This window comes from Crassostrea angulata, chromosome 1 (genome assembly GCF_025612915.1).
Source record: "Crassostrea angulata isolate pt1a10 chromosome 1, ASM2561291v2, whole genome shotgun sequence".
Classification (NCBI taxonomy): Eukaryota; Metazoa; Mollusca; class Bivalvia; order Ostreida; family Ostreidae; genus Magallana; species Magallana angulata.
In genome coordinates, this window is record NC_069111.1 from 16,789,730 (window position 1) to 17,011,623 (window position 221,894).

Genomic DNA, 221,894 nt, shown 5'->3' on the forward strand with positions numbered 1-221,894 from the left:
CATGAGAAATGAACAAAATGCATTGTTATCATGTCGATACTGCCCTCTATTTTGTAAAAACTATGACCGACGAGTCGCGGTAGTTTTTTGTTTGGCGCTAGGAAATAGGTCGATAAAGTGAACATGTATTTCGGAAGGTCATTTGAGTAACATATTGCTGTTGGTCGTTTATTAACGATTTTTCATCTTGAACCATGCAAACAATAATAAATTATTTGATTTTTTTTTTTTTTTGCGTTGTTTTTGTTTCAATGAAAAAAGGTATATTGTGACGTCATTTCTATGTTTCGTGACGTTTAAAATCGTCTGTTTTGTCTAAATCAACAAAGTCGACGTATTGTACGATATACCTAATCCAGTGTAAACACAGAAGAATTTTAACTGATTATTTCGTGTGCAATAACTCCATTGGTCTCCAGTGCTCCGAAAAGAAATCCCGCATTGACGAATCTAGAACAGAGTGCCGCGTCCACACATGTAAAAGTGCAAACAATTACCCTTGAGTTTGATATTCGATCCGACAAGCTTCTTTCACCTTTTCTCGCACAGAGTGTGTGTGGTTGGGGAGTGCTCAAACTGATCATGAATCCCTTTTCATCACAATTCCAGATTGCATAGGTCTTAACGTGGTCTAATCAAAGTACTGACGGGAGTTGATTTTATCGATTATTATTCATTTCAAAGCTGCTTGGTCCGATTTTATATCAAATTTTATGCACGCTTTTAAACGATGGCTATGCTTAGTATATGTATAATAAGACATTGCAGTAGTTTTACCCGTCAATTATGCCAAATTTCAATGAAGAAAAATACTTACAAAATTTGCTAACAAAACGAACGACATTAAAAGGTACCAAGTTATTTCGCCTCATGTTAAATTTCACCCCTGACGCAGGGGTTGAAATATACGGTAGCCCGACGCCCGGGGCTAGTCAGTTTAAAACTCGGGCTTGCTCATTTATAGTAACTGATAGTCCGTCGGGCTAGCAAATCGGAAAAAAATCCTTGGCTTTCACTTTCGTTTTTTATTTAAACTGGTTCCATAAGAACTAGTTGAATTGTATCTATCTTCAAAGCGTTTAAGAACAGGTGAATAAAAGAGCATATTAAAGCATCTTAATCACATTGATCAAAGCATGAGTAAGCAAACCACGTTGTTTGGATTTACCCAACCGTGTAAAAAATCAGCGGAGGTCAGTAAAGATGAGAGATACGATCAGACAAAAAGGAAAAGAAAGTTCCAAGAAAGTTGGAGAGAAAGGTTTCCATGGGTTGAGGTTGAAGTGCAGTCTCATCCCTCAGGCTCAACTTCAAGTGACGCCGATGTCAGTGACTGTATTTACTGCAGAACATTTCCAGAATGTGCAAACAAATCAAGTGCTCTATTCAAGGGTACCGGTAATTTCAGAATTGATCCACTTATTTCGCATGATAAGACAAGCGAACATTTCGTAGCAAGTAAACGTTATTTTACCAGAAATAAAATTTGTGACCAGAATAACAATGGACCCGGATTGAGAAAAAATTCAGACGAACCCTGTAGTAGTAGTGCTATAGACAAATACAGAGAAAAGCTGTTACCAGCCGTTTCAAGCACAGAAATTGCCAAAGCAATGTACAGATTATCGGATGAAGAAAAGAAAAAAATGACCGTCCTCTTTAATACAGCATATGCAGTTGCAAAGAATGGAAAGCCCTTTAGTGATTATCTCTATTTGTATGAATTGAATAAATTAAATGGTTTAGATTTTGGTGGCCAATACAATAACATTCATGCTTGTGAAAATTTCATTGAAGCCATAGGTCAAACATATCGTGAGAAAATTCGGGATGAAATTCTGAAGACAAACTGTGTTAGTATTCTTGCAGATGGTTCAACTGATGCTGCTGTATTGGAACAGGAAATTGTATACTTGCGGTAAGTGTGTAAATAAAACATTTCTAAATGATATTAAAGTATTGGCCTGAGCAATTACTTGTATATTTTGAGCTGGATATGACATGATGTAGTATATATTTTTTTTATTAATTGTAAAAGTTAACATACTGATAGATCATTAAACTAAACATCATTGATATAAAGTATTTGCATTATTTATTTAATTTTTATTAATTTTTTCTTCAATTAGATATGTCCAGCCATATTCTGGAGTTCCTGTATGTAGGCAAATTGACATTGTAGCTGTCCAATCATCAGATGCCACTGGGATCCTTGCTGCACTGCACCAGGCTGTGGAGGAAGGCTTGAATATCAACATGAGTGATCTGCATCCAGATCACAAGGGGACACCATCTCTTAATATGGCCAACTTTGATGGAGCATCTGTGAACTTTGGATCCAAATCAGGAGTTGTTGTAAAACTGAAGGAAGACTTTCCAGAACTGTTATCTTTGCAATGTGTGGCACATAAATTAGAGCTGTCAATTTTAGATGCTGTTAAATCTTGGAAATATCTCAGTGATTTTTTTGAAGAGGTTATCAAAGGCATTTTTAAGTTCTATCACTACTCTCCAAAACGAAGGAGGGAATTAAAGGCTATTTCAGAAATACTGGAAAAGGATCTTGTACATTTTCAAGTGTTAAGCAGGTCAGATGGCTTGCTAGCATCTAGCTCTTGATGCTGTGAAATAAAATTTGGAACAGGTTGTTACCCATATAGAGCACAATAATTTGTCCAGTAAGTCAACAGATAGTTCAAGCAAAGCTCTTGGTTATGTGAAAAAAATCAAAACAGTCAAATTTGTCAAAGTCTTGCATTTTATGCTTGATTTTTTACCTATTGTTGCAGAGATGTCAAAAGCTTTTCAATCTGAGTCAGTGTTGTTGTTTGAAGTACCAATACTTATTCAAGGGGATATATTGGCACTTGAATCACTGAAAACAAATCCAGGAACTCATATGAAAGAATTCCTAGATATGTTTGATAGTGAGACATGCAAATATGGCAATGTAAAGTTGACAAACAAACCCCAGAATCTCACTTATACTGATGACCATGAAGTCACCAAGTTTTTGTCTGATGTTATCACCTATGTGACAAAAAGATTTGAAGCATTGTATGAACCACCATTTTCTTATTTTAGTATTTTCAATGTGAAAAACTGGCCCATCCTCATACCTGAACTTGGCCAATATGGAGTAAGTGAGTTAATGTCAATAGTTGACCATGAGTGTTTTTCTTTTATATTCACAGAAGAAGAAAAGTCTGTAATGGTATCCCAGTGGTCTCTATTAAAAGCTAAAGTAAGACACTTGAGGCATGTCCCTTTAGTTGACATTTTTTCTTCAGTGACTGTTGAAAACAGACAAAGTGGTACAACTCAGCTAGGTGCTGTATGTAAAGTTATTGAAGTAATGATGACCCTCTCTCCCAGCACAGCTAGCTGTGAGAGAGGGTTTTCAATCCAAAACATTTTGAAAACAGACAAAAGAACTAGATTAACCCAAAATAATCTGAGAAATCAACTTCTTCTTATGACTGAAGGTCCTCCTGTTAGTGAATTTATTGCAGAAGAGTGCATATCAAAGTGGTTGTTATCAACATCCAAGGGGAGGCATGTTCATGGGCACAAATTGAAATGTAAAAACAGAGAATCAGATCCTGATGAAATGTATAACTATTATGATGTGAATAAAGTTTAATTAAGATGAATATGTTATCACTGTCTGAGATGAAGTTATATAAAAGAATTAAACAGCTGTAAATTGTGTTATATTTTCATTTTGCATCCTAAAATGGTTGGGCTAGCTAATTTGAGCTTTGGGCTAGCAATTGTTTACTGACTAGTAGCCCCTGGGCTAGTGAGTTTCCCTGGAATATTTCAACCCCTGCTGACGACGAGATGGGCATGGTTGTAGTACGAATTTGACATCGCTTTAAATAAAGGTCGAAATGATCAGACAAATTATAAATGAACATGTGTACGTTTTGTTCGCTAATATTTCCAAAGTCTGCTTTTTTACAATCGATGCACAGCATGCGGGTTGAATAACCCCATTCCTTCGGGGGACGAACCAAGCAACATTCCCGTGATGCATTTTGGTTTGTTTTTTTCGTTTGCCCAAAGAGAAATTATTTTTATTTACTTTGAATATTTCTAACTTTGAAAGGAGACTGATTCTGCTGGTGTAAATAGGAGAAAGTCCATAACTTTCTAAGATAAATGATTTGTATGAAAAAAAAATTGATACTGTAATTACTAAAAAAAATCGGACCAAGCAGCTTTAAAATCAACGATATGTTACTTTGCTTGGCAAGTAGTATATAATTTGTCTTTGAATTATGCACATTTTTATAACATGAATTCTCGGACTTTTTCGACAAGAATTTTGAAAAAAAAACCCAGTATGAATCGTGTTGTGTAATGATTTAAGGTAGAATTGATTCCATCAAACTATGTATAAGTAATCGAAATATTCAAAAAATTGTACGGATCCAAGCAATAGTGAACTCTAGTCTCGTTCAACCAGATGCTCGGCTGTCTCCGTTAATCTCCAACAAACAAGAGAATGTTAACACCAGGTCACGTGATAGCTTGATGACGCGACCTCTAAATATAGAATGACTCCTTGCTTGTCGGAGATTTACGGAGACAGCCGGTGGTTGAACGAGACTTTATTGAACTCTGGCGTATGAATACATACGACTGCAAAAAATATCTAAATTGTTCGTACTATTTAACATCTGACTATTGTAACGTGTGTCCAGCCGAGCGGTTGCTTTTATTTATTTGGACACGTACCCGGTTACACCCGGGATTCTGCAGAACACTTGATTATAAATTTTCCTGTTGTCTTTCAGGCTAATAACGAACTGAATCAATATATTTACGCTGATTATTTTAATAAATTTACTAAATCAAGATATTTACGACGATTGGTACTTAAATCAAAATATTAATTTCCCAGGGATTTACCTAAGCCCAAACCAACCACAAGTTTCCCCTTGTTAAACTTGCAATCCAATGTCCCCGACCACTAGCCCAGGCTACCAAACTACCCCTTGACCAATGCCCCTAGACAATTGGCCTTACCAAGGGTTCTGGCTACTGACCTGAGGTCTCTAACCAGTTGATTTCCCCAGCTCCCTTTGACACTGGTGTACAGGCTTATTCAGCCTTTATTGCCGAGTGTCAAAGCTACGGTGGTTGATCAACTGGCGCAACCTATACTATAAGGCTTCTTCAGCCTTATGTAGCCTTTAATCTAATATGGCCTATTCCGCCCTATTACGTAGCCTTTACTTACTCTATGCTCCTAGAGATCTTCTCAGTCTTGCTGCAGTGATCACACTCTCTGATTCTGCCGACTACCGCTGTTTATATAGCCTCGGCACATTCCATCTTTAATCCCAAGGGGGAACAGACTATTACCATGGAAATACCCTGTACTACCCTATTTCTATAATTGGTATGACCTGATTCGTCACATCACCCACCCCTTAAAGTCATACGTCCCGTATGAATACAACTATTTTTTTTTTTAATTTTATTAAGCTTCAAACAATAGGGACTCAAGAATATCTTTCTTAGAATCCAGTTCTTGCATATTCATTTTGACATTTAAAATGTACAACCATTCACAACAGTTTCTTTCTCTCGATCTTCTTGATCTGTTTTCCCTCTTCTATCCATTTGGTGATGATCTTGACACTTTCAGTAAAGTACAGTGGATCAGTTTGGCACTCTTTGTCTTCAAAGGAAGGTTTGTCCGCGGCTGGCTCACAAGGCGGAGAAACAACGTTAGTCGCAGCTTTTACTGGAGCACTTACTTGGCAACGGCCTAGTTGGCTTCCGGTAGATTCTTCCTTCTTCAAGCTGCAACTCTTTTGAACTCATGGATTTCTTCTTGCTGCTCGCTTCAGCTGAGTCATCATTATCACTTTCACCATCACTTATATCCTCTTGTAGTACGCTTTGGAGGTCCCCGGGGTCCTGTCTGACCCAAGATTCTGCAGCTGACTCATTGCCGTCACACTGAGCGCTACTCAGATTCAACCCGTCTGCCTCGCCACTGTTTTCTTCACCAATGTCATGTTGCCTCTTGAGATGCCTTCTCAGATTCTTGGGGGTAGTAGAACTAAAATCGCAATAGTTACAAAATAAGAGATTCTGGCTACAATTACCAATGTGTTTTGCCAATTCGTCATCTCTATTGAACCGGTAAGGACAGAATGGACATTTTCTGCCCTTGTTTAACGTGATCTTCGTCTTTGGCATTGCAACCTAAAAAAAAAACAAAAAAAAACAACAATGCAGATGTTAAACTATCTTTCTAATAACAACAGCTACCAACAATACAGATTTCCACATGTTTATCTAACTCTATATCTAAACTAAACTAATCTCTAATATAATCTGACATCCACTTAGGAGGACGTCTTTCCCTTTTCGAAGGACCAAGCAAACGCTCATCATTTGGACACTGTTGTCCCAAAGTCGACTCTGACACTTGGTCGCCAATCTGATTATTCTCACTATCAAAGTCATCTACAACATCAGGTTCTTTCAGTTCCACGATGTCATTCGGACTTTCCCGCTCAACTAACTCATCCAGCTGACTGGATTCTCCCCTTAATAATTGGGGATGTTTAAGTCTGATCCGATCTACGTGGACAACTTGTTCTTTACCCCTTTGTCCACAATCTACCCTATAATTAAGTTCTGAGCACTTGCCCAAAATCTTGTAAGGTCCCCGCCAGAAAGATGTCAATTTTGCAGATCTACCAACCTTCTTAACTGGAAAATATACAAAAACTATATCACCAGGGGAAAACTTTTCAAAGCTAAGCTTCCGATCATGGTATGTCTTTTGTCGACACATCGCTTGCTTTGTATTCTCTCTTACTATACTGTGGGCTTCTTCTAGGCGTTCCTGTAACTCCCAAACCCATTGGTTTCTAGGTGTGATTTTCAAATCTCCTGGTAATTCGTACATGAGATCTAAGGGTGTAGTTGTCTCTCTGCCTAGCATTAAGAAGTTCGGGGTATAACCAGTGGTCTCATGAACAGCTGACCGATAGGCTTGCATAACATATGGAAGAGATTCATCCCAATTTGTCTGATGGTCGTTCACATAAGCACTAAGCATGGTGGCTAGGGTTTTATTAAACCGCTCTACCATTCCATCACTTTGAGGGTGGTAAGGTGACGTCCTTGTTTTCTCGATATGGAGTAAGGCACAAAGTTCTTGGAACAAATTGCTTTCATATTGCCTACCTTGATCGGAATGAAGTATCCTAGGCACTCCAAGTTTTGCAAAGACTTCTTCAACCAATATTTTTGCAACAGTTTGAGCTTCCATGTTAGGCATGGCGAAGCTGTCTGTCCATTTGGTAAAATAGTCAGACACCACCAATATATATCGGTTACCCCTATCTGTCTTTGGCAATTCCCCTAAAATATCAGTAGCTACCCTTTCCAGGGGGATTCCAGTTTCTACAACTTTCATTGGAGCTCTCTTGGTAACGTTTGGACTTTTTCTTTTCGAACACGTCTCGCAGCCTGCAACGTATGTTCTAACATCCTTTCTGCATCCAGGCCAATAGTATTTGCTTCGTACCTTTTCCAGTGTCTTTTTATGACCTAAATGCCCAGAACCTTTAAAATCATGGCAAAAGTAAAGTACCTTTCGTCGTTCTCTGGCTGGTATAACAGCTTGAAATATATCATTTCCTCGTCCAGTTACCCATTTCCGGTAGAGCAAGTCATCTTTGATGAGTAGCATGTCCCATTGTCCCACAATTTCTCGGACGAAAATACTTTTTCCTGCCAGATCCTCTGATTTTGGTTTGATCCCTCCCTTCAACCATTTTATGACTAAGGCAATATCCGCATCTTTTTCTTGGATACTTTTCAAAGATATGTCATCTGGCAATTTGGTTTCCCCAGCACTCTTAGTAATGGTATTGACAGACCCAGGCATATCCTCTTGATCCCACGAAGAAAAGAAACCACACTGTTTGCAAGGAATTCTACTGAGAGCATCAGCATTCTGATGTTGAGCTCCAGGTCGATGTTCAATCAACATGTCATATGTACTAAGCACCTCTAGCCACCTCGCCAGTTGGCCTTCCGGGTTTTTGAACTTCATTAGCCACCTCAGTGAACTGTGGTCCGTTCTTAGGCGAAATTGTCGTCCTTCCAGAAAATGTCTAAAGCCTTTAACAAAATGGACAACCGCCAGGAGCTCCTTCCTAGTGACACAATAACTCCTTTCACTCTTCGACAAGGTACGACTTGCATATGCGATCACTTTCTCGTGACCATCTTGTTGTTGAGAAAGTATAGCCCCGATTGCATCCCTGCTAGCATCGGTATCCAATATAAACTCTTTACTAAGGTCAGGATGACCTAAAACTGGAGATGTTGTGAGTTTATGCTTCAACAAATCAAACGCAACCTGGCAATCATTATCCCAGACAAAAGGCCTTCCTTTCTCAGTCAACTTGTGTAGGCACTTAGCAACCTTCGAGAAATCTTTTATAAACTTCCTGTAGTACCCACAGAGGCCAAGAAAAGATCTTATCTCACTTGCATTGGAGGGTACGGGCCAGTTTCTCACACTTTCAATCTTTTCAGGATCTGTGGTTATTCCTTCTTCTGATATAACGTGGCCCAAGAACTTTACAGATCTTTGAAACAAATGACATTTCTTGGCCTTTAGCCGCAATCCAGCAGACAGAAGTCGGTCAAACACTCTCCCTAAGTTTACCATCATTTCATCGAATGTTTTACCCATTATGATGATATCATCCAGGTAGACTAGGCATATGTCCCATTGCAATCCAGCCAATACCGTTTCCATAAGTCTTTCGAACGTGGCAGGTGCACAACAGAGTCCGAACGGCATTACTCTGAATTGAAAGAGACCTCTGCGAGTGGCAAACGCTGTTTTAGTTTTGTCTGCAGGGTCAAGTTCTACCTGCCAGTACCCAGAAAACATATCCAAGGTAGAGAACCAACTGTATCCGGACAATTGCTCCAAGGATTCGTCAATCCTGGGCAAAGGATATGCGTCTTTGACTGTGCTAGCATTAAGACGCCTGTAATCTACACAGAACCGATAGGAATTGTCTTTCTTTTTCACTAGCACAATTGGCGAGGCCCATGGGCTTATTGAAGGTTCAATGATATTGTATTCCAACATTTCCTCAATATTCCTTTCAATTTCCTTTGACAGATGGGCCGGAGCACGACGAACTGGTTGTTTGATGGGTCTCGCATCCCCAGTATCAATTTTATGCTTCACAATGTTGGTTTTCCCAAGATCATTGTTACTTTTGGCAAACAACGATGTGTACTGCAACAGAAAAGCTTTCACTTCCTTGGCTTGTGTCTTTGAAAGATGTTTTACAGAGTCTTGATACAACTGTTCAATGTCATGCCGCTCTGCTAAATTACACGAGTCACTTGAGCTCACCGCGTCTGTTTCTTGAAACTGACCGATTTCAGTATTCTTATAAACCACCTTTGGCTCAGGGTCTACATTCAACAACCTAACAGGTACAGTGTTTTCAAGAGGTCGGACAAATGTTCTGGCTGTCAGTGGCCTATTTGTGTCTTCCCTTTCTTTAGACTCTACAATACCTTCTGATTGTAATTTTCTATCATCCAAGGTACACACTTTCCCGGGTACAATTAATTCGCTTCGAGGGGGTATGCTGACCGTTTCTTTGGCCACTACCCTAAAGCATCCAAATTTACCTTCGTAAAGCACTGGAATCCGTTCATCCTGAAATGACAATACACCATGTTTCGTATCTATGATCATATCAAAACGCTTGATCATATCCAACCCCAGTATACCCTCAACCTGAAGATCGGCTACCAAAGCTAACGTCTTTACAACATGGTTCCCTATTTCCACCTCAACGTTTACTTTCCCTGCCAGTGCCAATTCTTCACCATCAGCAGTAAACACTTTCATGCCAGGTTCCTGAACCTGTACTTCACAATGTTCTCCTACGGCTTTCATTGATACTGACGACAGCATGGTGACAGTGGCCCCTGTGTCCACTAACATTTTCACTTTAACACCATTAATCATGGCATATATGAACATTCCCGCTTCATTTGAGCATGAACCAAGTCTTCCAGTCAGATGACCATTTGACCCCTTATGTTCATACTTTTTCACAGTATCCCGCTCTTCTGAAGTTTTATTATCTTGTGTACCCTTGTCCTTCTCTGGACAGTTCTTTTTATAATGTCCTCTCTTATGACACCCGTAACATTTAACTGCATCCATTGTTTTACCTGGTCCAGGTGAATACTTGAAAGGCTTTCGATGAGACTGGCCTTCGCCCTTTCTGAGCTGTTGTATTTCCTTGTTCATATCTGCCACATTCTTTTCTATTGATGCCATCCAGTCCTTCAACTCTATCTTGAAAGATTCCTCACCAGCTGTTGTATCAGTCATCAACTGGTGTTGGTAGGCCCGATAACCTCGTTTGTCTTCTGCCCTAAGGTATGCCTCCAATTCTACGGCGTGCTTTATGGCATCATTTAAATCCCTTGGACGAGCTTGTTTAATTCTTATCCTCATGTCCGAGTCAGGCAAAGCATCCAGGAATTGTTCCATGGCCAGGGTTTCCCGCACTTCAGATGGGGCTTTTGGGTAGGCAAGATTGGCCAGTCGTCTAACAGCTTGTCCTAGTTCTGGGATGGTCTCTGTTGCTCTTTTCCGCCTTTCCCTCAGTTGAACTCTATACAACTCTGTTTGGTTGGGCGGGGCAAATCGTTCTTCTAATGCCTGAACTAGATAGTAATAATCGGTGTTATCACCTGGCAAATTTCCAAGGACCGCTTGAGCTTGACCACGAAGAGATGCTGCGAGAAATAAACCTTTCTCCTCTTCTGTCCACTCATTAAGTTTACCAACGGTATTAAAATGGGTCTTATAGTCCAACCATGAACCACTTCCATCATAGGTTGCCGCTTTGACCTCCCGTCTATTAAACCTCCGAGTCTCCGTCTCTTTTCCTTGGACAGTTGGTCTGCGATAACGCCTCTCAGTGACATTGCCATTATTCACCACAGGTCCAATGCCGTTCCCATTTGTTTCATCCCTTGTATCCATTTCCTCATTAAACCTTACTTTGGGACGAGTATGGTCAAATTGTCTATCGGGTCTAACATCAGGAAAATGGTCAGCCAAAGGGCTCCTGGGAATGATCGAAGAAGGTCGACCACTGGCAATTCCCGAGTCATAGTTATTACGAATCTCCATTTCGCGAGGCCTTGGCGTTGAATGCATGACATTTCCTTGCTGTCGGATACTTGTCTCTAGCTCTCTTATTTCCTCATGTAGAGCCGTCAATTCTCGTTCCAAGTCAGCAGTTGCCATTATTCACAATAAAATATAAATTCACTTAACCTTTATTAAAGTACCAGAAAATATCAGAACAACAAAAATTAATTTCCCTGATCTGCAGAATCCCACCGCTGCCACCAAAAATTATGTAACGTGTGTCCAGCCGAGCGGTTGCTTTTATTTATTTGGACACGTACCCGGTTACACCCGGGATTCTGCAGAACACTTGATTATAAATTTTCCTGTTGTCTTTCAGGCTAATAACGAACTGAATCAATATATTTACGCTGATTATTTTAATAAATTTACTAAATCAAGATATTTACGACGATTGGTACTTAAATCAAAATATTAATTTCCCAGGGATTTACCTAAGCCCAAACCAACCACAAGTTTCCCCTTGTTAAACTTGCAATCCAATGTCCCCGACCACTAGCCCAGGCTACCAAACTACCCCTTGACCAATGCCCCTAGACAATTGGCCTTACCAAGGGTTCTGGCTACTGAACTGAGGTCTCTAACCAGTTGATTTCCCCAGCTCCCTTTGACACTGGTGTACAGGCTTATTCAGCCTTTATTGCCGAGTGTCAAAGCTACGGTGGTTGATCAACTGGCGCAACCTATACTATAAGGCTTCTTCAGCCTTATGTAGCCTTTAATCTAATATGGCCTATTCCGCCCTATTACGTAGCCTTTACTTACTCTATGCTCCTAGAGATCTTCTCAGTCTTGCTGCAGTGATCACACTCTCTGATTCTGCCGACTACCGCTGTTTATATAGCCTCGGCACATTCCATCTTTAATTCCAAGGGGGAACAGACTATTACCATGGAAATACCCTGTACTACCCTATTTCTATAATTGGTATGACCTGATTCGTCACACTATTTTCAAGGTACTCATAAGTAGTTTCTTAAAAACCAATGCTTCAAGATACATCATCGAATTTATCGATTATTTTCAAGAACTAAATCTTGTCAGTGGTGATGATTTGTGCTTAGGTCCAAGTACGGTTTCACTTTCGGTTTTGACAGAGTAACTGCATATTAAAATCAACTCCCAAGAACTGATAAAAGGGTCCCCAAATATCCAAAATATCTGAAAACAACGATGGGATTAATTATTCGTGATCTGACTGTCGAGGGTTTTTTTCTTGTTTCCAATAGTCATTTTAAGATAACGTATCTTGACCCCTCACTACCACATGTTCCATCGAAATCCACTTTTAAGTGGTGTATTTAATTTCAGAATTGCTCCACTTATATCAAAGCCATATGCTGCTACACTTATTGTAGTTTTTACAACATTTTAATCTATTATATATCAGTCTTTCTTTCTTACTGTCATTTTTACCTCTCACGCCACCACTCTCACTTCTCTCATTTTCGTCGCTGCTGCTACTGCCGTTACTACTATAACCACTATTACTTTCTCTCCTTTTCGCAGATGGGTCCTCTTAAGTAAGTGTCCTTTGACTTTCTGCTTTCTCTGAATCCTTTACTGCATCTGATGTTGTTATGCACCTGTCATTTCTCATTACATAATTTTTGGGGGTTGTAATGTTTTATTGTCATTGGTCTTTGTCCATCATAGTCTGTTAAAATTTTACATTTTTAACTCATCTGAAGTACAAGACATATTGTCACTTTGCCATGTTAGGATGTAGACACCAATAATGAAGCTTTAAATGCAACCATGACACTCCCTGACAGGTCCATATATGGGCTATGGTATTCCAGGACTGTCATGGCCTGTGAGGCCTGTTTGATTGGCCGTGATATGCTTAAGTAAAGTCTACCTGTAATTTTTATTTTTCAGATCTAGAGTGCATATGACTCTTTAATTTTACGTCATGACAAAGTGATTTGTCTAAATGTGCTTACCTGAACCCAAGATCTTGCACGAGTCTCCCAATGAAGACTTGAAGGGCCTAACTCCCCTTTCTACCAGAACATCTGACAGTTGACGCAATGAAAACTACTGTCCCTTCAACTGCATGTCGTGGATGGTCCTCTTCTAGTCCAGGTTTCTTCTTTGGAACAGGGACTTGCAAGTTCTCCACAACCATATCGACTGGGTTTTGAATCACTTTTCTCTTCAGTGTATTCTCAGATATTCTTATAGATGTAAAAACTGATTTTATTAAATATGTATTTAAGTACCATATAAACAAAACAGTTGTGTTGCATGGATTAATACAAATTCGTGCTAACAATTTTATAAATGTAGGTCTCTAAGCTAAGTCACTCAGAGAACCTACTGGCTTGCTATCTGTAAGTTGTCATCCATAGTGCTTTGTGCCATTGTTGAATTAAATTTTCATCATTTATATCAGAAAAATAAATGCATGCAAAGTATCAAAAAGTATATCGATTTTTGAAAGGGTATACCAATGAGTTTTCTATTAACAAAGACTTATTTTTACCGGTTGCGGTTGAGAGTCTTTTCAAAGGGTTTTTGATGTTCTTCACCCTCTCCCGCTTGCTCTCCATGATAAACTGCTCGTATATCTTCTTTAAAAAATCTGTAGGCTGTAGAAAAGAACATGTATGTTTTAGACTAAGAGCATTAAAATCATTGCATACATAGGTGTAGTAAGCAGGGGGGTGGGTTGCAAAGTAAGACCCAACCATAAGGCACATAGCATTAGGGAGGGGCCAATACCCCACCCACCCCCTCCCCCTATTTTTCTCGAAGCAAACATAATTGTTCATAAATTTACCCTTAAAAGATTGAAATAACAAATGGAATATCAAAAGTGATACTGAAAATTGGACCCTTGGATCAGGAATTTTTAATGATTTGGGGGGGGGGGGGGGGGGGATGGTAGGTAAGACTCTTTTTTGGAGTTTTAGTTATACCCCCACCCCCTCCAACGGATTAGAATTTTGATAATTTGGGGAATTAGATTTATAGCTTTAGCCTAAGAATGTCAGTTTTTCTTCTTTTCCCTTTAAGGACGTTGTTTACTCAGGGTTTGAGTTCTCAAATTCGGATCGTTATAAAGTTCAATGTCATGAGTAAAATTTGTTCATGAAATGAATTATTATTGATAAACCATTTAATATTTTTACTATATAATGGAATAAGGCTCAAACAAAGTTGGACTTTTAGCAAAACAGAGGAAATTCGGACTAAAATTTTCAGATTTTGTTTTTCACTTAAATGTTTTTGGTAGTACTGTAATATTCAAAGTTAAGATTTTATCTGTTAGTCAACATAATTTTGCATATTTTCTGTTGGTTTTATCTCACTTTTTCGTTTAGATATTCGAATGGCACACACTTCAAAAATATTAATATTGAAAATTGCTTAAAACGATTAAAGACACAATATCTCAAAACTTCGATCATCCACCTCATATAACTTTTATGCCTGCAGAGTAAGGTCAATATACCTAGTTTAATGCTATAAATGTTTTAGTATTATCATCATTCATTTTTTTTTTTTTTTTGTAAAATTGAATCAATAAAGGGTAGGAATTTGAAAACTTATAAAGGAAATTCGGATTAGAATTTTCATAAAAATTGTAAATAAAAACTTAATGCTTTGTGTCTGTTTAGTGTCACTGCCATTTATAAACTGTATTTCATTTTAAAGAGGGTTTGGCAATATGTATTCTTTTCACAATTAAGAAAACTTCAATCATACTGTAAACATTGTTTTTAAACTTTTCTTAAATTTTCAAAATATTCAATGGCCATTATCTGAAAAACTAGGTCATTGACCGACTTTTTTTAAAGTGAAAAATAGCACTCCCATGATAGGTCTTTAACACACAATAGATGGTTTTTCATTATCATCAGTGGAATTTTTTTCTTCTGAGTAAACGTATACCATAATTACTATTTCATAGTATTTTTCATAAAAAACAGATGGTTGCACTTGCATTTTTTTTTATATATGAAAATTTTGATTTATGATGAATATTATTATCTTTTGCTCATTTATAATTAAAATTTGAAAGTGTTTCTCTTTAAAGGAAAAAGCCGTTTCTTGTAATTCTGCTTTGGATGCATGTGCAATTGCGGCTATCTTGGGGGTTGAATCCGGAAGTGTCAAATGTTACTTTGCCCCAGTCGAACACATATAATTGGCCTGCTTGAATTGACCTACAGCCAGTGTCGCTTGATTCCCTTCTACTCAGTCGTATATAATGGACACCCTCGGTAAGATGTGTCAGGTTTGGATTAGTCCTTAAGAATTTTTTCTTGTGCACTCTGCTCTTCTTAAAGGCTTTCGCCGCTCCCACATGTTTTGAATACCCCTTTACATGCGCTGTCTGTTTGTCCTGTTCTGCTGTCAAAAATGACATTGGGTGCAGTAATTCGGCACTTGGTCAAGGGCAATATAATATTTGTACAAGTGAACGATGATTTGCCGCCTCTCTCCAATATACTTGATCATTAGCTCCTCACAGTCGAAGCATTGGTCTGCCCTGCCCCTTTTCCAAGTTTGAATCTCTGCCTTAGTCTTTCACCAAAAGAAACATAAGATATCTCAAAAACAGGTCCGATGTCTGATTTTGTTATTTAGGGTTTATTTTTAAGTAAGTACATTGGATTCCTTTCTCACTTTCTTATTCTATCTACCTGGATAAATAAATCCAACTGTTTTTGTGGCGATGTGTCTTTCTTAATTTCTTCTTCACATATTGTTAGGCATGACAAATCATGAAAAGCAAATGCCTCATTATTGTGATCCTTCAGTCTCTCTATATTTATTTAAAAAGAACTCAAATGCATTGTCAGATATAATTGTTAGTCCATGTGAAATACTTTGTTTCCTCTCAGTTTCTAGTTACTAATAAACAAAGCCATCTGGTGAAGGAAATCTTCATCAGCTCTTTTTGGAGATATCTTGAATTATTCGAGAATATTGATTTTATAAAGCCAAAAGCAACCACCGAATGATGACAAGGGACAATTTGTTTAATAAGGCTTTAATTTATCATGATGCACAACCTTAAAGGTGACATTTCCTGAGTTCTGTACTTTAAAGGTAATATTTGACAACTTTTGTTCAACTACAATTCAAATCTCCTAATTCCCTATCTTTATAGCTCTCATTGAGGAACCAAACTTTATCAACTTCTTTGTATTGATTTATAGTAGTCCTAAAATTGTAGAGGTCTGTCTGAGAACTTTATAATTTCTTCCGAGCTATAAAGTGAGATGCTTGCAGCTTGTCTCCGAGATTGTCTACCTATGTTCCATACTATGTTACTAATTGATCATTATTTCATGTTTTGGACCCACATATGATTTCTGATTGAACCTAAAACTCTCTCCCTAATATAAGGAGATTAGGAGTTAGACCACTAGACTTTAGCAAAAAAAATCTGTATGTAGAGTCTGTTTTATCATCTTTGATGTAACTTCTAATCAGTTTTATTAGTGTCCCATCGAATTGCTACGTTTTCTCACATATAATTACGACCTTGATGAGACAAATTAGTAAGAGGACAATTAAAATGATCAATAATTCCATTTGAAAGAACTATTGTCGTAGTCGCAACGGTCAAATCACAAATTCGATGTATTTTAATCCAGTTAGTAAAATGGTCAGTCGCTATGAGTATGCATTTTGCCTCGGGCAAGGGCTCAAGGATGACACAAGAGAGTCTTTCATGAGTTGACCCCAAGGTCAGGTTTCTCATCTTTGCCCTAGAAGCAGGATAGGGTCATTTTCCAAAATTTCTTGTTTTCTTCTTTTTAACAGTTAAATAACTCATGTATTTTTATACCCCCCGCAAACGAAGTTTGGGGGGGTATATAGAAATCACCTTGTCCGTCTGTCTGTGCAATCGTGTCCGGTCCATATCTTTCTTATGGAGAGGCATTGGAAGTTCTTACTTCACACAAAGATTGCTTATGACCTAAGGGTGTGTCATGACCTTGACCCAAGGTCATTCGGGCAAGGTCAAGGTCACTGGCAGAAAAAGTGCAAAATTCGTGTCCGGTCCATATCTTTCTTATGGAGAGTTATTGGAAGTTCTTACTTCACACAAAGATTGCTTATGACCTAAGGGTGTGTCATGACCTTGACCCAAGGTCAATTGGGAAAGGTCAAGGTCACTGGCAGAAAAAGTGCAAAATTCGTGTCCAGTCCATATCTTTCTTATGGAGAATTTTTTAAATTTCTTACTTCACACAAAGATTGCTTATGACCTAAGGGTGTGTCATGACCTCGACCCAAGGTCAATTGGGAAAGGTCAAGGTCACTGGCAGAAAAAGTGCAAAATTCGTGTCCAGTCCATATCTTTCTTATGGAGAATTTTTTAAATTTCTTACTTCACACAAAGATTGATTATGACCTAATAGTGTGTCATGACTTTGACCCAAGGTCATTTGGGCAAGGTCAAGGTCACTGGCAGAAAAAGTGCAAAATTTGTGATCGGTCCATATATTTCTTATGAGAACCATTGGAAATTCCTAATTCACACAAAGATTGCTTATGACCCATGGGTGTGTCATGACCTTAATCCAAGGTCATTTGGGCAAGGTCAAGGTCGTTGGGAAAAATAGTATAAAAATCGTGTCCGGTCAATATCTTTCTTATGGAGAATTATTGGACGTTGTAACTTCACACAAATATTGCTTAGGACCTAAAGGGGTGTCAGGACCTTGACCCAAGGTCAGGTTGGCAAGGTCAAGGTCACTGGCAGAAAAGGTGAAAAATTCGTGTCCGGTCATTATATTTCTTATGGAGAAGCATTAAATGTTCTTACTTCACACAAATATTGCTTATAACCAACAGTTTAAAAAAAAATAGAGCAGTTGTTATTTAAGGAAAATGGACGGTGAAATAGATTCAGCCAATATTTTCTATAATTGGAAAAATACACGCATTATGATTTTTATCTTAGCGGGGGGTATCGATTGTGAGCTTGCTCACAGTACCTCTAGTTTCTATTATAGAAAATATTGGATCAATCTATTTCACCGTCCATTTTCTATAAATAACAACTGCTCTATTTTTTTTAAAACTGTTAATGCTAATATGAGTACACAAACCAATTACTATTCTTTAAATTCCATTTTAGTTCAAGTTAACTGTTAATGCATGAGGGCATTTACCTCATTATGTTAACAAACATGACTAGAATCAAACAAAATTCCACATGTCAAGCAGCCATTTAATATAAACAATTTGAATTATTGGTAAACTGAGCCCGATTCTTTTCTGAAATTTTTTTTCTCCACACTTTTTAAAAAAAAATACATCGGGGCAGGCCATTTTCAATGAGACGGGGATGAGAATCTAAAAAATAATTTTATATGGCCCGAGACAAGCAAACTTTGTGTCAAATTTTCGTTTCTAATTATTTCTATTAATTCAAGACATGAAACAGACAGGAATTAAGCATTTTTTAAACAATAACCTTGAACTTCTTCAATTGACCTTAAGTCAAGGTCATGACACACCCTCAGGTTATAAGCAATCTTGATGTGAATTAAGAACTTCCAATATTTGTCTATTAGAAAGATATGAACTGGACATGAATTTTGCACTTTTCTGCCAGTGACCTTGGTCTTGCCCAAATGACCTTGGGTCAAGGTCATGACACACCTTTAGGTCATAAGATACCTCTGTGTGAACTGAAAACTTCCACTGATTCTCCATCATAAAGATATGGACCGGATACGAATTTTGCACTTTTTCTGTCAGTGACCTTGACTTGCCCAAATGACCTTGGTTCAACGTCATGACACACCCTTAGGTCATATGCAATCTTTGTGTAAAGTAAGAACTTCCAATGTTTCTCCATAAGAAAGATATGGACCGGACACGAATTTTGGACAGACGGACGGACAAGGTGATTCCTATATACCCCTCCCCCAAACTTCGTTTGTGGGAAAATAAAAAATTGTTAAATTGCATAAAAACTAACAAAACTTAGGCACCCCGGCAAACAAATTAATCCCTCCAGTCCGCATGGTTCCATTTACTTTTTAAGAAGGGGTGAAAACAGGGGTGTATTCTTTTGGTAGATTGGAGAACTGCAAGAGAAATCCTAATTTGCTCGTTTGCAGTATGGAGGTCTCCGGTAGATCTACATTGTCTACTTTCCAAATAGCCGGTAGACAATGGAGATCTGCTGGAGATATTCGGGACCAGTTCTGGAGGTAGCTAACGAATACACCCCAGGATAGATTCGAACGTCATTGGGTTTGTGACGTAACAATCATAGAAGAGGAAGACAGTACATGTGATATTGTTTTGCCTCGGACTAGAATGTCTCGACGTCATTGGATGAATCGCGTCACGTGGTTGCCTTATAAGTTTCTTTACAAGGCAAGCGTCAAAATTTATACGGCAACATGGCGGACGTAACGTTATTTGAGCTGATTTTTTACACAAACGTTTAACCATACCTTTAATTTTTAAGCCCCAAAATATCTAGTGTGACCCCCTTTTGCCCGTGACGTAATATTATGATCCTACAATAGCATCCATGTTTGCACAAAAGACTGACGAGGAAGGTAAAAAAAATTTAGAATTAAGCTATGAATTTAATAGTTATATGTTTACATATCAAACCGTAGGTCCTCGACAAAACAAAACTCTTATTAGGTTTGTAACTGACTGTATACAGAAATGTGTGGGGTCGGTTAAGTCCATTGAAGGCTCGGTCCCGCCCCGCCTCGCCTTCTATGGACTTTACCGACCCCACACATTTCTGTAAACAGTCAGTAATAAACCTAATAAGTAATAGTATTGAGATTTTTCAAAAATATGTTTAATTCTGTCGACGTCTTCCCACGTAGAGGGGAGCGGAGCAGAAACTGGGAAGATGTTATGTCGATTGCCATCAGCCATTAATTTTCTAAATTTTAGTTAAGACATTACGTTTTTCACTGATGAGCTCTATTCGTTGTTCAATCTAGTGTTCATTAACACTAGTCCCCCCACATACACACACCACATTCAGATATTCGTGTGTGTATGTTGGATGTTTGTCACACCCATGAAGAGTTCGGATCACATTTTAGTTTGAAAAAAAAGTATGTCTTAAACTGTAGTCGAAAATATTATTTAGAAAAAGAATGTGATGTGCAGAAATTAATTTCATGTAGTCGAAAATATTATTTAGAAAAAGAATGTGATGTGCAGAAATTAATTTCATGCTTTGAACGTTTATTGCACTATTTGTTTTAAATGAGTTTTTAAAAATCGTTTTATGTAACAAATTAGCCTAACAGTATAATATAGTAGCATAGATTGTTACTTCGCAATAATGTTAATCCCACCTCACTAAAGGCTAGTTATTTAAAATTGTGTAGAGCTCGCCCAGTCACAAATTCGCTCGCTGACAAAGAGGACAGTAGGGGTAAAAATATAAGGACGGCAAATACTATTTTGCACAATGGAAAAGTATAACAATTGAAAATCATTTTTATTTTCATCCACCACAAGTTCCAGGTAAGCTTGTGACGTCTAAAGGATCTGACGTCAAAATGGTCATACAGACAATTCGTCGTCATGATCACAACGAAAGTCACAAACTTTAGCGTACAGTGTACACGTTTTATCATCTGACTTATTTTTCACAGATCGTTAAGATTGAAAAATGGAGTCAAGCGCTCATTCAGAACCAAGGGATGACCCAGTCACCACCGTGGCGAGTTCTCTGATAGAAATATTTTTTGTCTTATATTTTAAGTCGTTTTTCATCTGTTTGATTGGGGTTCTCTTATATTTTTGATTTGTTAATTACCACAGTTTGAGACATGTTGCAAAACAAAATCTTAAACAGAACTTAAACAGATACCACATTTATTGGGATATCTTGTCGTTTCTTGAGAATGTTATACTTTTGTTACAGGGTAGCCCGGCGTGCTGTAGTGACAATGGACGATGGGCATCGTGCAGATTATTTGATAAAAAGGTTAGTAGAAATGTTGCAAAAATTCCAAAAGAGATCCCTAAAGACAGATGCGTAGGAGGGTGAAGACGAGGAAGCAAAAGAGACAATGCAAAGCAAAAAGGCCGGCAAAAGAAAAGTTGTCACTTACAATTTGCGAATCAGCAAAGCCGGAGGACTTGCGGATGCTAAGAAAATTTAGAAATTTTGCAGCAGATAGAGAAAAATAGGTGTACTTTCAGAAATGGCTTTTAAACAACTACCGTGCCTAGAGATCGAAGTTGAAGTCAGAGGAGATACAAAAAAAAAATAACGAAACTGGCCCCCAAAGACACGATAAGATCAAACGAAGGCGCAAACGCGGTACAAAAATTGAAAAAAGGTCGAAGAAAAGAAAACATATCGTAAATATTTAATAAAAACCGTAGGACAACACTTTATAAATTCATTTAAATCTACTTCTAATAACGGTGAAAATACTACTCCGTGGGGGTGGGTTGGGGGTTAGCAGCATACCCATTACTTCAATCTCGCAGTTCATTTCCTTATTTCAATTCATTTTTTACATGGTTCTGAAATGTGGAGTGAAGCGTCTGTTCCATTTTACATGTAATAAACTTTTTATTAGCAAATTTAATATTAATCTTTCCTGTACCAAAAAGTGGGACCCCCTCCCCTAAAGCCACATGTCTGACTTAAAAACTTGTGCAGTTAAACGTGTAAAGGAGCATAATGATATTGTCAGTATGTTTTTTTTTAATAAAATCACATTTTTCAACAAGAATTTCATCCATCTTAACCTTTATTTTTTTAACATATCCGTAAGTGAAGAACCATCCGAGTTTGACGAAGCCAGTTCCGTTCAAAGGCTGGACAATTTGAATGTAAGCTCTTTATTTGTGAATCTAATTTTGTATTTTTTCAATAACATATTAATCAGATAGTATATTAATTACTAGTATTTTGAATTCGATATTCTCACATAATGCGATTTGTTTTTCAGAGCACATTCAATGCAGATGCATCAGAACTTAAGACGGCAAATTACGAGAAATTGAGGTATCCGATCCATAATAGCCTCAGATTCAATGAATCTGGGTGCATAACAGATATGTATGGGCTTAATACTCATAATTTTCCTATTAAAGTATCAATATTTAAGGGTGGAATGTGTCAAAATTAAATACCTTTTCCTTTTTTGAGGAGGTGTCCCCCTTTGCTTATATTCTATAAAAACTAATTTTTAAAAAATCTACACGGTATGAAATTTATTTTCAATAGTTTTTGTATTCCTAATGATAAAATACACCTTTCCACCACCACATTTTTTGATATTCCTAGTAATTACTTTTTTAATTTAAAACATGTGCTTGTCTCCATAGACCTTAATGCAATCTTCTTTAATTAATAGCTGCTTAGTTAATAATATTTTTGAAAATTTCTCTCGGTAAACCCTTTTCTACTCTTAAATGCTTTAAATTAATACCAAGTATTAAATACATGATGAATATTCAAGGTTGGAAAAATTTGGTCCTAATATGGATCGGATACCTTAAAACAAAAGAAAGAACAAATGGAGGCTGTTTACGCAAAATTGAAGGTAAGCCACTATAATACTAAATTTTCTCTCTCCATGCCTCCTAAAATCGTCATTTAACATATTAGGAAAATCATAACATCTACATTGGACGATTATTTTACGCCCCAAGAATGCGTCTTACTATTTTCAGGTTAAGCATTTGTCAAAGAAGAGTGTTGACTTGGATATAGTGAGGGTATATCGTACAAATTAATTCATAATTGTCACATGAATGTAGATTCAGTTTTTATTGCAGCATTGTTTTTGGGAAAAGTTAAAAACCGACATTTATTAGAAAGATTTAAAGAAAAAAGCTTCCTTTCAGAAATACGTGAGTGAAATCTTAAAAAAGGCTCGGGGAAAGGTGCTGAATGAGGCAACAGTATTGCGGGTATTCCATGCATATAGTTGTAATTCAAGATATAACAACATGGAAACGCTTAACGTCTTTTTTTCTTTTAAGTTAATACATCATGTTTATTGTTAACAGTTCCTACAATGTAGATCTAGAGAAATATTGCTGTGCATAATTAGAAAGAATTGTTCTAATAAACATCACATAGAATATTTAGCGCTAATACATTATCTTCGTTTTACAGGCAAAGACAAAACGACATTGAGGAAATCAAGGTAAGTTACCCCCCCCCCCCCCCCCAAAAAAAACAAAACAAAAACAAAACAACAACAACAAAAACTCTGGTTGAATAATTTTCTCTCTCTTCTTTATTATGTATTTCTCAATCATAAGAATGTCCATTTGTTATTTGGATACATGTCGGAAAAATCATAGAGAAAGCCCGTGAAAGCGTGCTGCAGGAGGCTGCATCTTTGATATTACTGTGTTAATAAATTCAAAATTCTTTTAAACATTCTATGCATTGTAATCCTGCATAAAAGATAATGAGGGTTGTTGATGCTTGTAACCTCTCCAGGTTTCTCAAGATCCATCATCATGAATCCCTGAAGAAAGATGGAATCGGTGAGATAGACATGGACAACATAGGAATGACCCTGAGAGTAGTGCACCATCAGCTACTGGTAAAAATAAAATCAATGTGGATTTCTTAAATAATCGTTTACGGATGTACAATTTCCTCCATGAGAATTGTGTTCAATAATCGAAATTTTATGAGAAAGTATAACGTAAAAATAATTCACTTTGCTACGGTTTCTGTTATTAACAGTAAAGTTAAAAATATTTAAAACAAAAGACAGTACTCTTCCGATTTATCGGTATTAAAGGCCAAAAATTTTAGTCTATTATTTTAGTTTAGTAGTTTAGATATTGACCCTACCCAAGGGTCCTTAACTCCTGACCCAAGACTGGGCAAGAGCCATGAATTTTAAAATCTAGGTACATGTAGATGGCTTTAGGAATATCATAACTATGCATTCAGTTTATCATCTCTGCTTAGAGGTAGAGAACTTGCTTTTCTAAGAATTACAGTGGCCTCCGGGTATAACGAGCTCGGATATAACGAGGTACCGCTTACAACGAGATGGTTTTTTTGTCCCAGATTATTTCTTTAATATTTCCTTTTTAAAAACTCCGGAAAGTACGAGATGGTTTAAAACGAGGTAAACAATTGTGCCCATTAGTTGTAAGCACTATCGGATAAAACGAGGTACTCGCGGCACGCTTGATTGCACACGCTAGTCCCAGGTTACCAACGGTATGGCCATGTAATTTTCACAGGTATGTATATACATGACAATAGATTAAAACTGTTCAGAAATAATGATGAGATGTTTTTATTGCAATGCTCACTTTAGTCATGGCTTCGAATTCAAAGAAGAGGAAAGCAATTTCGTTAGATTAAAAAGTAGAAACAAGTTGCTGTCCTTTATAAAAGGACTACAATACGTGGACCATTTGCATGTGTTTTCAACGAAAACGTGAAAGCCTTAAGATTATCAGAGATTCCACCGACTCTAGCCCTCTGCTTTTCACCACTAAATTTGAACGTTGTATTAAGTATACATGTATGTATAGCCCTGACTTTTCATCTCAAAATTTAAAGGATTCATACTTCTAACATAATTATGATCTATCTATGAATGAAGTTTGCATGTACAGAGAATGTATAGTATCAGGCACTCTGTGAATTCTACTAATTGCGCACACATTACGATTCGCACTACTTTGTTAACTATGCAGCGACAGCTTTGTGTAAATTAAAAATTTCATATTTAGATGCATTTTTCTTGAGATTTAAACTTTTATACAGCGACATATTTATTCAATCATACTAAATGCTTAAAAAATTTAATCGGGAAGTTCTCTAGCCTGGCCTACTATAAAAGTAAAGTTAGGTTACATGCGTATTCGGAAAACAACAAAACATTGCAAATTATGCTATTTGATGCATGTTGTAGTTTCGGCATATCATTAACTTATTTCATAATACTGATAATTCATATCACATGCCAATCATTTAAAAGGAATACTTTGTTTCTGTACTGTTTACCTACAACTTTACATTGAACTTATGTGTGCATATGACACGGAATCCCGATTCAGATAAACGTGTGCTAGCCTGGTTCCCTGAGCTACCCATTACGCACAGGAACCAGGCTAGCTCATGTGCAGGCTGAATTTTCCCCATAGCATCCGGTTTAACCTCACTTATATATTTTCTGCGTGGACCTCAGGGTCCACGCAATAATTAACGAAGTTGAAAAGGGGTTAAAAACAAAAAGTGATGTCGCAAAAGAGTACGGATTAGCTTCAAGTACATTTAGTTCGATTTTGAAAACAAAGATGTGATTTTAGAAGATTACAATTCGGAGGGATTTGGACAAAACAAGAAACGGTTCCGATCAGGTGATTTTACTGATATTGAAAATGCTTTATACACTTGGTTTGTAAAAGCAAGAAGTGAGAACATTCCGATTTCCTGTCCGATATTACCACTGAAGGCAGAAGTTCTTGTAGAGAAATGAAACTACGAAAATTTCAAAGCATCAAATGGGTTTATCGAGAGATTCAAACAGCGCCGGAATATAGTTTACAAAACCTCAGGTGGTGAAAGTGCGAGTGTTGAATTAGATTGTGTTCAAAAATGGAAGGAAAAATTACCGAGTTTAATCAATGGTTACGAGCCGAGAAATATTTTCAACGCCGATGAAACGGGCACATTTTACTGGCTTCAGCCAAACAAAACTTTAACATTCAAAGGTGAAACGTGATCTGGCGGGAAAAAAGCAAAGATAGAGTAACTGTTATGGTGTGTTGTAACATGGACGGAAGCAAAAAAAAACCATTAGTTTTAGTAAAATTAATAATCCGCGATGTTTTAACAGTATCAAAACCCTCCCCGTCGAGTATGGCAAATTCAAAAGCATGGATGACAAGCGATTTCTTTGACAGATAGGTTCAAAAAATTGACCAAAAAATGCGACTAGAAAACATAGAAATACGTCTAGCCCATCCCTCGGTTGAAAAATTTGAAAAATACAAAATTAATATTCCTGCCTCCAAACTCGACATCTCTTCTCAAACCGTGTGATCAAGGCATCATTCAGAGTTTGAAAGTAAATTACAGAAAATGCTTAGCCGAAAATGTATTGGACGATTTTGAAAATAAACAAGAAACTACAATAACTCTACTTATTGCTGTGAATTGGTTGTATTAAGCATGGCACCAGGTAACGCCAAAATGTATTCAAAATTGCTTTCGTAAAGCAGGGTTTTTTTCATTCCGGCAATTACCAGTACCAACGAGATTGTAGATCACAGTGAGCATGACTCAGACGACGACGATCTAAGCTTGGCAGAGTTAGCGAACTTGCTGCAAAAGGCACGTGCCTACAGAAATAGCGACACCGACAATCACATTGAGCCTTCCGATTATGTTTGTGTGGATTCGCAAGTTATTTCGACAGAGACGCTGACGGACGATGGCATTGTTAATTAAATTCGGTGTGAAATTGAAGACGAAGACGGGGCAGAAACCGATAAAGGTTGGGATGAGATCGATGCGTCGGCAGATACTCAAGAAACATCAGAAATTTCAGCACAAGATGCATTAAACGCGATTACAACGTTACAAACTTTCTTTATGCCAAAAACTGACACCTCCAATTCAACATTTAGCATGTTAATATAACTAAATGAAATTATTGAAACTTATCAAAAAAAATAACGAAAAACAATTGTCCATCACGCAGTTTTTGTCTGTCTCTAAATTACCATTTACTTAAACATCCTTTGTGTTTCTTTCTTTTGAACAGTTTGAATAAAGGACTACAGATATGTGCGGTATGGTGAAATATCTGCCCCCGATTTCAGCCAATTCTTAAATAGTATCGTATGAAAATCATATCTTCATAAATCATTGTACAGAGGTAGCTGCAGGTCTGTAGCTCCCGGTCTGAAAAAATTCGGATGGACGACCTGGGAGCTACAGTGCCTCCCATAGTAAAAAAAACCCGCAATTTACGGCGCACAAAAAATTGCGCTAGTTTTGGACTGATGAACCTTATTTTCACACAAATTCTATGAAGACAATTAGTATAATTAAATTCTTCAGACAATTTACTACTGATATTGTTACTTAACTTGCCTCAGACTTTCTTTGAAACATGCAAACCGACCTCGGAAGTAGGCCTATAATGATTCACGTCGAGATCGAGAGTCGCCATTTTTACATGTAAAAAAAACTGCACCACTTCACTTTACAGGGCTGGTGATCGTATTTAAAAGAATATCAGAGGCAAGTGAAGTGACGATATCTGTAGTAAAATGTCCGAGGAATATTTTGGAATCAAATATTAGTACAGAATATGTTCGGAAATGAGATTAATCAATCCAAAACTAGCGCAATTTGTTGTGCGCCGTAAATTGCAGTTTTTTACTATGGGAGGCACTGTAGCTCCCAGGTCGTCCATCCGAATTTTTTCAGACCAGGAGCTACAGACCTGCAGCTATGTACAGAGGGTGCCTGTCACTTTTATCTTGATTTAAGTAATCACTGCTAATTCGCTGTTTATCTATGACGTCACTTATAGAAATAACCTAATTCCCGGACATTTGCAAACTAATTAAAATATTCTCATTTTTGTTTTAAATTTTGTTTTCGGAAGTATAGAGCGCAGGTCTGCTCAAGTACGATTTTAACATGTTTTTCTTCAGATAGTTATACACATTATACTAAAAAATGGTACTTGAGCAAGCCTGCGCTCGATGTTTCCGAGTCGAAAAATCAAGGGAAAATACCAATATTTGCTACTAAACATCAATTTATCCAAACAAGGCAATCTTCATGACGTCATTTCTACATTATGACGTCACTGTGGTGATAACATTTTGCAACCTTAATTTCAAATTGACTTTAACTATCTTTCACCTTTTTTGAAAAGCTTTTTAGAAACTCTGATTTGGGGGGCAAAAAATGCATAAAACCGCACATAGTCCTTATATCTATTTTATTATCACTTGTTTATAGTGATTTGTTATTTGAAATATAGAAAAAAAATTCACATGTCACCATGGGAAATGCCAACCTCGGCTATAACGAGTATCGGTTATAGCGAGAAATAAAACGATTTCCCCAGCATCGATCTCGTTATAGCCGGAGGCCACTGTAATACGTTTTCCTTGTTAGGTCATATTGGTCCCGCCATAGGGTATGAATCCCTGACCCATGAGACTTCACAATTTACGTTCAGGACTTTAGAACATCATGGCCATGCATTTTGTTTATTTCAAATAAATAGATTTGAGTCTGAAAGGTTAAGTGCTTCATGGACATTATAAGCGTTCATTTATTTTTTCTGAAACATGAATGGGAGATGAGAAAATTTTCGAAGATTTGATACAGTTTCCCTATATAGCCAAATTTGCCCCATCCACAGACCTGAATCAGGGAACATATTGGAGTAGAGATGAAGATTTTTAAAGATTTAATACATTTCCACTAATTGTCATATTGGCCTTGCCCAAGGGCCTTAATCTTTGACAAAGGGACCATAAATTCTAGAATGAATTTAGGTTAAAGGCTTCTATAGACATCATAACTTTTCCAATATGTGTGGGAGTAGAAAAGTCGATTTTTGTAATTTTGGTCATTTGTTGGCTTATTTTGGCACAATGAGGACCTGGAAGTGATATGGTCAAACATTTCACAATTTTGTATATATTCCTCTTATGAAAACCTCTTCTCTACATCCGCAGCAGGGATGAAAAACTGAATGTATAGTTATGGTATTTATAAAGCCCTCTACCTAGATTTTAAAATTCATGGCTCTGTACAGATCGAGTACGTACGCTTTCGCGAAGCGTTAACTTTCATTTGTATTGTGACGTCATCTTTTTGCTTGGTTGACGCCATGACGTGAGAGTTTCAACTGCAAATATTCAGCGTTGATTTGTTGAAAATAGCTCGCTTAATGCGTAAAATTAATATTATATTGTGGAATAAACATAAATGTCTCAAAGTATAAGCTACAGTTGTTTGCCATAAATGAGTTCGCAAAATGGCCGACGTTTACGTAGGTCTCTGGGTCATCAGCTGAATTTTTTGGACCAATTATTTATAACAACAAAGTAAAAATGACTTAGCAGACATATATGTTACTGTGTATTATATCCTTGGGAGTGAAATAATCATAGAATTTTTTAGGCTTAGCGATGTATTGAATAAAACGGGAGACTACTCGAAATGTAAATAACAACTCTTCCTGGGTCACAAAATATTCGGGTTTCATTTTTTTGACCTTTGTACTTGTGTAATCAACATTTTTCCTATGGTTTAATGATATTAATGTCTGGACGTTATGTATGCCCAAAATTGCGTTGATATTGTGTTCCTTTACGATTTAATTGGACATAGAATTCGTGTTATCTTTTTTGAGACAAACTATCTGCGATTTGTAAAGTGCCGAACAACGACCGGTGAGAAGCAGTCTGATTACGGTTTTATCCAACACCATAGACTCTGATCTTGCAGTAAATCAAGCTTTTCAGTTCTTAAAAGCATATTTTCTGTTATTTTTTGGGACTCTAAAAGGGCATTCGGTCATCTAGCGGTGGCCTTTTTCACCAACTTTTACTTCTAGTTACAATTTTAGTCTTACTCCGATCTTTAGTATTTAAAACTTTACCTCACACTTTTTGCTGTATATTCCGATCATCCTTCCAGTTTAAGACATTAATAATCCAACATCTGACATCTGTATGACGATTTGTTTCTGCCTTCCCCTATTTTTTCTCCGGTCGGGTGCCATGTCGGTTTGCAGACGATAATTGTTTACCAAAGGGAGATAACTCAAAAAATAACATCGGCGAAAGCAGTAAAAAAGTCGAAGAATCACCGGACGATTTTTTTGATTCGGGTTATCGTAGAAAATAGGCTTTATTTTCTTTTCTAAATCTTCCTTACAGAAAAAAAGTATGTTACGGCGGCCATTTTGCGAACTCATTTATGGCACGCGACTGTATATTTGGGCTCGGGTTTAAAACGTGATGAGGGTTCAGCAAGCCTAGCCCTTCGACACGTTCCCTTAACCTGCTTTATTATAGCTTAATTCATTTTTTTTTCTAGACAGTAAACATGTAATTTATATTAATGACCCTTAATATGTGATGTTATATATTCATTTATTACTTAAATATGTCTGAGTGTTTAATAATACTATAAAGATCACCATTTCCGCCTTTGTCAAATAGATAGCCATTATCTGACAAATCTGGTAATTTGGGCATACAAAAAAAAATTTGATAAGACCTCTGGAACAAACCAGGGCTGCGTTTTACAAAAGAACTTACGACTTACGACCAAATTAATGAATGCAAATTAATTGAGCACCAACTAATCAATGATTTATTCTTGTAGCTGGAAAATACAATTATGGGATTGAAATATTTGTAAACAAATGGTTTTATGTCAGTTTTGATCTTTAAAGATCATTTTACGAGGCTGTAATTATTTACGACTTTGTCGTAAGTTCTTTTGTAAAATGCAGTCCAGGAGATAAGAGGGGTTTTAAGCTCACCTGAGCTGAAAGCTCAAGTGAGCTTTTCGGATCACTTTTTGTCCGTCTGTCCGTCCGTCTGTCTGTCTGTCAGTAAACTTTTTACATTTTCGACTTCTTCTCCTGAACCACTTGGCCAATTTCAACCAAACTTGGCACAAAGCATCATTGGGTAAAGGGCATTCAAATTTTTAAAATAAAGGGACACGCCCTTTTTTAAGGGGAAATAATTAGGATTTATTGAAAATTTAGTGATATTTTTCAAATATCTTCTCAAAAACCATTTGGCCAGAAAAGTTGAAACTTGTGTGGAAGCATCCGCAGATAGTGTAGATTTAAGTTTGTTAAAATCAATGTTCCCGGGGTAAGGTGGGGCCACTATGGGGGGGGTCAAAGTTTACATAGGAGTATTTAGAGTTAATCTTTAAAAATCTTCTTTTTTTCAAAAACCATTTGGCCAGAAAAGCTGAAACTTGTGAGGAAGCATCCTCAGATAGTGTAGATTCAAGTTTGTTCTAATCTTGGTCCCCTTGGGTAAGATGGGGCCACCGTGGATGGGGGGGGGGGGGTTGAAGTTTTACATAGGAGTATATATAATTAATCGTTAAAAATCTTTTTTTTTTTCAAAAACCATTTGGCTAGAAAAGCTAGAACTTGTATGGAAGCATCCTCAGATAGTGTAGATTTAAGTTTGTTCAAATCATGTTCCCCGGGGGTAGGGTGGAGCCACAATTGGGGGTCAAACTTTTACATAAAAATATATAGTGTAAATCTTTTAAATTCTTCTTCTCAGAATCAGCTAATCGGCCAGGAAAGCTGAAACTTGTGTGGAAGCATCCTCAGATAGTGTTGATTCAAGTTTGTTCAAATCATGGTCCCCTGGGGTAAGGTGGGGCCACATATGGGGGGGGGGAGTCGAAGTTTTACATAGGAGTATTTAGAGTTAATCTTTAAAAATCTTTATTTTTTCAAAAACCATTTGGCTAGAAAAGCTGAAACTTGTATTGAAACATCCTCAGATAGTGTAGATTTAAGTTTTTTCAAATCATGGTCCCCAGGAGTAGGGTGGGGCCACAATTGGGGATCAAACTTTTACATAGGAATATAGAGTGTAAATCTTTTAAAATCTTCTTCGCAGAAACGAATCAGCCAGGAAAGCTGTAACTTGTGTGAAGTAGGGTATATTCACGTTTGGTCAAATTATGATCCCCGGGGGTAGGGTAGGGGCACAATGGGGACCGGTTAAATCTTTACAAAGGAATATATTGAAAAAAATCTTTTTCTTTAAAAAACATTTTCTTAGAAAAGGTGCAACATTAGTGAAAGCAACCTTTATTTTTCAGGATTAGGATAGAGCCACATGGGATGGGGGTCCAATTTTACAAAAGGAAACAGTTTAAATTCACCAATATTCAAATGTTATAATATATGGTTTAACTTATGTGCAAGCATTTTAACATATTTTTGATTCTTTTAAATTGTATAGACTTTGGCCTCTGGACAATTCTTGAGCTTCACAAGTTTGATGTAGGTTTATATCCCATTTGATTTTGATCTTCTTGAGACCTATAATGCTCAATAATGCTCAATGTGTGAAATAACTATACTTTGAGAAAAAGGGATCAATAACAAACAGAATATCCAGGGAAAAAGTTGAATTTTTGATATACAGGATCTGTAACACTACATTGTCCATATTATTTTTGGTATATTACTCCTTAAAGCTGATTTTTTAATGTCTGTTGTTGCTCAGGTGAGCAATGTGGCACACGGGCCTCTTGTTTATTTGACCATTTGATGCCTTTTAGCAATAACTTAAATATGTAGAACAGAAAAAGAAATCCCTAGGGCAGAAGTTTTTTAAAAATGTGCAAAATTGATACATTTCAAGCAAAATCCCATAGGGTCCTATGTTAGAAATTAGATGTAATAAACTTTTAGATGACTTTTTAAACAAACGGTGTGGTAAATGTCTTATATTTTTATATTAAAATAAAAATTATATCACTAGAAATTCAGGTAAAAAATTTCATTCAAAAATCTAGGGCAGAACAAATTAGACCCGGCCTCGTTAAGGACAATAAGGTAGGGTTAATATGTCCTCATAGTGTAAATGTTTCTTATGTAGTTTCGTAGCCGATGGAGACTATAGTCTGTCCCAAGTTATTGCTTCCATTACTTTTTGATGATTGTGAATAAAAATACACATATCTGTGAAAGAAATACAGTTGAAATCGATGAAAGGGAATATATCCAAGATATCTTCATTGAACAATTATCATTTTTCACTCATAAAAGTTTACAGAAAAGAAAACAAATTTCTTACGGAGATTTATAATGGGAATTGTTTACATCTTTTCTCCATTCGGAAGTACTCGGGATACCTCGTGCAATTTTTCAACGTTATCATCCGGGATTATTAATGGCTGATGCAATGCAAAATTCCCGTAGACTTTTTATTTTGGGATGTTTATTGAAACCTGAAGCGGTAGAGGGGGCGTTTCAAACAGATAATCTGGACATTTCTCATATTAGTGGATGAACGTAGCTTGAGCACAAAGGTATTTATGATTATCGAAATATCAAGCAAAACGCGGTGGAAGCAAAAACTCGGGACAGAGTATAACAAACTCACACTAAATACATTGTTAATATATACATGATGATCTGATGAGCATTATTAAACTGCATATATTTAATGAGTCATTAATTTCTGTTGTGTCAAAGTTTTAATGAACGAATCGGTTAATTAAAACTTCATTAATTTCTCACATTTTAATGATGACAATGGGGCTTAATAACGCCAAATAACAATGGTGGCTAACGTAATGTTTCATCAATTAGGGCGAAGAAGAGCCAACAGAGTGTTTCGAGAACGTTTTTCCATCGACAATATGTGTGAAGAGGAAATTAGGAGGAAATAACGGTTCGGTAAAGATTCGATAAAGCAAATTGTGGATCTGATTGATCCTATCATTGGCCCCAAAACAAGAGATCACAAGCTCTCTCTACAGAGTTACAGGTACATCACTGACAAATAAAACTTGCTTTGCCATAAGCCTCTGCATACATGTCTATGGCCTCCGTCAAGCAACATCAAGGGCTAACGTCCCTTTGTTTTACTTGATTACGTCCCATATGTCGTCATATTGGTGGCGGATCCTAGAAATTTTAACTGCTATTACAGAAAAATATTGATTTAACTTGTCACACAAAAAATGTAACTGGCGTTATTTTTCAAATATTCCTACTTGTCTTTATCAATTTACACTTTGATTTTGTTTACACTTTCATTTTGTTTACAAGAAAAGTGATACCGAATTATTAGTTATCCACCTTTGTATAAATGATCACAATGGCAGGTGCCTAGAACGAAGCTTTACTTGCCGTTTTTTTAATAAGCCCTTCCCTGGCAAAGATTTTAAGCATTTCTAATACTTTTGACATCAGTTTTTTTATGTCATTTTATATTATTTCCAGCAATTTTTGTGTATAGCAATATATATATATATATATATATATATATATATATATATATATATATATATATATATATATATATATATATATATATTCTGAAAGGGTACATCTTCAAATTTCTGCAATTGATAAAAAAATATTTTAAATATTTTTAGAGTAACCATGGCAACGATCTATGCCCAAATAAAAGAAACTCATCATAATTTCTTTAATTTTATTAAATACAAGACATTTTGGTGCTTCAAAGTAAATAAAAATTATAATTTGATTTTGAAACTTTTTTCTACTTTGAGAATTTCATCCCATTTTGCCCAATTTTATTTCATTTTTGCAAAATTTCATTAATTTTATTGATCATTTAATGATGTTATGAGGATCAAATACATGTAAATAGATGCAAATATTAAATGAGAAATTTCTTTTTTTCTATGACCATCACTTGTAATATATCTATACACTGATGGTAGAATACAGTATCTTTATTGCTTTAAATCTTGTAAAATATTCTAAATATCACCCTGTTGCCATAATCTAGGCAACCTTAGGTGGCAGGGGACAGTTTTTTTTTATACAATTCATATAGCCAAGGGATGCATGTCTTTGGAACTCTGTAACTAGAATTTCCTCAGTTCCCATTCAGCAAAACTACCTTTAATTCACTCTTTATAAGGCCAATCACCAATTTCTGAAGAAAATTATTAGTCAAAACCTGTAAAATTCTCTACATACTGGTTTTTATGAGATTTTGACCCTTTCATATTTTGCTAATTTTTCATGATTTTTCAGCTTTTTAGACCTCCCCCAGCTATTTCCCTGCAGAGGGTTGACTTTCTGTACCGCGTCCATGTTGCACTATCACTTGTCAGAAACTTACCGGTGTATAGTTTACAATGTCCCATCCACCTACTTTTCGTGTTATTTTACCTCCCGTCTGTAACTTGCAATTTCATTGTGTAAAGTCAGCACAACAGTCATAGCAGCAGGTTTCGCATTTTACTTCTGATTCTTATGTACCTAACATAAGGGGCCTACATATTGCATATCAATTTCAACAACAGACATCCCTCTAACTAATGATAATCATTAAAAATCATTTCATGAATTTTAGCAACACTCAGAAGCCTTCAAGTACAGCAACTCTCATATTTTACAAAAATATTGACGCGTACTTTATTCGAAACTGTCCCTTGCTACCTTATTCAAATTGAATATTTCCATTTTCATGTGTATAGAATTGAAACAAAAGAAAATCCTCTTATGAACCTTTTCTAATAACATTTGGTGGGCTTATAAATAAGAATTACCTTGATAACATAATGACTGAACACAAACTATAGATACTTAACGACATTTTTAATAAATAAAACCTATTTTGGCCTCATGCTCAAATAGGATCTGAAAAAAGATTTTACTTCAAAATTGGATGTCAAAAATCCTCAAACGATGCATATATTATTTTGTAACGATGGCAAAGGATTCAAATAACATTCACTAGAAATTAAATAAACCTTGAAATTTTAATTCATAGCAGGCTACACATATTTCAAATTCAAAATGAAAAACAAAGTGTCTTGCATTTTATATTCAAAATTGGATGTCAAAAATCCTCAAACGATGCATATATTATTCTGTAACTATGGCAAAGGATTCAAATAACATTCACTAGAAATTCAATAAACTTTGAAATTTTAATTCATAGCAGGCTACACATATTTCAAATTCAAAATGAAAAACAAAGTATCTTGCATTTTATATTCATTTTATGACCTTGAATGTCATTGGGTCCTAGTCAAGAACATGACAAAAACTTTCGAAGCTTGACTATATAAATTTAACTTTCAAATTACAACTTCAAAATTAAATTTCAAGATGACCTAACTATGCATGAAAAAGTTATCTGCAAAACAGTAGTTGCCCCTGACATGGAAACATTACTTTTTTGTATTAAAAAGAACTTGGCTGTGTTTGTAAATGTATAAACATAGCAACGGAGAAGACTTAATACTTAGTAAACAAAGTTCTTAACCTGCTGCGAAGGTAGACACCCACTAAGTCAATGCTATTGTCTGATTATGTACACAGATATGACACCTGAATCTGACAAAATGTACATATTGTACACATTATGTTCACAATACGATATGTACAACATTGAGCTACATGTACTGACATGTTTTCTTTCATGTGAAACAAGGTTATCTTATAAGTTGATATCTAAATGAAATAAATGCCCTGAAACACTGCTCACTACACAGATGTTTATTACAATTTTTGCAACCATGTACTCTCTCCTTTCTTTTCCTATCGGCATGCTTTGTTCACCACTTGCAAGTTGATCTGGGTCGTTCCAATTTGCAGAAAATATAGGGTGTGTCCAAAGCATCCTGTGCTGCATGACCAAGCTTTCTACCTCTGTAGCCTCAAATCAGCTGCTGGGCCACTTCCATCCTGAAATCCAGCATGTCATATCTTGATTTAGCAGAATGTCTTTATATTAATTAGAATATTTCAAAGGCATTCATAAGGCACACTTCCATAATAAAGTTAAAGAAAAACTTCCACTATTTTTTGGATGGTCTGCCGACAGGATTCTTAGCACGTTGTTGCAAACATCTGTCTACTCCACTCATGTATTTTTGGTATAGGCAGCTACTGGTGGAGGACACATGACCTCAACAAAATTCCCACCCCTGGAGGTGCATTTGTACTTAGAGCATGCATCTGTAAAAAAATTATGAAAGTATTGTAATGTGTTTTGTGGGTTCTAACCACGAATGATATTAATTTTTCTTAACGTTACTTTACGTTTAGTTTGATTATTATAATTAAATGAAAATCACTTCACTTTGATCACAAATATGATTGAATGATATAATAAATTTTCCTTTTAACCCTCTGTGCTTGAAACCTTTATTTGTCTGAAACTCTACGTTCCAGCAAGTGTGCTGAACCAAAGCCTCCCAGACCGCAGTCTGAAACCTAGTGCCTTAAATCACTCTCTTGGCTTTGTATTAACTACTAGTACAGTACCGAAGAATATATAAATCTCAAATGGTCCGTCTGCATTAATTTGAGACACCGCAAATGAGACCTATAATTCTTACCCGTAGAGCTCCTTTCGCTTCTGCAGCAATCCGCCAACTGAACTCCGTTCAATAGCGCGCCGGCCTTTTATAGCCTCTAAAAAATCGCTTTCCGTCACGTGACTCGGGATCATCGTAACGTTTTATCTAATAACCAAACACAGAGGAAATTATCTGATTCAATGATGCTTTAATTGGAATATTTACTACAATACCCACGCCTCCGAAACTTATGCGTCCCGCATATTGATTGAACTGACGTGCTTTATACAAACTACATACATATTTTCCAAAAGTTAAGTTTACTCTTATAATTTACAAACATGTGTTTTAACCGAGTGTTATCTTACACTGGCAACTAAGATGATTAGTTAATTTTCATATTCAAACTCTTCTTCCTCTATGATCTCTTCCACGTTCTTGTCATCTTTAACATAGCTAAAGGTGGTCTTGTGAAGTTTTCTCTTTTTGATTCTGGTTTGAGCAGCATGGCAAACATCTTCTGTTTGTGTGCTGGTTGAGCATTTTGAGGAGAAGTGGAATCGTTTTAGGGAAACGTTCTTATCGGGTAAGTTCAGAGGTACCCTTCTCTGAGGAGCAAATACCGGAACCGGTATTGTCGGCTTCCTTATTATCCTTCCTTTCTCTAAGGAACTGCTACATGAATTTTCTTCACCACCCTTCTCTTCTACCTTCTTGATCTCTTGTGGTACCTGACGCTCATTATCTTTCCCAGGCTCATCCACCTTACTTTCTTCAACCACGTCTTCCTCTTCACTAGAATCAATACTACTGGAGCTTGAATCGCTTTCATTGGATACTTCCCCAATTAGTTCTCCTGGGTCTTGCTCTAACCACTCTTTATCATCCTCGGTCTTCTTCTCCAGAACCTCCGCTGGGTGGAACTTCTTCTCATGACGCTGAAGGTAGGAACTCTTCTTAAAAAGTTTACCACATATCTTGCATGGAAACTTCCCTCCATTACACATCAGCAAGTGCTCCCGCCACTTATTGTCCTGAACTCCTTGTTCACACAATGGACACTTGTCCCTCGACTTTGCTTTGGTAATTTTAGTGTTTGGCATTTTCTGAAAATATATAAATAGAAACATGTTATTTGTTTTGTCTAGCTAGACTGCAAATCATTTTTTTTTTCAAACAATAAACAAAACAAGTTTTATAACTCATAGTCTTCCAACCATTTAGGCGGTCGACGAATTCGCTTTTGCTCAGTCCCTTTTACTAACTCTTGAACAGTATCCAACTCGTTTGTTTCACCCAGTTCGAACGTGTCTGTCTCTTCAGCTTTTAAGATAGATTCATCTCTTGCCTCGGGCGTATCACACTCAAAATTCAGAACTTGCTCTCTTTTCTTTCGCATCCTATCACAGTGAATAATTTGTTTGTCTCCTTTTCTGCCACAAGCTACCGCATAAAGTACATCAGACCACTGTTCAAGCACCTCAAATGGTCCTCGCCAAAACGAGGTGAGTTTTGGAGAGCAACCAACTTTTCTCTGAGGAAAGTACACAAATACTTTATCTCCTTTCTTGAACTTTTCCCACGACATTTTCATGTCATGATATTTCTTTTGCCGATTCATGGCATCTTCTATATGCTGACGGACGACATTGTGTGCACGCTCAAGTCTCTCCCGTAAGATCCAGACCCACTCATTCGGAGTTTCTTCTTTCATGTGTTCAGGCATCTCATACTGCAAGTCTAAAGGTAATGTAGTTTCCCTTCCTAACATAAGCATATTCGGTGTGAATTGAGTAGACTTATGTTCTGCAGACCGGTAGGCCATCATGACATAAGGAATGTGTTCATCCCAGTCTGTCTGATTTTCCTGTACAAATGCACTGAGCATAGAAGTCAATGTCCGGTTGAACCTTTCAACCATACCATCCGACTGAGGATGGTAGGCGGTGGTTCGTGTTTTCTGGATATGAAACAGTCGACATACTTCCCTAAACAATTCGCTTTCAAACTGCCTCCCCTGATCTGAATGTATTATTCTAGGCGTTCCTAGCCTAACAAATACTTCTTCTACCATTATTTTTGCCACTGTTTTGGCTTCCATGTTTGGCATTGCGAACGCTTCCGTCCATTTCGTGAAATAGTCTGAAACTACTAAGATGTATCTATTGCCCTTGGCAGTGATAGGTAATTCTCCCAGAATATCAGCTGCAATGCGGTCCATTGGCAAGCCTGATGGTACTAGTTGCATGGGTGCAATTTTCTTTTTATTTGGGTTTTTACGTTTGGTGCAAGTATCGCAGCCTGTTACATACTGTCTCACATCCTGCTGTAGACCAGGCCAATAATATCTTTGTCGAACCCTTGCTAATGTTTTATGTACGCCCAAATGTCCCGATGTTCTCTCATCATGGCAATATCTCAAAATGCTTCTTCTTCCAGATAGTGGTATCACTTGCTGCAGTATATCTTCTTTTGTCTCTAACACAGTCCACTTTCTACAAAGTATTTCGTCTGTTATAGTAAGTCTATGCCACTGACACCACAATGATCGAAGAAAATATCCTTTACTTCGAACGTCGTCAAAAACGGGTCTTCTTTCACTTTCTAGCCATGACTTTACAAGTGTTATGTCTTTATCATGTTCTTGCATTTCCAAAATTGACATTTTGCTTGTGTCTTCAGTCTCTTTCTGTTCGAACAATGCTCGTACCTGCGCTCTGGTTTCCTCAGATTTGCTAGAACAGTAGTCGTTTCCACATTGTCTACACGGAATCCTACTTAGGGCATCTGCGTTTTTATGTAATCTTCCTGGCCTGTGTTGGATTTGTATCTCGTAGGTCGAAAGTGTCTCTATCCATCGTGCCAGCTGACCCTCTGCATCTTTCTTGTTCATTAACCACCTTAAAGAACTGTGGTCGGTTCTTACCAAGAAAGGTTTGCCGTACAGATAGTGCCTAAAATATTTCACAAAATGCACTATAGCTAGTAACTCTTTTCGTGTTACACAGTACTTGCGCTCGGCCTTAGTTAAACACCGACTTGCATAAGAGATGACTCGCTCATCTCCATCCTGTACTTGAGACAGTACAGCACCCATTGCCATGTCACTAGCATCCGTGTCTAGAATAAAAGGTTTCGTAAAATCCGGATGCGCTAACATCGGAGCTTTAACAAGTTTATCGCGCAAAACTTCAAATGCACTTTGGCACTCCTCTGACCATGTGAATTTATTGCCTTTCTGAGTTAAAGCATGAAGTGGTTTGGCAATGGCAGCAAAGCTGTGAACAAATTTTCTGTAGTAACTACAGAACCCTAAAAAGGACCTGAGCTCTGTGATGTTGCGGGGTTTAGGCCACTTGCGTATTGCTTCGGTTTTCTTAGGATCGGTAGAGATCCCATGTTCCGAAACAACATGTCCTAGATATTCAACTGTTTGTGCAAATAATGTGCACTTTTTGGCCTTCAGCTTTAGCCCTGCAGCAGCCAACTTTTCAAATACCTTCGCCAGATTGTTGTTCATCTCCTCAAATGTCTTTGCATACACAATTATATCGTCCAAGTAAATGAGACAGATATCCCATTGCAGTCCCGCCAACGTGGTTTCCATTAACCTTTCAAACGTTGCTGGGGCATTGCAGAGCCCAAATGGCATTACGTTGAAATGATACAACCCATTCCGAGTTACAAATGCCGTTTTAGCTTTATCATTTTGTTCCATTTCAATTTGCCAGTACCCTGAATGTAAGTCAAGAGTTGAGAACCATTTACAACCCGCAAGCTGGTCTAAAGTCTCGTCTATACGTGGCAATGGATAGGCGTCCTTTTCTGTGATAGCATTTAAACGCCTGTAGTCCACACAGAATCGCGTCGAGCCATCCTTTTTCTTAACTAACACAACTCTAGACGACCAGGGGCTATTGGACGGTTCTATAACTCCATGCTTTAGCATATCTTTAACATGTTTCTCTACTTCAGCATTCATATGCTCAGGAAGTCTCCTCGGAACTTCCCTTATTGGTTTGTTTTCACCCGTGTCAATTGTATGCTTAGCTAAGCCAGTTCGTCCAAGATCGTCGTCAGACTTGGTAAATAAATTTGCATGCCTACCTAAAAGTGACTTCACAATTTTCGATTTCTGTTTGCTCAAATTGGAACAGGTTTTCTTGAACAGAACTTGCAAATGTTCCGGCAACATAGCTGTATTTTCCAAGGTTCCAAGTTCTCCGTCAATCACATCAGCTATTGATGATAGTTGCCCAATTGTTGTTCCTGTTCGAATCATCATATCTTTATCTGAAGGATTCAACAATCTAATTGGAATGGTCTGACCACCTTTCACTAAAATACGGCCAACCATACCTCTATCTGAATTCAGAAATGTTTCAGACGGCTCCACAATGCCAACATCAAAATCCATTCGATCACCGTCTGGCACTATTACTTTTCCTGTCGCAATAATCTCGGATCTTGATGGCAAGGAGATGGTGTCTGAAGCTACGATTCTAAAACAACCTATTCTGCCTTCGAATTCTAGCGCATGTGTTTCACCTCCCAGTATTAGACTTTTATCACTTAGACTAATAACGCCTTTATTAGCCGTCAAGCAATCTAAGCCCAGGACAGCCTCTACTCTCATGTCTGCAACAATCACATTCTGAAAAATTACCTTCTCTCCAAACTTGAACTGTACCAATGCCTTACCATAGACATGAAGAGGGGTACCTGAAGCGGAGAGAATTTCCTGCCTTGTTTCAATAAGCTCTAAACTATTGTGTCTGTTAATAGAATCATAAGTGTTCTTTGAGATAAGTGTCACAGTAGCACCAGTATCAACTAGTATCATGACAGGCTCATTATTAACAGTTCCACGGATGTACATGCCAGCTTCGCTTGGTTTTCTTTGAACTCCAACACAACCCTTATTCTGAACCTCTCGTGGAGTCTCATCGTTAGTAAACATTTTAACTTGTCCAGAACGCTCGATTGTGTTCTTATTCATTTTCTCATCGTCTTGTTTCTTTTTATCTTGCTTAGGCCTAACTCTACAATCTTTTTTAAAGTGTCCAATATTACCACACTTGTAGCACTTCAATGTATTTCGTGACGAAACATTCCTTTCTTGGTTTCTTCGTGGTCCATAATTTGTCTGTGCCTTCTGTTGCTGTTTCATCTTATTTATATCTTCCTGCAGAGACTGCAGCACTTCCTTTATCGATTTTACAGCATCTTCCAAACTCTCTGTTTTTGAATCAGGCATTGAACTTTCACTTACTGCTCCGCGGCATAATCCACTGTCTTCATGTCTCTTGCACTCCGACCCCACAAACGCGTGTAGCTCCACCGCATGCCTAATTGCATCGTTTAAGTTTACAGGTCTGGATTGCTTAATCCTGAGACGCATGTCAAAACTTGGTAATGCATCAATAAAATATTCTTTGGCTAGCGTTTCACACACATCCCCTGGAGCCGTAGGATATGCTAAGCGTGTTAAACGCCTAATGTCTTGTCCAAGCTGAGGTATAGACTCAGTTGCTTTCTGCCGTCTTTCTCTAAGTTGTGCCCTATACAGTTCGGTTTGATTGACAGGAGAAAAGCGTTCTTCCAGGGATTTACTCAGCTCTTTGAAGTTCATCTGCAAGTATTCGGGAAGATTCCCAAGCACCCCCTGGGCTTGACCTCTCAAAGAAACGGCCAAATACATTCCTTTCTCTGCTTCAGACCAGTGATTCAGACAAGCGCATGCATTGAAATGTGACCTATAGTCCAACCACGAAGTTGATCCGTCATATGTTGCAGGCTTTAGCTTGCTAGAATTATCCTTTTCTACTGGATCATTTGGCTTTCGAGCTCTATCAGCCTTATACTTCCGTGTTGTGATGTTTGTCTGAACGCGGTGCGGTGTTTCGAAGAACTCTTCATTATCCAGTACAGGTCTCACATCTCTGGGACTATAGTATTCGACATCATCCTCAGGGTGAGCTTCAAACTTTACTTTCGGACGAGCTCCGCCAAACTCAATACTACTTTTTGCACCCTTTGATTGTGCCGAAGCACCAATGCCAGAATCTCTGGCTGTAAGTGGTGTTGATTCTCTGTGATTCTCTTTTTCTTTCAAACGTATACTTTCGTCTGAAAGTTCCTTTATTTTTTCTTGGAGGAAACTTATTTCTTTATCAATATCATCCATAATTAGATCTAAACTTAATGTTTCAAACTACAAGCAATATGTTTATGGAAAAAAAAATTATAAATCTAATGTTTAGATCATCCCACCGCTGCCACCAAAATTTGTAATGTGTTTTGTGGGTTCTAACCACGAATGATATTAATTTTTCTTAACGTTACTTTACGTTTAGTTTGATTATTATAATTAAATGAAAATCACTTCACTTTGATCACAAATATGATTGAATGATATAATAAATTTTCCTTTTAACCCTCTGTGCTTGAAACCTTTATTTGTCTGAAACTCTACGTTCCAGCAAGTGTGCTGAACCAAAGCCTCCCAGACCGCAGTCTGAAACCTAGTGCCTTAAATCACTCTCTTGGCTTTGTATTAACTACTAGTACAGTACCGAAGAATATATAAATCTCAAATGGTCCGTCTGCATTAATTTGAGACACCGCAAATGAGACCTATAATTCTTACCCGTAGAGCTCCTTTCGCTTCTGCAGCAATCCGCCAACTGAACTCCGTTCAATAGCGCGCCGGCCTTTTATAGCCTCTAAAAAATCGCTTTCCGTCACGTGACTCGGGATCATCGTAACGTTTTATCTAATAACCAAACACAGAGGAAATTATCTGATTCAATGATGCTTTAATTGGAATATTTACTACAGTATAAACATACAAATTTGAATGACTCAATATACAGACATGGATAGACAGACTGATGTACAAACATACAGGGCAAATATGTTTTAGCCAATTTGAGCTGAAAGCTTAGTTGAGTTTTCTGATCATCTTTTGCCAGCGTCTGTCCGTCCATAAATATTTTATATTTTTGACTTCTCCTCCAGAATCAATTGGCAAATCAACCAAACTTGGCTCAATACATCATTGAAAAATATATAGAATATTTAAATAATAATCTTTTTCATGACATTTGTTGGCAGCAAATACACTCCTGATTACCTCTACCCCAACATACTAATAATGTAACAGTAGTAATAAAACTATTCCATTCCCACCTCAACATATTAAAGAATTAGACATTGAAGATCCCATATTCATTATTACATAATTATGTACTATAAGAAAGTTGTGTAGTTCCATGGCATATACGCATTTCTACGCGTCTAGCGTAAAAAGAGGGTATAGTGTAAAAGTCTCCTACCGATTGATTTGATGTAATTTTTTACAATATATTTTGTTGTTAAAGGTTAAACATTTAAAAATCATAAATAATATAAAACATGTCTCTGCAGGCTTGAAGGAATTTTAACTTATGTAGTATTGTTATTATTTATCGTCATTTCTAAATACATGTAGTTTTACGGGGTTTTTTTAAATACTACTTTTACTACTTAAATAGAAATTTATTGAAGGGGTAAGGTCACGATTTTGGTCAATTTTTTTTACCAATAAAGATTTTACGCAAGGGCCTCCATCCGTCTTTCTCTGGGGCAGCTTGTTGCTACTAAATTCTTTTTCTTCTTTTTTTCTTTTTTTTTTTTTTGCTGTCTGGTGCATATTTGTCCACTCTGTGACGTGATATTTTCCAAAACTTTCTTCTTTTTTTCGTTCGTGATGGTATTCGTAAATTTACTGTTAATTATATCGATATTTTTTCCACCAAGTCTGCAAGTAGTTGAATTTCGCTTTTATCAAAATTTCCCCCCTGTTTCTACCTGACTGTTTGAACGTCGGCGTCTGTCATCCTGTCAGAATGTTTACAAACAAAGCTTGAAGGAAGTTGAAGAGCATAGCATTATGGGTAATATTTAAAGAATGAATCATTTATATTTCAATGCTGCATTAACTAATAAACCTTTAATACCGGTTTTGTACAACAACCTTTAAAGTGTTTATTAACTAATGAATTTTTTAGAATTTAATGATTCATTAGGCTAAATAACGCATTAAATTTAATGAACTGTTGATACAACCGGATCCTGCTCTCAAATTGCGAAATTCACTGTGGCAGGTGACGAGGCATAGGAGAAAAAAGGGGGGTGGCGGGTGACACATGAGTCCCTTAGGTAAATTATTGCTGTTTTTTGTCCGATAACAATTTTACGTTTAATCTTTATCTTGAAAACTACAAACTACGTGTTCTATTTGAGGAAATCTAGCTACTTTAAAGGGGCACAGTCACGATTTTGGTCAAATTTTATTTTTCTGTTTTTATCATTTACAATGTTTTAGGAATGCATTTTTAGTGATCAAATTTGAAAATCAGTCATATATTTATAAGCACAATACAGGGCTCGTGCCCTGTTTCTTTTTACATCGGTTCAATATACCAGTAAGAAATACTTTTCAAGCTGATTTGTCTATCTTCTTATTCATTCCATGCATAAATGAATATTTTCTAGCGTTTAATACATTAACTGTAGTTATAAAACCGGAATTTTTACTTCAACATTCAAAATGTAAACAAAAGCTTGGTTTACGTAGCAAATAATTATCATCTTTGTAACTTGTTTATAACTAAACGAATGATACTCAAATTTTGGTTGCCTATTGGTTTTCCGATTTCCATGTTTACAATGCTTCACTAAGGCAATTCGCCTTAGTGAAGCATTGTAAACATGGAAATTGAAAAAAATGATTTTTTTAATAAAATGTCCTGTTCATTTAATGCGCGTAGAAATTGTATGCATGCTGTAGTTATGTGCATTACTTGTATATAAATGAAGCTGAATATTATAAAACATTGACCATTAAAGGCCTGCAAGATTTTTTTTAACAAAAGCTCCTGGGGCTAGGTTATAAATAATCCAAGATTTCTCCGACTCTTTGCCCCAATACCCCTCCATCTTTTATGCATAAAACAAACATCAGATAATTAAGGGTGGAGATCACAGTCAGATGAATTTCGAATAATGGTTAAGATTTTCAAACGAAGCTTAAAATGCACTCGGGTGTAGGCCTCTTCTTTTTGGTACAATGCGGCTGGTGTAAGTTGTAAAAGTGGACATTTTTTCTCTCCTTTCTTCATCTAAACTGAAATTCAACTTCGATTCCATTATGTTCAAGGCATGTCAAATAATCACGAAACTTGACCCAGTTGCGGATATTAAATTTAATATTTCCCCAAATTTTATGGCATGACCTAGTAATGTGGTTATAATAAGTCAGTTATCGAACGATTTAATACTCAGTCTTATTTATCAAGTTGTCTTCTATAGTCTGTCCCAAGTTATTGCTTCCATCACTTTTTGATGATTTTTTTTAATAAAAATACACATACTTGTGAAAAAAATACAGTTGAAATCGATAAAAGGGAATACCCGGTATATCCAAGATATCTTAATTGAACAATTATCATTTTTTACTCAAAATGATTCACAGGAATGAAAACAAAGGACTATATATGGTTTGAGCCTAAAATGGCCCCCTAAAATGAACATTGTCATTTTACTGTAATTCTTTGTTTTATTTGTACAAATATACATTTGAAGTTTTTTCATAATTTTCATTTTGATTTTAGTGCCCACAATTTAAAAATATGACATCATAAAGTTGACCTTTTCCCGCCATTTTCTCATTTTTAGCATAAAACGGCTTGTTTTGAGGCAGTTTTTCTTAAAGGAAACATTGAGCGACTGCTTGAACAAACAAAATATTTTCACCAAAGATGTATCTGTACAATACTTATAAGTGACAAAAAGTTCGTTCTTGTTCAAAGAGTCGCTCTATATTTCCCATTCGAAAAAAGGTAAGAAAAATGTCAAATTTTGGTTGATTTTGATTGAATTATAAAAATAGCGTCACTTCTGACGTCATATACTGCCAGTGAGTGCATATAAATCAAATAAATGGGTGAAAAACATATTTCATGTCAACTCTTTTTTAAAATAACACAACAAGTTAATGTACCTGAATCATTTTAAAAATAGCGAATTTTCGGGGCCAAATTTGACTAATATCATATATAGTTCTTTCTTAAGGAGATTTATAATGGGAAATGTTTACATCTTTTCTCCATTCGGAAGTACTCGGGATACCTCGCACACTTTTTCAACGTTATCATCCGGGCTTATTAATGGCTGGTGCAATGCAAAATCCCCGTAGACTTTCTATTTTTGGATGTGTATTGAAACCTGAAGCGGTAGAGTGGGCGTTTCAAAACAGATAATCTGGACATTTTTCATATTAGTGGATGAACGTAGTTTGAGCACAAATGTATCTATTATTATCTAAATATCAAGCAAAAAGGTGTGGAAACAAAAACTCGGGATTGTATAGTATGGATAATGAGAGATTCCCTACAAAATTTATTATTTCTTTTATTGATGTTAATGTCTGGTCAATAAGAGCTGATCGAACAATATTACTCCAATCATTGCAATTTGCAACACGATGTAGATTACGGGAGGTTCTATAAAAATTTACCTTTATGCTGTCGATGTTAAGTTGTCTGCGGGGCTGATTACCCACCTTGATTAACCTGCGACATTTATTAAAATTTGTCTAAGGTTTTGGAAACGGGTGAGACATCACTTCTTTGTGTCGATCCGGATACCACTGTTTTGTAATCCCAAGGCACACCTTTGTACCATGTCCAGCCAATATAAACTTGTTACTTAATGTTTACCAAATCTTGGTTGTCTAACTTTCCTCCACGCAACGTTTGATAACGTTCTATTCTACATCATACATATTCTCTGATTGGTCAGTGCATAAAACCGGGAAAACTGACGATTTGCGAATTTCAAAGTATTGAAAAAATGTAGTCAGGCCAATGATTGAGTCACTTGCTAATTTAGTTTTGACTGTCCTTACCTGTGATGACTTCACTCTGCCTTCTACACATTTTAGCATATGATCAAATGAGACTTCTTAAAGGACTAAGTTTATCATTATCAGTGAAGTGTCTCCTTTAATGTTTTATGTTTTGGTATATCTTCTAAGTATCTTATTCCAAAAACCTTGTGTAAAAAATGTGCTATCATTCCGAATATTTCTCTGCAAGGATGTTGGAGTTTTCAAAGCATTTCACGCAATACAAGTTCTAAATGAATTATATTCTTTTCAAGTAAGTAAATTAAATTTTCTTTTAGATTATATGAAACCTTTTCAAGTCTGAAACTTCTCTCTAGTAAAATATTTTCAGAATATGATATATCTTAACAAAGTCTTTGATTAACAGACGGTTTTCCTCCACTCTATTAGTTTTGACAGGCATTCATATTATTTATGCATTGAAAACATGTGATTGCTTTCAAGATAAGATGTTGTTTTGCAGATCGATTGTGCATAATTATATCAGATATGTGCATAATACTTTGATTTTAATTGTTTATAATTTATTGGGAAAAATAAAACCTGTTGAACTTAATTAACTTTTTGGCAAAATATTGCATAAAAGATGTCCCTATTGTATGGATGACTCCTCCTGTAACTTCCATGATAGGAAGCTGTTGTTTTGCAAATCAATAGTATATATATCAGAGACGGCATATTACTTGGATTTTGAGTTTTGAAAACTTATGAAAAAATACCAGCTGAAGAGCTTTTGCAAAAAATATTGCATACAGATTACCCAATTCCTCTGGATATGGAGTGCTTATCAATTTAGGTTTGACAAATGGATTATGGATACTGTTCTCACAAAAGAAACCCGGTTTTCTGTCAAATTGACAGATTTTCATTTGAATAATTTTTAAGTTGCCTGTAGCTTGTCATAAAGGTTTATTCCTTTTTTCATTGCTTCTAAAACACCTAAGCAAGCAACAACTCGTTTATGTATGTGTGGGGTTTTTTTTTTAAAGAATGCTTAATTTTTTTCTACAATTGCAGGTATTATATGGACTTTGAAGTAAATACTCATAACCAGTTTTCATAATTACGAAAAGATGTCGATAACAAAGTCCGTAACATATATTTTGTAAAAAAAAAATGTATGACATCATCAACTGAAAACGAGCATTATTTTGTATTGTTATTATTGCATATGTTTTATCAGAATAAGAATTCGTTATGTTTGTTTGAGTAAGAAAAATCAAAATATACACTTTTTTGTATTCTCACAATTTGATTCGCTTACTTTAACTGAATTTTCTACCAATACACTTTTGTTTTACGTAAAACATTGCCTTAGGTCTCCACATATAACTTCTAAACGTATCTGATAGCGTCCAAGGAACGATAACTGTCTGTTTTTTATATATAAGGTACACAATACTCGGACTTCAACACAATTAATACGTTTACTTATTGTGTATTCTTTTAACACTCTGTCAGTTATTCACAGTTTTATTACTTGCACTAGTATATTCCGCAGCATTAACCAATCTGTCTGTCTGGATTTCACAATGATTGATAAACAACTAACATTATACAAAAGATCAGTATCAATGGTATCTACAAAACCGTCTATGAACGCCCACTGCATGGTCAAGTTTTTACACTCTCTTGTGTCCATGTTAAATTCTTGCCCTGTCGTCAGAATGCCGGACATTAATTTGTCCGTATTAATATAACTTCCAGTATTAACTACAATCCGTTGAATTAATTGAGGTTTGAGGAAGAAAACTGTGACGTAACTTCCGGTTTGAAATCCATTTGACCAAAAAAACGTGTGTGGGTTCCTATCGTATACATATTTTAGTTCATGGTCATTATATTGGCGCATGTCTGTGAATATTTTTGCAGCGGGATTAATGGTTTTGCTTTTGAGCATTTCTTGCACTACTTCTCGTCTGTTGTAGTAAGAAACATTGGTACTTTCGCCCGTTTCCACGTAGGAAAAGAGGGCTTTCTGTGGATATTGGAAATAAATTTTATATATGTTCAGTCTCTCTTCTGTCGTCAGCCTATCGTATGTATGCAGAGCATCTTCGGCCATCGTTTGTAAATGATCTGTGCGAAACAATCGTCCATATTGAGGATTTTCTGAAAAATGGATCTGATCCCATTTAGTTTTGAAGGAATTCACATACATACACATTGTCTTGAAAAAATATGTCGCACATGTTGAACCTGGCCGAAGTTCGATGAAAAATTGGGAGAGACCTCTTGAATACAAGAAAAGAAAAGCGTCGTCTATGTTGCTCTTTGCAGAATGGAGTGAAATAAGTTTGTTGGCCTTTCGAAGACTAGAATACAAATATTCATCGAAGTAAATATCAGTAGCTGGTCTGATTACTTGAATCAACCCATCGTCGACAAAATCCTGATATCGTCTGCCTAATGCTTCCTGTAGTAGGAATCTGGTTCGATCCTTGGTGAACGGCAGGTAGAAAATGATGACGTAATGTCGTCTGTCCTTTATTCCAGTAGTCTTAAGAATTGAACCAATGGTTTCCCTTGCTAGTTTGAAATCTTTAGGATTGGTGCTATTCAGACGAATACCAATAGTGAGGAAAACTAAGGGAAAAAATTGTATTTATCATTCATTTAATTTAAACATTAAATATTAAATAACATTTAATACTTTTAGACAGATTATTGTCTAAAGGAAAATAATTTGCGTTTGTATTATTCACTAAACACATTTACTTTTTACCCAGCTGTTGTTTGTGTTATTTAATGGAAAAACAATTTTCTGTGTGCTTTCAGGGTTCATTTTCAGCTTTCAAATTTATTTTACCCGTTATATTTTTACTGGCACACCTTTTTCAGAAGTCGGAAGTCCAAGGAGATCTACTATGTCACTGTCTGCATGCTGGATAAGTTCAGAAATTTTCTTTAACTTTGGAATTAGCAGTGGAGGATCCATTATGTTGACAGTCCCGTTCTCGGACATACGCTTTTGACGTTCACGCCGAAGTTCAGGAGAAGTCTGACAAAGATCAAATCAACTTTAAATGTAATTTAAATATATTGAGAGTATACTTTCTAAAACTTTTATTCGCGTTAAAGTTATTACCACTGATATTAGTCCGAAATGTCTGATGTTTTTCTGGCTTTTTTTAACGATTTTGATATTTACTTGCCAGGGTTTCATGCAAGTAAATATCAAAATCGTAAAAAAGCCAGAAAAACGTTTCCTGGCAAGTAAATATCAAAATCGTTAAAAAAGCCAGAAAAACGTCAGATATTTCGGACTACACTGATATGCAAACTTTTTTCACTTACACGCTTTATGTCACTTTTTATCTTCCAAAATTGATAACTTTATTACGTAAATATCACAATAGAGATACATTGAAATTGATTTCAGATGATCTGAAATTTAACCATAGTAAAAATGCACTAGCAGATTGTATTAAATTTTCCAATAAAACACCTATGTTTTAAATTGATCGATGTAGCTATTTGTGTAAATGTTATTTACTGAAATGAATATTACTTTCTAAAGGTCATATTTACCTGAGCTCTGCGAGTTGATGATTTTGAAACTGAAAACAATAATAATCATAAAATTTATGCATCAATATTTATGAACCATTAGACCATTGCCAGAAAGGTATGCGCGTAGATAATTAAATCACCTGAGTGAAAGACCAGCATCTGGGAGATGATATAAACTGTTAAAACCGTCACAAGCAAGCGAAACAGTCCCCGCAAGGCGAACTTTATTCGTATTGCCATTCATACAACAAATGGGCGCCTCCACCCTGCACCAAAAAAATATATATATATATAAATATCCACGAAAATTGATACCCTTGAACATTAATAAAACCACAGCAGATTTCCAATGAAGACTAATAGGTCAACAAATAACCAATTAGATCCATCTACAATTAAAGAACACAATTTTTTTAGCTAGAATTTTTTTTTAATAAAGAAAAGATCTAAACACATAGTTCTACTTTTTTTCAATATTCTTAGCTATATTTTCTCAAGAGTTTTTATTAAAAGGCTGGGGTCATCATCGTCAAGTTTTTTAATGAATTAGCAAAAAAAAAGAAGTAAATAAAACTGCATTGCATGTACTTCACACAAAACAATAATAATAATTCCATTTTGTACGGTTTGAAATACTCTTTTACATAAAACTGGACTTCCATTCCTTTTACAGTGATTGACGAATAAGTTCAGGGTCAATCGAGAACTTAGGAACTACGCCTAGAGGAGATGAGACAAATTGAGAATAAGGTGGAGTTGCATAGGGTCCATCAGAGTGGGAGGAAGCCGGCATATCCGGAGAAAACAACTGTCCAAGCGGGCGACCACCAAACCTTTCCGGATAATACGACTATCGCATGTACCTATCTAGCTCTCTGGAATCAGGAAAAGTTATACATATTGCAGATAATATATAATGAGGCTATTAATCTTTCATATCACATATCCAAACCGGACTAATTCTATTGTTGTTCGGTAGAGGGCAGGCAACACATTCATTGATTTGCAGTATTTCAATTAATATATATGAAAGAAATGAATGGAACTGATGAGGAATTCTTTGAACATAATTATACAGCTTTAAAGTTTAGTGAGTCTTTTTATGTACCATCATGAATGATATATGGAATAACCAAAGCTTGCCATTCATGGCGCTTATCACTAACATGCAATGTATCCGGTATGACAAGAATTTTAAAAGTAGACAGTAAAATGGTGTTCGATCAGAGGTTGGATGTGTAGTCTTAAATAGGAGGGAGAGGGTGGTCATCAAATTAATCATCAGATCTTTCTTAATTTCTTAGACATGATTTGTTTAAGCCTAACTGTAAGTTATCATTATGTAAGAAAAAAAACACATATTAAAACTTTGTTTTAAAAGTGGAAATGACCATATATCTTAGAAACTGTTAGAATCCTGACCCCTAAACCATATTTATTCTTGTTCCATGTGTTAAGGGGCATCAAATGGTATATAGGTCATGAGCCCTGGGGATGGTCTTGACCCCCCTTAAACAGGAAGTGCCCAAATATCTTGAAAACGGTTAAGATCCCAACCCCTTAACCATATATATTCTTGTTCCATGGGTCATGTTGGTTCACCTGATGTATAGTAAAGGACCCCTGGGGAACATCATGAAACTTCAGAAATAAAAATAATAAAGTTCTAATTTTTTTGTCTGTAAAATTTGACCCATGTGGGTCATCCCTACTCCCAATGAATGCCTTGTTCGATTGGGAGACTTTATAATCGCCCCGATTATAACTACATCTTGTTTTAGTTGGCTTTGTCCTTATCATGAAAATATGTTTATGATTACAAATTTTATTGAGCACCTTATAACGACATTGTTTTCTCGCGTGTTTTTCCCTCTTAAAGATAAGAGATCTCTGATCTTTATCACGTCAAGGTCATTGACGGACAAGCAATTAGTGCTAATACACATTCTTAACGAGTTAAAGCTTTGATGTGCGGGTATATACGATAGATTCTAGGATCTATATACCGCTTGTAAACAAAATCTATTTTGAACTTAACTCTAAAAGAGACTAAATCGATACTAATTCCGGTGAGTGTTACTATCGATCACCCTTAAAAGACTAGAGAATTGCAAGTAAAATGATTTGATTAGAAATATTGAAATGAGCTTTTCATTTTTGGAATTCCACAGTTATCATTGAGATTCAAATGGAATGTGTGTTGAAAGACCATTTCCGTTCCACACTTTCATGCAGTACCCTTTGTTGAAGCTGTAGCAGCTCTGTGTAACATGAAAATCCCTAATTAAATCTTTTCATTTAAATTATATATATTTTTTATTAACGAGGCGTAAAAGCTTTACGGAGCTTGAACGATCCCGCTTTGATTAAAACGATTCAGTTCATTTTCTTATCAATAAAACACAGCATACCGTTATATGTTATATGAATGAAAGTAATAGTTTAATATGTACATAGTCAATAAGATAAGCACTTGAATTATAGCCTTATAATTAAAATTTTATGAATAACGTTATTTCAGTATACACGTAGATAATTCAGACTCTGTAATTTTGTTCTGATTCATATTAAATATAAATGAAGGATATATATGAAATTATGTTATCATGGTCCATGTACTTCAGATTGTTCAAAATTCATTTGAAGTTATTTTTATACTTAATAAAATCGTAACTGTGAATCTAACCAATAGAACAGCTTAAAAATTCATACATAATAGTGTTGACAAAATCTATGACAATAATCAGAATCATACTGGGGTCAGAATAATTTTTTTCTAGATACCACGTGACATATTTAATACAATACATTCAAAATGCCTTGGTCTCATTGACTTCAAAATCTCAAAAAGTCAGTTTCTCTTATGTAACATGCATACGTTCATTTCGAAAACAGAACAATTAGATCCACGTATATATTGGCTTTATATGAAAAGAAATAAAAGTTAAATGGGTCTTATTCATTTACCAATGCAAAACCTCTTTGTTATATGCATATGGAAAAGATGACGTATTTGTGTAAGCTTATACACCCCTTAACTTATTTTTTTTACCATAGAAAGAGGCAGTATGAGAATCTTTTGTTTCTTTTTTGAAATGATAATTATGTAGACATACTAAATATAGCTAGCGCCCACTGCAGGCCCTGGGTTTGAATGCGACAATGAGTTTCTTAAATGAATACACGAATTAGTGTTTAGTTTACAGTTTATGTTTATAGGGAATTTGAATTTTCTTTTTCTTTTTTTTAATTCGTTCTGATACTTTTTGAAATTGCTACATTAAAGCAAAGTTAAGTTAAGAACTAAAGTAAGTTGACCTCATATGAAACACCTAAATTCAAACGATCGATGTTTGGGAATCTTAATCAAATTCAATACATGTAGGTAAAATATCAAGAGGTATCTTTTGTAGTTTTAAAATTTTAAAGTTAGATTCAAAGTATTTCGTACACAATTCATTGCAGCAAGTATTGTTACGAGGAATTAGTTTTAAATAGTGGTCTGTATCCCTTAGGCAAATTGTCCATAAAACTATTTGCTGCACATAAATGCTTAAGAAAAATTAAAAAAAAAATCTTTAAAAATCAAGTTACAGAAATGTGCAAAGAAAATTGACTGATAAAAATCTGCATACAAAATAATAGAAAAAGAGGAAATTATCAAAGCAACAAAATATGAACTAAAACACTTACTGTGGGTTGTGTAGTTAAATACGAAAAGTCAGACTTGGATCACCGTTAATTTGATTACATAAAGTAGCACTATGCTTGTAGTCTTTGAGTACTGCTGAAAACACCGCCCGGACGAGAACTGTCAACTGAGTCTCAAGATCTGAGAGCCACAGCAATAACGACCTTTAAAAAACTGAGACAGTGGTTCAAAGTATAATTGCAAAGCATTGATCGCCATCGATTGGCTGAGGCACTCGACTTAGGTCTTCAGTTATTTTAATTTATTTTTAAAACAGATCAATAAGCATCAACAGAAATGTATAATAGGTTTACGACTCTCGACCTTTTTCAATTGTTTATCTAGCTTTGCTACTGGACGCTATCGTGTAACGATCTAGGCAGGATATATTCGTTCTGCAGTGGCTTAGTCACAAATGTAATGAAGGAGCTAGAATCAATGGAACGTATATGGATAACAAGTAAACTATTATACAAATATCAGAGAAACATGCACAAGTCTATAGAATTCCAATTGTGTATACACTACTTAAGTTTGCCCGATTTCACATAAAAGTATTGTTTTGTTGAAACCCCTGACGCATTTTTACACAATTCACCAAAGTCCTGTAAGGATATGCAAGAAATAATGAGATTTATTCCATGTTGTTTCCACGATAGCGTGTTTTACATATGCAAAGTGTTTGTCGAACGTTATGCACCAATATGTAATTAATTAATTTGAGGAAAAAAATTCCAGACTATTAAAGGCGTGATAAAAGAATGTCTTTTGTCGATAACAAAATTTTCATTAAATTATATATATATATATATATATATATATATATATATATATATATATATATATATATATATATATATATATATTTCATCTACATGCATGTTAAGGCAAAATTTTTAGGTCTGTTTTGCAGTTACAGAGATTCAATGATTTTGTAGATATCTTAAACGACCGACATTTGTCTACTGAAAGAAAGTCATCAAAGAATTTATGAACTTCTTCGAAGAGACTTTTGCTCATCCAAGTACATATATAATCTGTTGATTTCATAGATGTTAACGACTTAAACCGTAAATGAATTTTTAATAAAAATCGGACATTTACTAAATTTAGACATAAGATGACATATTGCACTGACACATGTTGAGCAATGGCATAAAAAGGGACGCTTGATTTTAAAATGGTGAAAACAAAATCGTATTCAGCAAAGTGCATGAGTAACAGTCAATTGGTAGATTGAAAGAGGAATGTTTATTGAGGAAAATTTTTAATATCAAGGCTGAAAACTGCAATCAGATGAACTTAGTTTTACAGACGGCAATACTGTTTAACTCTATCATAGAAACGTAAAAAAAGACTACGATAAAAGAAATGGAGACTTACAAAATTTGATGTGGAAGAAACAATCTATACATATCTACATTCTGGAGATGGAAAAAATATAGAAAATAACAGTAACAGATTTGAACTGTTTGAGGACAGCAAACAAACCAAATGAAGAGAGTATATGAAAGTCCACAGTTTTGAGTTAAATTAAAAAGACATCTCATTCAAAACAGTAGTTATTCTAATAAGTCTTTTAATCTTTCTATGTTATAGCACAATGCCATTTCCCAGATTATTGATTAAAATAAGGATAGGAAGAAATTATTTTCACCAAATAGGTTCCTTTGTGACAAATAATGACCACTCCATGAGTCGATATTCCCCTGATATAATATCATTTTGCTAAATAGAATATTATACATATTTCTTGCTCTGTGTTTGGCTGTTATATATCAACATTCCAGAAAAATAAAAACTGTTATAAACACATGGGCTGCGTTTTACAAAAGAAAGACCAAATTAATGAATGCTAATTAGTCACCAACTAATCAATGATTCATTCTTATGGCTTGAAAATATAATCATGGAAATTAAAATATTTGTAAACAAATGGTGTTATGTCAATTGTGTACTTTAAAGATCATTTTACGAGTCTATAAATATTTACGACTTTGTCGTAAGTTCTTTTGTAAAATGCAGCCCTGTACTTTACTTACGGGATGAATATCACTTTTGATTTTTTTTTCTACAATGCTACGCTTTTTTATTAGCTCACCTGAGCCAAAGGCTCAAGTGAGCTTTTCTGATCACAATTTGTCCGTTGTCTGTCGTCGTTGTCGTCGTCGTCGTAAACTTTTCACATTTTCATCTTCTTCTCAAGAACCACTGGGCAGATTTCAACCAAATTTGGCACAAAGCACCACTAGGTAAAGGGATTCAAGTTTGTTCAAATGAAGGGCCACGCCCTTTTTAAAGGGGAGATAATTGAGAATTACTGAAAATTTGTTGGTATTTTTCAAAAATCTTCTTCTCAAAAACTATTAGGCCGGTAAAGCTTAGACTTGTGTGGAAGCATCATCAGGTAGTGTAGATTCAAGTTTGTTCAAATCATGGTCCCCGGGGGTAGGGTGGGGCCACAATTGGGGGATCAAGTTTTACATAGGAATATATAGAGAAAATCTTTAAAAATCTTCTTCTCAAAAACTATCAGGCCAGAAAGATTCAAATTAAAATGGAAGCATCCTCATGTAGTGTAGATTCAAGTTTGTTCAAATCATGGTCCACGGGGGTAGGGTGGGGCCACAATTGGGGGATCAAGATTTACATAGGAATATATAGAGAAAATCTTTAAAAATTTTCTTCTCAAAAACTATTAGGCCAGAAAAGCTCAAATTTGAGTGGAAGCATCATCATGTAGTGTAGATTCAAGTTTGTTCAAATCATGGTCTCCGGGGGTAGGGTGGGGCAACAATTGGGGGATCAAGTTTTACATAGGAATATATAGAGAAAATCTTTAAAAATTTTCTTCTCAAAAACTATTAGGTCAGAAAAGCTCAATTTTGAGTGGAAGCATCCTCATGTAGTGTAGATTCAAGTTTGTTCAAATCATGGTCCCCGGGGGTAGGGTGGGGCCACAATTGGGGGATCAAGTTTTACATAGGAATATATAGAGAAAATCTTTAAAAATTTTCTTCTCAAAAACTATTTGGCCAGAAAAGCTCAAATTAAAATGGAAGCATCCTCAGGAAGTGTAGATTCAAGTTTGTTCAATTCATGGTCCCCGGGGGTAGGGTGGGGCCACAATTGTGGGATCAAGTTTTACATAGGAATATATAGAGAAAATCTTTAAAAATTTTCTTCTCAAAAACTGTTAGGCCAGAAAAACTCAAATTAGAATGGAAGCATCTCAGGAAGTGTAGATTCAAGTTTGTTCAAATCATGGTCCCCGGGGGTAGGGTGAGGCCACAATTGGGGGATCAAGTTTTACATAGGAATATATAGAGAAAATCTTTAAAAATTTTCTTCTCAAACACTGTTAGGCCAGAAAACTCAAATTAAAATGGAAGCATCCTCAGGAAGTGTTGATTCAAGTTTGTTCAAATCATGGTCCCCGGGGGTAGGGTGAGGCCACAATTGGGGGATCAAGTTTTACAATCTTTAAAAATATTCTGGGAAAGTTTTCGGTCCAAAACTCAGTACTTATTGTGAAAGCACATGTTATGAGATTAAAGGTAGATTTAAGTTTGATGAAACCATGATTCCCTAGAGAATAGTGGGGCCACGAAATGGGGAGGGGGGGGGTTATAGGAATAGAGAAAAATCTTCTTACAGGTACAACAACAAAAGGGGCTTGGTATTTACCAAAAAATAAGAGGTGGATAAAAATTGGCAGATTTTCAATTTTTTTTTAGCAAGATCTACTGTACTCAGTTGTCAAGATATTTTGATACTATAATGCTAATTTGATCAGAATTAAGGCAATTGTTGCTCAGGTGAGCGATGTGGCCCCTGGGCCTCTTGTCATCTTTCCTGTCGTCCATGAAATTTCACGTTTCTGCCTGTGTTAACTGTGCTACCTAACGTTAATAAACAACATGTCTGTTTCAATTTGTCAATAAATCATATATTAAAAACAATATTGCTGGAGGATCAAAACGATAGTTAAAGCTACCCTCGAAGTCAATTATTTCTTCGCCCTTCGGGCTCGATGAAAATTTTACTTTCCGGGAAGCAAAATCCTTTTATTGAACTTTTTTTTTTTTTTAAAACTGTAGTTTTAAAATGCTTATTGTTGACACATACATGTATGTTTGCCAAAGGTGTCGATGATCTTCGAGGGGGCAGGGTTCCACGAACGATCACTTTACCCACAGCTACTGCCATTTTCGAGGATCGAACTCCAGTCAAGCGGTGTGAAGCGAGTGCGTTTATTCTTACGCAATAGAACAACAGTCATTTAGATTATAAAAAAAAATCCACGGATTTCATTTAAGTGTTAAATATTTTACCAGGTGTTCAATGGGTCACATATATTCTCGAAGTCCTTAAGTTTAAAGAGTTTTCTGATGAAAAAAAAATGCTATCGTAAGTAATTTTGGTCATTGTGGATACAAGGGAAAATTTGGTTTTCTTTCTCATCTCGTTATCTACCTTACAACCAATCAATGCAGTGATAAACTTTCTTCTTGATCCTTTTTAACAAACGCACACAAAAAAATGCATCAGTTGACGCGAGCGTGCACAGTCATACACTTTACTTCTTTTAGGAAAAGACAGTATGATAAATATTTATGCAACCGAATAAGATATAGAGGTTTTTTATAAATTGAACAGTAAATGTCGGTCCACCACGGGCAAATTTCGGGTTTGTTTGTCTTTGTCTGGCTAAGTTTGAGGTGATACTTAGAGGGTCTCTAATGAGATGCATGCCGCCCGGGACCAGATACCTCATCACAAAGACAAACACGGCCATTCAAGCAAGGTCAACATTGCGCAGTACCCCACTCAAGGGGATTCAACATTCCGGCGTATACCCAATGCGGTGCTTATCATTTCATTCACGACTACTTATAAGTAAATCAGCGTACAAATCAAACACGTCTTAAACCAGGGTGACTTATTACCAAAACGATTAGATAGGGGGACTAGGAGCAGCTGCTATAGCTGACAAGAATAGGAGCAAGTGTTGGGGTGTTCAAAAAGGATATACAGCTGCATGAAAATAAAACTACCCGAACATGGAGGAAAACAAATTTCAGTTGGCGGACTATATCATCTTCGGAGTGATGCTATTAATTTCTGTCGGCATTGGAGTGTTCTACGCTTGTGCAGGAGGAAAACAACAGACGAACCGGGAATTTTTAATGGCAGATCGTAGCATGAGGTCACTTCCGGTTGCATTATCTGTTTTGGCCAGCTTCTTTTCCGCGTCAACACTTTTGGGCACTCCGGCCGAAGTCTATGTTTATGGAATCCAATACTGGATTTCTGTATTTGGCGCTATCTTAGCGCCGTTGACCGGCGCTTTCTTATTTGGGCCGATGTTTTTTAAGTTAAAACTTGTTAGCGTTTATGAGGTGAGCTTTAGAAAAGGAAGGCATTGATTCACTCTCGTGTCCTCCATATGGACGTACTTTTTGTCAAGACCCTTTTCCCCGCGTTTTTATTTTTGAGATGGAATCTTTTTCATTTCATTTCAGTTTATTCACTGAAAAATAATTTATCAATATTTTATTTCGATTTTTTTTCTTTCAATTTCAGTATCTTGAGTTAAGATTTCACTCCAAGTCCGTCCGTTTGTTTGCAGCAGCCTTGTTTATCTTGCGACTGGTAAGAGACAAATTGAAATACATTCATTTTTTTTTATATAAATGATTGTTTATTTTACATGTTTGTGTAAAGTCGGGTAAGTTGGATGGTATTCAACCTGACGACCCCCCCCCCCGGCCCTCAACCATAATTTAGAATCCTATATTATTTTCTGTTACAAAAGTAGCATATGAAAATGTATACGAATATTATAGCTCATCAATAGTTTACCAAATAAAGATTGAAGAACCCTAAACTAGTTTTACCAGATACATGTATATCTAATAACTGTACTTCTTTGTTGTAGATTATGGGAATGGGCATCGTTCTCTACGGACCTTCGACAGCTCTAGGGGCAGGTATTTGTTCTGAATATCTTTTTTTAGTTTTAATTTTTGAACTAATAATATCTAGTGTATATAAAAGAATTGCATGCTTTACTTTTGATTTTTGACACTTACACAAGTACTCCTTCTCAAACTTGAGTAATGTTTGTCAGGAAGGGACTGAATACTTCCGGTTCGTGATTGTTTATTTGAATGGTTTTCTAAATTTATTAATTTACGACATTATGTGTAAATAAATGTCTCATTTTATTGCAGTGACGGGATTCCCAGTATGGGCCATTATTTTAGTAGTGGGCGGAGTCTGTACGTTTTACACGACGCTGGTTGGTTCCTCGCCTCTTGACTCATAAACAAACACATAATAAACAAAATTGTATACAAATGTCTTTTAAACAATATTCATCAAAATCAATCACTACTAATTATGAGGTCCTTAATTTTTAGGGGGGAATGAAGGCCGTAATTTGGACAGACGTCTTCCAAACATTTGTCATGTTCGCCGGAATGCTGGCCGTTTTTATTCAGGTTTTGTAATGAGACTGTAAAACGCATTGCAAGTTAAACGCACGCAACATGGCAATTTAAATACCACTGTTGAAGAAAATTATGAGCTCACAATAATCATATAAAATTATTAAATTTCATGCAATAAATATTTCTTCAGGGATGTATAAAGGTGGGTGGCCTTGAGCAATTGTGGAACATAAACTACCAAGGCGGGAGGATAAATTTCTTTGAGTACGATACATGTATTTATCTTTATAACAATTTTTTCGAAGAAAAACTGAGCGGTTGTCTAATTTTCTTCCTAAACAAAATCAATGTGTATGTCAAACTGACACATCAATTTTTTTTAAAGTTTTGATCCAGACCCTCACATCCGCCAGACATTTTGGTCTTTGACTATTGGGATGTATTTTGTATGGCTGTATCCATACACTGTGGATCAACAAATTGTTCAGCGATTTTCTTCAGCGCGCTCCCTAAGCGACGCAAGATTGTAAGCAACTATCACCAATCTACCTCCTTGATATCAACAATTAAAATGTCTTTAAATACTTTAGGAATAACTACTGTTACTCTTATTAGGCAAGGTCTGACTCTGTGTTTGTCAAATATTAGTTTTATATTTCCATTCGAGCACTATGTAAATAGTTTAACTGTACTACGTCAAGAATGTACATTCAAGTAGAATAATAGTTACTGTGTAATGAAATTCTTGAAATCAATTCAGAAAGTTGAAACGTCAACGTTTTGTTTGCAGTGCTTTGATTTGTAATGTTCCCGGAATGTTTCTTCTCATCACGCTGTGTTCTTTCACCGGTTTGGCTCTTTATGCCAATTACGTCACATGTGATCCTCTTAAAAATGGCGATGTAGCAAATGAAAACCAGGTATATCACAGAGATTTCAAAATTTATTTTAATTAGAGAAGTATCCACATTTCATCCCAAATATTCGTATTTTAAACATTTTGGTCAATATAAAATAAAAAGTCTTGATATTCATTTTTAATATAAATTTTATGTAATGCATTCTATTCAGGTAGCTAATTGGAATTCCATCACATATTTTTCCATGGAATTTTGATTGTGAAAGAAAATCAATAATTTGAGAGATTCTTGCTAGAAAACATTAATAGTTTTTATGTTATTGGGGATATATTCAATTAAGAAATTGCATCATATTTAATGAAGAAGGACAGAAAAAGCTGGCATGATGCTTGGGGTTGAAATTGTCTTGAATTTTAAATTTAAAAAATAAAAAAAATATAAAAAAGAGGATTTTTCCATTTAAGAGGGTTCGATAGTCGTGGCAATTTTTAGACTGTATCGATCTCTTTTAAAAGGAGAGCTCTCTGTAAAAATATTTAAAAAATGATTAAATTTATTGGCTTTTTCTCTCCTAAATAATACTTTTATATAGTAAAAGGCATCTTATCTTAAAGTTTAAAAGAAAATTTGATGGCTAATTTGTTAACAACCCAGCCTCCTTAAACACAAAAGGGTTTTTTCGCATCTAGCTAATAGACATAATAGTATTTTACAGTCAGGAAATTCTTATTTTCCTCATTTCAGTAAAAAAAAAGTATGATTTTTCTCCTCGACTTTTTATGTAGACATGACTTAAAATTATTCATAAGGAAACATGTGACAGTGTACATATGTATAAACATGCCTCGATCGTGAACTGTTGTTTTCGTATTCCAGCTCTTACCACACTTTGTGATGGAGGTGTTTCAAGATCTGCCAGGCCTACCTGGGCTTTTTGTAGCATGCATGATCAGCGGTGCTCTTAGGTATATATAACACGTACAAACTATGTCTTTTTTTAATTTTAAGCCTAACTGTTGTAATTATAATGCAAATTTGCAAATATAAGTTAAAAAATACCAGATCAACAGCAATACTGGTTTTGTGGGGTTTTAAGACGAATATCAACCACTGTAAATCCCAAATATCAAGTTCTTCAAGTACTTTATTTTCATAAGGCACAGTCACTCTTCATCGGATAACAGAAGCTTCTGGCAGGTTTTTTTTTCCAAATTTGATCGTCTCTGGTTGCGCCTTATCTGTCCATTTTCGTATTTGGGCAGAACATATCCAATATCCTGTGAAGTCCGTTCTTTCCAAAAGAAAAATATTGCGCAAGTTCAAATCTTGGAACGGTCACCGCCTTGCAAGTTGTCCGTTAAAAAAGCGGTATTTATACGTGTTTTGTGCAGTTTTTCATCGTCCTTCCTTGAATTTGAATTCTGCTTCCGTAGATTTCCGATGGACTCAACCAGATGACTACCGAGCTTGATTGGTATGACCGTTACACAACCGTTTGTCTACCGTTAAAAATTCTATCTGAAAACCGTTTCTTCACTTGTTATTGTTTTTTATTGGGAACTGGGGTGGGATATGCATTAGACGTAGCATACATGTATATAGTCAACAGGGAAGTATGTTAGTAAAAGCAATATGAGCTGCATTTTTCCTTCTTTTTTTTTTTAACTAAAATGTTCTTTTCTACAAAAATGACAAAAATATCATGGTCTTTAAATTTCTGTTTCTGTCATATTTTTGTGGAAATTGAATTATTGTCGTCCTGTACAAAAATTCATTTGCTAAATATTCCTTAGAAGAGAAATATTTCCTTTGACAAAAATTAATGATGTTTTCAAATCTTATTTATCATAAAAGTTTAAGTTATATGCAGACTTATCATACTAGCAGGTTTTAGCAGCAAAATAAAATTCTAAAAAATACAGCTCATATTGCTTTAAACGGTTGGTAATCTTGTCCGTTTAATACACGTTAAATACAATTATTGTGAAGCAATGATGACGTTTTTCACAAAAGGATTGCGTCATATCGTTGTTGGTTTTTTCGTCCGTGGGCTTTATCTGGTGAGTGTGACGGGGGAAGTTCCAATCAAATTCAGCTCTATTTAATTGTCAGAAATTTCATGATATAAATAAAATGTTTTCGTTATCACTTTACAGTTCGATTTCCTCCATGTTGAATTCGCTGGCTGCCGTCACGTGGGAAGATTTCTTGAAATTGAGATTCAGCTCTTTGTCAGAGAGGAACGCAACAAAAGTCACGCGAACTCTCGGTACAGTGTTGCATTTGGAGATATGACAATTTAGACGCTTTAAACTAATTAGACATTTACTGTGTTCAATATATTACAACTACTTCAACTGCACAAATATTCGTGTGTATCGATTTTCACGGATTTAGTGAAAATGACACCTTTATAGATTGTACCTTAATATGTAGCCTGCCACTCTATAAATATAATGTGTTATTAAATATTGCACTTCAATGAATTGATAATATGATTAATCAACTTTACAACAAATTCCAAGAAAACTGGTGTTCAAGGAATATTGTCAAAATTATATTTTTGATCCTATGATGAAAATTCAAATTATTAATCATTTAATGTAATACTATTTTCTTCGGTTATATTACACACGTAACGATACAAAGTGGATTTCACTTGCTTACGGAAAAAAGCGAGACACTAGATTTTTTAAAATGCCTAAACCATTTCTTTGCTTAATACAATTCCTTGACATTTGTAAACTATTGATTGTGTTTTGAGAATAAAACGATTTTTGAACATTTTTCCAGCGTTCCTATATGGTTTGCTTGGTATAGGAATGGCTTTCGCTGTCAAAGAGATGGGTGGTACAGTTCTACAGGTAACGTTAATGTCGGTTTAACTTATTTCAAATATTGACTTTCTTTTCTCGGTTAGTAGAATATTTCAGGTAATCAATAGAGATCACGAGAAAGCTGTTAACCTTTTTTCTTTAGTCTTCGGACTGCATACAACTTAAGGTACTTGTGAAATGTCCAAAACATTACAATAGGAAAGGGAAAAAAATATATTTTAATGAAAGATAATTGTAATTTTTCATTTATTTAACAGTTATAGAAAGTATAGAGAATATTTGGTACACGTCAGGCTTGGGGCGAATTACATTGTAAAGTAATGCATTACTTTACCATTACTTCATGAATTTGGGCATTAAATTACCATTACCATTACTTGATTTTCTTGAAGTAATGCATTACATTACCATTACATGAGTAAAGTAATGCATTACCATTACCATTACTTTTTTTTAAAGTAAAGCTAATAAAGAGTTTTTGCAAATGTTTCAAATATACAACACTCTTTAACATATCTACAGCTTCATGCTCAGTATCAGGTTCAAATTCAATGAATAAACAAGAGTCATTCTTTATTTGCTCAATATATAATTATATTGTGGCAATATGAACAACATATTACATAAGTAAAATGATATTTTTAGACATTTGGCATGATACAATATCAGATATGAAATAGAGACACAGGATAACATGCGTAACAAAAAACAATTTATGAAATAATGTTGCGGTTGTTAAAAGCTAAATATAGATATATCCCCAGATTACACAAATCTTTATAATTTTGGACACTTAATTTTATTAATTTATAAACAGATGATTTTTCCCAGTTATATTTCTTAATATATTTTAATCGTATTTCTTTTTACGGAGGACACTTTAAGACAAAAGATTGCTGTTGCACTTTTTGATCGAAGTTACAAAGGGTTCATCTTTTAAATGCATCCATCTTCCGGGCTATACTAAATAAATGTTTTGCAGGAGCAGTCAAAGCTTGGACTGGAAAATACTGTTTGACGATCTTTATCTTAGGATATATTAAGTGCAATAAATCTTGTATTTTCTATCAGTCCAAACTAATGTACAGTGTAATTAATATACAAGAGAGAGAGAGAGAGAGAGAGAGAGAGAGAGAGAGAGAGAGACAGACAGACACACAGAGAGAGAGAGACACAGAGAGAAAATAAGTAAGATTATTTTCAAATGGGTTATAATATTGGGAGTGATATTGAATTTTATAATGGATGGACAGTGCATTTATTTTGCTTTTAAAGGTGCACGTCGGTCTCCTCTATTCTATTGTGACATAGCGAAGGGAAGGGGATTGGGGTGTTTAGCAATTCTTATAACAATAGATTGTTTTGAAACTTAGATTATCCTGGGGGCAAAGTGTGTTGTTGACACATTTCTTATTGAAGTGCAAACTAATTGGAGTAAATTGTTTAAATGATTAAAAACTCTTAATAACAACACTCTTAAAAATTTTATGAAATTGTGCTGTTATCTTTATTAATATAAACAATTCAAAAATGAATTTTAAAAAACCCTTTTTAATAAAACATGTACAATTAAAACATTTCTTTCTTAACTAGAATTATTTCTTTCTTCTTTAAAAATAAATTTAATCAAATTCAATTTCAACTATTCATTTATTCATCACATTTTTTAAAGTGAACATGCATAAATACGCATAGTAATGCAAAGTAATGCCATGTAATGCCAGCATTACATTAGATTTTGGAAAGTAATGCATTACATTAGCATTACTTGTAATGCTAATTTTGAGGCATTACACATTACTAGCATTACTTTGAAAATATGTAATGCATTGCAATGCATTACCATTACATTTAGCATTACCCCAAGCCTGGTACACGTATATAAAAAAAAAAAATAATCCTCATTTTTAAAAATCGAAATTTGAATGTCAATGGATTTTGTTTTTAGGAAAGTAACGCCACTGAGTATTCAGTGCGTATACAATGTAATAGATTTATTAAATTTTCTATGTAAAGAACCAATCCATGTTTCTTTTCATTTTTAATTTCCTTCCAATTGACCAGGCCTCCTTGGCTTTCAATGGCTCTGCTGGGGCACCACTAGTGGGCGTATTCATTCTAGGGGCCTGTTTTACCAGCTCCAACTGGGTCGTAAGTATGATTTTTATTTATTTGCATAAACTCCATCCTTTGAAGTCGAGAGAAACAAGAGACTCATAATTAAATTATGAGAAAGAAAAAAAATCAACTTACATTATTGCTTTTATATTCAGGACAGACGTATAGTCTGGTGCCAGCCTTTTACATTTATATCATTGTAGATGCATTTTCTTATATCATGCTAACAAACAATTTGTTAAGAATATACGACGTACCAAAATTGAAATATTGATTGACATAATGTGCATGTAACAGACAGTGTAAGATTCCATACATCTAATATCATATCAGACTTTTGGCTCAATGCTTCAGAATAATATCTAGCAACTTTATGATTTGAATTTAAGATTAGCCAATTTTTTTAATAACTTTAATTTTTTTATTAGTATTCCTTCCCTTCATTATTTTTTTTATACCCGTTTATTAATTAAAAAAAAACGACAATAATAAAAGAGAAAGAAACAACTTTGTGATTTGTGACGTATTATGTGAAATTTTATATGTATCTTTTACCCAGGGTGCCCTGGTTGGGGGTGTTCTGGGATTCGCTTTCTCCATGTGGGGTCAGATAGGAAAGTACCTCTCCCTACCAACAAACGCTCGCCTCCCCACGTCCACCTTGGGCTGCCACTCCAACACAACCACTGTTAATGACGTCATCATGTCGAGCGACTACAAGATAAATAACCCGGATCCCTCATTGTAAGAATGCTGAGCTGCATGCGTTTGTCATAAAAGTTACGATCAAGTTAAAAAATAGTTTAGCCCAATGGAAGTACCTTTAATGCATAAAATTAATACCAAACAAGTTCTTTAATTAAAAACTATTATGATAAGGTTTTTTTTAATGTTGAATTTATTTCATTAAGATTTGGGAAATTAATATGTTATCATTATATTTATATTGGTGTTAAGTCCGATGATAGGTTGGTTTGAAAAGCATGGAAAGAGTGCAGTGAACATAAGAGGTCAATGCCATAGAAAATCTTTCTTTGTAAGCAGGTTTCCTCACTCCTTGGCCAAATTTGGTTTTTTACTTCACCCCACGAGTTTTCGTCGGTAAAGATATACGTCATAAAAGGCAAAGATCAAACATAGTTTCTTGTTGTCAGCATTCTCTTCTTTCTTTCCTTTGACCAACCTGTCTCTTACGTCAACCAAAAACTAATGGTTACACGATGATATTAAACTAAGAATTAAGTCCTTTATATCCCATGCCATCATTAGCTAACTGCGGGGCCTTTTGAAATAGTCATTATCTCTCTCTACAATAGTTACCGTGTCAATTGTCATTTATTATTTGTTATGTAATGTGACTTTGTGGCATAGTTTTAAAATACTTCTTGCTTTTTTGAATTTCAGAGAAGGGCTAGAAAGGTTCTATGGGATTTCCTACTTGTGGTTCAGTGCCCTGGGTGTTATCATCACAGTGTGTGTCGGTCTGTTCGTCAGCTGGTGCACAAAGGGTAAGGGAGTATACAAGCATACAGTATTCATTGTGGTCAACACATTTAATTTATTAATTAACATGTTATAATTAAGGCAAGATTTAAATGTCTAACTTGCAAACATTGCAGGGCAAACGGAGAAGACTGGTAAAGTACCAGATCGTCTGAGGCTGAAGATGTGGGAGAATATTTGCATGGGTCTGTGCTTCCCACCACATATCCTCAAAAAAGAAATGAAACAAAAGCAGGTATTTAAACGTGTATATTTAGATATACGTAAACATACATGTACATGTACCATGTGTTGTTTTCTGATCCAAGGTCCGGAGTCCGTAGAAGGAATAAGTCTCTGCGACGATATTGCCAAATTGCTGAATACATGTGCGCCATTATAATGTTTTAACAAAATCATTTATGTTGTTTATGTTGTGTTTTATGATGATATAGAGTTGATTGTGTGGATTGGTGAAAAATATGACGATCATTATGATAGTAAAGTTCGATACAAGACATCTAACAAAAATGAACATGTGCAATTCGTATTGTTAAATTCCTACTTTCAGCTTCAAGATCAGCTAAAGGATGTCCCCTCTATTACCTATACATACAGGCAACCCAGGTCTAGTATACTGATTCTGCAGCCTTTGGAAGTTACATTGGATGTAAAACTAGATCAGAGGGCATCGAGTTCCGACGACGGACCGGATGCCAAAACTCAAGCAGACGACAACAATTAATACCTTGGCCGATTCCTCTAGTGTAGACAAAATATTGGCGAAAAGTTAGGAGGAAAAATGTTGATGACTATTGTTGAATCGGGTTATATTGTATGGAAAAGGGAAATAAAAATATTTTTAAAATGCCAATTTTTGAACTTACATTTTACGTGTAAAAAAAGTGTATACGCATTATTTTCAAAGCTATAAACTTCAACATGCTGTTCTTCTTCCCAGCAAAATCAGATGCATTCTTGGTATTAATCTAAATATCTTGTAAATCGGATCTCGCTCTTTTTGGATTAAGATTAAAGTGTAGTAAAAGTCCATAAACTGTCCTGATAAAAGTATATATATAAAAAAATAACGCCAATGTTGAATAATAAACAATTAAAATATTTCAAAATTAAACAATTAAACTGGGCAACATCATGGTGCAATTAAGTTACAACTAACATTGTTATCGGCAATTAAACGTTTTGGTCTTAGTACCTCCTTGCTGCGAGCTTAATAACCAACTGCAAACAGGTCGGGTGTACAGGGAGGTACCCTTCACCCTCGCCCCTCACTGCGTTGTTCGAGCCTGCGATATATTCTGACGAGAGGTTGATACTTTCATTTATAAACAATTTATAAACCGAAGAATTTTTTAAGAATGCTAAAAATATAATCAGTTTTATAAAAGTATAACATGTAATAATATTTTTAAAGATTTCCTTTATTAGCTCACCTGAGCTGAAAGCTCAAGTGAGCTATTCTGATCACATTTTGTCCGTCGTCCGTCTGTCCGTCTGTCTGTCCGTCCGTCCGTCTGTAAACTTTTTACATTTTGAACTTCTACTCTAAAACCGCTTATCCAATTTCAACCAAATTTGGCACAAAGCATCCTTATGGGAGGGCGAATATAAATTGCAGAAATAAAAGTCCGATCTGTATTCAAAGCGGAGAAAACCTTGAAACTGTAGAAAAAGGGGGGTGCATTTTTAAAAATCTTCTCAAGAACTACTGAGTCCAATTCAACGTAGTTTTGCTTAAATTATCCTTATGGCAAGGAAAATATAAATTGCAAAAATTAAGGGCTAATTCTGTTTCAAATCTGAGTTAATACGAAAATAATCAAAGTACTGAAGAACTGACGGGAGTTGATTTTGTCGATGTTTATTTATCTTGAAATCAATAATATGTTATTTTGCATGACAAGTACATGTAGTTTCTAATTTGTATTACGCACATTTTTATAATATGAATTTTTGGACTTTTTCGACAAGAATGTCTAGAAACCCCCATATGAATCATGTTAAATAATATTTAAAGATAAAATTAATTCAATCAAACTATGTATCAGTAATAGAAATATTTCTCGAAAATTTTATGGATCCAAGCAATATTGAACTCTAGTCTCGTTCAACCAAACGCTCGGCTGACACCGTAAATCTCCGACAAGGATTTACGGAGACAGCCGAGCGTCGAGTTGAACGAGACTATATTGAACTCTGGCGTAGGAATACATACGACTACAAAAAATATTTAAATTGTTCGTACCATTTAAAATCTGAATATTTTCAAGGTATTTATAAATAAGTTTCCTTGAAAAACAATGCTTTAGCATACATTACATCGAATTTATCGATTATTTTCAAGAACTAAGTCTTGTCAGCAGCAATGATTTGTGCTGAGGTCCAAACACTGATTCACTTTCGGTTTGTCTGAGTAACTGCATAGGAGAGTTGATTAAAATCAACTCCCAATAATAAAGGAAAGGCGTGTTTCAGCTTCGGGCTCGGCATCCGGTAAAATGGGTAGGCAAGACTTGGACTGGGCAAAACAAAAGATTGGCAGTTATTAATCTGCCAATCTCATTAAAATTTCAGGATAGTTGATGGACCAGTATATTTGGATTCGCTGTAAATATTGCTGCAAAATAATGCGTATTTGGAATTGACGATTGTCCATCTGCCCCGGCTTTTATTTTGCCACAGCCCGGGTTTGCATACCCATTTTACCAAGACTCGTATTCCATACTTCTAAAACGAGGTTCTTTGTTTTAAGCAGCCATGACATTATACGAAAAAGGGTCGATCTGACTATGATGAATTTGCTTGTTATGCAACAGTTCGCGTATGAAGGGAAGTTTTTGAAACATGCAAAATATATTGGTGCCGATTTTGTGAAGTAAATTGAAGCTAAATATTTCAATGCGTTGACAGTTTTCACACATGACGTTGGTGTTAGCTTATTCTGATTTTCGTTTCGTTTTCATTATTTATGCTTTGTAACCTGGGAACTATCGTCTGTATTTCGTGATTTTTACGTATCAAATCAAACAGAGACTTCGGTAAATCAAACAGTTAACTGTTTACCTGCGCAAATTAAGCAAAACCTAGGCGAACTGTGACCTCTGTATCTTGCTTATAATTCTACGATTGACGCTGAAATTTTGGTTGAACATTAGAAATTCTATATGAATTAGAGTATGTTAAATACTTGTACAAACAAAATAAAAGAGTGATATTCTGTATATACCTACTCTCTTTATACAATAAATAATGTGAAATCTACATCAATTTTGATAGTTTTTCAGACACGTGTAAATAAAAACGACATCTTTAAAACAGTTTCCATAATTCTGACACATTTCTGTTGCGGGGATAAAGTAATTATCGCTATTCCTAAGAAAATATCACAGCGAAAAATGATCATGGTTTGTACGCGAGGTAAATAACAGTCATTTAATTATAATGGAGAAGACAAATTAAATTTTTGAATGTTTTTAATTTAAGGAATTGAGCATATTGTTACAATTTTCTTCTTCACATCTATACATGTAGGATTTTTTGAATAAAATACAATGACTTTTATATATTTTTTAAAAAATACAATAACTAGTAAGTAGTTGATGAAAAAAATGTACGTATATGCTCTCATATATTTCGATCGCTTTACAAAGTGGGGGGGGGGGGGGGGGCAGAACATAAATATAGGGAATTGGAAGTTAACAACTTAACAGTGTACCCCTACCAAATGTTTAGTTTTATATCTTGCGTAGGATTTTCTTATTCTGGTAAAAAATAGTATTTCATGAAGGTACAATGTCAAAGTTTACGTGTATGCAAAAATAAGTGTAAAATTCGAATACTTGACAATATTTATTTTTTGTTATTCTACCGAGAGACCATATGGCACAATATCTTTTGAACGCCCATTGTTGCTCAGGTGAGCGATGTGGCCCCATGGGCCTCTTGTATCCTGCTTTGTATGAAAGAAAAGTAAACACTATTTGAGTCTTTTGAAGAACGGTAAACGATTCCGTTTGATTATGACACTTTTTATAGCAACACTGGTTGTGACCGTTTATAAGGTGAAAAGGTCACCCAAGTTAATTCTTTATATAGAAACACATGGTTAATTACATGTATCATCAAAACCAGACTACAGCAGACATTGGACCACGTGAGTTTTTCGGTATCCATAGCACTAAAAGCCCTTTACACAACCAAGGTCGCCTTATCGCTTGGAATAAAAACTCACGCTTCCGACAACGCGAGATCTTTGTTTATATGTCCATATTGACACGATACTTGTACAGACTTCATTACGAGAAAATTGACCAAAAAGGGGTGTATTGTTTTACCAGATTCAAATAATTTTCCAAACTCAGGAACATGGAGAAGAGTTTTATAATAACAATAATCGTGGGATGTGTTATAGCATCGTTTAGCAATGCCGTGCGTAATGTTGGAAAAATTCCGTTGAATTCAGCAGCATTTGCGAACCTTTATGAGAATCCAAATGCACGGTCTCCGGGTGAAAAATATGACTTGCTTTTATCAACATTCTCCGGAAATCCTTTCACCTCAGGTACGGTCAATCTTTACCGAGGAATCGGACAGCAAATTAAAAACCTCGGGAGTGTTCGGAAGGAAGTTCTTGCCAATAGAATGTCCTGGCCAAATGAAGTAGCTGGTGTTCCAGGTTTGTTTCGCGTATATGCTTTTATTGAAACTTTGGACGTCGCTGAATATATAATAAAATTTTGCAAAAGAAATATCACTACATCAAAGTTGTTATTATAACCTTTAATTCCTTATTATAATCAAAGATTGCAAAGCTACTCAGAGTAAACGCTTACATGTATCTTTTTACGCGATTTTAATTTTTGGTTGACGCCAACAATTGGGATCTGTCATTTTTGCTTTGTTATCCCATGCTGATAAATCATTCTACTAAATTGCCATGACTCAATTAACAAAATAATTATCTTTTTACAAATTAATGCTTTCTTAATTTCTTTTAGCATATATATCTGACATAGTTTAAATATTTGAATTAGACAATTAACCGCAATAACAGAAAACATCTTTGAAAAGAACGTGGTTTATACATTTTCTCTTGATGTTCTCTCATAGCTTATATGAGTTATGATTTGTAATTAGAGTTTTGATAAAAAATACAAATCAGATACATTTTATATAGAAAGCGTCTTTGGAAAGCGCATGGTGGCCATTCCAGACGGCTTCCTTGTACCGTTTAAAGACGACGGGTACATTTACCTGGTGGATATCTCTGGGAGCACCCCCCAGGGGCCGTACAAACTGACTGACCACACGGAGGGTAAGTGGTTCTACCACCGCGTGGTGTGGAAGGATATGGACGGGGACGGGGATCTGGACATACTCACCTGTCGGGCCAGGGAACCGGTCTTCTCCATCTTCTGTGAGTTGCTGTTCAATGAATCCATTCTTATGTAAAAGTTATACGATCCTAGTACCTTTTATAAAGTCGAGCTTTGGATGTTTTATTTTCTTTATCTTTACAATTTTGATGATCTTTTCATTTCAAATGGCCAACATTTACGGTGTTAGATATTTTTATATTTTTTGTATATTTTTTTGAAGGCGGGTAGGGTTGGGGGGCTGAGAGATTATTAGCCCATAAACAATTAATTAAAAAGAAAGTCATTTTTTAATTTGATGCAATGCAAGCGATATCGCAAAGATTCAATCAGACTGAAAAATTCTATTGTAAGTCGTTTCAATCATGAAATCGGATATTAATGATTTCAAATGAGGATATATGATCTTCCTTATCCGTCAAAGATACAGAACATATACTTTTCTACAAAATCAGAGTTCCATACTGTTGAACTATATATTATTTTGAATTTGAATAAATAATTCAACAGAAAGCACCTGACTTTTACGCGGCAACATTTTCTATTAACCTTGAAGATGAAGGTATAGACCATTTTATCAATAATCTCGTCTAAACATATTACTGTCTTTCCTTCACACATATTAGCCACAAAAGACACGGAACTACTTTGGTTAGAAAATCCTGACACGCACCAATACAGATCACCATGGAAACAACACGTCATTACTCACGGACCCGACGTCTACTTCAGGAATCTGAAAGTAAATACGACTGATGGAGTATATGACGTCATCGTCACGACAGAATTTTTTGCAAAAAAGCTGAGCGTTCATTGGACCACTGATAGCATGAACAGATGGAACGACTTATCAAAGGTTGTCTGCACTATAAGGAATACAGTAACAATGATTGTATTTGATAAGAGAAATATTTTATATTGCGGGGGGAAAATAAAATGCACTAATGTACAATGATAATTATGTTAAACAGAGTTTTTATGTGAATATGCTCGAAATAGACTAAATAAGATAAAACTGAATTCTTGAGTATGTCATGCGTTTAAATCTTTTAAAAGGTACATTCTAGAACAGTAGATACTACAGCCGGGGCTCTGTTTGACGTAGAAATTAATGACGTCAATGGTGATGGACGAGAGGATCTCCTCGTGGTATCCAATGGCATGAACGGAAGTGTACTGGTTTACGAAATTCCCAGCGATTTCCGGTTAGTTGAAATTACAGACACCATTCCAAACGAAATTTTCCGATTATAGCATTATCATTTAAATCAATTATCTAACAATTATATATTTATATTTGAAAACAGAACAGGCAACTTTCCGAGGCACACGATAGCGACCAACTTTGTCCCTCGGTCGACGGGTCAAGGAAAGGGAGCCCCAGGGTCAGCGTTCTGTATCCGATCTCGGTCCTCCGACAGAAGGTATAGTGTGGTATCAGAAAACTAAGAGAATCCAATACTTAAACTTGGAAAACCATTCTATGTTTTATTTCCTATGTTGGCAAAATGTGGCATCAGAAATTATCGTGTATAGGAAAATATTATCACAATAATTAAGCGTTGACAATGTAGTATCATTTTAATAGGTCGTAATTGACCAATTGTAAAAGAATCCCATACATGTACATGTAATTGGGAAATTTTATACATATTTTTTATACTTAACGACTTTTAATAATGTTTTCCCATTATCCTAACAGTTCTCGTCCCATGATCCTTGTGTCTGGAGACGACGATGGACGGGCCTACTTCCTGGAACCCAACAGTAACTCGACCAAAGACTGGTCCTACACCAAAAACGTGTTTCACGACGCCGGAAGCGGAACTGTAGGACAAATTGCGTACGCAGACGTCGACGGAGACGATTTTGTTGACCTCTTTGTTCCTAACTTTAATCTAAATGATATATCAATTTATACATTTGCGCCTTCTGAACAAATCCCCTTTGGTTATTAGTACTATTCTGTGATGTAACGTTTCGTAAGAATTTTATTTTGGTGTCATTCCATGTTTAGTGTCCAGTACTTGTACTGATAAGAAACATCGTGATAGTCAAATTCTTCAGTACATGTATGAGGAAAATTCCACTTGAAAAACATTACATGAACTCATTTTATGTTGTTGTTTTGTTTTAAATACATGTTACTTATAAATACATGTTGTACTATATGTATGGTATGAACTCATTTGTTTAACCCAATTAAAACATATGTGCAACTTCTACTTTCTGTCAAAGAATTTTTTCTCTTCGAATAATATCTATTAAAGAAAAAGGGATATCTCCCGGTCTGATTGATTGATTGTGGTTTTACGTCTCTTCAAGAATATTTCCTACGGAGGCGTCCCAATTCCTCAATCGGGGTCTTTTGGAAGTATTGTCAGTTTCTAGAAGGTTTTATTTATTCTATTTTGAGAAGTGGACAGGCATATGGCCTACATCCACTTCTCTTCGCAAGCCCTCGTATTTTGATTCTGGAAAACGTGTAAATGTCGGAACCGAAGACGAGCTACACTTCGACCCATGTTTCGACTATAGTTTCCCTAAATTTTCGTAACAAATTTCGCATTTTCGTTTTCCAGAATCAAATTTGAGGGCTTGCGAAGAGAAGTGGATGTAGGCTATGCCTGTCCACTTCTCAAAAGAGACTAGGTTTTATTAAGACCCACAACGTAACTGAAAAGGAACACTTGTTCAAAGATTTGTACGAGTTTGGTTTGTCGAAATTTAGGATCGATCCCGGGACCTCCCACACATAACAGTACAACATAAAGACGTCTTTCTTTTGTTTGTTTTTAAAATTCATCTTAGAAGTCCCCTTAATTAAAATATTTCGGTCTATATAGATACATATTTCAAACTAAAGTTATACGCATAACGCTATTTGTCCAGCTACATGATCAAAATTTTAACTAAGCCGAGTGCTTTTTTTATTTTTATTTTTTTGACATTACGAGGAAATCATTTATTTCAGCTTGACCATTTGCATTTGCTTTTTTTCTTGAGCACAGATAATAAATGTTCAGCTTGCAACTGGCATACAAAAACACTCAGATATGTACACTATTTTAAACATTTTGTCATATTTCTGTAACTGTGCGAAACAATTGCTTAAATATTTTTTAGTTTAATGCAAATTTATACACGAGATTATTATCCAGTTCCGATCTTTATAACTTTTCATCTTCAGTCACATACGAAACTAAGGGTTGTACATATACATGGCTTTACACAGTGAATTTAGAGATGCAGACGATACATTGGTTATATTTGGTATATGACTGTATAGAACGCAGTTTTTGAAGGGAAAATATGTTCTAAATCATTAAGTACACCGGGAAAGCTCCTACTATAATGCTCAATGCATCCATATATAGTGGCAATATGAATTTATGTGACAGGGATAAACTGAGACAACCCTCTCAGTGTCTGCTTTCCAGTCTAGAAGGCAGTTGACACAAAAACTTAAGAAATTGGTTTTTGGCAAGGAATGAGTTTATTGCTTGAACAGAATACCTCATCTATATCTTACAGAAATTTCTTATTCACAGTGAAAGAAAAAGAAATCACTACTTGGATGTTATATTCCATCCTGGTCAAAGTAAAAGTAAAATTGCTATCAATCAAATTTTTGGGGGGAAAGAGGTTTGAAGATCAATTTTTGAATATATGCATACATAGAAATAAACATATAGAGCCAAAGCATTTTTGTTTTTGTATTTTTCATAAGGGTACATTATTTGCCTAAGACCAATGTTTAATAAAAAGCAATATTTATTAATTAAAACATATATGGATAAATCTTGAATATTATCTATGGAACATATAATATATTAGATAATTTGAACAATAATTAATTGTAGTCATATTAATATTAATTATATTATTATAACCCTGCTGCTATAGTTTTCAGCAAGGGGTCTCTATCTATTTCACACATATTTACAAGTACACAGCAACTGCCACAATATTAATAAATACAATAAAGGTATATCTATAAGGCTTTTCCTAAAGTTTTCGGTCATTAATTAGTTGTTAATTATCATCTGCAGGTGAAGAAGCCTTCTTTGGAAGCCTAAAAACCTATTCAACATAGTTTTACTTCAATGATGTCCTGCTAGCATATTAAAGAAGTACTATAAACCTAGTTCATAGAAATAAACTCAAAACTAATTAGTTTTGGCATGACATTTTTGATGTTAGAAAATAGTTTAAAGATTACTTCTGGGTATTCCAGACACAGTCTGCATAGATTGATTCACAATATGTGAAAACAACTACCTTCCATTAAGACAAAAAAAATTTAAGATCAACCTTTCATACATTCATAACTGTTTTACACGATATAACATATTATAATCGTACATGTTGGTATGAAAGAGAAGAAATATTATGTAAAATGTACACATATACATTCTAATAGAATTGCTATGAGATTAACCACAGTCCAGACAAAACAATGTTTCAGAAAAAAAAAAACTGAACAAAAAATTCTACTTCGAAAGATGAAACATTTTTATACTGTGTCCCACACATAAATTAATTGATAATCAGAAGAAAAAATAAAATTGGTTGAAAACATCGAAACCACACAGGAGGACGTTAAAATCATGGGTAATTTTAGGACAATCGCCAACTACTGATGTTTCTTCTTCTAATTTCTCCGACACTGCAATCATTGCCTCTGGGTTTTTTCTATTTAGCCTGCATAAAAAGACAACAAGAAAATGATTAACATAAATAGTTTCAAAAAGTCTTTCATGTGTATTAAAAACTGCATATTGGAAGTTATTTAGGTTACTCAAATGTTAAAAATAAATTATGCAAGACAAGCAAAACTATTTTTCTTTATATTACAAGCATCAAAAATTTGGTTCTGAAAAGGTCAAATAATTGCTATTATTAACAATAAAGGTGCAAATTTGTCTTGTTCTTGGAAGTATAAATGACCTGCAATGCACATGCTATCCATGGCTTTGTCTTATCTAAGCAAAGATGTCAAGCATAAATAATTGTTATTGATAATATATATACACTGTATATATTTACAGTATGATAAATAAGATTCATATAATGATATTAATCATGGTCCATAAAAGCTGTGCAACAAATTCATTATTGGGTTTTAATCAATTGTTCACGACAAAGACACATGAAATTATAGTTTCATTTCAATGAAATACATATATTAATTAATTTCCTTTTTTTAAATTCATCTAATTAATGTTGATTATTGATTAAGCTGAAAAAGTGAGAAGAAAATACAGTACTGATAAGACCCAACCTAACACCAAAGTAAACCCCAACTAAACCCCAGGTTTACTGCTTTTTGAAAATCTGGGTTTACTCAGGGCTTTCTTTAGGTTTACTTTGGGTTTACTTGGGAATTGTTTTTTTGAGGTCCACTGTACGCACTGAAGTGTGAAGCAGACCCTTCTTTTATCTTACCATCCTACTGCCTGTAATTTCTGCCCCTTGTATATTCCAAATACATAGTGTCTGATTTCAGGGGTATACACTTCTGATTGGGGTTTACTTTGGGTTTACTCTGGGTCCACTTAAGTAAACCCGAAGTAAACCCAGGGTTTAGTTGGGGTTTACTTTCTGTTAGGTTGGGTCTGATCAGTACTGTATATATTTGGGAAAACCACTCCAAACAGTTGTATTTTAAATAAAGTTAATGCGTACTAAACAAAACTGCAAACATCTACATTGATCGAATCTTTGACTGGTTCATCTGAACTCTTGTTATTAAGGCTATACAAGTACTCTAATCAAAAAAGTGCATTCTATGTAATATACATTAGAAACCAGTTCTATATTTTGCCTCAAAAAAAAAAAAAGAAAAAAGAAAATTGTAAATTAATATTTAGATGCAACTGCAAAAGAGATTAAAGGTACTAATAAAAGAAATAAACTTAAAGATTACTGGAAAAAGGAGTGCAAACAATGAATGTGTTGATGTGTCATTAAGGATTTCTGGAACAGTGTAGTAATTGCTGAGGATATAGAGTAAAATAATCTAGTCATGGCAATGCAATTTCTCTTCAAAGGGAAATAACTCCTCTACAATAAACATACCTCAATTTATAGCTAGCGTAGAAACCAGGTTGATAATTTATTCCGCCTGAAAAGAGTATTCAAGTTCTCTAACACTCCAGAGCACAAGATACTGCATTTAGCTGGACTAGTTTAAAACACCATAATACACTGGTGAACTAGTCGACCAACAATTGATTCCAATGATTGGGTATACGTAGCATAATGATGGTCATATAAGGGACACAAATCACTCAGAAAACACACACACACACACACACAGAAGTTAGTGTATGACAAAAAACAGACTTAGAGACACAGTAAAATAAGATCCCATCAGCCCCCGCTCAGCGACATTTTATATGTACAATGTACATGTTTCATAAGATTAATATTTCATTTGTCTAGCCCTGCCCTTCTTATATGTACATGTACATTCAAGTAAAAGTCATCAAATCCATTTAAATTCCGAATTATGCATTGTACTACACAACATATTTTCTATTAACAATGTCAGATTATCAGAAATTTCCATTAAGTACACTTTTTTATATTTACAAAAAAAAAGACATTAGTTCTTTCCCCTATTTTACAAATTTACATTTGATATCACCCAAAATCCACATCAGTAATTCCAAATTTTAACAACAACACAGGGGCCAAAAAAATCTATTAAGATTTCTTGTTAAATTTAGTGCAATGAACTCATTTCATTTTCTCTTATTAAAACCACTCTCATTTTTCTCAATCTCCTCCAAAATTGATTATAAAGCACTATTTTATCTCATACAGACTTCATGCTTCATTTTCCTCTTTACCCCTCTTTGCAGTGAAGACATAACACTTGATTTACAGAAGCAACACAGAAAATGGACAGAAAGCAGAAGCAATTCTTACCTTTTCTTCCCCTTCCTCATCCAATGCATATTTACTCTGTCCTGTGGACTTCAAATTGCCACGGAAATCTGATTTATCTTTCTTAAGCTTATCAAATCTGCAAATGGTAAAAAAGAAATATGTAATATATAGCCTTCGCATCAGCTCTGTTTCCAAAATAATACAGAATGACTGTCCAAGTTGTTTAGTCACATCTTTGGTTATTTAGAAATACTTACTTGCTTTCTTTGTTGACTTTTCTAAGAACAGGCTTAACGCTGAAAATGTATGATATGAAAATATAAGATATCATTGTCCTTATGAAAATTATCATATTTAACCCAATTTCAGTCTCAAAACTTCTAAAAATTTAAATATATGAAGAGTACTGGATCTTTCTCAACTTCTGGATGAATATAGTTATGTGCTATTTATAAAGCATCAGAGCATGTATAACAAACGTCTCTTGTCAGTTTGTTGATTTTTGAGTTTTCACATCATACTGTAGAACCTCAATAATATGAAAACTGAATATTACCAAGTCCATCCATGCATATATATTGATGTAAATGTAGTATACTAGTGATCTTCATGGCCATAACTTTAGGTTAACTATATGTTCATTTTAAAGGTCAAGATCACACTTAACCATGTCTTTTGCACTTACAATTTTCCTTTGGAATCGTTCACTTTGAGAGATAGAGAGTTGATCTACAAAGAAAAATTAGCAAATATTCATATTCACACAATTTTTTTTCACACACCAGTCAAACTTCGTAACCTTGAACTTGATGGGACTGTTTTAAAAACTTCAAGATATCCGAGTATTCGAGATACTGAGGGTAAAATACTTAAAAAATAAGGGGTTGGGACTTACAAATCCCTTCGTCATATCCATTGTATTCAACATATCAGTGTTCGAGATATCGAAGTTCAACTGTATGTATCCATTATAAAATACGAGCAGAGTTTAGAATGCTGTAAGGAATGGTTACAAATATGTAACCATGACAACTTACTTCTCCTTCCTGTTTCCTAACTTTCATGTTCCAATCATAGACTTCTTCCTCCAGGGTGGCCATCAAAGTATGAAGGTCCTTGCATAGTTTAATAAGAGCAGCTGTTAAATAAGAATACAATCATTGAAAACATAATGAATTTTTATGCTGCTTAGCTGATGTATTCAGATTTTCAAGATTTTTGCACAAAAAAAATCATTAAGAAATTATCATTACAAGTAAAGGTTTTGTACAAATTAAAAAATATGTTTTGTACAAATTGAAAAATACATTTTCTACAATTCTCGTGTTATTGTACGTATTACCCGTAATAAATGATCAATAGCAGTGAATCATTAATTTTGTTCTCTATGATGAGACACACAGCAAATTTTCACATTAAAACAACTTAAATTATTGTGAATTCTTAAATAACTAGAAACAACATTCAAAGAGAACTATAAGACATGGTTATTCAAAGAATATGTAATGTTAAACTCTCTATTTAAGGATGCAGGAAAAGTGTATATGATACTCAGATAATTGTAAGAGACAGGGCAACACATCTCACAAGAGCAAATAGAAATAGTAAGTTGTTCTTTTTTCATATTGCTTTTCAATCTTCACCAGAGTAGATTTTTCATTTTATATACAAATCAGAGCAATATTAAACTATAGACAGACATGCACTCTCTCAAAACAAACAGAAAATGTAGTACATGTATTTCACAAGAGTGTTCATATCATGCAAAAATATAAAACCCATTGAAGACTGAATGGGCTTGTACATGAAATCAGTCATAGATGTATCAATTTTGTTCAACAAATCAATAACTGAGCATCCATACTCCATGCTGCACTATGCTTGTACATGAAATCAGTCATAGATGTATCAATTTTGTTCAATTAATCAACAACTGAGCATCCACACTCCATGCTGCACTATGCTTCATGCTTCTGCAGCCTACCCTTGTCTTTGCCCTGGGTGTCACAGGGCGGGACCCGCTCGTTGATGTATCGCTCCTTCTCCTCGGCTTTAGCCTTGGCTTCATTTCTCAAGTCTTCTGCCGCTTTAGCCATGATCAATGCCTTTAATCAAATTCCCACAAGTTTCACTTAAATTCTTGCTCAAATATATTTTATTTATCAGAAAACTTCATGCCACTCCATGCCAATTATTTAGAAAGAACTTGTGAAACCCATGCCTATGTCTACATATATAACATCAACAATTCTGTTTGAAATTTTCATCTCTATACACACTACTTACCAAAATGCAGAGTTAAAGTCATGCTTTGATTGAAATTTCTTATGTGTTTTGAACTGATACAATATTATGCTTCATAATTTGTAGCTTTAATGTTTCATTTGTTTTGGGCTTGTCCATATCTGTAATTTTCAAAGGAGACTCTCTAGCTTAAAATCAATCTTCTTCACAAACATTCTGGTTCCATGGTCACACAAAATGGCAAAAATGAAAACCATAACCACCAATCAAATTTAGATCCAAAAATAGAAAACCAAACAATGTGCAATGAGAACACAACACAAATCTGTGCACAAAAAAAAAATACATAAAAGTGCAACTGGACAACAAAAAAGTATTCCTCAATGTTACCTTTACTCATGCTTTCCAGGTCAGATGGGAGGGGGGTGACTCTGTGCATTGGTCGGGGGTTTGAGTGGGAGGTGTGAAAGGAAGAAGAATCACTGGATGACATGCTTTCCTCGTCTTCGTCATCGGCAGAATCAGAGTCACCATGCAAATCCTGACAACAACATGCTCACAATCATGCTCACTTTTTCAATGATGAAAAAATTCTTTACTTTTATTTTTTTTAAAAGGTATGAGACACCTCTATAATGTGAAATACTTTCTTTCAAAATAAACAATAAAATATCATATACAGGTAATATTATTAGTTCTGTCTTTTGCAATATTGATGGCTAAAGGAATGGCACAATTATTAAATGGTCAGTTATTGATCTGCAAGTCTCGAGTTTGAAACCCAATTTTTAATAATTTTATCTTTCGATCTTCATACTTTAAGTGGATCTTATTGCAAAATATTGTACAAAAGGATCATTTTAAATTGTGATTATATTTTGAATATGATGTTCCTTCATTCACATGAATATCTTGAGATGTCCCATACCACCTTTAATATTTCAAACCAAAAAACACCAAGTACAGCACACAAAGGTAAAAATGGAAATTAAAACCTTCAAATTCTTAAAAGAAATATTTACAAGACAGCTTCACTATTTCATATATCAACTAATTTTGCAAAACAATCATGCACAAGATATTTAATTCTGTGGTTGTGTGGTCAACATATGCCATTTTTTCTAACATAGTTTGAGTGATATTTTTCAGGTCTTTTTTCAGGTTTCTGCATTTAAATGAAGTAAGTAAATCAAAATGCTCAATTTCTACTGCATGTACTTTACAACAAAATCATGCAAGACAGTAGAAAAATAAACAGCAAGCAATTAATGAGGAAGATGATATGATTTTTTTTTCATTATTGGTTTAGTTAACCTTTCAAACAGTGGGGGGTAAAAATTTTGAAACTGTGGTATATTCTTATAATAAATTTATTAAAAAAAATAACATTTGGATACACTTAGAGGTTGTTAGGGATAAAAAAAAAAAAAACGGGAATTAAACATGGTCGTTTATTTTTTTTTTTTTTCAAAAACTCAATTTCTGGATTTTGTTGATTGTGTGAATATGACCTACTTTCTGAGAGGAAGTGACCTACTTTGAGCTTATTCTTCTTTTCTTTGTCAAGTCCTCCCAACCCTTTCCTCTTGCGGTTTCTCTTCTTTTGTTCCTCTTCCATCCTTCTTGCTGCCTACGAAATGGAAACAATGACTGTCCAAATACACACCGCCTAAAACGGCCACCATCCTTTCTCTTGTGACACAATTACTACGACCTCTCTTCAGCATGAATTCTTAATCAATTTCCCTTTAACAGACTATATCCCTTCTAAAATATCTAAATTTTTAAAAAAATTTCCTTTATCTGGTAAAAGTTTTTTTGGTGCACATTATTAATGGTGCAATTATATGGGAGAATACATGAAGTAACTATTACAGAAAAGTCGTTCACAACTAAGAGACAGTTACAGACTTTTTACTGGTGTACGAATAAATGTAGTGGGGTGAAAACTATTTTGTTCTGACTGAAAATCTTTCCTTTTTTTAACATTGCATCATCCTATAGGACATGATGAAATTTTAAAGAACGTAGCTTTTTGAGAAAAGATTGGAAACGTAACAAGAAATAGAAATATATGAAATGTGAGATTAGTTCATGAGACACAGGACAGATGGGAACACGTCACGACGCTAGACACCCATGGACCATGTGGCAATGTCTATTTCTATGGCATTCTCTCTATCCTAGAATGCTAACTCTCATCTTCATTTTTAAATTTTGTAAACATGCACAGATTCAACAGTGGTGAATTTTTCTACCATGCATCTATTTTTCTTTTTATCTTAACCTCTGAGACAAGTCAGCAATTCAAATAAACAAAAATCTTTTCTGAGGAGGCTACCAAGTCAAACAACTTGTTATTTTTTTTCCAATCCTTTCTTTTGACAGGCAGACAGAAAAATAAATGTCTGCTTGTCAGAAAAATAAAGAATTGTTTGTATGACATTTTCAAATGTTTTTTTTAAAGATCTCGCCCCATCCTCCGATTGATGGAAATCATCACTGTTTCATCTGATGTCATGTGATCACACCTTTGACAAATCAAAAACCTCTATATATTGATGAATAAAGAGGAACAACTGCCATGCAGATCTGCATGTTCATATATTCTTAAAAGCAGAGGGAAGGAATTCTACTAAAAACGCTGAAATCACAACTTTATAATCCTATGTGCTCACACAGATACGTATTTGTGCTGCCATAACATCAACAAAAATGAAAATTTTACATATAACAAAATTATTTTGGCTCATTTTATAAAAAGCAATAATTAATTTATATGTTTCAAGTTGCACAGTCTGAACTTGACTCTGTTGAATATAATCTCTGTTTACAGATTCTGCCAGTTTTGTTTCTTTACCTCAATCTTTCTTTTTTTTAACAAACAGAAATAGTACAGTTGCTACACAAAAGTCTACGAAAAATCTATTTGCAAACAGAAATACACATTGCCACTTTAAGAATTTAGAAATTTTTGATAATTTTATAATAAGTGAGGTTTTCCCTTCTTTGTGACACATTTCAATACCATTGGCGAGAAATGGTCTCCCTTTGGTAATTTAATACGTACTTCTTCACGCTCCTGTTCTTCCCGCTCCAATCGCTCTCGCTCAATCCTCTCCTCTTCTTCCTAATTGTCGAATAAAAAAAAGAAATACCATCAATATCAATAGTTTATTGTATCCTCTCCTTTATTACTTCAATAAAAACATCAATCATTTGTCAAAATTTATAGCTTCATCCATACAATCCTTTATAATATTGTGCGATTCAAGACATATGAAACTAAAAATTTTAAAAATCTTCGAAAAATTTACTTTTTTTTCAACACTTACCTACAGCATTAATCTCATATAATAAATTTATCAGGAGACTAATTCCTCGACCTACCTTAGTCCCGTTTGTACGATGCCAGCCATTTGTTGTTATGGTAACAGGGGTTGCAACAACAACGTCCTAAAATTTGAACAATCACATGCCAATACAGCCTGCTTTTCATGCGATTTGTAAAATTAGTCTGTGGGGTTTTATTCTATTTCTAAAATTAAGGCTAGTTCAAACCAAATGTAGGTGTTAACATTAAAACAAAAATTCAAAATAAACAAAATCTTCAAACAAAGTAAACAATGCAAGCAAGTAAATAAGTAAAAACAAAGATTTCATGCAATTACCAATAGCAAGACACCTGGAAATCAAACAAATTTGTATATCACTGATAGTTTTACGAGAGATGAATTTTATTTAAATTATAAGTATAAAATAAAAGAACCATGTAAGGCTTGACCTACTTTCTGACTATCACTGGAAGAAGTTGACAGTGGCCTTGACCTACATGGAGAAATGAGTTGACTTTCTTGATATGACGGTGATTCTCTATTTGATTTAAACGGAGATGATGGTTCCTTGTTATTTTTTGATGAGGATGCACCATCTTGCTTCTCAAACTGCCATCTCTCTGAAACTTTGGCTCCCATAGATTTCTGCCTCCTTAAACTAGAAGGAGCAGGTTCCGATTTTTCTGTCAAATCTCTGCTCTCTGACCAGTGTCGTCGTATTGATGATACATCCTTAAACGACCCAGAATGCTTCAGTGTTGTGGGTGAAGTCACATGATTATCGTTCAGAGATTCTTTGGACGTGGCAAATTTTGATGCCAAGAGTGTCACTGTGCCAGATTTGCGTGATGCACCACTGTCCATATTGGTTGTGCTTGTGGCTTTAAAACTTGTTGCTAAGGGAGATTTCTGTGAATTATGGGCTGGCTGCCATCTGTCTAACACCTTTTTACTTCCAAATCGAGGAGACTCTGTTTTCTCCTGAAAAGTGTTTTTGAAATTGTAGGAAATTTTAGACCATCTCTTTTATATCTTTAATTTTAAATTTCTAAACAAAGTGCATTACTTCATTAGTATTGAGAGAGAGAGAGAGAGAGAGAGAGAGAGAGAGAGAGAGAGAGAGAGAGAGAGAGAGAGAGAGAGAAACACTGGCTTACTGTAATATTGAGATGAGTTTCACTTGCACTCAATCTCCCGAGTCTATTATTGCTGAGATCCCCATTTGATTTCTCCCCCTCAAACTATCAAAAGATTTAGAATTTATTTATAAGATCTTTTCAAGTAGTACAATGAAATGTGCAATTTCAATGCTACTGTTTCATATAAGAAATCACAAGAGTAGCTTACTCTTTTTTGAATATCTTTTAAGCGATCTGAGCCAGGGGAGATAACTTTAGCATGGTAGACATGCAGATCTTTGGGTGAAAGCGATGCATCCTAAACAGTGAAAAAATGGCTAAGTTTTTAAATTAATTGATAAAAATTTATTACATATTGTAGAAACGTTTCCATTCCATTTCCATTCAATTTCAACAGCAGATTGAAATATATCTTTAATCTGTGTTTACCTTTGGTGAAATCTGAAGTGAAGATTGATATTTGATTAGCCTTTCTTGAACATGAGACTGGCTCGACTCATCCAAACTTAGGTTACCTGGCTGAATAACCAAGAAAGTTTGACTGATTAAAGCCTCACTAAGGGTTTCAACTGGTAAGAAATAGATCATCTATTTACATTTATGTATAGTCTTTTAACATCATCTATAAAAGAAAAATAAAGAGTAAGGAATATCCTTATAACAAATGTCTTACATGCTGGCGTTTATTAGATCCATCTTTCCTGTGGATTTCAAGATGGAGTTCATTTGATTTTTGCTCCTCCATTCTATCCTCAAAAAATGTCTTTAACTGACTGGTTTTGTTGCTTTCTAATTTTCTCCTCTCCATGTCTGATAACTTATTTCCGTGCACGCTGTTGTTTGTGTGATTATTCCAATCGTCCTCGTCAATAAACAAGTCGTCATTCACCGTGTCATTAACACTCTGTAAGTTGCGTATTCTTTCGTTGATTCGTATTTCTTGCTCTTCCCGCTCTTTTTTCTGTCTGTCTAGTATGTTATCTATTTCTTCCTGTTTATGGCATGCAGAAATAAACATGCAGGAAATATATCATGCATGATAATATTGAACAAGCATTCAAAGAAAATTTGCATAAACAAGGAACATTGAGTCAAACAATATTTCAACTTTTATCACTGAGCTGTTTACAGTTAATTTAAAAACAAATCTATTACTTTAATTTTTATAAACAAAATCATTCAGGACACACATGCTCAAACATCACTTACCTTGCAAAAAAGAAGATTAAGACTTGCATTCTTTTATTTGTCCAGCATGTCAACTTTTTAAAATTTCACTTAACCTACCACTCACGTTGAACCTTTGACCTTCAGTTGACCTATGACCTACCCTCTTAGCACGCTCAGCCTCCTCCTGTCTTCTTCTCTCTTCGTCCTGTTTCCTACGCTCCTCTTCCTGCTGGCGTCGGATTTCCTCCTGTCTCTGGCGCTCTTCTTCTTCCTCTTCTCGTCGAGCTCGCTCCTCCTCTTCCTGTCTTTCCTGCTCGGCTTGAGCTGCCCGGCGCTTGCGAGCTGCTTCCTCTGGGTCTACTTGTGGTTCCTCAGGAGCGGCTTCTGGGGTTTCCTAAATACGCCACAGAATATTACAATTCATCCCAGATTATTACAATTCATCATTGCCTGTTACAGTCCATCACAAATTGTTACAATTCATCACAAATTGTTACAATTTATCAAGTCATCATCTTAAAATGATTCTAATTACAGTTCACGTAGAATTCAAATGCAGGTAAAATCATTCATCTGCTTATCTTTTTTATATGATATAGATACATGTACATGTATTCATCAAAATGCCTATTATTTGACTACCTTTAAAAGATTGAAATAGATATTGCAGAAAAATGGATTTAAACAGGCCCTGACACAATCTGTCTTTAGAGTTTATATGATATAATTTCATATACTTCTAATCTATCTACAGCAATACCGAGTATATAATAACCTTTATAAAAGCCCATGTACATATAAATACAGATAAATACAGATATAGATGACCATAAGCACGTAAATACAAATTTATGATCTATATAAGCAATATTGATATGGCAAAGCAGATATGTAAAAGTATATAGATGTAAAATTACAACACAATTTTCTTAAACCAGTATCTTGAATATCCAAATAAAAATGCATTAAGGAATCAAGTGCATTGGGTCTCACAGTGACTTTTTGGATCAGTTAATAAAACCTGGAACCCCAGACTCATAAAAATGAGATCTGAATAGGAATTGTCTAGAATAATCTACAGAGTTGTAGAGACTGGGTATAAATCAAACAGCTTGGGTAGTTTCCTGATGGGGCAGCTTAATGATAAGCTTATACATGTACATGCAAACTATTAATACCTCTAATGGCCATGCTTTTATAGAAATTAAGTGTACAATTTTCCCACTTTTAACTAGGCAAAAATATTTGGGGTATAGGGTGGAGATCTTTCATTTAATTTTTTTTAAAATGGTTCTGTTCCTTGGAAACTGGTCTTTGAATTGGTGCGATGTTAGGCATAATGACAATGATGTTAATGGAGCTGGCTCTACGTAATGTGATGGAATTTATCGGAGTATACGTCCATGGAGACAACACCAGATTTATTTTGTTACCTCCTCATCGTATCCACGTCGGCGACGAGAACGCGTGCTTGTGTATGAAGATTCCTGTATGCAAATGAGTGATCAAACATTGATGAAGCTCTTATTACTCATGGCAAAACAACTGATGAAGATCTTTTTACCAATGATAAAACAATGTAACACAAACAGTCCAGGTCTGCTATTCATTGAAGAAATCACTATCACCAAACCCTATCTAAACTGAAAGGGTCTATCTATCTAAGAGTAAAACAAGTCATACAGAATCTAAGGCAATTAATATGATTTATTAAATTGCTCAAAAATAAAGTTTGATTTATCAAATTTTTTAGGGGATCTTAATGGTAAAATCCAATAATAATGGTTTCAATAGTGGCCATCAATTTTCATGGATTTTGTAAAACGCTATTTCAGGGATACCTATATTCAAGAATAATGCTCTACACTGATAGAAATTATATTCAATTATGGAATATTTAATTTTGTGTATCAGCTCCACTTTGAAATCCATGAAAATTCCTGCTCACTAAAAATTGATGAAACCAGAGTACCATAATCCAAAATTTTGAGATTTCATTCCAAAATTTTTTCTCTATAAATTTTTAGCTCATAAACTAATAGGTCATTAAAAAATGAGGTGACTTTCTAATTAACATCAGCAAGATTGAGACAAGTTTAGATTTGAACCTATTACCTCTGTAGCATCTATCTCGTCCTCTGTTCCTCTGCGACGCGTGCGGCGGTTGGAGGTGCTGGTATCCTCTGCGACCTCAGAGGACCTAAAGAAAAATACCACAAAACTCTAAATGACCTACTTACACAGCAATGCACCTGTAATCATTTCCAATTTTTTCCCTCGTTCATTAAAATTATTTTGAACTTTTATTCAAAGAATGTTAAAGTTTAGTTTGAAATATTAAACTTAAATTATAAATAGTACCTTTCAATACTTGTAACTTTATAATGTTTAGTCCATATGCATTTCAATTCAACTTATTATAAATAGCTCTTTTTGCAACAGAACTCTTAAACACGATATTTAATAAAATTAAATGTCTCACAAACAATGAGTTATACAACAGCATGAATTGTTTCTAGATAACAAAGTAAAAACGTAAAATATATGCAATTCTGAAATAATTCTAACCTTTGCTTGACCAGAAAAAAATCCCAGGTCTTGCTCCATATATCAAAGTTATTTATTAAAAGCAGAACCTTCCCTTTTTGTCAGTTTTATTTAAATAGCTTGTGCTCTATATACTGGCCTGAATGAAAACTAATGTACCATTTACAAGACTACACTACACTCATTCATTTCCAATTTCTTCAATTTAAACCACCAATGATATTGCCTGATTCATGAAAAGAATTCAATTTAAAAGGCTCTGAACATTTTCATAAAATTCTGTAACTGAATTTGGATCCAATACCATATGAGACTTTTATTTACTTTTGTCACCAAATTTTAACATTTGACAAACATATGTTTAATTTGGAAATTTGTGACAAGAATACAAAAAAAAATAATAACTGTATGAGAGCAAGAACTCGATGTTTTTGCAAAATACACAAAAATCTAAAAGAGAGATAACTCTCAATTTGACAGGTTGCTGTTGCAAGAAAGATAACTGTGGACTAACAACAATCTTAACAAATGGTTGCCACATTATATACACTGTGACTGCCCCACACAATAGATACAGTGCCACGTTATAGGGTGGCTAACTCATCTTGCCTGAGCCGTTGCTCTCGCCTTTCCCTCCGCCGACGTTCCAATTCATCCTCTCCATTTATTGCATTTACACCCGCAGCTCTGTGTTAGTTTCGGAAGAAAAACAATGGAGGTAAAAATTCACACACACACACAAACCAAAAACTTGGGATGCTGGGAAGAGTCGAGAAAGAAACTGCACTACTTTTTTACTTTTTTTTTTCAAATGTATCTGCAACAGGCAAATCAAAAAGACATGATATTTAATGTCATTGATGTATTATCTCAACCACCAACTGAAATGCTTGATTTTCTGTACTCCAAAAGAAAAAAAAATAAATTCTTTTTGTTTGAAATATTCAATGATATTTACTTTATAAAACATAGATGCAAGTATGCTCTTATAAGATACAATGTTTTTTAAATATTTTTTTAATGAATCCCATCTACATTTCAGTTGGATATGATCTACTTATCAATGAGTCACAAACAGTTAAAACAAACTTTTAAGAAATTACCTTTAATTTCTATCTAATGGAACAATTAATCATAAAAATTAAGGATAAGGAAAAATACATGCTAATCTTATCATTAATTTCCTTAACGAACAATGTATTCATAGAAAATTATTACAATATGTGTTAGAAAAGTAATAATTACTGTAAATGTATTTGTTATTTGGTAAGTATGTTTACATATGCATGTACATGTAAACCATACAATTACATGATATATATGATAAAAGAACTTCCAAGATATTTCATATGATTGCTGTTTAGATAACATTCTAGCTTATTTGCCAGTGGTGCTTCTTCAACACTGATACATATCTCATTCCAGGAGTGATTGCCCATTGAATACAACACAGATATATAGTACCCATGCTATGTATATATTTATAATCTTAAGAATGTGGAGAGCCAGCCAGATTGAGGAGAAAGATTCTTATCTTTCTCTTACACATAATTCTTCCATCTTTACAACACTGACTACAAAATATATCTTAAGAGATCCTTAAATCAGAGAAATATTTTCATTTATATCATATGAGGAGCCCATTTCCCTGTAAATTCTGGCGACATTTTAATTTATATCTTGCTTTGAAAAAAATACAAAGAAAGATAAAATCCTGAACAACGCTGAAAAGATGACCTATTCCTCCTCTACGCATTATATGTTTGTTAATCTCTTCTGTTTTCTAGATCTAATCTGTAACCATCGGAATTGTTTGGGGGAAAAGCCGGAAAAAGAAGAGGGCAAAGGAAAAGAAGGCAGAGTGCTAACTTGCAGCCATAAGTTCTGACTGATGGTACCAGTCTGTTAGATAAATCATAGCGTGCAACTTCTTGGAAATCGTCCAACATATTGCTGCCTCCTCAGCCTCTCCTAATGTAGTGTTGTACACTAGTGAGTTCTGCCCATGCAATCTGATGACTCTGCACTTACTACAGCAGAGAGCGGGGAAAAAACAGCTCGAATAGGAGCAGACGTTAACCTAGCTCAAATACCAAATACTACGCAGATAATAATAAAAAAATAAGATTAAGCAATAATATGTTTAATATGTTTTCTGGTGCATTCCTATAATTAACAATCAGTCACCTTGACATTCATGCTTTGCGGCTCAATAATATAATATGAAATGTAGATCGAGGTTTTGATCATGCTTAAGACTTACAGTGAACATCAATAAATGTATATTTTGTGGATTATGAGAATTTGTATGCTTTGAAGACTTTACAAGTTTTGAAGTGTATAGTTACACATGGCAGGCTTACTATGCAGCATATGTCAGAACTGAGATAGATAGATAATGATAGGGTAATATGAACCATATGCAGTATTACATAAACTTGGTACACATATCATCTTTCCTATCTCTTAACATCCCTCTGTAAAATGCCTACATCTGCCTATGGCTTATATACATCCCGCTGAGTTTCATAATGGCTTTGTATGTGGTGCGAAAGTTATGGATCATAGTAGATATAATTGTGTTACATCTTGCATGAGAAATAAAATTGAAATATTGAATTACTGTTATATCTCTTTTTGCTCGTTATCCTTTCACTTATTGAGTGTAAATCCAAAAATATCTGGCGGTTGCTTGAACGATAGAGATATTTTCCTCTAAAAAGATTTCACAATTTACAACTTCAGTTTTGAGATTATCTTGAATTTTGTGTATCAAATAACTGAAATATCTTGTTTTCAGTTTAAAAAAAGAAAATCCTTACAGTTTTTGAATTCCCATGCCCCCCAAAAAGCTTATGAAGCTCTGCTTTAGATTACCTCCTTCCAACCAGTTTCAAAATGAAAAGTGCTAACTATTTTTGCAAATTATAAATATACAGTAGCCAGAAAAATTTTAAAAATTAAACTAGAGGGAAAAATATTTAAATTTTACAACATCAAATTAATGTAAGTGTTCCAATCACATGTATTGGGCATGCCAGTATCTAGACTAATAATATAAGCTATTGGTGTTGTAAATTATATGATATTTAAGACGCTAGAAATGAATACATCCATCTTTATGCATCAAGATGCACGTACATGAGTTTCAACCTTGATTCCCGTTCCCTTCGGCGCTGACTCAACCGTTCGTCAAGGTCATCGTCACCGTTCAACTGAGGCCTGTGTTCAATCATGCACAGCAAATCATGCAAAAAATCAAATCAATTAGAAAAAAAGACATCAAAGCTAGTGCAATGCAGGGAGAAAAGGAAAAAGATTATGAAACAAAAAAGCTAAATACTGCATGTACCGGTACAAAAAAACTTTTTTGATAGTAGTTGCCAATCTTCATATTTTCCTTCTTTTTCATATAATATAGTACAAAATGTAATTAAATTGATCATTCCACACAGATGAAAATTAAATTTTCAGAACTGTAATATTCAATATTTCTAATCATAATCTGCTTTGTTTAACCTGCTTGCACACAGTACAATGTATCATAATTCTGAGCTATAATGAGTGGTGGTAGCAATTGGCTGCTGAGGTGAATTAAATCTAAAATCAAGATATTGTGAAGACTGAAGACATCCTCTCTATAAAAGAGTCAGTCCTGTATGTAACATAGATCCATCTTCAGAATTTGCTGATGTGGGAGTACAGAAGCAAGAACAATAAAATCTGTTCTTCTTTGACAGCATGTAAATTAGTACCATTCCAAAGGAAGGCGAACCATTATACAACTATGTACACCAAGTTCAATCACCTCTCAGGAAACAATGGAGCTTCTTCAATAAAATGTTCTTATGTCAATTCAGCACTTGTATTAATGAATAACTGTTTCAACTAAATCCAACATTCCATGCATTTCAAACTATTTTACAACTTGGTCCCACCCTCAATTAACATGATTAAGCTTATTTGTTGCACTCAATTAAAAAAGTTTAATGGTAAAAACACATCTTGTCTTACAGTATGTGTAATGACCAAATGTACCTCCAGCATCCCTTGTACAGAAGTTATTTGTTCTGAACCTGAGCAGCTATTACAAGCATCTATCAGGATATTGAACAGGATTTACTTTATTTAAATTTAAAATTTTGATATTCAAAAAAAAAATCAATCAACTGGAAGTACAGCGTTCTTGTATACTGATCAATTGACAAATGTTTATCTTGTTTTTTTTTTCAATTCGACCCCCTTCCTCCAATTGCATTTGTGAAAGGATGATTTCCACCTGCTTTAGAAATCTTAAATAAGCACCCTTTTCTCTCTTCAGATTAAATTTGTGTTTTCTAGAAGGAGCCTGATAATCTCTTTAATATATTTTGACAAGATTTTTTTTTTGTTTTGATGTGTGTAAGCGGGTTTTTTTTCTGCCTCTCAATCTGAGAGAGAGGCTTACAGTGTTGATCTAGAAGTGGTTTCTATGTGGGTGTATACAGGCAGCGCGTGCTACACATCTTCATGTCTATATAAAGCACACTCTGTGCCGTCTAGCTGCTGTTTCTGACGCACAATGAAACGTCTGCTGATGTCAAGAAAAATCGCAGATTTTACGAAATATTTTACTGCAGCAGCATTTACGTTTTAATCTCTGGACATGATCAGATACTGAACTATTTTTTCATATACACAGAGCAAACTTGAATAAAAACATACTCTGAATTATTTCATCATGAATTCCAACTAATCTTGACCTTTTCAAAATACTTCATTAATCAATTTGTACATGTACGTTGAGGCTGAATGGTCTAGCCAGTAGATGATGCTATTCTGATGAAATTAGATTTTAGAATTTAGAGCTAATCTACTTTGGCTGTCCAACCCTTGCTAAATTTCAAAGTGTTGTATTATTCTTATCTAAATGTGTTGTCTTTACTTCATGCTTCATACAAAGGCTAAAAGCAAAAGAAATCTTTCTTTCACATTTAGGGTTTTCACAAATTTGTAGCATTTTTGCCTAGCTGATTTGTATTGGAAAGTGTAGAAAAAATGGGGAGTTGTTAAAAAAATTAGAACAGCAATCTGGATTAACTGATGAATCCATGAGCCTTCTTACAAATGATCTATTGATGTCCTCTGTTTTACCACTGAACCATTCCTTGACAATTAACAGGTAATAGGACCACTATATAGCCAAATTCTATGATATAAACAAATAATTTCCATAACAAGGTACTATCAAATCTAGGCATGGGCTAATATAAACCCTGATGCTTCAATGTTGGTATTTTCAACAGATGGTGTCAATCAATTCATATACTGTATACAGTGTTATTTTCGCCTCATGTAATTTTTGCCCTTCTAGACTTTATAACAGTTTTGCCCCTTCTTGAATTCCTCCAGACACAATTGTGTTTAAAGAGAGATATTATGAGACATTGGAATTCCCCCATTTATAAATTCACCCACTGACAAGGAGGGCAAAAGGGGCGAAAATAAAATGGTGGTGAATATTTACCTGTGAACAGTATATATATTACAGATGACCATATAAGTTAAGTTAATATTAAGATCAAAAATGATAAAATAAAGTCAAAATCTTTCTGGTGTTCAAAATGCAATTCCAAAATGGTCATGGGTGATACAATATTCATTTACCAGTAGATGATAAATTGTATAGTGATAGCTGCCTAGCCTAGAACCTGTGTACTACGAAATTTTCTATATGCTGAAACAACAGTATTGCAGAAAAGGCACTGACCAAATATACAGGGTTGTTGATTTGAAATCATGATAATCATCAAATTTAACTTGATACAGACAGCTATGAATACATAATCTGACATAGATCTGAAAAATTCATTTGCAAAAAATGAGAATGGTCTTGAAAGAAGTATTTGACATTGACGGGGCAAAAAAATACATAATAAAGTTGATCTACAATTTAAAAAGAAATCAAAAAACTTCTTGTGTAAATTTTTACTAATGAACTTTGCACCAATAAGATCTTCTTTTCACATGAGCAGATACTGCTAATATAGATTTTCACCAATATGTAATATACCACAAAATTTGTTGAGACATACTAGACAGTGCAAATGCTTTTTAAAGAACTCTCTCCAGCTTAGAGGGTTTAATACAATTTATCATGATTTCTTTGTTTAAAGGGAATTTATTTCAATTTCATTATTTATTTAAATGAGACAAAATAATGTATTTTTCCTTAACAACACTCTTTGATCCAAAATGCAGCAATGTGTAAGCATTTGACAATAAATACATGCATTCAGAATCAATTGTAAATTTTGCAATGAAAAACTTTAAAAGCATCCCTTAAATTGTCAATGAAAATGTAAGCTATTTTATAGATATTCTACAATCAATACAGTTTACCTTGCGTGAAAGCAGTCCAAGATATAAATGCGAAAAAAGACAGAAAAGAATTGCGATTTGTAGCAAATATTATTATCATGCTAATGGACAATATTAATTAACTGTGATGTGCATGTTTGAGGCCTTTCCATAGGGAACTTAAAAAAACGACTTTTCCATTCAATATATACATGAAGCACATGATATAATCTAAGACTTCACCTTCCTCTATTTTAAAGTGATTTCTTCAAGCCTATTTTGCCTCAACCATGTGAAATAAAATGTAGGTACTAGTCCTTAAACTTTGTCAATTCTTTTATTGAAAACAATTTACCCCCCAAAGTATCCCCCATACCTCCCCCTGCACACGTAAAAACCAGTATTCTTACTATCAGCATCATATGTGTCATATCAAATTTATTGCTGGGACAAGAAACGAATAATGTTGCTGTGGAAACGTGCAACCGAATTCCCATCCATTGGCTAGTACCTTGTCTGTAACATGTTTATCATCAATATGGAGGTAAATCAGTGAGGAGGATCAAAAGAATCATACATGTTTATCTATATATCTATATACAAATGTATATATACTCAACTACATTTATCATATATGACAGCTAACTCGGCATTGTTTGACCATTTGCAAAATTCTCAAAAACCCTTTTAATGTAGTTTTATAATTGACATATTTCTCTCATTAAAGACTGGAAAGAAATACTTTTTTGATATATATCTTTTTTAATTCTTGGAGAACAGGGGAGGAGGGGGCCTGTAAGAAAAATTAGTGCATCAAGGTATTTCGACTGACACCATGATACAGAAGAAGGCATTATTGGTGTCAGAGGCTCACTTCCTCCAAGAACCTCAACCAGTAAACACTGATCCAGGGGAACCAGAAAAACAGATGAAATTAAAAGGTAATTCTACAGACATCCATCATCTTTATATATACAGTGCTGCTTGTAGAAGATGTTTGCAGAAGTTTTCTTCAAAGGAAGGGCACTTTTAAAGTGGTTTCTGATTAGAGTCTTAAATCATGTTGCAAGCAAGTTTAAACAAAGCAAAATGGGCAGGAAATAAGAAAATTCAATGGGATATGGGAATACAGGTCATGAATCACTGCCCTAAATATTCTAGAAAGTTGTGTGCACTCTTCGGTATCCATGGTTTCATGGTCTAATGGTGACGACTATATGTGATTTATTGTTTTAAATGAATGACTGATCATTTATAAATATGTTTGAAGGAAGATTGACAACTGAAACTATGCAGCAAAGGTTCTTTTTCCTACCTAGAGGGTTTTCATTAAGGAATTTTGGCATTTGTTTAAATTGCTTGTTGAACCATGCCAAAAATCATGCTAAAAGTTAGTTACAAATCTCAGGGAAAATCAAGTCTCTATTTGTACTTAAAATTATTAATTCTAAGAGCATAGTTTTCATTCAATGGAAATTAACACCATGGTAACTAATTTTCTGGGAAATAAAAGTGTTATTCCAATGTTGACAAGAGCTCAACTTACCCAGACTCCTCCTGTTGTCGCCGCCGGCGACGGGCCTCACGTCTTTCTTCTAATGTGCTCATGATGATATGTATGGATTAGTCCCTACGAAAAATGAAAGCCCTGTAAAGAGAAAAATCATATTCGATTTAGCCATTTCTTTAACAAAATGTATGACAGTAAGATTTTCATAAATGTATAGTCAATTTCCATTTCTTGTGAATTACTGATGAGTTTAATCACGCACATCTTTTTTTTTTTTTGGTTTCAAACTCTAAGACAAGAGAAACCGTTTTCATGGACATGTCACTTTCTTAAAAAAAATTTACTAAAATCACGTAACAAAGACAAAAATTAATCAAATTGTTTGTTGTTTCAACATTATATTTTTGTTGTATCAAACTTATGGCTACAATAGTATATGTAGGTTTTCCTACACCTGTTAGGGTGTCCAACCAGTAGCATGCATATGATTCATAGCCTTTCAAAACAACTTCATACAAGGCTAGGAAGTTGTGAAATCTGGAAAGATCCATTTGATACCGTTCTGATCTCACTGGTCTGTATAGAGAACAATACTTTGATATCTTTGAAAAAGGGATGCTCTCACGTCAAGAGATTTTTAATTGAATTGATGATGATGATGCACGTTAAGTGTAAATCAGTACTTTCAGTACTTTGATTATTGTTTTTCAACTGAAATATAGAAACCTTTTAAAAATATAGAATTTCTTTTTTCATTCATTTTCTACTATTCTGCCATATATAATTGAAATGCAAACGATCATTTAATAAAGAAACAAGCAGCTAACACAGTAGGACCCCATCATAAAATTTTGATTTGTCTCCCTGTATGCTAAAGAACACATCACATGTTGAACAATACATGAACCAGTTCACCTCCCCGAAGGATCATGCAGAAGACAGTATATATCTAATGGAGCCAAGATCAGATGAAATGCACAGGTTTGTATCCTGTAAGGCATGATTTCAGACTGAGCAAGAATTTAAAGACATTCCAGAAATAGTTTTCCTGTGATTTTCCACTACCAAACTATACACAATGCTCAGGGGATGATTTTTTTTATATTTTTTGGTAAAAGTGCAATTTCTACGTATTCTTGTTTAGATTGTGTAGTAGAAAACGTACAAGTCTGTGTTCATCGAGAAAATTACGCACTGCAGGAATTCTGACAAGCACAATTAACATTTGTTACGTGATTTCCATCAGGCTCTGGAGTTCCTTCATCACTGTGTATTCTAAGCTTGGTATTTTGATGTTGTAATTACTCTGGATTGGGATGTTAGAGCAGAAAAAACATATTATGATACCTACACACACAGCTTAATGGACATGGATTTCATAATTAAAAATTCACCCCTCACTGGTCAAACTTGTATCGATCGACTCTTGGTCTTGGCCACTTCCTGGTCTGAACACAACCAAAACTCAGTCTGTCCACATGGGATCAAAGCATAGGGCCATACATTAACAGGACATGTCACACTGTCCAAAAGCCTGCTTTTATTCATATATAAATAAGCTGCACCTATTGTGGAATCAAAACCATTTGTGGTGGCTAATTCATTTCCATGGATTTCATTGCCCCCTCCCTCTCATCAACAAATTGACATCCTTGACAATTTTTTAAACTTTCTTTATTCATTAACATAAATGCAAATTACAGATATTTTATATACACGTGAACGTGTAAAAATTCGTAATTCACAAAAATTGGCCACCATAAATTTTCATGATTTCATAGAATTTCAAATTATCTGACATCTATCAAATATCTGATGCTCGAAGATTTATCTGTTTTACTTTCTTAAATGTTGAACATAATCAACCAAAAATTTAATTTCTTGAGGCATAAACCAGATATATTATGGTACAATGTGACAGTGTTTTTAAAAGAAATAATTTAATTGGCATATCTCACTGTTTTTTAGTACCTGCTGACATTACTCCAGTGCAGATTAACAAAGGCCTATTTTTCCAGTGATTTTAGATGAAGTAGCTATCTTCAAGCGTTATGGCAGATACGATAATAATCAAGAGCCATAGAGAAGCCAGTATTCATTTTTAATATAAAAGTCGATTACGCAAAATTCCCATTTCATCTTGTCTGTATGATGTCATAGATAATGCCGGGTAGACAAATTGCAGAGCAAGCTCTTTGGAATGCAGCATAAAAACTGTGTCTTAATGTTTCGTGATTCTCCATGATACTACAGAAAAAAGAAGTTTTAGGGAGAAAAAAAAAAGATAAAACTTTATTACTTGAAAATATCTATCATATTAGGCACTTATGAGCTAGGAAAGTAGGTCGGTCTAAATTGCTGGCATCAAATCAATTTTTTTTCCTCTCTCTTCGTCTTCACTATCTTTCGCTTATCACTCGAAAACCACTACAAAAACCTGCTCCTCAACAATGGCTGCTGTTCTTTCAGATTTTAGTAGCTCAAGGTGAACCTAGAAAAACCATTCACACCCTGGGACATAAAAACATTTCCTAAAGGAAACAAAATACACTCCCAAAATCTCCCAAATTTTTACAACTTAAAAACTTCATATCACCAAGGAGATGGTAACTAAAGCTGCAAAAATTTGTACAATCTTTTCAGAATAAAATTTTACAAATGGCATTAAAGTGGAGCCACTAATAGTGAATATATGCTTAATATTGACCTTCAGAAATGACCAAAAAATTGTCTCAGTCAATGATAGAAAAGTTAAATTACTACATATTTGTCAACAGTAAAATATGAAAACCAAATCTTCAGCACACAAAGCTACATTGTTAATTAATCCATAGATAAAGAGTTAATAAGAGCACCAAACTATTAACTGGGGCTGCCAAAATCACAGGAGAAGACCTTTCAAGGTCAAAACAGGCTAGGAAATACTTTTACTTTTCAATTTTGTTTTATGAACATTTTTCTCCCTTCTTTTTCTTTAATAAGCTACTGTAACCGGTAGTTTAAATTATATATGTAGTTTCATATAACAATGAATGCAATTCCTCCATTGTAATATTCATTTTTAGGTATTCCATTGAAATTTCCTTCAAATGGATGCAAAGTATGAGAACTTCAGTGGAAAATGGATCAGAATCATCATCAAATACCATTGTAATTTTAAAGAAAATATATTTTCTTTTACTCCATTTAATGGCAATGCAGTCATATCTTTACAAATTCTTTAGAAAAAGTGGTAACTTACCTAATTTTGTTTAGTGCTTAAACAAATATTACAATGCCAGTTTACTCCAAACACATGAAACTGCTAAATTATCCTCTTATCAAAAACCTGTTAAGCCCTAAAAATCAGAGGAAAGGAACTCGAAAGTTTACAAAAAGAAATCCAAGATTTTGACAGATCTTCTTGTTCTTCTGAATGTTTAGGAATCTGTGACAGAAGGGGCGAAGTCTGCAGAGCCTCCGATTAACCAAGACCATATGGGAGGGGCTCACCAGGGGGCACACTGTGGCAGAGGATGTTGCATTGGCAGCTGTGTGATCTTTATCAGTTGATGCTGATCTTGTTTAGTGCCGGTCTGGTGGCTCACAAATCATTCATTAGGCATCCGCTAATTGACATGCCCTCACACTTTCTTGTCTCAAATCTCATCCACTTTACAACTCACCTATATCAATATTTCCTTCTCTGCAAAGAACTGGAGGGTTTCATAAAAAAATCCAACTTCACTACTTTTAACAATGATGACTAAAAATTATTCCTGGGTTTTGTTTTTTAAAGTAGAAACCTTAAGTGTACCTTAAAAAATCTGCTGCCAAAGAATTTTACAACCGTAGAAACTGTTCTAGGCCTCTTATGAAGAAAATATTTTCATTCAGATGATATGTACAGAGCCGATAATGACCTGGAGAGGTTAGCTCAAGATGTAACCAATCAAACACTTTAGATCAAGTTGGAGCTGAAGATGCAACTTTGTACATCTTTGAGGCCCTCCATGGGAGATGATGGCCAAAACCACACAAATCTCTAAATCTCCCTATATTACCTCAATAAAAAATATTCAAGTCATGAAATCTCCATCTGTAACTTCACTTTTTTGATGACTTTAATTTTTCTATCATTAGAAATTTGGAAATGAAAAATAACTCCCTACAAGTGTACCCCTTTGGGGCTCTCTCACTCCTTGCTGGGCAAGCTCTGGTTTACATTCCAAAATAAGTTATTTGGGAGGTATATAAAAGTTATGCAAAGCTTGTCCTGTAGTATCACTAGTAAAACAGGCATACACTCCACACTATGATGATCAATATAGGCTTAGATCTAGATTTGATCCCCTTGAGTCTTACAAGCTATATCAGTGCAATCCCTGGTTTACACCTTCAGAAACCACAAACTGTAATTTAAAATAAGTGTGTACAGAAATGTTCAGGCAATTAGACAAAAACTGCACTGCTGCACCTCTGTAGAAACAGCAGTCTTCACTAGACGTAAAATGCTTAGGGATTGACTCATACTAATTGATGTAAAGTTCAATTCACCACTGATGAAGAAGTATCAAGTTCTAGTGTTTATTTTTTTTTTAATATTTTCAAATCAAAGACCCCTCTGCAACATGGTTTGTCTCAATCAAGATCCTGTCAACTTTAAGGCTTTCACAGACAATAGTCAACGCTGTAGTAGCTTATCAGTGGTTTTACATGTGTATGCCAAAGATGAATGCCATAGCTGATGACACAACAGCAACTTCTCAGAGAGGGAGATAACTCTAATTGCTGAAGACAGCTTGAACATTATTTTCTGCACGCACATACTTATTGCAGTGTATATAAAAAGTGGTATTTGTGCAATCTGCAAAATAAATTGCTATACAAAAACTACAAAGTCCTGCCATATCCTCATATATCAAAAGAAAATCATATGAACACACATCTTAAGTCAACCAGTGAGCTTCCAACACCATATATACTAGTATATATGCAACATAGGTATGTGAAAAAATCAAAGAGAGAACATTTACCAACCCTTTAAAGTTTCAATTCCTCCTCCCCCACCCCCATTACCACAATATTTGGTCTTTTAATTTCTTAATATGATGCCTGCAGATTCTTCCCCTTTAAATGACAAGTTTTTATTCTTTACAAATGAGCAATAAAGGTCAATGTCCAAGGTTCCTTAACAATGGGTGCTTAAGAAATGTTATGGCCACTGGAGCAAGGTTTTCATGAGGCTGTTTGATCCCCAATACACCCTTCACTGTTTGGTCACTTTAAAGAGGATGAGATGATTTTCACACTGTACCCCCAAGTGCTCTGTTTACTCATGTTTCCCTTTCCGACAAAAAATTGCAATCTGCGTAAGTGATATATTTTCCACAAACAATCTTTTAACCATTACAAATCTAAAGTAAAATGGCATGATGGTGTCAACCCTCTGATAATGGGGGACTGCTGCCAGTATAAATAAGGAACGGGGTAAATATGTCACCCATTTTAATGTCCTGTTTTGAATACATTAGCTAATCTTTGTTTAAAAGACCATTGGAAAGAAAAATACCGGGCCCCTTTTTATGCGGATGTTTTATTAGGTGTGACTAAAGGCTAATTGCTTTTGTTATATTCATGAGGTAGTTGGAGTCTTAAAATCCAAAATGTGGAAGCATAAATTTGTTTTACTCTAAACGAGAATTTTAAAAATTCCTATTTAATGCTTAAGAATTAAATGACGTACCCGGTATGTTAGTGTTACAATATTGGAGAATGTCCTTCTTGTTTGAGAAGAGAAAGCAAAATGTGCTCAATAAATGAACACAATAAATAAAGCCTCTCAACTTTACATGAAATTACCATCATTTAACATCAAAATGTAAAAAATAATGATAAAATGTGTCCAATTTAAATTCTTCTTAAATTTTTTTGTGATTTATAACTTAATTATGCTTCCATATAATCATTGTAGCATCATTAGACATTTTTACATGTACCTCATCATATATTATCCTGGAGAGGGTCTGACAAACAATATGGTGTCAATTAAGAGATTAAGATTACTGTGACATATGCATCAGAAAGAGTCTGGATTAGAAGGAAGATAATCCCTGTAGAATAATGCTACATCAGCAAATAATTAATCTAATAGAAACTTGAGATGGGGGGTCAAGATAAATGGCCGCCCCTCCTACTGGGAGCAGACAAGCTGTGTTAGGTGATGTCGCACACTTAATTGATAAAATCCATCAAGATCTGTCTGGTCGCCAGTTCATTCATAAATTTTGTCAGTTTCCCACATGACTGCTTCAGCATGAAATTGATTATTAAGGTATGCAGGCATAAACTTACCTGCCAGAAATGTTTACCTGGGTCATTGTTTCTTTAGACATGACAGGATTAAAGCTATGTCGTATTTCAGCTGTTTCATAGACAAAATTACAACCACTGGCACAAAAATAAGTATAAATTCTAGATCTAATCAAAGAGCATCATATAGTTCTTTAGGTGTATATGATCATCAAACCTGCAAATTACAGTCAACATGTAACCAAACTGACTGAGTACCCAAGCAGACTTGTGACCAAATAGTCCGAAAGAAAAATGACTTCAATTCTATTATTATGCCTGCCTTCAAAAAGTGAGAAGAATTTATAAATTTGTCAGTATAATAAACCATTTTTTTTAAAGATAAGATAGCACGTAAACAGAAATTGTCTATTAATTGTTGATATAAGAAACCCCTTTACAAACTTAAGAGATCACATTAAACTTTGTTTGAATATATCCAAAATTCTACATTCAATTATCTCATGATTTCTAAAATATTTGTGATTAAATCAAAACCTAACCTAAATGGCTTATCTTTTATATTATATTCACAAACCAAATATCAGCAGACAAAAGTATTAATGAAGAGTCTGTTTGGGTATTTCTGTAACTAGAATTTCCATAGTTCCCATCCAGCGCAAATACATTTAATTCACTCCTTAAAAGGCAAATTTACTAGTCAGAATGTGTAAAATTTTCTAATTAGTGGTTTTCAAGAGATTTCGACCATTTCCTATTGTGCCCATTTTTCATGATTTTTTTTAGCTTTTTAGACCTCCCCCAGCTAATTCCCTGCAAATATAGGGTTGAACCTCCATACCATGTGCATGTTGCACCATCACATGGTACGAAATATCAGAAACTTATTGATGTACAGTTACCTATGTCCGATCCACCTACTTTTCGTGTTATTTTACCTCCCGTCTGTAACTTGCAATTTTACTATGTAAAGTCAACACAACAGTCATAGACACAAGTTTCGCATTTTACTTCTGATTGATATTAGGGGCCAACATATTGCATATCAATTTCAACAAGAGACATCTCTCTAACTAATCATAATCATTAAAATTAATATCTAAAATTTTAGCAACACTCAAAAGCCTTCAAGTACAGCAACTCTCAATTTTCTAAGAATATTGGAGAATATTAAGCTACAGAAAGGCTATCAACAACTAATATAGTATACATAACGCATGAATCTTATAAATGAAAATTTTTGCAATTTTTGTAAATTTTAAGGGTTTCTCTTTTTAGTAACAACACTAAATCAAGAACTATAGAAGTCTTAAAATGTCTGCTCACCTGCCTTGTGGAGTTTTTCTTTTATATATATCTGACCAACTAATCAGTGAATAGGAAATGAGTAAACAAACACTGACATGATATGTAAAGATGCTGTCAGGGAATGATGAAATGCGAGTGCCTGCTGTTGCCTAATCATTGGGATATGTATAGGGACCATATCTCACTAAGGCACCATGGGAGGTGGGCCAACTCTTTACATATTCATACAAAATCCTTTTTTTTCCCCCCCCAACACATCCACTTTAACAGAGCAGATTAGTTGATACTATACACCATTGGACTAATAAACACTCCCTGCAGAGACGAATGGCAAGATATACTGGTGGTAAGATGTGCTAGTTAAAAGTTAGTCCCTTTGAATTCTAACATTTCATACTTATATTCAGTTGCTTTAACTACAAATCTAAAGAAAATTATTTCTATGATTGAAAAATCAAAAATACCTTAAATATTTTTTTTTTCTCTAGTGACTCGATTAAAGACCAGAAAAGGCAATGTAAAGGCTTAAAATACCTTGTTATGGAAAGAATAAGTGGGACCTATTGTGCAAAGGTTGTAACAGTTCATGCTTGGTTTCCAGAGAAACGGTTCTAGGTGGTACTATCGGTACCCTGATGAAGCACCTGTGCTCGAAAAGTGTGTTTTGTTTTCTATACAGGTAATCTTTAACCCTCATAAATAAGATTATTTTTTCAGATGCCATTCAACAATATGTCAAATTTGATTTTGCTGCTTGATAATGTCATGTGTATGAATGGATTTTCACACCCATGGCAAGGGCATGTAGATTATAAAACATAAAATCTGTCCAGCTTTAAAGTAAAATCAACAGCTTAAACTTAAGAAAAATGTTTTGTATCCATCTTTTGAGCTGTCCAATATTAGAAAAAACACCAAATGCCACACCTAATAAGATTGATTTTTCCTTCAAATTAAAATATGGGTTTTTTTTTTAAATGTTACTGTAAACCAGTATTTTTTCATAATCATTTTTTTTCTCAGTTGAAATTTATTGCTTAAATGCAAGTCTTTATCTCATGACAGATTGCTGCCATTAACACAGCAGATGTCAACTTTTCTTACTTTAACGAAACATGATGTGTTAAAGGAGTACACTAAAATAAGAAAAAAATGGAAATACTCAGAAAAAGTGATTATGAAGAGATTATATCCAGAGATTCAGCAGGCAAATCCCAATATCGTGATACTTCTATAATCCATATTCTATTTTAATCTGAGAATCTATGAAAGAGGAAAAAAATTTCAGAGGCTGTCTCGAGAAAAATCAAGAGCATTTCAAAGCTATATTTCATCTCGCAGACAATGATCTGGTATATATATATATAATAGTGAGTTACATTGGTTATCTCTTTTATCTTGAAAAGAAAAAAAATAAATGATATCATTCATTTATGAGCATGTGTGAAAGAGAAATTCCTGGTGCAGTTTCATGATGAAAGATGAGATGTGTCTCTACATTTGCTAAAAAATACTTCAACCATACACTTGTGAGAGGTATCAATGATATTTTGGCATAAAGTAAACCTCTGGCTCCCATCTACATGTACAGTATGTAGCAGTAACAAAACTGGACTATCAAAGACAAAGAAAAATACCAAGAGGTAACTGACTTCTTAACTTAAAATACCAACTGGCTTCATTGATAAAACACAGTGTTTTCAATGAACACTAAAGCCAGACCAAACTTCAAACTAGCAACAAGTCAAAGCCTTGGATTTTTGTTTTCTCAATAAAGATTTCTCTTTGGTTAAGAACATCAGAGTGCATTTGACCCTATACTGCTACATGTACTAGAATACAGTTTTGATTTAGCTAGATTGCGTGTCATTCAAATCCACATTTTTACATTTCAAATTCAAACTATTCTGTTTAAAGGAACTAAAATAGCTCATTCTTCAATAAAAAGTGAAAATGAATTAAGATTTTTTAGGCCTTGAAAATATAGTATAACACAGATCAAGATCTTGATAAGATTAGCACAAAACCCTGGGCTGGACCCTTAAAGTGCAGTTCTGTTGACTTTAATTCAGACATGCCTTTCAATTACAGCTTCAATGAAATGTCGATTCAAATACAAACTGCAATTAAAATGGCAATTGAGTGTCATCTGCACCTTGCCCCTTTCTATTATATCAGAATCTAAATCCTTCAATGTCAGGTACTACTTAGATCAGGCCAGCAGAGTGGAATCTCACTTTGGCAAATACCAACATTACATTCTTGTGTAATTGTGAAGTTCCTGCAGTTATCAATCAAAACCTCTTTTGATAAAGATCTGTCTGTCTGATTCCTATCTTGGTCTAACTTGGTATGGAAAAACAATCAAGAAAAACACTTAATCTCTCTCTCTCTCTCTCTCTCTCTCTCTCTCTCTCTCTCTCTCATATGCATGTAAAAAGAATAAGGCATAAGAACCAGCATAAGACTGGAGAAGTGAGCTATGACTGGTGGTACTATGCAGTGTATACAACAATACTGGCTGTTCCGCCATCTGTTTTGAATTAGATCTATACCTACATAGCTGTTCCTATCTGTCAGTTGATTACAAGGGGGAGGTGTGTTCTTCAAAGATCATTACAATAATAACCACAATATGGCCACCAGACTATCACACCTATAGTCTCATATTCCTCACACATGTATTCAACATGGCTGTTTTACTTATATCAAAACATGCATGTACAAAAGAAAACCAATTTTATAATTCTTGTATTGGTCTAATTAACACTGATTAAGGATGTGTATGAAATTGCCTTATACATGTAGTCATATATACACCACAGAAAAGATTTCTCAATTCTGCTCATTTATATACCAGTACCCATTATTAATTGTCTTAAAAACTTGAGGATCTGTTACATTCTGGTGCTGCTACAATGTAAACTTCAAACAGCCAGTTGATGTTAAAGGATTTTAATAAGGAAATTTGTACATAATTAAATCTAACTTACCCTGAAAAGCTGTTAATTGGTCCAGACAGCTAATCTGGATATCCTTCTTTGTGGAATATGGTCTTCAGATGGTCTACAATGATTGAGGATGCAACATTTAAAACAAAAGAAAAACTTAAACATTTACTTTAATCATCATTATAAATTATATTATATACTATATATCATCTTTTTAATTACAATACATTTCTAATTTACACCACTAATCCCCATGCATTTGCATACTAACTGGAATATTAATTGTTTTCATATTTCAATATTTACTTTACCTTCAACAATAACACAAGTTCAGTTTACGATACCAAGAAATGTTCTATCAATGAAACTTGTGGATATCATATACAGAATGCCCCTTACCTTAGACCGATGTAAAAAGCCCAACCCAATGAGAGGCAGAAAACCAGAGACAGAGGATAGAGCACATAATGATAGACATAAAATAGATCCATATGGGGGGCCATGGAGGGGGAGGATGTACGCACATTACATGTAATATCATGATAGAATTGTTGCACATGTTTCATCTGTTCAAAATCTATATTATGTGGCAACAGTGGCACAATCAAGTGGTCTCTGTTTGACTTTTGGAGCAGTTTTACACACATGTAATTATTGATGCTTCATAATTTAAGTCTGCACTGCATTTGGGACAATGTTGAACAGAAGTTGATGCTGGTCTATAAACAAATGCCATATTTTACCCTGGAGATTGCTGCATGGAACTCATTCTGTCCCAATCTAATGATTTCACAGGTCGCTCTAACTGGTAAAACAAGTCATGTGCAAGTATTTTAGTAGACAAAGACTATCCAGCTTGTAAGAGCAATTTGACCAAATCAATGAAATTACAAATACCAATGCACGTGTAATATGAACTTTAAAAAATTCATGACAAATCTGTGGTTTCTTACTGGGCTTGAAGATAGAATTTTTTTTTGGTCACTCTATGAACTATGCATGTTACCAATATATATTAAAACTATATAATGTTTTCAATTGACTGATAGGATGTATCTTTCACTGAAAGACAAATAAATTACAAACATGTACTAGCTAGATAGGTTAAACAGTGTCAAAGGTGTTGCTTCATAATACATGTACATAAAAATGTCATTCAATGACTTCTTGTAAATAATGTGATCCAAACTGAAAGCAGCATGAGTGAAATATTAAGAAGTGAAATATTAAGAAGTGAAATATTAAGAGATGAGGGTGCAGCAATAATAAGCTGCAACACAACAGAGATTGAGGCAGCTGCCCCTATTATGCACCTCTTTCTATCTATATGAATGTAAGTATATAATATATCTAGTTGGTTAATTGATAAAACCTGCGGACCTATCTCAGGATAATTGGTAAACTGTAGATCCCTTCACTTACATCATGCCTGATACCAGCCATTACATTGATACCGCCTGTCATATCTTCAGACTGTTACCACATTCATTCAGAAAACAGAAGAAATTGACATGATTATGTAATATTTTCACTTTCATTTTTTTCCCTCAAATTTTTTATTTTACAAGTGTTTCCTCATTCTTGTTCTCTTACCAATCAATGGCCAAATATTTCTATGAAGCTTTTGTTACAATGCTACAATGTTAACATTTCATAAAAATTAAATAATTTTTCCTGGTCAATTTCAATATGCATTAATTAAACAATTTTCTCATGTGAATAATCTATAAGGTAACAAATTCTGTACTCAAAACAACTTTTGAATCATTTCAAGTAAATAATTCTAATTCACAGACTGAAAAGATTTAATTAATTTTGAAATCACAATAAAAATAAATGCCTCTCTCTCTCTCTCTCTCTCTCTCTCTCTCTCTCTCCACACTGACCTTCTATACCATTACCAGCCCAGAGACGAGGGACAGTACAGGAATGTGTAACAGAACTTTGTTACTGAATTAACTTGTTAGAGGGTGTTAAAGCACAATGATGACAAGATTAACTGCCTGGCTTTATCACAATCAGAGCCCTGTAATTACACAGATAACACAGGCTCATGTCAAAACTCTCACTTAATTCAAGATATGACTTCTTGTCTTGCTTCCAGACGCAAGATTTGATGAAAATCATCAAGTTCTTATAAACAATTACACTACACCTTGGATGAGTATAAATTCAATAATTTCAATGTTTATATATTAAGGCTTAAGTGATACTTTTTTCCTCTCAAACCAAGAGAAATTTTAAATGATTGTTCGCTTTAAAAAAATGGCTAAAGTGAAATAATGAAGACTTACAATAGCATTATTTGTTCGAATCTAATTAAAATTTAAATTCATCTCGCTTTTTGCTTTCCGGTGGACTCTTACCAGCAGAAAGTTTTAGTGGACAGGATCATAACTTGCAAATGGTATTACATTTATCATATCGATACTAAGAAGTCCACCACTGTGTTTGCAGGTGTTCTGCAAGAATCCTAAAAAGATATTTTTTTTACCAGAACTTAACTCTATTGGAAGAGATTTTTAACAGAAAGTACCGACAAATTTCCTTTACACTGTGACCTTTACACAACTGTCTACTGTTAGAACACTGTTTCTTCAGTTTTTCATACGTTTAAACACATATCATATATAAAAAGAATCAATATAGAAGAAATTTGTCAGTCTTAAGAATATGAAGTAATGGTTACATATCAATGCAATAACAGCATCCTACTCTTCAACAAAACTTAATCATGAGTTGACAAAAAAATTCAATCAAAAAATGTACCGGATTTCTGCAGTGGAATTTTTATAGAATTTCAAGGAATTTTTACTATTCCCAAACTGCAGATTGCTGCAGATTGTGATAGGACAAAAGCTTTTCCAATGGTTCCAGCAGAAATATCCCAAAATAGTAACACAAGCTGCCAAAAATATCCTCCGAGGTCCCAAAATAAGAAAGCAGTTAACATTCACCTGCAGTGATGAACAGAGCATCAAGTAACACTTTCATTAAAAGTGCATCATTTAAACCTATTTTATTGAATTACTCAATTTGATGACTCATCCATTCACTTACACAGTAGACTTGATCCGAAGATCCCAAAATATGTCTGCCAAGATTTAATCTCAGTATATCAGAGGTTATCACATTAGGAGCTTCTTCTCTTTACATGCATAGATACATCAAAAGCAACGCCATTGGATGCAGGGATCAAGTCAAAATAACATTAAGATTCTAAGTATATTTACAGTTTATTTAATGGCCTATAATCTTTCATTTGATTTTTTACCCTCTTTCAATCAAATCATTAACTTAATATCCCTTTTCTTCCTCAAGTCCAGGCGAGAAAGTGGGGGATGTTGGAGGAGGGGGGATCATAACACAGGAAATCAAACCATAATTGGACTATCCAATAATAAATTGAGCAAATAAACCCATTAAAGTAGAGCTTCTGTAAACTTGTAAAAATTATTTGATAGTGTATTCATGAATGTTTTGAAGGTTAGTCAACTGGACTTTAAAAAACTTTATTATAAATTATATGTATGTAGGTGAGATCTTTATTTATTGGTTTAGTTCTCTAAATTATAGCTGTTTTACTTAATTTATTAATTTTTATTTATTTGCAGATCAAAAATATACATATAAGGCTTATGGTAAAATGCAGGTAAACTTATATTTACTAATGAAAATGTAGGTTTTTATTTATGTGATAAGTTAATGATACATTTAAAATATAAATTGAATTCAAATCACTCTGCTATAAGCATCATTTTATTATATAATGTTGTTTGCTATACCCATGATTTACTATAGCTGCAATCCTTCCTCTAAACTTTTTTCATTCAAAACCATGTTCCAAAACCCTTTGAACCCCAAGATACAACAGATTCAAAACCAAAAGCCTTAGAGTTGTTTTGTTTGGAACATATTTTACTGTATAGAGTACATCAAAGAATTCAAAAGCTTCAGACACAGGTTCTAACAACTTACGAGATCTTAACCTATATTTTTGATACATTCCCCGATATTTACGTATGGTACTGGATGCATTTATAGATTGTGTTCTGTGTCATACTTAGAGAACAGAAGAAGAAGTACTATTGTGTGCCGCATAGTTTAAGAACAGCTTGTGCTAAGTGACACAATGAGAGAATTAGTCTTATTTATAGCAGAATGAGAAGTACTATGCGCAGTATATCCCAGAATCCCCATAGATCCAGTCATAATGTTCAGTACATGCAGCCCCAGGAGACAGACATCTAAATACCTGACTTAATGACTAACTATCAACATAATAAACACGGAATCTATACCACCCTCTAGTCTGGTGCGCAAAAACACAAACGTAGAAGTCATCTCCAATCTTCATTTTTATCATTGTTGTTATACTTCAAAACAAATCCGTTATACTGCGAAATGACACTTACGGCGAGCTGAGGCAATATTTTAAAATTGTTGGAACACTTGTGGCTTTCATAAATCCATCTGCATTTCATCTTATATACATCTAGTACCAGGTATATATATATATATATATACAATGCTGAAAAAGGATGCCACATTGGGCTAAATATATGAAAATATATCAAATGGTTACACAATTTGAATCTGCTATATATATATATCAAAGAAAATTGCCTCTTTACTATTTGAGAGACAACCACATCTTAATCATTATTTTCTATTTCGAATTTCAAAGTAAGCATAAACTATATAATGAACAAATTAATACAATATGTACTTCAGAATCATAAGTTACAACCCAGTGTAAGAAAGAATTTGATTTACATTTGCAAAGAAATATCAATACCTGTAGCAGTTGCAGCTAAATGTGTAATTGTTGGCCACATCAAGACTGTCATTCAGTCATCTGTCAGGTCTTATACTTTTATTTCCATTCATACATGTTCCTTATTTTTGCTGCCAAATATTTATATAAACAGAGTACTGGTTAACACAAAAAGCCAAACATGAAAGATAGACAGACTTAAAAACCTAAAAGTATCTGTATATAATTAGGCTTTCTTGTGAAGAAATCGCTGAGGGAAACATTCTTAAAAAACGATGACAAACAGATACTTTAAAAATCTGTAATTGAATATCATTAAACTCCAGCATTTTAGAGTAGACCTTTTAATTACAGACCATCTTAGAAGACTATTTCAAGAAAGTAGTTGGTTCAGTAAACATACCCAAAGTCACCATCGAAGACACTCGAAAGTTCGAATAAATTCAATTAGCAGGAATAAATTCTTGTTAGTACTTAACCTTGTATAGTGATCAATGGATCATCAAGACGAGATGGGAGAGAATCTGCTGAGTGAACAACATCTACAAGTTAAGGTACCCCCTTGAAATACACTTCAGAGACCCCAAAAGATCAATCAGTCAGCCACCTATACCTGTTTATCAGCCACTTGGCTCACCTACGGAGAACGAGATCTGTAATTGTAGCCAAAATAGATTTCTGACATGATTTTAAAACTGTTTAGGGTGTAATGACAAAGGAAACTGTTTGCTAACCTCATTGGTGGTTGAAAGAGAGGAGGAATTTACGTTTGCGATAAGATTCTTATCGTTTCTTGTTGCGGCCATTATTTTCGGTAGCAGGCGGGTACAGCACCAGGTGGCACCCTGTACCTGTCCATGTTAATGAGGGGAAAAAATAAGCGATTCCAGATAGAAGGAAAAATTCAATGAATAATGAAATGAAAATAAGAATGTAAAATATTTAATTCAGAATTTCAAAAGAAAAATTTCATTGAAACATTATGAAGGACATGAGAGATTTTATCAGGAAATGGTTAACTTAAACCTTTTAATTTTGAAGTTTTTCTAAACACAGGTGACTGGAGAAGAATGCATATTATCTCAAATCACTGATGAAAGAAAAAGACCACAATACAAATGAGATTGTCATTTACAGCACACCAAATTCCACAGCTGAGGAAATGGCAACTGTCCTAGCTGTCAGAAATATGAACTGTGACCAAAATGACAAAGAATCCATGTTCAAATCCAAAACACCCCCTCACATCAAATCTTCTCTTATTTCCTACAGGTTTAATTTTAGAGTGCAGAATCTTGCATCCAGCTAAAAAATTGATATTACATGCAATTTAACAATAATCATCTTTAGCAATACGAAACAATATTCGCAAACCACGATTTGTAGTCTATACATGTATTTTCTTTCATGGAATCAAGCAAAATGATTGATCTTGCTGTCATATTAGTCATTAAAGATAAATATGACATTAATGATAAGTTTATAAATACAGTATTAATTGAGAGATTTTTTTGACACCCTTTGTATGCACTGTAATTTGTCAAGATTTTTACATTGCTTAAATCATCCCTAAAACACATATTTTGGTGCATGTGTGGTCCTACCAAGTTTGAATCCCATTCATCTCATATAAAGAATTTCAGCTGAAGCTTAAAAAAAACAGTACTTATAATAATATATAAACACTAGAACAAAGTATTGTATTCTGACCAACCTCAATTTGAAATTAAAGCAATTTCAATTATAAATAATATGTCATTCAAAATTATACTAAAATTGGTTAGTGAATTTGCTGTTAAAGATGATGGCTATTCTCGATAGGAATCTAATCAACAACAACCAATCAATCACTTTATATTTTTATATTTTTACCATGCATTAGATCTTAAAAACAAACTTATCAAAACTGTTCAGAAGAATGGTATATTTAGATATCTCCCTAACACTTATTATTTCCATGTCCCAACTTCTCTCCTGAAAATATTAGAATTATTTTCCCTTGAAATAGAATTACTATAATAACTTCATATATGTCTTTGATAAAATCTTCAAGAATAGTAACTTAATATATCTTAAAGAATTCAAATGAATTCTTTTTTTAAGGGGCACAGTAAGCAAAAGTTGAGGATCATGTTTGAATAGAAATATCCTAAATATCCAATGACTAGGACATACTATGATGATTTGTAAAGTAATTTTATGGGTGGATAGCACTGCTTGATAAAAAACACAAACCATTTCAGATTTCTGTCAAGATAATAAAAGATTTCATTCAGATCAACTGAATCCAGCAAAATCTAACCTGGACTCCAGTGAGCATTTTCGGATGGAAAACAAATGCCCTGTGGGATAAGTATAATATGGATAAACATGAAAAAGGTCTGGCTTAATACCATGAACAGAAAAATATTCAATTCAATCTGCAAAGCCCAATGCTTTTAAAAGGCAATATAGCCAGATTCTTGTAAGTAATGGAAAAGATAGGATCTACCATGCAATTTCAATTTCACACCAGTTTAACAGCTAAAATATCCTTTGTGACAGTGTTTTGCTATAAGTGTGAGGAAAACCGTTTTTGACACACCCTTGATTCCAAAGAGTTACTACCTATGCTTGTCATAAAAATGATGGGAAGCAATTTCCTGGATATAAACCACTACAAATGGTGTAAAGCTATCTCTGTCCCATCTCCTACTTTAATGACTTCTTTTTATGTAAATTTGAGTTTAGAACCCATCCTTGCTCAAGTTTATGAATGAACGAAATGCTCAGATATAGACAGCAAGTTTTCACATCATCTACAATATTCCTTTCTCTTCCATTGAAGAAATTCTAAAATGCCGAGAAAAATATATTTTTTTTTTTCAATAAAATCTGTTGCAGAGGCTGACTCAAAAATATAAATCGAGCAATAGAATGCACATAGATGCAATGCATAATTACTTAATTGCACAAAAATTGAATTTTTTTGATGCAGCATTACTTTTTTATGCAATAGTCTAAACTCAATCTGCACTATTATAATAAGTGCATAAAATGGTCGATTTTATGAAATCAATAAGATTTGATACCTTTTAATACCAGAAATTGATCATACAAGTTGTAGCTCCTTAACCTTTGGGACCCTCGCAATGATTACAAAGCACAGAGGTCCTTTCCAATGCCTTTATCAGTCAGGATTATCTATCTGCAAACAGCGGTCCAAAGCCTTCCTCAGTATGGAGTCCAACTGAACCTTAGTGATTCATTACCTAACACCCCAAACTTATCATCATTACTATCAACGAGAATACACAAGGTCAATTTCTCTAAACGATAAGAATATACAAACACGCAAATATTAAAATCTTATTTCTTTTCACACCCAAAGACGTCTTAATTAAATCAGTGATCATAACACTTCATTCCCTGAGCAATCAAATTTTGACAACAATATTGCATAAAGCTAGAAATAAATTCTGACTTCATTAGCATATAAGAAGAAGTGTTCATTGCAAATGAAGTCATAATGGAATAATATATCACCTTACAAAAAAACATGCTTAAAAAAAATATTTTTTTTTAATTGTTCCTTAAAAGCATTCGCCTAATTGAATCTAAGATATAAACACACGCAGTTTCATGAAAGCCTACCTGAAGTTAAAGACAGATGAACAAGAATTAAATTCCACGCCTTTCAAATAACGACCAGAATTTCCGGCCAACTTTAAAACACTGATGCCAGTGAAGGAATTGAACGTTCCGTTTTGTATCTGTCATGTATATACATACACACCTTGATAGCTTTGGGTAAAAAAGAAGAAAGAAAGCCGGGCTTAGAATCACCTGGGTCATTAAAACATGCTCCCTTATCCCGCAATCTAAACATTATACCTTCATTACTAACATTTTAATTACCTGAACGATTAATCATGTACCGATTTGACATAAGACTTTCTTAAAATGAACTTTATAAGCCTTTATTAAATCTGCATGCAGATTTCACAAGATGGATTAAAAAGCGATTGACCTTTGTAATGTTTTAATGATTGAGAGAATGGAGAGGGGTGGATTAGAAGTTACTACCCTTTGTGTAATCTGATTAAAGGAAGGCAGGAAACATTATTTCTGGGGAGAGGTGTTTAGTGATCCCCATGAAGTGTTCTTGAGAGAGAGAGAGAGAGAGAGAGAGAGATAGAGTGAGAGAGAGAGAGAGAGAGAGAGAGAAAATGGGTATTCATGCTATGGTGTCCTCACACTGTTGAAACAATGGAGAGGCATGATCAATGATTCAATGCCAATGAACACATTGTGTATAAATACATGTACATGTAATTAGAATAAAGATGATTTAATACTGGTTACAAATCTTACTCATAAAAGAAGATTTTAGCATATCGGTGATATCACTATGAAATAAAAGTGAGACACACAGAGAGAGATAGAGAAAGTGTGTGCATGTGCAAACCAGATAGATAAATATTTATACATTACATGCAGTCTGCTCTTCATGCTAACACAGGCATGATGAAGGCATATGTTGAACCTGTCCATTAATTTTCATCAATGGTGAATATTTATTTTATAGCATGTTTCAAGTACCATGGATATGAACAAAAGCAATCACAATTGATAATACCTAGTGTTAGAATCGTCTTAACACATTAATTCATGCCCCAATCAGATACCGGTTCATGTTTGTATGGGATTGAATTATTAAAATTTTTTAAGATGATGAATATTTTTCTAATCTGTCACACCCTAATTAGGTTAGAAAGGAAGGCCAAAGTAGCAAGCAGTTGACACAAAAGCATTTATTATATTCACCTGTCTCCTTCAAATAAAATATCTATCATTAAATAATTTAAAACTTGATCCTTACACTAGTGTCAGCCAATGCTGTCATATTGAGATAGCTTAAATACCCATATCATTAGCTGTCAGACCCATTATGATACAGGTGACGATAATCAAGTTTCTGCACTTTTAATTTGGTCCAACAAGAGCATAAAGTCGTTATCTTTTAACTTGGTTTTTGATAGATTGCGATCAGTTTTAGCATTATAACTCATCGTTTCAGCCCATCAAGATTTGGAAGGAGCAGAAAGACTCTCTCGGATTGGGTTCCCTGTGTCATTTGTAAGACCTTTTAGTCTTTAGTCTGTACCACTTTAGTGGCTAACACCACTATTTGTCAGATAAACGTGTCAGATTACTTTTAAACCAATTTAAAAAAGAAATGTGGGGTACATTTCTTGGATCAACAGAAACACCTGTCCCCTGACATGTATAAGCACCCTTTACATTCCTATCTGTTAAAAAAGGACATTTCATTCACAAATTAAAGCATTTAACTTCACAAAATAGACAACCCTTTCATGTTCATTTCTCTCTCTCTCCTCCTCTTTCTTTCTTCTTAGTGCACAATCACCGATTATGATAATAACTGACAGATTACTATAAGACCTTTTCGTTTTCAAAACTGCAATACTACATTTAATTTTATATTACATGTACTCATCTCCTTTAGATTTCATCTTTAGTTCATCAATTGCAATTTTTGCTTGAATTGTTTTTAAAAATTATTACTTATACGCATTTTTCATGATTTTTTTTTAGGGTTTTTTTTCCAATAAGCATTGATAGCTAGATTCAAGCTTTAGGTAATATTATACTAAACAATGTCAGACTATGATATCCTATCATAAAAATAACTTTCTTTTAAATTCAAATTGATATATCTATTAAATTTATAGGAATGTACCTCAGTTTAAAAATTTGTAAGTTGAAACAATTTCAAAAATAAAAACAGACCTGATAAGCCACTGCAAAATCTGATGCATCTATCCAAAACATAAATTTCAGTTTTTCCTCTTTTTTTCCTCTCTCCAAAAAGTGGCCAGGAATTCAATTTATGAAAAGAAGGGAGGCGTGCACAGTCAAATTCCTGTCAGATATTAAAGCGCTGCCTTCATGTGTATTGATGCTAATTCGGTATTTTGTTACCTGCCGTTCAGTCACGCATGACTGGAGATGACCATGAGACAGCTGACCAGACAAGACGACACATCACCTGCTAGCCAACTGGGTCCCTGCATTCTTCTGGTCTGGGTCTCCACTAATCGCTTACTGTACCTGGCGGAATAAATAAACAGATTTTTACCTGAGCCTTAGTAAAGACCCTGTCCTTAGTGAATGAACAGGACAGAAATAGCATGCAGCATACAGGAGAGAAAGAATAACACGGGAGTTCATTTAGTGATTAATAGTTATTAAACCACAAATCAGACTTTGGCAACAAAATGCCACAGACTCGGAACTATAACACCAGACATCTTATGTTACACATGTGTCACATTAAATTTGCATTTCCTATTGAGATCATCGTGATTTAAAAACTGGTTATCCATAAACTTGCTGGAAAAGTATCATCATTATTTTTGTTTTTAGAATCAATAAATCTATCATAACCAAATCAAGTTTGATTGGAGCAAAAGTAGTGATGGTCTTTTTCATTTCAATTTTTTTTTTTCAAGAAAATTAAAAATCTGTTGATTATAATGTTATGTACATATAAATGAAATCCAACATTTCCTGCTAGTGCTACTTCAGGAAAAAATGTTAATAATTATGTTTTGAAATATTTGCTTGGAAGTTTTTCATTTTACTTACAGGAAGCTAAAAAAACAAACAAATTAAAAAGCAAGGAATCTTAGTCATCACCTTAAAAAATACTTCTCTAGGCATGTAAATTACATAGATTCTCAAATATGTGGTCATACTTTCCTCAGGCTTGTCTGACATGCATACTGCAGATCTCAAAACAGAGTGAAAAATATTACTCATCCATAGTTTGAAATCATTTAAGAAAGCAAGGACTCAAAACATTTAATATACTTAATGTTGTGTCAAGTTGATTTACTTATATACATGTAATACCAAAGACTTCTGCAAATTCTAAAATTACTGTTGCAAATAGTCTGCAGATAAATCAAATTATTAACTACTGTAGAAGCAGAAATATTAGTAGAGGATTTATATTTTATCATTTTCGTTGGCTGTATATATCAACGAAATTAAATCCATGACAAATTTTTAACCCAAGTATTAATGAATACAAAAAGAGTATGTTATGACAAAATAAACTGCCAACAAAATTTTATTTGGTTCTAAAACAAAAAATCTTGACCCAACGAAAATATGTGTTCATAGTAGTTCATAAATTTTAAGGAGCATGGCCATTAGGAGATAAAAAGGAAGAGCTCAAATCAGTTTTCATATTTCCATTCTTTGAATATAAAATTGAGTTAAGTATTGAATCCTTATTTTTTGAAAGATATAGTTTCATAACTGCAACGGTGTGTGCATACAAATTGAATAACGCACGTTAGCGCGTTATGAAAATTTGTTTGCACACACCGTTGCAGTTATGAGACTATATCTTTCAAAAAATAAGGATTTAATGCTTATATTTACATTTTTTACCTTCTTGCCTTGTACGCAAATGCGAATTATACCTCAAAATTACTGTACTATCCTATGGGTAAGTTTAAATTAATGGAAGAGCCACTGTAACAGCCACAAGCGTGAACTTTGATTTTCGCTTGTGACGTTGTATTTATCAGCGTTCAACGTTTGTGACGTCACAATTAAAACTCGTGATTTAACCTTTTAGTACCATGTCTGTGTTATGGTGCTATATCTGCAGTAGCTTTACATGCAAAATATACGTGGAATGTAAATATAACACAATTTGAATAAAAAAATTTTATTGGGGGGGGGGGGATAGGGATTTCTGAAGTCAATGATTGCTAATCAATATGATGAAAACTTAGATTAAGTGATAGAATAAATAAACCAAGGAGGAGATATAATCACCACAAATAGTATTGACAACACTAAACAAAGTGAACTCACATCTCTGGGAATTACTGGAGAGTACAATGTAGGACTGACTTGAGGGCGTGAATGAAATCTGCAATACACATTCACAGTCATGCTCATGCTGACCCCAGGTGTATTCAAATGGAATATACCGGTACCTTTGCTACAGAAAGCTGATAATCTTCTAGAAAATAATGAATCCATTTTTTTTTAAAGAATTAATTATGACAATCATCACTGACAGAGATCTTTTCCATATTGAGTGCTTATACATAGACATTAGGAAAGTGATATTACCTGATATTACTAAATCAGTCTCAGATTTGGCATTCATCACACATTTTATCTAAAAAAAAAAAAAAAAATTTAATTAAGTGAAGGGCCATCATTGGAATCCCATGGGTTTTCTATCCCTTATACTGATTTCATTCATGTTGAAAACAGTGTAACGGATAGAAACCCGTGGGTTCCGACGATGGTGAAGGGCATTTCTTGATGTGTTCGATCTATAACAACCATATTTTGTACCTAATAAATGAATGGTCTAATATTCTTAATCATGACATCATTTTGAAGGTGTTATCAAATAAAAATACTCCACCAGAGGAATTTTCAAAATTTTGATTATGGTCCAACTAATTACACCTTGAATTTTGCATGGAAGTCTTTGGGCAACGCATGTTTTAAGATATTGCAAAAATTACTTAAAATTCGAAAAACTCTCTTGGTTAATAAATGCATAAACTTACTCTTTATTAAAATATGAAATGAAATATATATCATTTACCACAGATATTTCAACAAAACTAAAATTTTCTTTTTTTTCATCAAGGGGAGATAACTCTTTAAAAAAACTTAATGTGCAAAATGACCAGCTTCTTATATGTTGTCAGTCATGTGAATTAGGTTCATTTCACTTTCGTTGTTATCTAGCAATACATATTTAACTAGTTTATCGATAAAATGATTAAAAATTGTTCAATATCCCTTCATTATACATTGTATACCTTTTATTTAAACAGAGTTATTCTGACCTTGACTTTGAGTCTTTATTTAAAATCCATTCAAGGTCACTTCACATCCTGCATGTATAACCATGCATGTACTGTAAGAATGAAGTTTGACCCTACCCTGACTAAAGAGGAAGTTATTACATGCAGAATTATTTTAACGTTAAAAATGAAATACAACGTGCAATTTTCATTGGAGTCGTTTTATGGACATCAACATTATTCACGATTGCGTTATACCTTCATCCACAAATTCTGGTCAAAGTTGATATTCTGTAAATGAACTACATATAGCACATGTACTCCCAACCCTACGTGTCTTCAAGAGTGTTGTCCAACATCATCATTTCTTAAAATCTTTTTCCCGGGGATTCTTTTATTCGTCGGGTTCGACATTCCACTATAGTGATTGTAAACAACAAACACAGATAGTGAGACACCAAAGAACCTAAAGGGTTAAAAGATTTTGATATAAAACAGTTTGTCAAACGGTTGATACACATTAAAGAGCCAACAATGAATCCGCTTGATCCAGAGTTATTAGAGGCTGTATGTATGAACTAATATCGATACATTTTGATTCGTTATGATCAGATGATCATCAAGGCCACAGGGTTTTGACACGACCTGTGCTAAAAAAAAAAGTCGTATCATTAATTCCGGTATGTTTACGATTTTTTTTTTGCACAGATTGTCTCAAAAACCCTGTGATCAAGGCCTACTATTGCTGATTAAGCCTTGTCAACATGTTCCTATTCTGATATTAAGCACTATAGTTCGTTCACAATCTTTGCTTGAATATATTTCAACAATTTAATAATGTTTGAATATTCTTGATATTCATAAGTATTTGTGTGCTATGGTCATGTTGATGTGGACCTGATGGCCTATTTTTATTTAGTATGCAGTATACCACTGTTTATGTTATACAATCGGCATTGTAATCCTTTTAATTGGGGGGAGGGGGGTAAAAACTATTCAAGATGCATAGATTATTTTGAATGCTAACACCAGAGAGTACAATAAACCTGTGATTTGATTTCTGACCTGCTGTATTAGACTTCTTGCCTGCATATACCTTTACAAAGGTAAAAAAAAAATTGTCACAGCCAGAATTGTCTTGTTGGTAGAGCTTCTGACTTCTAAAAGCTCTATATTTTCTGATTCATCAAGGTTCTCAATACTTCTCATAGACAGTGGCATAGTGTTAATTGGTACTGTGATTCAGCCACACACTAACAAGTAAACAGGTTAATGTTCTTCCAGAGGACTTGATTGAAAACAGATCAGAATTGTTTTTGTTCCCATTGATTTGAGGGTTAGGAAATTTATGGGAATGTGATGGTAAATTGTTGGTGCATGTCCAGTGTGTCAGTTTGTTGAAATACTGTTTTGTAATTCGTTGGGCTCCAAGACAGCATTCTTGGCTGGTCTTTCAGATTTTCTTCCTACTATTAAGTTACAGCCAACATGTCTTGGTTTCTCTTTGGCACTATTGTTAGAGCTGAGTAACTTTAATAGTTTTAAGATGGTTCATACTCAGAATTATGGATGCAGAATGCTCATTTTCTTTACACAGAATTTTTTTTTTCGATTGATAGCTTATGATTGCCAGAATGAACAACCCTGGGATGTTTCAAAGTTTCTGGGAGTTGGATGAACAAGGGGTAGAAGAAGAATCTGAGGAGGAAATACAGAGTATTGAACTGGTTATTTGTTGTTCTTTGCATAAAGATGAATAGATGATGAAATAAATCACAAATAACCAGAACTAAATTCAAGTAACATATATTTTTTCACCGTATTTTTATTCATGACTTTAGAGGATCCAAAAAAGAAGATCTTATGGGCTGCAGAGAATAACTACATGGACATCGCCAAGAGTTTACTTGATGAAGACCCTTCATTGGTGAACAGTCGAGACAGTGACTTGTACACCCCTCTACACAGAGCCTGTTATAATGGACATACAGATATGGTGAAGGTACATGTATTAAATCCAATTACTAAGCCTGAAAAATTCTTAGAAAGAGCTTGAGACATCCACACATTTGCTTTTCAGAGCCCAACATCTGGGTAATATTTTTTATTGGCAAGGAATCATGTAAGTGCATGAATTCCATAAACTAAATCATTCAAATGCTAACACTATTATTTTTGTCCTCCCCAGTTTCTCCTAAATCACAATGCAGACATTGCAGCGCGGACAGAGGATGGCTGGTATCCTATACACAGTGCAGCAAGGTGGAATCAGGCTCCGGTGATTTCTATTCTGCTGGAACATGGCGCTGATATCAATGCCAGGACCAACAGTGGACAGACCCCACTGCATCTGGCAGCTTCAGAGAAAGAAAATGGAGAAACAATTTCACTGCTTTTATCCAACTGCAACCTTAATACGGAGCTGAGGAACAGTTTGGGTGAAACTGCTGAAGACATTTGTGCCAGAACAAGTGAACATCATAAGCTTTTTGATGAAAGAAAAAAACATCAGCAGAATTATCCAGGTAATATGGATCACCAGGAACATAATCCAGGTTGTATGGATCATAAATCCGCATCACAGGAACATCAAGGAAATGAAAGAGGAAATGACAGTTGTACAAATTCCACAGAGACATCTATCAATGAAGATCCCAATGGGGAAGTATTGAACTTGTCAGACAATGTTGCTCAGGGATTTGAAGATTTAAGTGTTTCCATGGATACAAATGAAAATGATGATGAAAGTCAAGATCAGCTTGAAAATTGTCAAGATCCAGATCTTAATGCCATGGATGAGAATCCATAAATCTTGTTTCAAAAATCCATGCAGTTTAAAGACTTTAAATCATGTAGAGGAACATGTATAGTGTTCAAGTTTGTCCAAGAAACTCATACAACATCATGCTTAAAATCTCAGGTTAAACCTGTACAATCACTTTGTTTAACATTTTTTTTATAGATCTCATTTATTTGATACATCTTTAAATTAAATGGAAACCAGACAGGGTATATATTCTTAATAAATTAAGTATACTCAAAAAGTCTCTTTATTCTATCTTTTACTCACCCAGAACATGCGAAGTTGTTTTAAAGGATAGTGGTACAAGACATTTTTACACATTACTGGTACGTTATACGGATGAAAGAACATCATATTCAATACAGATGTATATTTAAAAAAAACAACAGAGCTAACCCATTAGATCTAAAGATGAAAATTATTAAGTTATTGCTAGTTTTGCTATTACATTCATTCAAAGCCATAAATTTAATTACCCGGTAAATAATTAATATTCAAAGCTACTGGTACGGTAATTTTTTGATTGTGTTAAGTCTCACCCTAGTCTGCATATCCTTTTTCATTTGAGGAAATTTTCTATTCCACCATATAATCTGAATAATTCCATTGGTATTCAAAAATGACTATCATTCAAAATAATTATAAATATAAAATTTATTCTGGTACATACATTGTAATACATGTACCATACATGTAATATTGCACATCAAGAAATACAACTTTCTTACAAACAAAGCAACAACAGGTTTTCAAGTTAACAGTAAGCACTTGATGTTTGTTTTCACAAAATAGCGAGTCTAGATATCAATTCCTGAAACTCGATTCAAAGCCATCCACTAAGAACAAGATCCTCATCGCCTTCATCCAGAAACGGTTGATCTATGCTCCTGTAGAACAAAGTAAACATGCTATTATAAACATTATATTACATTTGAATGTAGTGGGTTTTTTTTTATTTTATGGTCTACCATAATTTTGATGATGTGATTTTTAAGTCATATAACATATGCATTCTAAATTGTATCTTAAATTATGATCCCATTCTAACAAAAGTCTAAATTAAACTGAAGCCTCTCATTGTGAAACTACCCAGTAAGCAACTTGCTGCTAAATTCAAAAAAAAAAAAAAAGCATTGTAAGTGGAGTTTGAGTAACTAACAGGTAAAACATTTATTTTACTCTAATTTCGCCAATAAGGAACAAATAACAAATTTCTGAAGATACTGGGCTTTTCAATGCTCTTCAACCACCAAAAAAAAGACATGCTTCTTTTCTCATTACCTGACCATTAGGTCTCCACAATAGATGCATTCTGATGCCACTAAATCGTCTAACTCAGCCTGTTAATTAAACAATAAAGGAAATTTGAATGCATGATCACCAAAACTTTACTCTATGACAACAGCAAACATATTTGTAAATTATACAATGAAGTTTTAATAAAGGGAAAATCTTATGTACAAAGACAGAAAGCTACTATTAAATTATATTGATCTGAAAAATTCTGTTTTCAATGTTCTTTGCTTTCACAAAATTTATATCTATACAAACACTGTGCCTATAATGAGAAATTGCAAAATACTGCCCCTTGAAAATTATTTTCAATTTATAAATAAAGTTCTGTCTATGTATAGATAACACAAATGATAGATCCTTGTCATGGTTTTCATTACTGTATACAGGGTTTATTTTCGCCCCTGTGTAATTTTCGCCCTTTTTCATTTGCAAACAGTTTCACCTGGTCTTGAATTCGCCCAAACAAAGTTGTGTTAAAGAGATAATATTTGAGACATTGGAGTTCGCCCAGTCTTAAATTTGCCTGCTGACAATGAGGGCAAAAGGGACGAAAATAAAACGAGGGCTTGGGGGGTGTATTTCCCTGTATACAGTAGTTTTATGTTTATGTTTTACTGAGTACTCTTTCAGTTCTGGCTTCCTTTACCCGACGACATTACCTTTGTGTCTTTTGATTTGTCTGTTGAGTTGTCTCCTCTTACACCGACAGACAAGGCTCTTGAGTCCTCATTTTCAGCCACTTTTCTTTGTAGCTCCTCAACTCTCTGTCGCTTTTTACTGGTCAAGTTTGGCAGCACCTAAATTAACAAAACAACATATTTGTGTTCAGTCAGACCTTATGATATACAAATAGAATTTTAATTTTGCTCTCTTAAGTTTTTAAATTGGTTTTCATTTTTTCTTCAGTACTACTGTTAGATAGGTAGCAATTCCTTATTTTACGTGAATACATGTACCGGTACTTAATTTTGCGATTCAACCATTTTCCATCAAATCACAAAAACAGAAAATCGCAAACACTGAATTCTTTTCATAGTTTCATTAAGTTATGAAAATTTCAAATTTGCGAGATGCACTTCTTGCTAAATAACGCGGATGTTCATTCCTCGCGTTTATTAGTAATCTACATTACCTTTTGAATAAAAAAAAAAAGTACGAGTTACCTCCCCTATCAAGCAGTCACTGTGAAACTTGTGATGGCATGGAAATAAATAAAAGCTTCTGGCCATTAGAGGAAAGTTACAGGCAGCACATTTGTCTGTTGCACTCACAAAGGCATATCTGAAATAGAACAACCACTGAATAAATTTTAAAATGATCAAAACATATGTTCAGGGGACAGCAAATACCAATACTTAATGCACATGAAAGTGGCTCTACATAAAGTATTTTTACATTTTCAATTGTTTTCACAAATAATGCTTCGGACTGGAACACCGAGTTTATGAACTAAATGTAGATAATGTGACAAAATTTTACTTGTTTCTAAAGCTCTGGATCTCCTTTCGGATTTCCTCTGCACTTTTAGTGGCATCATCCATTTCTTCCTTCAGCTGTTCAATGTGGTGGTTGTATTCTTGTAGAGATGTTACTATGGCATCCTGTAATAATTTAATCAAATCAAATCGGGTTCTTTAAGCATATAAAGAAAGGGTACTGGCACATCTCTCTCTCTCTCTCTCTCTCTCTCTCTCTCTCTCTCTCTGCCTGTCTATTTCTCTCTGACTACACTAGAAAGCCCACCTTGAAGTGGTCAATGGTAACAAAGTCAGGGAAGAATGGGAGGATGTCCTCTATCTTGAGCAGTTCACAGTCATGTAAGAACTCCATGGCTCGCTTCACATCTTTCTCTTCTTCCACAACATGGCGGGCTACAAGAAAAATTAAGATCTTTCAAAGTAAAATCACAACATTTTATGTATATTAAGGTGTTCATATCTTAACCCTTTTTAACAGAAAAAATATATGTAAATGTAACTATTTTGACATTTGTGAAAGCAATATACATGTATCAATTCACTGAAGTTGAGTTGACACTAAAATTTGAATTGAATACTGTGGAATCATTAAAATTCGTGGGGGTCAATTTTCTTGGATTGCTTAAATTTTACAGGTTCGTGGGGACGTAATTTCATGTATTATCTTATACCTACAAAAGGAAATATGATTTTATAACCCTTATTTATTAATTCGTGGAGGATGTAAATTTGTGGATTAGAGGTACCAATGAATTCCTAGAAAATTGAGCCACCACGAAATCTAATGATTCCACAGTACTGTATTTTTCACAAGTTAATATATGAGACTGACAGATTATCGTTTTATACCGATTCTTAACCAAAGTTTTTTCCTGAGATCATTGTCATCTTCATCGGGTTTGTCTGCTTGTTGTTTGGCCAGCTCAACATCCACCTACAGAGATAATGACATCATTGTTAATATATGACATCATCAAATAGAGACTGTAGATTCTATACACACATGTCTTTTAATTAGTCATAAGTAATCTAGAGTATTCTATCTGCTCACAGTAAACTTAATTCATCATAACAGGGAGGAGAGTTTTTTGTGTGCATTCAAAGAACCACTCTGCATCTTTGGGGAGTATTTCCATGTGTAACTGTCACAGATGACTAAATGCTGTCCATGTGGAAGTTCTTATGCATCAGATGTAAATTCATTCATTAAAGGAACATGGATATACAAGACCTTGGAACATTAAGCCCCTTAGAGCAATGACAATATCTTAGTACTTTCCTTCTATCAATAGGTATACACACCTCGTGTTTATTTCCAGTAACTGTCGGGACTTTTGATACATACCTGGAGTGCTAGATCGACAGCCTCCTCATAGAGTCCCATCAGAGAGTAGATGTGGACGCATGCCTTCTTGTGTCCATGCTCAGCACACAGTCTCAGGGCGTACTTCAGGTCGTAGCATATCGTATCTTCATCCTACAGAATAGCCAAGAGATCATGTTAAGAGTAAGTTTTTTTTATTACTTTAACAGTTGAAAAGAGGGAGGTGAAGTTTGTTTAAAAATAACTAAACAAATTGTACAATATTGGACCTTTCCTATTTTTTAAGGACCTAAATTTGTCAAAGTAAGAAAAATAACTGGTATAAATATATATGATTACCGGTAAGTATTTATTAACTCAAAACATAATTACAAACATTTGAATGCCAATTTTTTAATCAAAAGTGACTGAAAATATCCAGCACTGTACACGTATCTGAAACTTCTTCTTTACTTATGCATTGCCCAATGGTTAATAAGAAGATACTAGTAATACAAAGAAGTCTGACCGTTCCCTGTATGTTGAGGTATGTCATGAGTTGGTCAGGTTTGAGTTTGGCATACAGAGACAATAGGTAGTTATGGATAGCCTGGTCCTTGTTATCCAACTGTTCTATACAAAATTCCAGGTATTTAATGGCCTCATTTCCCTGTAGAAAAAAAAAACACTGACAAATTACCAAAAGGCTTCACCAAAATGTGCTCATCACACTGTATCTTTTTTCAGGCAAATTAAAGTTTGTTTAGTGAACTCACCTCACTTTGAAGAACATATATTTTTAGATATGGCAATGTAAAACAATCCAAGATATTTGATTGTTCTGTGTGTTCCTCTATTTTTTTTGGTTATCTACCTCTCAATAATAGTAACTAGACTTCGAACCGTGCGTGCATAGGTTGACATTGCACATTGGGCATTTACGAAATAGATACATCGACACACCGTATTGTTGACATTTACATAACAAAGCTATAAATCTACAATAATACTATTAATTTCATTACACTTTCCTTAGAATAATCTAACTGTGTCTCGGAAAAGGCCCTCACTACAGTTGGAATGCCTCCCATATACCCGTAATATAACAGAAAATTGAAGATGCATTAAAAATAACAGTCAAATTTATCATGATAAACCTTTTTGAGACTGTAAATACCTTTCATCTAAAATTTTAATCCATATAATCGAAGAATTCAACACCTTTCACAAAAGGTATACATATTTTTTTGGCTACAGACACAATACACGGAACGCATTTTATCGTAAAACCAGGTCCATAGGACATTTATCATTTTAACGATAAATCATTCTATCTTCACTCTCCTAAGAAATACAATGTGAATTTTTTTGCATGGAATGAAATATTTTTTTGCCATCACGAAGACAAAAGTAAGTACTAAGTTGATATTTATGTATAATTGTTATTTTATAATTTCTCTCATAAGAAATCATATACCAGTAAATATATATGAACAGAATATAAAGCAAAATTTCCAATGAAAATGTACACGTATGTGTTTTGTTTCTGAGTTTTTTCATAGAAATATGGTATTGTGGAAACATAACCTAAAGATCCCGTTATCGTGAATATATTGCGCACGCGCAAGATTGTAAAATCCGAAAAATCCAGATGAATTCCGGGATCTTTTGAGGAATTTTCGTTAATTATTAATTAGCAAAGCTTAATTGAGAAAAAATAAAAAACAAATTGGTAATCTTCAAGTACCAGTGATGTTAAAAATATATATAACAAAAGACAGTACTCTTCCAATTTATCGGTATTAAAGCCCAAAAATTCGAGTCTATTATTTTTATACAGTAGTATAGATGCATTAAAAAATACTTTTGAAAATACTATTTAGCCTTGACCTTTTTTAGAATACATATACAACTGAACTTTAACCTACTCTCAAGAACGTTATTGAACTTTGACCTACTTTCGAGATTACTACTGAACTTTGACCTACTCTCAAGAATACTGATCAAGTACCGGTACACACTGAACTCTGACCTACCCAGGATACGTGACCAACAGACAGGACTACTGACCTGCTCCCGGTTTTTGTTGTGGTCGTACTGGACCAGGGCAGGGATCAGTTTTATGGGCTCCAGGCTGCCCCTCAGACTGATCCACAGACTGACCGTCTCCCTGGGAATGTACTGCATCAGCAGGGGAGAGAACTTGTACACCAACTCTGTGTCCGTCTGTAATAAGTTTCAATACACCCGTCAAGTATTAGTTATTTTCTACTTTATTCAAACACATGAACTAGCTTGCATATCAAAAGCAGGTGTTTACACATTACATGGTGTTTTGAATTCCATATCCTACCTGTTTTGAAAGCTGACCCAGGGCCCCTTTATAGTTGTCATGTTGAATGTGATGGGTGATCACCTTCTCAAAATCTACAAGACAGAAGCAAAGCAACAATATAATCAGCAAGTTTAATTAACAATCATCATCATCAGTGCAAGGTGTGCTTAAGGTGTTCTCAGAGAAAATATTTTTGTAAAAGAGATGTCATAATGCTGTGAAAACCTTTACAATATTTAAAATACACCCTGAGGATTTACACTGACACCGAAGCAAAAAATAAAAAATTATTTTTAATTTAAAAAAAAAATTTATTTCAGAAGATACTTTTATACAACATTTTTGCTCTTTCTCTCATAACTGCTAATATTTTAATACTAAACTACATGAGAAATATAAAACAGTTTTATAATTGATTCTTGCCTTGCATTAACACAGCAAAAAAGACCATGTCCTCTACATCTCCATGACTAGCTATCAGGTCATACACCACCCCTCGGTTATTACTGACACATTCCTGGAATAAAAAAATGCCCAGTAGAGAAATAGAGCACCACTGTCTAAATCAGCTTACTGTATTTTGCAGAAAATAACATGCACTTTTTTAAAGGGACTTGGACACGATTTGAGCTCAAAATTTTCAAAATTTATTTTTCCATTTTTAATGTCTAGAATGGATAATATGGAAATTGTTGTTGCTTCCTAAAAATTTTAAAGTCAAATATTGAGTTACAAGCAAAATACAGAGTTTGAAATTCTTTGTTTTGTAAACAAAGCTCGAGTCTTGTTATTGTTTTAATATGTGTTGTATTGGTATAAGTTTCAATGAAAAAGTGCTTTCTTTTGTTGATACACATTGAATCAGTTTATCTTGTTTGCCACAAGTCATTTTGTCAAATAAATGGTAATTTCTTTACTTTATATTATTTGTAAACAAATATAAGACTCAAGCTTTGTTTACATAACAATGAATTCTTATTTCTGTATCTTGCTTGACACTTGACATCTAACATTTATATTTTGTTCAATCATTCAAAATGCACAAGCAAACCATTTTAGACATAAAAATAAAAAATAAAAATTTGATCTCAAATCGTGTCCAAGTCCCTTTAAAAGAATATTTCTATGCAAGAAAAGGGTGTGTATTAAACACCACAATGGATTTTTGACGTATTTTTCTTCTGAGTGAAGAACAGTTGCTTTTCACTCTCCCTTAATCAGTTTGTACACCCAATCCCCTAAAATGGTTGAAAATGATGCAAAAATCTATGATCTAGTTCAAGCAAACAAGACGATGTGCAGTAGATACCTTGTTTTTGGGCTGAGCTAGAAACACTCGGAACTCCTCTTGAACCTTCCTGTACTCATCAGACTCATCTTGCCCTTGTTCCTTCATCTCGCCTAGCTGGTTCAGGAAAATCTCTATCAGCCATGTCACCAGCATTGTTATCTGGGTTTTATCCTGAGAATAAAACATTTGCAAGAATGTGAATTAAAACCAACTTCTTTGTGATCATTTGTGCAAACAGGAATAAAAATGTTTAGAAAAGAAGCATTAGACAGTTGTTTTTTAAAGATAAAACCAACAGGTACTTGAATCATTTAAAAAAAAAAATTTATGTGAGGTATTTTTTGCCAAGTTTTGCAAAATCATCTGAAAAGCTGTCAATGTGACAGCAAACCGGGTTTTCTTTTATGTGAACTGTATCCATAATCCATGTCAACCTGTATCCAGTGAAATGGAGTACCCTATATGCAACATTTTGCCAAAAATGACTAAGTTTAAAAGCTAGTATTTTTTTCATAAATTATCGGAAATCAAAATCCTAGCAATATGCACACCTCTGATATATGTACACCTGATCTGCAAAAGAACAACTTCCTATCTTGAAAACTGTAGGAGGAGTTATCCGTACAATGAGGGTACCCTATATGCAATATTTTGCCAAAAAATGACTAAGTTCAAAAGCTAGTATTTTTTCATAAATTACCAGAAATCAAACTCCTAGCAATATGCACACTTCTGATATATGTACAATTGATCTGCAAAAGAACAACTTCCTATCTTGAAAACTGTAGGAGGAGTTATCCGTACAATGAGGGTACCCTTATGGCAGCCGCCCGCCCGCCCACCCGCCCGCCATTTTCACCATTTTAATAACCGGATTTTTTCGTTGGAAAACCCGGTTAATAAAAATCAATTACTCTTATTGGTTTATTTATGGTAAACCGTATATCCATTTTTTTTTCGCATATCACAAAATTTGCGTAAAGGGGGAAAATAGGTAACAGTTTTAATTTGGATCAATAATTTTTGCAATTTAAAAAGTTTCTAATAGAAAATGATACAGGTTATAATTTCTGCATATTCAATTATTTGTGATTTAAAAGAGATCGCGAAAAAGCGAAAATTAAATCATTGCAAAAATTACCAGATATACGGTATCATTTTAGTTGCAAAAGACAATGGAATCAAAATGCAAGATTGTGCAGAAAAAAAAGGATTAAGTCACTTATCTTCGCCTTTTAATCTCTGAGCAATTGCAGACATAGCAGTCTACATCTATAAATCTTCAGCTTTGCTAACTCTTTTCCCCTTAGAGGTTTCTATCCTTTAACCCTTAATGACGCGTTTTGACGACCCTGGCCATATCCTTTATGACGACTTTTGACGCACCCTATATGCAACTAAAATGATACAATATCATGCTTGGCACTGAAGCGTAATAACGTCTTTTTTGACGTGGCAGCGAAAGGGATTACTACAATGAACAAAGATGGTGGACTATGATTCGGACATCGCACATGTTTACACTTTATGTTAATAATCAAGTTTTGAGGCAGAATTTTCTAGATTTATTGGTAGTGATATTGAATAATGAGAGCCAGATGTCAAATTCATGCAAAATTTTGTGGAAAAATCTGTGTAGTTACAGAAAACGGAACACAAAGTGTGCATTACCTGCAATCCCTAAATACATGAATATACCGGTAAATTTGAATTTTTTCAAAAAGTTAACACAATTATTTTGTTAACATGTTAGATTTATCAAATCCTCTTACACCATTTATTGGAAAAAATCGTAAATATAAGTCTGAAAACGATAGACATGAATTGAAAAGTCAACCACAGGTACATTTAATTATTTACTATCAAAAAACAAATTCCATGATGACAATGGAATCTTTCTATAAAAATTATTAAATAATTATTTGTAATACATACAGTTTGAAATATGTTTATCAAGTATCTGTAGTGAAATTATTCTTAATAAAGCTTTAATGTAGAACACTCAGTTTTATTTTCATATACCTGTTAGCACCTGTATTGTTTTATTAGTGACTTAAATAAATTTTTTTCTATGAATATTGAAAATTTAATTCATTACAAATCCATTGATATATAATTTTCTATGTGTTTGATTTGCTAAGACCTGTAATACCGGTAAGTCTATTCAAAAACACACACCAGCTGTTTTCAGTTCATCTGAAAACACTCTAAGGGTAGAGTGTTAAGGATATGGCCTATGCGTCAAAAGGTGGCATTAAGGGGTAAAGAGCTAAATTAATAAACAGTAACCTGGTGTCTCAGAGCAGACAACTTCTTCTGTATAAAGGATTTGAGTGCATCTTTCCCATCCAGCTTGATGAACTTTAAAGCAATCTCCTCAAAAGAGTTCTGTGTCTGAGCATACATCATGGCACTCTCTTGATATCTACATAAAACAAAATAAATATATAACCCCAAGGCACATTCGGCAAACCTTGGCCGATTCCGTAACCTACATCAAACAAGATATGAATCTACCGAGGTGTGCCACGTGCCCAATGCAAGCTCACTTATAAAAATAATGATGTATAAAGATGAAGTTTTGAAAATTAGCAACAGAAATGTTGTTTCATTAATATTCTTTAAAATACCAATTTATGGATTTAGTTGTTTTAAAAGTTGAAACACAAATTATATATGTTGACTGAAGTGCAAATGTCTAACAACATATTGTATTAATAACATTAATGTCCACAAATTTATGTTTCTTTGAAACTGTTATTTTCAATAGATCCATAAAAATTGATGCCTATTTAAATTAATGAAACAACAGTACAGAAGATACTGTATGAAATGCCTAATTAGAATCCACGTAAAGGCAGCACTTACTCTCCTTTTTCAAACAGGTACTCTGCTTGTTTTGTCAGTACTCTGTCCAGCTGAGCCACATTGTCCTAAAACATGGGAAGTTTTAAAACTCAGGAAGTTCTTACATCATCAAATGAAAAAATTCACTTTATGCATGGATTTTCTTGGAAATAAACACAAAATAATAGAAACACATATTTTTTTAAAAAACAAACATTGTCAAGTACCGGGTAATTTTTTAAACATGTGTACAAATGCTGAGAAAGCTTTGATAAGACTTCTTGAAAAGAATCCTCTGGTTTACAAATACCGGCACATCTACTAAATGAAACGAATCTATTAGAGGACTTAATTTACAATCAAACCTTACTCTGCAATATTCCTTTGCTAGCTCAAATTCATTCTTGTCTAGGTACATTTGCCAAACATCTCTGTAATAGAAAGTTAACAAATTCTAACAGAATTCACTAAAAATCCAGGCAATCATATGAAATAAATGGATTTTTCCCATGAATAACATGTACCTACATCAGCAGCACCTTTCATCTACATCAATTTTAAAACCCTGGAATTTGAATGCCCACCTTTTCTCTCCTAACCAATGAATGAGTGGTATATTGGTACATGTACATACCTGGCCTCCCGAGTCACTTTGTACTTGAAGATGCTCTGCCCTGTAAATGCCCAAATAGTTCCCTTCACTGGGTCGGAACACAGCCCAAGTAACCTCCCAAACCTCTGTACACAAAAAAAAACCATGAAAATTATATTCATTATTTGAAATATTTCTCAGATATTTTAAAAACCTGTTTATTTCTCTCTAAGATAAATAATCAAATCAAGCACATCTATTATTTTATCTCTCAAAAGTAGCTACCGGTAGTATTAATTTTTTATTGTTTTATCTTACAATTACAAAGACCTAATAATCATTAAAGAACCTTTCCTTCAAACATAGAATATTGACCCTTGCTTTATCTAAAGTGTAAAATTGGTCTTAAAGGACTAAAATCATAATATGTTTATCATGTTTGTGGATGGAGAAACAATCATTGGGGTCCCAAACAATGGAGTTTGAAACCTTCTTAAAATCTATCAATACCAAAGACATTTCAAGTTTTTGATATGTAACTTACATCTGGAAAGACATCCTCGTAAATCAGCTGCTCGTTTAAAACACACATCACTTTTAATCTGTAAATAGAAAACAAATACAATATTTCGTCAGGTACAAACCAGTAATTACAAATAATTTTTGGTGTACCTCATGATTCAACATTACCCAGGACTGGGATGAATCAAATTCTTTTAAGATGTTTTAAGAAATTTGAAGACATTATGGGGCTGTTTGATACTTGATAAAATGATTAAATTTCAATATAAAAACAAAGATAGATTGGAAAATTACCTGTCTGGAAACAAAAGGAGAACATGGAATTCGGTCATCACCATGGAGAGTGGATTCTGGGATTTCTCATCTCCATCTCGAGGATATCTGCAAATGTATACCCATGTTAAACATTCCACAGAACTAAATCAAAAGTCCAGAAAAGGTATGTTACTACTGTACGTAGTTAATGTTCATGGCTTATCCCAAATTCTTTGATGCTTCCATCTTCAAAGTAAGCAAGGAAGATGAAATTTTTATTTGATTAACATATGCTAAGGAAAAAAACTACATGCATCTGACCCCCTTCCTCACGATTTCTAGTTCTGTGATAGACAGGTGCTGACCTGATTAGTTTGGTGTTGACGGTCACAGACTGAGGTCCTGCTGTTCCTGAGACATCTATCTCACCATGGTACACACCCGGACCTGCAACAAAACACAACAGATAATTCATAACTTTGTATAGCAGGAAGTATGACAAAACACAACAGATAATTCATAACTCTGTACACCAGGGCCTGTAACAAAACACAAGAGATTATTTATATCTCTGTAAATCTGGACCTGCGACAAAACACAACAGATAATTTATTACTCTGTTTATTATAATACAGTGTATCATATTTTTTCCAATCACATGAATGGTGGATTGCTGTCACATGATCTTGCTTTAAATTCTGTTATAGACCTAACTATACTAAAAATAGAAATTTATAGACCACACTATACTAAAAATAGATTTTCATGACAAAAACTGGTTTTGGCACGTGTGACATTGTGACGTCATAATAGCGAAATCAACACCATTAATTATGAACAAAACATTTTACAATTATATGCTCGAAGAGAATTAAGTGGATTAGTTTTTGATTTATCATATAAAACAGTTAAAGCCTTTTGATATCGGTCAATACATGGTTTTATAGACCTGATGAGAGTATATCAACCTCGGACTTCGCCCTCAGTCAATATAATCCCATCAGGTCCATAAAACCATGTATTGACCTCATCAAAAGGCTGTAACTGTATAATACCTGGACCTGCAACAAAACACAACAGATAATTCATCACCCTGTACAATCGGAGACCAGTGGATTTTGATTCCCAAGATGCTTCACTCTTTCTCACCTGTCATCCAGGCAAAGCTCTTGACACATTTGGCATGACGGGGTCTGTACATGGTCAGTTCACTGTATCCAAACTCTCCGGGAAGCTCCAAGAACTGTTCTGTAAAGAAAAGGAACAATGGATCCAGAAAGAAGTTCCAGTAAAGTGAAAATATACATATATTTTACGAAATATCATTACATGTAGTATGTACACATTTAGTAGAATGATATAATTTCAAAAGTTAGTGTTTAAGTTACTCCTTTAATCACATGTATTTCTATTGTAAATGTTTTATTTTTGGTTGCTGTTTGTTTACCTGCTCCACTTTCATACTGCATGAACAGCTGTTGAAATAGAGGGGGGTCTGTGGACTTGGATACATTTCCAACAAACTGATACAACCTCCTTCAAATACAGATCAGAAAATCTTAGAAATTTTCAAACATAAATGTGTGCAAATGAATGAGCATACATAAATATGGAAGGAATAAACACTGAAAGAATTTCTTATCACAACAAATAAAAGAAAAACCTGAATGTATTTGGAAGAGATTTCTTCCAACTTATTTTTAAATTTCACAACTAACATTGTTCAGGAACTCATTTAATCTTTTCATAAAATCAATCCAAAACAAAAAATAGATGTTCTCCTTGTCTGTCTGCGAGTCTGTCTGTCTGTCTGTCTATCTATCTATCTGTCTGTCTGTCTGTGTGTCTGCTGTACGTACCCTGGAGTAGTAGCCAGGATGTAGTATTTGTACTCCGTCATGGAGTCTGATGGCATCCTGTCAAACTCCAGTCCAGTGATGGGGACTATCTTGTCCTTGGCCAAGTTAAAGAGCTGCCAAAACAAAACAGACAGACAAGTGTACAATGCTTCGTTAGAAAGTGTTTTGGGATTGAGGCTTTTTTGGCCAGCAGAACTTAACAGTTGAAAAACTAGGTCTTGTTATGACATTTTTTCGACAGAAAAAGAAATACACCATGTACAGGAGATGAATGTAATCTGATCAAAAATCCTTTACAGACAGTAGCACTCTGTAGTGATGACAACTAAATATATAGTGAGACATATCTGTCAAACATGTATCCTTTACAATACAATGGACAGTAAACAGACACTGTGCTATTTGGTTAGCAACCTACAATGTAGAAATATGAGGTCTTATGTTATGGAAGGGCAAATGACAACACTCAATAATCGTATATGTATTGTAACAACAGAAATATGACACACTTTTCACACACACCCCCCCCCCCCCAAAAAAAAAACCCCAAAAAATAAATTGTAAACATTTTTTCAACAAGACAATATCTTCTCAAGTACAAAGAAGTCTGACCTTGACATTGTGACCTCAAAAGGGTAAGCAATATCGTCACAAGCATTACAATGAACTTAAAACAGATCTAAAAATACTGCACATGGTGTTTGCAAAATGATACTCAGAATAACTTTAATATAAAACAGGAAAAGGGACCACAAAAACATAAAATGCACACCAGCAACTAAGAGCTCAATAGAAGTACTTTGTAAGTAACAAAAAGGAAGCATTATCACACTCAGCACTCCTTGTTACCTCACCTCATCAGATTTGACCAGCAGTTTAAACTTAAGAAGATAGAGAATACCATTGGTTATATAATAAGGTAAATATATTGAATCATGAGAATTGGGTTCTGTGTACATGCATACTCTAACAGGAAAATGACTCTTTTTTATAGAAAATGAAGTAAACATTTCCTCAATGTGCATTATTTCAAGATCTTCAAAAAAAGAGAAGTACCAAACAGGAGTCAAAAAATAATACACTTATTTTTCCAATGGTCATTATTTAAATGTGTCAGGGCCTTTCTAGATTTCCCACCTGTTTCAGGTACTGGTCCAGACTGCCCTGGAAAAATCTGCTGTCACCACTGTCTGTTAATTCTGTCTCAAAGATCAGTCCTTAAATTTAAAGAGAAATCAATAAATATCTGAATCCAAAACAAAAAAAAAGTTCATTACTTAACATACCTAAAGGCTAAAGTGCAGAAAATTACCAGTGGGGTTCATTTATTCTTACTGACAATGAAACTCATTTGTGAGTCATTTTTCTAAAGAAAGAAGGCAAGTTTAACTTTCATTTATATCATCATAAATTAAACGAAATATAAAATGTCAAACATTAACATTTACTAATTGACTCCCATAAACACACCTCTACTGGTTCCAAGTAAAATGGCTCCAGTTGTGTTCTCATTTGTGTTCTGCAGATTCCAAGCAACTGCATTCACAAGATGACCCTAAAAAAAACAGACATGAAAAAACTGAGTTACAAAATTTATAACAATAAAAAATAGCTTCTTTTTTTCCAAAGTAAAAATCTGTTTCACCTTCCCCTGCTAATTTTTTTTTTACAACCAACAACAAGAGTAGAAAAAACTTCATGTGTATCAAAGAGTATGGCAAAGAGTATGGCACTGTTCTTTACCTTTAGTTTACCAATAGATCTGGGTTTTCTGGAGTTTCTGGATAAATACAGGTTTTCAGTGGACTCCATACAAATGATGAGGTGTTTCCCGGTCGGGTCCAGAAACAATCTGTACACCTTGTCTTCTGAGGCCTTTGGTAGCTCAATTTCTAGAATTATGAAAAATCTCCAATTACAGTCAAACTTCGTTATCTCTAACTAGATGGGACTGTTTTAAAAAAAACTTCCAGATATCAGAGTATTTGAGATATGGAGGGTAAAGTTTTTTAAAAAATAAGTGGTCGTAACTAACGAATTACTTCGAAATATCCATTGAATTTGAGATATCAGTGTTCGAGCTATCAAAGTTCAACTATATAATCAAATGAAATTTTGGGAAAAATCACCATGTATTACAAACAATCTTATCCCTTCACACACATTCCTAAATCTAAAGATCAGAATGTATCCTCCAATATCAGCAGCAGCAAAGAATATAAAGTAAAATCTTTATCATACGAAGATGAATGTTTGCTAGCAATCAAATTCAAAAGCAATGAAGTGGATTGTTTCCTGATAGAAGCAGACAAGTGCATACACATTACATGTTGAATTGTTTTCTTTCTTTACACTGTAGATTTTCAACAGTTGAACTTTACTTGTACATATTAATATACACGACCGAGTATACCAAACAAATGTACAATAAACAAGCAGACTGACCTTCCTGTTGGTCCGGGTGTTCTAGGTCCAGTCTCAGGAGAAGGTTGTTGCTCATGGCCATCACCAGGAAGTTACTGGAAACCACAACATGTGTGAGCGGGTCTGAGGGTCTGAAAGTCACAGAAAGTTTTTGATAATAATACAATTAAATATTTTAAAATGTAGTTGTTGAGTTTTTCTTCTATTTCAATGCTATTTCCACTATTTAGATAAATAGAGTCTGGTATTAAAGTAGATTTAAAGCATTAAATATTCTTTACATATTACATGATTACATGATTGTGTAATAAAATACATTTTTGCAGTGCATGTACTTACTTAAAGTTGATTTTCTTTTTACTGAAGATAGGTGTATCCAAATCTGTTCTTGCATCAATGTATCCTGGGCCAATCTGTAAAATGAAATATATGATCAAGTATGCATATGCAGGGATGTGGGTGACATGTGAGAAAACGGACAAAATTAAATCAGACAAGGCTCTGCGTTGATCTCAAGAATGACCAATAAAACTTTTAAATGCGTGTTTCCTTTAACAATTATTATTACTATAAACTAGACATAATATTTAACTGACACTCTAGAATCAAGATATGAGAATTTTGTATATTTGATATGTTTTAATATAATTGAAAACACAATATAAATAAATGTACCTTCAATATGAAGTGAGTAAAATGTATTTGAACTTACTGGGACCTGGATGGGGGTGACGGAGGAAATGCTGGTGGCCCTGGCCGACTCCTCTTCATACTGATCCAGAATAGAGGCCATCGGGGTTGCTTCTACAATGGGTTTGTAAGAAACTTTGTATTCTGTGTTATAACTGAATATCTACCATACCAACTCCATAAATTGCGTGTTAATCCAGAGACATAAATAACATGTTACAGCCTACTACGGATATATTGAAATTCAGGGGACCATGCAAATTATTTCAATATATCCGTATTTCAATATAAGCGAAATTGACTGACGTGAAGCCGCCATTTTTTAAAGTTCAATCCCGATGTTAGCATAGAAAACCAAACCCGAAAAAATTATCTGGTCAACATTTATCTATTACAGTGAACATATTACATGGATATTAGTCCTTGAAAGTTTGATTAAAATTATATCCGTAACTTTTGTAAGTTTCATTTTGTTCCTATCTTAAACCTCATCATAATGTGTACATGTGAATCTCAAAATGAAAGTCTTTGTTTTAAGCAGCCATGTTTGAATGTTGACGCGTGACAAACGGGTCAAACTGACAAAGATGAATTTGCTTGTTGTGCAACAGTTTACTTGCAAAGGGATACATGAAACATGCTAAATATATTTGTGCCAATTTCTTGAAGTGAATTGTGGTAAAATCTTTCAATGCGTTGACATTTTCACTCGTGACCGTGGTTTTACGTTGTTTTGAATTTCGTTTATGTTTATTAACTTGAGGGGAAATATCGCCGGTATTTTGGAATTTTTACATTGATAAGGTTTTTCTTTTCCGTGGGGTTTCAATATTACGTCTGCCTCATTAAATCCGTATACGTAAAAACAAAAAAAAATCAACAGTGAATAATTTTTACTTCTTAAAAGAGGTATAAAAACACACATGATGAGAACTTCATCAATTTACACCTTTGTATATCAACCGGTCAGTCTGACATAATTACCGTCACCAACCGTGACGACAGCCGCCAGGGAGTACTTCAATATAACCGTTATAAAAACAACTAATTATCACCTATGGGGACCGATCAGTGGCTTCAATATAAGCGATATTTCAAAATAGCCGATTTCATTATATCCGTTAAATCAATGCAAAGAAAATGAGAGGAAAAAACTGGGGATTTATTTTTATTTCAAAATAAGCGGAATTTCAAAATAAGCGATTTCAATATAAGTGGAGTAAGCTGTATTTATGTCTCTGATTAATCTTTTGATTACCGTGACAATATTTAATGCAACCATACTTGTTCTGTTGTTGACTACTTTTTATATCATAATGTACTTATCTTTACTTTCGTGGGATGACATAAAGTTATAAATAATGAATTGCAATTGCTTTTATCAATCTATTTGAAAGTATTTGTACAGTTGTAATGCACACAACCCTTGTTGCATATCCAAGAACATTGTATTTCACTATAATATACATTGTCAAGGCTTTGGGTTTGAAAGTAGCAACGCAGTTTACACGATCAAATAAGAATACAGGCTTAAGCCTCAACAAAACGATTGCTTTAAAAACGCCCATTTTAATAACGTGAGAGTTATCAATACTTACAGATGAAATTTCAAAGCAAACGTCTGCGGATTTACTAAATATATAAATCTGTTAAGAAGCAAACAAATAAAAGATCGAGATTCAGCGCGTTGTAGAGATTTTTTTTCATTCTCAGAAAAGTTCCATGGGCGCAGCCATCTTTGTTACTGACAGGGATTTAGTGCGCATCATTTGGCGCGCACACTCAAAGAAAGGTGCGGATCCGAAATAAAATGTGTTTAGGCTATATTGGCTTAGAATGACTTATGTGCATAGATCAGAACAAAAAGTAAGACCCATTTGTGGATCTGGGATCTGATCCTTCCTGGGAAAGTACATTTTACTCCTGAAGAGTAAAATGTCTGCAGAATATATTGGAATCATATATTTTAAGAGTCCTATACAGAAAAACTATATATAGCGTTTAAAAAAATCTTAGCAAATAGTTTTTAAGAACCGGATGTTTGCAAAATACAGAATTAAAAATTATACAAACTGTGTAAACGCAATATTTTATCAATATTGTCGACATGCATCGCACGTCTACGAGAACGTAAAAGAGTGAAATATCCTCGATGTAGACAAGGTCGACGATGTCAGCGTCAAGGAAATGTCGACGATGTAAACTCGATATCGAATCAACATCGTCGATGTCGCGATATCGACAATGTCGACGATGTTAAATCTATATCGGTTTAATATCGTACGATGTTATGTCCACATTTTAACAATATTGTATACATCGTGACGTTGACGATATCGAAAAAGAAATATGTATTAAACATGAATGCTCAAATTATCCGAATTAGGATGTGTGTTTAAGAAAGGGGGGATAAATTTTCTTCAAACATAAAACTGATGAATATTGTCGTGTTATTATTTCTTCAATGTGGAACAAATCATCGTGATTGTTTTCAGTCAGCGTATTGCGAATCGTCAATTGGACATTCAGCAGGTTACGAATCCGAAGCGTTGTTTTATCATTCAGCAAAGGACAGAGCGTCAGCGTCAGATTGAATGTTGCTGTGTGTTATCATTCAGCAAAGAACAGCTAGAACGTCAGTGCTTATTTACTTACTTATCCTCTTTGTGCCAAGGATGACACACGAAGCCTTGCAACTAAAGAATCCACTTACGACGGTCGCTTCCAACAACCTATGCCCCTCTCAAATATTGCAGTGTCACTCCAGTTTTTCTTTCTTTTTTTCAGGTGCTCTTTGGGCGTCTTCAGGTGCTCTTTGGGCTTCCTCGCGTTTTTCCCGCAGTACCTGAGCCCAAATCAGAACAGTTCTGATATTCTATCTGTTATCCCTTTGGAGACAAGGCCTATTCATTTCCAACGCCTCCCTTTGTTTGTTCTTGATAGTGGGATCGTTGCTGTTTTTTCATATAGTTGTTTATTTGATATCTTGTCTGGCAACTGTTCTTCAAGATTCTCTGAGGGCATTTTCGATGGAACGCCTCAAGCTTCTCATATTTTTCGGTGGTTCTCCAGAGTTCAGAGCAGTAAAGTAACACTACCTTAGTGTTGATAAATTGTGTTGTTGTTCAGCAACAGACAAATCGTCGGCGTCAATTTTGTTGTGTTGTCAATCAACAAGGGACAGATCATCAGCGTCAATTTGTTGTGTTGTCAATCAACAAGGAACAGATCGTCAACGTCAATGTTGTTGTGTTGTCAATCAACAAGGAACAGATCACCAACGTCAATGATGTTGTGTTGTCAATCAACAAGGGACAGATAGTCAGCGTCAATGTTGACGTGTTGTCATTCAACAAAGGACAGAGCACGTCAGTGTTATTGTTGTTATCATTTAGCAAAGGACAAAACTCAATGTTGTTGGGTTAAATTACTCTGCAAAAGACAGAACGTCAGTGATCATAATGATGTTGTGATATCATGGTCAACGAGACCATCAAAATAAAGGAAGGTAGTGGAAGGTTTGATTTTAGTCAGACTGGATTTTAAAGAAAAACTAATGGTGATACCGGAGTATCAATAAAAAAAAATAAACACTCTATGATCGTAGTTATCCACATAAAAATACGAACATTAATGCGGCAAGAAACGAAACGAAACGTCACAACACGACTAACAAAATGTCAGAGGTCGTAAGTTTCAATAAGCAAGGACAGGAACAAAGCGTAACCGATTGTGGGTTGTGATGTGAGTGATGTGGGGTTGGTGGCGTGGGTTGTGAGGTGAGTGGTATGGGTTGTGATGAGAGTGGTAGTGGTTGTGAGGTGAGTGATGTGGGTTGTGTTGTGAGTGGTATGGGTTGTGATGCGAGTGGTTTTGGTTGTTAGGCGAGTGGTATTGGTTGTGAGGTGGGTGGTATGGGTAGTGATGTGAGTGGTATGGGTTGTGATGTGAGTGGTCTGGGTTGTGAGGTGTGTGGTATGGGTTGTGAGGCAAGTGGTATAGGTTGTGAGGAGAGTGGTTTGGGTTGTGAGGTGAGTGGTAGTGGTTGTGAGGTGGGTGGTATAGGTTGTGAGCTGAGTGGTATAGGTTGTGAGGTGCGTAGTATGGGTTGTGAGGTGAATTTTATGGTATGTAAAGTGAGTGGTGTGAGGAGAGTGGTGTGGGTTGTGAGGTGAGTGGTAGTGGTTGTGAGGTGGGTGGTATAGGTTGTGAGCTGAGTGGTATAGGTTGTGAGGTGCGTAGTATGGGTTGTGAGGTGAATTTTATGGTATGTAAAGTGAGTGGTGTGAGGAGATTGGTGTGGGTTGTGAGGTTCGTGGTATGGGTTGCGTGTAATGGGTTGTGAGGTGAGTGGTATTGGTTGTGAGGTGAGCAACTAACGGATTGTTACAAGCTATGGATTTAAACACCACATATTCATACAATTCTAATTTCAAATATGAAAATTAAATTAATAATCCGAGTTTCCTATCTACTGCGATAGTTTGAGAATCGCTGGCGTTTGGAATCACCCAACACACCAAAAAGACCAAACACAACACATTATTTTTGAACTGCAACTGGGGAAACAATAGGCGGAGATTTATCAGTTTAATCACCCTACATGTATGAAGCAAAATTGACTCATATACTGAACGGACTGATAATGGACATTTTATCTCTTCGATGCATTTACATAAAGATACCATTCGCTAGATAACCGTAAGGTCATGTGGAAATAACTCGCATAATGAACACTTTTCATGTGACTTTATGTTTATATAATTTATATGAATTGCTTCAAATAAAATGTGTCATTATATACAGTTTCATATTATATCACATGCTAGCTAAATAAATCGTAATTAAACGGATATATTCCCTTTCGTTCGCCTTCAAATCATAATTGCCTGCACAGAACAACTAAATTCAAGTGCCTGTACCTAGTATTGAAACACACGCATAAGGTATGTTAATTACATTATTTTCCGGTTATTATTAAAATCTCTAAAGTAAACTAACTTTGTTAAGATTTTTTTTTTAAAGTGTAGACATGTATGCACGTAATATTAGCGCATCTGTAAGGACGATGCACTTCCCCTCGGTCAAAGTTCACATTCACTTATTACTACGCATTCATTTGGAATAGGGAGCTTGTTTTAGAACGGTGGGTATATATATATCTATAAATTAATTCGAATACAAGTACAGTATTATGATTAATTATAATTATCGAGACTTGAAGTCGTTTTATAAAAAGTCTTCAGAACCCTGGTAAGTATTTGCTAACTATACTACTATACTAGTATTAATTTTAGGAAGATAATTTATGACTGGTATAATATAAAAGAATAAACGATTCGCAACTTCTGTTATTAAACCAAACCATACCCCCCCCCCTCTCTCTCTCTCTCTCTCTCTCTCTCTCTCTCTCTCTCTCTCTCTCTCTGGGTTTTTTTTTCACCACTATTACAATGATACACGAAAATTAATTTCTCTACAACTATTAATTGAAATGGTTATTAAACAAGTGTAAGCTATCAAAATAAAAAAAATATTAGATTTACTAGCAAGAAATTATGTAGTTAGTGTTAAAATGAAAATGATAATTAATTCGATACTGTTACAAAACTAATAATACATGTAGTATTATGAAATATCATGGTTTTTTAAAAATGATTCAATTGAAAGTTTTTTTTGTCAAGTCAGAAAAACCAGAACAATGGGGGACGGATGTTGCACGGGCTTCGCTAGGTGTATACTTGTAGTGTTCAACATCATATTTGTGGTAAGGAAGCATTTGTTTTATTTTACACTATTATTACCTTATTTGTTTTTATAGTATGATAATCCATTATCAAATCAGGAGACAAAAATGGGCTTATGGCGGAAGATCGGTAAAATGATCACACCTGCTATCTTTTTTAGCTCACCCGAGTCAATGGTTTCATTAATATTTGTCCGCTTGTCTTTCTGAATGTTAATATTGTCCCGAAATTTCAATGTCAACCAAACTTATTACAAAATATCCATTTGGTGAATGACTTTAATGCTTATTTGATCAAGGGTCATACTTACACATTGCAATATGGAATTATGTTAGTAAAGTTCTGGTAATATTATATTTGTCGGAGAAAATATTTTAAAAGCATAAAAATCTTCCTATTCCGTTTTATAATGTGTACTTTGTAAAATAACAATGCAGAATGACACTGGGTTAAAAAAGGAATGTCAGTCAAATTCAATAATAATCGCAATATCAAAAAACAACATTCTCATAAAAACCCATGCGGTTCCAAAGTCTTCCATAGGCAGAGTTTATCCACATGGAAAGTCAATGTTTTTAATCAGTTATAATTCATGTACCTAAAATGGTTAGGAAAACTAGTACTCATAGAATAGCGATATGGTCCACGGGCCTCATGTTAAATTCAGCACTTAATTATCCTAAACGCCTACTTTCAGCTGTCCGGTGGTGGCATACTCGGCGCAGGAATCTGGCTTAAAGTAGACCCAGACTCGGTAAACATCCAAAAGCTGATATCCGTCGACAGTCACGACACAGCCATCTCCTCCACGGCCTATGTCCTGATCGGCTTTGGGGGAGTTGTTTTCCTGGTCGGATTTCTAGGATGCCTTGGTGGAATTAAGCAATGGAAATGGGCCTTGGGAATGGTTGGAATATGTTTGCGCTTCTTCTTTAGAGTTTTTTTCCCCCCAATGGTTTTTTAGATCTTACAAAGATATCTTGGCTGCAATTTGCAAAACCTACACAGTCATTATTTACTTGTAATTAACATGTCATATAAATATTCTAATACATTCGTTGTTTATTTTATAGTACATATTCTTTTTGGTCATTATTTTTCTCGGAGAGTTCTCGGGAGGAATTATGGCGGCGGTTTACAAATCAAAGGTATTCAAAGCAAAGAAATAGTCTACAGTATAAACAAAATAAAACTTAATATCTAGTAGAGATTATGCAAATAGTTTGAATACTCGTCTACAGATTTCGTTTGTTAAACATTGTAAGATTTCAGAATGAAAATCCTGTCTATCAGCAAATCCCAGATAATTCAAATGACCACTAGCATCTCAGCCTAATTTGAACCGTTGGATGATGTTAGGCAATGTTTCTATTGTTAATTACTTGAAAAGGTAACCGACGAACTTGGAACAACGCTTAAAAAGTCCATAGCTGAGTACAAAAACAGTTCCATCATAGAAGACGCATGGGATGCGGTACAGAAAACAGTAAGTTTACCGCTCATACGTTATGTTGTTTTACTTTGATCAATCAGCATTGCAGTTTGTTAAATAAATCCTTGTTTTGTAAATACGAGGATTTATGGGTGGTTTTTCGCTGTTACATCCACCTGATGCAAATTTCGAGGATGAAAAAATTGTTATTCATTATTTCTTTAATTATCCATATGAAGAAAGAAATCATAAGTTAATGACTAGTTGTTGGTTAGTACGTAGCATACATGCAACCAAAATACTTTATATTTTTAGAAGGTTCACTCGATCTGCACTCTTTCAAATTAGCCAATGTTTGCCTAAATTATTAAAGGAATAAGGAATCATTCTTTGGGTAATATGTGATCAAATCCAAGTAAGCCCAAAGGGCTTTATGATAGATTTTACTACGCTCCGGCCGAAATTACCGCCTCATAATATTCAAAGAATGATTCATTATTACTTATATTACTTATATTCTTATTATTTCGAATTTCTTCTCTTTGAAGCAACATTTTTAAACCACTATTTTTATGTAGCACATGCTTTGTATTATTACGCGGCGCAGCCAATAACGTTGTTCAGTTATGCTATAAGACACGCCCATATTGTGTCGCTCATTTTTTATGAAATGATTGGGCTATATGCTTCAAAATTGATTCGAAATGTTATCACAGACAAAGACAGTCGAAAATGTAAATATCTGGACGTCAGTCCGTGTTGTTCGTACTGTATTAGTATAGCTAAAGCTTCAATCGATAACGATTAAATAAAAAAAAAACTTGAAGAAATCGTGCACGTTTATGTCGCATTTGTAGATGCTGTGTGCAGATGAATTCCACTTCATTCTAGAATGTACAAAATACAGTCATTCACGGTGTATAAATTTTAAGATGTATTATTGGTCAAAGCCTTCTTGTTTCAAGCTTGTTTAACTGCTTAGTTTGAGAATAAAATACAATTGAATACTAGTGAACGATATATTTTTTTTTATAGAAAGCCATGGAGAACAGAATTAATTTGTTCTAATAAATGTGTACATCTTCGACTTGATGTGAAAATATACGTAATCAGTATTACATGTGTATATATAAATGTTTATTTGATCATTAAATTATACATTTGTGGCAATATCTTATCATGGCAGATGTGTTTGTGTACTGGCAAATTGTTTACACTGATTTTGCATTACCATGTATTTCATTACCATGTATTTATACAATGTCTATAAATTATCTTGTTTTGAGCTAAGAAACTATACTATGCAATTCCTCCTTTCATACCCCCCCCCCCCCTAGATTTTTATATCCTCAAGATAGATAAGTCTGTAGCTGCGCCATTCTAAGTGATTAAAAAGGCACTATACTGTCTAAGTGATTAAAAAGGCACTATACTGTTTTCGAACGTAATTTGCATACATAAAACCCATGTAAAACCTCATAATTATTGATTTTTTTTAAAAATCTGTTGACAACAGGTTTAGTCGGCAAAAACAAGCCTGTTCAATAATGTTTACATTTTGGTTCTCGCATGCCATGTACAAGATGGCCGTACATCCCCCTTAAAAATCTTCTTTTCGAAAACTATACAATGCTTCAATTTTTTATATAACTACATGTATTTGCAAGCAATCATACTTATTATAAATGAAACATCTAATAACTGTGTACCATCTCCCACCACATCTCTGATTTTAGAGTGTAACATGAACATTTTTGAAAGATACAAGTACTTGTTAAGAACTGTAGTCATGTGAGCTATGTGACCCATGTATCTCTTGTATTTTGTTCCAGATTCATTGCTGCGGAGTAACTTCGTACAAGGATTATAAGGACTACGCCCACTTCAACGCAACTGTGGTATCTCTCTTTCTTTTCTCTCTTTCCCACATCTTTTAAAATACAAAATGAAATAATTAAACGTTTACATTACAAAACAATGATTGTTGATAATTATAGAATCTGTTACCTATAAGCGTTCATATTATTGACCCACTTTAATTTCAGTAAATTAAATATTCTTAAGTTTTTGTCATTCTATTTACATGTTTTTGACATTGCAGTCAGTTCCAGAGTCCTGTTGCCGTGGCAAATATGTGGATTGTTATACGGAGGCGAGTAACAATGCTACCAAGAGTTATAAATCTTTGAACACTGAGGTGAGTTTTTCGTTTTCAATTTCAAGCTGAAAATCCGGTGTTTGAAATATCCCTCCAAAAAGAAAGACAACTCAATCCTGCAGAGTTTGATAGGTCATTTTATACTAGTGTATCAAATTACCGTCATAATTTCGTACAGTGTAGATCGCAAAAGCTAACGAAGTCGGTTAAAATGGACTTCACCAGACCTCCCCAGACAATTAAATGATTATATTTGCTGAATGAGAAAATGCGCATGCGAACGGATTGAGAATTGTGTCGTCTGTTTGGTGACGTTAGGCGTCACCCCTGAGCTGTGATTTGGGCTTTAGATGATTTCTTGTATTTGTTTGTTGTAGGGGTGTTTGAATAGTCTGCAAGATCAGCTGAAGAGCAACCTTTCTATCATTATTGGGGTAGCGATTGGAATTGCAATGATACAGGTATATGTATTTCAAAGTCATAGCAGACATTAAACGATGTAAAGTAGATAATTTTTGTTAGTCTTACATCATTCTTTTCTCTTTTTCTTAAACTCCAAAGCTTCTGGGAATTCTGTTGGCCTGCAAATCGTGCCGTTCCAGTGATGTGGATAACATGGTGTAATGGCTTTGAAGAAAAATAGTGTGATTCATCAATCTGTTTCCCCGTACCTTCAAAGCTTCAGATGGACATTGAATGATGCCGCATATTTGTGAGAGATCGATATACATTTGATCACAACTTTGTCATAATATTGTGACTAAAGGCTGCTGTTGATTAATTTATGATATTGTTTGAGAGTTTTAATAAATCATATTCATGTGGTGAAATCAATAAAAATATAGTTTACTCGAAATATTTACCGATTTATATGTTGTGATTTTTAGTTGTGCAATAAATTGTTTTTTACTTGTATTCCGAGTGAAATATTTTTGAATCGTTCAATTACATGATGTACTACTTGATTGCTCAATTCAAAATAGTGACAAGTATTGTGCTTGGCATGCAAGATTAAGTTTGAAAAGTAAAAAAATTCGGAACTTAGGTAAATAAACATAATGAATATTATATGTCTTTGAAAAAAACTTATACTTAAATGTATCTCCATGAGATGGTAATTTTTAAAAGTAATGGTCACAAAGGACGATAACTCTAGAGGACGTACGGCAAGTTTTATATAAAAAAAAAAACCCCTATATAGATTCATGTGCATAAAATTAAATTAAGTTTGATTTGAACCCTATATGCATTTGTACTTGTAGTTAGGATAATTTTACATACTGTCTCTCGATTTGATCGAAAAAAAAATGATTATTTCAAGTTTTTAAAAATATACATTCGCGTATGTACTATATAATCAAAAGAGTTATTTTGTTTGTATTTAGACTGATGTAGAGGTATACGGAGTCACAAGCACATGACCCTATTAAAATATTTCATTTATAGATTATCATAACGGTACAGGAAACTATATGTCTCTAAAAAGTTCAAGTGCCTGCATGTGGTTTAACTAAGTCATAACATCCCCCTCTAAAAACCAAACAACAAACATATTAAAAAACAAAACAAAACATAGAAAGAAATAATAACAAAAAAAATAAAACAAACAGCCGTTCTGCTCCACCCCTCCCGCATTACCTCCCCCCCCCCCCTCCCCCCGGCGAAACAAAACATAACCCTAGGAAATTGTTATTGTGTGAACATAATATCTGCGACACTTCCCCGTAGCAGCATGTGTGTATCAGTAAGTTATAATAAACATGGAATGTTTATAATCATGTATACTACATGTATATATCGAAGAAAGATGAAGATTATCGTATACATATATATACATATTGATTATTTCTTTTTTTCCAACCAAAGAATAATAGAAATACATAGCAACTTAATTATCTGATTCCACTTTACAATATTTTTATATAAAGTTACACATGTAATTACAATTTAGTAAAAAGAAAACACGCCAAAAAAAAAACAACCCCTCCCCCCCCCCCCCCTCCAAAAAAACCCAACACCATGTAGTTATATTTGGCCGACGGAATGAATGAGAAATGTTCAAAGAGATCACAAAATTGTTAGACATGTTTTTAGATAATTGGTTAGGCGTGTGTGTTAAGTTTGCTACCCTTGTTTCAAAATCTATATAAGTTTTCAATGTGTAGATAGTTATATAGATAGCACTTCCCCCCTTTATTTACTGTGTTAAATTCTGATCTATTTATGTGGTTTTTTTTAAAATACAAAATTAGTATACTAAGTATTAAATTCAATAAGTGAAGCTAAAAAAATGTTTTTTCTCCGCAAAATAATTTAAGCCCCTTTGTTTAAACCCAAGAAAAAAGCGGATGAAAGTTTTGTATGAGTAAGACGAAATTTTCAAATAATAACGTTAAGATATTCGAGATATATGTTACTTTTTCCATAATAAAACATTATTGAATAAAAAGGACTTTTAATTCTCTTATTTTTTCGGGAGGGGGGGGGGGGGCTCTAGAATGAGAGAGAGAGAAAAATTCTAATTTTCGTTTGACAGTTGCCTAAATTTTATCCTGTAAAGGTCAAGAGGTATTCCGCCTGAAAAATTAAACACTCTGTTTTCCCTTGATGTTGCATTTTCAATGTGTAGATTCATTAACTCCTATAAAGTTGGTTTTTAAAAACTTTCAGTTCGGATATTAATGATAAATCAATCCCCGATTCTTTTTTGTTCACTGCATTAAGATTGTTTTCGAAATGTAAACAAATTAATCTTGACCGAATCACGAGCCCTACCTGTCATGCGTAGTAATAATTCTGAAAAATAGTCCCTGAAGATCTAGTTTTTTGTAATGGCCGGGTTGATTGAACGCAAAATATGTAAGGGCCACGAAAGACAACAACATTTGTCACTTTATCCGAAGCTCATTGATGTCTGCTTCAATTCAGTTCTGGACTGTCAGACATTGGTCTGCCGATAGGGCTTCAAAAAATGTTATTTATATTAGTCTTTCTTGGAGTAATTTACACGAGTTCAGGTGAGTCTCTAACTTGACCTAGATAAAGTGTTTGAGTTGTATGATAGGGCCTAGTGAGAATTAGCACATGCTCGATGAATGAATTTTATTTAATGTATCAAAAATGTTATACTGAATCAACATGGTGAAGTCATATATACTTGATTTTACGTCAATTCGTCCTATACTTGGAAAACGCAAAAAATACAAAAGCATGTTTTTTATTTAAGGATAATGGTCCGCCATGTTGAAAGAGTTATTGTGATGGAATATGACCCAAATCTTTGTTGAGAATGACCAACACATTATAATTGCTTCTTAATCGTTCTTCATTTGACAAATTGAAAAGTTACGTTGTCAATACACACCTTGGAAAGGTACATGAAAAGACAGAAGGATGGAGAAATTATTTCGAATTTTCTCTGTCATGAGCACATTTTAATAACTGGTGATGATAGGGGACATTCAGATTGGGGTTGCTATGTGAGTTTGGGTTGAATGATAATCAGTTTGTGTTTTATTTTATAAACATCCATTGTACCATGTATATTTCATCTACAATTGTTAATCTACTTTTACTTGCTAATTAGGCTAGCAGATGATTTCTCATAAGAATTATAGTTTATTTTGTAATTGTTGGGAACGCTTTGTCCATGTGTCTGTCCATGGGTGTTTTACATGCAAACATTAACTATTTATGTGAAAAAGGTCTGTCTTGTTATGTTTGAAATTCCATGTATTGATGTTGATCAGAAATTCACATTGCACTTTATTGTGTACTGTAAACAGGGGGAAGGGTTCAGGGTCTAAACTTCAATGTCTGACCTGTCATCTAGAACTAAATTTTTCATAGTTTCATCAAAATCTACCATTTCAATGATTTTAAGTGCTTCATTGAGGAACGGTGAATATTGATCTGAATTTGTTAATCGAGTAGACTAATTGTTATTTATTACAGTGCACAGAATTTATATTTCCCTTTTTTCCTAAGGAAACTTTTCAGATATGAATATTTTATATTTTTATAACATACAGACCCATATACAAAGATCACATTTCAATGTTATTATTGGACAAAAACTTGGGCATTGGGGGATCAATCAAGCCAACTACCAACGATAGTTGGGCAGTAAAAGTTTTCTGTACATTCGTGTACAGCAGAACTAAATAGTACTTTTATGATTTAGAGCATGCAGTTGGATTAAGTCTCATGATAACTATTGACATTTAAATGATATGTAACGTTTGGTATTGAAAGTAAACTGTTTTACTATTAGGTACTTTAAATTGGTAATGATGTTAAAGGGATAGTTTAATTGTCAAATCATTACATGTGAATTAATTCACACAATTCCTAATTCACTCAGTCATTTGTTTTTATGTTTTAGTAATATGCATATAGTTTCATATGCTTGAATGTATATTATTTTTCATGTTTGTTTGTATTTTGAAGAAGGTAGAGTGGGTTGGATAAGGTGAATCTTATTTGCTCTATCTGTCAAAGGCGGTTTCCTCTCTTCAATGGAAATTAATTGACATTTTTTTCCCCTTAAGAATAATATGTTTGTAGTGTTTAAGAGCATATGGTAGATTTGTTCAGGCATATTATATCTGGGACATGCAGTCTGCTTTTAAATGAAAACACACAACTTTTGGAATTGTTATGTAAAATGAACCTAATATGTAACATTGCTACCTTTTGAAAACACATTCAAAGCTCCTCGTTGCATTAATAAATTTTCATTGAAAAAGTTGTGCTTGATTACCTTGATGATAAAGACAACTGAATGGTGTTGTAAACAAAATATAATTTTACTACAGTGTATAAGTATTGTCTTTTGGCCCCCCAAAAATATTAGTTGCCGTGACATACCATTAGTACAGATCATTTAAACCATAAAGATGAAAAGACAGGCCTATAACATTGAGAGGCAAATGAATAAAAATTCCTCTACTATGGAGTGTACACAATTATAGACAAACAATTGAAGAAAAACGCCTCTTTATTGATTTTGAAAGGTGTTTTGACACAAATCAGATTAGCAGTAGTACAAAAGGTACCAGTATTTGAGCCGTGCCATAACTTAGTGTCAGGCGCTGTCATGACATAATAAAGTCTTTTGGGATCTCTTGATAGATCCAGGTATACAAAGAACTGTGACCTCTAGAGCATTTATATTGGGAGGGGGATGAAAGAACATTAAGTGATAAATATTTTGAAATTAAACTCCTATAAAAATTCCTGTAGAGGATGAGGGTGTTTGTTATTGTTTGTTCTAAACATAATATCCCATGATAAGTAATTTTATTTATCTTAGTTTTATTTTAGCGGCAATGTATCTTCATTCGAATGGTTAGGCATCCCAAATCTACTTGTCTGGCTTATCTTTATTCAAAATACCATGTATTCTTTAAAACATGGAGTGTTTTGGCAGTTGGCTAATTAAGAAGTACATCTGAAGTATGTTTATACATGTAGCAGTCCTAATAGGATTTTTTTCTCTCAAAACAGATGTTACGGATTTTTTCCCTGATTTAAGAAACCATTAGAAATCATGCAAGGGGAGGGGGTCCTCCTTCTCGTAGATTGCTTCTGACAGCTGTTACGCAAGACATGTCAGAGTTACAAAAAACATAAGTAAAGAAATGGTCAAAAATAACTCCTGATTGATAATAGAATTACCCTTGTTATTAGTGGCTTCCCACAAAACTGGCTGTTTTTAATTATGTGATTTATTGTTTGGATAGAGAGAAAAGATAAAGGGGAAGATGGATATGAGAGAGAGAAAGGATGAGAGAGGGAGAAATCTCTCAGTCTTATTTCATGCTCTTGACAATTCGAGAGATGGTAACTGTAAGGCTCCTGTTGAGATGTGATGCTATATAGTGCACAGAATTATGTAACAAAAAATCCAGAACATTTTGTACATGATCCAAAAAAATTCAATCTCGTTAATCATCAAAAAAGTTGGATATCTGACATGATAAATGTCTGAAAGTCTGAAATGGTTTTATTTCAGAAAACTAGATAAAAATTGTCTTCTTTCCTCCTCTTACCACCAGCATGTCTGAAAATGAGATTGGTTTCTGCACGTAGATGCACATTATTATATCCCAAACTTATTATGTCTTTATGATTTTATTAAAGATTTGAGCTCCACCTTAATGCTCCAGTCAAAATATTAAAAAGCATGTTGTGACTGCTGTCTTTGCAATGTTGTTTTTTATAAGCTGAAGAATTGTTTGTTGCGTTGTTGATGACTCAGTGTCATGTATATTTGCTCTCAGTTATTGATACTCGTGCAACTTCATGGTCAGAGGTCAATTGAATAACCGATACAGCAGGGGAATGTCTTCTGAAAACGTTTTCTTTCATTTACTAGGATTTGTAGTGAAAAAATCTATTTTGATCAGATTTAGTCTCTGAAGAGATCACTGTGAGATTTTGGCCCTTTTCTTGCATATTGTGTCCAACGAATGTAGTCAAAATGCTATATCTTCAAATCAATAAGCCTCAGTTAATGAAAACCCCTCAGATATTAAAAGATTTTATATATTTGGGGTAAAAGAAACAGGGATTGTTTCTTCTAACTCAGTTTTATAATGATATGCACAGTATTCCAAATATCAATGTTTTAGATACAAAAGTTAAAATATGTGTTGTAAGAAAAAACCATATTGCTGTAAAATGATACTTCATTATAATTTTATTCATTTGCTTTATTGACATGTTTTTTCTTCCCTTTTAAAATCTCATGTAAGTGAACTGAGATTTTCATAATTTTTTTTTTTTTTTTTTTTTAAGCTAAACCATATTTATTACTGGCAAATCGTCTAGACGTACAACTTATTGATGCCGCCTATAGCGCTAACTCCACCATTGTCCAGAATGGTCTGGAAGATGCGGCCGCCTTAGACTTCTGCTACAAGGACAAATCTGTGTTCTGGACAGACGTTAGTCTGGCCAAGATCAAGAGGACGTGGATAGAGAGACCCAAGAACGCGGAGGATATCATCGTTTCGGGGCTGGTGTCGCCCGACGGTCTCGCCTGTGATTGGATTGCAGAGAAGCTGTACTGGGCCGACTCTGAAACAAATCGACTCGAAGTGAGCAACCTGAATGGAAGTTTCCGCAGTGTGCTGTTTTGGGAAGAGTTGGACCAGCCCCGTGCCATAGCCCTGGATCCACTCACGGGGTAAGCTTGTGGTCTAAATTGTCCTTGCTCTTAGTTTATTAAGTTATATTATATATTCAGGCCAGTTGGTAAACAGTGGCAGGGATTTGGGATATAGGATCTGTGAGAGAAATAGCTACCTGTTTTTGAATCATTAAGTAGAAAAATTTCTGACAAAGTAAATATCGGGTCTATCCATGTGTATACATGTGCCTGCATAATGTATAGTAATGAGGGATTAAGTAAGCCTGCATTCAAGGTTAAAACTGATAAGCAAAGATGGAAAGTGCTTTTTGATCTCTGTATTGCCTACTGGAAACTGTAATCGGTGCAATCAGGTTATAGGTTAGGCCGACCAGGAAAAAAAAGGATCTTTGTTTCAGGCCTCAGGACTAAAACCTGTTATCATTTGCATCAACATTGGGAATTTTCAGAGTGGATTTTTCCTTGTATACCTACTCATATGGGAGATTTGTGAACGTCTTCTCCATGTTCCGTGTAAACAGATTATTTTGTATAAACTTTTGCTGAACCAAAGTCATCAGCCTTACAATGGGCCAAATTGAGACTTATGATCCACTATGGTTTTTAAAATAAATTGAGTTATTTCTTCTAAATAAAATGGGATAAAAAATTGTTAGAAAATCAACATCAAACACCTGCAGTATGTATTCTGATTATTGAGAGATTTTTCTTTTTTTTTTCACTCTCTGACAGGAATGTTATCTTTGAAATTTACAGCATGCCATATATTTCAACCTTCAACAATGTGTGCATGAATAATGATTTTTGTCAGCCTGGCAAAGGGTCATTGATTGGAGAAATACTTCACATAGCTGAATTGAGAGAATTTGGAGATTCTTTTTTTTTGTCTTGGTCTTGCTGTGAAAAGGGGGTTACTCTGTCAACATCAAAGAGCCCGAAATGATTAGGGACAGTTGATGAAATGAAGGCTAAAGCTAACTCTGAATGAATAGAGAGAAAAGTGGACTGCGATTTAATGGAGGTAAAAGGGGCTATTTTTGGTGACACTAATTGTACTGAGAATTGCCAGTTCACAGACTGTCCACTAAGTTTTGAGTGAGAGGATGTATAATAAAGCTTTAAGCAAGGGGAAAAACTGAAGAGGTTTTTTTGTTAAATTAAAAAAGAACAATTAAGTTTGAAGTAGGCATTGTATGATTTTTACAATACCCTTGATAAAAACTTGACTAATTAATCAAGTGTTAGGATGAAGTCGGTAAGTGTGGTACTTATTGCAATGTTTATTGGGGTTAATGTACTAAGTTTTAGAACATTTGATAAAAGTTTAGAAATTGGGGAAAAACCCCATATGCAAAATAAATTAGTACTGTTGAAGTCAGGATGACTAAGGGAAAAGCTCCTCTTATTTATTGAATGTGAAATGTGGTAGGGTTTTGGGGGGCTGTTTGAACAGATGAATAAATGACACATTCAATGTAAGCAGAGATGTGCATGGGTTGAAATGAGGCTAATTGAACCGCACATATCCGTGGATTGTGTAGTGATCTTATTATTGTCACACTGTCTACAAACTGAAACTAAATTGGGTAATTTGTAACTACACTTGAGTGACTGTAAAGCATCAGATAATAAATAGATACACCAGTCAAATACAATGACGAAGCAGGTGTCGCCAGTGCTTGGAGTAGGGAAAAACAACTTTCCGCGGCCCGCGAACTTACGAGGTGTGCCTAAATTGATGATTGTTGGCGGTGACAATATTATACCACCAACCTGCCACTAAATAGGCTTTTTAATGACAAGTGTCAAAACACAAGTGCAGTGCACCCTTGAAGGAGAAATGGCGCTCGAAAGCTTCATTTTTCACTGCCATTAAGACAGTCTGCCTGACTTTGGGAGACCTTCCAATGGAAGGATTAAATGTCATTTCTAATAGTACTTGTATATTTAATATAGTTGTTCTTGTACATAGCCTGTCAGTCAATCAGCAGCGACATTTACTCTACATTTGTTTGAATGAGCGTGTCATAATGCCTGCTTGTTTGTTAAGCCATTCAGAGGCAATGTTGCCTATCATTCACAGCAGTGTATTTGTTTACAACTTTTAAACAACATTTTTAGGAATGGAAAAAAAATCTGACATTCCAGGCCTTTTCAGTATTCAAATTATGAGAGTTTGAGGTGAATTAATGTATAGATGCATCAGGAAGCTGATCTAGTATTTTGGCAGGTGTCCCTTTTAGCCTACGTAACAACAGCACTGCAAAATGCAGGGTGAATTAAGATTTTAAAATATTTACTGTTGACATAGAATTTATAAATGTCCATAGGCCTGCCAGCATGACAGCACTAGTCATTTACCTGTACTAAGTAGCTGGGCAGGCCCAACTACTGAGGCTCTCCAGGGGGTTTATGGGTCTTTCATGACAGGCCAATCATTGTCTTGACGGCCCTATTTTGTGACTGTGTGGCCCTGAAGTGTTTCAAGGACAAGGTTCAACTGCCCGTAGATGACCATTAAACACCTGAGTAGTCATAAATGGTACACGCAATATTTACTCCCATTCTAAAGAAATGTGTCAAGTTACTGATTGGATGCATGTACCACTAATTAAAATGTTCATGTAAATGCTAAATGACTAGTAAAAGATTATGTTAACTATGTTGACAAGTTTTTATGAAGTGATAAGGTTGCTGGGTGGACCGTTTTTACTGACTTACCACATCTTTGTGCACTCAAAAAATGATTTTATACTGAGAGACTTTTTTACAGCAGCTACCTATTAAAATACTATAAAATGACCACAGCCTCTTCTCATTGATAAGTGTTTTCTCATAGAAATCTCTTGAATTTTCATTGCATATTCAAAAAATATATAAAAGTTGGTGTGCTTTGTTACATGGGAAAAAGGTGGTGCTGTTTTGCTATTTTCATAGTTTACATGCTTTAATATATGATAATTAATTTTATGAATTCAAACTTTTCAAATGTTTTTGTAATGATCAAAGTTAATTAAAATCTTAATTTTTTTATGCTATTTACTAAATTAAGGTCAAGGTCATATGTCAAGGTTTTAAGTTACAATTTTCAATAACCTCATTTTGTGTTTTTTAGATGGATGTTTTGGACGGACTGGGGCGAAGTGCCAAAGATAGAGCGTGCAGGTATGGATGGCGATCGAAAGACTCGGTCCATTATAATTGACAAAAATATTCATTGGCCCAATGGTCTGACCATCGACTATGCAGACAACAAAATCTACTGGGCTGATGCCAAAGTCAAGTACATTGCCAGCTGTGATTATGATGGCAAAAACCATAGGGAGGTAGTGGCGGGGGAGAAGATTCTGTCCCACCCGTTTGCTCTGACCCTGAGTGATAGAACCCTGTTTTGGACTGACTGGCAAGAGCGCTCCATCTTCTCTTGTGATAAAATAACTGGCAGCAATATCCGACCAATCATGGAGAACATTTACTCTCCTATGGACATCCATGTGTTCAGTGCCAGCAGACAACCTAGTAGTAAGTACAACTCTATTGACAGTCCTACCACAATCTCTTTTGATGGTAATTTTATAGTAATATTGGTGTTTGTGGTCAAAAACAGCAATTTCAATCATAAGTAAAATATCAGAACATGTTTTTTTGCAAAGCGTTGCTCACAGGGATAAACTGGTTTGTGGCAATGAATATTTTGTATGACAGAGCCTATATTGATTATCATATATATATTAAGAAATTCTAAGAAGGTTTCATGGCAAAAAAATTTGGATGCTATTATAACTTCTTGTTGTTTTCCATTTCACAGTAGCAAGGAAAAAGCTACTCTTGTATACTGAATACATAAGACGTTTTCTGTGTGTTTTAGGGCCAGATCGGCATCCCTGTACAATCAACAATGGGGGCTGTTCTCATCTCTGTCTGATCTCACCCAAAAAGCCATTTTTTGCCTGTGCCTGTCCAACAGGGGTCAAGCTCCTGAACAAAACCACCTGTGCAAAAGGTAGGACTTGGCCTACAGACATTTTATCTCGGTTTGACAATTTGATGAATGACAATAATGATGCAGAATTAAGGATATTTTTAGTAACTTGGTTACACTACTTGCATCCTTCCCAGAGATAAAACTAGCAAGAAGTGGGAAATGATGTTGTGAAAGCCAATCAGTGGTTATTATGGTACAATCTGGCTGCAAATGTTATTTTTAATCCATAAGCAGTTTGACATGTATAACCTTAAAATAGTGTGACATACAGAATCTAAGGTCATCTTTTCAATTACAATTCAGCCTTTGGGAAAGAGACAAATATGACTCACAAGGTCTCCTATGCTATATTAATGTAGACAATTTTGTGTCTGAAAAATGACATGCTATCGTTTTCATCAGACATCATATCAACATTTTAATAAATTTGTAGGCGTGGAACAGCTGTTGCTGCTGGCCAGACGTCGGGACATCCGTAAAATCTCGCTGGACATGCCTGACCACACGGATGTAGTGCTGCCTCTCAACGAGATCAAGCATGCCATCGCTATCGACTACGACCCAGTGGAAGACCAGGTGTACTGGACGGACGACGAAGTCAGGGCCATCAAGAGAGCGTACCTGGATGGAACAGGTTAAAGAGCTTTGAAATACTGACAGAGTTTTCTTCATTATTAGAGCAGAATGTTATGTCATTGCAGCAAAGCAAAGCAGTACAAAAGCAAGCATTCTCTGATGATTTTTTAATAACGAATGAAAACAAAGTGTATGGCAGTAGAATGCGTAAAGAAACTGGGGTGAAATGGGTTTTTTTTAATGTCTGTTTTTTGTGTAACTTTTCTAAGTTTTCATAATTAAATCAGAGTGTTATGTCACAGGAAAAGCTAGGTAGTAGATAGGGAAGCAAGCACTCTGACAATTTTGTAATATTCAGTAAAAACATTGTCTACAGTAGCTAGAAATGCTCCATATAAAGTAGGGTGAATTTAGGTTTTTTAGTGTCTGTTTCAATGTAAAATGAACAATAGAATGTTCAAAATTTAAAGACGTCTTTCAATGGATGGAATTGATTCTCTCTGTTAAAAAAAAGATGGAAAAACCCAAAAGTTGATAATAGGATAATATCTGATAAAAACAATGTAAATGCCTGCACTTTAATGTCAAAGATCTATTTTAAAACAGTTTAGACATGAAGCATTACCTCACTGAAGCTTGTTTGAGGCCTCATGGCTTGTCGCCCACGAACTATTGCACACCTTGTTTGTAAAGAGGTCTAAAAATTTCTTCTTCTGTGGGGGTGGATTGGTACAAGCCTGCTGATTTGTATGCTGTATGGGACAATTGTTTACCATATAAATCTAACAAAAACCTACAAATGCCATTGTATAAGACTGTATCTTATCAGATGAACAAAAATCTTAAGAACAATATTGTGCCTCAAAATGTATGTATTTTCAGTTAATGCGTATAAATTCCTGATGTTTTAATATTCTGCAAGAAACAAGTCTCCTCTTATGTAATATTTAGAAACTCCTGTTGATTTGATAATCAACTAGCATGTTTCAGCTAGTTGGCACTCCAAAAATGAGGAAGAAATGTTTCTATTATTTAACATGTTTAAATTTTTTAAATATTTTTTCTGATGTCCTTTTTTTTTTAGCACTGAATAACTTTTCATCCAGGTTTGATTTGTAAAATACTAGAAACTAATGCCATTTTGATATTGGTACACAACACCAGTCCCCTTCCAAAAATGAATTGATTTCAATTGAAGCAAAAACAAATATTAACAAACAAACAACTTAAACACATGCCAAAAAAGTATGTCCCTAAATTTTATTACTTTGTTGCAGGAGAAGAAGTTGTTATCCGGACTGGAGTTTATCATCCAGACGGAATCGCTGTGGACTGGATTGCCCGGAACTTGTACTGGACAGACACTGGGACAGACCGGATAGAAGTGGCGAGGCTGAACGGGACCTCCAGGAGAGTTCTGATCTCGGACGACCTGGATGAGCCCCGGGCTATAGCTCTGGATCCAGCTGCCGGGTGTGTACTAAGTGCTGACTACTCCATTACCATTCTAATGATCAAATGAATTAAAGGGGAAGGCTTTTCATGTAATGGTGGTAAATGATTTTACACTGAAAGTTTTATGGCTATTTGTTATGATGTAAAGCAGGGTTTTTGAAAAGAGGAGGCAGGAATTGAATTTTTACTGTCTCAATGATCAGAATTAGCTGCTTTTTATTTCATAATTGGCTAAAAAAAATTCAGAGAAAATAATTCTAAAAAAGCCTCTTTAAAAGAGTTATTCACCTCTTTATTTCAAAGTTATTGAAAGCCTTGTTGTAATGTTTAAGTACTCTCTTTCTAAAGGTGTGTCTAGACATTTTCAATGTGCTCTGACAGGGCAATAGCAGTAATGTTTTGGTTCTTGTTTTTGCCACATTAGGCAAATGTACTGGAGTGACTGGGGAAAGGTGCCAAAGATTGAGGTGGCCAACTTAGATGGAAGTAGTCGACAGGTCCTCATTAACTCCTCCTTGGGGTGGCCTAATGGACTGGCCATTGATATCCATGCCACCCCTAAGAAACTCTACTGGGGGGATGCAAAACATGACAAGATTGAGGTATCAGATGTGGATGGGACCAACAGAATTGTACTGGTGGATGAGAAACAGAACATTCCCCATTTGTTTGGATTCAGTTTACTAGGTACAAGACACAGTCATATGTAGTCAGTTTTTTTATGTATTGCATGTATTTGAAAGAAGGGTGGAGGATTTTAGAACTGCATGAATTTGGAAGAAAATAAATAATCAAAAAGTTTTTTATTAATTGAGTATTATTGATGCAATTTTTTAGGCAGTGACCTAGTGTTATGTAGTTCAAGAAAGGACAATTTGGTTAAAATAATTTTCTGGTTCTGACCAGTCTTGAAAATACATATATAATTATAAACAATGAAGTCAGTTTTGTAGGGGGAGGCTACCAGTAGAAAAACAATTCTGGAAAGAGTTATTTCTCTTTGTATAGTGATTATGATAGGACTCATTGAAGGGGAAAATTAATATATATAACTTCAATAACATTACACAAAGTAAATTTGAATTCCTTGTTTAATATGATCTTGTTTGAATAGATTGTAGATCCAAATACTTTTGTTTGGGATGTTATAACTTTGAGTTTTGAAAAAAAAATATATTAAGGGAATGCGTGAAATGCTATTAATGATTTCGGTTTTATCTATACTTATAGGGGATTACATCTACTGGACTGATTGGCAGAGGAGGTCTATAGAGAGGGTCAACAAGCACAATGGGACGGACAGAAAAGTCATTGTAGATCAACTCCCAGATCTGATGGGGCTCAAGGCCGTCAGTGTGTTCAATTACTCAGGTAAACAACCGGGGCCTGGGGGGGGGGGGGGGGATGTAGCTACACCGTCTGTTGAATAGTGTCTATTGGTGACCTAAACAATCTGCCATGTGTGTATTTCATCGTGAGGATTCAATGCAAAGATGAAATAAAGGGAGAGCCCCAAAAATAACAGAATAATTTACAAATTGTTAAGATTGAAGTTTATCGTCTGGATTCTCCAAGTTTCCATATGATCATTTAGGGATCTTAGACAAGACAGCAAAAAATAGAAATAGTGTTATGTCATATATCTATCTGTTCTGTTAAACAGGTTAATTTGTTTGCTTTTTGGGAATTGAATTTTTTTGTGTAGTTAGGTGGATTATGTGTAGCAAGTGGAGTGATATGGTTGTATGCATCTTGAGTAATTTTTTTCTCGAACAGGAATTCATGTGTGGAAAATGATCCTTATTTTAGAACAATTATAGTGCTTTTATTGTCACATTGTTTGTTAACTGGGCTTATGATCTGGAACATCACCTGTGAATTGGGGAGTTTTACGATTCACTGATAGGATTTAAGTGTTCAAAAATTGCAAGATGACTGCATAAAATTAAAATTCATGGAGGTTTCTCTCATTTTCTTCTTTTTATTTCTTTATCCTCTTTCAAATTGTTTTTGAAATTGTTATCTCTGAATCAGAATGGGAATGTGTGATGTGATAGTTTTCTTTTATTGTAACGATGAAGGATAAACATGTAATTTTAAAAATTAAAAATCTTCAGAGGAGGCGTACGCGACTATCCTGGTAAACTACGCTCTGGTATTTATTTTATTAGTCATCAGATCCGATTTTATCATCAAACAATTCTCAACTCCCCAACTTTTTAGTTTCAGTGACTGTGCCATCATTATGTGTGTGTGTGTGTAATGGAGTGGGGGTGGGAGAATTAGGATGGGGTGGGGATGAAACTCGGTGTTAGAAACTTAATATGAACACCTAGAAGTTCATTTTAAAGATTTGACTTACAAGATGATATACTGAGTCTTTGTTTCCTAAAGTTGTGCATTTTTTGTAGTAGACATGAGAAGTAAAATTTTATTGAAACATAGACTTTGAAAAATTTTTTGTTAGCGAACTGTTTTACATTTTTGTGCTTGCAGATAATATTCAAATTTATCTGATTTTTATGTCATAAGCAAGAAGACAATATCGAAACATGAAGATGTTTGATATAACTATTATAAAATGTGAATAAAGATGGCAAAGGATAGATTAGGGTCAGTTGTCAGGTATGCTAGGATTAAACTTAGCAATAGAAGGTTATGATCTCTTTGATGTATGACTAAATGCGACAAAATCTTCGCCAGTAATCCCTGACAAATTAGAAGCTAATTTGCCATTTTTGTTGCATAAAACATTTGATCGCTCTCTCGTAGTTGCCTGAGAGTTTGATCAGCAGACCGTATCACTTTTATCTTCTCCAATAGTAAAGGCTTCAGTGAAAATGGAGGCAGATAGTTTTTTTTTTTTTTTTGCTCTGTATAAACATAATTGATGAAGCGGTGAGTATGATTGTGAAGAGTTCAGTCTTCAGTTGCACTTGGAGAAGAGGGTAGGACTTTTGTGGACTATGCATGGCGAGGACAGATGTTTTTGTTGTGATCGGGGTTTGGATGTGGATCGGTTGTGTTTTCTGTAAGTACCTAGTGTCTGGGGGAAAGTTGTCACAGTAGAGGTCTACGAGATAGGGACGATCCTGGAGCAGTTAGAAGTAGTTAAAAGTTTTACTGTCATTATGATGGTAATAAGACATTGTCATTAAAAGTCCAAGGTATGTGTGAAGGATCCATATCCTCCATTTATGAGTATCAATTTTTGGGGGGGGGGGGTAATAAAAAAAATTTCAGGGTCAATTTTAAAATTAAGAATAATTGATAGTGATTGAACTGGAGGAACCCATCTGAAAAAAAACTGTACTTGTTGACAGAATACTGTTAGCTAGAGATTCATTTTTGTTTTGTTATTAATGAACATATAAAATATTCACATAAACATGATAAAACTGAAGAACGGATCAATATACATGTAATATCATTTTATGTGATAACTTGCATTTTGGTATCACTTTATTACAAGGAATCTTGTTTTTCTGTTTTCTTATGAATTTATAAGGTATTGTACATCAAATTAGTAAGGTTATTTATGATTCATGTACTAACAGTATGAACGCAAGTGTTTTGACTAAAAGGCTTCTAAATTAAGAGAGAAAAAAAAATTCAGAATGAAAACAATTTTTTTATGTAGTTTCCTATTAATATTGATCAACAAACATTAAAATTAAAGTCCAATTTAAAAACCAGAGGAAAGCTTTTAGCGAAAAGTGTGGCATTTATTGTATTGCTGCTGCAGTAATCATCCAAAAGATGACAAGAATGGGGGGATGGGGGGTGGGTGTATGTGACAAGAGAGGACATGTCGGGTGGGGGTCGGTGAAATAGCAGTATACCGTACAGCTTGAATCAATTAATAGTGGGCTTCAAAGGCCAAGGATCTGAAAACTTGCCGCAATGGATGAATGACTCCAATAACATATTTTGGATTTGATGTTATCATCTCATGCATATTATTCAAAATTACAAAAATGTAACATCTCATATACAATGAATAATTCTCTTTCATCCCAACCCTTCTGAAGTAATTATATTGATGGGGACTTCAAAAAGTCTACTGCAGTTAAAGGTTTGAAAACATTAAAAATTAGTAGGTTTTTTTTTAAAGGACCATGATTTTTTAAAAATATGGTAGCTTTCCCTTTGGTGTTTGGAAAATCCATCATGTACCTTCATGGGAAATATTCTCATGATTTTGATGCCAAAGAAATGCGTTTTGAGTGATATGTTCAGTTTTTGTGCTGATATTGTTAGTTCAGACGGCATCATTTATGAGATGTTGAATTAATTGCAAGACAATTGCCGTTGTTCCATTTTCATGAATAAAAGACAAGCCTTTGTTTTTCGTTGTACAGGTACCAATCCGTGTGCCCACTACAATGGGGGATGCAGTCACCTTTGTCTGTACACGGCCGACCAAGGAGTGGTGTGTGCATGTCCAATGGGATTGGAGCTTGTCAGTAACGGGAAAACCTGTATTGTCCCTGAGGCGTTCCTTCTGTTTACAAGTCACCATGACATTAAGCGCATGTCGTTAGAAACCAATCACCGAATTCGTCCCATACCAATCAAAGGGGTCAAAACTGCTCTTGCGATAGATTTCCACATTGCTGACGACAGGATCTATTGGACGGATGGAGATCTGAAGGCAAGATGATCAGACATTGATTGCATGATTCACTTATCTAATATTAATGGAATTCTAGGACCTGCATTTTCTTTGATTTTCCTGTCTTAGGAGAGGAGGGTTTTTTCCCTCCTAACTCTTGTGTTTTAATAGGCAGTGACATGCGAAAGAATGATCCATGTCAGATATCAAAGGCTTATATAATACCTTTGATAATGAGATAGGGGACTTACATTATATAATATAGGCTTTTATCCTTAATCTAAGATCGGCTTAAAAGATGAAAAAGAATTTATTTTTTTAAATGCATATTTCAATATCAAAGTAATTGGGGAGTTAAGGTTCACTAAACAAATTCATCTCTTGCACTCTACCTTGAAATTCCAAAAAAAAAAATCTTGTTTTTTATTACATGTATTATTAATATTTAGATAAACAGGCATTTTAAAGCAATGAAATAAAGAGGAGGAAAGCATTCAAATAAAAAAAAAAAACCATTTTGTTTTTACAGAGAATCAGCAGGGCTTTTCTCAATGGCAGTGCATTGGAGCCCATTGTTCAGTATGGCCTGACTTATCCAGAAGGAATAGCTGTTGACTGGGTGGCTAAAAATATCTATTGGATTGATACAGGCATGAAACGACGGATTGAGGTGGCTCGACTAGACGGGTCCTCTCGACGAGTGATCATATGGAAAGATCTGGAGTCACCAAGGGCTTTAGCTGTCAATCCTCCTGATGGGTAGGTTACTATATAGCCATTTTATCACAGATGACAGTTGGTTAAGTTTAACTAGAACTTGAACTAACATCTTCAGTGAATAATCAAACAAAGTCATTTGCCACCTATAATAACTTACCAATGAAATTCTGTTCCCATGAACCTGTGAAATTTTGGCAATAATTAAATATTGGCAACCACATATTAAATGTTTTTAGAAAACAACATTTATTTATCAAATATGCAGTACATGTATTTTTAACTTAAGCCATTTTTCTCATGGTCATTACAGTTAACTAAACCAAATATCACATATTTACCCGATTTGTTGGGTAGAATTAAAATTTCATCTAATTTTATTTTTATTTGCTTAATTTGTTTGCAGCTACATCTACTGGACAGACTGGTCTACACAGAAACTAGAGAGGGCAGCTTTGGATGGAACCATGAGGGAAACCATTAGGACAGAGATTGGACAAGTCCATGGCTTGACCATTGATTATGGAGAGAAGAGACTGTACTGGACCAGTTTAGACCAGAAAGTCATCGCCTCCTCAGATCTGAACGGTATTTAGAATACTGAATTTCAATACAAGCATATCTGCTATTAAACTTATATTTTTTTTCCCATCAGACTAAATATTTGAAAAATTGTGGTTGTTGAAATGGCAAAAAAGTATGATTTGTTGTTATTTGGTAAACCAATGATGGATTGTTAAATTATGCAGTGTATATGATTGAGTGTGAACTTAACATTTTTTCTGTGTTTCCAGGACAGGACATGGTACGTGTGATTACCGACCAGGTCCCCCAGCCCATGGGTCTGACCCTGTACCATGACTTCATATTTTGGGCAGACTGGCAGAGACAGACCATTGAGCGGGCCAACAAGTCCTCGGGAACCAACCGGACCACCATACAGAGCAGTATAGACAATGTCCGAGATATCCTGGTCTTCCACTCCTCCAGACAGTCTGGTTAGTAGCAGCCATTACATCAGCAATCCTCATACATTTGATCATTTTGATGTGCATTTTCTCTTTTTTTTTTGACATCCATCAATAAAGCTAGTACAAGACTTAAGTAGGTGATACATTGACTCAGTTTTATGAATCATGTTAGTTTCTCAATTATAGAAATAAAATACACATATTTGAATCTGTGGAGTTAACTTATAAATCTTGTTGATATATCCAGTTTATATGTACATGTGGTTGATAGTTGTGCTTGTACATTTGTAGGGATTAACAGCTGTAAGGACAACAATGGGGAATGCTCACACCTGTGTCTGGCCCACCCTGTCAACCACTCCTCTGGAACCACTCATCACTGCGCGTGTCCCACACACTTTCGGCTCAACGTGGATAATAAGACATGCTCAGGTAAACCCAGGTGTATGCAGAAGTTTTTGAATAGGTGTGAATAAGAGGGTCGGCAAATTAAAAGGCACTGATCTACAAAAGAGTCAAGAAAGCCGATTTGATTAGTGCGACAGTACATTAAGTAAAGCTTCTTTCAAAGAATTTTTCAAAAAGTTGTCAACAATGTATTAGCGCTTTGATTTAAAGTATCATATCAACTATCATTCACGTATTTGAACATAATCCACTGATTTTTTGTTAGCTCCCAAGACATTCCTGTTGTTCAGTCAGAAGAACACCATCAGTCGTCTGGTGATCAACAACGACGATTTCGACCCGGACACTCCAGAGGTCGTCCTGCCCATCCCACAGCTGAAGAACATCAAAGCCCTCAGTTACGACCCAGTCAAACACTTTCTTTATTGGATCGAAGGCAAAAACATGGTCATCAAGAAAGCTGCAGCTAATGGGACTCTGGTAAGTAGCTTGTCAATCAAATTTATCACCTACCCATAAACTTGTCATAAATCAAATTTTGTGTAGCTAGAAAAGGGTCAAGATTTTTAGCTTCTTGTAGAAATATTTGACTTTATTTATTTGTATGAGTTGAAGTGTGTCATTTCTTAATATTTCCTGTTTTTACCTAGGTATCCACTGTTGTGACCAATCAGAATGGAGAGCACCGACCTTTCGACATTGCTGTTGACCCTTACTCCCGTGTTCTTTACTGGACTTGTGCCAAGAAGAACACCATCAACATCACAGGACTGGATGGCACTCCAGTAGGGGTCATCGTAGAGGGGGATCATTATGTACCAAGATACATTGTGCTCAATCCTTTGGGAGGGTATGTAAAAGTTGTTTGGGGACAGGGGGTTTGGTGGGCTTACAAAAACAATTACTTTAAGTAATTTGATATTTCATAAAGTTTTTGGTTGATTGGTGAAAATAATGTTTAAAGCAATTGGTTATGACCTTTTTTTAAAAATGAAATAAACAACATGATGTCATTGTATAAAGTGACCTTCTTTGCTCAAAAAGCGTTTGATGAAATTTTCTTAAATTTCTCAATTTTATCATTTGTTTCAGGCATATGTACTGGACAGACATGGGAAGCCATCCTTCCATTATAAGAGCATCTATGGATGGAACAGCACGTATCAAATTGTTTGACTCTGAGCTTGATCGCCCTGGACCCCTAGCTATTGATATTGAAGGCAATAAGTTGTACTGGGCTGATTCTCGCCTAAATCGCATTGAGTGTTCAGACTTGTCTGGTGGAAACAGAAAAAATTTAGTTGATCAAGATGTGTCCAATCCGCGGGGTATGGCCATTTTTGGCAACTTCCTGTACTGGATTGATAAGCAACAACATGTGATAAGTAGAGTTGAGAAAACCACAGGGAAAAATCGTTCTTTCATCCAGGGAAGACTGGAGAGCTTGAGTGATCTTCTGGTGGCCCGAGATTTGGTGTCTGAAGATCTCAACCACCCTTGTGCCAAAAATAAAGGTGAATGCTCGCACATCTGTGTACCTGACAACGCGGGGAAGGCAAGATGTTCATGTCCATTGGACCTGATGCTAAAACTAGATGACAAGACTTGTGCCGATCCACCGACCTGCTCCCCAGAGCAGTTTACGTGTGAGAGTGGAGAACTGCACTGTATCCCAACAGTGTGGAGGTGTGATGGGACAAACGAGTGTGCAGATGGGTCAGACGAGAAAGGCTGTCCCATTTGTCATACACATGATGAGTTCAAGTGTGACATTGATCACTGCATCAGCATCAAGCATGTGTGTGATGGGGAGGCTCAGTGCTTGGATCATACTGATGAATCTAACTGTGACCCTCATAGTGAAACTACTACTAACTGTAAGGATGATCACTGCCCTGCCACAGAAGCCAAGTCGTCACCCAGCAAAGTTGTGGCGACATGGACTATTGTCATAGTGGTAGGGCTACTTGCCATTGTGCTAGTGTTTGTGTTTGTGTTTGCATGTCGCCGCAGGACTCCACGGATAATATATGAAGACCGCAGCGACATGAGTCAATTGAAACCGTTGAATTCTTTGCCAACGGGAGAAACAACTCTAAATACCTTGTCCTCACACGGGGGTAAATCTCACGAGACAGGGTTATCCTCTGTGTCAATGCCCATGTATGATAGAAATCATGTGACAGGGGCTTCCTCCAGCAGTAGTACAGTGACTCAATACCCCAAGGAGACGCTGAATCCCCCACCTAGTCCCGTCACTGACCGGTCTGTGTATGCAGGGGCGTACTCTGGGTACTCCTCAAACAGTCCATCCACGGTCAGGTCGTACCGACCGTACAAACTCCGAATACACAATATCCCCCCTCCTCCCACCACCCCATGTAGCACAGACGTTTGTGAGGAGAGTGAACCTTACTGTACCAAAAAATATTACCATCAGTCTATATCAGAACTGTATTCATACGATCCCTACCCTCCTTTACCCACCCCTTATTTTTCAGATGATATGAGTGGTCCCCCTTCACCCCCATCAACCGAGAGGAGTTTCTTTAATCCATACCCCCCACCTCCCTCACCTGTGGCCGAGAGTTCAGACTGTTAGTGTATGCATGTTCTATTGATTTTTATACAAAACTTCATTGTGTCAAATGTGATTTTTTTTTTATATTGAGTGCTAGTACTTTGAGATGTGTGATAAGACAAAATGAATTTTATATACATATTTTCTTTGTTATTGTTTGACAGTATTTATACACATATGAAATGAGAATCAGCATTGTATGATCCATATAACTCTATGTATCTTCTACTTGTAGAATCTCTTTCTATTTATATAGAAAACAAAAAATTGGCACTTGTTATTATTATCCGTGTAGCAATTGTATCCTCATCATCAGCTGGTTACCTGAATGCAGACATCTTTTTCAGATTAGCTTGGGCATTTCATTTAATTCATCAAGATGAAAATTGTTATGTATTTTATCATCCTCAATCTTGATGCATAGTTGTACATATCTATGTAAACTTACTTAGCATGGTATGGGTTCTTTCTAAAAGAATTTTTTTATATTGTTACTAATAATCCTGAAGTTTGTAAGTCATGTTCATTACATCAAAATGAAAAATCTTTTACAAAATAATTGCAAAAATTAAAAAGACCAAACTATAAAACTGATTTAGAGTCAGATATCAATTCACCCAAAAAAATTTGGACACGAACAGCTTGATTATGAATTAAGAAAAAAAAAAGAGTTTTGAGATGACCCATGGTGTGTGAACAAGGTTGTATATTTCTGACTGTATGGAAATCCTGGTGTTTGTATAAAGAGGTGCTTCGCTGAGTTCAGTTCCAGGAGGCTGCGGCTGATGTGTTCACGGTAATATTTGTTTTTATTTCTACCTCTGGGGGCGGAGCAGTCCTTTGCGGCGGTCAGTAGCAATCTGTTGGTCACTGCCCCCCTCAACACCCTCTGTGTACCCCCTCTTACACGGGGGTCACATTTTTTATTGAAAGCTTTAATTCGTCAATTTTTACAAGTTTTGGGGTTTTATGGAATTTTATAGAATTTGAAAACAGGCACATCAATAGTTGTTCTTATGAAGACATCTTTGAACCTAAAAATGTTATTAATGTCCTCAAGTTTCATTATTTTTGTAATATTTATGGAATTGATTACGGTTATAATTGTCTCTCTTAAATAAATTTTCACTCCAAAAAAAAATAAAAATCACCTAATATTCTGCAATATAAATTGCAGAACATTAGTCAGTACACGATGTATAACGAGTAAAGTGACCAACAGATTGATGTACAGTGTGATTTTGTATAAACTGTAGTGTGTGTTTTATATTGAAATCAATGTTATTGTGTTATGTACATATGATTTCCTGTGCCATATTTTTATTAAATGAGCAAGAGAACTACACTTACGAAATTTCAGAGAGATGTAAAAGGGTAAATTTACTATATAAAAAAAATACCATGTACAATCCTACAGCAGGCAAAGACATTCAAGATTTGGATGGGAATTCTCCGTCTTCGTTCTTTTTGAAGTTTGTTTTGTCTGTCACGGACAAGAACTCTCAGACATCATTGTTTCAGAATATAAAACTATATATATATTTGCTAATGTCAGAGGCAGCAATGGAATGAATTTCGTACATGCAATCTATGTAAAATTATATCTGTGTATTTATGACTTGATTGAGAGGGACTCCCTGTGTCTATAGAATTTAATACATATAGTGATGTTTGTGATGTTTACTACAGTTTGATTTTTATTACTGTGTTTTTAAGTTCTGTAGTGCTGCCGATGTACTTTTTTTTACCGAAGGAAAAAACAACTATGTGCTTAAAGTCTGTTTGACAGACATAAAAAGAGTTTGTGATATTTATTTCTTCATTTGATGCATGCTGAAAATTTTATTTAATATTTGTTAATTTTTTAGTTTTCCATTTAAGATTCTTTAGCCAATCGTGTTTAAAATGTAAAACTTTTATTTTATTTTTAACTCTATAAAGAATTGCTGTTATTCTCACATACAGATTTTATTATCAGGTAATATATATATAATGTGCGTAGGAAAGCCAGGTATAAATGGCATGTAAAATTCACACAACTCAGTTTAATTTGTCTTCCAAGAAAAGCGTACAGCAGAATTGATTTTGAACTGAAAAAAGCCAATGTGCATGCGAATTCCTCTACCAAAATAATAAATCTTTGTAAGGCTGTCATAGTGCAGCATATATTTCTGAAAAGCACAGACATTTCACTTCATCTTCCAAAATTTAAAAGTTGTTTTGGTATTTATTTTACACTTTATGTTAAGGTTTGGTATAATTTTACATAATATTTTAGAAACACAAGGTTGTATTTTTGATTTGTTATATTCTTAAATAAGAATAAGTGATTTTTAAGATATTTTGGTTGCATAAATATTCGATAGTTATGGTAATTTTCATAAAAAGCATCATGTTTAATTAAAGATGTTTGTATGTACATGTATACATTTATTGTAATTATATATATTTAACAAGGTACTTAATTCAGTGAACAAAATAGATTGGGTTTAATAATTAGTTCTTTACATACATTCAGATTATGTTATGCTTATGAAAATTAATTAAAAATTAATTGAGAATGAAAATTGAAATGGCACCTTAATAGAATCATTTGTTTATTGATGTATTATGTGTAACTGTTCCTCTCTACAGCAAACCACACTTGTACTCAACTTTCTTGTATTGAACGTGTAGTTTCAAAAGAGGGAATGATTTTGATATATCAAATCAGTGAAACTTTAATAAACACATATACCAGGTACAATATTGTATTTCAACAAAATTTGGTTTTGATGTGTTCAATATAATGAGGTTCTGTGTAACTGTGTTTCACTGTAGGATTTCTCTCACATCGATATGTTACTGTACAAATCATTTCTGTAGCTTCATGTTTGTGCCTTAGATGTTGCTCTGTATAAAAGCTTCACAGATTATGACTCTTGACTTTACTTGAAAGGCTAGGTAGAAATTTAGCCACATAAAAATACCATAAAAAACCAATAAAACATAACAAAATAAGAAGCTCTGAGTTTGTGTTCATTTGAGTCTCTATAGCCATAATTTATTAATTTAGCAGGATAACTTGCATCTTATAATTTTAAGAACAAGCAGTGTTCTTGCTTTTTCTGGTGCAATCGGTGGAATAGGAAATCAATACCATACTTTAACTGTATACCAGAGACTTGTTGTGATATCTTCTGCCCTTTAAATGTTTGTTGTATAAAAATAAACTCGGGATTCAACTGTAGCAAATATTGACAAGTTCAATAATGTAACAAGTACTTCAGGGCTCGTGCAGCCATTCTCTTTCATGTCAAATGAAGAGTTTTCCATGTGTGGGAGTACCGTTAAAATGGTCTACTGAACATATGGAATGGAAATTTGCCTAAACAGGAATATAGGGGTCTGTAGTCTGTACCAAACATCCATCTTTGATCATGCCATCAATTTTTTACAGAAAGCTGTAAACTTCAAGAGATGAAAATTATGAACAGATCAAGTTTAAATAAGATGAAGGGACAATATATCAACTGAGTACATGCATCACCTTGGTGATTGGCAGGTAAAACAAGAGGCCCATGGGCCACATTGCTCACCTGAGGAACAATAGGTATGATAAAGTCAGCTTAATGGAGTCATAATACAAACAATCTGGACAATGTAAAATAATACATGTAGATCCTGTATAAATAAATTCCATTTTCCCCCCTTGGAACTCGGATAGCCGATTGCTGCCAATGTTTACAAGAGCAGACTTTAATCACCGCTCCTGCTCATATATAGGGACTCAACGTTACGCAGGCAGGGATGACCGCACACTTACGCAACTCAACAGGTACCAACGTTAATGCAAGCAGGGATGACCGCACACTTGCGCCAACAGCTCAACCTAACGCAAGCAGGGAGTGCCGCACACTTGCGCTAGAAAGGCCAGAACACCAGCAGGTATGACCATACACTAGTGCTCCGCCGCAACCACCACCAATACAAGCAGGTATGACCGCACACTTGTATTAATGCGATACAGGGCATGGATGACCACACACTCTGTATTGTAGGTTAGAAAACATGGAGATTAGATAGAGCAGGGATGTCCACACACTCAATCTATCCATATCTGTTCAAGTTTAACCCCAAATAGTCGCTACTCATAATGCAATAGACACTGTCCCTATATATGTGCCAGCCTAAAATAATTCATAGTATCTAAAAATTGGAAATCAAAAATAAACAAACTAATCCGGCCTAACCCAAAACTACTTATACAGAACAACTTATATACATTGAATATTTATTATTGTATAAAAATAATCATCACAATAATTGGTTAACAGTGGATGCATTAATTAAAATAATCAAGAATCAATAAATCAAGGGCAAAAACTCAATACAGTAATACAAAAAGATTCTAATGAAAAAATAGCTGCCTGCTTCAATTTTATAGTCATATCACATGTTGAGTATTGCAGTTCTCAAAAAGATCCTTTACAATTGTTTATATATAGGATATTTAGCTACATCAAACTCTGAACCTTCTTGTGAGGCTGAAGAATTGTCCTGGAGCCAAAGTCTTAACAATTATAAAGAATCATCTTGCTAATTAGTTTCTGAGAAGAAGATTTTTAAAGATTTACTCTATATATTCCTATGTAAAACTTTAACACCCCCCTCCCCAATGTGGCCTCACCCTACCCCCAGGGATCATGATTTTCACAACTTTGAATCTACACTACCTGAGGATACTTCCACACAAGTTTCAGCTTTCCTGGCTGATTAGTTTCTGAGAAGAAGATTTTTAAATAGTTACTCTATATATTCCTATGTAAAACTCCGCCCCCCCCCCCCCATTGTGCCCCACCCTACCCCCAGGGATCATGATTTTCACAACTTTGAATCTACACTGCCTGAGGATGCTTCCACACAAGTTTCAGCTTTCCTGGCTGATTAGTTTCTGAGAAGAAGATTTTTAAAGATTTACTCTATATTTTCCTATGTAAAACTTCGACCCCCCATTGTGGCCCCACCCTACCCCCAGGGGTCATGATTTTCACAACTTGAATCTACACTACCTGAGGATGCCTCCACACAATTTTCAGCTTTCCTGGCTTTCTGGTTCTTGAGAAGAAGATTTCTGAAAATTTCTCGAAATTTTTCATTAATTTCTAATTATCTCCCCTTGAAAACGGGTGTGGCCCTTAATTTTCACAACTTTGAATCCCCTTTGCCTAAGAATGATTTGTGCCAAGTTTGGTTGAAATTGGCCTAGTAGTTCTTGAGAAGATGTTGAAAATGTGAAAAGTTTATGGACAGACAGACGGACGGACGGACGACAGACAAAATGTGATCAGAATAGCTCACTTGAGCTTTCAGCTCAGGTGAGCTAAAAAAGAGTATAAAATGAAAAAAAAATAATGAAGTGCAATGACCATCTTAAGAATTAATAAAACTATCTTAGTTTGTCCTGAAACCCCTAGCTAGTGTGCTGAATTTAAAGTTTCAGAAAACTATAAATTATATTATAATGGGGCTCTAAATTGTCCATAACTGTTGAAAAGCATGGTTCACAACTCATAATAGGTACTTTTTTGGCAACTGAAAAATTAATACATGTATTCCAATTATAAATTTCCAAACTCAACAATTATTTGAAAGTCATTTTCACAAACCATGTTCAAAATGTACAATCTGATTGCATGAGGGAAAGATCATACATGTTCATTAATGTAAAGACCAATGTGAGTAAAGCATACATTCAGGTGTTGACCTTTGATGTAACCTTTTATTAACCAATTTCTGTTTACCATACACATGATACATGAAAGGTGTTGTTTACTACAGATTGATCACAGTGGACTAATTGTTTACCAGTAATTGAAACAGGTTTTAGATGTGATATAACAGATGATGTATGAATATTTACCTTCAAGATAATTATGTGATTAAACAGCCACAGGTAGGAGAGAGCTATGCAGACTCCAGACTGTGGCTTCAGTTGATACAATGTTTGGATGTGTAGCAAAACAGAAATAAGTTGATACCAAAACACAGGAAAACCAAAATACAAGTTTTATATTGTATAATTTTTCCTGTAAAAAAAATCCCAAAAGTAATGCAATTTTAAATTTTTTTAAATGCCCCACTCCCACTGCCAAAAAGTGGAATGAGAACACTACACATATAGATATAAACTAAATGAGCATAAGGATGGATGGTGAACCTTTATGAAACAATTTGTACAAATGATAAAAATTTCAAAAATATGTACATGTACCATGAATGATGTTAATTTGATGCTTTTGTCTATTAGTTTGATGTCTGGTAAGAAGCAATAAAGTCAGCATTGTCAATATATGCTGCCAGAAGATGAGCCACATCAGAATGAGTAGCTTATCTTACTGTCTCTTTTATCACCTCATTTGTTATTCAACATACAACAAATTCAGGAATTTAAAATTAATACATTCAATTTTTAAATGTAAAACTAAATTCTTTTTAAAATGTTAAAAGGAAACTAAAATCATACTAAAATATTCAAAAAGGTACTGATATTGGAAAGTGGAACTCAAGAGAATTTAAAAGTTTGCATTAATCCAGCGGCAGTGTACTGTATCAGTCATCGTCATCTGTATCACGGCTTCTAATGCTTCTCTTGGACTTTTTGAGAGACTTAAATGTCACTTTCTCTTCTTGCACTTTTTCTGTCTTTTCTTCCATCTTGTTATCTTCCTCTTCTCCTACACCAGCACTTATATCATCCTCTTTGGAATTCAGTAACTGGTTACTTATTTTTGAGGACACTGAACTTTTGCCCTTTTTATTTTCATTTTTCACTGGTTTCTTAAAAGTAAAGATTCCTTTTGAACATGATGTATTATCTGTATTTACTGCCTCGACTTTCATCTCACCTTCTCGCAATTTCCTACGCTCCTCCAAGAATGCAAAAGCTGCCTTTGTGTTTGATGATTCAGTCATATCCTCATTATCGACATCCTCCAAGGAATATTTGGTCCACTTCTTGGGGTTCATTTTATAATCAGGAGTCCTTTGTCTCCTATTCCCTCTGCTGTTATAATAAGGATGCCCTCCTCTTCTTCCCACGAACTGCTTTGGCTGAAGTTCCCTCTGAATGCTGCTGGACCCTCTGTCAGTTGACCTGTCCTCTCCCCTATCACAGTGCTCCCTCCAAGGTGGGGGACCCCGGTCCCTGTGTTGTGCTCTATGCCTCCAAGGCCCACCTCCCTCTCTGTTTGAACCTCTGCCTAGCTGGGGAGTTTTGAAGGCTGAAGTTATCGTCTCTGTGTCCACATCCAGATGATCGGATTTCTGAATATCAACATCATCATCTGTTCGAAACTTTGTGTTTTCTTCATGCTTCTTTTCAAGTTTTTCCAGATTTCCAAAAATATCTTTACACTTGCTGGAAAACTGAATGTTGTTTTCCGTCTTTAGCTCAAAAGGAGTCTCTTTTTCTGTTGCTGACATAGTGGAAGGTATCTGGAAATATCATAGAGGTCTATCAAAACAAATACAAAAATTATATTATTTGGGAGTACTTTAAAGTGTGAACCTCTGAATCAGGTGTCAAATAAACATCTTCCATCAAATCAACATAACTATATATACATCATTATTTCATTAATTTATTTTGATTGTATATACATGTACTTGTGTACATAATAAGTAAATATGTAAATGGATGATGCTTAGGCCGTTAGGGCTCTTACTTTGTGGAAAAAAACTCCGACAATAAGGTTAGTGTCATGTCAAATAGTGATGAATACACGATTTGTTTTGAACATACCGTCGCAGCGAGAAAAAACCCAAAATCCGGATTGATGCAAGGTACGGTTTTCGTTATTATGTTCTTGAAAGAAGTTGTACATTTAGTTATTCGGAAACAATGATTTTTGTAAAAATACTTGCTATTAAAACGTTCTTAAAACATTAAATACCTTGCATCAATTTTTTTGTACGATATTAAAAGGATAAATAAATAGATATAAGGCATTAAAACCAGGCGACCCTTCACAATCGTGTATGAATAAACACAGTACAACTTAACTAAGACATCTTCCGCCGGCTTTGGTGCTTTGTTTTTCGTTGAAAATATAAATCTTCGAGGGTTTTCTTTTTATCAACACGATATTCAGTAAAAATGAGTGGTGGTGTTTATGGAGGAGGTAAGTCAGATTCAAAATGTTTTGATTTATTATTGTGTGTTTAAAGCATTTTTGGAGAAAGTAGACTTTCACTTCTCAGAAATATCCTGCATAAAAAGTAAAAATTATGTGATTCTTGTATTTTTTGTTAATGCTACCAAGATAGCAGCTGCATCAAATGTGTTAAACATAAAATATTATGTCGGCAACATAAAAGTTTTAGAAATCTTTGTGATTAAAATGATATGTTAATATTCACTAAGGAGTGAAATAGTGTACAGTAGAGACACCCATCAAACAACTTATAATCATAGACAGTATGAGTCTGGCTCCAGCCATAGAAAATCTTGTTACCAGACTTTGAGACATTTCTTCGTATCCAAATTTCTTATATTAAATTTTGATTGTGAAGTCACAATCAGAAGTTTGCATTATGGAAATTCTAAAAAACACGTTTACAATTTAACATGCTTAACAATAGAACAGGCACTGTCTGACTTTCTTAAATAGTTTTTGAAAAAAACCTGCAACTATAGTTTTTTGGATGAGCTCTGATCAATTTCAATTTAACAATGTTTTGAATGATAAAAATCATTTAACCACCAAATGGGACTCCAACAACCAAACGGGGGTTGGTGCCCAACCTGATAAAGACTAGACTCTATCCCTTAAGATTTAGATGAGGTCAGGAGACTGTCTAATTTTAAAACACTTAAACAGCAAGGTTCATAATACCTGCAGTTTTTATACGTATCACAATTCACAAATACTTTTTACTCGTACTCATTTGAATATAAGAGAACCAGTATTCAATGTGACCTCAGTCTTATTTTTAAGCTTTGATAATGTTGATTATGCTTTCCTTGACAAAGTAGTGTTATTATTCTGAAGATGTTATCTGTTGGCATATTTTATATCAAGGAAATTTTTACTTTCAAATTGATTTTTAGGCATTTCAAAATAAAAGATGTCAGGTAACACATAGATTTAATTAGCAATGTTGACAATCTTAGAGGACACCACACAGCAGTACAGTCTTTAATTTAAGAAGTCCAGTTTATATAGAAACACTACCCTAACTTCTTCAAAGAGTGTGTGTAATACTTATAAGTATGTCAAAATTCTATTCGCAGATGAAGTGGGAGCTCTTGTCTTTGATGTGGGTTCATATTCCTTCAGAGCTGGTTATGCAGGGGAAGACTGTCCTAAGGTAGTTTTATTATACATGGTACCAGGTGTACTGTACTGTATAAGGTGTTTGTTCCATCCATGTGTCTGAAACCTTACATATAACAATGTGCTTTTTTTTACCTTGAATTTTACATTCATTTGCTTTATCATATTTTCTGATCTTCAAGTATTCAATAATTAAATGTTAAAAAGACCAAAATTGTATGGTTTTTGTTTGTTTATATCAAGTTAAATACCATAAATTTTTGTGTCCATATCTTTATTGGGAATATACAATCATGCAACAATAATTTTTTCCATCCTACCTATGTTAATAAGAGAATTTTTTCCTTCCATTTGTGTCTTAATTAATATAGGAAATGCTTTCATTTATAAAACGATTTAAAATTTGTAAGGAAATCACACTTGTGTCATGCTGTAATGAAAATAATGTATGTATCACTAGATGGAAGCCATTTAAACTAGTTAAAATTACAAGCCTTAGGAATAAGCTAACTGTATTCTCAAATTCTATTAACCCATATGGAGAATTGTCAAAGGTTAAATGTGTACTGGCTTGTGTGTAATTTTGTAAGTTTATACAAGTTAAATAAGTTTTAATCAGTGCGGAAATAAATTTACATGACTGGGTGACTATGTACTTCTTCTGCAATGTCACAACTATTTGACCATGTATGACATAATGAAGACCTCTAATTGCTTTAACCTGTGTAGCACAAACTGTGAAGTAATATAATTGTTTGAATTACCACATGCTTTACACACTCCTTCACTCTCAGTTCTTTGATTCTTGAACTTTGATTTATATAGGCAGAGTTGCCTACTCACGTTGGGGTAGTGGAAGAAGGAGATACAGCAATGGAAACCGATGATAAAAGTGCACAACCAGAGAGGAGCTACTTCCTGGATACCAACTCCATCAAAGTACCCCGCAAAGGAATGGAAATCAACACATTTCTGAAAGACGGAATGAGTATGAACATTTAGATATATGTTTTTTAATTTATCAAACTTAACTTCAGTAGATTTATTATACAAAAAATTGGAGTTGTTTTTGCAATAAAGGTGTTTTTTGTTGCTGTTTTTTTACAGACAAATGCTTGTCCTTTTACATATTACTGTGATTTCATTGATATTCATAAGCATTTTTATCTTCAATGAATATTTGTTTACATTGATGGACTGAAATATTGCTGAAACCACAGAAATGTATGAGCTCTCTATTATATGAGAAAATATGCTTATCAGAAAACTGAATTTTTTTGAAGTCATTTTTGCTGATAATTAAATACATTGTAAGCCCTGATTGAGACAAATACAGTCTAAAATGCTAAGTTTTTAAAATATATAACGAAGCAATTGTGATCAAAATGAAAGATCTGGGTGTGTTAATTAATTCTATATATGGTACTGTTTGTTATTCTTTGAAGTTGATAACTGGGAGGTGTTTGAGAAAGTGTTGGACCACACCTACAGTCGCCACATCAGATCTGAGTCACACCTCCACCCAGTCATGATGTCAGAGCCTGCGGTAAGTAGTCCAATAAGTCCAAATCAATGTTCACTCCACTAAAATACACTAGCTATCTCTCTCTCTAGCTCTCTATCCCCACACACACAAACATACACTGCATACACGGCAAAAGGTTTGTATCCAGAACCGAGTAATATACTGTTGTATTAATTGAATTGTTGATATAATTTTGACATTTTTAATTCATTTAAAGAATTTTTAATATCATTAGCTTTTTAAAACTGTTTTGTTACCAATTTCAGGAAGGGCCTTTATTTGAAATGTCAAAATACAGTATTTAGTCAATTTACATGTTATTTTTTCAGTGGAACAGCAAAGCAAAGAGGGAGAAAATTACTGAATTGATGTTTGAAAAGTACAATGTTCCAGCATTCTTTTTATGTAAAAATGCGGTGCTTTCTGCGTATCCTTTGAAACATGATAATATGCTTGTGAACATCTGTGTTTGTGTAAATAGCCTTAATTCAATCTCCTACAATGAATCAAATTTTTATGATATCTATGAACAATAACTTTGTTAAAGCAGCAGGGGCATAGTCAGGATATTTGTCAAATTCTATTTTTCTGTTTTTATTATTTATGATGCTGTAGGAATTTGTTTCTTATGATCAACTGAAACTGAGAGTCAGCCGTAGAGTTATAAGCAAGATACAGGGCTCAGAATTCTTTGTCATGTAAACAAGGCTTGTGTTTTTGTTAACATAGGTTCAATATACCACTGAAAAAATCTTTTTCAAGCTGATTTTTGTATGTTCTTTTTCTTTTTAAGCATAAATACACAGTTCCTAACTTTTAACACATTCAATTTAGGTCTAAACCTGGAATTTTTCACTTCAACATTAAAAATGTAAAAAAAAACTTTGTTTACATAGAAAAGGCTTGTAAACTCTGTAACTCACTTACCGGTATAACTCAATAAATGACACTCATGTTTTGGGTGCCCATTAAAAATGCCTTACTAAAGCATTGTAAAAATTAAAATCGTAAAAATAATTTTTGACCTAAATCATGACCATGCATGTTCCTTTAATGCAGAGGAAAGAACTATATATGATATGAGTTAAACTTGGCCCCCATAATTCGCCATTTTTCAAAGTGTTTCGGGTACAATAAAATGTTTTGTTATTTTTTAGAAGAGTTGATATAAATTATATTTTTCACATATGTATTTGATTTATATGCACTCACTTGCAGTATATGACGTCAGAAGTGATGCTATTTCTTTAATTTAATCAAAATCAGTCAAAAATTGACGTTTTTCTCATTTTTTTTACGAATGGTAAATATAGAGCGCATGCTTGAACAAAGAAAATTTTTTTGTCACTTATTAGTCTTGGCTAGATACATCTCTAATTAAAATATTTTGTTTGTTCAAGCATGCGCTCCATGTTTTCTGAAAGAAAAACTGCTTCAATGCCATATTTCTAAATTGTGGGCACTTAAATCAAAATGAACATTAAGAAAAAACATCACATATATATCTGTACAAAGAAAACAAAGAATTACAGTAAAATGATGATATTCATTTTAGGGGGCCATTTTAGGCCCATACCATATATAGTCCTTTAAAGACGTTTAGATTTAAAATCATATTTTCTACAGAAAATATATTTAAGTGAATTTGTTATGCTATTCCTCTCTAAAACCATGAACCATTCCTTAATCAGTGGATTAGCTTTGCCAATGGTCGATCCACAGGTTTGGTTTTAGACTCTGGAGCCTCCCATACCACAGCTGTACCTGTGTATGATGGCTATGTCATCCAACAAGGTAATTCCTCCATTACTCCACACAGCAGTAAAAACACTAGAATTTTTTACAAGTGTCAGCCTCCATTTCCAGTGTCTCTGTTTCATTAATATTTTCCATGAATTGTGTATTATTGCTCTGAGTATGCATTGTTAAATTAAGATCAAGGTAAAAAAAAAAACCCAATGAAACCTTTGCTAAATGAAATTCAATACAAAAGAGGTTCATAAAGAGACATTTTCTCTCTGCTGGTTCTTACCATAGTGTTGTAAGCAAAGCTGCATGCTTTGTGATACAATCACCTTTATCAACCAAGAAATGTTTTGCAAAGAACTTTATTTTTTCCTTCAGCCATAGTGAAGTCTCCTCTAGCGGGGGATTTTATCACAATGGAATGCAAAAAACTCATGGAAGAACAAAAAATTGAGGTTATTCCACCATACATGATTAAAAGCAAGGTATATTTACCAGTAATTAATGAAATAAAAATATATTATATTTTGTCTACATCTTCATAACTACATCCTACCATGGATTTTGGTCATTCAATGATTTTTTAAAACTTGTTATTAAGGAGCCAGTGAATTTCATGGACCCTCCTAAATGGACCAAGAAAGAGCTGCCAGAGGTCACTAAATCATTTCATAACTACATGGTCAAGGTGAGATTCATCCTTTTAAAGTGTTTTATCATCTTCTCCTGATCCATTTAACCATTCATATTAATTACTGGTACAAACAACATCTTGTAGTAGTTAAACTGGTATCAGTACATGTACATACTGTCAAAAAATTGGTATAACTTGGATTTGACTAATTGAAATAAACTTTGTCTTGATGTAAAACATCTTTTATCAATAACTATTAAATAAACATACATGTAGGTTTTCGTAGAAATTTGCAATAACCAAGTTTTTCCATGATATTTTACTATCCAGAATCATTTATTGATGATTCAAAATATTTTTCATGTCCTTAAACGCATATTTCTAAGAAAAAATATTGGCTATCTATATTTATTTTATAGGATGTGTTACAAGACTTTGCTTCTTCAGTTCTTCAAGTTATGGATCAACCATATGAACAATCGTAAGTTTATTTTTGATAAATTTTAATCTCATTAATGCTAGCACTGGATATGCAACTTAAACTCATAGTTTGCTATATGTATGTTTATATATGCATTACAGCCAAATATGGATACAAAAAACACTTCTATAACAAATTCATGCTTACAACAAAGTTTGTTTCATTCCCTTAAACTTAGATACTTTAATGATGTATTAGAATCGTAAGTACCCAGCACTTTGCTACAATTGTGTTTTACTCCAATTTGATAAAAAGTAAATGGTGGCACAATAGTTTATGATTTCTGTTTATCCAGAAACTGATGCAAGTTGATAAACTTGTCCACTAACTGTCAAATTGGTGAAATAAATATACCTAAAAATGACTGAAGATTTTAATTTATTAAATCTTTTAAAGGTTTAAAAAAAATCTACTGTTTTAGTGAGATCAGTTGATTTGTTTTACATTTCAGTCAGGCAGAAGCGATGCCCACTGTGCATTATGAGTTCCCCAATGGGTATAACAGGGACTTTGGTGCCGAGAGGTTTCGGACCTGTGAAGGGCTGTTTGACCCATCTGTTATTAAGGTAAATAACAGTTTCTAGGTGGAAAAAAACAACTATAGAAATGAAAAATTTCTATTTTATACAGATACATAATATACATATGTAATTCCTTTCTGTTTATGATTTTTTAAGAATGAAAACAAAAAAAACCCAACACAGATCATTTGATACTGAGACATGTTTAAAGCTGGTTTCGGTTCTATTTTTAAATGCACGTATTCTCTTTTGATGAATAGAGAATAAGAGTTATCTCCCTGTTATTAATAAAGAGAAGATACTCAATTATGAGACTATTAAGTGTCGCCTGAAATTTATATTCATTTGACACTTTTAAATTAATTGGACGTTATTTAAGATTAAAATTTAATCATGCATTATACACATTTAATAATGGTATGATACCACTATTTTTGAGAAATTATATGAAAAGAACCAAATGTAGTTACATTCAGTTCTTGTACTTTATAATGACTAATGATAGACCTATTTTCTGTTTAGGATCTCCCGAGTGGAAACAGCATGTTGAGTGTGGGGCACACTGTCACCACCAGTGTGGGAATGTGCGATATAGACATCAGACCTGTAAGATATTCTGTTTTATGCAATTTCATCATGCATGGATTTGATGGGTTCAAAAATTTGTTGTTGTTAAGTTAAAAAAAATACACTCAGCTACGTACTGTGGAACATTTTGAATTTTTTGGGAAATAAAAACAAGATTCACCCAATAAGTCTTACTATTATATTCATAGCCCTCTGTTTCTGAATAAATAGAAATGCATACCAGTGTATTGTTTTACAGTTTGTGTTTGAGAAAATAAAATAAACGAATGTAACTTGAGAAAAGAAAGAAACAAAAGATAAGAATGCTCTTATTTCCCTTTAGGAGAAAAGCATGTGTTTGAATATTCTTGTTGATAAATTCAGGAAAAAATATTGTGGGTGCTTTTTACTCTAGTCTGAAAACAGAAATACCCATTTTTCAATTGCAGAGTTTATACAACAGTGTGATCGTAGTGGGAGGTAACTCTCTGATGCAGGGATTCACAGACAGGCTGAACAGAGATCTGAGTGCTAAAACACCGCCAGTAAGTTCTCTCCCTTGGCTTACTTGTGTGGACCTATCATACATAACTTTGTTATATACATTTCTTTGTGTCTAAAGGTTTTTAAACCATGACACGTGTTACTCAAACTTTCTTCCTATATATAAACTTTTTTGGTCAATTTATTTTATCCTGTAAATAGCATATAATCTACATAGATACAGAGTATGCAGACATTATTGTACAAGCATTGATTTTTGTAGTTTAGTTGATAAAGTGATGGATTACTATTTCTAGGGATGCAGATCAAAATTTACGCATCCAAATCTGTAGATAACTGCAAGTATTTGCATCAGTGGGGTGACTAATGGCATGAATGAGGTTTGCGGGTTTTTTCCCCTTCATGTTCTTCTCCCGAATAATAAAAGACAGACTCCTAAAAATGATACAGGATATGGTCGCTGAAACATTGAAAGGGATGAGTAGTTATCTTGATTTATTGGCGCTTAATTGATACCATATCACTCAAAGGGAGAGCTATCGGAGAATGCGACGTCAGATGCAATCGGAATCACGAATCATTCCGTTGGTGTGCGTCTATTCATACATTACTGCACCGAGCAAGCCTAACTCGCTGCGCATAAGTCCCAGCACTCAAACAACTCAGCAAAAAGTGTTGTTGTTCAAGAGATGTCATAGTCCATCATTATGCACCGGTCTAATTAAGAGCTCATTAGCAGATAAACTTTTAATTCAGAATTTTAAAAAAAAATGACACTCTCTACGTATTGAGTCGTTATCGTGCCTCGCATCTTTCCCGTTTGTTTACTTTAACACCAAGCGTCCTCTATCCCTCTTCCAGTTTTTAGTGGGGAAAGGAGGAAAATCTCGGAAACAATTCCATGTGATTATTTACCCTTGCCTTTGCGCCATGTTAGGCCCGTCCAAAGAAAACATGAAGCTCGTGTTATAACATTGTTTCTGCGAGTGCAGGAACTACTTTACAGGGGGACAAGTGGTGTTGTTGCGTAATTTGTTCGACGTTTTAATGCATGTTGTGGGTTTTTTTGGCGGGGTTAATCGGGGGCGTGGTAAGCAAGGAAATATTTTCCCGGTGATTCGGTGTAACTAGACAAAAACCCGGCGTTTTCGTGATTTTATTTATCAGAAATCGGCTTTGAAGGATGAACTTCGACAGACGACATTTGTGAGAGAGCTTATAGGCTCTCTGGTCCAATGAAGCCCCATTTTTCTTTTCTTTTGAAAAGAAATGAACATCAAACAATTTTTGCAATTAACTAGTCATTTGTGTAATTATATTGAAGTCAATTTTTTTTTCGATGAAATTTCGTTCATGTGCGTAAACACACAGTGCCAAGATAAACTTGCTCGAATTTTGCAATCCTCTTTTTCAAATAATGTTTGATGTACTTCGTCAAATGTTTAAACATTAAATCTTCACATTAACGATTCATTAAGTTAACATGTTTTCTTCAAAGTACAGTCTCCTTGTCATTCCTAGCTTTGATCATCTGGGCCCCCCCCCCCCCCTCCCCCGTATACGACTCAAGGTTAATTTTCAAAAATTTAATTCAGTTAACATGAACAAAAGCTCCAGGCGGAATCGAACTTATAATCTTCGGTTCAGAAGCCCAATACTTTTACCACTGAACTACGACGATATACAACCCAATCGAACAATATAAACAGTTTAACAAAACATTTAAATCGCCATCTTGTGACGTAGTGTCTTAAAAAGTATAAGGGTAGGTGCAGTGAGGTACCTTAAGTGGCATAATTTTTCAAATTCCTACAATACCACCAAATACTAAACAAGTATATGATGTTTTATGAAGCTTTCAACTGCTGTCCAAAATACAGAATTCATCACAATATTGCGCCCAGAGGTTTTGTGTAAATTATCTAACATGACGATCAGCACATGTTGTTGAAACCTATTTCAGATTTGCAAAGATCGTTTGGGAAAAAAAGTTATGAAGCAAAAAGTTCCTATATATACACACTTTATATCCTTTCGAGATTGTTTATATCAAGTCATCAACCGCAGTGCTAAAAAAAATTTTAATATTATATTGAACACAAACATCATGGCTCATTTAGATTCACATAAACTGCAAATGAAAGGTGTGAACAGTATCTGTTCTTTATAAGACACCCCAGGCACCAATATCTGTTTTATTTCTTGCAGAGCATGAGGTTAAAGATTATTTCTGCTACCGGAAGTGCAGAGCGCAGGTTCAGCAGTTGGATTGGCGGATCCATCCTCGCCTCATTGGTAAGTGACAAGAAATCGTTCACCCGTACAACAGACGTGTTTTCATGAAATTGGCAGGGTTACAACATCGTACGAACTGCGTGAATCAGTTGTGGATACCACAAAAATCGTGTTCATCATTATGTAATCTGTGGGAACTAATACGATATAATTGCGTGTGGAAAGAATGAAGATAAAGTTTCTTTTCTCTGAGAGAGAGAGAGAGAGAGAGAGAGAGAGAGAGAGAGAGAGAGCACATATCATGCCAATATTAATGTTTTGTAAAAATTACTTTCAGGGTTCTTTCCAGCAAATGTGGATCTCTAAGCAGGAGTACGATGAAGGCGGAAAAGGTTGCGTGGAAAGGAAGTGTCCGTAGTTGAGGTCATCAGTTGACTGTTGAACTTGGAGAATTCAGTGTTCAGTTCATGTGTACATAATCATTATCATTATCCCATTACCATCTTCATCCTAATTATGTAGTTCATCTAAATGTGTATTTGTCACCTACATGTATAATAAACGAGGCCAAACAGCTAAGGTTTGTTCTTCATTGATTAAAAGACTGGCTGCTTTGAGAATCAACTTAAAATCTTGGGCTAATCTTCTAAATTTGTCCGTCAATGTGCCGAGTATATGATGGTATGGGACATATGTCGATATAGCTGCAGGTCTGTAGCTCCCGGTCTGAAAAAATTCGGATGGACGACCTTTCAATGGGTGGCACTGTAGCTCCCAGGTCGTCCATCCGAATTTTTTCAGACCGGGAGCTACAGACCTGCAGCTAATGTCGATATTAATTTGGATTAAAGCACATGATAATGAAAATACTTTCACCGGTTTAGAATTTTCACAAATTTTAAAGTAATGAAGAAAAAAAAAACATTTTAAAAATGGTTGGAAAGGTAAATAATTTTAAAATCCCCGTCGAGACTCGAACTCATGATGCCCCAGTCACACATTCACGGATTAACTCCACGGTTCTACTACGGAATATTTTCCACGGTTGACACCGAAAAATCAAATAATCGTTAATGCCCCAGTCACACATTCACAGATCAACTCCTAGGTTCTACTACGGAATATTTTCCACGGTTGACACCGTATAAATCTAATGATACGGAGTTAGTACGGATGCACTACGGAACGGATACAAATTGATACATACGAATAACTACGGATTTATACGTAGTTAAAACGGACTTCTACGTTCTAAAACGGTTTAGTAAGTTTTTCTAAGGAAGTACTACGGTGGTTTCATCCGTAGTGGAATTTTGAACATGTTCAAAAATTGTCGCAGCTATACAAGTATTGCTACGTTTGGATACGATAACAGACGGAATACATATCGTCACGAATGATTCCGGATCGCTTCCGTAGCTAATCCGGCATTTAGTCCGTGAATGTGTGACTGGGGCATTACTTACAGATTCGTAGTGAACCCTCTTACCCACTACTAGTGGCACTAGTACTGCGCTACGCCATTAGGTGCATGACAATTTTGGGAAAAATTACACTTGACCTTTTTGTTAATTTCGATAAATAGTACGTCACAATATGGATCGAGATATCCCATACCAACTTAAAACACTTGACGTCATATAAACAGTAACATTTGATAATATATTTTCTAGTTTTGAGGATGATACCTTACTATTATCCCTTCTCGCAACTTGTTGGGAGTATAGCACTAAAAATAATTAACGTTTGCATACAAATTAGGCTTTGCATTATAGATACATTGTGACGCTACCTTAATAACCAGTTTGAACGACAAAAAAAAAACAAACATCAACTATATACTTTGATTTTTTTTTTTATAATTATTCATATAGAATGTGTAAAAGTGTTTGCCCATAAAAATATAACTGATCAGTTACAAACTTAAGACGGAACAACCAGGCCGATGCTTTAAATGTTGCTAATGCTGTCGTGGGCTACATTTTAAGTTTGTTCTGAAGCTCCCGGTCCCGGTCGACCCAGGTCATCTGTCCAAATTTGTGAAATCCAGACCGGAAGCTGCAGCACCTGCACCTACAGCAAGTTTCTTCTGCAATGCTTGCTTTTTTATTGCTTACAAAAAGCAAATTCTTTAAAACAGACCTAGAAATCTGAATAAAACGTACACTAGCCACATCGACGACAAAAATATGACGTTCAGTACATAACAGTAGATCATTTCATGTTTATGACGTCACCATTCATGCTTAAATATTATTTAAAAAAAATTAAAAATAAATACTTAAAAACAACACCAAAAGGTAAATAAATTCTCTAAATACATTTCTTCTTCATTAAAAATTACCTATCTAGATAGGTCTAATCGCCCCAAATGTCACATATTCAGACTTTTGCTCGTACATGTACGTACTCTAAGAGTTATAAGAAAGAGAAATGGAGCACGTATGTTACTTGTGCATGTAGATTTCGTTTCTGACAGCTAAGACATCTACATCAGCTGCCACACATGACGTCTGAGTAAATTTCACGTTAATTTCCATGCTTTGTCGAGATGTCATGTTAAATGAATGTTGGTGAAGAATTCACATCTTTCTGTTTAAATGTCTCAGTCTATATCCCATAACCCCTAAGGTAAGCAGGTTAGAAAATGTCGAATTTTGACAATTTTCGACAATTGAATTACACGATTATGCCAGACGCATTACAATTTAATTTGTTAATGACTATGATTATATTGGCAGACGAAATGAACATTTGGTTGTTGCATGAGACTTGTACCATTAACAAAAGGACGAGACATGTAATAATGTTAAACAAGAAAGACGCCAAGTGAGGCCAAATCATGAATAGATAATTGTCAAGGTCAATAACGAAACACTATATATGATATGACAGTTAGTTGTTTCTCTAGACTACATGTATATATAATTACATTTGAGCCTGTATTAAATAATTTACACATTTACTAACTGAAAAAATCAAACGATTTTCACCGTTGTCTTACTATCTAGTAGTTTTTTGTATTGATCAATGCTTTGTGTGCAATGTATATTGAAAAACAGCATGCATAAATTGATTCGAGCACAACTGCTAAATGCATTACCAATATAAGGTAAATATATTCCTGATAAGATTTCTCAATGTTTACTAATATCATACAGTTGTTGATTATTGGGACTGAAGACAGAAAACTGCCCGAGCCCGAAGAAGGCCCAGGGTAACGTTTTAATTAAGGCTCCTGTCCCTTGGGTTTTTTTGACGTTTTAAATTCAACAGTCGTTATCCGTCTTAACTTTAGTTTATCACTTTTCGAATTTGTTAAACTTAAGAGGATTCTTTATCACTTACAATTGACCAGTAAGACCCACCGATCGACCTCTTGCATTTTTAACAAACCATCGAACATATCTTGTATGGTTCTTATGGGGGTTCACCATCAAAAATGAGATCGTTTTGCACTTAGCCAGTAGGTACATATTACGGACGAACTTCATGGGCGTTCAAACGAAAATTCGGTTAAATTAATGAGATTTGTTGAAACTGGTGTTGGGACAAATTTGTGAACAAGAGCCGTGGACGTGCCGGTTTACGGTGAATGGTGCGTGGGATCAGACAACAAGGCAATTTATTACCAATCGTTCTGTACCAGCAAGATGATACACCAGACAAACACCTGAAATACCTGTCTTTCCGAGGAAGAACATTTCATAATCATTGACAGACCAAGTCGTAGTTAATAAATCTGGGCTTGTGACCACGAACATTTTGAGGAGGCGGTGTGTGTTAACCCCTCCCCGCACCCCCTTCCCTACTTCCACGAGAGCCTGCTATGCTGCATTTGCATGCTTTGATTTAATTTCATATATTATGTTAGAATTTAATCGTCCTCGGGGAAATTCTCATGATCGGAGTTCTACAATGGATTAGGAAAAGTGCTACATCTTGCCACTTTTAATGCATTGGGGAATCTAAACATGCTTAAGATAATGGCCTCACTGTAAATACTAGTTACACAGAATCTAAATCAAGCATGCTCTTGCATCCTTAATTCACAAACAGTTAGATAAATACCTCTGTATGACACTGATTGACAGGCACATGGCGCTCTTATCGAAATCATGCCACGAGGAAATATTGTTTACATGATTGTTGAATACACTTCACAGTTATTCATCAACACACGACACTTTAAATGTATTATTCAAATTTACATTAGCTCTAAGGAGTTTGTTTTAAGACGTGGTACCAGTACCACATTACGTGAAAAATATATACTTCATTATTTGTCATCATTGGTTTAAGACAGGTACACTTTAAGGTAAGTTTCTATTATTTCCTGCAAAGATCTCTGTATTAAGAGTCTTGTCACTATGTAAATGGAATTTTAGCTGTTTTGACAAGTCTTGTACGCCAAAAATAACTCTGATAAATTCCGATCTAAAAGTTTGAGCTAATACATATTACAGCTGCAATCTTTACTCAAGGTAATGTGTAATCAATTCTTTTATAAAAATTTATTTGATGTATAACTGTATAGGATATTTTCGTTAAAATCATCCAATCTAAGTTCACATTTTATTTTGTTTTGGCATATTAACGTCCATGCATGTAAGAATGAAATATTTTTGAATGTAGAATCAAACTTAAAGAGGCTCGATGACCTTTGCCTTTTTAAAGTGTTTTTCTACCTTCTCACAAAAAGAGTTACTATATAGTATTTGAGAACAAAAATCAATAGTTTATAAAGAATAAGTGCAATGAGTTTTCAAGATGTCAATGATGTTTGATGTCAATGATTTTATTAAAAAAAGGTTCAAATGAAACCAAGTTTCCTTGATCTAAATTATAGAAATGAGGGTTAATAACGAAAACGCAAAAATGGGTAAAATAAACGATTGGTTAGAAATTCAATCCTAATTTTTCGTTCACCCTTTTATTTGTCAAGGTTTGGTTGGGTTGTAATCTCTATCAATTAATATATAACGTCTGAACGTGTTCCATTAGTCTTCTAGGATGTTTATTCTTTTGTAAGAGGTATACCCACAGAATCCATGGAAATCAAACCATTACGATTTTTCTGATTAAACAGTATGTATGTCAGTAAGATGATTAGTGGTTCTAAGGTTGATTTATTAGTTCATGTATATAATTATATAAATCTACGTCTTTTCGATGAGTATGGAACTGACTCACATCTGATATGTCAAACTTTAAGCCAAAGAACAAAGCACATCTCGGATCTTGTAAAACAAATCGTACACTAAACAAAAAAGGTCTGCTACAGTACATATTTGTGAAGAAGTTTTTCAGGAGGCCAGATGATCAGCAAATTAACCATCAGATCTGCCTTAAACTTTGGCCTGATATTTTTGGCCATTAACTGTCATTAAATAAAGAAAAAAATCCAGATATTGTAGTTTTAAAATCTGAACATTTTACTATTTTATATGCAAAGCTCTTCATCAAAAGGAGGTAAATATAGTCTAAAAATGACCACGACCATTAAATTCAAAGGAATGAATGCCAAACTAGTTCGACTTGTATAACAAATGATCAAACAATTACTCTAGCATACATGTATCATCAATAAGGTAGAAACGTATCGATTTTTATTGAGACAGAATGACTTTTTAGACTAAATCGCACGTATGACGCTAGGAAGATATTGTAATTGCTTTATAAATCTTTATTAGAATACAGTAAGTTAATCTGACAAGTGCAATTCCGAAAGAAATAAAGATGATCGCTCTGTGTCTTTTTTTGTCTCTCTCTTTTTCTTGCTATATATTTTGAAAGCTCCTTAGGTATAGAGATAAGCCGAATGATTCACTCAGTAATATAGGGTAATTATATCCATCTCAATGGAAGAGGCCTGTCATTACATGAATCATATCCTCTCTGTCAGTGTAATGTTAAAAACACCCCCAGTTCTGTAAAACAAATCTCCAGAGATTATCAGAAATGCCTGTAACATCAAAGCAATCTGTATTCACAGCCGAGACATTGAAACTTCAATAATTATTCTATACCTATATGATTAAAGTTTAAGTTCGTCCTCGAAACTCTCAATTATTGATATTTCTTTTGTTTCTTCCAAATTACCTTTCAGCCATTTCACCTGTATTTCATAATGAAAATTGCAAAATAATACCAGCAATATTCTGCAGCAGAGTTTCACATGTTAAAAAATGGTTTCCATTTCAGTAAAAAAAAAATGACTGTATCCAGAACAAGCATGTCGATCGATCGATATTATTATATACTATTTTGAAAACGAAATGCCAGAATATGCGTAACACTAAACAAAAAATAAACTATAAGAAAACGAACAATTTATTTTTATATACTCTTTGATATCTTGAAAAGCAGATCGTATTTGTGATATTTTCATTTTATTTTGTAATTCTTTTAACCAAATTTAATAATGTTTTTTTTTTGCGCGATCTACATTTGTGAATGCATCTTTTATCCTCTTCTTTTGAAACCTGTCGACTCATCCCCTTGTAATAGTGTGTATTGAGGAATGTCACGTAATTAGATGAGATGTGATTAATGTTTTTGGGCAGTAAAGATGTCTAAAGAGATTAAACTATCCTTCGTAAAACTCTTGATGAATGACATAAAAGCAAGCTTCATGAATCTATGAAGTATTTAGATGTCAAAGATAAGTACTCTGGAGCTAAAAAGCATTTTAATGCATAGACAGAAAAAAAATCCCATTTTTCATTCTTCTTATATTTATCTTTATATTTTTTGAAAATAAATCTTCCTTATGTGTGCATGAAAATGTAAAAAGGCACAAGCTGACCTACATTTTAACTGAATAGTTCAGGAATTTTGAATAGGTAAGTCTAGAAAACATTTGTTTAATAAAAGTTAGTAAGATGCATGTATATATGTTTAAATACATGTATATTTCCTAAATAAATTATTTTATTTCAACTGTTTAATTTGGTTCAAATCTTTTATTACAAGGGGAAAAATTATTAGTTCGTGTTTTGCATTGGCAAAAACTTTGAGTTCAATTTCTTTTCCTAATAAAAGTTAAGAAAATATTCTGATTTTAAAAAGGAATATTGATAAAAAAAATACTTAGCTGCTATAAAAAATATATTCATGCCTTATACGTGCTTCTTTCTCTTCAAAATCGATAAAAATTGTACCACTCAAAAATAAATAAATAAATAAATAAATAAATAAATAAATACCCAGTTGTGAAACTGTATTTCTTGATGGAAGCGCTCGTGAACAATCATATGTACGGTTAATGGAATTGAAAAGAATTCATTCGCATTTTAAGGAGGTATGAGATCCATCCATATAATTCAGATTTAAAACATGCGAAATATCTATATGATATTGCAAGTGTTCCGTTATTGCGGTTGGTAAATTTCGTTACATGTACCATTTTTTTTATTAAGTTAACGCATTGAACCTTTGTGTTCTGTTACATACTCATGCAGTAAGGCAAAGATATTCAGTGGAAAAAACTTCATTTTCGAGGACCAAAACAAGTCATGTTAAACTTCTTGATCCACGAAACTACTCATCTCTAGTTAGTACCCTTGAGGGAATATTTTATATACCAAAGACATTTGTCCTTCAGTCACTAAGGGGTTCCACAATGTTTACATTCTATTGCTTTCAATTTCACTTTCAATAAACTGATGATATTGAATGATCAAAGGCAACAATGCCTTTGAAATGTAATCCAGATTTCAATTAAAGTGCATGTAAAGGGAGATTTAAACAGAGATGCATGCAGATATGCATTATAAAGCAATTGAAAACTGCCATAACCGTCTGTTTTAATGTATTATTTAAATCATTATGTTTAAAAAACTCCCCAGGTAATGTCAGGGTTTCTTGTTAAATGATAAACATGTAGGTTGCTCTGATCAGGTGCGAGTTTGCAAGGTGAGACACAGGTCTTTAACCAGGTATCTAGTTCGTATTTCCCACGGAAGATATGTTTTCACTGCACCCGTATCTTTTCTTTTCACAGCCTAATAAGAATATATTTTCGGGCATGTTGTACGGGGTAACTTTGATGGTGGTTAAGATAAAGGAGGAAACTATGTTCTTAATACAAGTACAAAATAAGTTCCTTTTTGAGCCACATTAAACATGAATGCTACACCTTGCATTTTACTGGTTCAGCTATCTTTTGGCCTTTGTGATTTCAACAACAGGAACGTTTCATAACAACCATGTTAAAAGATCATAAAACCTATTAGGAAATTCCTGTTATCTAGAACTATAAATACACATTTTTTGCACCAAATTCGGGGAGAAAAAATATAAATTACAATAAAGAAAAACAGCATGCAAGTGGAACATTTTTTTTTTGCAAAAGTGACCAGGTTTTTTTGCACAGCCAATTTTGATTTTTGAACTAAGTTTGGTTGAAAAAAAAAATCAAGATTGGCTAAGACTTTATGTGTTTTATGAAATACTTTTTCAATTGATAACCAATTAGACATCGTCATTGCGTTTATGACGTTAAATGTTAAACTGAACGTGAAACCTTTTACGGGAGGTAATATACAACTAAGATTTAAAAATGATATTGTTTTTAAGTTTGAAGAAAGAGTTATGTAATCCGTACTAATCAACCTTTGTACTTCGATTACATTGTAATTTTTGTTGACCTAAATGAAAGTAGAAAAAAAGTAAACTTCAAAATGTTATATTGACATTCTAGTGTGTTTTTCTTTAAGTGCCTCTAAATGCAATAACTAATTACTGCGTATGAATGTAGAAGTGATATGCATAAGTACATGTAGTTCCCAAACAGTGATTTCTATGTTACCGGTTAAAAAATACCTAGACATCTATTCATGTGAGTGTTTGAAAAGTAGATGAATTGGTTTTTCATGGGCAAAATTGATATGGTTGGCAAAGTCCTATATAGACAAACGAGCAATATTCTACTTGTTGTTAGTCTGACTATGCATGCAAATAAGGCGTATAGACGATTGTTAGGCAAACCTTATCGTGTTTATTGGCCCTAAGGTTGAGTAAAACCGCCATTCTTATCAAATAGGCTGTTTTATGTTTGACAGTGTGTTTGTGTATTGGTTAACGTCCCGTCGGGAGTATTTCACTTATTTAAAGACGTTACAAAATATAACATATCGGTCTTATAATTATAAAAATTGACAAAAATTCACATTTCAAGAATCAATGTCAGACAAGTTCTGTACTTTAACTAAATTTCGCTGCATGTTCGTAAAGGACTGCTATAGAAAGGGAGCTTTCATCAAAACAAATAAGCATAAATTAGGAAATGGGGTTTATACATGTAAGTCACGTCTATTTTGTGTTTTGCCAAACAATTAGAATCGTTTTAGGATTGAACGTGTTGTCTGGAGGACCACAAATGGCGTGTTCTTCCAGCCATTAAAACCCCCACAAAATCCTGAGACATCGGATATCCTGTGGAACAGTAGATACTTGCTTGTTGTGGAAGAGAAATGATGTAATAATCCGTTCAATTATAGCTTAGCAAAGTTGAAGAGGACTTTGGCAAGGCTTGATTCGAAAATGAAATTGCAACCATCCTTCTTATTAAAGGATAAAGCTATCTTAGAGTTGCAGTGTGACAGTATTTGATGTTTAATCTGTTGCCCTATATGCACTCCTAGTTCAAGGGAGCAAGTCAGTGCAAAGGGCAATTATGTATACATTCAAAGGATATAATATTTAATGGTATAGGTGTGATCTAGACTATTTGAAAATTGTTAAAATATCTTCTATAAGCTTTATTAGTTACAAGCGCGATTCGCTGAATTCTTTCCGATTTCAGTTATCAACTTAATAAATAGAACTTTGTTTTGTTATTAAGCACATAATTGCATAAATAATTTCGATATACTAGTATCTACTCTTTTTGGATTTTGTTTTGTTATGATTTTAATGATCGAATCTCCTTTTTCATGTGGGTATTTGATGAGATCGATGATTTCATTTGGTTAAGATAAGGTTTACTAAAACTTTTTTCCTAGCATGTTTAACCGTCGGGTAATTGGCCACAAATAATTGAAAGCTTTAATGCTTGGAAATGAAAGATTGTACGCTTCCCTTGTAAATACTTTGAATTTATACTTTCACGTTACCTTTATTTAAATCAATCTCCGAAATTTTAGACGGGAAAAGTGTACATAAATTACAAACATAATTATCAAACCACCGCGAATTTTAGTCATGTGATCTATCGTCTGCTGCAGAAAGCTACAAGGAAATGTCTGTTTCGGCTTGAAATCCCTCCCGGGGTGTTTATTTCTGAGGCAATAAAACACGAGTTTCTAGGACAGCTTCCAGCCACCTGATATATGGCTCGTGTCTGGCCAGGAATCTCTTCGTGCTAATATTTTCGTCATAATTCCTTGGTTAACCTTAAACCGCGCCAGGAATTCACGAGATGGATAGAGAAGCCTTATAATTGCTGCATACTGCTGTGCATCCTTCCTATTGTCTTCCATATCATGTCTATTCAGTTCTCGGAATTCTTTCTCTCACTGTCTTTTACTCGTCTGGGAGGACAATAAAAAGGTGGAACGCCATTTTACAAAATTTGGAGACCATATCTTAGAACACAATAATTATTAATTGAAAGCTTTCCGTAGCAATAGGTCGAACAAATGATGAGAAATATTGAACAATCCTCAAAGCAAAAATTTTATGACCTTCTCTCTTTAGCTGTAAACTATATACTCACTGTTCACTAACGGTGTTATACAAACTTTGAATGTTATAATAATTGTTTTAAAAATCGTTTTGGATAATATTTGAAACAACTTGTTGATAGCAATTTGTGCGACTACATCTTAATTATAATGTATATCTCAATAGTTGAGCGGATTCCATTGGTATTGGTCATAGGTACGAATTCCATTGGACTTCCATTGAATTCTACATCATTATTTAAAATAAATCTGGTTAATGTGATAATATGTTTTATTATACTTTCATGTTAAATACTGAAATCTGATTGGTTTAGACGCAGTTGATAATCCGTTCTATTACCCTCAGCGTCAGCAACACACTTAGCAACGGGTAACACAACGAATTGTTACATGCGCGAAAATTATGCGCGTACGGTTCGCCGTAAAATTCACGTCGTTTCTATATAAAATCAATGGCTATAAATAAAAATTCTCTAAAATTAAGACATTCAGTATAATAAAATAAATAGTGCCGGTTTGGGAGGATAACAGTTGAAATTGACACCCCTCGAAAACCATTATCAACCTCCGCTTCGCGTCGGTTGACAATGGTTTCCTTGGGGTGTCGATTTCAACTGTTACCCTTCCAAACAGGCACTATCTATATATTCTTTCGAATCGAGTTTGATAACTCTGTATTCGAGTGATATTCTTGATGGGACAAGATAAACACAATTTTCTTGATTGTTGAATTTTAACAAAGGTTGAACTGCATGGAATGCATACTAATAGTTTGCTGATATCGGGGAAAAAAAGTAATGTTTATTAATTTTTATTTTTAAAATGTTTTGCTGGACTTCCTGCATTTGTTTTACAACGAGCCATTCAAAGGGAAACTTAAAATGCATGCAAGATTACAAATACCTTTTCTTATTTAAAAGTCTAAATCCCAAAACAATTTCATGAATAAAAAACCGAATGAACTAAAGGGAAAGAGCATGATTATCTATTTCAATTAAGATAATTCAAAATGGTGTATTTTATCATATGAATTAGATGTGTTTGGTTTTGAATTGTTTCAAATAAAAGGCTCTCCAACGAAGTAAATGATTTCTATTGTAATTAAGAAATAAGCGGGTTTTCCCCCGTTACTCTGTTCAAAAACTTAAACAAACCACATGCAGACCAAAGTTAGATTGCACATGCCATGAGGCATGCTGTTTTTCAAACTTTTTATTAATTAAAAAAATAAAAAGTTTGAAATTGAGATAAACCATAATTTATGTTTGAAAGAAAAATGTGGATAGCTTTTTTGATTGATTTATCCGTCAATTCTAACATTTTGTTTTCATATAAATTTAACTGAGTAAGTGTAAAAAAACTTCCAAAAATGATAGAAAAATACAGAATGTTGATGAATATACATTAGAAAATTAACAAAAAAACCAGCTAGACATGTGTGGTATTTTAGGATCGGAGAATATCTTTTTTTCTTTCCTTTTAAAGCTGCTTGGTCCGATTTTATATCAAATTTTATGCACGCTTTTAAACGATGGTTATGCTTAGTATATGTATAATAATAGACATTGCAGTAGTTTTTTCTAGTCAATTATCCAAATTTCAATGAATAAAAATACGTACAAAATTTGCTAACAAAACAACCGACATAAAAGGGTACCGCGTTATTTCGCCTCATGTTAAATTTAACCCCTGACGAAGATGTGGGTATGGTTGTATTACGACTTTGACATCGCTTTAAATAAAGGTCGAAATGATCAGACAAATTACAAATAAACATGTGAACGTTTTGTTGCTAATATTTCTGAAGTTTGCTTTCTTTAAAATCGATGCATAGCATGCGGGTTGAATAAGCCTGATCATTCGGGGGACGAAACCGAACGGTTTCTTTTTGTGAACATTCCCGTGATGCATTTTGGTTTGTTTTTTCGTTTGCCCAAAAAGAAATTATTTTTATTTAGTTTGAATATTTCTATCTTTGAATGGAGACTGGTTTTGCTGGAGTAAATAGGAGAAAGTCCATAACTTTCTAAGATAATTGGTTCGTATGGAAAAATTTTTGATACTGTATTTAATTTAACAAAAAAATCGGACCAAGCAGCTTTAATTAATGCACTATTTGGTTATTTATTTGATCCAGACATAAAAAGTACAAATGCTGTCTTCAAAAATTCAAATATGGATTTATTCGTTTAAACTGTCATATAGACATATAGTACATGTAGTATAAATTATTTTTTGAAAATAAATCTCTTGAATTTTCGGCACCGTTTAAATAGGAAATAAAAAAAAAGCTTTACCAAGAGCATTCAGTGTTGTTCTTATCTTACACATAAAATAATGCTGATGATACATGTTTATTTACTGAATTTGAAATATTATATAAATACAGCCATTTATGGGGTCTATTAATAGATATACTATTCCACTGAAAGAAAATGTTTCTGGAATAAAAAGCTAAAATTGTTATTATAATTTTCTGGTACAGACAATAAAGAAGCAAAGTAATCGTTATTTAATTTGCATGTTTCAATAAAATACACCTTAAATGGTCGTTTAAAACACGTGGCATAAAGCAACCAATCAGATTTGTAAACAATTACCAGAAAACAATTTTAACGTTGAGTAAGATGTTGAGATGATGTAACAGGTCATGAATTGATATTTTAATCTGTAAACACTGTTTACGAGATATAAATAAATAGTCTATTTTTAAAAAAATTTAAAAGTCCAAAGATGTTTGTTTTCATATCTGATTTCTGAAGAGCATGTACCACATTAATCAAATATTTCAATATATAATTATTATGATCAAAAATGTTAAAGTAGAATTATAACAAAAAAATATTTTAATTTTTGATATGAAAAGTTCAACATTTGAAAACTTGTTTTATGTGAATTTTTAATTGTTCAACCGCTTCTCAAATAGAATATGATTGCAGTTCATTTATTGCAACATGTTTAAAGTCCTGGCTAGGTTGTTTCACCAAGTCCTATGAACATCTGTAATTCATTTTCTACACATTCATCCTAGAAAATATGTTGGTTGTTTTTATATATATTGATTCTATTATATTAATCTTTATCATTTCTCGTTTCATTTATTCCCCCTATGTGTACGATTATTTACTTTAACTTCGAACATTTATTTAAGCATTTTTATGTTTAAAACTTAGAACTTAATATACGCGGCTTTATTAACTATTTGACGAGCTTTTTTTGTTTGCATTTTCATTTATTATTTTTAAATGTTGCAAATTCATTTCAGTTCTGACTTAATTTCTGATTGTTTGGATGTACAATATAACTAGACTGGTGAACACTCGATTCGCTCATGTTGATGTACAAGGCACGCCAACAAGAATTCGCGAATACATGAAACGCGCTTAGAAAGTGCGTGTATTCTTTGTTCCTCTGCATTTTCTTCCTACATTTTAAAAAAATATTTTAAAATAAAATGTACGTGCATGCATCTCACTTCATTATCAGATCAACATAAAATCTTTTTTCAAACATATTTATCGATGCATGAGCCATTTGACCAAAAAATAGCACCGATTTAGAAAACCAACTTATCTGCACAAAACTGTTGTTTGCGATGGTAAAAATACACTGTACGCGCCTTAATATTAAATAATCTATAAATTTTTAAGCGTCAAATGTTTTGAATCTGACTGAAAGTTGCCAGAAATCTGATATAGTATCTGTAAAAGATTCCAGTTGCATTATACACTGCACATCAAACAATGTTGATTATCGCATGAAAAAAGGAAGTGAAAAGCTATTATGTAGATTTTACTTAAGATTTGTATATACACGAATACAAATATTTCAAAGACATTGCATTATTTACAACGAGAAAATAGATTTTCACAAATACTGTTTTTTGCAATCCTTTCTCTATCAGGGAAATTAAATTTTTTTTATTTAAAACAAATCTATAAAAATTTTCAACCATATTTATGCAAAACCTTTAATATATTTTCATAATTATCCATTTTTTTGTTTTTTTCAACAACTGAATCCCGGTGAGATCTCTCAAATAAAGAAATTAGCAATAATCCAGAGCCGCCATATGTATATATATATTAAAAACATTTGTACTTGTGCAAACACGATTTATTTAGATATATGTATGAAATCCATGAATGGAAATAAATTAAGGATTGCTTTAAATGAAATTATAAATAAAACCGCCAGTATGTATTGACAGCATAGGGAGCTGTAAGAGAACTGAAGCTTAAACGGGTAACCGGATTAATGTTTTACAAGTGCCCGACGTGAATGAACCAGATTTACAGTTTTACACCTTTTTCCTTTTATATATCAAGGGACTTTTCTACCCCTTTTTGCCTTTATAGACATGCTTTTGGAATTGCTAAAAGTAAGTTTTTATTTTCAAAATATTTTTGATAGAATTTAAAGATAAAATAAGTGATGTTGTTACGTCCATTAAAGAATATTTTACTTGGAGAGTTGCAGTGTGAAATTTGTTTTTTTAACTTGTAATAACAAACTAAGAATGTGAAATAAAACATACATGTAAGTGCATTAACTTAAATAGGTCAAGGTATATGCATAATGACTTTAACCCAAATAAAATGCAATCACTAGCGTCATGAATTAAAAATGCTAATTACATTTTTTAAGAAAATGCACGTTTGGTTGAATTCACTTTATTACGACAGACTATTAGTTTTAATGTGAAAAAATGGTTTCTTGAAAAAAGTCAGGACGCATCCCTAGTTCCGCTGAACCCACAATTTAACTTTTACAAAATCCTTCCATGGAGGACATAGCAGTAAAAACATGAAACAAGAGATCTAGACTTCTGTGAGACACTTAAATAGATGGCAAAATTATGGAGATGCAACGTATCTTTGTCAAAATACACCGTGGACCTATTGAAACTGAGTAAAAAATGTTAAACCTCAAAATGCTGATGATCCTGATAATTCAATGTGAAGACATCAGAAACAGAAAAAACAGGTGCGTGCACTTATATATACCTTTATTTGAATAGTAGAAAGACTGTATATGACATTCTTTCACCTGTGTACTATTGGTAAGACGATCCCGTCGTTCAGACCGCGGATTAAGCCCTAGGTGTCAAATAGCTGGGATATAATTTGTAATGACGACAAATAAACAGATTAACATCAGAAAAGGCGTAAAGAGACAGCGAAATACCGTATACTTAAAGGATCGTTTGCCCTTCACGCTTTCTCAGAGTTTGGATGTTTTAATAAAATGATAGAATTATTTCGCTGATCGGTCCTGGGTTTAGGTTTATGTAAATGCAAAGAAAAGGACAGGTTGGAATAGTTTATGATTTTGACACCTGCTGAACAAAGCTTTTAATGAATGATCGAATACCCATAAACTGTATGACGTTTCTTTTTTAACTTTTTTTCTAACCATAATTTAATTATGAAAATACAGTATAGTTCCATCTATTGCGGGGAGATCTATGTTGGTACCAAATTAAACAGTTTGCTAAGTAATTATATTACAGCTGTATCATAATATATATATATATGGGTTTAATCCTCAATGTTTTTGTTTCCGTCATATTTGGACAATTTTTAATAAAAATACACATACGTGTGAAAAAAATACATTTTAAATACTAGTAGATGGAAGGGAAAATATCCAAGATATCTTCATCGACACATTCATCATTTCTTCTCTTGGAAAAATTCACTGAAACGAAAACAGATTTCCTTCGGAGATTTATAATGAGAAATGTTGACATCTTTCTCCATTCGGAAGTCACTCGGAATACCTCGCAATTTTTTTTTCATCATTGCCTACCGGGTATTTTCATGTCGTTTGCAATGCAAAACCCCGTAGACTCTCTATTTGTAGTTGTGTATTGAAACCTGAAGCGGTAGGGTGTGTGTTTAAAACAGATACATGTAATCTGGACTTTTTTTTCAAAGGTATTATCGAAATATCAAGTAAAAAGTTGTGCAAGCAGAAACTTAGGACAGCATATTGAAAGAATCATTTCTTCCCACCCGTTAAATTCACATCTTATTTTTTTTTCACGAAATATAGTAAAAGGTACATTATATACATAATCATTAAAATCAAATTTGTTATATTTATATTAAATTGATTTTGTAATTCGAAACTATCAGCTTAATACCAGAAATGCAATTTTCACTGTTTTAATATTGCTATCATTATTGTACCAGCGATAATGGATACTATCGGTAGAATAGAGCTATTTAGAATGAAGCAATCGCCGAATGAAATATATCTAAAAATACTTAGATTGTAACATTTTAAGAGCCATTCATTTGACACGATGAATTGCATGAATTAACTCTTTAAGTTACTCTCAAGAGAAAGCGATGGTTTACGGTTTCCTAAAATACTCTTTTCCATTACCATAACGTATACCCCAAAAAATACAACATGCATCAAGATCCTGGGCACAAAAACGTTTTAGAAATGAACCACTTCGTAGCGTCTGCGTAGAAATATGAGAGTGGGTCTATAATGAATTAACACGTTGTTATGTTAATTAGAGGAAATACTATCAGGAAAGGCGCATATTTAACGTCTTTTCTAATCTACATATTATTAGATCAAGGGTACAGCTAGCATGGGTTCATGAAATATTTCGATCGCTCTCTGCGTAAATTCATTGCTAATATATAGGATCATATCGCGATGTAGTGAAGACCACTACTTATGATTCGTTGAAATAAGTACATTTGTATTTATGCTTTGATATTTTAAACTGTTCATAAGAATAAATTTCATCAATTATGCTCGAATAGGTTCCCTATTCGATGAACAGCCATGCATAAAATGCATTTTTAATCCATTTCCTTTTTTTTTTTTCAATTTAAGGTAACCAGTCTTTTTGATGTATCGTTTCTTCTATAATTCACTTTAATTCTTAACATTTTTTTTATTCAATTTAAATTAATCCTCTCTCGTCCTCACCTATTTTAATTTGAAAAAAAAAATCAAAAAGGAATCGCACCTTCGTTGACGTCTTTCGGTACACATTGTACACCAAAGATAAGAATGTAATCTCCAGCTTATAACATTTTTATATACCTTTTTATCAATGAGCTATTTTCATGATTGCAATAGTTGGGAAAAAAATTGGCGAAAGCTCACGGGTTAGTCGCTATATTTGCCTCATTAAAATTTATCAACGGGCATGTTGATATGTAAAGATTCTCAGACGCGAAGATGATGATAAATGAAATGTTAAAAAACCCCAATGCACGCGAGTGGTCGGCCTCGGTTCTTTTGATCCTCTCTCTATAGGTATGACAACAATTTTGCATACGTAATCATGCGCGCAGTGCGCTGCAAATTTTTATCCATCTTAGTTTATAGTTTAAAGCAGAACACAAAGAGGAAAAGGGTCTAAAAATCATATGAAAATGGCAAACATGTATTGGACTTTTTAAAGTCTCTAAATCGATCATGATGTTTTATGAAAATTAATTTCTACACTCCACACTGAGTAAATATACATTTTTTCCTTCTCTCCTATAATTCACAGGTTGTTGAAATGAAAGAAACAACCTGTCGATAAAAAAAACTGGGAACCCAAGCCAAGAAGAGAGGGAGAGAGAGAGGAGGGTTTTGTAATTTGCTGATTATGTAATGAGTAACCACAGAAGGGGTGCCTATTTTCCACAAGACATTTTCTTCGGCGAGTGAACTTGCTTTAGTGTAAAAGGTAAAAGCGCTGGCGCGTCTGATTTTCTCTCTATTTAACGTGAATCCCGGCAAGGTGACGTCCCATCGGACTGATTAGAAGTTGTTTAAAAATATTTAACATAACCACACCGCGACTTAAACCTATAGAAGTAGCACGCATCGGTGAGGCTTTAAAAAAAGTCGCAGAGGATTTAGTGTAGGAAGGAAAGGTCCGCAATTCAGACAGTTTTTTTTATTTCATTTGGAGACAATGTGATAAAACTAGTGAATGTTCGATTTTTTTAACCAGCGAAATATTTATAGAGTTTTATCATTTGCAGTATGTGATTGTGGAAATGACATCACACAAGTGATATAAGAAATTCTGTGCATTCTTAAAAGTTTGCCACCATGTGGTTTATTCTGTCGGTCTGTGTTCTTCTCTGCCTCTCGGAGTGCTATTCCTATGATTACAAGGAAGGCTTTCTCCAGGACATAGACCCGGACTGGGCATCAATTAGTGGACGGATTAATCAGCCCAAATGCATCGACATTCCGTCGAACTTGACTCTTTGTCAGAACATCGGGTATACCCAGATGAGGCTACCCAACCTTTTAGACCATGATACAATTGAAGAAGTAAGACAGCAATCCAAGTCTTGGACATCTCTCCTTGGGGTGCACTGCCATCCGGATACCAAGTTGTTCCTGTGTTCCCTCTTTACTCCAGTTTGTCTGGATAGGAAGATCTACCCGTGTCGAAGTCTGTGTAATGCTGTCAAGGCGGGCTGCGAGCAGACGATGCTCTTCTACAACTATAGTTGGCCTGATATGGTCCGATGTGACAAGTTTCCCGAAGACGCAGATCTCTGTATAAAGCCATTACATAATGTATCAACAGGTGAGATAAAGTCATCAATCAAATTTTTATTTGTATTTCAAATAACATATAAAGATTTCTCCCTCTTCATGTTAAACATTTTGTCTACTTAAAACAAATACCAATAAAAATATTTCTACATTAAAGTTTTTGAATTACTAGTAAAAACCACATTTTATTGAGACAAGGTCTGTCTGTGTAACCTTTTACGTCTCGCCCCCCTTTGAATTTATCGTATTTGTCAGCGTAGGTTGGTCCGGTTGGCCGTAAATTGGTCTCTGCAATGGCCAATGTGACACAACAAATCTGTTAAACAAATGACTCGCAAAGATATCTCGACGATTAATACGCAAATTCTTTGTCCTCACCAGAGGTCATCTGAGTTCACACGACACCTTGATATTTATATCGAATAAAGAGGCTATACCTATTTGAAATTTTAATCTCACAAGAATTTTATAACATCTTTGTCGGTCGTTGAGCTTATGGCAGTTTTATATTTACCAATGATCAATTGATGTATCGATCACTTGAAATGGTTAAAAAAAGGGGAACTTCTTTGCAATGCAGGCATTTGCGGGGTTATTTTACTGGGTCCTCTTTAAGCATCAATACCCATCGTCTTCAAGCCGAATACCCGCCATTCTATACAGATTACTAAAAGCAGACGAGAGTTACGTTGCTAATTTCACGCTTCCTGCACATATTTTATGAAAAAGGCATATTTCATATCCCTGGCGCTCAAAGGGATATATACACAGTTTTGAAAAGAGCACATTAATGTTTTAGAATTATCATTCTCTAATGTAGTTTTTTGTACAACTCTAACAGCTACATCAATTTGAAATATTTCCTGTTACATGCTCAAGATTCTTCAATAAATCATCAAAGGTTCTTCTGGTATAATTAACAATTTCAGGAGAATGAATAGAGTTATAACCATCAATTTTACAATTATGCAATATGCCTTTTTCTCTCTAAGACTAGAAGCTGGGAAGAATATTTTCTCGGAGTTTTCTTGCGCTCTTAAAATTAAAGTTGATTACACAAGCGCAACTTAAAAACGCGTCTCGACGACTTTCTTCCTTAGTGCTAATTAACTTCGATTTTGAGGATTTAGAAATGCTTGAAATTGTTAACAGTTGAGAAATTTGAGTTTAAGTCCTCGTTAAAACCCTTATTTTTTCAAACTTAATTTTTATTTTCGGTTGACGTTTACCATACTGTCGATGATTCAAACGTTTCAAATCAAGGAATTGTGAAATGATGAAAGGGGTAACAACCTATTTTTTTTAAATCTCAGACAGCAAGATTTACTCCGCGATGAACAATTTAAGACTCTTGCCAACAAACATTTAGAAACAAGATAGCTTATTATATACAAGTATTACATTATAGTTTGGTCAGATGTCGTCTTTATTAGAAACTGCTTTATTTAACATTCGAACACGCGGACTCTTGCCCAATCTGAGGGAAAAGAAAATCGGTCAGATAAAGATGGCATCAGGTTTCAGAAATTGCAGATAAATTGTTTATGCATACAGAGTTCACCATCCTAAGTCGATAAAATTATGAAGTTGATTTATTCACGTTGGAATAATTTCCATTTATAACCTTAGATAATTCGTAGGACGTTGCTATTTTCATTATTTAAAATGCATATGATTTAGTTCATTTTCTTCGAAAGGGTAATAGTTTCCTCTACGTAACTTAATGGGCGTATAACAATGATTTACCACTCGCCCTCCTTCCAAACATATTCCACTCACAAACCTATAACCTGGCGAGGAACAAGTGTGTCTTTTAGGGGTTTGACACAAGTTATATAGATAAGAATAAGTTATTCCTTTCATATGTACGTATTGTACTGCTTTTTATTTTGTGTAAGAATTCATACACCATTGTCAGTTTCACCATGAATACTTTAAATTGATATCTTGTGTGAAATTAATAAAAGTCAAAATTTTCATTCCTGATCTGCAAAGGAAACAGTTCATACATTTTTGTTATCTTTGGCTGGCGTGCAACATAATTTGCAACTTAACCGCTTCACGGGTTTGTCTGTCTCGCAATGTGCCGATTCTCTGTCGATCAGATTACATCAAGCATTGTAACTCGCTTTCAAAGTAACTTAATCTAGACGGGAAAAATTGCACTGCCCGATAAATACCCGCTAATTACTGGCATGTAATTTTCCATTCATCCCAGAAAGAGTGTGTATGTAATTCCCATATGCCAGTTGAGATGGGATATGCCTCTTGAAATGTATTAATAAAGCGTCAATTTTCTTGGCTTAATCTTCTCCATTTATAAAAGCGGATAAAATTGACACGACGGGTGTCAAGATATTATTGTACCACTGTAACAAACACAGCTTGCCTTTCAGACTAATCTGTGTCACATGGTCGTTTGTCACCTGAAGTTCTCACGCAAACACAAAAAATTCGCCTCATCATCGTATCTGTATATCCCCCTTTTCTTCGTCCGTGCTTACATTTTGTTTGCGATCACCCCCCCCCCCCTTCCCCCATTAATTTATCAATGGTATAACAGACAAGTTTTAAATGAAATATGATGATTCTTTGAAATTATATATGATAATTTCTAATTTCCGATTTTTCACAGAAAGAAACTTATATTGATTTAATTAAGTTCTTTCATTCCATTGCTATTTTTTTCCCATCACATCGATAACATCTAGAATGAAATAAAACAAAATGAGAAGTTTTGATCAAGACTCCCTGCGAATTCATACATTTATATTACAAAACTAACAAATCTATGAGGCGCTGAACATTTAAAATCAAATACAACCCTTATAATCTGTTGATATGACTGTTTTGTAGTCCACAATCTCTGCAGTGCTTGCCGACACCCAGAGACGGTTGAGGGACTAGTGGATGGATTCTGTCGCTCTACATATGGTATGCATATGCATAGGCATCTGACGATGCTGGTATATTCTTTGTTGAAAATCATACATACCCTGTTAACTAGATAATTCAATCGAACACTGTTATTCTAAAAAGAGTTTAATAAAAGAAAGTATATTATAAAAAAAAACAAACAGGGAAGCTGAAATTTAATTATTTGGAGATATCTGCAAACGTGTATTTTTTTTGTTGTTGTTTTTTTTTTTTGCTTTTCAAATTTTGGTATAGAAAAAGTCAAGACAAAGACATGTAAACTTTACTCGAGGATTTAATTCCCGGTATAAATGATGATTTTTTCTACATTTACAGTGGTTCGAGCAAAAATTAAACAAATCAATCATGACAATGAGAAGAAAATATTGGTTTTACAAAAGAAGAAGAAATTCTTCAAAAAAGACGGGCTTCGAAAGAAGGACAAGAGATCACTCAGTCCTTTCATTCAAGGCGGCCTACATTGTGACTGTGACCGCATCAACGTCACGCTGAACGAGAATTACATCATAATGGGAAATAAGACAGGACCCGGAGAATTCACCGCCATGTACATAGCAAAATGGCGAAAGGATAGAGAGTTCCGTAAAGCCATAAAACTCATGCGTAAGAAGGATATATGTTTGAAACCCTTGGACATCGGAATTGGGACTTCGTCGGGTGGTAAAGGAGGCAAAGACAAGATAAAAAATGATAAAGGGAAGGGCAAAGGGAAAGGAAAAGGGAAAGGAAGAAAGAAAAAAGGGAAAAAGAAGAAGGGAAAAGGCAAAAACAAAAAAGGCAAAAAGGGAAAAGGAAAGAAAAATAAGAAAAACCGCAAGGGTAAAAAAGGTAAGAAGGGGAAAAAACAAAGGAAAAGTAAAAACACAGCTCTAACTACATTAGCGCCATCTCCCTAGACAGGAGCAAGGGGAGATAAATCCAATGTTCGACCTAGAAACGTCTGTGATATGTTTAAAATTGGACAGAGTGACGAAGATGTGCAATGTGAATCATGGTACTTTAGGGGATGTGTGTGGTTTATATGTGAACTGAATGGTCCAGAAGTGCAAAGCAATGTGATAGAGATGTACAGAATTACTTTCGGTCCTGTATTATAATCATTATCATATGTTATAATGATATATATTTTAATGCAGTCTTTGCAAAAATATGCTTTTTTTTTATTTTAACATTTTAAAATTAATTCATTTAACATACTGGCTCTGGTGAAAACTTTTACACTTTAAGTGTGAGCTGTTTGAACGTCTCCCAAAAACTGAATTGCTGTGGGGAGATTAACCTAAGCCATATAGATTTTTCTCATCTGTTCGCCCATGTATTTGATATTTGTATTTATATTGATAAAGAGGGCCATTCTTTATCCTATCGATTAGCGATTTTAGATCAAGGTTAATTCTTAGCCCCTCTTTGCTTGCTCTTCATTGCAAATGACAACCGGGAGTTCACTGTTGAATTTGATTGAAATGAATAGGTCAAAATTCAAGGTTTCTAAACCATGTTTTGTCATGTTAAAGGTATATGCTTATCTACAGAGAGTGATCCATAATTTGGAACAATTTTGTATTTTAGGGTCTATGAAGAATTATTTTCTGTGTATAAATTTTGAAATGTTGCAAACAATTAACTTTTGGCTCTATTTTAACATAACGGGGTGTAAATTTTATCTCAAATAATAATTGAACTAAAAATAAAAAATAAATAAAAAGATTAACAAGCGATTTTTTGTCTATAAATTGTATCACTTATCTCTAATATATTGCAATATAAGTTTCACTTGAACTTTTGTAAGTAAAGAGTATGTAAGATAATTTTCAATTAAAATTACAAATTGGGATTTGATGTACAGTAAATCCATTTGTGAATGTCATAATTATGAAGATAAATGTAAATTACTTTGAGATTCATTTGTGTTACAATTTATTAAAATAATTAAAAAGAATACAACCATCATGTATTTTTTTTATTGTTTTGTTTTGATGTCTAATTCTATAGTCGCTGTTCTCGTACATATTTATCTTTCCTTTTAGTTCAGCCATTATTTCATCCCTCTTTTTTCCTTTGTAACTTAATAATTGCCTTCCGAACTTCATTACAATGTTATATTTATCATACTTTATCATAACATTTGATTACGTAACGGATTTTCTCATCCATCTCATTTTGCACAAATTAAAACTATATTTAACATATAAAAGTGATCGGGTCTCAAATGACCTCGGAGCGAAATACCGGTAACTGATGATGTCTAGATGGGGTTTGTCCGTAAATTAAAAAAATTATATCCCATAGCTTTCATCTTTAGCGTAGGAGTTATGTGATAGAGATTGAAGCTCTTGCAGTTTCGGTAAATGTAATTGTAAAACTCTTTCCAACTTGGATTTGATTGCTATTGAAGAAAATATAAAACCGAAGAAAACTCATCGCTGAGAACCAAAATCTTTGGTGGCATGATATGCGGAAAATTTTGCTCTATAAAATTTTTATAACTTTTTGATTGACCTTGCAAAAAGACACAGCTCAATTCACGTTTTTTTCAAAGTTTGGATTGGTTTTTGTTTGTTTAAAACCCACAATTTGCACTTAAATATAGGTATCAATTTTTTGAGGTCACTGGAATAAAAAAAATGTTAATCCAGGAAATTAACAAATCACAGACCATTGCAATATCACAATTTTGTGTAACTGTTCAAATTCTAGAATGATGTCATGCTCGAGGCAAGTTGATTTATCGTGCGAAAGCTTTACATCTTACACATGGTTATGCCCATATATCCTGAAGCTTTAGTACTTTAAAATAATTTAACAGAACTTTGACCCATTTTATTAACAAATACAACCATCGCCTCAAGCGTCATGTTCTGTATGCAACAACTTGTAATCTCTCAAATCAATTTTAACTGATTTTTGGTTATGGCTGAATTATTGCACCCCCTTACACACACACACACACACACACACACTCTCTCTCTCTCTCTCTCTCTCTCTCTCTCTCTCTAAGTATTCGGAAGAGATATAAATATGATGTCTAAAACGCAATAAGAAAAGCTAAACAAAGCTTTGTCAGTAAAGTAATATGCACTACAAGGATTAGAAAGTCCTTTTGAAGCTGTTAGGGCACGTATGTCCTAATGTTGAAACGTCAAAACATTGCCTGTCTTAAAGAAATCAAATAATTGTCTTTAACCGTAGAGAGAAATTTGATTACATAATATCCACATGTTTTGAATTAGCCTACATTTTCAACCGTACATCCTTGTTAGAACCATTGGCACATTTCAAATCCACGAAATCTTTCATCAAATTACTTTGTGAAGTACATCTGATCTACTGGGTCTTCAATTGTATATTTTCGTGATTTCCGCATTAATGAAATTTTTTCGTCTGCATTTTACACAATTAAGTCTCATTATTGAAACAAAAATCAAATGCAGATATTTAAAGAGGCCTTGAGGCTTCTTAGTTAAACGTGAAGTGTCGCCTGTATGACTTTGACAAACTTGGCAGAAAATGCTTAATTCTAAAGCAAACCTTCAATATAACTGACTGATTAAAGCATTTTTGTTTTTACTAAATCCGTAAATATGTCAATTATTGTTTGAAAAGTAAAGATATGCTACACTACTTCATACAAATTTACATGCATTGCAAGTCATTTTTCTCTGAAATGTGTTAAGAATAATTACGTTGAGATCTATGTCAACATGCAAAAATGAAATGTTGACAAAAAATATAATCTGTTAAGATATGTATGAATTAAAACTATTTAAATGACCGAAAATTGCTCAAAGTACAAACAAATATGCAACTTACAAATGTAGAAAAACAAATTTAATTATTCATATTGACCGGCTACTTACTAAGTAATGTCGACATGCAAATTGTTCATGATGACAAATAAGTATAATTGTAAGCAATTTGCAAAAAGTACCGTGAGTTCGTCGGAACCTACAGCTTAAACTACTGCGAATGTCAACAGAAATAACTTTATTGTCAACACAATTAAGTTGCATATCAACATAATTAAGTTTCATATCAACATAATTGAGTTTCATGTCCACATAAGTTTAGATAAGTAGCTAGGTATAAATATATATGTAAGTTGCCCGTCAACATGATTATCTTGCATTCACCATAAAGTAGTTGCACCTTGTATTTCAACTGTCGCATAGGTCGATGTTAATATTTTGTAAAAATATTTAATTTATAATTATTTTATCAATTCTTTTTATCTTTCATGATGACTTAAATTTGTTACAAGTTGACATTATGATAATAATTTGGCACGCTGCATGGCACAATCTGTTAAAAAAAACATGCATCTGGGATAGACATATATACATGTATCACTTATCTTTGTTTGTTCAATATTCAATAAGAATATATCAACATTGAATTGATTAAATAATCTTCAGGAGGAAATAAATACAGATACATGTAGATGTAGAACTGCATTTACTCATTTCAAAATTATGACATCTGTTCAACGGCGATATGTTAATAAAACACGACTCATCAAACTAATATTTGAATTAATTAAAACTAGAAAACATGCAACTTTAAGTACTTATCATTTATTACAAAACATTGCGAACTGCATTTTTTTTTTCAATTCTGGCCTTTTCTTATTTAACTTTTCAATCGCTTTGCTCTTTGTTTTATCTTATGGGTAAAAGAATGAATAATGAAATGGAAAAAGATGTATTGTATGTGCGCACTTTTTAATAAAATAATTCATTTAATTAATTAAAAAAATTTAACAATAGTGAGGAAAAGGACTGATAGTTTCCCTTCCACGTATGTATCATGGACAACTTACATACTTTTTCTCTATCGTAGTTCATTGGTCAAACTTTTAAAAAGAAAACAACCACAAAACAACAACGAAAAAAAAAACAGCGTGAAGAGCTTGTAGTCTTATAATATACTTTTTGTTTAAAAGGCGATTAAAATCCTTGATCCCTTTCTTGTTGGTGGCAAACGCTTGACAGACTAAGACGAGTGGCAGTGATTGACAGTTGTCAACTGCACTTTAGGTGTGACTAATGACTGAAAACCCCTCTGTGATACGATAGAATTCCATTCTTTTCAAATAAAAATTGGAAGAGTGACTCGCGATTAACCCTACTTTGTGCCACCTTATATTCTGTCCCCGAGATAATGGCGAGCTGCTCTCTCTCAGTTTACGCCTCGTCACAGGGGTAATTGTCCCCAATCCGTGGTCTATACGTATCTTTTTTATACATTTAAAAGATGTTGACAGTTTAAAAGGGATATAAATGTCTGAGGCGCCAGTGATGAGAGAAACACCCCCCCCCCCCTTAAAAAAAATCATTTTATAATTGACTATCATCGATTAATATATATTTTTTTCTTCTAAGATTCATTTTTTTAAAAGAATTCTAAATGAGCTATTATTTTAGCTTCTATATTTCATTTACAATTTTACGTGTTAAAAATAAATTGTAATATATTAATAAAATAAATTAAAATACATAGTGGGCATAGTCATTTCTTGATTACAATCGCTCCAAAAATTAGATAAGTTTGATCTTTAGAGTTTTATCACGAAATATGAAAGTAACTTTTTTATATAACATTGTATAATGCACGCAAATATATTTTGAAAAATGGAACATCCTACCAAACACTATCTCAGACATGTTACGAGAAATCACTTGTATACCTTCCTTTGATGAAAAAATGATAAAATGTTTATCCCAATTATACTAAAGTAGCAAGAAGTTTACTTAGTAGTAATGTGGGGCATTGTATAAAAACTGTCTATCATTCCCTTGTGGTGAAATTTACCACATGGGCATGCAATTTACATCCACGGCACACCAGGCAAATTAAAAAGGCTGCATCGGTTACATCATTGCAGTTTGAAAAAAACATCAACTCTGCAGGTGTGGGACGAATGCCACATGGTTAGCCCGTGTTAGCCGTCTTCCAATCATTATCACTACTTTGGCGCCGCCCCTAATTTACGTCAATGACAATTAAAACAACATATATATGATTACGCCAAATAGTTGTTCGCCGGAAATACGAAGAACGTCACTTCCGATTATAGCATTTCAAGATATTTGCTAATTACTATACCATTTTCCTTGAAAATCTTTTCTATCCTAAAGATGGAATCAAAGCTATGCTTTGACTAAAAACTTTGTTCAGGGCAATTGCGCATCCCCTATTCACAGGTATGCTTTTGGTAAAGTATGCGCTATATAAGGAATTTTTTTTTTTTTAACAAAGATCTGCCAAGACACTATTAAACCTATATCAACTGCACATCACTTACCCAAATCACTCTATGGGTCTGTACCAGTAAAGTCGGTCAGTCTACTCATCAAAACATCGTCCTTAAAATTTTGCACGTTAAAATATTTTAAGCAATGTCACCTCTTTTTTGAAGTGAAGAAGGTGAAGAAAAGGTGCGCTAATGCCTGACAAAAGCTAATGTATAGTTTTTTTTTTTAAAAGAATGTACACGACTCAAATTCTGTTAAGATTAGGAGATAAGTACATGAACATGTATTTCGAATGTTTTAAAATTGTATCAAGGTTTATTTTATCGAAGCAACAATGAATTTAGTAAGAGAGAGCGAAGCAAGATCTTACATCACTCAATGCCAGTACATTGTCTTACTGCTTAACTTCTATCGATAGAAATGCATGTATCAGTCGAAATAGTTCTAAGAACTTTACAGATATGGGTGACAATGAATTGCTTAATAAACTAGTAAGCTTAAATAA

At 34.4% G+C, this 221,894-nt stretch overlaps 13 protein-coding genes and 1 long non-coding RNA gene across 42 annotated transcripts; 9 read left to right on the forward strand and 5 right to left on the reverse strand.

Moving 5' to 3' along the window:
• Positions 1–898: 898 nt before the first annotated feature.
• LOC128187271 (zinc finger protein 862-like) lies at positions 899–2,634 on the forward strand. The gene is made up of 2 exons (XM_052857589.1): positions 899–1,918; positions 2,130–2,634. The coding sequence occupies exons 1-2, from the start codon at positions 1,137–1,139 to the stop codon at positions 2,617–2,619; spliced, it is 1,272 nt and encodes a 423-aa protein (XP_052713549.1). The 5' UTR covers positions 899–1,136; the 3' UTR covers positions 2,620–2,634.
• On the forward strand, positions 2,633–3,832 carry LOC128177693 (zinc finger protein 862-like; the record flags this gene model as incomplete). Its single annotated transcript, XM_052844518.1, has 1 exon — positions 2,633–3,832. A coding segment is annotated over one exon (1,011 nt), but the record flags the coding sequence as incomplete, so codon positions are not given.
• Positions 3,833–22,733: 18,901 nt separating this feature from the next.
• LOC128183456 (uncharacterized) lies at positions 22,734–23,797 on the forward strand. The gene is made up of 3 exons (XR_008243605.1): positions 22,734–22,782; positions 23,361–23,391; positions 23,694–23,797. It is a non-coding gene; the product is annotated as an uncharacterized LOC128183456 (long non-coding RNA).
• A 13,872-nt stretch (positions 23,798–37,669) lies between these two features.
• Positions 37,670–38,383, reverse strand: LOC128177729 (uncharacterized). Its single transcript, XM_052844561.1, has one exon. The coding sequence runs from the start codon at positions 38,381–38,383 to the stop codon at positions 37,670–37,672; it is 714 nt and encodes a 237-aa protein (XP_052700521.1).
• Positions 38,384–49,688: 11,305 nt separating this feature from the next.
• Positions 49,689–56,114, reverse strand: LOC128158459 (alpha-1,3-mannosyl-glycoprotein 4-beta-N-acetylglucosaminyltransferase-like protein MGAT4E). Of its 2 annotated transcripts, XM_052821318.1 has the most exons (5): positions 55,438–56,114; positions 51,885–52,010; positions 51,763–51,791; positions 51,064–51,232; positions 49,689–50,817 (listed from the first exon to the last, which is right to left on the reverse strand). In XM_052821318.1, the coding sequence occupies exons 2-5, from the start codon at positions 51,982–51,984 to the stop codon at positions 49,697–49,699; spliced, it is 1,419 nt and encodes a 472-aa protein (XP_052677278.1). In that variant the 5' UTR covers positions 51,985–52,010; positions 55,438–56,114; the 3' UTR covers positions 49,689–49,696. The 2 variants fall into 2 exon arrangements, with proteins under 2 accessions (XP_052677278.1, XP_052677286.1); XM_052821326.1 differs by lacking the exons at positions 51,763–51,791; positions 55,438–56,114.
• Positions 52,587–70,055, forward strand: LOC128158444 (sodium-coupled monocarboxylate transporter 1-like). 2 transcript variants are annotated; one of them, XM_052821307.1, is made up of 16 exons: positions 52,587–52,634; positions 61,022–61,090; positions 61,377–61,428; positions 61,672–61,739; positions 61,861–61,941; positions 62,081–62,154; positions 62,276–62,416; positions 62,681–62,810; positions 63,627–63,715; positions 64,907–65,019; positions 65,544–65,614; positions 67,652–67,738; positions 68,265–68,449; positions 69,110–69,213; positions 69,325–69,443; positions 69,759–70,055. In XM_052821307.1, exons 1-16 carry the CDS (start codon positions 52,602–52,604, stop codon positions 69,930–69,932), a joined length of 1,590 nt encoding a protein of 529 aa, XP_052677267.1. In that variant the 5' UTR covers positions 52,587–52,601; the 3' UTR covers positions 69,933–70,055. The 2 variants fall into 2 exon arrangements, with proteins under 2 accessions (XP_052677267.1, XP_052677260.1); XM_052821300.1 differs by lacking the exon at positions 52,587–52,634 and adding an exon at positions 60,190–60,837.
• A 3,419-nt stretch (positions 70,056–73,474) lies between these two features.
• LOC128159239 (uncharacterized) lies at positions 73,475–76,808 on the forward strand. Its single transcript, XM_052822306.1, has 6 exons — positions 73,475–73,883; positions 74,385–74,624; positions 75,210–75,439; positions 75,640–75,788; positions 75,891–76,007; positions 76,286–76,808. The coding sequence occupies exons 1-6, from the start codon at positions 73,574–73,576 to the stop codon at positions 76,539–76,541; spliced, it is 1,302 nt and encodes a 433-aa protein (XP_052678266.1). The 5' UTR covers positions 73,475–73,573; the 3' UTR covers positions 76,542–76,808.
• Positions 76,809–78,060: 1,252 nt separating this feature from the next.
• Positions 78,061–123,126, reverse strand: LOC128159118 (trichohyalin-like). 23 transcript variants are annotated; one of them, XM_052822180.1, is made up of 24 exons: positions 122,988–123,126; positions 121,077–121,205; positions 110,357–110,429; positions 99,801–99,902; positions 95,057–95,137; positions 92,525–92,602; positions 91,484–91,568; positions 90,802–90,855; positions 89,529–89,762; positions 88,872–89,189; positions 88,628–88,717; positions 88,407–88,496; positions 88,217–88,300; positions 87,513–88,040; positions 87,115–87,180; positions 86,795–86,854; positions 85,262–85,354; positions 84,115–84,265; positions 82,518–82,618; positions 82,166–82,209; positions 81,738–81,776; positions 81,520–81,616; positions 80,665–80,710; positions 78,061–79,287 (listed from the first exon to the last, which is right to left on the reverse strand). In XM_052822180.1, the coding sequence occupies exons 4-23, from the start codon at positions 99,860–99,862 to the stop codon at positions 80,702–80,704; spliced, it is 2,364 nt and encodes a 787-aa protein (XP_052678140.1). In that variant the 5' UTR covers positions 99,863–99,902; positions 110,357–110,429; positions 121,077–121,205; positions 122,988–123,126; the 3' UTR covers positions 78,061–79,287; positions 80,665–80,701. The 23 variants fall into 23 exon arrangements, with proteins under 23 accessions (XP_052678140.1, XP_052678150.1, XP_052678146.1 ...); XM_052822190.1 differs by lacking the exons at positions 121,077–121,205; positions 122,988–123,126 and adding an exon at positions 120,885–121,017; XM_052822186.1 differs by lacking the exons at positions 121,077–121,205; positions 122,988–123,126 and adding an exon at positions 118,725–118,862.
• Positions 123,127–124,354: 1,228 nt separating this feature from the next.
• Positions 124,355–126,984, forward strand: LOC128159248 (ankyrin repeat domain-containing protein 49-like). Of its 2 annotated transcripts, none has more exons than XM_052822314.1 (4): positions 124,355–124,513; positions 125,566–125,662; positions 125,788–125,948; positions 126,135–126,984. In XM_052822314.1, the coding sequence occupies exons 1-4, from the start codon at positions 124,481–124,483 to the stop codon at positions 126,753–126,755; spliced, it is 912 nt and encodes a 303-aa protein (XP_052678274.1). In that variant the 5' UTR covers positions 124,355–124,480; the 3' UTR covers positions 126,756–126,984. The 2 variants fall into 2 exon arrangements, with proteins under 2 accessions (XP_052678274.1, XP_052678280.1); XM_052822320.1 differs by having other exon boundaries at positions 124,498–124,513; positions 125,566–125,673.
• A 401-nt stretch (positions 126,985–127,385) lies between these two features.
• On the reverse strand, positions 127,386–145,382 carry LOC128159111 (vacuolar protein sorting-associated protein 18 homolog). Its single transcript, XM_052822166.1, has 30 exons — positions 145,240–145,382; positions 143,664–143,755; positions 143,291–143,364; positions 142,973–143,082; positions 142,271–142,419; positions 141,998–142,082; positions 141,665–141,744; positions 140,528–140,640; positions 140,116–140,204; positions 139,818–139,916; positions 139,034–139,115; positions 138,708–138,794; positions 138,436–138,493; positions 137,934–138,037; positions 137,670–137,730; positions 137,321–137,385; positions 136,742–136,877; positions 134,471–134,623; positions 133,585–133,678; positions 133,180–133,253; positions 132,897–133,052; positions 131,356–131,496; positions 130,869–131,000; positions 130,373–130,457; positions 129,789–129,916; positions 129,525–129,646; positions 129,209–129,326; positions 128,705–128,842; positions 128,031–128,089; positions 127,386–127,636 (listed from the first exon to the last, which is right to left on the reverse strand). Exons 2-30 carry the CDS (start codon positions 143,742–143,744, stop codon positions 127,573–127,575), a joined length of 2,937 nt encoding a protein of 978 aa, XP_052678126.1. The 5' UTR covers positions 143,745–143,755; positions 145,240–145,382; the 3' UTR covers positions 127,386–127,572.
• Positions 145,383–148,418: 3,036 nt separating this feature from the next.
• LOC128167769 (low-density lipoprotein receptor-related protein 6-like) lies at positions 148,419–178,445 on the forward strand. 2 transcript variants are annotated; one of them, XM_052833681.1, is made up of 25 exons: positions 148,419–148,587; positions 149,326–149,408; positions 150,086–150,295; positions 150,462–150,536; positions 150,779–150,874; positions 152,653–152,718; positions 152,922–153,017; positions 153,356–153,439; positions 153,540–153,596; positions 158,723–158,822; positions 159,780–160,170; positions 163,250–163,656; positions 164,003–164,137; positions 164,553–164,753; positions 165,973–166,168; positions 166,575–166,837; positions 167,381–167,521; positions 170,512–170,804; positions 171,295–171,524; positions 171,889–172,070; positions 172,277–172,480; positions 172,745–172,885; positions 173,127–173,341; positions 173,512–173,711; positions 173,954–178,445. In XM_052833681.1, the coding sequence occupies exons 2-25, from the start codon at positions 149,343–149,345 to the stop codon at positions 175,461–175,463; spliced, it is 5,559 nt and encodes a 1,852-aa protein (XP_052689641.1). In that variant the 5' UTR covers positions 148,419–148,587; positions 149,326–149,342; the 3' UTR covers positions 175,464–178,445. The 2 variants fall into 2 exon arrangements, with proteins under 2 accessions (XP_052689641.1, XP_052689631.1); XM_052833671.1 differs by lacking the exons at positions 148,419–148,587; positions 149,326–149,408; positions 150,086–150,295; ... (5 more) ...; positions 153,540–153,596; positions 158,723–158,822 and adding an exon at positions 155,791–155,995.
• A 3,290-nt stretch (positions 178,446–181,735) lies between these two features.
• LOC128167778 (uncharacterized) lies at positions 181,736–183,278 on the reverse strand. 3 transcript variants are annotated; one of them, XM_052833693.1, is made up of 2 exons: positions 183,226–183,278; positions 181,736–182,918 (listed from the first exon to the last, which is right to left on the reverse strand). In XM_052833693.1, exon 2 carries the CDS (start codon positions 182,904–182,906, stop codon positions 182,034–182,036), a length of 873 nt encoding a protein of 290 aa, XP_052689653.1. In that variant the 5' UTR covers positions 182,907–182,918; positions 183,226–183,278; the 3' UTR covers positions 181,736–182,033. The 3 variants fall into 3 exon arrangements, with proteins under 3 accessions (XP_052689653.1, XP_052689660.1, XP_052689666.1); XM_052833700.1 differs by having other exon boundaries at positions 181,736–182,937; XM_052833706.1 differs by lacking the exon at positions 183,226–183,278 and adding an exon at positions 183,149–183,222.
• A 184-nt stretch (positions 183,279–183,462) lies between these two features.
• Positions 183,463–193,551, forward strand: LOC128167801 (actin-like protein 6B). The gene is made up of 14 exons (XM_052833718.1): positions 183,463–183,604; positions 184,717–184,793; positions 185,585–185,747; positions 186,205–186,305; positions 186,614–186,711; positions 187,984–188,078; positions 188,409–188,515; positions 188,632–188,718; positions 189,084–189,145; positions 189,597–189,711; positions 190,189–190,272; positions 190,683–190,778; positions 192,946–193,032; positions 193,310–193,551. Exons 1-14 carry the CDS (start codon positions 183,580–183,582, stop codon positions 193,388–193,390), a joined length of 1,278 nt encoding a protein of 425 aa, XP_052689678.1. The 5' UTR covers positions 183,463–183,579; the 3' UTR covers positions 193,391–193,551.
• Positions 193,552–197,137: 3,586 nt separating this feature from the next.
• LOC128193165 (secreted frizzled-related protein 5-like) lies at positions 197,138–217,088 on the forward strand. Its single transcript, XM_052866467.1, has 5 exons — positions 197,138–197,290; positions 211,192–211,371; positions 211,673–212,232; positions 215,058–215,135; positions 215,454–217,088. The coding sequence occupies exons 3-5, from the start codon at positions 211,743–211,745 to the stop codon at positions 216,032–216,034; spliced, it is 1,149 nt and encodes a 382-aa protein (XP_052722427.1). The 5' UTR covers positions 197,138–197,290; positions 211,192–211,371; positions 211,673–211,742; the 3' UTR covers positions 216,035–217,088.
• Positions 217,089–221,894: the final 4,806 nt, after the last annotated feature.

Excerpts from the sequence above, each read along its gene's own strand:
- LOC128159111 (XM_052822166.1), bottom strand. The coding sequence starts at position 143,744 with ATGGCCTCTATTCTGGATCAGTATGAAGAGGAGTCGGCCAGGGCCACC. Across the intron at positions 143,083-143,290 it reads AAAAAGAAAATCAACTTTAA|ACCCTCAGACCCGCTCACAC; the intron begins GTAAGTACATGC and ends TGTGACTTTCAG. Across the intron at positions 140,205-140,527 it reads ATCCTGGCTACTACTCCAGG|GAGGTTGTATCAGTTTGTTG; the intron begins GTACGTACAGCA and ends CTGTATTTGAAG.
- LOC128159118 (XM_052822180.1), bottom strand. The coding sequence starts at position 99,862 with ATGAGCACATTAGAAGAAAGACGTGAGGCCCGTCGCCGGCGGCGACAA. Across the intron at positions 91,569-92,524 it reads AGGCGAGAGCAACGGCTCAG|GTCCTCTGAGGTCGCAGAGG; the intron begins GCAAGATGAGTT and ends ATTTTTCTTTAG. Across the intron at positions 82,210-82,517 it reads TTAGGAAACAGGAAGGAGAA|ATCAACTCTCTATCTCTCAA; the intron begins GTAAGTTGTCAT and ends TTTTCTTTGTAG.
- LOC128177729 (XM_052844561.1), bottom strand. The coding sequence starts at position 38,383 with ATGCCAAACACTAAAATTACCAAAGCAAAGTCGAGGGACAAGTGTCCA.
- LOC128167801 (XM_052833718.1), top strand. The coding sequence starts at position 183,580 with ATGAGTGGTGGTGTTTATGGAGGAG. Across the intron at positions 188,079-188,408 it reads TGGCTATGTCATCCAACAAG|CCATAGTGAAGTCTCCTCTA; the intron begins GTAATTCCTCCA and ends TTTTTCCTTCAG. Across the intron at positions 193,033-193,309 it reads GATCCATCCTCGCCTCATTG|GGTTCTTTCCAGCAAATGTG; the intron begins GTAAGTGACAAG and ends AATTACTTTCAG.
- LOC128193165 (XM_052866467.1), top strand. The coding sequence starts at position 211,743 with ATGTGGTTTATTCTGTCGGTCTGTGTTCTTCTCTGCCTCTCGGAGTGC. Across the intron at positions 212,233-215,057 it reads ATTACATAATGTATCAACAG|TCCACAATCTCTGCAGTGCT; the intron begins GTGAGATAAAGT and ends ACTGTTTTGTAG. Across the intron at positions 215,136-215,453 it reads ATTCTGTCGCTCTACATATG|TGGTTCGAGCAAAAATTAAA; the intron begins GTATGCATATGC and ends CTACATTTACAG.
- LOC128159239 (XM_052822306.1), top strand. The coding sequence starts at position 73,574 with ATGGAGAAGAGTTTTATAATAACAATAATCGTGGGATGTGTTATAGCA. Across the intron at positions 73,884-74,384 it reads TGAAGTAGCTGGTGTTCCAG|AAAGCGTCTTTGGAAAGCGC; the intron begins GTTTGTTTCGCG and ends CATTTTATATAG. Across the intron at positions 75,440-75,639 it reads GATGGAACGACTTATCAAAG|GTACATTCTAGAACAGTAGA; the intron begins GTTGTCTGCACT and ends ATCTTTTAAAAG.
- LOC128159248 (XM_052822314.1), top strand. The coding sequence starts at position 124,481 with ATGAATCCGCTTGATCCAGAGTTATTAGAGGCT. Across the intron at positions 125,663-125,787 it reads ATCTGAGGAGGAAATACAGA|AGGATCCAAAAAAGAAGATC; the intron begins GTATTGAACTGG and ends TCATGACTTTAG. Across the intron at positions 125,949-126,134 it reads GACATACAGATATGGTGAAG|TTTCTCCTAAATCACAATGC; the intron begins GTACATGTATTA and ends TGTCCTCCCCAG.
- LOC128158444 (XM_052821300.1), top strand. The coding sequence starts at position 60,499 with ATGGAGGAAAACAAATTTCAGTTGGCGGACTATATCATCTTCGGAGTG. Across the intron at positions 61,091-61,376 it reads CCTTGTTTATCTTGCGACTG|ATTATGGGAATGGGCATCGT; the intron begins GTAAGAGACAAA and ends TCTTTGTTGTAG. Across the intron at positions 62,155-62,275 it reads GGGAGGATAAATTTCTTTGA|TTTTGATCCAGACCCTCACA; the intron begins GTACGATACATG and ends TTTTTTTTAAAG.
- LOC128167778 (XM_052833693.1), bottom strand. The coding sequence starts at position 182,906 with ATGTCAGCAACAGAAAAAGAGACTCCTTTTGAGCTAAAGACGGAAAAC.
- LOC128167769 (XM_052833681.1), top strand. The coding sequence starts at position 149,343 with ATGGGGGACGGATGTTGCACGGGCTTCGCTAGGTGTATACTTGTAGTG. Across the intron at positions 153,440-153,539 it reads TTGGAATTGCAATGATACAG|CTTCTGGGAATTCTGTTGGC; the intron begins GTATATGTATTT and ends TAAACTCCAAAG. Across the intron at positions 173,712-173,953 it reads GTGCTCAATCCTTTGGGAGG|GCATATGTACTGGACAGACA; the intron begins GTATGTAAAAGT and ends CATTTGTTTCAG.
- LOC128158459 (XM_052821318.1), bottom strand. The coding sequence starts at position 51,984 with ATGGCAATACGAATAAAGTTCGCCTTGCGGGGACTGTTTCGCTTGCTT. Across the intron at positions 51,792-51,884 it reads GATGCTGGTCTTTCACTCAG|TTTCAAAATCATCAACTCGC; the intron begins GTGATTTAATTA and ends TATTGTTTTCAG. Across the intron at positions 51,233-51,762 it reads CATCAACTCGCAGAGCTCAG|ACTTCTCCTGAACTTCGGCG; the intron begins GTAAATATGACC and ends GATCTTTGTCAG.
- LOC128187271 (XM_052857589.1), top strand. The coding sequence starts at position 1,137 with ATGAGTAAGCAAACCACGTTGTTTGGATTTACCCAACCGTGTAAAAAA. Across the intron at positions 1,919-2,129 it reads CAGGAAATTGTATACTTGCG|ATATGTCCAGCCATATTCTG; the intron begins GTAAGTGTGTAA and ends TTCTTCAATTAG.